The sequence below is a fragment of the Salmo salar genome, chromosome ssa15, assembly GCF_905237065.1.
Source record: "Salmo salar chromosome ssa15, Ssal_v3.1, whole genome shotgun sequence".
Classification (NCBI taxonomy): Eukaryota; Metazoa; Chordata; class Actinopteri; order Salmoniformes; family Salmonidae; genus Salmo; species Salmo salar.
The window spans coordinates 60,989,108-61,277,465 of NC_059456.1; the positions used below are offsets into that span (position 1 = coordinate 60,989,108).

Sequence of the window (288,358 nt, forward strand, 5' to 3'; positions counted from 1 at the left end):
TTATTCATTATGATAATTCCATTACTACATATTTGATGTTATCAGCATACTGGAAGTCATTGCAGTGTGATGATGGCATAAGTGGATCTATAATATTAACTGACAAAGGTGTGAGAAAATAGTTCTGAAGCCAACATATAGCTTTTTAGATGCTTCCTGTCAGTTAAAAGAGCTTTTGCAGTAAATGAAATAGTTATGAATTGCTGTCATCCCCAATAGTCAGGAAGCCATGAAAAATCATGTGAAAGCCAGCGTGACACCTGGACTGTTCCAACTACAAGTAAAAAGGCTTGTTTGTAAATAGAAAGAAACCAAACCTGAGCTAATGTCTGACTTCCAACTGAGTCAGGTTGAGAATGGTGCATGACAAGAGAGACAAAGGGATTGGAACAGACTGTGTTCTCATGCTGAAACTCTACCCTCCTCCTCTCCTCTATCTGTCCCAGCCTCTGGAGGAGAGTGAGGCAGCCAAGGCTGCTGGTGATTCCCTGTGCCAAGCCCTGCACCCTAGCTCCATGCCACCCCTTCATCTCCTCCCTCTCTCCGTCACTCCTTCACTCACCCAAGGATGTCCAAGTGATTCAGGGAGTTGTTCAAATTCAGGGTTAAGATTAAGCATGAGCCAATTAAAATCGTCAACGTGCTGTCATGTGATAGAACGCTGGTCCCATAAGATAACCTGGCACACATTAGCCCTATGCTGACCTCACCAGGTAGCAGTGAATATTTCCTGCAACAAATTCCTCCTGAGCCTATCAAAGATCTTAAACTTTTTCTCTACAAACCAATGGCATTTCTGAAAATCAGTCAACTCGGTCACGAGAGGGATACATGTAAAACTCAAAATTCAAGATGTACATGTATCCCTCTGGTGGCAGAATTGACCTATTTTAAGGAATGCACATGATTTGTGGAGAAAAAGTTTAAGATCTTTGATAGGCTGACAAGGAATTTGTTACAAGAAATACTCACTGCCACCTGGTGAGGTTAACATAGGGCTAACGTGTGCCAGGTCATCTGATGGGACCAGCAACCATGTAGCATTCTATCACGTGGCATTACATTAATTGGCTGATCCTTATAAACTTAACTTTAAACTTGTTCTAATGTTTGCAAGTATGTCCCCCTTTATTTCACCTGTCCATGGACACTGTGTCAACAATATTATATTCAGTGGAAAGAGTGCAGGGGAGTTTGTTTTACAGTGATAACAGTAGTACCACACCCTTCCTCTACTCCTCAAGGCTGAACTATCTGTCCTGCTGCACCACAGACACTAGGCCTGAATCTACTGTCAACAATGCCAGACAGTGTCTCACTGCCACATAGACTGAAAACAAACAACAACCCATACACACACTACTTCAGGGTTTGGAGGGAAGTCACAGATAATCAATTTGTGCCTTTGTCTCAGTACAATACCTCTCTCTCTTGCTCGATCGAGCTGAGACCTAGGACCTAAAATAACCCTAGGCTTTCCCTAAGACCATTACATTAGTACTGAGCCAGCAACAGAGATGCTTGAGGTGATGAGAGAGGGCTGGGGTAGGAAAACTTCCAGAGCGTAATCAAATCAGTGTGCATATTTTACAACTAACATGCAAATGCACAGTGAGACAGGAAACGAATAAACTCAGACAGAACCTCTGTCAAGTAGAGCAGGTAGAAAAGATCTCACATCTTCACACACACACACACACACACACACACACACACACACACACACACACACACACACACACACACACACACACACACACACACACACACACACACACACACACACACACAAGCCATTGAGGTTGTTAGAATTTAAGACTATAGAATAGTAAGGGTTAGGGTTAGAATCACTTCATACTGCTTACGTTCTGCAATAGAATACAAACGCTGTATGAATGTGTGTGTGTGTGTTTCTGCCTCTTTGTCATTGTTTCACAAAGAGAGTTTGTTCATGTGTGCATGCACATCTCTGTCTCTCTTTGTCAATCAATTATTTTGACAGTGTGGAAGATAGAGAGTCAGAGAGGATTTTTTTGTTTGGGTATGATTGCTGCAAGCAACCGACTTGAGTGTGGTGCTTCTGTCTTTTCAGTTTGTCAATGTTTAATATAAAAACTTAAACTTGTGACCATGTACAGTATGTGTTTTCATGCGTGATTTAATATGAATAAACCCTAAAGCATGCAATCCATGTGTTCACACAATGGGTGTGACTGCGCAGCACATACACGTTACACTATAGGAATGACCACAGGAATGTGTAGGAGTGTGAATGGGAGAGTGTGTTGCCGTGTGTTTAGTGTATGATTGGGGCATTACCAAGCTATGTTCCCTGGGTACCGAGATGATAGTAATCTGGTCCTCTCACTGGGGGGCATGATTCAGCTAACAGCCTAAAATCACACATGAGCCCCCCCCCCATGAGTTACCAGTCCAGCATGGGTGTCCATCTGTCTGCCTACACCTCTCTCAAAGAGAGGGAAATAGATACAGTACCAGTCAAAAGTTTGGACACACCTACTCATTCCAGGGTTTTTCTTTATTTTTTTTATTATTTTCTACATTGTAGAATAATAGTGAAGACATCAACACTATGAAATAACACATATGGAATCATGTAGTAACCAAAAAAGTGTTATATATTTCATATTTGAGATTCTTCAAAGTAGCCAGCCTTTGCCTTTGCTTTACAGTTGCACACTATCTTACCAAATAGGGCTGTCTTCTGTATACCCCTACCTTGTCCCAACACAACTGATTTGACTGGTACTGTATCTGACTGGTACTGTATCTGAGAGAGAGACGGGGACAGAGAGAAACAAAAATATAGATAGATGGAGAGAAAGAGATGTCCATAGTGAAAGATAAAAGATAGCCTAAGCCATATTATACACAGGGAGAGATAGAGATAAACAGATACACAGTTAGAGAGGAGTACAGTACATTTTTCAGGAGGTCCAGACACAAACATGGTTAGCTTTCCGGCACACTTGGAACCATATGTGTTAAATTAACAACTTCTTTGTGAAATGTCCTTGAGCTAAGAGAAGGAGTTGGTTGGTCTGAAAACACAGAGACATGCACAGTCACGCACAAAATCACAGCAACATGTTACTGAACATACCGGTAGTCAGACATACACAGTCAGGCAGTAGATCACCCACCTTCCTGGTACAAGAATGAGGTAGATGCATATCATTTGGTCATTAGGACTTCTAGACTGGAACTCAATGAAAAAACACTGTCCTGCCATGAAGCCACACAAATATTCCTCTAAATTGAATCTTTATTTAACTAGGCAAGTCAGTTAAGAACAAATTCTTATTTACAATGACGGCCTACACCGGCCAAACCCGGATGACGCTGTGCGTCGCCCTATGGGACTCCCAATCACAGCCGGTTGTGATACAGCCTTGATTCAAACCAGGGTGTCTGTAGTGACGCCTCTAGCACTGAGATGCAGTGCTTTAGACCGCTGCGCCACTTGGATCTTTCCTCCAAAACCAGGCATGGGGCTCCATCTCAAATAAATAACACTGCGGCAGCAGGATACAAGCAATCAGATTAAGACCCATACTAATTTCATTAATGTGATCAACCCTTCCTTATTAGGCCTAGCACAGGCTTCTCAGCTAATGTATGGCTACAGATGAGTCAGTGGGGAGATTAGTACCAAAATACCTCCACGGATGCAGCCTCTTTCTGGTTGTCTAGACACTCAGGGATAATTCTCCACTCTGGGCTCTAAAGACAGAGCTCCATATGGAGGCTGCTCTCCCTCATAAATTTTTTACAAATTAATCAAAAATGAAAAGCTTAAATGTCTTGTAATGGACTCACTTTGTGTGGATAAGTGTTTAACATGCTTTTTGAGTGACTACCTCATCTCTGTACCTCACACATACAATTATCTGTAAGGTCCCTCAGTCGAGCAGTGAATTTAAAACACAGATTCAACCACAAAGACCAGGGAGGTTTCCAATGCCTCACAAAGAAGGGCACCTATTGGTAGATGGGTAAAAAAAGCAGACATTCAATATCCATCCTTTTGAGCATGGTGAAGTTATTAATTACACTTTGGATGGTGTATCAATACACCCAGTCACTACAAAGATACAATTGTCAATCCTAACTCAGTTGCCGAAGAGGAAGGAAACTGCTCAGGTATTTCGCCATGAGGCCAATGGTGACTTTAAAACAGTTTATTGACTGTGATAGGAGAAAACCATGGACGGATCAACAACATTGCCGTTACTTGACAATACTAACCTAAATGACAGAGTGAAAAGAAGGAAGCTTGTACAGAATAAAAATATTCCAAAACATGCATTCTCTTTGCAACAAGGGACTTAAGTAATACTCCCCAAAATATTTTGCTCTGAATACAGTGTTATGTTTTGGGCAAATCCAATAAAACACAATGAGTTTCACCCTCCATATTTTCAAGAATATTAGTGGCTGCATCATGTTATGGGTTTGCTTGGGAGTTTTTTTTATGATGAAAAGGAACGTAATAGAGTTAAGCACAAGCAAAATCCTAGAGGAAAACCTGGTTCTGTCTTCTTTCCAACAGACACTGGGAGACAAATTCACCTTTCAGCAGGACAATAACCTAAAACACAAAGCCAAATATACATTGGACTAGCTTACCAAGACGACATTGAATGTTCCTGAGTGCCCTAGTTGAAGTTTTGACTTAAATCTTCTGGAAAATCTATGGCAAGACTGGAAAATGGCTGTCTAGCAATGATCAACAACCAACTTGACAGAGCTTGAAGAATTTTTAAAATAATGATGTGCAGATACTGTACAATCCAGGTGTGCAAAGCTCTTAGAGACTTACTCAGAAAGAGTCAGAGCTGTAATTGCTGCCAAATGTGATTCTAACATGTATTGACTTAGGGGTATGAATACTTAAGTAAATTAGATATTTCTGTATTTAATTTTAAATAGATGGATGAGATTTTTTTTTATTTAATACATTTTGAATTCAGACTGTAACACAACAAAGTGTGGTGCCAGGACAACAACCCATCCCTCAATGTGAGCAATACAAAGGAGCTGATTGTGGACTACAGGAAAAGGCGGGCCGAACAGGCCCCCATTAACATTGACGGGGCTGTAGTGGAGAGGGCTGAGAGTTTCAAGTTCCTTGGTGTCCACATCACCAACGAACTATCATAGTCCAAACACACCAAGGCAGTCGTGAAGAGGGCACGGCAAAATATTTTCCCCCTCAGGAGACTGAAAAGATTTGGCATGGGTCCCCAGATCATCAAAAAGTTCTACAGCTGCACCATCAAGAGCATCCTGACCAGTTGCATCACCGCCTGGTTTGGCAACTGCTCAGCAACTGCTAAGGCGCTACAGAGGGTAGTGTGTACGGCCCAGTACATCACTAGGGGCAAGCTTCCTGCCATCCAGGACCTACAGTTGAAGTCGGAAGTTTACATACACCTTAGCCAAAGACATTTAAACTCAGTTTTTCACAATTCCTGACATTTAATCCTAGTAAAAATTCCCTGTCTTCGATCAGTTAGGATCACCACTTTATTTTAAGAATGTGAAATGTCAGAATAGCAGTAGAGAGAATGATTTATTTCAGCTTTTATTTCTTTCATCACATTCACAGTGGGTCAGAAGTGTACATACACTCAATTGGTATTTGGTAGTATTGCCTTTAAATTGTTTAACTTGGGTCAAACGTTTTAGGTAGCCTTCCACAAGCTTCCCACAATAAGCTGTGTGAATTTTGGCCCATTCCTCCTTACAGAGCTGGTGTAACTGAGTCAGGTTTGTTGGCCTCCTTACTTGCACACACTTTTTCAGTTCTGCCCACAAATGTTCTATAAGGTTGAGGTCAGGGCTTTGTGATGGCCACTCCAATACCTTGACTTTGTTGTCCTAAAGCCATTTTGCCACAACTTTGGAAGTATGCTTGGGGTCATTGTCCATTTGGAAGACCCATTTGCGACCAAGCTTTAACTTCCTGACTGATGTCTTGAGATGTTGCTTCAATATATCCACATACTTTTCCTTCCTCATGAAGCCATCTATTTTGTGAAGTGCACCAGTCCCTCAAGCAGCAAATCATCTTCACAATGTCCTTTGCTGTTGTTCTGGGATTGATTTGCACGTTTCACACCAAAGTATGTTCATCTCTAGGAGACAGAACACGTCTCCTTCCTGAGCGGTATGACAGCTGTGTGGTCCCATGGTGTTTATACTTGCGTACTATTGTTTGTACAGATGAACGTGGTACCGTCAGGCGTTTGGAAATTGCTCCAAAGGATGAACCGGACTTGTGGAGGTCTCCAATTTTTTTGTGAGGTCTTGGCTGATTTCTTTTGATTTTCCCATAATGTCAAGCAAAGAAGCACTGAGTTTGACGGTAGGCCTTGAAATACATCCACAGGTACACCTCCAATTAACTCAAATGATGTCAATTAGCCTATCAGAAGCTTCTAAAGCCATGACATCATTTTCTGGAATTTTCCAATCTGTTTAAGGCACAGTCAACTTAGTGTAAACTTCTGACCCACTGGAATTGTGATACAGTGAATTATAAGTGAAATAATCTATCTTTAGACAATTGTTGGAAAAATGACTTGTGTCATGCACAAAGTAGATGTCCTAACTGACTTGTCAAAACGAAAGTTTGTTAACAAGAAATTTGTGGAGTGGTTGAAAAACAAGTTTTTATGACTCCAACCTAAGTGTATGTAAACTTCCGACTTCAACTGTATATAATAGGCGGTGTCAGAGGAACGCCCATTAAATTGTCAGAGACTCCAGTCACCCAAGTCATAGACTGCTCTCTTTGCTACCGCACAGCAAGCGGTACCGGAGCACCAAGTCTAGGACCAAAAGGCTCCATAACAGCTTCTACCCCCAAGCCATTAGACTGCTGAACAATTAATCAAATGGCCACTGGACTACTTACATTGACCCCCCCTCCCTCCATTTGTTTTATACACTGCTGCTACTCGCTCTTTATTATCTATACATAGTCACTTCACCCCTACCTACATCTACAAATTACCTCAACTAACCTGTACCCCCACACACTGATTCGGTACCGGTACCCCCTGTATACAGCCTCATTATTGTTATGTTATTGTGTAACTTTTCTTTTTTTTTTACTTTAGTTTATTTGGTAAATATTTTCTTAACACTTCTTGAACTGCACTGTTGGTTAAGGGCTTGTAAGTAAGCACAACAAGGTCTACACTTGTTGTATTCGGCGCATGTGACAAATAAAGTTTGATTTGAACAAATTGTTGAATAAGTCAAGGGGTATGAATACTTTCTCAAGGCACTGTATACAGTGTCTATTAATCAAGAATGATAAATAGTTCAGCTTTTATTGTTTAAGATAATAGCCATCAGTTGTATTGTATTATTAGACAGAGGGGAGAGGAACTGTAGAAGACAGACAGACCATGTTTAGTGTAATGTGTGAGAGAGGGGGAGACACAGAGCCCATGTGTGTCTAGGAGGGAAAATTGTTAAATTCAAAACAGAGAGGCATTGAGGCATTGGCTTTCACACTGTCTTTCCATTTAAGAACACACAAGCACAGGATTTAGGCATAACAATCAGAGCCACATGGAGACACACTCTTATGCAGAGACAACACACACGCTCTCTTACTCCCACATGCACATACAGTGGCTTGCAAAAGTATTCACCACTCTTGGCATTTTTCCTATTTTGTTGCCTTACAACCTGGAATTAAAATTGATTTTTTTGGGGGGTTTGTATCATTTGATTTACACAACATGCCTACCACTTTGAAGATGCAAAATATTTAGCATTGTGAAACAAATAAGAAATAAAAATAAAAAAAAACAGAAAACTTGAGTGTGCATAACTATTCAACCCCCCCTAACTCAATACTTTGTAGAGCCACCTTTCGCAGAAATTACAGCTGCAAGTCTCCTGGGGTATGTATCTACCAGCTTTGCACATCTTGCCACTGGGATGTTTGCCCATTCTTCAAGGCAAAACTGCTCAAGCTCCTTCAAGTTGGATGGGTTCTGCTGGTGTACAGCAATCTTTAAGTCATACCACAGAATCTCAATTGGATTGAGGTCTGGATTTTGACTAGGCCATTCTAAGACATTTAAATGTTTCTCCTTAAACCACTCGACTGTTGCTTTAGCAGTATGCTTAGGGTCATTGTCCTGCTGGAAGGTGAACCTCCGTCCAAGTCTCAAATCTCTGGAAGACTGAAACAGGTTTTCCTCAAGAATTTCCCTGTATTTAGCGCCATCCATCAGTCCTTCAATTCTGTCCAGTTTCCCAGTCCCTACCAATGAAAAACATCCCCACAGCATGATGCTGCCACCACCATGCTTCACTGTGGGGATGGTGTTCTTGGGATGATGTGAGGTGTTGGGTTTGTGCCAGACAGCGTTTTCCTTGATGGCCAAAAAGCTACATTTTTGTCTCATCTGACCAGAGTACCTTCTTCCATATTGTTGGCGAGTCTCCCACATGCCTTTCGGCGAACACCAAATGTGTTTGCTTATTTCTTTTCTTTAAGCAATGGCTTTTTTTCTGGCCACTCTTCCATAAAGCCCAGCTCTGTGGAATGCACGGCTTAAAGTGGTCCTATGGACAGATACTCCAATCTCCGCTGTGGAGCTTTGCAGCTCCTTCATGGTTATATTTGGTCTCTTTGTTGCCTCTATGATTAATGCCCTCCATTTCACTTCACCAATTTGGACTATTTTCTGTATGTCCATCACATGAAATCCAAATAAAAATCTATTTAAATTTCAGGTTGTAATTCAACAAAATAGGAAAAAAGCCAAGAGGGGTGATTACTTTTGCAAGGCACTGTATACCACTCTTTCTCTGCCACATCCCCACACATGACACTCTCTCTCTCATACACACAGTCACACACCTCACACGCTCCCCCCAGAGAGAAAAACACACCCCTACTGCTGCAAATCTGTTGGCTGAGGAGAGTAACAGAATCCCTTCAGGGGAGCAGCATCTTCCAGAGAGGTATCCTTTCATTATACACACTCCTATACACCAGTGGAGGCTGGTGGGAGGAGCTATAGGACTAGCTTATTGTCGTGGCTAGAATAGAATCAATGGAACGGTATCAAACTCATCAAGCATATGGAAACCACGTTTGACTCTGTTTTGTTATTCCATTCCAGCCATTACAATGAGCCCATCTTTCTATAGCTCCTCCCACCAGCCTCCACTGCTATGCAGACATGATGACACAGACTGAGACGTATCTCTTACGCAATACACAGGGCAGTAAGGCTTTTTCTTTCCTGGTGAGGTTATGTGTTGTATCATATGTATCTGCCCTAAAGCTGGGCCCCGGCTCCTGTCCAACTCAACTGGACTGAAGATGAAAGCTGACTCACTCACACATCAACACACATGGCTGCACACACACACACACACCTCTCACACCTCCTCCCTACATGGCACGCTAACAGGCCATACATGTATAATAATATGCAGTAATACTTGAACTGTTCTTGAACACACACACACACAACTAAACAATCTATGGATGACAACACACACCGAAACCCGTGCAGATGCAAGTAAACACATGAATGCATATGCTTACGTACATAAGTAGGGAAAGGGAAAACCTAGTCAGTTGCACAACTGAATGCATTCAACCAAAATGTGTCTTCCTTAATCAACGTCATCGGCATCCGGGGAGCAGTTGTTGTTGGGTGTTAACTGTTAATAATAATAATAATAATAATAATAACACACACACATATATATACTGAACAAACATTTTTAATAGCAACATGCAACAAATTCAATGATTTGTAACTCAATGATGAGTTACAGCTCATATAAGGAAATCAGTCAATTGAAATCAATTCATTAGGCCCTAATCTATGGATTTCACATGGCTGGGCAGGAGCACAGTCATGGGTGGGCCTGGGAAGGCATAGGCCAGTGGAGGCTGCTGAGGGGAGAATGACTCATAATAATGGCTGGAAAGTAGCAAATGGAATGGCAACAAACACCTGGAAACCAATGTATTTGATACCATTTGAGGTATTGTGTTGTGCGACAAAACTGCACATTTAATTGTGGCCTTTTATTGACCCCAGCACAAGGTGCACCTGTGTAATGATCATGCAGTTTAATCAGCTTCTTGATATGCCACACCTGTTAGCTGGCTGTATTATCTTGGCAAAGGAGAAATGCTCACTAACAGGGATGTAAACAAATGTGTGGACAAAATTTGAGAGAAATAAGCTTTTTGTGCATCTGGAAAAATGTCTGTGATATTTTACTTCAGCTTATGTAACATGGGACCAACACTTCACATGTTGCGTTTATATTTTTGTTCAGTATAATATATACGTATTTCACACAACCGTTCAAAAGTTTGGGGTCACTTAGAAATGTCCTGCAAATTTTTTTGTCCATTAAAATAACATCAAATTGATCATAAATACAGTGTAGACATTTACAACATTAACAATGACTATTGTAGCTGGAAACAGCTGATTATTTTATGGAATATCTACATAGGTGTACAGCAACCATCACTCCTGTGTTCCAAAGGCACATTGTTTTAAACTTGGATTAGCTATCATTTTAAAAGGCTAATTGATCATTGGAAAACCCTTTTGCAATTATATTAGCACAGCTGAAAACTGTTGTCCTGATTAAAGAAGCAATACAACTGGCCTTCTTTAGACTAGTTGAGTATCTGGAGCATCAGCATTTGTGGGTTCGATTACAGGCTCAAAATGTCCAGAAACAAAGAACTTTCTTCTGAAACTCGTCAGTCTATTCTTGTTCTGAGAAATGAAGGCTATTCCATGCGAGAAATTGCAGAGAAACTGAAGATCTGGTACAACGCTGTGTACTACTCCCTTCACAGAACAACGCAAACTGGCTCTAACTACAATAGAAAGAGTGGGAGGCCCTGGTGCACAACTGAGCAAGAGGACAAGTACATTAGAGTGTCTAGTTTGAGAAACAGATGCCTCACAAGTCCTCAACTGGCAGATTCATTAAATAGTACCCGCAAAACACCAGTCTCAAAGTCAACAGTGAAGAGGCGACTCCGGGATGCTGGCCTTCTAGGCAGAGCTGCAAAGAAAAAACCATATCTCAGACTGGCCAATACAAATACAAAATTAAGAAAGGCAAATAAACACAGACACTGGACAAGAGGAACTCTGCCTATACTACCCACCACTGCGACCTGTATACTCTCGTTGGCTGGCCCTCGCTTCATATTCGTCGCTAAACCCATTGGCTCCGGGTCATCCATAAGTCCTTGCTAGGTAACCCCGCCTTATCTCTGCTCACTGGTCACCATAGCAGCACCCACCCTTAACACGCGCCTCAGCAGGTATATTTCACTGGTCACCCCCAAAGCCAATTCCTCCTTTGGCCGCCTTTCCTTCCAGTGACTGCCAATGACTTGGAACAAATTGCAAAAACCACTGAAGCTGATGACTCATATCTCCCTCACTAAGTTCAAGCATCAGCTATCAGAGCAGCTTACAGATCATTGCACCTGTACATAGCCCATCTGTAAATAGCCCATCCAACTATGTGCTACGGGTGGGTGCTGCTATGGTGACCAGTGAGCTGAGATAAGGCAGGGTTTTACTTAGCAAAGACTTATAGATGACCTGGAGCCAGTGGGTTTGGCGATGAATATGATGCGAGGGCCAGCCAACGAGAGCATACAGGTCGCAGTGGTGGGTAGTATATGGGGCTTTGGTGACAAAACAGATGGCACTGTGATAGACTACATCCAATTTGCTGAGTAGAGTGTTGGAGGTTATTTTGTAAATGACATCACCGAAGTCAAGGATCGGTAGGATAGTCAGTTTTACGAGGGTATGTTTGGCAGCATGAGTGAAGGATGCTTTGTTGCGAAATAGGAAGCCGATTCTAGATTTAATTTTGGATTGGAGATGCTTAATGTGAGTCTGGAAAAAGAGTTTACAGTCTAACCAGACACCTAGGTATTTGCAGTTGTCCACATATTCTAAAGTCAGAAACGTCCAGGGTAGTGATGATAGTCGGGCGGGCGGGTGCGGGCAGCGATCAGTTGAAGAGCATTCATTTAGTTTTACTAGCATTTAAAAGCAGTTGGAGGCCACGGAAGGAGTGTTGTATGGTGTTGAAGCTCGTTTGGAGGTTTTTTAGCACAGTGTCCAAAAAAGGGCCAGATGTATACAGAATGGCGTCGTCTGCGTAGAGGTGGATCAGAGAATCACCAGCAGCAAAAGTGACATCCTTGATGTATACAGAGAAGAGTCGGCCCGAGAATTGAACTCTGTGGCACCCCCATAGACTGCCATGGGTCCGGACAACAGGCCCTCAGATTTGACACACTGAACTCTATCTGAGAATAGTTGGTGAACCAGGCGAGGCAGTCATTTGAGAAACCAAAGCTATTGAGTCTGCCGGTAAGAATGCGGTGATTGACAGTGTCAAAAGTCTTGGCCAGGTCAATGAATAAGGCTGCACAGTACTGTCTTTTATCGATGGCGGTTATGATATCGTTTAGGACCTTGAGCGTGGCTGAGGTGCACCCATGACCAGCTCGGAAACCAGATTGCATAGTGGAGAAGGTACAGTGGGATTCTAAATGGTCGGTGATCTGTTTGTTAACTTGGCTTTCAAAGATTTTAGAAAGGCAGGGCAGGATGGATATAGGTCTATAACAGTTTGGGTCTAGAGTGTCTCCCCCTTTGAAGAGGGGGATGACCGCGGCAGCTTTCCAAACTATGGGGATCTCAGACGATACAAAAGAGAGGTTGAACAGGCTAGTAATAGGGGCTGCAACAATTTCGGCGGATAATTTTAGAAAGAGAGGGTCCAGATTTTCTAGCCCAGCTGATTTGTAGGGATCCAGATTTTGCAGCTCTTTCAGAACATCAGCTGTCTGGATTTGGGTGAAGGAAACGTGTGTGTGTGTGTGGGGGGGAGGGGGGGTGCAGAGCTGTTGGCCGGGGTAGTGGTAGCCAGGTGGAAAGCATGTCCAGCCGTAGAAAAATGCTTATTGAAATTATTGTAGATTTATCGGTGGTGACAGTGTTTCCTAGCCTCAATGCCGGGGGCAGCTGGGAGGAGGTGCTCTTATTCTCCATGGACTTTACAGTGTCCCAAAACTTTTTGGAATTAGCGCTTCATGATGCAAATTTCTGTTTGAAAAAGCTAACCTTAGCTTTCCTAACTGACTGTGTATATTGGTTCCTGACTTCCCTGAAAAGTTGCATATCGCGGGGGCTATTTGATGCTAATGCAGTACGCCCAGGATCGCTGAGATCCTGGTTGAAGACAGCAGAGGTGTATTTAGAGAGCAAGTTGGTCAGGATATCTATGAGGGTGCCCATGGTTACGGATTTAGGGTATTAGTCACACTCTCACAGTGACTCCTATACCGTCCATACTCTAGTAGAAACCAGTGACAGCCCCTAGTGACATACATACATTTATAGGCACTTTATCCTAACTCCTTCTGTAAGTCGCTCTGCGTAAGAGCATCTGCTATATGACTCAAATGTAAAAAATAGCACTGAGGGCAGATGCCATGTTTATAGCTGGGATTGCAGGTATTTCAGTGCTGGCCAGACATACTGCTTTTACAGGACAGACGCAGACATACACAGTAAACAAATCAAGTCAGCAAGAGCGACTGGGTGTGTATTGCGTCAGAGGGGCAATGGGCACCATTTTTTGGACATATGAACCCGCACATGCACACGTCAACACTGCTAATTGCATTTGCACATAGGCTACCCTGAGAACCATTTACTACTTAAAGGGGCAATCTAAAATTGCCACATACATGTTTTTACTTTTAAATGAATGATACAAACCCATTGATTCTTGATGAATATAAAAGTTATGAATACCCCATCAGAACCAAAATATAAGCTTGTTTTACTCAATTTTGTTTACAATTACATTGTTTAAAACAACACTTTATAGCCTTAACACATGGTTTAAACTACAAACCATGTTTTTGTGAATTTGAGAGTGGTTACATTTCTCCAGCCCAATCCCGCAACGTTATGGTTTGAACTGCAGATTGACCCTTTAATGTAGCCTAAGCTTAGCAAAAAACTCATTGTGATATTAAGTAGAGTAATATTTAAAAGTAATCATATGATGCTGTGAAGAATCTTCCCATATCTTATCACCATCTAGAAGCCACCACTGACACTCCACCTTTTCCCTGGGTCTACTACACTGGTAGAAGATGAATATAGGGGTGTCAAAAGACTGGAAGTATCCACAACTAGACTGAATCAAAATGTGTGCATAATCTCACATCACTGACAAAGGAAACGAGTACAAAACCTTTTTATTTCATTGTAAAAAATAAACTGTTACAATTAAAGTCTTTTTGGTGGTCCATTGATATAGAAATTAATAGATACTTTCTCAGTGTTTAGTTCCTATGTAAACACAGAAGAGTAAAATTACACACACCTGTAGAGCTTCGTTCCCTGACATAAATCACAGTAAAAGGAATCAGTAGCCTTCAGTTCAGAGCCTGAACACAGAAATATATGACAGACAATGTAAGTCTGGTTCGGAGTGAACTCTGTCTCTTTTATGACATCTATCACATTTATATATCTGTCTTACATCTTTTTACAAAGTGATCAGGAAAAATCTCCACTGACAGTGACCTTGGTTTGCATGCAATCAGGTCATAAACCTGGGGAGACAGGGTCAGACTGTCAGCCTCACAGCCTAGTTGCTCCCGAGAGGTATGCAGAGAATGACAGATATTCAGTTTAGCCTCCTGAGGTAACATAAATCAACATATAACCTCTGCTGACCTCACACCACATCCACCTCTTTCTTCACAGACCTTTTTATTACAAATTTTCTTGTCCTTCCCCATTCCCTCTACCTTTATCTTTGTCGTGACCTTCTCCTCCTCCTCCTCCTGTTTCAGAGGGTGTTTCTTTCAGCTTCTGGAACTTCTTCAGGTCAGCACAGAACAACACCTGAGGGTGTGGGAGAGTCATGCTCCATTGACATCAATGCATGACTTAGTGAAAGTTCAAGTAACCGGTGTCTCAAGTTAGGACTGCCTTTATAGATTAGAGAGAGATAAAGAGTAGAGGGAGAGTGAAGAGAAGAGGGGATGGATTTTGACCACTAGTTTGTGTGCTACTCACCGAGTGTAAGGACCCTATGGCTGTCTGAAGAAGTCCCCTATGCAGAAATAAAATCAATCAGTGATGTTTTGTTCAGAATGACACAGTTTGAGGTTGTTAAGCACATACTGTAAGGTGAATCCTCACCAATCTCACAGCAGACTTTGTCTGTGAGGCTCTTCTGCCCGTTACCTGCCACACAGATGTAGTCTTGTTCAGTAATCTGCCACACTTGTCCACAGGCACAACACAGGCCTTGTCCATCAGACACACACACAGTCTGCCACCTACAGGTGGAACACAGGTAACGCTTTCTATGCCTGTGTATAATGCATTCACAGTGGTGGCCTCTATCACACCTATTCATTCCAAGACTTGCTATAGGCATCGCTCCATCCCAAAAAATGTATTCATAATAATGCACTACATACAGTTGGTTCATAGAAAGCCATTCCTCAGCTGCACCCTTTGGAGATGCACCCTTAATTGCCCTGAAGGGTTGAGGCAAACCTTGGGGCCCACCCTGGGCAGAGTGCGCAGTGAATCCCCGGCCTGCAGGTAGCCACTGGGGTCCACCGTGGGAATCCAGGATCTGCTGCAGAAACCTGGACCTGTACCTAAACCCCAGTTCCTTCAGACATGCCTCCACATTGCTGTCTGCCAATCAGAGCACAGAGGACATGTCAGAGCCATAGACACAAAGAGAAGCATAAAGGATTTGAAAGAGCGAGATAGATATCAGACAGACAGCCGGAGTGGTGTTGGTGGTAGTTGAGGTGGTACCTGCAAGAGCATGCAGGGGCGGTAAGTTGTGGTACATGGTCTGGTCCAACAGCCCTGGATATGAGAGATCTGGTTGTTGGAGGTGCAGTTGAAGGAGAACAGGCACTCCGTTGTGTCCTGGAACAGCATGCTCACACCTGGGGTGAAGAACACACACACATACCTGTGAAGATGTTAGCGATGTGTTGAAAGTGTGGGTCGGTTGCTCCCCACTGTGTACAGATACCCCAACTTCCCCTTCAGCTGGAAATAATCATTCAGCAGCTCTTCCTCCTTCATGTCTGGGTCAAAGCTCACAGCCACTAGCGCCTCCTCTTCCTACTTCCACCTCCATCCGTCCCTTGGATCTCTTCCCTGACCCCTTTGACCCCTGGAGCGGGGCCCCTGCCCTCCTCCCATCCCCGTCTCCTGTGGTGTTGGGACTATTGTAGGTGTAGTACCATAGAGTGGGTGAGAGTCCTCACTCGTCACCCCCACAACTCTGGTCTAGTGGCCGTCACGTCTCTTGCAAGTTGGGAGGAAAAAGGGGAGGGAGAAAAAAGTGTGAGGACGGAATTTCAGTAGGCTACACATATACTAATGCCCTGGCCAAAGCCCTCATGTAACATATGTCCAGCCATTGCTCTAGAAAGCGGCAGTGGTCAGAGGAACTTACCAGAAGCTCTGTCTGCAGCCCAGTGTGAGGTCCAGGAGGAGCTCTGACCGTGAGCAGTCCCCACCGACAGCAATGTATGCTGGGACAAAGTGCTAGATAACTCACCACATACTGCAGTATCAGAGATAGCGGATGAGATGACAGTGGAGGACATGAACTCGTCCCTAGTAATAGAGAAATCAAAGGAGAACCAATTTTGATTCAATGCATACAAAGTGGGAACCACCATCAGTTTGCCATACAATAAAAACAAACAATTCAAAATCAAAATACAGGGGGGTTATTATAAACATTCTTTACACATTACAGACACTAATCAGTCAGTCATGTAGCTCTATATACAGTAGGACACCACACATCCGAGCTCAACAGCATGTAGCCCTAAAAACAGGAAATGAGTTACCTCTGATTCATTCTTCCATTCCTACGGGGGAAATTAATGGGGAAAGAAGAGGGTTTTGGGATTAACGACAAAAATAAGGTTACAGGTTAACAGGCTTAGGAGATCTTATAACGTTTTGTTCTATGACATCATCTTCATCAGCTAAAGTAAAGTATTTATGTAATCATAACAAGCAAATAAAGGCTTCATAAATGTCATGTTAACTGACTGATATTATCTCCTAAGCCGGTGTTTACCACGGACCTTATTTTTGGCATTTATCCCCCCCAAAAAACATTCAAAAACTAAATCAAGATTATATAAACATCAACAATCTTGATGTTTGGGGCTTTTAGAATTCTAATCTGTAACGGCTTAGTAAAGTTACCTGTAGTTGCTGTGAGTCCTGGACCTGCAACCCTCTCTGTGTGTCCAATACCTGCTGCTGGGGGTCCCAGATGAGTGACTGCGTGGTGTGAATGTTCCCGTTCATGAACTGGGCTGGAAACAGAGCTGGCCGCCACCGTCTGGTACTATACCTCCTCATGACCCCCCGACCACCCCATCAGCGTGGAAACCGCATGTCCCGAGCCAATTGGAACTTGCGTTGGCGTAGTGTGTGCCATTAACACTGTAGTTCCCCCGGCAACCTGCATGGCACTGTATGCCTCCTGGGGATGGCAATGTGTGTAACACCACACTGGCCATGTGACCCTGGCGGGAAGAGTAGAGAGGGATGGTCCAGGTCTCTCCAGTGGGGCTGGTGATGGTACCTGCAACGCTGTACCGGATGCTGCGATCTACAGTCAACACGTGTGTCCTCAAGAGACACGTAGCTCTGCTGCTGACCCTGGGGCTGGCTAGTACAGTGGCCAGCTGCTGACCAGGCAGGGCGTAGGAAACTGATGGGCATGTCCACCTTACGCTTCTTGGCTGGCTGCAGGGAGGTGATCTGGATGATGCTCCCCTGGGGAGAATACTGCTGCTGCGTGGGGGAGAGAGCTTCCTCTGTCTGGATCTGGATCTGTTGTTCACCTGCCACCGCTGCCAGCAACCCGGCCTGCAGCTGAAGGTTAGGTATGTGTGTACATCAATCGGTAGGCCTGTGTGTGTTTACCTGTTGGTGCTGTTCCTCTGTGATGTTCCCAGAATGTAATAGCTGGGCTATGGTGACCCCCTGTAGCTGTTGATGGGAGGAGGAGGAGTGCAGCTGCAGCACCTGGCACCAAACCACCTGGCCCTTCTGTTGCCCCCTGACCTGCACCTACAGGAGAGGGTGAAAGAGGGGGTTGTCTGCTGTCAGTATCTTTTCCATATACATTTTGGTTAACCAGGATAATCCTCTCAGCAATAATTGCTACTAATTTTTAGGAGAGTGGCAGGGAGAGAGACAGAATGATGAGGGAGAAAGAGAGTAGAGCAAGGAGCGCAAGAAAAGGTCCTGACCTGTATTATGTCTTGGCCTTGCGGCATTGGCTGTGGTCATATGGGGTGAGAGCTGCTGCTGTCACTGGGACACCTGTACCTGTTGTTGCTGAAGGTAGAGCACAATGTGGTTATAATATGGATAATGTCACCAACTCCATGTTGTGTTTCACTAACTGTACCTTCTCTTTCCTGCCCTCAGTCTCTTACCGGCCAGGACAGTTCCAGCAGTGACCCAGCCACCTCGTTGCTGTCTGTGTAGATGCAGTTGACCCCCCCCTGCTGGTAAACCATGGTGGTGGTTGTGGTGGCAACACCGCCCTGCTGGTTGAACTCCTGCAGTGCCTCGAGTTCTTGTTGGTCAGGGACTCCAGGAACTCCTTCATCCGATGCTGGGGGACACTGCGGACCTTCAGCCTCACTAGCTCCTCAAACGAGCCCTCCATGCTATTCGCTACTCTAAGGTGATGGGGAAGGGGCGTCTGTGTGGACAGAGACAAACAAGATGCATGTCAATTAGTATTGTACCATAACCCTGCCGTTAATGACTTACTGTCATGAAGGCGTAAGTTACAATGGCTGTACATAAATGGGGTTGTGGTACACAGCTAGTCAGATTTTGTTGGTTCACAAGAAAAATGAAAACGCTTCAGTTTTGGATGGAAAATAAAGTTTTAGACCAATAATATTTGCTGAGGAAAATGTTAACTATTGTGGCAGTCCACTCACTGAAGATAGTAGGATCTAGATTCCTGTCCAGCAAGTGTTGCTTTCAGTATGACAGAACAGTGTGCAACGTTGAATTAAACGGAAACGGTACTATACGACCAGGGGTGTATTCATTAGTCGAACTCTGTTGCAAAACATTTGGTCTGTGGCAAAGGAGGGAACGTTTAAACAAAAGTCCTTGCAGCAAAGCTAATAATACAAATTATTCCAAGTAGATGTTTGCTGTGCTAATTCCAAAAAGTCAATGTAAAAATATATCCACAGGGAAATGCACACGCAAGATATCAAAGTTGTATACTGTATGATTAATATTGACCTATCTGAATTTGTCCAATAGAAACTCATTCTCGTTGCAAAACGTTTTCCATTTGGTGGAAACGGTTTCCAAATGTTTTGCAATGGTTTCCAAACATTTACACCAAATGTTTTGCCATGGATACACCCGACTAATGAATACACCCTAGATTAAAAACCTTGTAATTAAGGTGGCCCTGAGAGCGATTACCGTGCTGCACGAGTTTTGCAAGTTTCTAAATGGTCACACCCATATTGATCAGACCACACCTCGCCATATCCACCAAACATACCGCAAAGGCTGTTGAAGAATGGTGCGCACGATTCAAAACAAACCGTCACGCAACGTAGCAAACGTTGAAGTAAACTGAACACCCCCCAGGAGTATGTCAGTGGTTGAATCCAGGAAAGTTTGACATCATGCAGAAGCTAAAGGGTTACATTTGATGGCCTGGGCCCTGGGGTGTCGGGAACCCTACGTGACATCCACCCTGTGAGTCTGTATTACTATCAAGGACACCGGTTTCAACACACAGACTGGAGATTGTTTGCCACTCAGGCCACACTTGTCTGGATTACATCAACAATGTCACCACCCAAAAACTAATAAAGACCGTACCCAACCAGAAGCCTTGGATGAGCAGAGGTCTGACTACTGCTAAAGGCGATGCGGAAGCCTACAGCTCATCCAGGGCCAACCTGAAAAAGGGCATCAAGATGGCTACACATGACCACAAACTGCGGATTGAGGAACACTTCAACAACAACTCCGACCCTCGACGCATGTGGCAGGGCATCCAAGCCATCACAGACTACCAGCCAAAAAACCCTACCCCCAGCAACGTCTGCATCGCCGACAAGTTAAACAGGTTCTATGATCGCTTCGACAGGGACAACAAAGATCCAGCCATGAAAGTTGAGCTCCCCCCAGATGACCTCCCTCTCAGATTATCCATCGATAATGTGTTGTCTGCACTGTGCAGGGTGAATGCACGCAAGGCTGCTGGTCCTGATGGCATCCCCGGTTGTGAGCACAGAGCATGTGCTGGGCAGCTGGCCGAGGTCTTCACTGACATTTTCAACCTGTCACTGGCCCAGGCGGTTGTCCCCACATGCTTTAAGACCGCAACCATTGTGCCAGTGCCGAAGCAGTCGACCGCATCAAGCCTGAATGACTTCCGACCTGTTGCACTCACCCCCACAATCATGAAGACTGGTTTTGGCCTACCTTAAGTCCTGCCTCCCTCCAACACTGGATCCCCACCAGTTTGCCTACCGACCAAACAGGTCTACAGAGGATGCCATCTCCACAGCTTTACACTCTGCCCTGATCCACCTGGACAAAACCAACACCTATGTGAGAATGCTGTTCATAGACTTTAGCTCAGCATTCAATACGATCATTCCCTCTAGGCTGGTCACCAAACTCCATGACCTAGGGATCAGCCCCTCTCTCTGTAACTGGACTTCAACAGACCCCAATCTGTCAGGTTAGACAACTTCACCTCCTCAACACCGGTGTGCCACAGGGCTGCGTGCTGAGCCCCCTCCTGTACTCCCTCTTCACCGACGACTGCGTTCTTGTACACGGTTCCAACACCATCGTCAAGTTTGCAGACGACACCACGGTGGTAGGCCTAATCAGTGACAATGACGAGTCAGCCTACAGGGAGGTGGTCAAGCACCTGGCTGCATGGTGCGCTGACAACAACCTGTTCCTCAGTGCAAAGAAAACCAAGGAGCTCATTGTGGATTACAGGAAGTCTAAAAGCTGCAGCCACGCCCCAGTTCTCATTGATGGCACTGAGGTGGAGCGTGTACCCAGCTTCACATTCCTGGGTCTCTACACCTCCGAGGACCTCTCCTGGACCCTCAACACCTCAACCCTGGTCAAAAAGGCACAGCAGCGCCTGTATATTTTGAGGAGGCTGAAGGCCCGCCTGTCTCCCAAGATCCTGGTGAACTTCTACCGCCGCACGGTCGAGAGCATTCTGACTAACTGCGCCACAGTGTGGTTTGGCGGATGCTCCATGGCCAACCGGAAGGCCCTGCAACGGGTGGTGAAAACCCCCCAGCACATCACTGGTGCCCAGCTCCCTGCCATCATAGACCTCAAACACAAGCAGTGTCTGCGTAGGGAGTGCGGCATCATCAGGGACCCTTCACATCCATGCCACAAACTGTTTGCCCTCCTACCATCAGGCAGGCGGTACAGGTTAGAGGTCGACCGTTTAATCGGAATGGCCGATTAATTAGGGGCCGATTTCAAGTTTTCATAACAATCCGTAATCGGAATTTTTGGACACCGATCATGGCCGATTACATTGCACTCCACGAGCAGACTGCTTGGCAGGCTGACTACATGTTATGTGAGCGCAGCAAGGAGCCAAGGTAAGGTGCTAGCTAGCATTAAACGTATCTTATAAAAACAATCTTAACATAATCAACGCCTTTCTTAAAATCAATACACAAGTATATATTTTTAAACCTGCATACTTAGTTGATATTGCCTGCTAACATTAATTTATTTTAACTAGGGAAATTGTGTCACTTCTCTTGCGTTCTGTGCAACAGAGTCAGGGTATATGCTGCAGTTTGGGCCGCCTGGCTCGTTGCGAACTGTGTGAAGACTATTACTTCCTAACACAGACAGCCAACTTCGCCAAACGGGGGATGATTTAACAAAAGCGCATTTGTGAAAAAAGCACAATCGTTGCATGAATGTACCTAACCATAAACATCAATGCCTTTCTTAAAATCAATACACAGAAGTATATATTTTTAAACCTGCGTATTTAGTTCAAAGAAATTCAGGTTAGCAGGCAATATTAAACTAGGTAAATTGTGTCACTTCTCTTGCGTTCATTGCACGCAGTCTGGGTATATGCAACAGTTTGGGCCGTCTGGCTCGTTGGGAACTAATTTGCCAGAATTTTACGTAATGATGATATAACATTGAAGGTTGTGTAATGTAACAGGAATATTTAGACTAATGGGTGCCACCCGTTAGATAAAAATACGGAACGGTTCCGTATTTCACTGAAAGAATAAACGTTTTGTTTTCGAAATGAGATTCCGGATTTGAACGTATAAATGACCTAAGGCTCATATTTCTGTGTGTTATTATGTTATAATTAAGTCTATGATTTGATAGAGCAGTCTGACTGACTGGTGGTAGGCAGCAGCAGGCTCGTAAGCATTCATTCAAGCAGCACTTTGTGCGTTTGCCAGCAGCTCTTCGCTGTGCTTCAAGCATTGAGCTATTTATAACTTCAAGCCTATCAACTCCCGAGATTAGGCTGGTGTAACCGATGTGAAATGGCTAGCTAGTTAGCGGGGTGTGCGCTAATAGCGTTTCAATCGGTGACGTTACTCGCTCTGAGACCTTGAAGTAGTTGTTCCCCTTGCTCTGCAAGGGCAGCGGCTTTTGTGGAGCGATGGGTAACGATGCTTCAAGGGTGGCTGTTGTCGATGTGTTCCTGGTTCGAGCCCAGGTAGGGGCGAGGAGAGGGACGGAAGCTATACTGTTACACTGGCAATACTAAAGTGCCTATAAGAACATCCAATAATCAAAAGGTATCTGAAATACAAATGGTATAGAGAGAAATAGTCCTATAATTCCTATAATAACTACAACCTAAAACTTCTTACCTGGGAATATTGAAGACTCATGTTAAAAGAACCACCAGCTTTCATATGTTCTGAGCAAGGAACTTAAACGTTAGCTTTTTTACATGGCACATATTGCACTTTTACTTTCTTCTCCAACACTTTGTTTTTGCATTATTTAAACCAAATTGAACATGTTTCATTATTTATTTGAGACTAAATTGATTTTATTTATGTATTATATTAAGTTAAAATAAAAGTGTTCATTCAGTATTGTTGTAATTGTCATTACTACAAATAAATATATTTTAAAATCGTCCGATTAATCGGTATTGGCTTTTTTTGGTCCTCCAATAAATCGGTATAGGTGTTGAAAAATCATAATTGGTCGACCTCTAGTACAGGTCTCTACGTTCCCGCACTAGCAGGCTCAAGAACAGTTTATTTCCAGCTACTGTAACCCTGCTTAACTCTGACACGGCACTAGCCATATCCACCCACCCACCGCTTAGTACTGCCTCTCAGGGACCTTGTTGCACTCCTCTCTTTGCACTCTTCGCGGTACTACTGGACTCTGACATTGCTTTGCAAAGTCTGATTAAGGACATTATTCAGTTGTACATGTACACCTCAGTAACCTCATTGCTGCTATCCCTGCATTTTAGTTGCATGCCTCCTTGTACTTTCAATGTACTCCTTGCCATTTGCCTTCACTGCACATTTATACATCCCACTTAATAACATATATTGTACTTAATTGTTTCACTTGTACATTTTTTGTACTCTTTTATTTGCATTTCTGGTCAGATGCTAACTGCATTTCCTTGTACTGTACTTGTTCAATGACAAAGTTGAATATAATCTAATTAATAAACATTTACCCCCATGTTAGAAACACCTTGGCAGTTATTACTGTGAGTCTTTTGGGGTACGTCTAAGGGCTTTGCACACCTGGATTGTACAATATTTGCCCATTATTCTATTTAAAATTCTTCAAACTCTGTCAAATTGGTTGTTAAACATTGCTAGAAAGCCATTTCCAAGTCATGCTATTGATTCAAGCCAACTTTAAGTCAAAACTAACTAGGCTACTCAGGAACATTCAATGTCACCTTGGTAAGCTAGTCCAGTGTATATTTGGCTTTGTGTTTTAGGTTATTGTCCTGCTGAAAGGTGAATTTGTCTCCCAGGGTCTGTTGGAAAGAACACAGAACCAGGTTTTCCTCTAGGATTTTGCCTGTGCTTAACTATATTCTTTATTTTTATCCTAAAAAAAATCCATAGTCCTTGCCGATGACAAGCATACCCATAACATGATATAGCCACCACCATGCTTGAAAATATGAAGAGTGGTAGTCAATGATGAGTGGTAGTCCAATTTGTAAGTCGCTCTGGATAAGAGCGTCTGATAAATGACTTAAATGTAAAAATGTAAATGTAATGATGTGTTGAATTTTCCCCCTAAACAATGCTTTGTATTCAGGACATAAAGTTAATTTCGTCACCAATTTTTTTGCAGTTTTACTTTAGTGCCTAATTGCAAACAGGATGCATATTTTTGAATATGTTTATCTGTACAGGCTTCCTTCTTTTCACTCTGTCATTTAGGTTAGTATTGTGGAGTAACTAAAATGTTCTTGATCCATCCTCAGTTTTCTTATATCACAACCTGCCAATGAAGCCTTATGAACATTAAAGACATTTAATTCACACTATCAATAAATTAGATTCCTTTTATCTTGAATGATGCTTCCTCTGGAATAGTTATTTTTTGTCATGGAGGTGGTGACAACAACAGTGGCCTGTTCGTCTTCAATGAGGTTAATGGCGGTTGGCATCCAATAAATGTTGCATTACCGCTACCTACTAGACTGGAGTATAACTCCCTTATACTTTGCTTGAAAAAAGAAATACAACAAATACCCTACCATCTAACACTACACTCTGTATCTCTTCTGGGGGCGGCAGGTAGGCTAGTGGGAAAGCATTGGGCCATTAACTGAAAGGTTGCTGGATGAATCCCTGAGCTGACAAGGTACAAATGTGTCGTTATGGCCCTGAGCAAGCAGTTAACCGACTGTTCCCCAGACACCGTGGATGTCGATTATGAGGGGTTGGGTTAAATGCAGAAGACACATTTCAGTTGAATGTATTCAGTTGTACAATTGACTAGGTATCCCCCTTCTGATGTCAAGTCACACCAAAATACCTCTCTGCAACCACAACCTCTATTTTCTGCAACACTACTTTCAATCCCTGCAGTACAGTTGCTATAAATGCCAAAAATCCAAATTTACTGAAACCTATATCACTTGTTGGTTTATCCCTCTGTATTGGTACAGATCTACTACTCACAACACTCCTCTCAGGATCCCTCCCCCTTGACCCATCTTTCTCTACTTTCTTCACTGCCTCAGCATATGACAACTTCTGCACTACTCTAACCCTGGAAACCTAAACCTGCCTCTCTCACAGGATATTTCTAATCCCCAGCCCCATGGGCACCCCTACAATTAATATATATCACTCCTTTCCCCAATGCTACACATTCCTTTGTCTCATGCCCTTCTGCACACTCCTTACACCTAGGAACCTCCCTCCTACACACTGCTGCCACATGCCCATAAGCTTGACACCTGTAAAAACGTAATGTATTTCAGCACAAAAGCTCATAACTTATATATCCTAACATCACTTTATTGGGTAAAGACTCATCAACATTTCAAAAGAACAGACAATGACTCTTCTGTTTCGCCACTCATGTCACCCTGTCTGTGTCTCAACAAACGACAGCATCGAAAATCTTCCCCTTCATTTGGTCAGTTTTCACATTTACTGCTACCCCAGTAATCACTCCTTTCAATGGCGCCCTTTTCTTGAGAGCAAAACAATTCACATCTCTTGACCCCATTCATTTAATATGGAGCACCTGCTCCCTCTGACCTGCAGAAACACAAACAATTATCACAAGACAACTTCTGGTTACCCTCACCAACTCCGCAGGACCCAACTCTGTTTTCACCCACCTTGAAACCACAAATGGATCAGCCAAAGGGCAAGGGTCCACTTTTTCCAAAAACTTCACCCCTTCTGTCAGACTCATCTTTATCCTGACCGTGCCTCGGGCTCCAAGAACTACACCACACCTACCATCTCCGATACTTCGCCCTCATTCACTTCCAATTCTCCTCCTGTCTTCAACTCAACTCACGTTATATCATTCTTCTTTAATAAAGCATCTCCCTTTTTAACCAACTAAAGCTCACCCTCTTCTTCCTCCCTCTCTCAGACCTCTGCCTCTCTTTTCCCCCTGCATTCAACCTCTGTATTCCAATTTAACCAGCTGTCACAATCTCCGTAGAATCAGCACGAACCCCTTGGGATGTCAGCGTGGCCTGTTGCACTTCATGTCCCCTTTAAAATGAATAACACATCAATTTCTCGCGGTATCTGAAGGGGGGAAGGGTAATCTCGCGTTAGCATCACACCGCTTTCTGATTGGCCGACTGGGGTGTAATTGTAAAATGGCGCCCAGTGAAATCGGAGTGGAAAAGAAAAGGGAATGTATTAATAGAGACCGTGAGAAATCCAGCTCTAAAAGATCACAGAGACAATTTCTGACTCCAATGCACAAGAATAACGCTTCTACGGGCGTGTCCAAACAGTCAAGTTGGTCGGTCTGGGAGAAGAAGGCAGGGAGGGGAGTTAGCTGCAGTTAACGTTACAGTATCTGGAATACTGAACTAACAAGTTATTCTATCAACCGTATTATCTATTTTGTACTTTCATTGACATGCCATCTTCTATTTGCTCAAGAGCTGCACATTATTTTGTAGGCGGTTAACGTTAGTCAGCACCAGTAACCCACCTTTAACGCTACAGTAGTAACTTAACTAGCTAATGCAAATTTGTCATTTGTTCATTATCAATAAATATATGAACAATGGTTTAATTCCGTTAAATTTGAGGTCGTTTTGTCTGGTGTTCTCCCAAGTTGACCTACCTGCTCGAGCAAAGAAACAAGCAAGACATTCCAGTCGAGCGCATGCCCTAACTGTTAGTTGTTGTTCCGAGTGCTGGTGGTGATTTAATTCCCATGACTAGAAAAACACCGAGCTTTTGAGGCAGCCGCTGAATCCCGACCGCCCAGGCCATCAAATATAACCCTTTAGCTTCTGATGTCAAACGTTCCTGGATTCAACCACTGACAAAGTCCCGAGGGGCGTTGAGTTTGCTACGTTGCATGACGGTTTGTACTTAACAGTGCACACGGTTCTTCAACAGCCTTTGCGGTACGTTTGGTGGGCATGGCGAGGTGTGACAATTTAAAATCGTGCAGCACGGTAATATCTTGCATGTGCATTTCCCTGTGGATATATTTTTACATCGACTCTTTTTGGAATTAGCACAGCAAACATCTACTTGGAATAATTTGTATTATTAGCTTTGCTGCAAGGACTTTTATTTAAACGTTCCCTCCTTTGCAACAGACCAAATGTTTTGCAACAGAGTTCGACTAATGAATACACCCCTGGTCGTATAGTACCGTTTCCGTTTAATTCAACGTTGCACACTGTTCTGTCATACTGAAAGCAACACTTGCTGGACAGGAATCTAGATCCTACTATCTTCAGTGAGTGGACTGCCACAATAGTTAACATTTTCCTCAGCAAATATTATTGGTCTAAAACTTTATTTTCCATCCAAAACTGAAGCGTTTTCATTTTTCTTGTGAACCAACAAAATCTGGCTAGCTGTGTACCACAACCCCATTTATGTACAGCCATTGTAACTTACGCCTTCATGACAGTAAGTCATTAACGGCAGGGTTATGGTACAATACTAATTGACATGCATCTTGTTTGTCTCTGTCCACACAGACGCCCCTTCCCCATCACCTTAGAGTAGCGAATAGCATGGAGGGCTCGTTTGAGGAGCTAGTGAGGCTGAAGGTCCGCAGTGTCCCCCAGCATCGGATGAAGGAGTTCCTGGAGTCCCTGACCAACAAGAACTCGAGGCACTGCAGGAGTTCAACCAGCAGGGCGGTGTTGCCACCACAACCACCACGGTTTACCAGCAAGGGGGGGGGGGTCAACTGCATCTACACAGACAGCAACGAGGTGGCTAGGTCACTGCTGGAACTGTCCTGGCCGGTAAGAGACTGAGGGCAGGAAAGAGAAGGTACAGTTAATGAAAGACAAGATGGAGTTGGTGACATTATCCATAGTATAACCACATTGTGCTCTACCTTCAGCAACAACAGGTACAGGTGTCCCAGCAGAAGGTGATGTCATGACAGCAGCAGCTCTCGCCCCATATGACCACAGCCAATGCCGCAAGGCCAAGACATAATACAGGTCAGAACTTTTTCCTCGCTCTCCTTTCTCTCCCTTCTTTCTCACTCATCATTCTGTCTCTCTCTCACTGCCACACTCCTAAAAATGAGTGCCAATTACTACAGTGCATTCAGATAGTATTCAGACCCCCTTGATTTATTCCCGATTGTTACGTTACAGCCTTATTCTAAAATTGATACAATTATCTTTCCCCCCTCAATCTACACATACTACCAAATTATGACAAAGCAAATACAGGTTTAGACTTTTGCAAAAAAAAAAAAAGTTAATCACATTTACCCTTTACTCAGTACTTTATTGCAGCAATTACAGTTTGAGTATTCTTGGGTATGACCATACAAGCTTGGCACACCTATATTTGGGGATTTTTTTCCCCCCATTCCTCTCTGCAGATCCTCTCAAGCTCTGTCAGGTTGGATGGAGAGCGTCGCTGCACAGCTATTTTCAATTCTCTCCAGAGATGTTAGATCAGTTTTAAGTCCGGGCTCTGGCTGGGCCACTCAAGGACATTCAGAGACTTGTCCCGAAGCCACTCCTGTGTTGTTCTGGCTGTGTGCTTAGGGTCGTTCTTCCGTTAGGTGAACCGTCGCCACAGTTGGAGTCCTGAGCGCTCTGGAGCAGGTTTCCATCAAGGATCTTGCTGTACTTTGCTCAATTCATCTTTCCCTTGATCCTGACTAATCTCCCAGTCCCTGCCGAAGAAAAACACCCCCACAGATGCTGCCACCACCATGCTTCACCGTAGGGATGGTGCCAGGATTCCTCCAGATGTGACGCTTGGCATTCAGGCCAAAGAGTTCAATCTTGGTTTTATCACACCAGATAATCTTGTTTCTCATGGTCTGGGAGTTCTTTAGGTGCCTTTTGGCAAACTACAAGCGGGCTGTCATGTGCCCAACGGGTTCTTGGTCACCTCCCTGACCAAGGCCCTTCTCCCCCGATTGCTCGGTTTGGCCAGGTGGCCAGCTCTAGGAAGAGTCTTGGTGGTTCCAAACTTCTTCCATTTAAGAATGATGGAGGCCAATGCGTTGTTGGACCTTCAATGCTACAGAAATGTTTTGGTACCCTTCCCCAGATCTGTACCTCAACACAATCCTGTCTCGGAGCTCTACGGACAATTCCTTCGACCTCATGGCTTGGTTTTTGCTCTGACATGCACGGTTAACTTTGGGACCTTATATAGACAGGTGTGTTTTTCCAAATGATGTCCAATCAATTGATTTTACCACAGGTGTACTCCAATCAAGTTGTAGAAACATCTCAAGGATGATCAATGGAAACAGTATGCACCGGAGCTCAATTTCGAGTCTCATAGCAAAGGGTCTGAATACTTATGTAAATAAGTTTTTATTTTTAATACAGTTGCAAACATTTCTAAGCCCTTTTTTTACTTTGTTATTATGGGGTATTGTGTGTATATTGAGGGGGAAAAATACAATTTAATCAATTTTAGAATAAGGCTGTAACATAACAAAATGTGGAAAAAGTCAAGGGGTCTGAAGACTATCCGAATGCGCTGTATTGCTAAGAGGTTAAGTAAAATGTATATGTAAAAGCTACTTTCCTGTAAGTGCAGGTCGGGGGGCAACAGCAGGACCAGGTGGTTGGGGGCCAGGTGCTGCAGCTGCCCTCATCTTCCCATCAACAGCTACAGGGGGTCACCACAGCCCAACTATTACAGTCTGGGGACATCACAGAGCAACTGTAACAACAGGTACACATAAACACACAGCAGTTGGTGTACACATATACCTAACGAGTAATGTATTTAAACATCTCTCTCTCCCTCTCCTCCCTCTGATGCAGGCCCAGTTGGTGGCAGGTGGACAGCAGATCCCAATCCAGACAGTGGAAGCTCTCTCCCCCACGCAGCAGCAGTATTCTCCCCAGGGGAGCATCATCCAGATCACCTCCCTGCAGCCAGCCAAGAAGCGTAAGGTGGACATGCCCATCAGTGTCCTACGCCCTGCCTGGTCAGCAGCTGGCCACTGTACTAGCCACCCCCAGGGTCAGGGACAGCAGCAGAGCCACATGTCTCTGAGGACAGACGTGTTGACTGTAGATCGCAGCCACCGGTACAGCATTACAGGTACCATCACCAGCCCCACTGGAGAGACCTGGACCATCCCTGTCTACTCTTCCCCGCCAGGGTCACGTGGTCAGTGTGGTGTTACACACATTGCCAACCCCAGGAGGCATACAGTGCCATGCAGGTTGCCGGGGGAACTACAGTGTTAATGGCACACACTACGTCAACGCAAGTTCCTATTGGCTCGGGTCATGCGGTTTCCACGCTGATGGGGTGGTCGGGGGGGGGTCATGAGGAGGTGTAGTACCAGACGGTGGCGGCCAGCTCTGTTTCCAGCCCAGTTCATGAACAGGAACATTCACACCGCGCAGTCACTCATCTGGGACCCCCAGCAGCAGGTATTGGACACACAGAGAGGGTTGCAGGTCCAGGACTCACAGCAACTACAGGTAACTTTACTAAGCCGTTATAGATTAGAATTCTAAAAGCCCCAAACATCTAAACTCAGCAAAAAAAGAAACGTCCCTTTTTCAGGACTCTGTCTTTGTAACGATCGTCTGGAAGAGGGGACCAAGATGCAGCGTGGTAAGTGGTCATAATGATTTCTAATGAGACACTTCAAAAATAAACAGGAAAAACAAATGCCAACAGTTCTGCCAGGTGAACACACACAAGACAGAAAACAACTACCCACAAAACCCCAAAGGAAAACAGGCTGCCTAAGTATGATTCCTAATCAGAGATAACGATACACAGCTGCCTCTGATTAGGAACCCTACTCGGCCCAAAACAAAGAAATACAAAAACACAGAAAAAGGAACATAGAACGCCCACCCAATGTAACACCCTGGCCTAACCAAAATAAAGAACAAAAAACCCCTCTCTATGGCCAGGGCGTTACAGTCTTAAAAAAGATAATTCGTAAAAATTCAAATAACTTCACAGATCTTCATTGTAAAGGGTTTAAACACTGTTTCCCATGCCTTTTTCAATGAACCATAAACAATTAATGAACATGCACAAGTGGAACGGTTGTTAAGACACTAACAGCTTACAGACAGTAGGCAATTAAGGTCACAGTTATGAAAACTTAGGACACTAAAGAGGCTTTTCTATTTACTCTGAAAAACACCAAAAGAAAGACACCCAGGGTCCCTGCTTATCTGCATGAACGTGCCTTAGGCATGCTGCAAGGAGGCATGAGGACTGCAGATGTGGTCAGGGCAATAAATTGCAATGTCCGTACTGCGAGACGCCTAAGACAGTGCTACAGGGAGACGAGACGGACAGCTGATCATCCTCGCAGTGGCAGACCACGTGTAACAACACCTGCACAGGATCGGTACATCCGAACATCACTCCTGCGGGACAGGTACAGGATGGCAACAACTGCCTGAGTTACACCAGGGACACACAATCCCTCCATCAGTGGTCAGACTGTCCGCGAGAGGCTGGACTGAGGGCTTGTAGGCCTCTTGTAAGGCAGGTCCTCACCAAACATCACTGGACCAGACAGGACTGGCAAACAGTGCTCTTCACTGATGAGTCGTGGTTTCGTCTCACCAGGGGTGATGGTCCGATTCGCGTTTATCGTCAAAGGAATGAGTGTTACACTGAGGCCTGTGCTCTGGAGCGGGATCGATTTGGAGGTGGAGGATCCATCATGGTCTGGGGCCGTGTGTCACAGTATCATCGGACTGAGCTTGTCATTGCTGGCAAACTCAACGCTGTGCATTACAGGGAAGACATCCTCCTCCCTCATGTGGTACCCTTCCTGCAGGCTCATCCTGACATGACCCTCCAGCATGATAATGCCACCAGCCATACTGCTCATTCTGTGCGTGATTTCCTGCAAGACAGGAATGTCAGTGTTCTGCCATGGCCAGCGAAGAGCTTGGATCTCAATCCCATTTGAGCACGTCTGGGACCTGTTGGATCGGAGGGTGAGGGCTAGGGCTAGGGCCATTCTCCCCAGAAATGTCCGGGAACTTGCAGGTGCCTTGGTGGAAGAGTGGGGTAAACTCTCACAGCAAGAACTGGAAAATCTGGTGCAGTCCATGAGGAGATGCACTGCAGTACTTAATGCAGCTGGTGGCCGCACCAGATGCTTACTGTTACTTTTGATATTGAGTGTTCAGTGTGTCTGTTGTTGAATCTTGTGTTCATACAAATATTTACATGTTAAGTTTGTTGAAAATAAACGTAGTTGACAGTGAGAGGACATTTCTTTTTTGCAGAGTTTATAACCTTTATTTAACCAGGAAAAGCCCATTTGAGACCCAGTCTCCTTTGTCAAGGGAGACCTGGCCAAGAAGGTAGCAACAATTAATACGTTACAGAATTAAAACATACAATTCAACAACATGATTCAGCCTAAAAAAAAAAAGGTGTCCAGTCTCTCTGTAAGACGGAGGAGGTTGCATGCATATACAACAAGTCACCATAATCAATTACAGAGATGAATGTGACCTGAACAAGCTTCTTTCTAGCCATAATCGGAAAGCAAGCATTATTATGAAAATAAAAATCAAATTTCAATTTAAGCTTCCACACGATTATCCATATGAACTTTAAAGGACAACTTGTCATCTAACCATATACCCAGGTATTTGTAGGATTACGCTTTCAATGGATAAGCTACCAGATGTGACAATGCTTACCTTCTCTGGCTGAGTGCGAGCTCTGGTAAAGACCAGTTTGAGACCGTTAAGGGAGGCCTGCAGTGACTGAAAAGCAGTCTGGAGCTCTTCAACAGCCTGAATCAGAGGAGGAGCACATGAATGTATGACTATCATCTGCATAAAGATGCGACTTTGCTGGTTGCATCCCATTTCCCAGATCATTAATAAAAATTGAGGACAAAACAGGAGTTAAAATGGAACCCTGGGGGACACCTCTATTCATCTCAAGAAAGCTAGACTTGTGATTGTCAGCATATACACATTGTGTTCTGTCGAAGATAATTGGTTTACGAACTTACTGGCCCTCCACTGACACCAATGTTACTGAGTCTAGCTAGCAACAGTTCATGGTCCACTGAATCAAAGGCCTTTGATAAATCAACAAACAGAGCAGCACATTGTTGCTTTTTATCAAGTGCATTTATGTTATTTGCCACTGCCATAGCTGCAGTTGTGGTGCTGTGCCCTGATCTAAAGCCAGACTGAACCCCGCTCAGTATGTTATTTTCAGTTAAGAAGTTTAACTGTAAGTTCACTAGGGAGTCATAGACTTTGGAGAGAACTATTGTCCTTAGCATCTGAGGGATCTCCACCTTTTAGTAGTGAGGCCTGGGCCCCACCATTATCAAAAACTGAACCAGCAGATATGACGTGCTTGTTAAAAACCCTTACAATATCAGCTTTATCCTTCACTTCATTAGAATCCATCATTAAATGGTCAGGAAGGCCAGAGGATACATTAGAACCTGACACTGATTTGATTAGCTTCCAGAACTTGGCAAGGTTGTTTTAGGTTATGTGACTGCATTTATATAGAAATCTGATTTGGACTTCCTGATCAAGCTTGTACATTTTGTTTCTTAGTGCGCTAAGAGGCCCAGTCAATAGGAGCAAGTGTATGTCTAGCTTGAGCCCAAGAGACAGCTCTTTCTAATTAATTCTGCCAAGTTATCTGAAAACCAGGGATTGTCCCTTCCACTGATTATACATTTCTTCACTGGGGCATGCTTATCACAAATTAACACAAATTTGTGTTTGGCTTTGGTCTTTTTTGTATTTCTAACACAAGCAATTGCACAGTGATTACTGACATCATTACATAATATCCCAGTCGATGTGTATTTGTGAGGGGTATTCGTTAGAATAATGTCCAATAGCGTTGATTTGTTAGGTGCTCTGGGATTCGGTCTTATAGGCGCATTAGTTGATTGATTGAGCAAGATTCAGAGAGTCACACAGTTCTTTAAAAGAGTCCGATACAGATGTAAGCATGTCCCAGTACAAATAGCCTAAAATAATACATTCTGAGTAATTTAGCTTGTACAGGACAGCAGAAAGAGTTAAGTGTGTGTCCCGAAGCCGAGGGTGGTCTGTAGCAGCCGACTACAGTGATGTGGGAGTCCTTTTATATATGTTCAATTTAACCGCAAGTGTGGGAGATAATGTAATATAAATAGGTGTAGTTGCTATGCTGAAGTAGCAAGGACATAAGTACATTGGCCATAGGAAGAGAAGATGACACCCAGTACAATTGCTATTTCTGAAAAGGGTAACATAACAAAGATTACATTGAGCTAAACGAACAAGCAAAGATAGCCAAGGCCATAAGTACATTTAGGACAGCTGGACATACCAATGTCAGAAGGACACAGGAAGGAGGATGGTAGCAAAATGACCAACAGGTGAAACATGAACATGCAATGCATGTATTATTTTTGTATGACATGAAGGGGTCCCGCCACCATTATAACCTAACCGGAAGCAGATTTGGGCGTGAACAAGCAAAGAACTCAGACTAAAATATAATGGTGGCAGAAGGACTAAGGGAAGTAACTTAATTTACATATGGGATGTACCCATATGCTGTATGTTTATAAAAGCAGAGCCAGTGCTCTGTTGGTTGTTCCATGGACCAGCTCGGCTTTGCTACTTTGTATTAAAGTCTATATTGAATTCACAAGTTCTTGTAAGAGTGTTATATTTCTGAGGCAATATTCCACGACACAAGCAATTCTAAATGTTTGGCTTTGGTAATCGAGATAATTTCAGGTTTTTAAAATTGCAACCCCTCCTCCTTTACTCAGTTCTAAAAACCGTGTACCATCAATAGAAATCGAGTGATTTGACACATTTCTTTAGCCAAGTTTCTGATAAAGCTATTATGTCGTATTTGCCCATATTATAATCATGTCTATTTTTGGAAATAGACTTCTGACATTAACATGGTAGAGGCCAAAACCTGCGCTGTTTTTAGAACCATAGGGAGTCGGTAGAGATTGCATGGCGTCTACCGGCCCAGGGTTTCGTCGCACATTACCAGAGATAAACAATAAAAGCATAACAATATATCTCAGTTGCACAAAGAGTGAGGATTTGGCGGAGCCAGCACCATTGTCAATGAAACGAGTGGTCTTTCGACACAGAAAACAAGTGTAATTCAAGAGTTTGAGATTTTGGAAGTATTCTATAATGTGTAGGCCCACTTGCGTTTGAGAGAGGTACAAATGCAGAGAAAGACCAAGTTCTTGGTGGTATTGACATGATGGTCTTGTCGGAGTGTTTGCATATTATAGGGCATAAAGCGGTGACAATTCACTCACCCATTTGATCATTCAAACTATTTAATGTAGGAAGGCATTGAGTAAAGAGCAAGCACAGTAACAGATACATAATGCTGTTTTTTAGAGGTCTTTCAGCACAGGTGACGACCAGTAGACGTTGTTTACAACGACGTAGATTTTCCCAGTGGTGTAAAAATACTTTAAAGTACTACTTAAATAGTTTTTGGGGTATCTACAGTGCGTTCGGAAAGTGTTTTTCCCCCCAAAAATAAGGCTTAACAAAACGTAGCAATGTCCCCATCAATCTACACGCATTACCCCATAATGACAAAGCAAAAAGTTTACATTTTTGCAAATGTATAAAAAAACTGCCATCACATTTACATTGGTATTCAGACCCTTTACTCAGTACTTTGTTGAAGCACCTTTGGCAGCAATTAAAGCCTTGTCTTCTTGGGTACGACGCTACAAGCTTGGTACACATGTATTTGGGTAGTTCCTCCCATTCTTCTCTGCAGATCCTCTCAAGCTCCGGCAGGTTGGATGGGGAGCGTTGCTGCACAGCTATTTTCAGGTCTCTCGAGATGTTCGATCGGGTTCAAGTCCAGGCTCTGGCTGGGCCACTCAAAGACATTCAGAGACTTGTCCCGAAGCCACTCCTGCATTGTCTTGGCTGTGTGCTTAGGGTTGTTGCCCTGTTGGAGCGAAGGTTCACCCCAGTCTGAGGTCCCGATCGCTCTGGAGCAGGTTTTCTTCAAGGATCTCTCTGTACTTTGCTCCGTTCATCTTTTCCTCGATCCTGACTAATCTTCCAATCCCTGCCGCTGAAAAACATCCCCACAGCATGATGCAGCTACCACCATGCTTCATCGTAGGGATGGTGCCAGGTTTCCTCCAGACGTGACACTTGGCATTCAGGCCAAAGAATTCAATCTTGGTTTCATCAGACTAGAGAATCTTGTTTCTAATTATTTGAGAGTCCTTTAGGGGCCTTTTGGCAAACTCCCAAGTGGACTGTTGTGCCTTTTACTGAGGAGTGGCTTCTGTCTTGCCACTCTACCATAAAGGCCTGATTGGTGGAGTGCTGCTGAGATGGTTGTCCTTCTGGATGGTTCTCCCATCTCCACAGAGGAACTCTTGAGCTCTGTCAGTGACCATCGGGTTCTTGGTCACCTTTCTGATCAAGGCCCTTCTCTCCCATTTGGCCGGGTGGCCAGCTCTAGTTAGTCTTGGTGGTTCCAAACTTCTTCCATTTAAGAATGATGGAGGCCACTGTGTTCTTGGGGACCTTCAATGCTGCAGACATTTTTTGGTACCCTTCCCCAGATCTGTGCCTCGACACAATCCTGTCTCGGAGCTCCTAAGTTGTAGAAACATCTCAAGGATGATCAATGGAAACAGGATGCACCTGAGCTCAATTTCAAGTCTCATAGCAAAGTGGCTGAATACTTATGTAAATAACATATTTCTGTTTGACATTTTTGCTAAAACACTTTTGACTTTGTCATTATGGAGTAATGTGTGTAGATGAGGATTTTAATTATTTAATCCATTTTAGAATAAGGCTGTAACGTAACAAGATCTGGAAAAGTCAAGGGGTCTGAATACTTTCCGAATGCACTGTATTTCTGGATATTTTTTTTTGCTGGTGTTAACCAGTCTTGCTCACTGCTACTTGTTTCTTTTTGTCATGATTATGCCTCTGTTGCAGTTTCTTCCATTTTTTTTCTTTCACTTTCGTAGTTGTTTTCCTGACCTGAGTATTGCCCAGCCATGAACAGGTATATGGAGTCACCTGAAAGTTCACACACAGGATGTACTTTTCTCTCTGTTTGTTACTGGACTGAACAGACCTGTGCTGATCTCATTGAGCTGGCTGGAGGCACAGTGAATGATGCGCAGGCCATAGTGCCCCCCTTAACGACTATCACCACAGTGGCAGTGAACGACTTGCAGACCTTTGGCCCCTGACCAGGGTTGTGTTCAATTGGAGCAAAAGGGAGAAAACACTTTGAAAACAGAAGAGGTGCCACATGAATTTGTCATTTAGGAACACTGACTTTTGCTTTCTTTTTGAAAATGTTTTTTTCAAGCCAGGCTTATTGTCACGGTTGACAAACCACTTTTATTAATTTTTTTAATGGACAAAACACAGCCTGTAGCTACCATAGGAGGGAGTCTAACAGCACTAATGACTGGTGAAAGGTGAGCATGTCTTGGGGGGTATGATATTTGTGCGTCATCATTCACGATTCATTCAGGATTATCCGTAAGCATGGTAGCATCCACATGAATGTATACGTGTTTAGAAACATATTATATTCTTATTTACAATAAAAGTGACACTACATTATTTCCCATTGATGGGTTTGGATTTCTGAGCTTTAACTATTATTAATCATTAGTTATAATAGAGACATGTCTATCTGGCACAAAATAATCCGAAACACAACCAAAACAAACAGCAAATGCAGCCAACAAATTTGTAGTCGCAAGCTTGATGTGCTATGAATATGGAACCAAATATGTACAAAAAGTGCTCTAATTTCTAAACCGTTCACCTGATATGGATGAAAACACCCTCAAATTAAGGCTTTAACATAGTGATTGTCATTTGAAATCCAAAGTACTGGAGTACTGAGCCAAAACAACAGAGAATGTGTCACTGTCCCAATATTTTTGGAGCACACAATTTAAATACATGTTTGAGCTATGTTTGTTTTGGTCTTACCTTACTGGAGGTCCCACACTCCCTCCACTCAGCCAGTGAATTAGACACTGATGGACTAATATGTACTGCTCCTGGCGACACACAGCGAGGGATCAAAACATTAAGAACATTCCACAGGTACTGAAGACGACATGATTATGCATTTCACTGGAAGGGAACATTGTAACAAGCTGAGCTCTTGAACTCGTAAATCTTGATATAGGACAGGGGTGTGGGTTATTCTAGAAAAGAGAGTTGAATGTTCTCTTACAAAGAAACTTGCCAACCGAGAGGAGCCTTCAAAGAGGGATAGGGCAGCTGAATGGTTATACAGTATAGTATCAAGTTGTAGTAGTAGCTAGGTAATCACGAGCCATTATCAAAACAGAATAAAACAAGGCCTAGAGACAAACTACTTTCAGCATCAACAACTGAAGGCATGGAGACAAACATCTATCTGTTGATGATGTAACAACAAGGATCCTAATGAATCACTGTCCCAGTGCACATTTTTGTTCTATCCCAGTACTAGTGGACTGACCAGGTTCTGGACCATCATGACTCTGTCGTCTCAGGTCCTCCATGGCTGCTCCAACGTCAGGTTGGATGCTACACACAGCTGCATCAGCCACAGGAGAATCACAAACGTCCCTGACTACCCCACACCTGCACTGAGAGAGAGATTCAAACAGGATTTAAGAGGTATCCTCTGCACTGACACACACCATTGGAGGCTGCTGAGGGGAGGACGGCTCATAATAATGTCTGGAATGGAGTCAATGGAAGGGTATCAAACACGTGGTTTCCATTTAACCCCCTGGTCCAGCTAGGCAGGGTAGTAATAGTGTGTTACTGTCCTGTCTATGGGACAGCCCCTCGGAAACACCGACACACTCACTATCAACACAACCACACACACTATCAACACTCTACCACACACAACATACACAGACGATTAAACTTGGAAATAGCCTAAATCTGTTGACCAGTGGCTGAGACTAATGGTGTTACATTAAAATAGATGACAATCTCGGCCTCACCTGTCGTAAGTGAATGGTGGTGACGAAATAATCTGGACCCCGTTTACGAGACACTGTGGTAACCTTTACCACTCTGTACTCAGTACTCATCACACAGCACCTGGAGTAACATGGTCTAACTAATAAAAGTAGAGAAACTACTGCATGCACAGCAGGAAATGTGACACTTCTGACACATTTTGGTAGATACACCCACACTCTGTGCAGCACCCAAATCAATAGTGGCAAGAATATGCTCATGAAGATTCTTCCTAACTTCATGGGCAGCATTGAGAGCAATGTAAAACCAGAAGAACTATGCAAGTCTATTGGTCAAACTTGATGCTGTGAATGTAATACCCATGAAGGTATTACCCATGAAGGTTTTATACATTGAGTATTGTTCAGTGTCCAATCACCATGAAATCCCTCACTCATCATGTCCTTCTGTTTCAGGGCAGTCACCATGATCCTAACATTCTGCTCCCACACCATCCTCCAGAAGTCAGCCATGGTGCTGCGCAAATGACCCTGGCTACAGATTAAGTCTGGCTCTGTACAGCCCCCTGAAGAGCAGACAGCTGACTTGATGAATGGATATATGGACAGACAGATAAACAGACAGAGAGTACTTACAGGGACATAACTAGCGTTGATATAGCTTCACTCAACAGTGGTAATCTGAAATCACAGATCAATGTGATCAGAAAATGGGAAGCATTACCAAACATGGGAGAGATGTGAAGGTTGTGTTCATGTGTTTAGATACAGCAGGTTATATGGTCATGGTAATTACACTCCTATTACTCAGGGGCAGCATGTGGTGGTGCTATGATATGGTGTGTGCTATGATACTCTCAAGGCAGTATGTAGGGCTATCTGTTCTCTCTGTTGGTCTTTCAGGTCTCCAGCCCTGGTAGTGAGTTCTTTACCATCATCCAGCTCCTGAAGAATAAACAGCTAATGGGACACTATGAAACAGCCAAAGCAGACACTGCACAAAGACTCCAAAGCACAATCATCTACCGTATGGTGTGATGGCCTAGATTAGTGAGTTTGGTTTACCTCAAACCGGAAACCACTGTTGCCCTTGGCAGCGAGTGATTGAAATCACAGGTGGAATTCCTGTAGTATATGTGCCCGTGAAAGCACCCTTATTCTATGTGGCAATATGGCAACAGTCCTCAGCCAATAAAAAATGCCTTTTAAACAACTCTTTAAATTGAGCTCCAATTTTCCTCAAAGTGGTGTTTTTACAAGTGACTACACCCATAATGTTCTTAATACCATCATTCCATGCTTCTGGGTTGGACTTGAGAAAACAACAATAGGCTAAAACACTTCACTCACAGCACTCAATCAGTTACTGTATATAAACTACTGAAAGGTTACTTTTCTCTTCCATATTTTAGCAGATGCTCTTATCCAGAGCAATTAGGGTTAAGTGCCTTGCACAAGGCACAGCAACAGATTGTTCACCTAGTTGGCTCAGGGATTCGAACCTTTCGGTTACTGGCCCAACGCTTTAACCGCTCAGCTACCTGCCACCCATACCATTTCACAAAGACTCAAGTTATTATATCCACTCCTTCAGTGACATTCAGAGTTCCTCACATCATGTTTGTTAGGGATGCAGAGATTAGGCAAAGCTTCCCCTGGTAACCAAGAACGGAAGTATAGTGTAGAGGGGGCCAGGCTGGTGAGGTGTTGTTGGGTAGTTTTAAAAGAAATGTGATCAGATGATCACAAAGCCAAATCCCCCACCCACCCCTGCTAGCTAAAGAGGAATTTGGACACACAGTGGCTCTCACACACACACAAGGATTTGAACACCAACCTAAGAACACTATAAAAACCTGCACCAACAGGTCTACAACTCAAAACACAGGTAAAGCACAGAGTGAGCAATCCCAGCCTAGTGTTCCTTATGTTAGTATTACCTTTGTAAGTGCTCCTTTGAGTGAGAAAGAGTTTAGAGAGCAACGGGGGCTCTTCCTGTCGATGTGTTATGTCCTGTCAAGTTGTCTGTCTCCAATTATCCAAGCCACCACATTTTATTCTCTCTCAATTCAATTCAAAGGGCTTTATTGGCATGGGAAACATGTTTACATTGCCAAAGCAAGTGAATAGATAAATGAAAGTGAAATAAACAATCAAAAATGAACAGTAAACATTACACTCACAAATGTTTCAGAGAAATAGAGACATTTCAAATGTCATATTGTGGCTATGTACAGTGTTATAACGGTAGTTAAAGTACAAAAGAGAAAATAAATAAACATAAATATGGGTTGTATTTACAATGGTGTTTGTTTTTCACTGGTTGCCCTTTTCTTGTGGCAACAGGTCACAAATCATGCTGCTGTGTTTTCACGTCATGGTATTTCAGCCAACAGATATGGGAGTTTATCAAAACTGGATTTGTTCAAAAAAAATGTGGGTTTGTGTAATCTGAGGGAAAAATGTGTCTCTAATATGGGCATACATCTGGCAGGTTAGGACGTGCAGCTCACTTTGCACCTCCTTTTGTGGGCAGTGTGCACATAGCCTGTCTTCTCTTGAGAGCCAGGTCTGCCTTCAGCAGCATCTCAATAGCAAGGCTATGCTCTCTCTCGCTCTCTGAAAAGTGGGAGGGAGAGAGGGATGGGTGGAGACGGAGACCAAAGGGGCGGAAAGAAATAAGCAAATAAGTAAGGAATGTGTCTGTGGATAATGTGTTTATTTGCTATTAATGAAGATTTGTTTGAATGCTGCCACACGTTGCTCATGAATGGCACCTATAAAATGTAGTAATACACAGCTGTGTACCTTAAAACCTTAGGTAACCTGGCCAGCTGCATACCACCATGCATCCTACTGCTGGCTTGCCTCTGAAACTAACCAGGGTTGGTCCTGGTTGGTCCCTGGATGGGAGACCAGATGATGCAGGTAGTGGTGTTGGAGGGCAAGTAGGAGGCCCTGTTTCCTCTGGTCTAAAAAAATAATATCCCAGGGCAGTGATTGGGGCTATGGCCCTGTGTAGGGTGTTGTCTTTGGATGGGATGTTAAATGGGTGTCCTGACTCTAAAGTCACTAAAGATCCTATGGCACTTATTGTAGGGGTGGTAACCCTGGTGTCCTGGCTACATTCTCGGTTCTCAGTCAACTTACCTGGTAATTTAAGGGTTACTTTTTTATCACTTCAATCAAGAGAGGACAGATACCACTGGTCTAAGCAATGTTTTATCAATTATATATGTATATCACATACAAATACCAAAACAACTTTTTAAAATTATGTAACAACTGTAAATAACATGAATAGTCTTTTGTTCCTGTTGTGAAGTTGATTTTATTTTTGTTTCATACTGTGAACATTGTTTATTGAGGCCATGAATAAAATTAGAGGGTCATTAGTCCATATAATTATCATTCGTTCTAATTCTAGACATACACATTCTAATGCTAGGTAGTCAAGGTTACAGCATCAACAATTTTCAAATCTGCATCTCATTCCAGCAGGGAAAGTGTCTGTGCCATGAATGGATAGAAGACTCCCCTCATGATAATGAAACAATTTAAACATACTGTGTGTACCTAATAATAATTTTCCCTAAGATTTGTGGGGGAGTTTCTTCTTAGAACCTGTGCTCTTCCAACCTAGACCTCAAAATGGATCAGCAGAGAAAGAGCAAAAGGTCATATAAGCCACAGTCTTATGTAAGTATTGAGTTACCGGTATCCCTGATTATTGATTATTGCAATGTCCTATTTCTTTATGGTTTGACAACATGTCCAATATATTCAAAAGCATTACAGCTAAATTGTATTTATTTTTGTATGTTGTGTCAGTAGTTACCTAACTGGGATTTAAAAACCAAGTCAAGAACCAAGAATGGGAGGGGGACAAGGTTTCCAAGACCAAGTCAAAACCAAGACCAGAAAAATGCGTGTCCAATTCAAGACCATGATTGTAATTTAGTCAAATCACCACCATAATAAGAGTTCTTAATGTCCAGTATTTCTGGTTTCATATTTCAGAACAAATCACCACCATAATAAGAGTTCTAAATGTCTAGTATTTCTGGGTTCATATTTCAGAACATATGGATTCTTTAGACATTCAGAATAGTTAAACAAAATGGGAAAATAGGAATTATTTGTAATGGCTCTAACAGAAACACAATGGGGAACAATGGGCCTTCTACGCCTTCAGAGAAGGGTTTATGATTTATAAAATTAAGACTATAATAATATAGTAATAATAATTATATAATTATTTGTTCTGATTTAATATTTTCAGTTTTTGTTGGAAAGGAAAGGGTTAACACTGAAGAAAAAAAAAGATCCAATCAGGATTTTTCTTTGCTGGTCTCTGGTGAGATAAATCTAGCTAGCTATGTCAGCCATTATCTAGCTAGGCCATTAGAAGCTAGATAAAGGCATCTGCCATTCAACTGTATTAAGGCCAAATTTTGAAGTGACAATGGAATAAACCAATCACATTTTGACTTAACCTCTTACATCTAGACGTTCCGCTAGCGGAATACCTGCTCCAATATCCAATGATGGGCGTGGCGCGAAATACAAACTCCTCTAAAATCCGAAAACTTCCATTTTTCAAACATATGACTATTTTACACCATTTTAAAGACAAGACTCTCGTTAATCTAACCACACTGTCCGATTTCAAAAACGCTTTACAGCGAAAGCAAAACATTAGATTATGTCAGCAGAGTACCCAGCCAGAAATAATCAGACACCCATTTTTCAAGCTAGCATATAATGTCACAAAAAACAAAACCACAGCTAAATGCAGCACTAACCTTTGATGATCTTCATCAGATGACAACCGTAGGACATTATGTTATACAATGCATGCATGTTTTGTTCAATCAAGTTCATATTTATATCAAAACCCAGCTTTTTTACATTAGCATGTGACGTTCAGAACTAGCATACCCCCCGCAAACATCCGGTGAATTTACTAAATTACTCACGATAAACGTTCACAAAAAACATAACAATTATTTTAAGAATTATAGATACAGAACTCCTCTATGCACTCGATATGTCCAATTTTAAAATAGCTTTTCGGTGAAAGCACATTTTGCAATATTCTCAGTAGATAGCCCAGCCATCACGGCTAGCCATTTAGACACCGACCAAGTTTAGCCCTGACCAAACTCCGATTTACTATTACAAAAGTTTGATTACCTTTGTTGTCTTCGTCAGAATGTACTCCCAGGACTGCTACTTCAATAACAAATGTTGGTTTGGTCCAAAATAATCCATCGTTATATCCAAATAGCGGCGTTTTGTTCGTGCGTTCCAAGACACTATCCGAAGTGTAAATAAGGGTCACGAGCATGGCGCAATTCGTGACAAAAGATTTCTAAATATTCCATTACTGTACTTCGAAGCATGTCAACCGCTGTTTAAAATCAATTTTTATGCCATTTTTCTCGTAAAAAAGCGATAATATTCCGACCGGGAATCTGCGTTTAGGTAAACAGAGGAAAGAAAACAAACATTCGGTCGACACGGGCACGCGCCTGAGTCTCACAGTACTGTAACCAGCCACTACCCAAACGCGCTACTTTTTTTCAGCCAGAGCCTGCAAAGCCACGATTCAGCTTTTTGCCGCCTTCTGAGAGCCTATGGGAGCCGTAGGAAGTGTCACGTTATAGCAGAGATCCTCAGTCTTCAATAAACAGAGGCAAGAAGAACGACACCTTGTCAGACAGGCCACTTCCTGCATGAAATCTTCTCAGGTTTTTGCCTGCCATATGAGTTCTGTTATACTCACAGACACCATTCAAACAGTTTTAGAAACTTTGGAGTGTTTTCTATCCAAAGCTAATAATTATATGCATATTCTAGTTTCTGGGCAGGAGTAATAATCAGATTAAATCGGGTACGTTTTTTATCTGGCTGTGAAAATACTGCCCCCTAGCCATAACAGGTTAATGGGTGGGACTGTTTTTACAAAAACTAATGGAAACTTCTGCCTTCTTGAAGACCAACAGGTCACTGCGCAGTAGTTTTCCTAAGGTCTAGCTTGCTAGCTTTTGTTGTTGGCTAGTTTGCAGTGGCTGCAGCAGGTGGTATCAAAGAATAACTTTCAACAAGAAGTTACGTTGCAAATGATCATCACCCCTTTTTCTCCCCAATTTTGTGGTATCCAATTGGTAGTTACAGTCTTGTCTCATCGCTGCCGCTCCCGTACGGATTCGGGAGAGGCGACGGTCGAGAGCCATGCGTCCTCCAAAACAACTCAACCAAGCCGCACTGCTTCTTGACACAATGCCTGCTTAACCCGAAAGCCAGTCACACCAATGTGTCGGAGAAAACACTTTACACCTGGTGACCGTGTCAGCGTGCATGCGCCCAGCCTCCCACAGGAGTCGCTAGAGTGCGATGGGACAAGGACATCCCTGCCGGCCAAACCCTCCCCTAAGCCAGAAGACGCTGGGCCAATTGTGCGCCGCCCCATGGGTCTCCCGGTTGTTGCATTTAGTGGAACTGAAAGTATTTAGGCACATTAAATCTTATTAAAATCTTTCCATATACACCCCCAGGAAGAATGACACTTAAAAAAAAAAAAATCTGACAAGCGACCACTTAGATATGGCCATTTTCACCTTTTCATAAATTCTTAGAAGTTTTGGCATTTGAAGTACTAAGGCATTTGTGAAAATTCTATAGTAATATAGAGTGGGAAAGCAGCCGTGCGTTTGGACAATTAAGACACTGCAATAAATAAAACCAAATAAAGTAATCTGTCTTGTCCAGGACCTGAGTCTACACAGACCGGTGCACTATAGCCAATCAGAGCACCAGTAGGCCTTTATACAAAAAGCCATTTGCCACATGGGCCTGCCATTATTCACTTTGAACTGGACTGTGTGTTTACAGGCAGTTGCAACAATGCGACTTTAGATCATTAGAACGCATTCTCCAAAAGCCACAAAATACACCTGAATGGATTTCTGCAAATATGTAAACACCACGGGAGTCCTCTTGCATTTGGGAACTTTACAGTCCTATTGACTAAACCATGAAAAGGTAGTCTCTCCCTCCCCCAGCTATGCCAGAGCAAGATGAGCTAAAATCTAATGAAGGAATAGTAGATAAACCCTCTCAAACTTTTTCAGCAAGTTGGCCATCATAATTGCACTCATGGGGAACTGTAGCCTCCTCATCCTTCTGCAGCTTGCCTGTCAATGCATAATTGACCCAACCAAGCACCCAAGGTAACTTGCTAGCTAGCTAGTTCCAGACACAAATGAGAGAACACCTCACTCTGACCATTTTACTCGCCGTAGCAGAGCTGGTTAGGCTGTTTACATGTTATCTAGAGCGTTCTTGACTAACTATAAAACATGTGTCTACGTTTACTGACACTGGTCATATTCAGCGGGTGTTGCGTGTTTGTAAATGAATCAGTTGTTCTGTGCTCTGGCACACTAAGAGAAATCAGAGTAGATAGCCAGAGTGAATTTGTGATCGCAAGAGATATGTCAAGTTCTTGCTAGCTAACCAAATGACACCTGCATCTCTAGCTGTGCATAGCCACCAAAAAACAATATGAGGGGGGAAAAGTCAGTCACTAATCCACTCCTCCAATGGCATGCTATGACATCCTCCTAGCAGCTAGCTAGCTAATGTTAGGCTATGTGTTTTTAGCTTGCTTAAATATATTTGCTAGCCAATTAGCCACGTTTGATTGACTTGTGATCATTGCCCTTGCTAGTTTGATTGTATTGACATTCCCAGCCTTAGTTACATTCATCCATTTTTGTCCAGAATATAGAGTAATTGAAACTGAAACAGTGCATTCCGAATGGAGGCAGCAAGAAATGTACCAGGCCAGCTGGGATTTGCAACCTGATAGCAATATTTTTGGATTCCCAAGAAATGTATCGGTGAATTATATGAATCATGCATTGAACTGCATCCATCTATTCTGCTAACAATGCCTTATTGTACGTCATGGAACGATGAGTCAAATATAACCTATTTTTAAAACCTCATAAAGATGGTTTTGTAGCATAAACTGGGAATTTAATATTTTTTACTGATAGTATGACTGTCTGTTTGTTTCATATCTGCAAAGTAGTTAAATCGTTGTCAATTCCACTTGAAACTTTTTTGTGTGCTAAATGTGAAATGTTTTTTTTTGCAATGGGCAGTAATAGTTGTAAATTTCGATTGGGAAACGCTTAATGGTTGTGTTTTTGTATTCTTATGATTAGGACCTACTGGCTCATTATCTCTGAGTGAATGGACTGCTTATCCTTTAACATCATGCTGTGTGTGACTGCTGTCTTTCTATCGGCCCTATGCAGTCGTGTAGTGTTGCCTGGAGAAGTGGGTATTTTATTTAAATTTTGTAAATTTTATTTCACCTTTATTTAACCAGGTAGGCCAGTTGAGAACAAAGTTCTCATTTACGACTGTGACCTAGCCAAGATAAAGCAAAGCAGTGCGACAAAAACAACAACACAGAGTTACACATGGGATAAACAAACGTACAGTCAATAACACAAGACAAATCTATATACAGTGTGTGCAAATGTAGTAGGATTAAATAGGCCATAGTGGCGAAATAATTACAATTTAGCATTAACACTAGAGTGATAGATGTGCAGATGATGATGTGCAAGTAGTGATTCTGGGGTGCAAAAGAGCAACATAAATAACAATATGGGGATGAGGAAGTTGGGTGGGCTATTTACAGATGGGCTGTGTACAGGTGCAGTAATCGGTAAGCTGCTCTGACAGCTGATGCTTAAAGTTAGCGAGGGAGATATTTCTCCAGCCTCAGTGATTTTTGCAATTCGTTCCAGTCATTCGCAGCAGAGAACTGTAAGGAAAGGCGGCCAAAGGGGTTGTTGGCTTTGGGGATGACCCGTGAAATATACCTGATGAAGCACGTGCTACAGGTGGGTGTTGCTATGGTGACCAGTGAGCTGAGATAAGGTGAGGCTTTACCTAGCAAAGACTTATAGATGACCTGGAGCCAGTGGGTTTGGCAATGAATATGTAGCGAGGGCCAGCCAACGAGAGCATACAGGTCACAGTGGTGGGTAGTATATAGCGCTTTGGTGACAAACGGATGCCACTGTGATAGACTACATCCAATTTGCTGAGTAGAGTGTTGGAGGCTATTTTGTAAATGACATCGCCGAAGTCAAGGATCGGTAGGATAGTCAGTTTTACGAAGGTATGTTTGGCAGCATGAGTGAAGGAAGCTATGTTGCGAAATAGGAAACCGATTCTTGATTTAATTATGGATTGGAGATGCTGAATGTGAGTCTGGAAGGAGAGTTTACAGTCTAACCAGACACCTAGGTATTTGTAGTTGTCCACATATTCTAAGTCAGAACTGTCCAGAGTAGTGATGCTAGCCGGGCGTGTGTGTACGGGCAGCGATCTGTTGAAGAGCATGCATTTAGTTTTACTAGCATTTAAGAGCAGTTGAAGGCCACGGAAGAAGTGTTGTATGGCATTGAAGCTTGTTTGGAGGTTTGTTAACACAGTGTCCAAAGAAGGGCCAGAAGTATACAGAATGGTGTTGTCTGCGCAGAGGTGGATCAGAGAATCGCCAGCAGCAAGAGCGACATCATTGATATATACAGAGAAAAGCCAGAGAATTGAACCCTGTGTCACCCCCATAGAGACTGCCAGAGGTGCGGACAACAGGCACTGAACTCTATCTGAGAAGTAGTTGGTGAACCAGGCGAGGCAGTCATTTGAGAAACCAAGGCTATTGAGTCTGCCGATAACAATGCGGTGATTGACAGAGTCGAAAGCCTTGGCCAGGTTGATGAAGACGGCTGAACAGTACTGTCTTATCGATGGCGGTTATGATATCGTTTAGGACCTTGAGAGTGGCTGAGGAGCACCCATGACCAGCTCGGAAACCAGATTGCATAGTGGAGAAGGTACGGTGGGATTCGAAATGGTCGGTGATCTGTTTGTTAACTTGGCTTTCGAAGACTTTAGAAAGGCAGGGCAGGATGGATATAGGTCTGTAACAGTTTAGGTCTAGAGTGTCTCTCCCTTTGAAGAGGGGGATGACCGCGGCAGCTTTCCAATCTTTAGGGTTCTCAGACGAAACGAAAGAGAGGTTGAACAGGCTAGTAATAGGGGTTGCAACAATTGCGGCAGATCATTTTAGAAAGAGAGGGTGGGGTAGCCAGGAAGGTGGGGGTAGCCAGGAAGCGGGGGGGCTTGGGCAAGTTGCTGCGGGGGTGCAGAGCTGTTGGCCCGGGGTAGGGGTAGCCAGGTGGAAAGCATGGCCAGCCGCAGAAAAATGCTTATTGAAATTCTCAAATAGATTCAGGGCATAATGTACAGACAAGGGTATGGTAGGATGTGAGTACAGTGGAGGTAAACCTAGGGATTGAGTGACGATGAGAAAGGTTGCATCTCTGGAGGCACCAGTTAAGCCAGGTGAGGTCTCCGCATGTGTGGGGGGTGAGACAGAAGATCTATCTAAGGCATGTTGAGCGGGACTGGGGGCTCTACAGAGAAATAAAACAATAAGAACTACCCAAAACAGCAGTAGACAAGGCATATTGACATTAGAGAGAGGCATAAAGCAATCACAGGAGTTGATTGGCAGAGCTAAGACAACAACGGGTAAATGGCGAGGAATGGGCAGAGAGGGTCAGTTAGGTACACACAGGACCTGAGTTCGAGGCTAGGTATACTCTAACTTTGCTAAAAAGTTCCCAAATGGCCCGCCCAGCAAAGGAAAGGCATCCTGTTTGAAAAATCCTATGTTTTTTAAAATTCGTTTTTGAATAGATTTTTCAGATTTTCACTCAAAAAAATCAAAAAATAAATACATTGAAAAAATACACACATTTGATGTTCTAAGTCTACAACAATGCTTAAACCACATCAATCTGATTGGATGGGGCTGTCATGGCCTGGCTCCCCAGTGGGGGGGCCTCTGCCACCCAGGACCATCCATGTCTACGCCCCTGATGCAAACAGCTGCATGATGACAATTGCGCATCACAAATTGCCTTCTAACCAACACTTCGGACTAAACTTTTTCAATACCTAGTTTGCGTACCCATTGTTGCCTTAATGAGCATTTACTGGTAGATATCATAAGTTGAAACATCTTTCCTACACTACCCGCTACCGATGTCATTCTTCTGTGAGCTGCACACTCTTGCTGACTGCAGATGATATTGCGCTGAAACTAGGCAGTGTGTAGCGCGCTTGTGAATGTATTCCACGTGCTTTGCGATTGTGTAGGCTACTCAGTGTATGATTTCTCTATTGTACTAAATTGATAAGTTGTATACACTATTTTGATACGCATCAGTAGGGATTAAGAAGTGAGTATACGCAATGCCCACTGAATTTTTTTAAATATGGTTTATACCTGCAGATAGCCTCCACTACACCACTAGCCCTTTGTGTTTTACAAAAAGTCCACTCTCCTACATGAGTGCACTGGTATTATGGTTGCTGTCCTTTCAGAATCACCAACCTGTCACACACTGAAGGCCTATAGGTTTGCCACTGAGCAAACATGTCTATAATAGATATTAAGGCTGTTAAGATATTCATGTTTCAAGAAAGGAGTGTATATATTTGGCCTGGTGAAGTGGTTTTATGCGGTGACTGTTAAGTCTCTGCTGGTCTCGGGAAAGAAATGATGAGTCCTCACTGTCCGAGGCAGAGTCAAGACCAGGCACAACACTGTCTGGACCACTATTGGAGGGATGCAACAGCATTTTCCCACAAGAAATTCCATAATTTGGTTATTTGTTGGTGGTGGTAGAAAACACTGTCTCACTCCAGAATCTCCCTTATTTGTTCCATTGGGTTGAGATCTGGTGACTGTGACAGCCATGACATATGGTTTACATCATTTTAATGTCCATCAAACCATTCAGTGACTACTCGTGCCCTGTGGATGGGGGCATTGTCATCCTATTGTGGCATAGCCATGGTAGCCCACCCAGCATTTTTATACATAACCCTAAGCATGATGGGATGTTAATTGCTTAATTAACTCAGGAACCACACCTGTGTGAAATCACCTGCTCTCTATATACTTTGTATCCCTGTTATAAACAGGTCAATTCTGTGTGCAAGAATCCCGACTTTGTGAGGTGTTCCTCCAGCCTTACTTCCAAATTACTGGAAAGTCAAATAGATAGATTCAACAGTGCCAACATGTTGAAGGAACATACTGATTAATAACCAAATGAATAACCATTTATTAAACTTTGCATCATTAGACAAATGACCTAGTAAGAGCTCACAGTGTGTTACATGTAGCAACAGGTTGACTGACAATAGTACTTGTGTTCCACAGCCGCCCATCCTAGAGAGTCTAGAGGGCAGTGACAAGAAGCAGAGGTTCTCTGGGGACAGGATCGTCCTTCCATCCAGTCCAAAGGATGAGGATGGACAGGCAGCACACATGAAAGTGTGGGAAGAAGAAGTGCAGGAAGAAAATGCAGAGGCTGTGAACACCCCATCTTTCTGTGAACCACTGGTAAGAGATCACTGCTACCCATGTCTTTGTGTGACTGCCTGTGTGCAGATGAGTTCTGACCAGCTGACTCTGACAGATTCTTCAGGATATTGAGGACTTGGAGGAGTCTACTGTAAAGGAAAGTCCAGTTCCTCCAAAGGACACTGAAGATATAGATAAGGCTTCAACCGAGGGCCAACAACTGGTAATAAGGCTGTATTTTTATCAATTGAATTTGACCAGAACTGCCCAGTCTGCGCTGCATCAGTATATCTGACCCAAAATGTCTGCACAGACCCAGGTAGAGCAACACAACCCTGACATCCTCCTCCCTCACCCTGTGGATGCCCTGGAGAATGCCTATGTGAACACCCCCCCTGTTTGTGAACCACTGGTAAGAGATCAGTGCCACACATTTGTGTTACTATCTGTCTGAATATGGAGAATGGAGCTCTGACCTACAGACTCTCTAAATATGATAAACAGATTATTGAGGACTTGGAGGACTCTCCTGACAAGGAATGTCCAGCTCCCCGAAAGACTGAGGATGTAGAATGTGCTTCAGCACAGGGCCAAGAGCAGGTAAAATACCCATGATATTTGTGCCTGTGTGTGTGTATGCATAATCTTTTTCCAACAACATTTGATCAAAATTGCCTTTCTCTACTTGTCACTATGTTTGACCTTCAAAGATCCTGGTAGATAAGGACCGAGATAAGGACAAAGACCATGATATGCCCCTCCCTTGCTGCTTAGATAACCTGAAGAAGCGCTTCTACCAGAGCAGGGACCGGCAGATCAGGGAAAGACACTGGGCCCAGTTCAGAGCAGAGACCCTGAGGGTGGCCCACCAAGGGATAGTTGTCCTGCAACGTGACCTGGAGCTGGAGCTGGAGCGGGTTAGAGAGGGCCTAGAGGATAGACGGCAGCGCAGAGAGAGGGACCATCACAGTCTGGCCCAGGTGAAGAGAGACAGACAGAAAAAGAGAGAAGAGCAGATAAAAAGATGGATGGAAAAGTGGATGATAGGGAGAGAGGAGAGCCAGGGGGAAGAAGGTGAGGAAGAGGGGAAGACAGAGGAAGAGGAGAAAGAGGGAGAGGAGGAAAGTGAAAAGGAAGAGGAGAGTGAGGATGAAGAGGGCGATACAGAGGGAGCGGAAGAGAAGGAGAAAGATGAGAAGGAAGGAGACAGGGAGGGGAGTGAAGAGGAGAGTGAGGAGGATGAAGAGAGCGAGGAGGAGGAGGATGGCATAGAGACTATATGCAAGGAGGTGAAGATGCAGATGCACTTGATCATGGGTGATATTGAGCGTGATATGAAGAATGACTATGAGCAGAACAAGAATTGGGAAGTCCTGGACCGGAAGATGTTGACCACCCTGCTGCAGTGCTTGGAGTCAGTCTACCAGAGACGCACTGAGGAGATACTGGGCAAGATAGGCATGCTGTGGGACATCATGATCAACAACATGCTCCAGGACCTCCATGGATGGAGAACAGCCCAGAAGTCAGTGTCTGCCCAGACTGCGCAGTATCTCCACTTCCGCCACAGTTCCCGTCTGGCCCCCGTCACCCCTCTGACTGAAGCGGGTAGGAGGCTCCTCAAGGGATGGGCAAGAGAGGCCCAACAGGTGGGTGATGATGGGGACATTGCGATGACTTGACAGTTCAGTTATATGATGTTATATGAATTTGTTTCACCATTGTTCCTTCATATAAAGCTATAAGTCAAACATACACTGAACAAAAATATAAATGCAACATGTAAAGTGTTGGTCCCATATTTCATGAGCTGATATAAAATATCCCCAAAATGTTCCATTCGCATGAAAATCTTATTTCTCTCAAATGTTGTGCACAAATTTGTTTACATCCCTGTTAGTGAGCATTTCTCCTTTGCCAAGATAATCGATCCACCTGACAGGTGTGGCATATCAAGAAGCTGATTAATCTACCATAAGCTACCTCCAACGTTGTTTTAAAGAATTTGGCAGTACGTCAAACCAGCCTCACAACTGCATGGTGTCGTGTGGGCGAGCGGTTTGCTGTGCCCCATGGTGGTGGTGGGGCAATATGTGCAGGCATAAGTTACGTACAACGAGCATTTTATCAATGGCAATTTCAATATACAGACATACCGATCTTGAGGCCCATTGTTGTGCCCTTCATCCGCCGCCATCACCTCTTGTTTCAGCATGATAATGCACTGCCCCATGTCGCAAGGACCTGTACACCATTCCTGGAAGCTGAAAATTGCCCAGTTCTTCCATGCTCTGGATTGACGCATACGACACCGGGTTCTAGTTCCCGACAACATCCAACATTCCACAGGCCACAGTCAACAGCCTGATCAACTCTACACGAAGTAGATACAGTTGAAGTCGGAAGTTCACATACACTTAGGTTGGAGTCATTAAAACTTGTATATCAACCACTCCTCAAATTTCGTGTTAACAAACTATAGTTTTGGCAAGTCAGTTAGGACATCTACTTTGTCATTTTTACAAAAATTGTTTACAGACAGATTATTTCACTTATAATTCACTGTATCACAATTCCAGTGGGTCATAAGTTTACATACACTAAGTTGACTGTGCCTTTAAACAGCTTGGAAAATTCCAAAAAATTATGTAATGGCTTTAGAAGCTTCTGATAGGCTAATTGACATCATTTGAGTCAATTGGAGGTGTACCTGTGGATGTATTTCAAGGCCTACCTTCAAACTCAGTGCCTCTTTGCTTGACATCATGGAAAAATCTAAAGAAATCAGCCAAGACCTCAGCAAAAACATTGTAGACCTCCACAAGTCTGGTTCACACTTGGGAGCAATTTCCAAATGCCTGAAGGTACCACGTTCATCTGTACAAACAATAGCACGCAAGTATTAACACCATGGGACCACGCAGCTGTCATACTGCTCAGGAAGGAGAAGCGTTCTGTCTCCTAGAGATGAACGTACTTTGGTGCGAAAAAGGCAAATCAATCCCAGAACAACAGCAAAGAACCTTGTGAAGATGCTGGAGGAAACAGGTACAAAAGTATCTATATCCACAGTAAAAACGAGTCCTATATCGATATAACCTGAATGGCCGCTCAGCAAGGAAGAAGCCACTGCTCCAAAACCGCCATAAAAAAATCAGACTACGGTTTGCAACTGCACATGGGGACAAAGATCGTACTTTTTGGAGAAATGTCCTCTGGTCTGATGAAACAGAAATGGAACTGTTTGGCCATAATGACCATTGTTATGTTTGGAGGAAAAAGAGGGAGGCTTGCAAGCCAAAGAACACCATCCCAACCGTGAAGCACGGGGCTGGCAGCATCATATTGTGGGGGTGCTTTGCTGCAGGAGGGACTGGTGCACTTCACAAAATAAAAAATATGTGGATATATTGAAGCAACATCTCAAGACATTAGTTAAAGCTTGGTCGCAAATGGGTCTTCCAAATGGACAATGACCCAAAGCATACTTCCAAAGTTGTGGCAAAATGGCTTAAGGACAACAAAGTCAAGGCATTGGAATGGCCATCACAAAGGCCTACAAACCTGACTCAGTTACACCAGCTCTGTCAAGAGGAATGGGCCAAAATTCAACTAACTTATTGTGGGAAGCTTGTGGAAGGCTACCCAAAACATTTGACCGAAGTTAAAAAATGTAAAGGCAATGCTACCAAATACAAATTGAGTGTATATACATTTCTGATCCACTGGGAATGTGATGAAAGAAATAAAAGCTGAAATAAATCATTCTCTCTACTATTATTCTGACATTTTGCATTCTTAAAATAAAATGGTGATCCTAACTGACCTAAAACAGGGAATTTTTACTAGGATTAAATGTCAGGAATTGTGAAAAACTGAGCTTAAATGTACTTGGCTAAGGTGTATGTAAACTTCTGACTTCAACTGTATGTCACGCTGCATGAGGCAAATGGTGGTCACACCAGATACTAACTGGTTTTCTGATCCACGCCCCTACCTTTTAAATAAATAAGTTATCTGTGACCAACAGATGCATATCTGTATTCTCAGTCAAGTGAAATCCAAAGATTGGGGCCTAATTCATTGATTTCAATTGACTGATTTCCTTATACTGTGTGAACTGTAAATCAGTCAAATGTTTGAAATTGTTGCATGTTGCATTTATATGTTTGTTTGGTATAGTTACATAGGTAGTGTATAGACTGTATGTACACCTGTTACAACTTAGACATCTAGGTGTCTGTCACTACAATAACCTCCATCGACCAATCTTAGGATGACGAGGCAAAGAAGACTGGCAAAAGGAAAAAGAAGAAGAAAAAGAAGAAGACAGAGAGAGAACAAGTGAAGGATGAGGAGAAAGACAGTCAGGGTCTGCAGAAGGAGGAAATGGTAGAAAGTAATCCAGAAGAGAATAAAAAGTCAGGGTAAGTGCAGTAATGAATTGATGGATGAATGAGAGCCAGAGAGAAAAATAATGTTGGTTATCATAAGTATATGATGAATGGAATATATTGCCTATGTACAGTATGTTATCTATATATGGTAACTATATTGTATTTTAAATCACAGGTTTCTCCAATTGCTGCTGCTCAAACTGACATGCATTCAATGATGACAAAATATTTAGAAAAAATAAAGTTTGAAACCAGCTTGAATTTGTTTTTGATAATCTTTGGTTTATCCATCTGGGTTTCTCACCCAATGATTGCATATAAACTCTGGATTACTGATACTATGTATTGGTCAGTGAGAGGCTTTCAAGCCACCGGTCAGCCATATTGGTGCTCCCCAGAGGAAGCAGTCCTCCATATGAATGAATGGAATTATATAGTATTTCAATTAAATGTTCTAAAGACAGATTTTTTGATGTAGTGGGAACAGTAACATTAGAACTTTAAAAAATATATACTTAAAGGAAAATGTTAATAGTTTTCAATTTTATGTTCAGTTTACATAATACAATTTTAAAGTATGCATTAATGTGTCTGTGATATAATAAACCTGGCAAAAACAAATGTAGATATTAATAAATGCATTTTTATAGCTTCCAAATAAAAATAATACACAGTGGAGGAGTGCCAAGATGGAGGCGTGGTGGCTTCAAAACAGCGCCTCCTGTTAGGTACCTAGTAGTAGTGCATTCTGAAAGTATTGAGACCCCTTCACTTTTTCCCACATTTTGTTAAGTTACCGCCTTATTTTAAAATGGATTAAAACAAATCAATCAATCAATACACAATACCCCAGTAGAAAGAAGAGGAGGAAGGGAAGCACTGCTAAGGTACACAATAGTATATTTTGGTAGATTGAAGGTGCTCTTTGATAAAAGGGGTAAATTGGTTATCAAAAAGAAAGGAGGACCAAGGCACTCTTCATATAAGTAATTTAAATGCCTTTATTTGTATGGCATGTTCAATGGAAACAAAGTTTAAAAAATCCAATGTGTTTTGGCTGCATGGCCTTCGTCAGGGAGTACAAAGAAATGATAATACAATGTCCTCTTTTGAACAGCGTTTTCCAATCGGCCCTAATTTGAAGAGGGAGTGGTTACAAAATTGATTGGAAAACACCTAGTAAGCAATACTATACACATTAAAAAGTTAAATTCTGTAGATATGTTATCAAAAAATTCAACTCCAAGCTAGAAGCATCAGAAAACCTTGAAAGGTAGTTCTGACCTTAAATATGACTGGGAAAAGTGCCAAGAATAGGACAGCCATCTATTCCATAGTACATTAGAACACAGCAAACATGAACAACAACTGTCTAAACCTAGCTGAGGGCAATTGAGCAAAATGTCCACTAGATGACAGCAAATAGACCTATCACGATCCTACAGGAAGGGTGAGAAATCCATATCTTAATTTAAACCAGGGTACTTAGTGGCCTGTAGTTTGTAAATCCATATCTTCATTTAAACCAGGGAACTTGGCATTTTTCCTATTTTGTTGCCTTACAACCTGGAATTAAAATACCTTTTTGGGGGGTTTGAATCATTTGATTTACACAACATGCCTACCACTTTGAAGATGCAAAATATTTTTTATTTTTACTATTTTCTACATTGTAAAATAATAGTGAAGACATCAAATCTATGAAATAACACATATGGAATCTTGTACTAACCAAAAAAGTGTCAAACAAATCAAAATATATTTTAAATTCTTCATAGTAGCCACCCTTTGCCTTGATGACAGCTTTGCACACTCTTGGCATTCTCTCAACCATCTTCATCTGGAATGCTTTTCCAACAGTCTTTTAGGAGTTCCCACATATGCTTAGCACTTGTTGGCTGCTTTTCCTTAACTCTGCGTTCCAACTCATCGCAAACCATCTCAGTTGGGTTGAGGTCGGGTGATTGTGGAGGCCAGGTCGTCTGATGCAGCACTCCACTCTCCTTCTTGGTCAAATTGCCCTTACAGCCTGGATGTGTGTTAGGTCATTGTCAAAAGGACAGATTTCCACCGGTCTAATGTCCATTGCTCATGTTTCTTGGCCCAAGCAAGTCTATTCTTCTTATTGGTGTCCTTTTAGTAGTGGTTTCCTTGCAGCAATGCGACAATGAAGGCCTTGATGGCTTGATGGTTTTTGCGACTGTACTTGAATAAACTTTCAAAGTTCCTGAAATTTTACGGATTGACTGACCTTCATGTCTTAAAGTAATGATGGACTGTCGTTTCTCTTTTCTTATTTGAGCTGTTCTTGTCATAACATGGACTTGGTCTTTTACCAAATAGGGCTATCTACTGTATACCACCCCTACCTTGTCACAACACAACTGATTGGCTCAAACGCATTAAGAAGGAAAGAAATTCCACAAATTAACAAGACACACCTGTTTATTGAAATGCATTTCAGGTGACTACCACATAAAGCTGGTTAGGAAAAAAAGCCAAGAGGGGTGAATACTTTTGCAAGGCACTGTAGTGGCATGTAACTTGTAAATACAAAAACTTTCCCTTTGGTTTAGCTGTTTAAGACGGTCCCCTTTTCTAATTGAGGCTGGAACATGATCAATACCCATAGCTTGTAGGGAGGCAGGGTTGCCATGGTGTAAGGACTTGTACCTTGCCATGGGGTAGTCTTCATTGCCTACCCGTATGGCGTACATGTGTTCCGCTAAGCGGTCTTGAAGGCGTCTCTTTGTCCGTCCAACGTAGAACACCTTGCACTGTGGACATTCCAATTTGTAGATGACATGAGTGGTTTTGCAGTTAATGAAATGCTTGACTTGATACTCCATTTTAGGAGCTGTGTCAACAAAATCGTTGCACTGGTTGCATTTAAAAGAGCCCTTGGGTTTGTGGTCTAGCCAAGTTTTTTGAGAGTCACCAGGAAGATAGCTGTGGACTAATTTGTCATTTAGGGTAGGTCATCTCTTAAAGCTTTTGACTGGTGGCTCTGGGAAGACTTGGTGTTGTAGCCAATCGCTTTGGATGATTCCCTAATTATTTTTAATGATTATTTTAATGTTCTCTGCTTCAGTGCTGTATTTTGTAACAAAGTACACTCTCTCTGATGTATCACGAGGCACTCTCCTTCGCAACAAGTTCTCTTTGTCAAGTCGTCGGGCTCTTATATCTGCATCTTTCAGGACCTGAGTGCTATAGCCCCGATTCAAGAAGCACTTCTCCAATTCAGCAGATTTGACACTGTAATCTGTTTCCTGATCACAAATTCTGCAGACTCTTTGGAATTGGCCTTTATTTAACCAGGTAGGCCAGTTGAGAACAAGTTCTCATTTACAACTGCAACCTGGCCAAGATGGAGCAAAGCAGTGCGAGACAAACAACACAGAGTTACACATGGGATAAACAAACGTACAGTCAATAACACAATATAAAAGTCTATATGCAGTGTGTGCAAATGTCGTAAGATGTTTGTCGGTAAGGCAATAAATAGGCCATAGTGGCAAAATAATTACAATTTAGCAATTAAACACTGGAGTGTTAGATGTGCAGAAGATGAATGTGCAAGTAGAGATACTGGGGTGCAAAGGAGCAAAAAAATTAAAATAATAATATGGGGATGGGGTAGTTGGGTGGGCTATTTACAGATGGGCTATGTACAGGTGCAATGATCAGTAAGCTGCTCTGACAGCTGATGCTTAAAGTTAGTGTGAGAGATATAAGTCTCCAGATTCAGTGATTTTTGCAATTCGTTCCAGTCATTGGCAGCAGAGAACTGGAAGGAAAGGCGGCCAAACGAGGAGTTGGCTTTGGGGGGTGACCCAGTGAAATATACCTGCTGGAGCACATGCTACGGGTGGGTGCTGCTATGGTGACCAGTGAACTGAGATAAGGCGGGGCTTTACCTAGCAAAGACTTATAGATGACCTGGAGGCAGTGGGTTTAGCGACGAATATAGAGCGAGGGCCAGCCAACGAGAGCATACAGGTCGCAGTGGTGGGTAGTATATGGGGCTTTGGTGACAAAACGGATGGCACTGTGATAGACTACATCCAATTTGCTGAGTAGAGTGTTGGAGGCTATTTTGTAAATGACATCGCCGAAGTCAAGGATCGGTAGGATAGTCAGTTTTACGAGGGTATGTTTGACAGCATGAGTGAAGATGCTTTGTTGCGAAATAGGAAGCCGATTCTAGATTTAATTTTGGATTGGAGATGCTTAATGTGAGTCTGCAAACAACCTTAGACATTTTTACTGATGTCAAGGTCCAAAAAATGTGTGTTATCCTTGCTGTACTCCATAGTTAGTTTGATGTTAGGGTTAATATTGTTAAGGTATTGGTGGAAGGAAATAAGTTTATCTGCTAAGCCGTACCAGAACAGGCAAACATCATCAATATAGCATCCCCACCATATAATCCGGTCAAAGAACAGGTTATTAGAAGGATCCAAAATGAAGTAATTTTCCCATTTACCCAAGTACAAACCAGCATAGGAAGGGCTGCAGCAAGCTCACATGGCACATCCTTTGACTTGTTTAAAAATACGGTCCTGAAAGATAAAGATGTTATGATTAAGAGTCCATTCAGTCAGTGAGACAATTAATTCTGTGGGAGGCATCTCAGTCTCAGGCCGGGTACTCAAGAAATGGTGCATAGCTGCCAATCCTTGTTCATGTTCAATGGTGGTTTATAGAGACTCCACATCTATGGTGACTAAGAAGGAAGCTGTACCTATATTGTTCAATTCCTTAATTTTGTTCAACACATCTGTGGTATCTTGAAGATAGGTTGGGAGTGACGTCAGAAAAGGCTTAATAAAGTAATCAATGTACTTGGAGATGGGTTCTGTCAGACTTTCATTAACACTAACGACTGGTCTGCCTAAGTGGTTTTCAAGATTCTTGTGGACTTTTGGAAGAAGACAAAAAGAAGCCATACGCGGACTGCCATTGAAAAGAAATTTGAACTCCTTGTCTGAAATGTAGCCATTCTCCTTAGCTTCTGTGAGGATCCATTTCAATTTGGTTTTTAGGTCCTCTGTAGGGTTGAAGGTAAGAGATTGGTAGAATTCATCATTGTCTAATTGATGCTAAGCTTCTGTCACATATTTGTCCTTACTCCTTCCACACTACTGTCTGCTTTTTTAACCACAATCCATCCATTTTTTAACAATGATTGAACTGCATCCCTCTCCGTCTTAGAAAGATTACGTTGTGTTTGGTTAGAGTCAATTTGACCCTTAAAACAGATTCTCCACATCAAAATTCACCTTCTTGGCAAATGTATTTAGTGTGGCATTCTGGACGATGGGACAAAAGGTGGACTTGGGCTTGAAAGGTGTTTTTGAGGGTACAGAAACTGCCTGACCTGAGACACAATACCCCATAATGACAAATGGAAAACAGGTTGTAATTTCTTTTTGCAAATGCATTAAAAAATGAAAAACAGAAATATCTTATTTACATAAGAATTCAGACCCTTTGCTATGACACTCGAAATTGAGCTCAGGTGCATCCTGTTTCCATTGATCATCCTTGAGATGTTTCTACAACTTGATTGGAGTCCACCTGTGGTAAATTCAATTGATTGGACATGATTTGGAAAGGCACACACCTGTCTATATAAGGTCCCAAAGTTGACACAGCAAAAACCAAGCCATGAGGTCAAAGGAATTGCCCGTAGAGCTCCAATACAGGATTGTGTCTGGGGAGGGGACAAAAACAAATCTGCAGCATTGAAGGTCCCCAAGAACACAGTGGCCTCCATTTTTAAATAGAAGAAGTTTGGAACCATCAAGACTTCCTAGAGCTGGCCACCCAGCCAAACTGAGCAATCAGTGGAGAAGGAATTTGGTCAGGGAGGTGACCAAGAAACCGATGGTCACTCTGACAGAGCTCCAGAGTTCTTCTGTGTAGATGGGAGAACCTTCCAAAAGGACAACCATCTCTGCACACTCCACCAATCAGGCCTTTATGGTAGAGTGGCCAGACGGAAGCCACTCCTCAGTAAAAGGCCCATGACAGCCCGCTTGGAGTTAGCCAAAAGGCACCAAAAGAGTCTCAGGCCATGAGAAACAAGATTCTTTGGTCTGATGAAACCAAGATTGTACTCTTTGGCCTGAATGCCAAGAGTCACGTCTGGAGAAAACCTGGCACCATCCCTTCGGTGAAGCATGGTGGTGGCAAATTCATGCTGTGGGGATGTTTTTCAGCGGCAAGGACTGGGAGATTTGTCAGGATCGAGGTAAAGATGAACGGAGAAAAGTACAGACGGATCCTTAATGAAAACCTGCCCCAGAGCGCTCAGGACCTCAGACTGGGGTGAAGGTTCACCTTCCAATAGGACAACAACCATAAGCACACAGCAAAGACAACGTCTCTGAATGTCCTTGAGTGGCCCAGCCTGAGACTTGAATCCAATCTAACCTTTGTGCTGTTGTCTGAGCCCAATAATGTTTGTACCATGTTTTGTGCTGCTACCATGTTGTGCTGCTGCCATGTTGTGTTGCTACAATGTTGTTGTTGTCTTAGGTATATCTTTATGTAGTGTTGTGTTGTCTCCCTTGTCGTGATGTGTGTTTTGTCTTATATTTTTCATCCCAGTCCCCCGCAGGAGACCTTTTGCGTTTTGGTAGGCCGTCATTGAAAATAAGAATTTGTTCATATCTGACTTGCCTAGTTAAATAAAGTTTAAATAACATCTCTGGGGAGACCTGAAAAAAACTGTGCAGCGACACTCCCCATCCAACCTGACAGAGCTTGAGAGGATCTGCAGAGAAGAATGAGAGAAACTCCCCAAATACAGTTGTGCCAAGCTTGTAGCGTCATACCCAAGAATACTCAAGGCTGCAATCGCTGCCAAAACTGCTTCAACAAAATACTGAGTAAAGGGTCTGAATACTTATGTAAATGTGATATTTCCGTTTTTTTTATATATATATGTAGATTGATGAGGGGAAAAAACTATTTAATCCATTTTAGAAAAAGGCTGCAATGTAACAAAATGTGGAAAAAGTCAAGGGCTCTGAATACTTTCCGAATGCATTGCAAATCATTTCTTTCACCATGTGGGTCCAGATGGTGGATAGATAAGAGGGCTCAACAACCCCTGCTCTTGATCATCATGGCATTTGTAGTTCTTTATGATAGCCACATTATCAGCTAATTTGCATTTCACTTTTGGGGGTAAATACAGGTGAATATATTGATAAAAGTTTAACATGGCCATTGAGGGCTTCCACTATTTTTTAAAGTAGTAAACAGGGTGGGAATTCCTATGAGTAGGAAGCAATCTGCCAAGGACTATTTTAAAATGGAGATAGCCTCATGCTGTCACAGATGCTATGGAGCCCCACAGTAGATGTGTCATAATACCCATAAAAATTTGTGGTCAAACAGGGAAATGGTTCCAGTATGGACATTTTTCCACCATTCATTTTTCCCATAGGGGATTTTAGAAACACTTAAAATAAGGGTGTGACGTTTTGATAACCATGTATATATTCAGCTCTATTTACTCTTAGATTCGAAAATGCTAATTAGCATTAAAGTAGACTCAAGAAAAACTACAAATCCCTGCAAGCTCCTGCACATCATCTCTAGCTGACACCTTTACTAACAGGTAGGTATTGTGTCAATTTAAAACTTGCACAAGACAGTTCACAGAATTGTGAATTTAAAGAAATGTAGCCAATTTGTTCATTACTATATTTAGCTAACATTAGATAGTTAATCCAGATATTCTTACCTTTGCCTCGATTTAGATCATCCTCTAGATCATCCTTTCTTAAAGTATGGATCGCGACCCACTTGTTAATGCTGGGTCGCAACGTGTCAGAGTAAATGTATAATTATATAATTGATTACTGGAATTGATTTGGCCAACTGCGCTCAATGTTAAGTGCACTCTCTGCTTAGCAGTGTACTCTGCTCAGTTTGGCAGTTGCGCAAGTGTGAGATCCCCGTGTCCTTCACAGTTTACCAGATATTTTTTTCTCAGTTTACTTGAAGATCTCTCCACGACCCACACGCTGCAGCACTGTCGTTCAGCAGCAGATGATGCGCTGTCAGCCATTGACTTGTCATTCCCACTCACCATCACTCACCACTGTCATCAAATGGACTCAAGCTAGCCACAAGTTTTGGATGAGCTCAATCGTCATGAAACGCAAATACAGCGATGAGTTTCTCTCTCTTGGTTTCATACAAATTTGATAAGTAACGAGGAGCGCCCACAAAACAAATAATTTCTCATTTGAATATATTGAGAAAATTCACATTGTCCTACCTGGATAGATTTACACAGTTATCGAAGCCCTTATTTTAAGTGTTTCTAAAATCCCCTATGGGAAAAATGTATGGTGGAAAAACGATTGGAACCATTTCCCGTTTGACCGCTAGGTTTTATGGGTATTATGACAAAGATTAGCCGTGGATCCAGCTCTATGATCCACACTATAATCAAACAAGTAGTTGAGAAGTCAAAATGTTATCTCAGCACGCCATCTTGTGGCAATAATCGGACAGCGTTTGCTGTAAAAGTCGCAGGTTTGACAGGAACGCAAATCACAGGTGACAACTCCGAGTAGCACAATATGGCTGAACAAGCCTTCTTTATCGGCATTCATTTGTTTATTGGTTTTGCAAATTCGTTTTTAAGGAAACCTGGTGATAGGACAGGCTCATTTGCACATAGTTTATGTTGAACGAAGTTTCCGATTAACTCCACCAACGGTTCATCAGGTTATCAGAAATTTACTTCACCATGTAGTTGAGTTTAGCCAGCTAATTTTATCCACTCATTTGTGTGCTGTCTCTTGAAAGCTTACCTCCACAGCCTTTTAAAACGAGAAGTTGAATGTCCACAAGGGACCACTAGGCTACACCTTCTGCATTGTTCGCATAGAAATCGAAACTAAAATGAAGCTGTCTCGAAAGGAATCCTGTGAGATGACAATTAAACGAATGTCATAGAGCAATACAAGACGAAACTTAAAGATCAGACGTGCGCAGCTGGTGACAACAGTCAGAGACAAAAAATTTAACTGGCTCCTCTAAACAAAAGAAATGGATCCACGACAGCAGGAATCTTCGCAGGGCAAGGTAAATAAACCCGCTGTTATTATGTCCTACTGACCTGGGTAATCGTTCAAAGCCTACTCTGGTTTGTCTCATTGAAGGAAACATCTGTCAAACGGTCAGTTAGTTTATTTTGTTAACCAAGTGTTTTACACAAGAAGTGAAGTGCACCCTAATTCTGTAATCCCTACCCAAAACTCTACTTCCTGATTGTTTCATTGTGAAGGAATTATTGTCCAGCTAATGCAATATCCTGTTCACAACTGAAACAAACATGCATTGTTTTTGTGGATCGGCTAAATTATTGTTGCAAGAATATTATTAAATAATTGTGGTCATTCTAGCACAAACATTGCACATTCGGTTTGTACTGGCAGTCCCATCCCAGAAACAAATGCATTAGTTACACATCAGCTAAAAACCCAAGAATAAAGTTCAACACCCCCCCCCATATAATTCATATGATTGTACTTTCACTTTCAAGAGCTCCACCATACTACACAAAGAACGCAGTGAAGAGTCACGTGACAAGAGGCCCAGTGACGTACCTATCAAACATAACATTGAGGTATCAGTTATATAATCCATAAACCAATCAGTCATTCAATCAATTTAACTGTAGTTATGTTTGAGTGATTGTGTGTAATGCCCGCCTTAGCATGGTCCCAGACAGTCCCAGATCGGTATGGGCTTTTGCCAACTCTTCTGTCATTCATTCTATTGCGTTTACTGCATAAAGATCCGGCAAAAAGGCTAGAGTACTGTGAAAATAATTTCTCATCAGGAACCGTAATTAGCTTACTATGTGACATTTTCAGGAGGCGAAACAACCTTTCAGAAGAATGAGAAGTCCACCTAGACCCAGAATAACTGGATCATTTAGACCGAGATTTGGAGGAAGATTCTTCAGACCGCGGTAAGATTAGAGGGCATTTCAGAGCAACCTTGTAAATGTTCAAGGGTTTGCTCTTGATCATTTCAACATTTCCTTATCTTCACCCACTTTCGTCCTATTCAGATTAGGTTCACTCACGTAGAAATGTTCACTCACTCACTCATCCATATACACTACCGTTCAAAAGTTTGGGGTCACTTAGAAATGTCCTTGTTTTACATGAAAACATGCATGTGTTGCAAAATGAATAGGAAATATTGTCAAGATGTTGACAAGGTTATAAATAATCATTTTTAATTGAAATAATAATTGTGTCCTTCAAACTTTGCTTTTGTCAAAGAATCCTCCATTTGCAGCAATTACAGCCTTGCAGACCTTTGGCATTCTAGTTGTCAATTTGTTGAGGTAATCTGAACAGATTGCACCCCATGCTTCCTGAAGCACCTCCCACAAATTGGATTGGCTTGATGGGCACTTCTTACGTACCATACGGTCAAGATTTCTCCCACAACAGCTCAATAGGGTTGAGATCCGGTGACTGTGCTGGCCACTCCATTATAGACAGAATACCAGCTGACTGCTTCTTCCCTAAATAGTTGTTGCATAGTTTGGGGCAGCAGGTTTGGGGCGGCAGGTAGCCTAGTGGTTAGAGTGTTGGGCCAGTAACCGAAAGGTTGCTAGATCAAATCCCTGAGCTGACAAGGTAAAAATCTGTTGACCTGCCCCTGAACAAGGCAGTTAACCCACTGTTCCTAGGCCGTCATTGTAAATAAGAATTTGTTCTTAACTGACTTGCCTAGTTAAAAAAAAAAATATTGATAGTTTGGAGCTGTGCTTTGGGTCATTGTCCTGTTGTAGGAGGAAATTTGCTCCAATTAAGCTCTGTTCCTTCTTCAAGATCCCTTTTACCCTGTACAAATCTCCCACGTTACCACCACCAAAGCACCCCCAGACCTACACATTGCCTCCACCATGACTCACAGATGGCGTCAAGCACTCCTCCAGTATATTTTCATTTTTTCTGCGTCTCACAAATGTTCTTCTTTGTGATCCGAACACCGCAAACTTAGATTAATCTGTCCATAACACTTTTTTCCAATCTTCCTTTGTCCAGTGTCTGTGTTCTTTTGCCCATCTTAATCTTTTCTTTTTATTGGCCAGTCTGAGATATGGCTTTTTCTTTGCAACTCTGCCTAGAAGGCCAGCATCCCGGAGTCGCCTCTTCACTGTTGACGTTGAGACTGGTGTTTTGCGTGTACCATTTAATGAAGCTGCCAGTTGAGGACTTGTGAGGTGCCTGTTTCCCACTGCTCAGTTGTGCACCGGGGCCTCCCACTCCTCTTTCTATTCTGGTTAGAGCCAGTTTGTGCTGTTCTGTGAAGGGAGTAGTACACAGCGTTGTACGAGATCTTCAGTTTCTTGGTAATTTCTTGCATGGAATCACCTTCATTTCTCAGAACAAGAATAGACTGACGAGTTTCAGAAGAAAGGTCTTTGTTTCTGGCCATTCTGAGCCTGTAATTGAACCCACAAATGCTGATGCTCCAGATTCTCAACTAGTCTAAAGAAGGCCAGTTTTATTGCTTCTTTAATCAGAACAACAGTTTTAAGCGGTGCTAGCATAATTTCAAAAGGGTTTTCTAATGATCAATTAGCCTTTTAAAATGATAAACTTGGATTAGCTAACACAACGTGCCATTGGAACACAGGAGGGATGGTTGCTGATAATGGGCCTCTGTACGCCTATGTAGATATTCCATAAAAAATCTGCCGTTTCCAGCTACAATAGTCATTTAAAACATTAACAATGTCTACACTGTATTTCTGATCAATTTGATGTTATTTTAATAGACAAAATGTTTTGCTTTTCTTTCAAAAACAAGGACATTTCTAAGTGACCCCAAACTTTTGAACGGTAGTGTAAATATTTTTTCTACTGTTTTCCTTACTGTATAGATTCATAAGGGACGATCATTCATTCCGGAAGCCCCGCTTCAGTTTTGGGTTCCAAAGGTACCACCCTTTCACCCCTCGTCCACGGTTCAACTGGAGGGACCAGTCCGGCCCACCACAAGGCCCCCCGTGCCCTAACAACCAGTACAACGACCAGAGGAACATGGACAGGAGTGGTCCCGCCAGGGCCTCTACACCTAAAGAACACAGCAGTAGGTTTATACTCATGTAGCGGTTTAGGGAGGGTTAGACCAAATGACTCGGTGGTTACAGGGTAAGAGCTCTACCATCTGTGCCATGATCCAAATATCTTGGCAGTTTAAAGTACAGGCAATACATACTTATACCTATATCACTTTCCTCTTGTGAACACTAGAGAGCAGTGTGAGCAAGCAGTGGCCATGTCAACTCAGAATAATATTTGCATTCTGACATATAGGCTACATTTGGAATGTGTTTTGCTCATCAGCATTCCTGGTGGTTGATATTCACCAAGCAACAACATGACAATGTTACATAATGCTGGCTGCACACAGCATTGGTAGACATTCATCAAATTATAGGTGCTGTCTTTGCGTTTTGAATCAGTGGATAAATAATTGGTCTCTAGACTCTACTCACACATACCATTTTTTTTGTGTTACTGTTTTGTTTACTTGTTTTGTGCAAATATTTTTCTTACTTTTTAACTCTGCATTGTTGCGAATGGACTCGTACTGTAAGTAAGCATTTCACAGTAAAGTCTACACCTGTTGTATTCGGAGCATGTGACCAATAACATTTGATTTGGTCACTATTAACCATTTGTATTTAGCTACTGTATATTCTGATCATCAAATTTCTCATCACGTTATTATCATGAGGAGTTTTGTAAGACCTCAGTCGATGTGCTTGCAAGTCAACAATTAGCACTTATGGTTTAGCCCAATTCTCTATCATGTTTGAAAGTGTTTTCTTGAATAACTTTGCATTGCCTAAAGAAGACCTTTGTCTTGTTACCTGCAGTAGAAACCATACATGTCATCTTTAATCTCTTTGGTGTTGATAATATGAGCTGTATTGCTATTCTCAGCCACAGTGGTGTTTTCTTCTTCTATTTAATTCAGCTGCTAAGTCTCTGCGTAGACTGCAGTGCTGTGGAAGTGTGTGTGAGAGAGAGATTGTGTGAGGAACAGGTTGCTCTATGTGCCTGAGAGAGATGCTATTATGGTGACTCATCTCTATAGTGTGTTACAGAAAGAGAGCGAGAAAGAAAATGAGGAGAAAGAGGGAGTGAGGTACCGGGCAGACAGCCAGCTGTATATAACGAGCCGTAACAAAGCTATCGCCTCACATAGGCACACTGCAGTCAAACGTTGCTAGGCAGCTTTCTCCAATCACACCCAATGGATTGTGCTTAAAGAAACATTCATTTTAGCCCCTGCGCTCTGCCTGTAGACAATAACTATCCCGCTGACAGCAGAGAGATGGAGATGGGGAAGCTTAGGCCTGAATTGTACCTGCAGCTAGAGACACCAATGTGATGATAGTTGAAGAGGACACTGGGTAGATTGAGGAGTCCCAGCATCAATCAGAGACAGTTAATTTAGAGATACCACATGTGCCAATCAAAGATATTAGAGTTTATCACAGATGTCAGCTGCTGTAATTTAGCTCTAACTTATCCCCCATCTGTTCCCGAGCTGGTAGAGTGTGTTGTGTTGAATTGTTGTGTGAAGACGTGGTTTGTCTGTGTTATGTTGCAGGTGCTCTCAGGTCTTCTGCAGGCCCCAGCAGAGAGAAGGAGAAGCAGCCTGTCTCATTCATAGTAAGTCCACATTCCACCACTCCTCTCTGCCTCTTCTGGGATAGAGGGAGACTGCGCTGTACACAGTAGGCCACACATACTGTATCTGTTGTCCTACTCCCGTAGTGTATGGTGGTGGCAGAAAAACTCGAATCATTCCCTTTATCTTCCAAAAAGTACAACATGCAGGCCTCTTTCATCATAAAACACTTTTAGCCACTAATGTAGCTTCACACAAATGATCCCTCCCTGCTTGACTGCTGCTTCAATTTCTCAGAAGTGAGATGCACCACACTGGGAGGTACGCATTGCAACACATTTCCTCATGTTGAATAGAAACCTGAGTGCATCTCTTTTCCCATGATGTTCGCCATCAAAAATATTTAGTACACACACAGTCTTTCACAGTCCTTCAAATCAAAGAATGAAAAGAACCCTCAAACATTTGAGCAATCTTGGCTAGACTGCTCGGGAAGATTATTAACGTGCGTGTGTATGTATGTATGTGTGTGTGTCCTCCACGCCCCTTGGTGTGATAGGAATTGGAAGGACAGCGAGAGCACAGATGCAGCATAAAGAATGAAAAAGTTGGAGTAATTGGGTGGTCTGACTTGGAGAGGAGCGGAGCACAAGGTCGTGGTTGTCTTCAGTTTATGCTCATTATTCAAATAGTCTGGCTGCCTGCTAACCTTGATGAGAGAGAGAGAGAGATGCAGTTTTAAGGAACTCAACAACAGTCAGGTGGGCTCTGAAAGGCAAACACAGGCAGACTAGCCACGTGCTGTCAGAGTACTGACTGTGTGTTAAGGTCTTAAGGAATACTTATAATTGTGCTTATAACTGTCTCTCCCCCTGTGTTTCTGTAGGTGGCTCAAGAGAAGGAGAGATCCCACAGCAAAGAAAGAGAGAGGGATAGAGAGCTCCCCTCCACCATAAGCAGGGCCACAGCACGAAACAGAGCCATCCAACAGAAGAGGAGAGAAATAGAGCAGGTATAGTACCATTCATATTACAGTGAAACAGATCGAGAAAGAGAGGGGATGTACAACATTGCCAGCAGCAGGTGAGGAGAGAGGTAAAGAATTTACAGTAGTGTAAACACCAAAAACAGAGATTGAGAGGGTTAGAGAGGTAGCATAGAGGAGAGAGAGATAAGAGGGTAGGATTATGAGCCGGTGGGATGAGGAGGGAGAGAAAGAGAGAGGGGGTTGTGGAGAGGACAGGGAGATTTGATCACTGCGGTGCCAAAACTAATTGAGAAATGGCCAGCTGAAGCTGCCTCGAATTTATCATCATTTTATCTTCCTTTTAGCAGCTGAATCAGTTGAATAGGTAATCAGTCATCATCAGAGCCAATACATGGTGATGTTGTACATCCCTGGGTTGTTTACCTCCAATCACTCTTAAGCGCCTATCAGAGTCCAAAATGTGTACTCGTACACACAGCAGTGTTCTAGAATATTTTACCGTTGACTTTCATACTTTTTGAATTCTCTGTGCGGCTCAAGCAATTTCTCCAACTGTCAACACATTGAAATGGGTAGAGGACGCGTACAAAGAGCCACTTTGGATGGGAATTGTGAGGAGGTGTGCATTTGGGTTGTGCGGATGGTGTTCTCAGAGCAGCTATGTCACAATGGGACCCCGGACTATCACGTCTCTGCCTCTGTGGACTCTGAATTACGCTTAAGATGGAGCTCCTGTTATTGTCAGGTTGTTTGTCCAGGTTTTTTCATCATAAATCAGTCATCACATGGGTGTAGTTCGGTTGTCTTTCAATAGGTTTTTAAACACGCGCTGTAATGGATACGGCACAGTTAATGTGACAGAACATCACATGAAGCGTTGTCAGTGGGAGGTGTGTGTTGGGTGTTGTCTCTCCATCCACTCGACTGATGAGAAGTTCACTCTCGCTCTTCACATCTCCATGGTAACTGGAGAAGGTAGGCTCTGTGAGAGAGCAGTCTGGCAACAGGTAGCTGATATACTCGTCCCCCAAAGATACATACACAATAAATAGAACATTTTAGTTGTTGTGAGGGATTAATTGCTTTGCTAAAGGGCAGAATGATAGATTTTTCCCGTTGTCGGTTCAGGGATTCGAACTAGCCACCTTTCGGTTACTGGCCCAATGCTCTAAACGCTAGTCTGCGCATTCACGCAGGCACCAACCAACCCTAATTGTAACCCTGACATTAAAATAGCCTTTGTCCTTATGCGATGTGGGAAATGTCCCCAAAAGGATCGAAGAACCAACCAACATACACAGCTGTCTGTGCGTGAGTGCTGCTACCTTGGACTATTAATCCACTTCGTGGTAACGGCATACACATGATGAGACCTCTTGCCCAAGCATCTCTCCCAGAACTCTCTCTCCCTCTTTCCCACTCTTGCACCCTCTCTCCATCCTCTCTTCACATCCGCTCTATCCATCCTCTATCTCTAGTGATTATCCTCTCTTCACTCCCCCTTTCTCTATCTCTCCCTCACTCCTATTTCCCCCTCTCCAGTCTCTTGTTTGCCTGCTCCTCTCCTGTGTCTGAATACTTCTGGTAATGGTGTGAGCTGAGTTTCTTTAGACCATCTGTGCTAAGCTCCTCACTGGAACAGGAGCCACAATACAAAACAACCTCTCACGTGCCATGAAAATATGTTTGTGTGTGTGTGTATGTGTTTTATGTCACGCTGGTGTACAGTTAGGACTGTGCCACCGTTTGGTTGGGTTTAGAAGATATAGTTTAGATTAGAAGATGTGGTTTATTAGATAGATTTAGTGTGTACAGTATGTGTTTCATGACTGTGATGCACAGTTAAGTGTGGTGGTGAAAATGCTGACTGTCTGTGTTTTTATGCAGGTGTACCGTCAGGACTGTGACACGTTTGGCGTGGTGGTGAAGATGCTGATAGCCAAGGACCCGTCTCTGGAGCGGCCCATCCAGCCGTCTCTGAAGGAGAACCTCGGGGAGATCGGCCTGCGCTGTGTAGAGGCCATGCAACAGTTCATAGAGGAGTATGACACCAGGGAACCATCACCACAGTGACACACACTCCCCTTTGTCTTAACCTGTGTAAGTGGTGTGCTTGTATACCAAATCACAAAGCTCAGAAATGAAACTCAATATTGTATACGTGCTGATTGGGTATGTGACATTGCCAATGTTGAATAGCACTAGTCTATGTCATGACTCATGAGCTGGCCTGTCCTAGTGTCCTTGGTCAGTCAGGCCAAAGTCACTCCTGGTGCTCAGCCTTCTGGAAGCTCTGTCTTGACCAGTGATCGTGACTGCTACTGAAACTCAATAATTTATGATGTGTTGTCAACTTTCAATATTGCTCTTGACAATGTGATGGAAGATATAGCTATTGCCCTTGTGCTTCCTACTGAAGTACAGTTAATGAATTCTAAGCCCTGTGACATATTGAAAAATAAAACAAATACATGATAATTGTACATAAATGAGCTATACTATGTTGATATACAAGGATGATTATATCTAATACAGAGGAAGAATCTATTTACACACAACTTTTGAATGTTTTCACTGCAATAAAATAAATCTCTTAAATGATTTGGGTGTTTGATTCAGTGTTGTAATGTATAGTACTATTCCCTAGACCCCCTTATATGCAAATCACCCTGATCTACCAGTAACTGCAAATTCTCTGTACCTCAGTTGGTAGAACATGGAACATGCAATGCCAGGATACTGGGTTCAAATCCCGGGACCACCCGTATGTAAAAGTATGCATGCGTGAATTTAAGTTGCTAAATGGCATAAAATTATATTTACAGTATTAAATCCACCTGATTTACATATCTTCCCATTACTACCCAAGAAAGATGGTCAATGTGTGCAGCAGTCAGCTCAGGGCCATCGTATTGAACATGTCAATTCAGCAAAAAAAGAAACGTCCCTTTTTCAGGACCCTGTCTTTCAAAGATAATTCGTATAAAACCAAATAACTTCACAGATCTTCATTGTAAAGGGTTTAAACACCATTTCCCATGCTTGTTCAATAAACCATAAACAATTAATGAACATGCACCTGTAGAACGGTCGTTAAGACACTAACAGCTTACAGACGGTAGGCAACTAAGGTCACTGTTATGAAAACTTAGGACACTAAAGAGGCCTTTCTACTGACTCTGAAAAACACCCAAAGAAAGATGACCGGGGTCCCTCCTCATCTGCGTGAACGTGCCTTAGGCATGCTGCAAGGAGGCATGAGGACTGCAGATGTGGCCAGGGCAATAAATTGCAATGTCCGTACTGTGAGACACCTAAGACAGCGCTACAGGGAGAGAGGATAGACAGCTGATCGTCCTCGCAGTGGCAGACTACGTGTAACAACACCTGCACAGGATCGGTACATCCGAACATCACACCTGTGGGACAGGTACAGGATGGCAACAACAACTGCCCGAGTTACACCAGGAACGCATAATCCCTCCATCAGTGATCAGACAGAGAGGCTGGAGTGAGGGCTTGTAGGCCTGTTGTAAGGCAAGTCCTCACCAGACATCACCGGAAACAACTTCGCCTATGGGCACAAACCCGCCGTCGCTGGATCAGACAGCACTGTCAAAAAGTGCTCTTGTCTGACGAGTCGCGCCAGGGTGATGGTCGGATTTGCGTTTATCGTCGAAGGAATGAGCGTTACACCGAGGCCTGTCCTCTGGAGCGGGATCGATTTGGAGGTGGAGGGTCCATCATGGTCTGGGGCGGTGTGTCACAGCATCATCGGACTGAGCTTGTTGTCATTGCTGGCAACCTCAAAGCTGTGCGTTACAGGGAAGACATCCTCCTCCCTCATGTGGTACCCTTCCTGCAGGCTCATCCTGACATGACCCTCCAGCATGATAATGCCACCAGCCATACTGCTCGTTCTGTGCGTGATTTCCTGTAAGACAGGAATGTCAGTGCTCTACCATGGCCAGCGAAGAGCCCGGATCTCAATCCCATTTGAGCACTTCTGGGATCTGTTGGATCGGAGGGTGAAGGCTAGGGCCATTCTCCCCAGAAATGTCCGGGAACTTGCAGGTGCCTTGGTGGAAGAGTGGGGTAACATCTCACAGCAAGAACTGGCAAATCTGGTGCAGTCCATGAGGAGGAGATGCACTGCAGTACTTAATGCAGCTGGTGGCACACCAGATACTGACTGTTCATTTTTATTTTGACCCCCCCTTTCTGTAAATCACGTCTGTGGAACTTGTTCAGTTTATGTCTCAGTTGTTGAATCTTGTTATGTTCATTCAAATATTTACACATGTTAAGTTTGCTGCAAATAAACGTAGTTGACAGTGAGAGGAGGTTTCTTTTTTTGCTGAGTTTAGATTGATGTATGATCACTAAGCAGCCAGCCAGTAAGGCAGTCTAATAGCAGCAGACTGGTAATGAACAGATCGTATTTCCACACCAGTATTTGGAGCGATGTCCGGAGGAACGGAGACTGTCAGTCAACCAAAACAACATGGGATTCCAGCTCGAACCAACCACAGAAATCTGGAACAAGCAGCATTACAGCATTTATATACACTTATAAATGTTTATAATGGCCTATTAAACATGGCTATTGTTATAGTGTCACCAAAAGATGTGACATTTCCATTGTTCATTGAAATCCACTTTAATTCCAATATGACACAACATCAACAAATAAACATGCAAGCCTTTTCTATCTCTACATCATGTTATACAAATAATGGTTCTGTAGTTACAAAATATATATAAATATTTAGGACCATTATGTACAGAACATTTACATTACTACATCCAAAACTTAAATAACACTTATTTTACTGTTATATACATTTAACAGGTATTACTATGTTATTATTTGTTTTATCTAGTAGTAATATTATAACGTTGAAAAACAAAGCATGTTGCGGGAGAAAACGGGACTATACGGGACGTTACTGTGCCTGAATGGCCAAGGAGCATAGGCTAGAGCTGTCCTTGGTAAGCATGGAGAGCAGGGCAGTGTAGTTAGGTTCAACAGGCTATTTATACAGGGTGATAACACGATCTGCTAGCCAACTGTACTGTAGATCCAGCAGCTCTTGGTTTCCACTGAGGTAAACGACAACACTGTATGGCATCTATCTAGCACACATCGTCCACAATCACACTTCCAGCTGACTGGTTTTGGAGGGCTGTGGTGTTTGCCAGGCAGTTTTTGGTTCTTCTTAGTAAGTGATGGACTGATTATAAGTCATTGGTTGGTCAATGCTATGGGAAGGTCCACTCAGGTGGTTTTCCAAGGTCCAGTAGGTACATAAAATATGTGAGCACTTCAGCCATTAGTGCTCTTGGAGTTGTGTACCAATACTTACTTGAAACTGAGTCATTTAGGAGTATTCATTAAACTTTACAGACATGGTGAATTTACCCCTTGTCGGTTTCAAGACAGAAAAATAATGCTAAATAGTTGCTAAATTCCAGCATGAATTGCAATTATTTGCTGTATTATTTGTATGCCTTGTTGACATACTGAACATTATGCATGCATAAATCCAATTTCTATAAATGTTTAAACTGGTTTTAAATAACAGCTGGTAAATTTACTACAGTGGTAAAATGTTATGAATAAGTCCCATATTTCTGTTATGTATCTGTGGAAGGACCACACACACACACACACACACACACACACACACACACACACACACACACACACACACACACACACACACACACACACACACACACACACACACACACGCACGCACACGCACACGCACACGCACACACTCTGTTTATCAATCAAATGCCGTAACCTTTCTTGGGCTATATAATAATAAACGGTTAACAATACAAATGTGATGTTTTTCCCAATTGTTAGTCACCTGACTCCAGTTATTGTAAACATTGCGGTTGTTTAAGAAGCCAGTCCATTGCAGGCTTCTTGTCCTGATTAGCTCATACTGTGTAGGCGTATGAGCCCCCCACACCACATAGAGCTAGTTGTGTAACTCACACACATCAAATATATATAGGCCTCTCTTTGACACACACACAATCACTCTTTCATATACTCTCTCTCCCCCCTTTCTCTCTCCCCCTCCCACTCCCTCTCCTTCCTTTCTCACTTTCTCTTTCTCTGTCTCCCTCCCACTCCCTCTCTCTCCTTTCTCACCATCCCTAACTCTCTCTATGAGATGATGCAGTTCTTGCTCTTCCTCCTCTGGCGCATGTGGAGCTGTCCGTGCAGCTGCCCTTGGTTTCCTCCATGTAGGGGTCCATGTAGGGGTCCATGTATGGGTCCATGGTGGCCCCCCATCCCTCCCATCCCTGTAGGGCTGTATCTGTGGCGCAGCTCCTCATTGTGGAGGTAACGTAGCTGGACAGGTCTGGGGATGGGCTCACCCAGGAAGTACCCCTCGTCTTCTTCAGACTCAGAGGATGAGGAGCAGCTGGAGCACCAGGGGTCCGCCCCCTCCCCGTATCCCTCCCCACCCAAGTGTGGTCCCCCAAGGCCCAGCGTCTGCATCCCCCCACCCCCTGCTGCATTGTGCAGGGTGAGGTCTGAGGTGGTGCGGGGGCAGGGTCGGTAAGGCTGCTGTCTGTACCCGCCTATGCCCTCCACCCCAAACAGGTCTCGGGCGGTACGGCCGGCGGGGAAACGGTCATAGTCCTCCTGAACACGACGGTGCGGGGGTTCCATCATATGACTTCCCCGGTCGGCCGCCAGGTGGAGGGCATTGTCAGAGCGTGAGCGTTGAGAACGCTGGTAGTGGCGACCGCTGCTGCGGTGGTTGCCGTTTCCATCATTACCATTGCCACGGTGTTTGCGTCGCCGTGATTGTGTTGGTTGTTGTTGCTGTATGGGCTCTGGCCCATTCGGCCGACGACGAGGGATCCTCTCACTCATGGGGGTCATGCGGAGGTTACCACTACTCCCCATTAGGCCCACGCGACCTGTACCCTTAAAGGCCAGGGGCTGGGGGGAATCCCAGTACCCCAGGGGGTACCCCACCTGCACAGGCGCATTCAGGTACCCGTAGGGCCGAGAGGTCAGGGACTCAGAGCTGCGGAATTGGACAGAGGAACCCAGTGTGCCAATGTTACTCTTCTCAGACACATTCATCCCAGAGTCCTTACTAAGGTCTGGCATGGAGTATCGGGACAGGTGCTCTTGACGCTTACTTACCCCATCCAGTGAGTTACCTGGGAAAGATACACACACAGGTTATTTATGTATATAGATACTGAAGGTATTAAATGATCAATCATGATCCCTATTATCATATTACATCTTGACATAGAAATGTTAGAAAATGATTGACACTTAGGGCTCTATTTTAACAAACCTATTGCAATGGTAAATCTTAGTGCTGGGGGAGGGTTATAGGTTAGGGGGTTTGTCAGAAATGTTTGACTATTTTCACTGCGGGAATTATAAGCTCAGTAGCTGACAGTGGCTCGAAAGGACTGGGTTTTGATCAATAAATAAATGATAGGTGTGACGAGTCCTTGACCCCTCACTGGTCAATACTGCATGCCGTTGTGTCAAGTTCTGTTGCTTATTGATGGTCTTTGCGTTGTCATCAACTCCAATTCGGCTGTGGTCACCGAATATTATTTTCCTAGTCCATTGTGGATTGATACAGTTTATTAAATAGCATAGGCTACGAGTAACAGCAATAGTAAAACAATAAAAAAAATCCCGTTTTTGCTCAATATGTTTTGAGTGTTGACAGTCAACGTTGTTGTAATTGGCTTCATCAAGTATAGGCCTTTACGCATCGCACTTATCCTCAAATAAAAAATACTAGACTCCTGTAAATTGTATTATTGTATGTCTGAGGCACATTCTCAATAAGCAAAATATAACCTAGGCCTGCTGTTATAGGACTGAATAATTTGCATATGTTTGGAGGAGCCGCACATATGTTGGATAACCGGACAAGAGGCGGGGGTGGATACAAGCCAAATGGAGGAGCCTATACACTGCCGGTAGGCCTATGTGAATAATGCCAAAGCCTCACAAGTAGACCATTTAGAAACAGGCTACTTGACTAATGCATGGAAATAGAAATACATTTAGCAGACGCTCTTATCCAGAGCAACTTACAGGAGCATTAAGGTCTAAGTGCCTTGCTCAAGGGCACATCAACAGTTTTTTCACCAAGTCATCTCAGGAATTCAACCAGCGACTTTTTGGTTACTGGCCCAACGCTCTTAACCGCTAGGCTACCTGCCACCCTAGGCCAGGATAAGAAAGACACCAGACTCATTGCTGTTGAACCAGCTTTCAATATAGTAGGGCCTATTAGGCAGCGTTTCCCAAACTAGTGGTCGCCTGATAAGAAAATGGGGTAGCAGGAGAATTTCCAAAATCCTGGTTATACATATACATACAGTACCAGTCAAAAGTTTGTACAGCTACTCATTCAATGGTGTTTCTTAATTTTTTTTACTATTTTCTACATTGTAGAATAATAGTGAAGACATCAACACTATGAAATAACACATATGGAATCATGTAGTAACCCAACAAGTGTTAAACAAATCAAAATATATTTTATATTTGAGATTCTTCAAAGTAGCCACCCTTTGCATTGATGACAGCTTTGCACACTCTTGGCACACTCTCACATCAACACCTTTGTCAGATAACACTGTGAAACTAAGAATTGATTCTATAGCTAGCAATCAAGAGGGCGACACAAAATGGGGCTCCATCTATCACAGGATGGCGGGCAGGCCTCTGCACTCTAGTTATGTCTCCCTCTGCCATATGGACGCATTGTATGATACACCCACTGAGCTCTAATGGATACACTGAGAGCAACTGGCAGGCAAAAGAGCTGAGCGCCGAACTTGGAGATATGTAGCATGTAACTCCGATTGTAAACTACATTGCGCATGCCTGTTTGCAAAACAGCAGTGCACTTGGAAAGTGTTCAGACCCCTTGACTTTTTCCACATTTTGTTACATTACAGCCTTATTCTAAAATGGATTAAATAGTTTTTTCCCCCTCATCAATCTACACTCAATACCCCATGATGACAAAGCAAAACAGGTTTTTATAAAATTTAGCAAAACAAAAATAACTGAAATATCCCATCACAAGTATTCAGACCCTTTACTCAGTACTTTGTTGAAGTATCATTGGCACCGATTACATTCTTGAGTCTTCTTGGGTATGATGCTACAAGTGTGGCACACCTGTATTTCGGGATTTTCTCCCATTTTTTTCTGCAGATCCTCTCAAGCTCTGTCAGGTGGATGGGAAGTGTCGCTGCACAGCTATTTTCAGGTCTCTCGATTGGGTTCAAGCCCAGGCTCTGGCGGGGACATTCAGAGACTTGTCCCGAAGCTACTCCTGCGTTGTCTTGGCTGTGTGTTTAGGGTGGTTGTCCTGTTGGAAGGTGAACCTTCGCACCAGTCTGGGGTCCTGAGCGCTCTGGAGCAGGTTTTCATCAGGGATCTCTCTGTACTTTGCTCCGTTCATCTTTCCCTCATTCCTGACTAGTCTCCCAGTCCCTGCCGCTGAAAAATATCCGCACAGCATTATGCTGCCACCACCATGCTCACTGTAGGGCCAGAGAGTCTTGTTTCTCATGGTCAGAGAGTCTTTAGGTGCCCTTTGGCAAACTCCAAGAGTGCTGTCATGTGCCTTTTACTGAAGAGTGGCTTCTGTCTGGCCACTCTACCATAAAAGCTTGATTGGTGAAGTGCTGCAGAGATGGATGTCCTTCTGTAAGGTTCTCCCATCTCCACAGAGGAAGTCTGAAGCTCTGTTAGAGTGACCATTGAGTTTTTGGTCACCTCCCTGACCAAGGCCCTTCTCCCCCGATTACTCAGTTTGGCCAGGCGGCCAGCACTAAGAACGGTCTTGGTGGTTCCGAACTTTTTCCATTTAAGAATGATGGAGGCCACTGTGTTCTTGGGGACCTTCAATGATGCAGAAATGTTTTGATACCCTACCCCAGATTTGTGCCTCGGCACAATCCTGTCTCAGAGCTCTACGGACAATTCATTCGACCTCATGGCTTGGTTTTTGCTCTGACATTCAATGTCAACTGTGGGACCTTATATAGGCAGGTATGTGCCTTTCCAAATCATGTCCAATCAATTGAATTTACCACAGGTGGGCTCCAATCAAGTTGTAGAAACATCTCAAGGATGATCAATGGAAACAGGATGAACCAGAGCTCAATTTCGAATCATATAGCAAAGGGTCTGAATACTTATGTAAATAAGGTATGCCTGGTATTATATTTTAATACATTTGCAAAAATAAACAATTATGTCATTATGGTGTATTGTGTGTAGATTGAGAATGACATTTTTTTATTTAATCCATGTTAGAATAAGGCTGTAACATAACAAAATGTGGAAAATACTTTCCGAATGCACTGTATGTGGAGGTATGGGATCAGAGCATGACAATGTTCTATTTTTATTTAACCTTTACTTACCTAGGCAAGTCAGTTAAGAACAACTTCTTATTTACAATGACACAAAGGCTTGGTGGTTATCGAGAGGAACTGTTGTCATTCACACTGGATATAAAGAAAACGACTTTGTTGACTGTCTGTGTAATGAAAAGAGCATGTGTCTCCTTTCCTATGTAATAGACATATTTGGGAAACTGAACGAAAAGAACGCAAGCAGGCAGGGCAAATGCAAAAACATTATACAGATGAGTCACCATATCAGCGAAATCCATTTGACTGTGATCCTGGCTCATTTGACATGCCCTTAAGTGAAATCAATCAGCTGATCGCACTGTCATGTGCCCGAATTCTGCAGACAATGCATGCATGCGTCACTATTGAGGAGTTTTGGTTCCTGACTCAAAGGGAATACTGTGCCATCTCTCTCCGAGCATTACAACTTATGGTACGCTGATTCAGTGCTCTCGTCTGCAGTGCTCTCGTCTGCAAAAACAAATATCGATCCAGGTTGGATGTGACAGGAGAGATGAGGTGTGCACTATCAACCACGCCCCCTGACTTTGAGAAGCTCCGACGGGACATGCATTAAGCACACCCATCTCATTAGTGCTGGTGAGATAAGATAAATTATGTCAGACTAATTTGCAATTGACTGTCATAGCCCCACATTTAAAGTACATGATGGTGAGTTCAGAATACAATCAGAAATACTGTTAGACTGTTTTGCAACTGACTGCCTAGCTCCAATTAAAAATGTAAACATAGGCTGTTAATTACATCATTTTTTTTCACATGGTTCGGGTCATGAGAATTTTTAGATATCAAAATGGGGTCGTGGGACAAAAAAGTTTGGGAACCCCTGCAATAAGGGCTTGTTTTTTAATCAAACAAAACAGAAAACAAGAAATTGTTATAGGATATTCACTTAAATGTTTTTAAATACGAGTGTCACCGGATCATCCTATCTCTCGTTCCATGATTGGCATGAAGGGGTTTTTACATACATGCAAATAATAACAGTAGCTGGATAAAATAATGCACAACAGCCCAGATATATAAAAGTGGATGCTCCCAAACTTGATTTTTTAATAAAGCTTTGGTGATTAAGATTTATTTCAAAGCAGTCACATGAGCCAAACCCTTTATGATAGTCTTCCCAGCAAACCGGGAACATTCCCAGAACATTAGCTAAGATTCCCAATAAGTTCTAGTTCTAGTTTTATCTAACATTAGGATGATAAAAATGTTTGTAAGGAAATATCATTGGTATGTTCTCCTAACATTCACTAAAATGTTGTGCACAACATCTGTAACAACCACCACAGAACATTCCCCAAACATTCTCAATAGGTTTCCAGGTAATGTAATAACACAATGTACCTGTAATGTTTTCCCAGCAAACCAGAATTGGTTCTGTGAAAGTTCCCAGAACATTTGATAGGTTGTGGCAAATGTTCTCATAACACACAAACTGTCCAGTCGTACTGATGATTATAAAATGTTTACATAAAGCATTCACCTGATGTTGCAAGAATGTTCCTAGAACACATTTAATTTGTTATTTTTAATACATTTTTTACCCTTTTTTTCTCCCCAATTTCATGGTATCCAATTGTTAGTTACAGTCTTGTCTCATCCTTGCAACTCCCGTATGGAATCGTGAGAGGCGAAGGCCGAGAGCCGAGTGTCCTCCGAAACACAACCTACCCAAGCTGCACTGCTTCTTAACACAATGCCCACTTAACCCAGAAGCACCAATGTGTCAGAGGAAACACCGTACACCTGGCGACTGTGTCAGCATGCACTGTGTCCGGCACAGAAGTAACTTGTACGCGATGGGACAAGGACATCTCTGCTGGCCAAACTCTCCCCTAACCCGGACGACGCTGGGCCAATTGTGCGCTGCCCCATGGGTCTCCCAGTCACGGCCGGCTGCGACAAATCCTGGATTCGAACTCAGAATCTCCAGTGGCACAGTGATGCAGTGCCTTAGAGCACTGCGCCACTCGGGAGGCCCAATTTGTTCTTTAAACATTGCCAGAATGTTTCATTAGGTTGTGGGGACCAGCGTTACCTGAAATTTGCACTTTGGCACAAGTTTTTAAGGATACACCTCAGATATTGCCAACCCTCCCACCTCAGCGCAAGCTAGCTCATTTAAGACATGTAAATTCCCAATCCTGATGCTAGGGTTTGAAAACAGAAGAGCGCCAGCTTTAACAGGTCGAAATTGCAAAACGAGCATGCATTTGACAATTGTGCTGGCTTAACACCCGTTGAAAATAAAGCCCCTTGTCTACAATCTAGCTTCTAAACTCAGTTGAGAGGGTACAGTACCTGTAGCATTGGACAGGGCCAGAGACTCCATAGATCCTCGGGGGGTCTGTTCCAGAGGGGTGAGGGGCTCTGTGAAGCTCATGCCGTTGCTCATTGCTTTCCTGGTCCTGGTCAGGGGGGGCCTGCTGTCCCTCTGGAAGCCATGCATGCTGATGCTCCTCTTGTCTGGGAAGCCCTGGCCTTGGCTGGACACCTCGTTGAAGCTCATCTGGGTCCTCAGCTTGGGTGGGCGGAACTCGTCCTGGCTGTGGTGGATCCAGTTGTCCTGGAAGGATTGGCCCCTCAGTGCCGCCATGGGCGTTCGCTTGGTGTTGCCCTGCTCTTTAGCCCTGGACTCAGGCCTTTTTCCTGGGTTGACAGGGCTCTGGGCTGGGGGCAGGGGGTTGTGGGGGCTAGGGCTGTAGCCTTTCCTGGGGTTACACAGGCCCAGGAGCAGGGATGTGGGGGTTGGAGAGGCATCCTGCTGGGAGCCCTCGTAGGCTGTCTCATAGGCTGGGGGGTAAGGTTCATCCCGGCTCATCCACACTTGGTTGAGACTAGGGGTGCGGCTGGGGGCGCGACTGGGTGTGCGGCTGGGTGTTCGACTGGGTGTCTGGCTAGAGCCAAGGCTCAGACGGTCCATCTGGATAGACAGGGGGTCCACCTCAACAGACAGACGATCAGTCATGGGCGCTGGCTGGCGACGCTCCTGCTCGGCATTTCGGCGCTCCGGTTTTAGAATCTTGATGCTGTGGTGAGACTCACGGGAGCGGGCACTCTGGAAGGCTGAGTCAGATGAGTCTGACTCGTCTGGGTCCTGATTGATGGAATTTATAACATATAATTGAAAGACATATAAAATACAGATACTATACAATGGTCAACTGAACATTCAGTCAAATGCTGGTTGTTCACCTGTCCGGCGCTGCAGGAGCGTGAGCAGTAGATCTGTCTCTGTTTGGGCAGGAAGGGGCGCCCCAGGAGGGAACGCTTACAGCGGGCACAGCAGAAACACTCCTCTGTGGCGTGCCAATGCTGCCCATCATACGTCATCTGGCCCTGGTCAATGCCTGGGGAGAGGATTAGATCCTGTTATTGTGTAACAGTGTTGCTTCCGTCCCTCTCAACGCCCCTACCTGGGCTTGAACCAGGGCCCTCTGCACAGGTCAACAACTGCGACCCACAAAGCATCGTTACCTATCGTTCCACAAAAGCCGCGACCCTTGCTGAGCAAGGGAAACAACTACTTCAAGGTCTCAGAGCGAGTGACGTCACCGATTGATACGCTACTAGTGCGCACCACGCTAACTAGCTAGCCATTTCACTCCAGTTACACTCACCCCCCTGTTGACCTCCTCCTTTTCCGCAGCAACCAGTGATCCGGGTCAACAGCATCAATGTAACAGTATTGCTTCCATCCCTCTCCTCGCTCCAACCTGGCCTCGAACTGTCACGCCCTGATCTCTTTCACCTGTCCTTCTGATTGTCTCCACCCCCTCCAGGTGTCGCTTATTTTCCCTGGTGTATTTATCCCTGTGTTTCCTGTCTCTCTGTGCCAGTTTGTCTTGTATGTTCAAGTCAACCAGCGTGTTTTTCCCGTGCTCCTGCTTTTCTATTCTCTTTTACTAGTCCTCTCGGTTTGACCTTTGCCTGTTTTTCTGGACTCCATTTTCTGGACTCCATGCCTGTCTGACCATTCTGCCTGCCCTGACCTTGAGCCTGCCTGCCATTCTGTACCTCTGGAACTCTGAACTGGTTTTGACCTTTTGCCTGTCCACAACCATTCTCTTGCCTACCCCTTTTGGATTGTTAATAAACATCTTGGACTCTGCCTCCTGTGTCTCCATCTGGGTCTCGCCCTTATAGTACGAACCAGGGACTCTCTGCACACATCAACAACTGACACCCTCGAAGCATCGTTACCTATCGCTCCACAAAAGCCACAGCCCTTGCAGAGCAAGGGATACAACTACTTCAAGGTCTCAGAGTGAGTGACTTCACAGATTGAAACGTTGCTAGCGTGCACCCCGCTAACTAGCTAGCCATTTCACAATTAGAAATAATACTACTACTTATTACTAATAAGGTGTCAGTGTCGGGATATCACATACTGAGTCTAATGAACCCATTGTCTACAGTGAGAGACTGTATCACTCCTCAGTAAGACAACAGCTAATCTGTAAAATATGAGCCTGCAAAATATTTTAATGTTATTTACTGGAAGAAGAAATTAAATACAGGACAAACACTCTGTTTTATTTCCCAGAAGGTGAATGATATTGTGATTTTACCCAAAACTGGGATTATGCGGTCTGTATAATAATTTAAAAATACATTTATAGAAAGCCCTCCTCCTAAACCAAGGGAACTAATAATATTTCACATGGTCCATCTGGACACAACATGGCATCCTCTGGGTCTGAATGGCTCATAGCTTCCCCCTGTCTAACTGGATTCTGGGCAGCAGATAATAACCACCTTCATTTCCCTAGCCAGCCATGTCTTAGCACAGCTGAATGATGCACAGGGCTCTGACTGTTCTGTTCTGCTATCGAGTGACAGCTGCTTTCCAAATGGCTTCTACTGTAAATTGGTATGTAATGTTTTCTATTATAAGCTTTAGTCATGAATGCTTGAAGCTATGGATTTCTATCTCAGATTGTATGACTATTCTCTCTTAACGACTACAGGGTCCTTGAATGACTCCATTGTGTTTTGTCAAACGAAAAACATGTCAATCATGAAATTAGTTGAGACATGGAGAGATGGTGGTAATGACACAGAGAAAGACAAAGTGAGATTGATAATGTGTGGGAACAACACAGTCAAAGAGAGAGGCTGGAGGACAGGGGGTAAGATACATGTAAAGAGACACAGAGACAAAGAAAGGGTGAACAGAGCAAGGGAAGAAATCATATAAAGAAAAACAGGGATGGATATAAAGTTAACAAGAGAGTGAGTGAGATGGCGGGAGATGAACAGCAATGGAGAGAGTGGCAGAGACAGAGGGAAAGATAGAAAAACAGGAAAAGGATGCAGGTGCGTTTTGTAGAAGAGAATCTTTGCATTATTTATCTATTTCCATGTCTAAATGTATGATCTGATATTAATCAATAGAAAGAAAGAGAAGAGCGCAGTAAACATGTATAAATCGTGTTTAGGAAACATCTAGAACCATGTACCTATGTGTTCACCGCAGGCGTCGCAGTACTCTGCATACAGGGACTCAAAGCAGTGGCAGCAGTGTGGACGTCCATCCTTCATGATGTAGCGCTGGCCACCCAGCGGAGCCTCACACTCATAGCAGCAGAAGTGCTTCATGTGCCAGTGCCTGCCCTCTGCCTCTGTGCACTCATCAGCAAAGATAATCTAAAAAAAGAGAGTGAGAGAGAGAGAGACAGACAGACAGACAGACAGACAGACAGACAGACAGACAGACAGACAGACAGACAGACAGACAGACAGACAGACAGACAGACAGACAGACAGACAGACAGACAGACAGACAGACAGAGAGAGAGAGAGAGCACAGATAATAATCAGCAAAGATCATCTAAAGCTATTAGAGAGACACCAAGCTCATCAGCAAAGACAATGAAATATAATTTGCAGGAGAGACAGAGATCAGACTGTCAAACCATAGAACACCAGAGAAGGAGAGAGATAGACACCAAGCGGTGACAGATTCTGGACTTGCACGCATCTTAGCATTAGCAGAAATAAGACTCAGTCAAACGGAGCAAAACTTCTGCAGAGCTGGATAACTGAGATGTGGAAGGACGGATGAGATCCCTCAACACTCTTTACCCTGTAAAACCCAATCTCACCCTTCTGAGCTCAAGCTCCAGCTCCTCCCAACTTCCCACCACCTTAAACCCCATCTCAACCTTCTGAGCTCCAGCTAACCCAGCCAACCCTCCCACCACCCCAGACCTCTAAGCCCAGCCGGGTTCACCTCATCGCAGGCACAGCAGCGGGGTTTGAGCATCTCTGAATGGTGCCGGCCGCAGTAGATCTTCCCTTCCTGGTGAAAGTAGATGAGGTCCACCAGGAGCTCCTCACACATGCTGCACACAAAGCATTGAGGGTGCCACACCAGGCCGTGGCCTGCCCGTGACGCAAACACCACAATGTCCCCTCCATTTATCTGGCCCCCACACTGAGAGAGAGGGAGCGAGAAAGGGAGGGGAGGCAGGGGAGACAGGGAGAGGGAGTGAGAGATAAATAGATGAAAAGAGAGAGAAAGAGAGAGTCAAAGAAAGGAATTGACCGAGGGGGAGGGGGAGCGAGACGCCAGTTACATGATATAAATAATCAAATATTTTTAAATGTGCATGACCTAATCACAAAAGGGCTTCTATGGCTAATCCTTCTGATTAGACATCAAACAGAAAACCAAGGCAAGCTGATTCTTTTCAAATATTTGATTTGCTGTAGCAAAGATTTTATCCCATTTGCACTATCCCCTAGTGCAGTGGTTCCCAAACTTTTTATAGCGCCGTACCCCTTCAAACATTCCTCCTCCAGCTGCGTACCCCCTCTAGCACCAGGGTCAGCGCACTTTCAAATGTTGTTTTTTGCCATCTTATTAAGCCTGCCACACATACACCATATGACACATTTATTGAACATAAGAATGAGTGTCAGTTTTTGTCACAACCCAGCTCGTGGGAAGTGACAAAGAGCTGTTATAGGACCAGGGCACAAATAATATAATAATCAGTAATTTTGCACTTTATTTAGCCATTTACATAAAAAAACTTGTTCATCGAAAATTGTGAATAACTAACCACAGGTTAATGAGAACGGTGTGTTTGAAAGGATGCATATTAAGTCGGAAGTTTACATACACCTTAGCCAAACACATTTAAACTCAGTATTAAACAATTCCTGACATTTAATCCTAGTAAAAATTCCCTGTTGTCACGGTCGTCGTTGGTTAAGGAGGACCAAAACGCAGCAGGAATGTTGATGCTCATCTTGTGTATTTATTTACAAACTAAATGAACACCAAAACAACAAAACGAAACGAACTTACAAACAACGACACAGTCTTGAAAGGCTCACTCGGCAAAACAAGAAACAATCTCCCACAAACACACAGACAAACACACCCAACTAATATAGGACTTCCAATCAAAGGCAACACCACACAGCTGCCTTCAATTGGAAGTCCACCCCAATTAACTCTACATAGAAACAGACTACCTAGACTAAACATAGAATTACATAAACATAGATCATAAACCAAAAACCCGGAAATACTAAATCAAACGCCCTTTTACCAAAACACCACCCCGAACCACATATAACAAATACCCTCTGCCACGTCCTGACCAAACTACAATAACAATTAACCCTTATACTGGCCAGGACGTGACACCTGTCTTAGGTCAGTTAGGACCACCTTTATTTTAAGAATGTGAAATGTCAGAATAATAGTAGAGAGAATGATTTATTTCAGCTTTTATTTATTGCATCACATTTACAGTCGGTCAGAAGTTTACATACACTCAATTAGTATTTGGTAGCATTGCCATCAAATTGTGTAACTTGGATCAATCGTTTCGGGTAGCCCTCCACAAGCTTCGCACAATAAGTTGGGTGAATTTTGGCCCATTCCTCCTGACCGAGCTAGTGTAACTGAGTCAGGTTTGTAGGCCTCCTTGCTCGCACATGCTTTTCAGTTCAGCCCACACATTTTTGATAAGATTGAGGTCAGGGCTTTGTGATGGCCACTCCAATACCTTGACTTTGTTGTCCTTACGCCATTTTGCCACAACTTTGGAAGTAGGCTTGGGGTCATTGTCCCTTTGGAAGACCAATTTGCGACCAAGCTTTAACTTCCTGACTGATGTCTTGAGATGTTGCTTCAATATATCCACATAATTTTCATTCCACGTGATGCCATCTATTTTGTGAAGTGCACCAGTCCCTCCTGCAGCAAAGCACCCCTACAACATGATGCTGCCACCCCTGTGCTTCACGGTTGGGAGGGTGTTCTTTGGCTTGCAAGCCTCCCCCTTTTTCCTCCTAACATAAAGATGGCCCTTATGGCCAAACAGTTCTATTTTTGTTTCATCAGACCAGAGGACATTTCTCCAAAAAGTACGATATTTGTCCCCATGTGCAGTTGCAAACCGTAGTCTGGCTTTTTTATGGCAGTTTTGGAGCAGTGGCTTCTTCCTTGCTGAGCGGCCATTCAGGTTATGTCGATATAGGACTCGTTTTACTGTGGATATAGATACTGGATATAGATGATTTTCACTTTTCACACCAAAGTACATTCATCTCTAGGAGACAGAACGTGTCTCCTTCCTGAGCTGTATGACCGCTTGTGCGGTCCCATGGTGTTTATTCATGCGTACTATTGTTTGTACAGATGAACGTGGTACCTTCTGGTATTTGGAAATTGCTCCCAAGGATGAACCAGACTTGTGGAGACTATAATTGTTTCTGAGGTCTTAGCTGATTTTTGGGGATTTTCCCATGATGTCAAGCAAAGAGGCACTGAGTTTGAAGGTAGGCCTTGAAATACATCCACAGGTACACCTCCAATTGACTCAAATGATGTCAATATAGCCTATCAGAAGCTTCTAAAGCCATGACATAATTTTCTGGAATTTTGCAAGCTGTTTAAAGGCACAGTCAACTTAGTGTATGTAAACTTCTGACCCACTGGAATTGTGATACAGTGAATTATTGTCACGTCCTGGCCAGTATAAGGGTTAATTGTTATTGTAGTTTGGTCAGGACGTGGCAGAGGGTATTTGTTTTATGTGGTTCGGGGTGGTGTTTTGGTAAAAAGGGCGTTTGATTGAGTATTTCCGGGTTTTTGGTTTATGATCTATGTTTATGTAATTCTATGTTTAGTCTAGTTAGTCTGTTTCTATGTAGAGTTAATTGGGGTGGACTTCCAATTGAAGGCAGCTGTGTGGTGTTGCCTTTGATTGGAGGTCCTATATTAGTTGGGTGTGTTTGTCTGTCTGTTTGTGGGAGATTGTTTCTTGTTTTGCTGAGTGTGCCTTTCAAGACTGTTTTGGTGTTCGTAAGTTCGTTTTCGTTTTGTTGTTTTGATGTTCACTTAGTTGGTAAATAAATACACAAGATGAGCGTCAACATTCCTGCTGCGTTTTGGTCCTCCTTAACCGGCGACAAACGTGACAATTATAAGTGAAATAATCTGTCTGTAAATAATTGTTGGAAAAATTACTTGTGTCATGCACAAAGTAGATATCTCACCGACTTGCCAAAACTATAGTTTGTCAACAAGAAATTTGAGGAGTGGTTGAAAAACGAGTTTTAACCTGTTATGGCTAGGGGGCAGTATTTTCACGGCCGGATAAAAAACGTACCCGATTTAATCTGATTATTACTCCTGCCCAGAAACGAGAATATGCATATAAGTATTAGCTTTGGATAGAAAACACTCCAAAGTTTCTAAAACTGTTTGAATGGTGTCTGTGAGTATAACAGAACTCATTTGGCAGGCCAAAACCTGAGAAGATTCCATGCAGGAAGTGCCCTGTCTGACAATTTCTTGCCCTTCTTGATTATCTCTATCCATTACAGGGGATCTCTGCTGTTACGTGACACTTCCTACGGCTCCCATGGGCTCTCAGAAGGCGGCAAAAAGCTGAATCGTGGCTTTGCAGGCTCTGGCTGAAAAAAAGTAGCGCGTTTGGATAGTGGCTGGTTACAGTACTGTGAGACTCAGGCGCGTGCACGAGGGGACTCCATGTTTTATCTTTCAACGAAAACCACCGCTCCCGGTCGGAATATTATCGCTTTTTTACGAGAAAAATTGCATAAAAATTGATTTTAAACAGCGGTTGACATGCTTCGAAGTACGGTAATGGAATATTTTGAAATCTTTTGTCACGAAATGCGCCATGCTCGTGACCCTTATTTACACTTCGGATAGTGTCTTGAACGCACGAACAAAACGCCGCTATTTGGATATAACAATGGATTATTTGGGACCAAACCAACATTTGTTATTGAAGTAGCAGTCCTGGGAGTGCATTCTGACGAAGAACACCAAAGGTAATCAAACTTTTCTAATAGTAAATCGGAGTTTGGTCAGGGCTAAAATTGGTGGGTGTCTAAATAGCTAGCCGTGATGGCTGGGCTATCTACTCAGAATATTGCAAAATGTGCTTTCACCGAAAAGCTATTTTAAAATCGGACACCTCGATTGCACAAAGGAGTTCTGTATCAATAATTCTTAAAATAATTGTTATGTTTTTTGTGAACGTTTATCGTGAGTAATTTAGTAAATTCACCGGAGGTTTGTGGGGGGTATGCTAGTTCTGAACGTCACATGCTAATGTAAAAAGCTGGTTTTTGATATAAATATGAACTTGATTGAACAAAACATGCATGTATTGTATAACATAATGTCCTAGGTGTGTCATCTGATGAAGATCATCAGAGGTTAGTGCTACATTTAGCTGTGGTTTGGGTTTATGTGACATTATATGCTAGCTTGAAAAATGGGTGTCTGATTATTTCTGGCTGGGTACTCTGCTGACATAATCTAATGTTTGCTTTCGCTGTAAAGCCTTTTTGAAATCGGACAGTGTGGTTAGATAAAGGAGAGTCTTGTCTTTAAATGCTGTGAAATAGTCATATGTTTGAAAAATGGAAGTTTTTGTATTTTTGAGGAATTTGTAATTCGCGCCACGCCTATCATTGGATATTGGAGCAGGTGTTCCGCTAGCTAACCATTTTTTTGGGGGGGGGGCACACGGGGAGTGTGGTGGAACCAGGAAGGAATTCTGGGCCAACTCCCCGTGCTTACAGGAGGCAATGTAGTACTGGTCAGGTACCGTGTTATGCAGTAAAGCGCACAGTGTCCCCAGTACGCGTGGAGAGCCCGGTGCGTTACATCCCAGATTGGGCATCGAGCCAGGACGAGTTGTGCAGGCCGTGCGCTCTAGACCTCCAGTGCGTCTTCAGGACCCGGTCTATCCTGTGCCTGTGCCCAGAACCAGGCCTCCTGCATGTCTCCCCAGCCTGGTGAATCCTGTGCCGCCTCCACGGACTAGGCCTCCAGTGGGTCTCCCCATCCTGGTCAGTCCTGTGCCTGCTCCACGGACCAGGCCTCCAGTGGGTCTCCCCATCCTGGTCTCTCCTGTGCTGCTTCCACGGACCAGGCCTACAGTGGGTCTCCCCATCCTGGTCAGTCCTGTGCCTGCTCCACGGACCAGGCCTCCAGTGGGTCTCCCCATCCTGGTCTCTCCTGTGCCGCTTCCATGGACCAGGCCTCCAGTCGGTCTCCCCATCATGGTCAGTCCTGTGCCTGCTCCACGGACCAGGCCTCCAGTGGGTCTCCGCATCCTGGTCTCTCCTGTGCCGCTTCCACGGACCAGGCCTCCAGTGGGTCTCCCCATCATGGTCAGTCCTGTGCCTGCTCCACGGACCAGGCCTCCAGTGGGTCTCCCCATCCTGGTCCGTCCTGTGCCGCCCCCTAGGACTAGGCCTCCAGTGGGTCTCGCCAGTCCGGAGCCGCCAGAGCCGCCCGCCAGTCCGGAGCCGCCAGAGCCGCCCGCCTGTCCGGAGCCGCCAGAGCCGCCCGCCTGTCCGGAGCCACCCGCCTGTCCGGACCCGCCAGAGCCGCCCGCCTGTCCAGACCCGCCAGAGCCACCCGCCTGTCCGGAGCCGTCAGAGCCGCCCACCAGCCCGGTGAGTCCTGTGCCTGCGCCTAGGGCCAGGCCTCTTACATGTCTCCTCAGCCTGGTGAATCCTGGGTCAGTGCCGCCGGAGCCGCCGCCGTAAGAAGGCCCACCCGGACCCTCCCCTTCAGAGTCAGGTTTTGCAGTCGGAGTCCGCACCTTGGGGGGGTACTGTAACGCCCTGGCCATAGAGGGGTTTTTGTTCTTTATTTTGGTTAGGCCAGGGTGTTACATTGGGTGGGCGTTCTATGTGCATTTTTCTATGTTGGTTTGTTTCATTGATTTTGGCCGTGTGGCTTCCAATCAGGCACAGCTGTAGAGTGTTGTTGCTGATTGGGAGTCACACATAAGGAGCATGTTTTTCCTTTGGGTTTTGTGGGTAATTGTTTCTGTTTTGAGTATTTTCCTAATAGGACTGTTTGCTAGTCGTTTTTTGGTTTCTTTTGTATAGTGTTCGTTGATCATTAAAACCTTTTATGATGAACACTAACTCCGCTGCACCTTGGTCTCTCTCTCACGACAGCCCTTACAGGGATGGCCGAGAATCCACTCTCACATACAGTAGGTACATGTTTGCAAAGGGCATCAGTGTCTTAACAGCATGATTCAGGCAGGATACTCAGAGAGCAGCTCTATCCAGACATCTGGCAGTGGCTTCTGATTAAATTCCATTTGTTGTTGCAATTTCGATGAGGCTCTCTTGTTCAGATATTGGTAAGTGGACTGGAGGCAGGGCATGAAAGGGATAACGAATCCAGTTGTTTGTGTCATCCGTTTCGGGAAAGTACCTGCGTAATTGCTCACCCATCTAAGTCAGGTGCTATATATCACATTTGACATTGTCCGTAAGCATGAGGTCATTTATACACAAAAAAATCATACAATTATGGAAAGACCTGTGTGTTGTCCTTGTTAATGCGGACAGAGAAGAGCTGGCAGCTTCATTTGATAGTACCCGCAAAACACCAGTCTCAACGTCAACAGTGAAGATGCGACTCCGGGATGCTGACCTTCTAGGCAAAGTTCCTCTGTCCAGTGTCTGTGTTCTTTTGCCCATCTTAATCTTTTTTTTATTGGCCAGTCTGAGATATGGCTTTTTCTTTGCAACTCTGCCTAGAAGGCCTGCATCCGAGAGGTACCTCTTCACTGTTGACATTGAGACTGGTGTTTTGCAGGTACTATTTAATGAAGCTGCCAGTTGAGGACTTGTGAGATGTCTGTTTCTCAAACTAGACACTCTAATGTACTTGTCCTCTTGCTCAGTTGTGCACAGGGTCCACCCACTCCTCTTTCTATTCTGGTTAGAGCCAGTTTGCGCTTTTTCTGTGAAGGGAGTCGTACACAGCGTTGTACGAGATCTTCAGTTTCTTGGCAATTTCTTGTATGGAATAGCCTTCATTTCTCAGAACAAGAATAGACTGACGAGTTTGAGAAGAAAAGTTTCTGGCCATTCTGAGCCTGTAATCGAACCCACAAATGCTGATGCTCCAGATACTCAACTAGTCTAAAGAAGGTCAGTTTTATTGCTTCTTTAATCAGAACAACAGTTTTCAGCTAATTGCAGAAGGGTTTTCTAATGATCATTTAGCCTTTTAAAATGATAAACTTGGATTAGCTAACACAACGTGCTATTGGAACACAGGAATTATGGTTGCTGATAATGGGTCTCTGTACGCCAATGTAGATATTCAATAAAAAATCTGTCGTTTCCAGCTACAATAGTTAATTACAACATCAACAATTTCTACACTGTATTTCTGATCAATTTGATGTTATTTTAATGGACAAAAAATGGCTTTTCTTTCAAAAACAAGGACATTTCATAGTGACCACAAACTTTGAATGGTAGTGTAAGTGAACCCCAAATCAATGTATTTCTCATCATATTTGTGCCTCTTCGATGGTCAAACATCTGTCTGTTGTTCTGTGCTTTCCCAGGTATGGGGCAGCAGTTCTTCTGCTGCATCAGAGTTGCAACCGTCAGTGTCTATGCTAGCTGGGCTAACAACAAATGTAGAATTACTGATGCTAGCATTGGATGTGTTCGTGGAAGCAGAACAACTTGTGTCGTCAACAGGTGCAGGTGTAGTACTGCTGGTAGTAGCAGTACTACCAGTAGAGCTGGTATGTCTCTATGGACATGGGCCTTACTTAAAAAAAAATATTTATCAATTTTCCAGCAAGCGGAATGAGCAGCAGCTGCGAGAGAGTAACCGTTAATGTGATTGGATGTTAATTATTTGAGTAGACTACCTGTATTTGACATTGTGTTGCTATTTCGCTGAACACTAGATGGTTTAATTTTATTTTGGCAGTGAAACGAGGCTACTCAAGCGCTAAAAAAAAACTCACCCAAATGTATAGCCCCGTTGGAAAATATAAATGGAGTGTTTGAAAATGTAAAGAATTATTATTGTTATATTTTTGAATTGTTCTTTTATATGTGAATCACATTTTTATTTGGCGTACCCCCAACAGCATTGCGCGTACCCCCGTACCCCAGTTTGGGAATACCTGCCCTAGTGGAACCACCTACGTGTCTGCTCTTTGTGCTGTAGGATTTCTGTGATTGTTTTGTGTCAGCAGTGTGTACCTGTTCACAGATGGCCCCACTGACGGACAGTGGGAAAGGGCGGACATTGCCTCGGCCCAGGTTGTCCCTTTTCCTCTGGTTACTGAAGAGCTTGAGCTCCCTCTTCTCCTCGTCGTCCAGCGCGTTACAGTATCGGACCTGACAACCAGATCAACATACTCCATCATCACCAATATCAAATACATCAGCCATACCTGTGTGAATGTGTCAATAGTCACTAGACACAGAGTATCAGGTAAACTAGTGTGTCACCTCGTTGTCGTGTGGGGGCAGCTGGTGAATCAGCTGTTTGATGCGGTGCTTCTCTCCTGGGCTGTTCACATACGGCACCCTGTCCTCAGGTAGAGAACTGTAGTACTGATGCACCTGACAGGGACACAAACCATAGATGAGTGATTTGATTTGAGTGGCTAGTGTGGTCCTCCCTTCCTGAAGTAAGACATGTGCATCCCTGTCATTATCTCTGTCGCCGACCCCAACAGGCCCTATGAGAACAAGTTTGGATGGAAGAGAAAAACAGAATTGGTTTCTAATGGTCAAATGTCTGTCGATTGAAAGCATACCTTGAGTTTTAAAGAGCCCTCCCAGATTAACCTGAAAGCAGCTGTTTCTAATGAATTGATCATGGGCTTCATATTCTGCTGTGTTGGTTATTGGTCTGTCCTCCATCAGCCTTATTCTTGAGAACAATGGCTGGAACCGTGAGTGTCTGGGACAAAGGATCCTGTGGCACTGCAGCAGATGCAGCCATGGAGAGCAATGTTCTCTTCCAATAGCTGACTGATCAAATCAAACTTTATTTGTCACATGTGCCGAATACAACAAGTGCAGACTTTACCGTGAAATGCTTTACAAGCCCTTAACCAACAGTGCAGTTCAAGAAGAGTTAAGAAAATATATATTTTTTTATAAAAAGAAACACAATAACATAACAATAACAAGGCTATATACAGGGGGTACCGGTACCGAGTCAGTGTGCGGGGGTAGGTACAGGTTAGAGATAACTTGTAAATGTAGATAGGGGTAAAGCGACTTTGCATAGATAATAAACAGTGAGTAGCAGCAGTGTACAAAACAAATGGGGGGGTGAATGTAATAGTCCAATGGCCATTGATTAATTGTTCAGCAGTCTTATGGCTTGGGGGTAGAAGCTGCTAAGGAGCCTTTTGGTACTAGACTTGGTGCTCCGGTACCGCTTGCCGTGCAGTAGCAGAGAAAACAGTCTATGACTGTGACTGGAGTCTCTGACAATATTATGGGCTTTCCTTTGACACTGCCTATTATATAGGTCTTGGATTGCAGGAAGCTTGGCCCTAGTGGTGTACTGGGCCGTACGCACTACCCTTTGTAAGCACCTTACGTTCAGATGCCGAGCAGTTGCCATACCAGGCGGTGATGCAACCGGTCCGGATGCTCTCGATGTTGCAGCTGTAGAATTTATTGAGGATCTAGGGACCCATGCCCAATCTTTTCAGTCTCCTGGGGGGAAATGGTTTTGTCGTGCCCTTTTCACGACTGTCTTGGTGTGTTTGGAGCATGATAGATCGTTGGTGATGTGGACACCAAGGAACTTGAAACTCTCGATAAAACCTTGTTGCTATGTAGAACTGAGTCATGTTTTGGATAGTGTTTGTAGAGTGCCGACTGTAGGCCCCTATTCTACTTAGTAATGGGAAAATCAAAAAGTACAGCACCAGTCTACTTTGGCTACTTTGAAGAATCTAAAATCTAAGATATATTTTGATTGGTTTAATAGTTGTTTGGTTTTTACATGATTCCATATGTGTTATTTCATAGTTTTGATGTCTTCACTATTATTCTACAGTGTAGAAAATACAAAAAATTAAGAAAAACCCTTTGAATGAGTAGGTGTGTCCAAACTTTTGGCTGGTACTGTATCTATGCTATCTATGACTTTACTGTAGACGACAATCAAAGTAATTACAGGCATTCAGTTAAACTTGTTGAGCTAAAGTCACTTGATGAAATGGAGGGGAAACGCTTCAGGTAATTATTCTCCAAGAACACAATGATCTGATCATATTATTATAATGATTTGCAACATAATCCTTGACACATGCAGAGCAGATTTAAACTAAAATCATCTTGTGGCTCACACCTCCCACATGAAAAAAATTTACAGTTTACCATAGAGTTCTTCAGTACTTACTATAGAATTCTGTAGTAAACCGTATTATACTTAAGCAATAAGGCACAAGGGACTGTGGTATATGGACAACATACCACAGCTAAGGGCTGTTCTTAGGCACTTCGCATCGCCGTGGTATATTGGCCATATACCACAAACCTCTGTGGTGCCTTATTGCTAGTATAAACTGATTACCAATGTATTTAAAGCTGTACAAATACATGTTTTGCCATACCCGTGGTATACCATGGCTGTTAGCCAATCGAACTTCCCGATTTATAATGTAGAATACTATACTCCACACTGTAGTATCCCTCGATCATGTGTAGTCCTTACTATAGCATTTTGTAGTATACTGTAGAATACTTTAGTAAATAATACAGTATTATCCCCAAAACTTAAACTATAGTAATGCTACAGTATTCAGTTTGCATATACCTCACCCATTCCCCTCCCCCATATGGGAATGGGTGAGGGTATTGGACCGATGCTACCTGGGAAATCCATTTAACGTCTCTAGGAAAATCTGGAATGTGTTGGAGGAAAGTGTTGAGAGTCACAAGAAGTGTTTTTAGCTTTGTTTTGTGTGTCTGCGTAGCAGAAGAAGCGTGTCGTAAGTCTCATAAAGATATCAGAGTAGAGTGTTTCCTGTATGGATTTTCAAAGCAAGGCGCCTATCAAGGGGGTCATTTCTGGGGTGGTGCATGAGAAAAGGCAGAGGATACTGTACATGAAGACATACTGTAGATGGAGTGGTTGGTGCCCGTTGACTGATCTGAGGGGTGGATGGAGAAAAAAAGTCCCTTCATCCATACTACTGTTCTTTGATGAAGAGTCTCTCCCTTCTCATATAAAGATAGGATTCATGAGATATCCTGTAAGAGGTTTTGTGCACAAGCCCCTTCAGTGTCATAAATGCAGAAGATTTGGTCATCTGTCAAGTGTGTGCAGACGGAAAGAGTATAGTATGCCAGATTAAGTGAAATGCTGCAATTGTGGTGGCGAACATGCCCCCTAAATTCCTGGAGTGGCCTGTTAGGGTGAAGGAGATTGAGGTGGCAAGAGTAAGGGGTGTCCACCGTGTTCCCTATCTGGAGGCGGTGAGAAGAATGGAAGGAACAAGTGGCAAGCAAGAAACAAAGGTTGTAGAGCCACCACCACAAGTGGTGGTTTCTCATAAAATGTTACATGTTAAAAAGGTGGACATTTTACAATTTATTACATTGGTCATAAACTGTACAGCACAAGCGGAGAAGAGAAAATTGGAATCATTGTGAATGTAGCTGAAATTTCACAGCCGAGGCCTTGCAAGAAATCCTGTTGGTGAATGTTCTTCCCTCACAGGCCCCTGAGCCTGTGTAGGGATGTATTTTGGAATGGACTGTGATTAAAGAAGTGGGATGGGTTTTGTTTGTTGACGTGTCTATTTTTGATATTTGGTATGATGTCATTTTCCTCCTTTCCCGCAATGTTTTTTTTAATTATATTTTTTGATTCCATTAATAATAATGCACCAATAACGTTGGATGCCAACCACCGTTAATTAAAACCTATCGAAGAAGTACAGCAGAAGCTCTGAACTGTAACGCTCCTCTTCGTCTGAAGATATAGAGAAATTGCTGTCGGAAAAAGTGGACCAATACGCAGCGGGTTGAGTGCTCATCATTAATTTATTAAACAACGTGAACACGAAAAAACAAGAAAATCAGAAACGACAGGTACAGTTTAGCAGGCTAACATAAAGCAGCAGTGCTAAAGACAACAACCCACAAACCCCAAGTGAAAAACACACACCTAATATATGACTCCCAATCAGGAACAACGACATACAGCTGTTCCTGATCGGGAGCCACACAGACTAACAAAGAAACAGAACAACTAGATAAACCATAGAAAACCAACACTAGAACAATACTCAAACCCCAGACTACATAAATCAAACACCCCTTAAATAACACACACAGCCCGAACCATATGAAACAAATACCCCTCTGCCACGTCCTGACCAAATATAATACAATTACTCCCTCTGCTGGTCAGGACGTGACAGTACCCCCCCCTAAAGGTGCAGACCCCAGATGCACCTTAATTAACCTCTTACATCTAGACATTCCGCTAGCGGAACACCTGCTCCAATATCCAATGATAGGCGTGGCGCGAATTACAAATTCCTCAAAAATACAAAAACTTCAATTTTTCAAACATATGACTATTTTACAGCATTTTAAAGACAAGACTCTTCTTTATCTAACCACACTGTCCGATTTCAAAAAGGCTTTACAGCGAAAGCAAAACATTAGATTATGTCAGCAGAGTACCCAGCCAGAAATAATCAGATACCCATTTTTCAAGCTAGCATATAATGTCACAAAAAACAAAACCACAGCTAAATGCAGCACTAACCTTTGATGATCTTCATCAGATGACACACCTAGGACATTATGTTATACAATACATGCATGTTTTGTTCAATCAAGTTCATATTTATATCAAAAACCAGCTTTTTACATTAGCATGTGACGTTCAGAACTAGCATACCCCCCGCAAACCTCCGGTGAATTTACTAAATTACTCACGATAAACGTTCACAAAAAACATAACAATTATTTTAAGAATTATTGATACAGAACTCCTTTGTGCAATCGAGGTGTCCGATTTTAAAATAGCTTTTCGGTGAAAGCACATTTTGCAATATTCTGAGTAGATAGCCCAGCCATCACGGCTAGCTATTTAGACACCCACCAAGTTTAGCCCTGACCAAACTCCGATTTACTATTAGAAAAGTTTGATTACCTTTGGTGTTCTTCGTCAGAATGCACTCCCAGGACTGCTACTTCAATAACAAATGTTGGTTTGGTCCCAAATAATCCATTGTTATATCCAAATAGCGGCGTTTGTTAGTGAGTTCAAGACACTATCCGAAGTGTAAATAAAGGTCACGAGCATGGCGCATTTCGTGACAAAAAATGTCTAAATATTCCATTACCGTACTTCGAAGCATGTCAACCGCTGTTTAAAATCAATTTTTATGCAATTTTTCTCGTAAAAAAGCGATAATATTCCGACCGGGAAAGCGTGTATATGTACAAAGAGAGAGAAAATAAAAGCATGGGATCCCCTCATGCACGAGCCTGAGTTTCATAGTACTGGGACTGGCCACTATCCAAACGCGCTACTTTTTTTCAGCCAGAGCCTGCAAAGCCACGATTCAGCTTTTTTCTGCCTTCTGAGAGCCCATGGGAGCCGTAGGAAGTGTCACGTAACAGCAGAGATCCCCTGTAATGGATAGAGATAATCAAGAAGGGCAAGAAATGGTCAGACAGGGAACTTCCTGTACAGAATCTTCTCAGGTTTTGGTCTGCCAAATGAGTTCTGTTATACTCACAGACACCATTCAAACAGTTTTAGAAACTTTGGAGTGTTTTCTATCCAAAGCAAATAATTATATGCATATTCTAGTTTCTGGGCAGGAGTAATAATCAGATTAAATCGAGTACGTTTTTTATCCGGCCGTGAAAATACTGCCCCCTAGCCATAACAGGTTAATAGAAAACCAAAATCCCCCCCAAAACAACAACAACAAAAAATACCCCCTAAACAAAAAGGGAGGGAAGGGAGGGTGGCTGCCGTCAACGACGGCACTTGTGCTACGTCCCTCCTCCCCAACCCACCTACACTGGAGGAGGTTCTGGTTCTAGCCTCCTGTCCTCCCGACTGACGACATAGTCTCTTGGTTCTGGACCGTAGGCAGACTCCCTCAGTCAGGGTTGTAGGCAGACTCATTAGGTTCAAAGCTGTAGGCAGACTCACCCGGTTCATAGTTAATTTCAATCTCACCCGGTTCCGGGTCGCGGGCAGACTCACCCGGTTCCGGGTCGCAGGCAGACTCACCCGGTTCCGGGTCGCATGCAGTCTCCCCCGGTTCCGGACAGTGGGCCGTCTCCCCCGGTTCCGGACAGTGGGCCGTCTCCCCCAGTTCCGGTCAGTGGGCCGTCTCCCCCGGTTCCGGACACTCTGGACGAGGAACTGTTGCCGGACACTCTGGACGAGGCACTGTTGCCGGACACTCTGGACGAGGCACTGTTGCCGGACACTCTGGACGAGGCACTGTTGCCGGACACTCTGGACGAGGCACTGTTGCCGGACACTCTGGACGAGGCACTGTTGCCGGACACTCTGGACGAGGCATTGTTGCCCGGACACTCTGGACGAGGCACTGTTGCCGGACACTCTGGACGAGGCACTGTTGCTGGAGACTCTGGACGGGGCACTGTCTCCGGACTCTCGAGGCTGGGCTGACGCACTGGAAGCCTGATGCGTGGGGCTGGTAGAGGAGGTACCAGGCTGGAGACACGCACCCTAGGGCTAGTGCGGGAAGCAGGAACCGGCCGAGAGGAAATACTATTACGCACTAGAAGCCTGATGCGTGGTGCTGGAACTGCCAGTTTCAGAACACGCACCCCATGGTTAGTGCGAGGAGCGGGAACAGGCTGAATAGGACTAGGCTGACTCACTGGAAGCTTGATACGTGGTGCTGGTACTGGACGTGCCAGACTAGAGGTTCGCACTTCCGGGTCAGCACGAGAGACAGGAACTGGAAACACCGGACCATGGAGGCGCACAGGCGGTCTTGAACGCACCTCCTGCACCACCCGTCCTGGCTGGATGGAACTAGTAGCCCTGTACGTGCGGAGTGCTGGTACAGGGCGAACTGGGCAGTGCAGGGGCCTGATGGTTGCCGTGCGTAGAGCGGGAGTAGGGTAGCCTGGTCCTAGGAGGCGTACCAGTGACCAGACGCGCTGCGCAGGCATCCTCCTACCAGGCTGGATGCCCACTCTAGCACAGCATCTGCGAGGGGCTGGAATAACTCGCACCGGACTGTGCGTGCGTATGGGCGAGATCATGCGCACTTCAGCAAAACACGACGCCCTCCACTCCATACGCTCCTCCATACGCTCCCATGTTGCACGGGTAGCTGGCTTATGGCTCTTCCTTGGCCTAGCCAAACTACCCGTGTGCCCCCCCCAAAAAAATTATTGGGGGTGCCTCTCGTGCTTATCCATCAGCGCGTTCCTGGCCTCATACCAACGCCTCTCTGCCTTGGCCTCCTCTATCTCTTCCCTTGGGCGACGGTATTCCCCAGCCTAGTGCCAAGTTCCAGCCCCATCCAGAATCTCCTCCCAAGTCCACCTCTCTCTATAGTCCATATACTCCACCTGCTGCTCCTTCCTCCGCTGCTTGGTCTTTGTTTGGTGGGTTGTTCTATAACGCTCCTCTTCGTCTGAAGATATAGAGAAATCACTGTCGGAAAAGGTGGACCAATACGCAGCGGGTTGAGTGCTCATCATTAATTTATTAAACAACGTGAACATGAAAAAACAAGAAAATCAGAAACGACAGGTACAGTTTAGCAGGCTAACATAAAGCAGCAGTGCTAAAGACAACAACCCACAAACCCAAGTGAAAAACACACACCTAATATATGACTCCCAATCAGGAACAACGACATACAGCTGTTCCTGATCGGGAGCCACACAGACTAACAAAGAAACAGAACAACTAGATAAACCATAGAAAACCAACACTAGAACAATACTCAAACCCCAGACTAAATAAATCAAACACCCCTTAAATAACACACACAACCTGAACCATATGAAACAAATACCCCTCTGCCACGTCCTGACCAAATATAATACAATTACTCCCTCTGCTGGTCAGGACGTGACATGAACTATCCATTCAGACGCCAGTCCTACCTAATTACAGGTTATGGAAAATGTGCTATTTTAGTAATTATCCAGTAGGTTTCCTAAATGTGAAAGACCCAACTTCTATGTCAAACATAATAAAACAAAAACAGTATAGTAAATACAACAGTATAATACAGTCATGTCTGCAAAAACACTGCAGTAAATACTACAGTATACTACAGTCATGTCCGCAAAAACACAGTAAATACTACAGTAGAGTCCGAAATAACCCAACAGTGAATACTATAGTATATAAATATAGCAATACTACAGTATTTATACCATAGAATACTATAGCATTTTTCATGTGGGCTAGCATTGCACCAAAACACTAAGGCTCTCCAATCCTGTAGAAAACAGTCACGTTAGCAACAGTAGATGCCAAACTAAGTTGTCTTGATTTCATTAATCTCCTGTCGGTTCAGAGAAAGGCCACTGCTTCCATCAGCATCCTGTCAAGATGGTTGACTGGATAAAATAACTATCATCAGCAAAACCTGTCATCTATTAACAGAGCCCCGGGAGCGAGCGAGGGAGCGAGCGAGCAAGGGCGGGAGGTACAGCACTTTAATGTGGAGACAGGAGTTTTAACTTCAGCCTGATCGACCTGAGAACAAACAGAGAACTAATTTCTCCATCATCTGGACAGCTCCCGTCCATGAAAAATACAAGGAATGTTTGTGTCTGTGCTATTTTCTCTCTGTGTTTGAAGTTTATGCTTTAGTTTGTTCCAATTTTGTTCCTGATCGAATAAAAACATTGCAATCCAACAAACAGCATAAAATGAAATTATATGATTTAACCATTACTTAGCCAGGGATTCATGCTGAGACCACGGTCTCTTTTGCATATGAGCCCTGCATGAACACATCAATAAACAACAATTACACTATACATAGCTACAGTATATACTGTACACATCAATTACACAATACATGGAAAGCAAACACAAAACATGAAAAACAAAACACATTCTTCAGCCCTTTAACATCCACCTGAATTGCCCTAGAACAGGGGTCTCCAACCGCTCCTAGAATGAGAGCTACTTAAAAAAAAAAGACGAGCTAGTAATTTTTTTTTAGCTTTCAAATAGGTACGTCCTTCTCTTCTCCTCTCCACCCCGGGTCTTTAGTGTACAAGAGAAAGTAGTGTACTATGTTTCTGTCAATATACCTGGTGAAATAATGGTTAATAAACAACTGTAAGGGGGGGGGCCCTATAAAATCTATGATTTTTTCCCCAAATTCTGTTTTATATTTTTCCAAATTCTGTTTCTCAGTTTTATTATTCCTGGTTATAAATTTTTGTTTTGTATTTCACTCCCAGAATTACAATAGTTCATAGAGAAACAACAAAATTGAAGCTGGGGACAATAAAAGGCCACTCTAAAATGTGCAATTTTGTCACACAACACAATGCCACAGATTGGCATGATGACTGCAGGACTGTCCACCAGAGCTGTTGCCAGAGAATTTGGTACTACGTCCAACCAGCCTCAAAACTGCAGACCATGTGTAATCACGCCAGCCCAGGACCTCCACATCCAGCTTCTTTACCTTCGGGATCGTCTGAGACCAGCCACCTGGAAAGCTGATGAAACTGTGGGTTTTCACAACCCAAGAATTTTTGCACAAACTGTCAGAAACCATCTCAGGGAAGCTCATCTGCATGATCATCATCCTCACCAGGGTCTTGACCTGACTGCAGTTCGGCGTCCTAACCGGCTTTAGTGGGCAAATGCTCACCTTCGTTGGCAACTGGCACGCTGGAGAAGTGTGCTCTATATGGATGAATCCCGGTTTCAACCTTACCTGGCAGATGGCAGACAGCGTGGCAGTATGGCGTTGTGTGGGCAAGCGACTTACTAATATCAACATTGTGAACAGAGTGCCCCATGGTGGCGGTGGGGTTATGGTATGGGCAGGCATAAGCTTCGGACAACAAACACAACTGCATTTTGAATGCACAGAGATACCTTGACAATATCCTGAGGCCCATTGTCGTACCATTTATCCGCCGCCATCACCTCATGTTTCAGTATGATATTGCACGGCCCCATGTTGCAAGGATCTGTACACAATTCCTGCAAGCAGTAAATGTCCCAGTTCGTCCATGGTCTGCATTCTCACTCATTGAGCATGTTTGGGATGCTGTGGATCGACGTGTACAACAGCATGTTCCAGTTCCTGTCACCATCCAGTAACTTCGCACAGCCATTGAAGAGGAGTGGGACAATATTCCACAAGCCACAATCAACAGTCTGATCAACTCTATGTGAAGGAGATGTGTTGCGCTGCATGAAGCACATGGTGGTCACACCAGATACTGACTGATTTTCTGATTCCTACCTTTTTTTAAGGTATCTGTGAACAATAGATGCTTTTCTGTATTCCCAGTCATGTAAAATCCATAGATTATGGCCAAATGAATTTACTTTAATAGACTGATTTCCTATGAACGGTAACTCAGTAAAATCTTTGAAATTGTTGCATAAAGCATTTATATTTTTGTTCAGTAGATACAAATGATATCATTTAATTGAGAAGGTTTTGGGGAAAGTATTTCTGTCAACCTAGAAGACGGTTTTATCACATCAACTGGCTAGACACAGAGTGATAGACAAACGCCCACACCACACATACAGACGGACAATATTGCTGGAAATGAATTGGCAGATATTTGGTTAGGTTTGGCTTTTTAAGCCATTAGTGGGTAACCAGGGGTGGGATAATGTCAATGTTGCGTTCCTTAGATAGTAGCTGGGAGCTTGCGGTGTCTGATACGTGTGAGATTTGTTTATGACAATTTGCGATGGAACACATAAAAAATTGCATATACTTTCGGAATTGTTTGGTGAGCTACTCATAGGTGGGCTGTGAGCTACTGGTAGCTCGTGATCAACCTGTTGGAGACCCCTGCCCTAGAGGCACAAACTCCACCTACTTTAAGGAGTTTTGGAGATCATTCCACATGAGAGGCGCAAAAAAACTTAAAGCAGATTTTCCTAATTTGGTGGAGATTGAAGGGATCTTCAGGGTTAGCCATCCCTGAGTGCTGGTCTGGTAACTTGTACGTCTGAAGGTTAACAATGAGGTTAGGTATGGTGGAAGTTCATGCAAGAGGGCTTTATAAATTAAATGAGCGCCATGCATCAATCTACGAGACTTCAAAGAGACCAGCCTACTTTCTGATACAAAATGCAATGATGTGCACTGAACCTATCGCCCGTAATGTTAAACTGCGTCCAATGGCTTCAATACAGTGGCAGCTGTATTCATATAGACATATCGTCATAGTTAATAGCCAGAATGAATGTTGACTGAATGATTTGTTTTCTGCAATTAAAGGAAAGACAGGACCTGTTCCTATAGAAGAAGCCGATTTTAATTCTTAATTTCTTATCCAACTCATCAACATGCTTTTTGAAAGATACCTTTTGTCAGTCCAGATGCCCAGATATTTATAAGCAGGAACATGGTCAATGAGGGCACCATAGAAAGTACATATGCACAAATCATCAGATATGTTTTTACATGATTTGGAAAATAACATACGCTTGGTTTTACCTGCATTAAATACCAATTTCAGTTCAACAAAGGCTTTCTGCGTTGGTATTTTGTATTTTATTAGTACTTTGTTGAATTCGTTCTGCATTTGGGGACTGTGAAAAGACCCCTGGTGGCATGTCTGGTGGGGTAAGTGTGTGTGTGTCAGAGCTGTATGTAAGTTGACTATGTGAATAATTTGCGATTTTCTACACATTAATATTACTTATAAAAAGATGGCAGTCAGTCTCTTCTAAACTCTTAGCCAAGAGAGACAGGCACGAATAGTACTTATATCAGCCCTCTGATTACAATGAAGAGCAAGACGTGATGGCAGTGGTTGAAAAGCCATAACACATACGTTTTTCCAACAACCGGTTATGGTCAATAATATCAAAGGCTACACTGAAATATAACAATACAGCTCCCACAATGCCTTTATTATCAATTTCTTTCAACCAATCATCAGTAATTTGTGTCAGTGCAGTACATGTTGAGTTCTCTATTAGCATGCTGAAAGTCTGTTGTTAATTTGTTTACAAAGAAATAGCATTGGATTTGGTCAAACACTATTTTTTCCAACATTTTGCTAAGAGCTGGCAACAAGATGATAGGTCTGCTGGTACAACCAGTAAAGGCCGCTTTACCAGTCTTGGGTAGCGGAATGACTTTGGCCTACCTCCAGGCCTGAGGACAAAGACTTTCCTCTAGGCTCAGATTAAAGATATGACAGATAGGAGTGGATATAGAGTCAGCTACCATCCTCAATAGCTTTCCATCTAAGTTGTCAATGCCAGGAGGTTTGTCATTATTGACAATCATTTCCCCACCTATCCCACACTTACTTTACAAAATTCTAAATTGCAATGCTTTTCTTTCATTATAATTTTTTTTATGCATGAATATGATGGTTCACTGTTCGTTGTGGCATTTCCTTCCTAAATTTGCCCACTTTGCCAATCAAGTGGTTTTGTGATTAATCAGCCATCTGATTCTATGACATTTGTCTTTCTGCCCATAATTTCATTTATCATTCTTTATATCATTGATCTTGGCTTCATAACACAGTTTCTTCTTCTTTTTAATCACATCAGACCAACAAATGTTTTTAACATTATCCACATAAGAGTCACAGCAAAATCTTTTGTATGATCTCTTATACACTATTTTAGGCCCAGCTTTTGGAACTTTGGCTTTCGTAGATATAGCCACTATATTGTGTTAACTGCATCCAATGGGTACGGATACAGCTTTAGAACAAAGTTCTATAGTATTAGTAAAAATGTGATCGATACATGTGGATGATCTTGTTCCTGTAGTGTTTGTAAACACCCTGGTAGGTTGATTAATAACCTGAACCAGATTACAGGCACTGGTTACAGTGAGAAGCTTACTCTTTAGGGACCATCTTGATGAAAACCAGTCAATATTCAGGTCCCCAAGAAAGTAGACCTCTCTGTTTACATCACATACACTATCAAGTACGTTACTTTTTAGGTGTCCACAAGTTTGCACCTATACTTGCAATAACTGGGGAAATGGGTTGGGAACCCTGTGAGGTGAGATGAGATGGAAGGCGTGTATGGTGAAACTTTGGAATAGACTGTTGGATATGCCACTATTGCTAGTAAAGTTTTTTTCAATGGGGGAACCTGGGCAACTGAAATGTCTGACTTTTTTCAACAGTCTGATTGTGAACATTTGTACGAAAACAAATTAAGGGGAACATAGATGTTATTTAAAATCAACTGTTGATGCAATATGAAAAAAATGGGTGGATGAGATTAATCAGGAACCGAAATTGAGAACCTTTTGTTTGATTAAGGGGGAATTTGTGTGTGAGAGATATATTATGTATAACCTATCTAAAAGCAAGAGATGTGAACAGGTAAGATCAGGGATATTGCCTCTGCCTATTGAAACAGGTCGGTATTGTGGTGAAATGGAAGAGGAAAGACAATGTAACTATTGTGACCTCGAAGAAATAGAGAATGAAAGTCATTATATCCTCTGCTGCCCTTTCTACCATGATACAGTTGAAGTCGGAAATTTACATACACTTAGGTTGAAGTCATTAAAACTCTTTTTTCAACCACTCCACAAATTTCGTGTTAACAAACTATAGTTTTGGCAAGTCAGTTAGGACATCTACTTTGTGCATGACACAAGTCATTTTTCCAACAATTGTTTACAGACAGATTATTTCACTAATAATACTCTGTATCACAATTCCAGTGGGTCAGAAGTTTACCTACACTAAGTTGACTATGCTTTAAACAGCTTGGAAAAATCCCAAAAATGATGTCATGGCTTTAGGAGCTTCTGATAGTCATTTGATTCAACTGGAGGTCTACCTGTGGCTGTTTTTCAAGGCCTACCTTCAAACTCAGTGCCTCTTTGCTTGACATCATGGGAAAATACAAAGAAATCAGCCAAGACCTGGTAGACCTCCACAAGTCTGGTTCATCCTTGGGAGCAATTTGCAAATGCCTGAAGATACCACGTTCATCTGTACAAACAATAGTACGCATGAATAAACACCATGGGACCACGCAGCCATCATACCACTCAGGAAGTAGCATTTAGCTGTGTTTTGGGTATTTGTGATGCATGCTAGTTGCTTTGAAAATGGCTGTGTGATTATTTTTGGCAGGGTACTCGCCTAACATAATCTAATGTTTTGCTTTCGCTGTAAAGCCTTTTTGAAATCGGACAACGTGGTTCGATTCAGGAGAAGTGTATCTATAAAATGGTGTAAAATAGTCATATGTTTGAGAAATTGAAGTTATAACATTTATGAAGTATTTGTATTTCGCGCGACGCGATTCCACTGGCTGTTGACTAGGTGGGACGCAAACGTCCCACCTTGCCCAGGGAGGTTAACAGCTTCTACCCCCAAGCCATAAGACTGCTGAACAGTTAATCTAATGGCTACCCGGACTATTTGCAATACCCCCCACGCCCATTTTTACGCTGCTGCTACTCTCTGTTTATTATCCATGCATAGTAACTTTACCTCTACCTATACTTTACTTAAAAAAAATGTTTTACTTCAGTTTATTTTAGTAAATACTTTGTAAACACTTTTTTTCTTAAAACTGCATTGTTGGTTTTGAGGACTTGTAAGTATGCATTTCACTGTAAGGTACCTGTTGTATTCGGAGCATGTGACAAATAAAATTGTATTTGATTTGATTACAACAGTGAATGTTTATTTGTGTCAATTAATCCCATAAGGTTGCCAACTGGCGATTTTCATTCATTCATTCATCAAGCATGTCACACATATTATCTAGATACTGACTGTTAGCACTTGGTGGCCTATAGCGACACCACAAAAGAAAAGGCTTTAGATGTGCCAAGTGAACCTGCAACTACAGCACTTCAATAACACTTGACATAAGACCTTCTCTAAGCATTACAGGGATATGGCTCTGAATATACACAGCAACACCTGCTCGATAAGCATTTCGGTCTCTTCCAGAGATGTTATATCATTGTATTGCTACTGCTGTATCATCAGGTGAATTATCCAAGTGAGTCTCTGAAATGGCTAATATATGAATGTTATCTTAAGTTAGCAAGTTATTGATTTTATTAACATTATTTCTAAGGCTACATATATTAATATGGGCTATTTTCAGCCCTTTCCTGGGTAGCTTATCAGAGATAGAGATAATATGGAAAAGTAAGAGAAAAATATATACATTCAGCAGTCCATTAATCAATTGGTGTGTGTGTGTGTGTGCTGCGGGGTTGAAGCTACGAACCCATAGGTTTGGCTCTCATCCCTTCCAGGCTTCTGGGAGGGAGAGTGGACAATGAGCCTGTCATAGTAGATGTAAGTAATGTCCCCACATGCTCTGGCAGCTTTCATGGCAGGGATAAGTTATTTCCTCTTTTGGTGCACAGCTTCACGATACTCCTTGTTGAGGAAAATATATATTCCTCTCAAGTTCTTGGCTCTTACCAGAACAGCTACCTTGTCCTTGAACCTCAGGAACTTGATCACTATCGGCCTGGGTTTTCCAGCCCTATGGGCACGCTCCACCTCAATCTTCCTGTGGTCCATCTTCAATTTCTCAGAGATAATTTCTCTCACTTTGTCCTCAGACTACGTTCAGGTCTCATGTGGAGATTCTGCAATTCCGTCCACAACCTTGTTGTTGCGCCTTGATTGTCCATCGAGATCTGATTTCTCCATCATTGTTATCATGGATTCACACACAGAACTGATGTCCTCTCTCACTGACTTACAGATTGCCGTCATCTTGCTGTTTTCCTGTTTCAACTCATTGAGCTGACCCTGGGAGAACTGCAAACTCTTCTTCAGATCCGGGACCTCTCTGGTCAGATTGTCCATTCTTTTATTAGTTGAATCCACCAGTATTTGGACAAAACACTTGAAGCTATTTTCTGCTTGTAGAACTATTTGTGTTTGTTTAAAAGATCCTTCAACTGTGATAGAGAAACACCCCTGTCCTCAACATACTCCCGCCAGCTTTGGTATTTGTCATGGTAGCTATAAACCATGTACTCCTCGCAGTTCCAGACAGGGCAGGTCACAAGGAAGATTGAAAACAACAACAAATAGCAGGGATCTAGACAGCCACAAACCCGGACAATCTGCGGTCCCAGCCACAATGACTAACCGCATTGTGGGCTGCAGTCATGGGCTGCTAGCATGATAGGCAGCTAGCTAGCCTATCATGCTATGCCAAATAGCTCCTCAGACCCGGCCATGGTTGGCAGGATCATTGGACAGAGAGTAGCAGTCCCAGCTACTGATGCTAACTGCATCACATGATCCAAACTCAAAAGTTATCTAGCTACTAAGAAACTTTCCAATACACTTTCAAAACAACAAACTCTCCAAAACAACAAACCAAGCACTCCCTGGATCCACGTTCAACAGGAAGGGATTTGAGACGATTACAATAAAGTCAGATTGAAGCTCTGACAGAGCCTGGTCGGCTGTGGGGGCAATAGCAGACACCACAGTGTCATCTGCATACAGGTGAAAGTTTGAATTATTACAGATACAGTAAACCAATATTGTTTGAAAGGTTGCTGGATCGAATCAAGACAAGGCAGTTAACCCACTGTTCCCCAGGCACCGAAGACGTTGATGTTGTTTAAGGCAGCCCACCGCACCTCTCTGATTCAGAGGGGTTGGGTTAAATGCGGAAGACACATTTCAGTTGAAGGCATTCAGTTGTAAATGTCACGTCCTGACCATATACTTAGGTATTTTTGTATTATATTTGGTCAGGACGTGGCAGAGTTATGTTTGGTTATGGTATAGTGGGGTTGTGAGTGTTGGGTTAGGTTCTAGGTTAGGTTTTCTATGTGTAGGTTGGGTGCTGGACTCTCAATTGAAGGCAGGTGTGTTGAGTTGCCTTTGATTGGGAGTCCTATATTAGTAGGGTGTGTTTGTCTGTGTGTTTGTTGGTAATTGTATTTTGCACTGTGTTTCGTTTCACCTGTGAAACTGTCACCTTTCTCCTTTGCGTGTTTATTTTGTTTTGTCATTTCCATCTATAATAAATATGATGTGGAACAGTCAACCCGCTGCGTATTGGTCATCGAGTGATTTCGACATATCTTCCGATGAGGGAGAATACGAGGAACGTGACAGTAAAACTGACTAGGTATCCCCCTTTCCCCTTTCATGTAAATAGTGAAAAGAACCGTACCAAGAACCGATCCCTGTGGGACACCCTTTATTATGTGTTCTGTCCTTAAATTATTTTTCAAACCATCTACATGTTGCCTGGTTCAGACCAATTGATGAAAGCCTGTGAATAGGTAATGAGTGTTCTACTGTGTTCAATGCTTTAGACAGGTCCAAAGAAGTAGCATAGATGGTGCTATGACCAGGTCTGAAACCTGACTGGTTTACATTTAGAATACATGTTATAGTTAAAAATGATCTAAACTGAGTATTTTCAATCAAATCAAATGTTATTTGTCACACCGCCGAATACAACAGGTGAAATGCTTACTTACAAGCCCTTAACCAACAATGCAGTTTTAATTTAAACAAGTTAAAATAAAAAATATAAAAGTAACAAAGAATTAAAGACCACTGAAATGTAAATTTGTATTTTTGAACCTTTATTTAACTAGTCAAGTCAGTTAAGAACTAATTCTTATTTACAATGACGGCCAATCTGGGAACAGTGGGTTAACTGCCTTGTTCAGGAGCATAATGACATATTTTTACCTTGTCAGCTCGGGGATTCGCTCCAGCAACCTTTCGGTTACTCGGCAAATGTTCTAACCACTAGGCTACCTGCCGCCCACAAAATACAAAATACAACCATAATTTCATTACTTTCATATTTTCATGTCCTTCAGACAATGCATTCCACGGATTATCCTCCAGGTCATCTTCAGTTTGGTCATGGTTTCTGTCTTTTTCTCCTCTATTCTTCTCTCCTCAAACCACACGTGGCACTCAGCGCATGACCGAGGGGATTGCAAATGAATTTATCATCAGTTCTGCTGCTCGTTTACCAATCAATGAATCCACACACAGCTACAAATAATTGGACTGTTGTGACAAATATAGTTCAATTTGTTTCAGCCAGGGTTTAGAAAACTGTGGTAGGACATAGGAGACTTGAAGAGGCATGTGCGTGGCTAGATTAGTGGTTAGTTGGGTTAAAGAGGTCAGAATTGGGTTGTGTACCTGTTCAGGGCTGAGACCGAGGGGTGTAGTCAGCAGTGTAAGAGAATGAGAAAAAAGGGGTACAAAAGAGGGGGTAACAGAGAGGTGGGTAGTGTACCTGTTCAGGGCTGAGGCCAGGGGGCACCCAGGCGTATTCCTCCAGCGCGCAGCCTGAGTCGTCGTCAGAAGTAGAGTTCCTCTGGAAGTCGTACATCAACTTAGTGACACTCTTCTCCATCTCCAGAGACATGGCCCTCACCACATGCTCCTCACTGGGACTCTTAGAGTGGTCACCAGTCTTCTTTTAGCAGAGAGTGCAAGAGAAAGGAGAGGGAGAGGGAGAGGGAGAGAGAGAGAGAGCGAAAGAGAGGGAGAGAGAGAGAGAGGGAGAGAGGGAAAAAGGGAGCGTGCGAGAGAGAGCAAGAGAGAGAGAGGAGAGGGAAAAAGAGAAAGTGAAAAGAGCGTGAGAGAAATAGAGAGATAGAATAATTAGTATTCTAGACTACAGGCTGAGGGCTCAGATTTCCCAGTGGCATACATCAGGGCTATGGCAGATATATTAAAGCATTTTAAGCAATTTGTTACAAGCAATTACACATGAATATTGTACAGAGACACACACACAAACACACACATTGGCTCAGACTTTATTAAAACTGTCAAAAGCACATTATGTTTATGCCATTATAGTTTTCAAAACTAATGTACAGTCCAAACACAAAAAACGAATACAACCGACCTAAGTTAAGTGATCATTTATCAGATATGGAGAAAAGAGAGGGTCTCTGGCTGGAGAGTATAACAGCTGGACACATTACTATTAACAGGACAAGGTGCCTATCGCTGCCTACCGACACCAGAAACATGGCATTGAAAGGCAATAATTTAGGGAGAAAATTGAAAATCTAGCAGTATGAGAGAGACTTAATGGTTTGTGCATGCTAACATCATATGCCTTTTTAATTATGTGCTCATGTATTTTGGTTGAAAAACAGCCTAAATAAATCATCACATTCTTGTTTCATTTCTTGATTACATTAATCTTTGGAATATCACGGCATCAATTTGGTATACAGGGTTCTTCTGCTAGGCATTCAAAAGTGTAAGTAGGGAATGGAGGGTGGGTGATAAGGGGACAGGAGGCCCTTACAGTAAATTGGTTTATATGGAAAACAAGATCATTGGTTTACTGTAGCGAATTCAGATCCAATAGAATCAGTCCCACCCCATCACATGCCACAGACCAGGCTCAAACATGATCTGTCCACATGAATCCAAAACATCATTCCCTCACCACAACCCTGTGGAACATCCAATACTTGGAATCCAACAGATAACTAAAACAGCTTCTCAGAACCTCTTCAAAACACACACAAAGCCACATGAGATAACTAAAGCCATGAAAGGACAATGACTTAACTAGTCTCCCTCTCTGTGCTTTGAGGGAGAGCCAGTGAGTGAGTCAGAGTGCATGAGGTACTGTGGTGTGTTGTTTATCTCTCTCTAAAATGGACGCTGCTGATTCCTCTAAGGGACTAGGTAAAGCTGGTGTACCTGCTAGCCCCTGGCCTGGCCTGAGGGAAGCAGGCAGTGCACTACTTACATCACCACTGTATGGAGGCTGAGTGGAGAGAGAGGGAGAGGAGGCCTCATGGGAGACCTGGAGAGAGTGTTTTTTGTTGTTGACGTAACACACTCTCACTATACCGAGTGGTTAGTCATCAACACACTCCTCTGATCTGCCTTGGCAACATATTAGGGGGTGGGGGGATTCGGGGGGAGGGAAGGTGTCTCGCTTTGCTCACTGGCTTGTGTTCAGTTCTGCTTTCTAGAGAAAAAACGGAGGCTTGTCTATCAGTCACAGTCAATCAAAGATAATATCCATTATGTGCAATGATAATGAAGATGAGCATATACAGTTGAAGTGGGAAGTTTACAAACACTTAGGTTGAGTCATTAAAACTCGTTTTTCAACCACTCCACAAATTTCTTGTTAACAAACTATAGTTTTGGCAAGTCGGTTAGGACATCTACTTTGTGCATTACACAAGTAATTTTTCCAACAATTGTTTACAGACAGATTATTTCACTAATAATACTCTGTATCACAATTCCAGTGGGTCAGAAGTTTACATACACTAACTTGACTGTGTCTTTAAACAGCTTGGAAAATTCCAGAAAATGACGTCATGGCTTTAGAAGCTTCTGATAGGCTAATTGACATCATTTGAGCAAATTGGAGGTCTACCTGTGGATGTATTTCAAAGCCTACCTTCAAACTCAGTGCCTCTTTGCTTGACATCATGGGAAAATCCAAAGAAATCAGCCAAGACCTCAGAAAAGAATTGTAGACCTCCACAAGTCTGGTTCATCCTTGGGAGCAATTTCCAAATGCCTGAAGGTACCACGTTCATCTGTACAAACAATAGTACGCAAGTATAAACACCATGGGACCACGCAGCCATCATACCACTCATCATACCACTCAGCAAATCAATAACAGAACAACAACAAAGGACCTTATGAAGATGCTGGAGGAAACAGGTACAAAAGTATCCATATTCACAGTAAAACGAGTCCTATATCGACATAACATGAAAGGCTGCTCAGCAAGAAAGAAGCCATTGCTCCAAAACCGCCATAAAAAAAGCCAGACTACGGTTTGCAACTGCACATGGGGACAAAGATCCTACTTTTTGGAGAAATGTCCTCTGGTCTGATGAAACAAAAATAGAACTTGTGCTGGCTAATTTCTGCATTACCAAATGAGGAGAGTTACAAACACACCAGTCTGAGTTAAACTACATCTTCAATACTTAACCTCTTACATCTAGACGTTCCGCTAGCGGAACACCTGCTCCAATATCCAATGATGGGCGTGGCGCGAAATGCAAATTCCTCTAAAATCCGAAAACTTCCATTTTTCAAACATATGACTATTTTACAGCTATTTAAAGACAAGACTCTCGTTAATCTAACCACACTGTCAGATTTCAAAAAGGCTTTACAGCGAAAGCAAAACATTAGATTATGTCAGCAGAGTACCCAGCCGGAAATAATCAGACACCCATTTTTCAAGCTAGCATATAATGTCACAAAAACCCAGAAGACAGCTAAATGCAGCACTAACCTTTGATGATCTTCATCAGATGACACACCTAGGACATTATGTTATACAATACATGCATGTTTTGTTCAATCAAGTTCATATTTATATAAAAAAACACCTTTTTACATTAGCATGTGACGTTCAGAACTAGCATACCCCCCGCAAACTTCCGGGGAATTTACTAACAATTTACTAAATTACTCACGATAAATGTTCACAAAAAGCATAAATTATTTTAAGAATTATAGATACAGAACTCCTCTATGCACTCGATATGTCCGATTTTAAAATAGCTTTTTGGTGAAAGCACATTTTGCAATATTCTAAGTACATAGCCCAGCCATCACGGGCTAGCTATTTAGACACCCGGCAAGTTTAGCCTTCACCAAAATCAGATTTACTATTACAAAAGTTTGATTACCTTTTGTTGTCTTCGTCAGAATGCACTCCCAGGACTGCTACTTCAATAACAAATGTTGGTTTGGTCCAAAATAATCCATCGTTATATCCGAATAGCGGCGTTTTGTTCGTGCGTTCCAGAAACTGTCCAAAATGGTAAATCAGGGTCGTGCGCATGGCGCATTTCGTGACAAAATTCTAAATATTCCATTACCGTACTTCGAAGCATGTCAACCGCTGTTTAAAATACATTTTTATGCAATTTATCTCGTAAAAAAGCGATAATATTCCGACCGGGAATCTCCTTTTCGGTAAACAGAGGAAAAAACACAAAGACGGGGGCGGCCAGTGCCTAAGCCCACTGTCCCTTGATCGGCCACTTGAGAAAGGCGATAATGTGTTTCAGCCTGGGGCTGGAATGACGACATTCAGGTTTTTCCCGGGCTCTGAGAGCCTATTGGAGCTGTGGGAAGTGTCACGTTACCGCAGAGATCCTAAGTTTTGGAATGAGATGTCAAAGAAAGACAATAAATGGTCAGACAGGCCACTTCCTGTAAAGGAATCTCTCAGGTTTTGACCTGCCATTTGAGTTCTGTTATACTCACAGACACCATTCAAACAGTTTTAGAAACTTTGGAGTGTTTTCTATCCAAAGCTAATAATTATATGCATATTCTAGTTTCTGGGCAGGAGTAATAATCAGATTAAATCGGGTACGTTTTTTATCCAGCCGTGAAAATACTGCCGTCTATGACCATTTCTTGGCCTTCTACACTCTCTTTATTGAAAACTGAGGATCTCTGCTGTAACGTGACACTTCCTACGGCTCCCATAGGCTCTCAGAAGGCAGCAAAACGCTGAATGATGTCTTTGCAGGCCCTGGCTGAAAAACAATAGCGCATTTGGATAGTGGTCGATCAGAGAACAGAAACTGGAGGCGCGTGCACAAGGCGACACCATGTTTTTATTCTTTCGTCTTTGAACGAAAACAATGACTCCCGGTCGGAATATTATCGCTTTTTTACGAGAAAAATCGCATAAAAATAGATTTTAAACAGCGGTTGACATGCTTCGAAGTACGGTAATGGAATATTTAGATTTTTTTTGTCACGAAACGCGTCGGGCGCGTAACCCTTCGTCACCCTTCGGATAGTGTCTTGAACGCACGAACAAAACGCCGCTATTTGGATATAACTATGGATTATTTTGAACCAAACCAACATTTGTTATTGAAGTAGAAGTCCTGGGAGTGCATTCTGACGAAGAACAGCAAAGGTAATCCCATTTTTCTTAAAGTAAATCTGAGTTTGGTGAGGGTCAAACTTGGTGGGTGTCAAAATAGCTAGCCTGTGATGGCGAGCTATCTACTCAGAATATTGCAAAATGTGCTTTCACGTGTCATCTGATGAAGATCATCAAAGGTTAGTGCTGCATTTAGCTGTGGTTTTGTTTTTTGTGACATTATATGCTAGCTTGAAAAATGGGTGTCTGATTATTTCTGGCTGGGTACTCTGCTGACATAATCTAATGTTTTGCTTTCGCTGTAAAGCCTTTTTGAAATCGGACAGTGTGGTTAGATAAAGGAGAGTCTTGTCTTTAAAATTGTGTAAAATAGTCATATGTTTGAAAAAAAATTGAGGAATTTGTAATTCGCGCCACGCCTATCATTGGATATTGGAGCAGGTGTTCCGCTAGCGGAACGTCTAGATGTAAGAGGTTAACAAAATACTTTCTGCACGCTTATAGGGAAGGGCATTCAACATGCACGGCACTTACGCAAATGACGGATGATTGGCTGAGAGAAATTGTTAATAAAAACGTTGTGGGAGCTGTTTTGTTAGACTTCCGTGCAGCTTTTGACATTACCAATCATAGTATGCTGCTGGAAAAACGTATAAGTTATGGCTTTACACCCCTAGCTATATTGAGGATTGAGAGTTACCTCTCTAACAGAACACAGATGGTGTTCTTTAATGGTAGCCTCGCTAACATAATCCAGGAAGAATTAGGCATTCCCCAGGGCAGCTGTCTAGGCCCCTTACTTTCTTACATATTTAATAATGACCTGCCACATAAAGCCTGTGTGTCTATGTATGCGGTTGACAACACTATACATGTCAGTTACTACAGCGAGTGAAATCACTGCAGCATTTAACGAAAAGCTGCAGTCAGTTTCAGAATGGGTGGCAATAAATAAGTTAGTCCTACATATTTCAAAAACTAAAAGCATTGTATTTGGGACAAATCATTCACTAAACCCTAAACCTCAACTAAATATTGTAATGAATAATGTGGAAATTGAGAAAGTTGAGAAGACTGAACTGCTTGGATTAACCCTGGATTGTAAACTGTTATGGTCAAAATCTATTGATGCAACAGTAGGTAAGATGGGGAGAGGTCTGTCCATAATAAAGCACTGCTCTGCTTGCTTAACAACAATATCAACAAGGCAGGTCCTGCAGGCCCTAGTTTTGTCGTACCTGGACTACTGCCCAGTCGTGTGGTCAGGTGCCACAAAGAGGGACTAAATGTACTCTTAGAGCTAACAATAATACTATGCATGTCAATCTCTCATGGCTCAAAGTAGAGAAGACATTGACTTCATCACTACTTGTTTTTTTTTATTTTTAATATTGACATGTTGAACACACCAAGATGTATGTTTAAACTACTAGCAGACAGCTCATGCACCCATGCATACCCACAATACATGCCAACAGAGGTCTCTTCACAGTACCCATGTCCAGAACAGACAATGGGAGGTGCACAGTACTACATAGAGCCTTGGATATATAGTACTCTAATCCACATCAAGTAACTCACACAAGCAGTAAAATCAGATTTAAAAAACAGATAAAAATACACCTTATGGAACAGCAAGGACTGTGAAGAGTCACACACACAGGTACAAACACACACATACAAACGGACACAACATACACACTATACACACGCACATCTGGATTGTGTGTTGTAGTAGAGTAGTGGCTGGAACACACTTAATGTATTGTGAAATATGTTGTAAAATGTATTTGAATGTTTAAAAATGTTATTGTAATGTATATTACTGCCTTATTTTTTGCAGGATACTAGGAAGAGCAGCTGATGTCTTGACAGCAGCCAATGGGGATGTCACGTCCTGACCAGTAAAGGGGTCTTTTGTCATTGTAGTATGGTCAGGGCGTGGCAGTGGGTGTTTGTTTTGTGTGTTTTGGGGTTTTTTGTTCTAGGGGATTTTGGTTCTAGTTTTCATTTTCTATGTTTTGTTTTCCAGGTTTGGCCGAGTGTGGTTTCCAATCAGAGGCAGGTGTCTTTCGTTGTCTCTGATTGGAAGCCATACTTAGGCAGCCTGTTTTCCTTTGGGTTTTGTGGGTGGTTATTTTATGTTATAGTCTGTGAACCTTACGGAACTGTTTGCTGTCGTTTGTTATTTATTTTTGTTTAAGTGTTCACTTTATCTAAATAAATAAGTAAGAATGAGCACTATACCCGCTGCGCCTTGGTCTGTACTTAACGACGCTTGTGACAGGGGATCCAAAACAAATACAAATACAAACTGAGATGAATGAAAACCTATAACCAAGGTTTATTAGTTCTTCACTGACATATCTCCACAAATCGCACACTGTTGTGGGTTCTCCATGTCACACCGTTGTTATATAAAAACACGTTTCTCTTACATCTAATACATGGCAGCTATACATAAACACATGCCAATCTTTTTATAGGCTACAAAACATTAATCTGCGTCAAGGTTATGAGAAAATACTCTCTATTCACTGGTCAGTAGTTATTTTCTCATCTTATGCCCAACAATGAAAATCAACATCTAAATGGTGATTTATTCTATTTGCAGCCACAGAAATATCAGCAGTTGCATAACCTGCCCACGTACTCTATTATGATCTAGAAAGGGAGAGATGATGTCAGCAAGTCGCTGTGCCAACGTTTACTAGATGTAGACCCTACATCATCAATGAAGACACCTGAAATCCATTCATTTGTATTTAGATGTAGGTCATGTTTATATAAGTGACCTGTCACTTACTCCTCACCTGCACTGTACATCAATCAGTAACCAATATGTGGGCCAGAGTGAGATGATAAATATTGTATGGTACACTGTCAGAGTGTGCACAACTGGTCGAAGGAAGTCAGGCGCAGGAGAGCAGAGATGAGTGAACAGGCACACTTTATTCAGGCAGAGGAAAACAGCCGGAGGCAACTGCGTCACAACACTCCGGCCCAAGGAAAAAAGCGATAGCGCACAAATTACACAAATAGGTACAAATAACAAAACCATGGGTTACAACAATGCCCGGCGCAAAACGAGCCTGTAGCATTACACACGTAACGAACGAACAATACCACACACAGACATGAGGGGAACAGAGGATAATATACACGTAGAGTAACGAGGGGATGTAAACCCGGTGTGCGGGAAAACAAGACAAAACAAATGGAAAATGAAAGGTGGAGCGGCAATGGCTAGAAGACAGGTGACTTCGAACGCCGAACGCCGCCCGAACAAGGAGAGGGACCGACTTCGGCGGGAGTCGTGACATACACATTAGAATTGTCCTTTCTTTTTGCTCTAACTGTATAGAATGTGGGTTATTGCACCATAAAACAAGCTCTATAATGTATGTGATTTTAATGTACTATCCAATAAACCACTTCATGGGTTGTCTGAGTACAGCCATATATTTAATTAAGCCATATACTCAGGGGCGGAAATCCCGGGGGGGACGGGGGACACACGACCCCCCCATCCTGGGAAAAATATGATTTGTCCCCCCCAATATATCACTGAAACATAACTATGTAATTTAAATAATATTAATAATACGCAATGAAAGCAATTGTTCTGATTATAGACACTTAATAGCGCGTTTTTAACCTGTTAGGGCTAGGGGGCAGTATTGACACGGCTGGATAAAAAACATACCCGATTTAATCTGGTTACCACTCCTACCCAGTAACTAGAATATGCATATACTTATTACATATGGATAGAAAACACCCTAAATTTTCTAAAACTGTTTGAATGGTGTCTGTGAGTATAACAGAACTCAAATGGCAGGTCAAAACCTGAGAGATTCCTTTACAGGAAGTGGCCTGTCTGACCATTTCTTGAACTTCTTTTCCATCTCTATCATTTACTAAGGATCTCTGCTCTAACGTGACACTTCCCACGTCGTCCATAGGCGCTCAGAGCCCGGGAAAAAACAGAATGTCATCATTCCAGCCCCAGGCTGAAACACATTATCGCCTTTCTCAAGTGGCCGATCAAGGGACACTGGGCTTATGCGCGTGACCCCGACCGCCCCCGCCTGTGGGATTTTTTCCTCTGTTTGCCGAAAAGGAGATTCCCTGTCGGAATATTATCGCTTTTCTACGAGAAAAATGTCGTAAAAATTGATTTTAAACAGCGGTTGACATGCTTTGAAGTACGGTAATGGAATATTTAGAATTTTATTGTCACGAATTGCGCCATGCGCGTGACACTTCTTTACTATTTCTGATAGTGTCTGGAACGCACGAACAAAACGCCGCTATTCGGATATAACGATGGATTATTTTGGACCAAACCAACATTTGTTATTGAAGTAGCAGTCCTGGGTGTGCATTCTGACGAAGACAACAAAAGGTAATCAAACTTTTATAATAGTAAATATGATTATGGTGAGTGCTAAACTTGCCGGGTGTCTAAATAGCGAGCCCGTGATGCCTGGGCTATGTACTTAGAATATTGCAAAATGTGCTTTCACCAAAAAGCTATTTTAAAATCGGACATATCGAGTGCATAGAGGAGGTCTGTATCTATAATTCTTAAAATAATTGTTATGCTTTTTGTGAACGTTTATCGTGAGTAATTTAGTAAAATGTTAGCGAATTCCCCGGAAGTTTGCGGGGGGTATGCTAGTTCTGAACGTCACATGCTAATGTAAAAAGCTGTTTTTTGATATAAATATGAACTTGATTGAACAAAACATGCATGTATTGTATAACATAATGTCCTAGGGTTGTCATCTGATGAAGATCATCAAAGGTGAGTGCTGCATTTAGCTGTCTTCTGGGTTTTGGTGACATTATATGCTGGCTTGAAAAATGGGTGTCTGATTATTTCTGGCTTGGTACTCTGCTGACATAATCTAATGTTTTGCTTTCGTTGTAAAGCCTTTTTGAAATCGCACAGTGTGGTTAGATTAACGAGAGTCTTGTCTTTAAAATGGTGTAAAATAGTCATATGTTTGAAAAATTGAAGTTTTTGCATTTTTGAGGTATTTGAATAACGCGCCATGGGATTACACTGGCTGTTGAGTAGGTGGGACGCTTGCGTCCCACCTAGCCCATAGAGGTTAAAGGCAATGGTATTGCTGTTGTGATTAGTTGTGTAGTTTTGGGTACCGGTAGTTAGGAGTACGGCAAACACCTTATTTCTTTGGTTCCTCAATATACATTTACCATATTACAATGTAGGCTATGTGTTACAGCACTACTTTTGGTGTCCCCCTCAGGAATTGCTCTTGAGAAAATTTCATGTAATTGTCCCCTCCAAAGTGGATATCAGATTTTCGCCCCTGCATATACTGTATTTCATATCCCTCTCACCTTTACAGTTGACACATTGGCTATCATTTATGTCCGACAGGTTTGCTGAGAGAGCAGCGACAGAGCTGGATGATGGATACAGAAGCCTAAAGCCTGCGTCACATAAATGCTGGATCTAGAAGCCTAGTAATAATGATTATAACAGCCTAACTGTTGAGGCCAGGATGGACTAGGTTCCTCTGGCAGCTGTGTGACCTGTAGAGAACAGTCTGCCTGGATTAAACACACAGCATGGTCTGTCTGGGTGACAGATATAAAGACACTTCTCTCTCCCCAGCTCTACTGACAGCACTTTATCACTCACAGCTATAAAGGAACTTCAATGATTCTGCTCATCCAATGAAATATTGAAGAAAGAATATCTGTGAAGCCACTAAGCCATACACTTTACTAGATGAGAGGGTGTGTGTCTGTGTGTGTGTATTTATTCCTCATGTTAAACAGTACTAGTGACTTAGTTCCACCCTAGGCCTGCTGTGTCCTTCCTTTGCAATACTGTAAAACATCAAAGACTTCTACAATATGTCCTTGGGCCATTGAGAAAGCTGTGGCAGACAAGTGCATAAATTACCAAAGCGCTTAAGGGTCAATTATTGCAAAACGGAAAATCCGGTGCATAATAGGCTGAATTATCAGAGTTGAGGTAAATAAATGTAGAATTTATGTTGAAAAGTGCTCTCCTCTAATGACATAAGTATCTGCTGATGTCAGCAGTGCATGGATTAAACCTTCATAAATATTAATTTGGCTGATAAGACCATTGTTTATAATAACCTTGGACTGAAAGGCCATTTTCTCTTGTGTGGAGAGTTGATTTGTTGGTTTATTAAAGGGTTGTCTCCCTTTGAGACATATTCTTGGTCTAAAGTAGCCAACACCGAGACAGAAAATGATGATGGGACAACAGATAGATGCTACCGTACCTAACACCAACCCACTCTAATGAGGTTCCTGATGTAGAAGGCCATCCAAACCACCCAAGGATTGGTGGAAATCACACTACAGACAATTGAGACCACACTGTTATTTTGTTGTTGTTTAACAGCAAATATTGTGTAGCATTCTCTTGTGGCCCATATTATTCAATGTGAGTCACTATCCACATTCTGACTGACTATAAATAAATGGAAACAATATGAAATGGCACTAAAACATTTTAGTCTGACAAACAGGTGCAAATGTGAACTTAGGCAGGCACGGTGTCTACATCTTTCACAAAGGCAGGGTTGAAATAATGCACAATGACCGATCTGTTGTTTTACCATTGGGCTTTGCTAGAATGTAACCTCGTCCTTGTGACACTGTGCTACAATAAGAAGTAGAACACTTATGACATTTTCACAGAGTCACGGTGACTCTGGAGAAAGCAGCGGTGACATTGTGAGAGAGGGAGCGCACTTACAGCAGCAGTCCAAATGTCATCCTCTTTCTCCATTTGAACAAACAGCCATCCCTGATTAATAATGAAGTGTGATAGAGGGATGGGAGTGAGGGAGAGAGGGAGGGCAAGATCATTCCCAACCCCCCTTCCCTTATTTCATTTAGAAAGAAAGCATTCCAGAACACAGTGGTCTCCTCCCACTTCCCTCCTCACATCTTAACACCTTTTTCATTTAGCAAGAAACCAGCGTTCCAGAAGACAGCCGTGTCACCCCTCTTCTCCTCCTCTCTCCTTCCCCCTCTCTGTATGCCAATGGAGCTGGTTTCCATGGAGTCAGTTCATGCGAGAAGCCACGGTAACCCCAGTCCAACCCTCCCTGGTACACCAGAGAAAGAAAACTCAATTACACAATGGCAAAGATGGAGGAATCGCACAGAATGTCTGTCATCTGTTTATCTGAGTGTGGGGACAAAGAGATGCAGATGGAGATAAAGTAATAAAAGTGAGAGACTTTCCATACTGATGTGACGAAACGCAAGACCATGTGTGGTCAAAGACATTCACGCTCGTTGAATACCCTTAAAGGTCAAATGCATTTTTATCTTAATATCAAATCATTTTTGGGTAACAATTAGATAACTTACTGTGATTGCTTTCAATTGAAATGTTCAAAAAGAAGCAAAAATAACTTCTTAGCAAAGAGCAATTTCTCAAGCAAGAATTTTGCTAGGACAGTCTGAGAGTGGTCTGAGAGAGGAGGGGGAAATTGGAAACAACCTGTTATTCTTATTGGTCTATCACCAGGCAGGCCAAAACTCCATCCCACCAAAACTTGGCTCAATCAGCTCTTACACTAAAAGGGCATTATCATCCTTTTCACAATTTCACAGTATTATTCCAAGCTCATATACACCTTTCAAACCACTACGTTTTTCTACCAACTTCAGCATCCCGACAAATTTTTGTTGACTTTTCTTTATATATGAAAGGTATTGGTGGTGACAAAGCCTCTAGTTTTATTTCCACCAACCGACCTAGACATGATTAAGGTTAGTATGAAATGTAGCCGTAATGCAGTAATTTCCTTGCATAGCCCACCATGTGCACTGTTTTCTTAACCTCAACTGGATGGATCCATAAAGACTTAATATGGGATTAAATATCACTGAATTACAAACATATTGGAATAAAGTAGGCTAATGCAATTGAAGCCATCAAATTGTAAAAAAAAAAAAAATTATACATGACATTTACATAAGTATTCAGACCCTTTACTCAAAACTTTGTTGAAGCACCTTTGGCAGCAACTACAGCCTTGAGTCTTCATGAGTATGACTCTACAAGCTTGGCACACCTGTATTTGGAGAGATTCTCCCATTCGTCTCTGCAGATCCTCTCAAGCTCTGTCAGGTTGGATGGGGAGCGTTGCTGCACATCTATTTTCAGGTCTCTCCAGAGATGTTAGATCGGGTTGAAGTCCGGGCTCTGGCTTGGCCACTCAAGGACATTCAGAGACTTGTCCCGAAGCCACTCCTGCGTTGTCTTGGCTGTGTGCTTAGGGTCGTTGTCCTGTTGGAAGGTGAACCTTCGCCCCAGTCTGAGGACCTGAGCGCTTTGGAGCAGGTTTTCATCAGGGATCTCTCTGTACTTTGCTCTGTTCATCTTTGCCTCTATCTTGACTAGTCTCCCAGTCCCTGCTGCTCACTGAAAAACATCTCCACAGCTTTATGCAGCAATCAACATTCTTCACCGTAGGGATGGTGCCAGGTTTACTCCAGATGTGACACTTGGCATTCAGGCCAAATAGTTCAATATTGGTTTCATAAGACCAGAGAGTCTTGTTTCTCATGGTCTGAGAGTCTTTAGGTGCCTTTTGGCAAACTCCAAGTCGGCTGTCATGTGCCTTTTATTGAGGAGTGGCTTCCGTCTGGCCACTCTACCATAAAGGCCTGATTAGTGGAGTGCTGCAGAGATGGTTGTCCTTCTGGAAGGTTCTCCATCTCCACAGAGTAAATCTAGAGCTCTGTCAGAGTTACCATTGGGTTCTTGGTCAACTCCTTGTCCAAGGCCCTTCTCCCCCGATTGCTCAGTTTGGCCCAAACATTTAAGAATGATAGAGGCCACTGTGTCCTTGGGGACCTTCAATGCTGCAGAAATGTTTTGGTACCCGTACCCAGACTTGTGACTCTACACAATCCTGTCTTGGAGCTCTATGGACAATTCGTACGACCTCATAGCTTGGTTTTTGCTCTGACATACACAGTCAACTGTGGGACCTTATATAGACGGGTGTGTGCCTTTCCAAATCATGTCCAATCAATTGGATTTACCATAGGTGGACTCCAATCAAGTTGTAGAAACATCTCAAGGGTGATTAATGAGAACAGGATTCCCCTGAGCTCAATTTCGAGTCTCATAGCAAAGGGTCTGAATACTTACGTAAGTAAGGTATTTCTGATTTTCATTTTTAATACATTTGCAAACATTTGTAAAAACATGCTTCACTTTGTCATTATAGGGTATTGTGTGTAGATTGCTGAGGATTAATTTTAGTTTTAAATCCATTTTAGAATAAGGCTGTAACGTTACAAAATGTGGAAAAGGTCAAGGGGTCTGAATACTTTCCGAAGTCACTGTATGTCTGTATATTTGGTTTATTTTCTGGCTGGGCAAATAAGTGGAGGTGGTAGAGCTCATCTCTTCGTTTGCTCATCTTTCACTAATCAGAAACTTTTAGCATGCAATAATGTAGCCTAAATCAAGTGTTGTCCTATTATTTTGCTCGATCATGTAAATGCAACTCAAAAAGCCAGTGACTCACAAGACTCACAAGCTTTTGAAAATATAGATTGATATTATTTTCTATCGGTGTCATGATGAAGATACTCTCAATCTAAGGCCCTAGGCCTGCTCTCTAACAAAGTGGAGTGAGGGTAGAAAATACAGTTGAAGTTGGAAGTTTACATACACTTAGGTTGGAGTCATTAAAATTTGTTTTTCAACCACTCCACAGATTTCTTGTTAACAAACTATAATTTTGGCAAGTCGGTTAGGACATCTACTTTGTGCATGACACAAGTAGATTATTTCAGTTATAATTCACTGTATCACATTTCCAGTGGTTCATAAGTTTACATACACTAAGTTGACTGTGCCTTTAAAAAGCTTGGAAAATTCCAGAAAATTATGTCATGGCTTTAGAAGCTTCTGATAGGCTAATTGACATCATTTGAGTCAATTGGAGGTGTACCTGTGGATGTATTTCAAGGCCATTCATCTGTACAAACAATGGTACGCAAGTATAAACACCATGGCACCACGCAGCCGTCATCCGAGAGATTAACGTACTTTGGTGCGAAAAGTGCAAATCAATCCCAGAACAACAGCAAAGGACGTTGTGTAGATGCTGGAGGAAACAGGTACAAAAGTACCTATAGCCACATTAAAACTAGTCCTATATCGACATAACCTGAAAGACCGCTCAACAAGGAAGAAGCCACTGCTCCAAAAACCGCAATAAAAAAGCCAGACTACGGTTTGCAACTGCACATGGGGACAAAGATTGTACTTTTTGGAAAAATGTCCTCTGGTCTGATGAAACGAAAATAGAACTGTTTGGCCATAATGACCATCGTTATGTTTGGAGGAAAAAGGGGGAGGCTTGCAAGCCAAAGAACACTATCCCAACCGTGAAGCACGGGGGTGGTAGCATCATGTTGTGGGGGTGCTTTGCTGCAGGATGGACTGGTGCACTTCACAAAATAGATGGCATCATGAAAATGAAAATTATGTGAATATATTGAAGCAACATCTCGAGACATCAGACAGGAAGTTAAAGCTTGGTTGCAAATGGGTCTTCCAAATGGACAATGACCCCAAGCATACTTCCAAAGTTGTGGCAAAATGGCTTAAGGAAAACAAAGTTAAGGTATTGGAGTGGCCATCACAAAGCCCTGACCTCAATCCTATAGAACATTTGTGGGCAGAACTGAAAAAGCGTGTGTGTGCATCGAGGCCTACAAACCTGACTCAGTTACACCAGCTCTGTCAGGAGTAATGGGCCAAAATTTACCCAACTTATTGTAGGAAGCTTGTGGAAGGCTTCCCGAAACGTTTGACCCAACTTAAACAATTTAAAGGCATTGCTACCAAATACTTACTGAGTGTTTGTAAACATCTGACCCACTGTGAATGTGATGAAAGAAATAAAAGCTGAAATAAACCATTCTCTCTACTATTATTCTGACATTTCACATTCTTCAAATTAAGTGGTGATCCTAAAACAGGACATTTTTACTAGGATTAAATGTTGGGAATTGTGAAAACTGAGTTTAAATGTATTTGGCTAAGGTGTATGTAAACTTCCGACTTTAACTGTAGATTAAACATGGATCAAAAAAGCATGGGCTTACCTTAGGTTCTGTTTAAAATATAACTTTTTTTGTATGACAGCAGTTTCACTGCTGTTGCCGTGATACAAGTTGTGTGGGGAAATTATTATTTTTATTTGATTCTGTTATATTTAATTGTGCTCTTACTACAAAATATACACTGAGTGTACAAAACGTTGCTCTTCTACACGACATAGAGGTGAAAGCTATGATTCCTTATTGATATCACTTTTTAAGTGCACTTCAATCAGTGTAGATGAAGGGGAGGAGACTGGATAAAGATGGCTTTTTAAGCCTTGAGACAATTGAGACATGGATTGTGTGGGTGCTATTCCAAGTGAATGGGCAAGACAAAAGATTTAACCTCTTTGGACTAGGGGGCGGTATTTTAACGTCCGGATGAAAAGCGTGCCCAAAGTAAACTGCCTGCTCCTCAGGCCCATACGCTAGGATATGCATATAATTGGTAGCTTTGGATAGAAAACACTCGAAAGGTTCTAAAACTGTTAAAATAATATCTATGAGTAAAACAGAACTTATTTGGCAGGCGAAACCCCGAGGACAAACCATCCAGGAAAACAAAATTGGAGTTCACTGTGTTTTCTATTGGAAACTAGATTTTTGAGGCACCTGGTTGCAGTTCCTATGGCTTCCACTAGATGTCAACAGTCTTTAGAAATTGGTTGATGTTTTTCATTTGAGAAATGAAGAAGTACGGCTGTCAAGCCAAGTGGACTCTTTTGTTTGGGGCGAGCGACGTGGAGCTTGCTCCACTTTGATTTTATCCTCTATTGAACACAGTATATTCCGTCTTAAATTTGTATCGATTATTTACTTTTTAGGATACCTAAAGTTGGATTAGGAAAGTTGTTTGAAATGTTTGTACCAAGTTTACAGGTAACTTATTCGATAATTTGTAGTCATGTTGGGCGAGTTGGAACCAATGTTTTTCTGAATCAAACTCGCCAAATAAATGGACATTTTGGGGATATAAAGAAGCAGTTTATCAAACAAAAGGACCATGTGTGATGTTTCTGGGACATATTGGAGTGCCAACAGAAGAAGATCTTCAAAGGTAAGGCATGAATTATATCTGTCAAGGTTGTGCGATACTGGTAAGAAGTCAGGTGCAGGAGAGAAGAGAGTTGTGATCAGGCGCACTTTATTTGGCAGAAGCACAAAAGACAGACGCAACTGCATCAAAAAACCTCCAGCCAATTGCAAAAGTGAATAAGCGCGAAAACACTCACAATAATGCAAATGTATGACAATAAACATACTACAGGTCAAAACACGATACACGGGGAAAAACCAGTCTGGCGCGTAACACTAAACGCGTAACAAAACAATTCCACACAAAGACATGGGGGGGAACAGAGGAATATATATATATGCAGTGTGATTAGGGAAGGTAAACCAGGTGTGCGGGGAACAAGACAAAAACAAATGGAACAATGAAAAATGGAGCGGTGATGGCTAGAAGGCCGGTGACATCGACCGCCGAACGCCGCCCGAATAAGGAGGGGAGCCGACGGAACTCGTGATAATATCGTTACTTCTGACTTTTGTGTCGCACCTCCCTGGTTGAAAAATGTTTGTCATGCATTTGTATGCGGGGTGCTGTCCTTAGATAATCACATGGTTTGCTTTCGCAGTAAAGCCTTTTTGAAATCTGACATGGTGGCTGGATTAACAAGAAGTTAAGCTTTAGTTTTATGTATTACACTTGTGATTTCATGAAAGTGAAATATTTTGAGTAATTTAATTTGAATTTGGCGCTCTGCCATTTCACCGGATGTTGTCAAATCGATCCCGCTAAAGGGATTTGATCCCTAAGAAGTTTGTGCCTTTGAACGGGCTATGGTAGTAGGTGCCACGCTTGTGTCAAGACTCTTTCTGCTTCCAGCCCACCGGACATCCCTCTCCCATCTTCCATGTGTTAAGATGCAGGATACATAGCAGCAGGTCTTGTGGATAGGTATGTGTTCTGTGAGCCTCTGAAGTCTGTTTAGGACAATACAGTCAAGGACACATCCCATTGGGCACACCACATCATTTCAACATGGACATTTGGGTAATATTTGATTAAGGATCAGTGAGATTTCAACCTTTATTCACCCACTCATGACAGCCAGAAGTTTGTTGAATTCCCAATGCTTCACTATGCTTTTAACTATCTAAACCACATTTCAATAGAAAAACAATGTCAGCTTTTTGGTTTAGTTGTCATCTAAATGTGTTATCACTGCACTTTCAACCATTTTAAAAGCACAAAGTTGAAATGGGAATACAATGTCAGATATGTTGTATTTACACAACTTAATTTAATGTGTTATTACACTGTGATTCATCTAATAGCACAACCAATTGACCTGGATGGCAGTTGAGTTGACATTAAAAGTACATACATTAAAAGTGATCAATGCTGTTAAGTATTCTGCACAGATTATTATAGCAATTGTGAAGATATCCACAGACCTGCGACCTTTGCATTCTATCTTGAACGTTGCATTCTATGATTTCATAAGAAAACATTTACAATTACCTCAATGTGGCAATGGATGTGTTACTTATTTTAAGGTTGAGTAAATACTCTTATATTAGTTTGTAAGATAGCTTTAACTTTAGGCTATTTACTGTATTACAAAAGCATTATTGAATTGTGTTTGGTTGACAACGCAGACAAATATCAACATTTAAAGAACATCTAATCATTGGATAGTTTCATCTGAGCCACTGGCTTAACCCTACACTATTCTTTAACTTTTATTTTTGGTTTAGTTGGAGACGTGAATCCAACGTATCATATGTTTATAGGCTATTTACTGTTTTGCAAAAGTGTAATTGAATTGTGTTTGGTTTTCAACGCAACCAACATTTGAAGGAGATGTATCTTTTGTGCCAATGATATAGTCTGGCTTTAATTCCAGTTTGTCTACAAATTAATAATTGATATGTTGGATTCACATTTTACATTTGAGTCATTTAGCAGATGCTCTTATCCAGATTGATTTACAGGTAAGATAGCTAGGTGGGACAACCACATATATGATATTTTCACAGGGATAGTTAGTACACTTTTCCTCAATAAAGTACAGTACCAATCAGCAAAGCTGGGGGGAGGTCAAGTGAAAGTGTTGGTTCAGGATATATATATATTTTTATTGGGGGGGGTCAAGGTGAGGAGGGGCATTATTTAAGATACTCTTTGAAGAGGTAGGGTTTCAGGGGGAAGCTGGTTCCACCATTGGGGTGCCAGGACAGAGAAGAGCTTGGACTGGGCGGAGCTGGAGCTCCCCTCCTGTAGGGGTGGGAGGGCCAAGAGACCAGAGATGGCCAGAACGGAGTACTCGGATTGGAGTGTAGGGTTTGAACATAGCATGACGATAGGGAGGGATGTTCCTCTTTCTGCTCCATAGGCAAGCACCCTGGTTTTGTAGTGGATGCGAGCTTCGACTGGAAGCTAGTGGAGTGTTCGGAGGAGTGGGGTGACATGGGAGAACTTTGGAAGGTTGAAAACCAGGGGGGCTGCAGCGTTCTGGATAAGTTGCAGGAGTTTGATGGGACAAGCGGGGAGCCCAGAGAACACTGAGTTTCAGTAGTCCAGACGGGAGATGACTAGTACCTGGATTAGGACCTGCGCCACTTCCTGTGTGAGGTAGAGTCGTTCACTATGGATGTTGTAGAGCATGAACCTGCAGGAGTGAGTCACTGCTTTTATGTTTGCAGAGAACTACAGGGTGTTGTTCAGGGTACTTTGCACTCTGGGAGGGCGACACTGTGAAGTTGTCAACCGTGATGGAGAATTATTTGAGCGAGCAGGCCTTCCCAGGAAGAAGAGCAGCTTCATCTTGTCGATGTTGAGCTTGAGGTGGTGGGCCGACATCCAAGCTGAGATATCTGCCAGGCACACAGAGATGCGAGTCGCCACCTGGCGTGTCAAAAGGGGGGAAGAAGAAAAGTATAGTAGTTGAGTGTCATCCGTATATCAATGATAGGGGAGACCATGTCAGGATATGATGGATCTGAGTTACTTGGTGTATAGAGAGAAGAGGGCCTAGAATCGAGCCCTGGGGGACACCAGTAGTGAGAGTATGTGGTGCAGACACAGATCCTCTCCACGTCACCTGGTAGAAGCGGCCTGCCAGATAGGATGCAATCCAAGAGTGTGCAAAGCCTGAGACGCCCCAGCCCTGAGAGGGTGGAGAGGAGGATGGTTCACGGTGTCAAAAGCAACGGATAGATCTAGGAGGATGAGAACAGAGGAGAGATAGTCAGCTTTGTTGAGTGGATTCAATAGGCTGAGTTAATGAGGAGCGGATGTCTTCAACCTTCTTTTCTTTGACACAGTGGTCGACAGAGACGGCGGATGGAGGGGAAGGGGGTGGAGGATTAAGGAGGGAGGAGAAGGTGGAAAAGACTTCCCTAGGGTTAGAGAGGCGGAAGCTTGATCATTTGAGTGATAGAAAGTGGCTTTAGCAGCGGATACAGAGGAAGAGAAGGTAGAGAGGAGGTAGTGAAAGGATAATAGGTCCTCTGGAAGTTTAGTTTCCTTCCATTTTCACTCAGCTCAGCCCTGTTCTGTAAGCTCACAATGAGGCACTCAGCCACGAAGGAGGAGGCGAGGGCCGAGCTGGCCGGGAGGAAAGGGGACAGTGTGAGTCAAAGGATGCGGAAAGGGAGGAGAGTAGCGTCAAAGGGAAAGATGATAGGATAGAAGAGGAGAGAGTAGTGGGAGAGAGAGAGCGAAGACTGCGGCGGCACATGACTATTCATGCTTCATCTCAATCAAGAATCCAAGTAAAGAATAAGACTAAGTCAAATCAAACTTTATTTAAAGTGCATTTATTAAAGTTTAATTTGACTTAATTTAGACCCAAATCCAACATATTAATTATGAATTTGTACACAAACTTGAATTAAAACCAGACTAAGTCAGTGGCACAGATGGAACTATCCAAGCAGAGGATCTCCTTCAAATGTTGACATTTAGTTGTGTTGACAATCAAACACAATTCAATATCCAGTTTGTCTGCAAATGTATAATTGATATGTTGGATTCATGTCTCTGTCTCAACCAAAAATCTAAGTTAAAGAATAGGACTAAATCTAATCTAATCAAACTTTAAATGCACTTTAAATAAAGTTAGTTTTATTTTGTTCTATTCTTTAACTGAGATTTTTGATTGAGATGGAGACATGAATCCAACATATTAATGATTAACTTGAAGATTACATTTGAAATCAACCAAAGCTTGAAACCCTAAGCCTATATGTATTGTCTATTTTTTGTTGAACCCTGGGTTGAATTGTAATAATAACTGTTAATGACTTGTTGTATAGGCCTAAATAGTATCATTGACAATTGTATATTATTTGATTGAACCTTCATTTAACTAGGCAAGTCAGTTAAGAACAAATTCTTATTAACAATGACGGACTACCAAAGGTAAAGGCCTCCTGTGGGGACGGGCTGGGATACAAAAATAAAAAATGTAATTAAAATATAGAACAAAGCACATCACTACAAGAGAGACATCACAACACTACATAAAGAGAGACTTAAGTCAAGATAGCATGGCAACAACACATGAAAACACAGCATGGTAGTAACACAACATGACAACATGGTAGCAACACAACATGGCAGCAGCACAAAACATGATACAAAGATTATTGGGCACAGACAACAGCACAAAGGCAAGAAGGTAGAGACAATACATCACGCAAAGCAGCCACAAGTGTCAGTAGATATAGGATATTACTTTTTAGAAGATATGACTTCTAAAGTATGGTTACATTTAATTTGTTCTTTTAAACCTACCGTTTGGAATGACTTCGATAGCAACGGTGAAAATGTTATTAAAAGATCTCTCAATAATCATTCTCACGATAGCACATTGGTAGAAGCCAGTGACAAATCTAAAAACTAAGCAGGGCTGGGTTTGTTTAAAACCCTGGATGCAAGACCAAATTAATAGTTGTAGATCAACGCTCCAATAGATGGTGCTGCCCAGCCTATTGTTTATTTTTTCTGATAGTGGATATAACATTGAAGATATGACAATGTTTTAAGACCTTCTCCCCTACCTCACCTCGCTCATCCTTGACCGCTGGCTACGTCCCTTCCGTCTTCAAGAGAGCGAGAGTTGCACCCCTTCTGAAAAAACCTACATTCGATCCCTGCGATGTCAACAACTACAGACCAGTATCCCTTCTTTCTTTTCTCTCCAAAACTCTTGAACGTGCCGTCCTTGGCCAGCTCTCTTGCTATCTCTCTCAGAATGACCTTCTTGATCCTAATCAGTCAGGTTTCAAGACTGGGCATTCAACTGAGACTGCTCTTCTCTGTGTCACGGAGGCTCTCTGCACTGCTAAAGCTAACTCTCTCTCCTCTGCTCTCATCCTTCTAGACCTATCTGCTGCCTTTGATACTGTGAACCATCCGATCCTCCTCTCCACCCTCTCCGAGCTGGGCATCTCCGGCGCGGCCCACGCTTGGATTGCGTCCTACCTGACAGGTCGCTCCTACCAGGTGGCGTGGCGAGAATCTGTCTCCGCACCATGTGCTCTCACCACTGGTGTCCCCCAGGGCTCTGTTCTAGGCCCTCTCCTATTCTCGCTATACACCAAGTCTCTTGGCTCTGTCATATCCTCACATGGTCTCTCCTATCATTGCTATGCAGACGACACACAGTTAATCTTCTCCTTCCCCCCTTCTGACAACCAGGTGGCGAATCGCATCTCTGCATGTCTGGCAGACATATCAGTGTGGATGACGGATCACCACCTCAAGCTGAACCTCGGCAAGACGGAGCTGCTCTTCCTCCCGGGGAAGGACTGCCCGTTCCATGATCTCGCCATCACGGTTGACAACTCCCTTGTGTCCTCCTCCCAGAGTGCTAAGAACCTTGGAGTGACCCTGGACAACACCCTGTCGTTCTCCAGTAACATCAAGGCGGTGACCCGATCCTGTAGGTTCATGCTCTACAACATTCGCAGAGTACGACCCTGCCTCACACAGGAAGCGGCGCAGGTCCTAATCCAGGCACTTGTCATCTCCCGCCTGGATTACTGCAACTTGCTGTTGGCTGGGCTCCCTGCCTGTGCCATTAAACCCCTACAACTCATCCAGAACGCCGCAGCCTGTCTGGTGTTCAACCTTCCCAAGTTCTCTCACGTCACCCCGCTCCTCCGCTCTCTCCACTGGCTTCCAGTTGAAGCTCGCATCCGCTACAAGACCATGGTGCTTGCCTACGGAGCTGTGAGGGGAACGGCACCTCCGTACCTTCAGGCTTGATCAGGCCCAACACCCAAACAAGGACACTGCGTTCATCCACCTCTGGCCTGCTCGCCTCCCTACCTCTGAGGAAGCACAGTTCCCGCTCAGCCCAGTCAAAACTGTTCGCTGCTCTGGCACCCCAATGGTGGAACAAGCTCCCTCACGACGCCAGGACAGCGGAGTCAATCACCATCTTCCGGAGACACCTGAAACCCCACCTCTTTAAGGAATACCTGGGATAGGATAAAGTTATCCTTCTAACCCCCCCCTTAAAATATTTAGATGCACTATTGTAAGTGGTTGTTCCACTGGATATTATGAGGTGAACGCACCAATTTGTAAGTCGCTCTGGATAAGAGCGTCTGCTAAATGACTTAAATGTAAATGTAAATGTAAAGGTACTGTCACGCTTGTCGTTGGAAATGGAGGACCAAAACGCAGCAGGTATGTGTATGCTCATCTTGCTCTTTTAATAAATACAAAATGAACACCAAAATAACAAAGAATGAACGATCAACAAAAACAGTCTGGTAAGGCACAAGGCTAAACACAGAATAATCACCCACAAATCACAAACACACCCTCATATATGGGACTCTCAATCAAAGGCAGATAGACAACACCTGCCTTCAACTGAGAGTCCCAACCCCAATTAACCAAACATAGAAACAGACATACTAGACAAATCATAGAATACCTGAAAACCAAACAGTGCCCAAAAACCCCGGAATACTTAAACCAAATGCCCCTTCAACAAAACACACCACCCCGAACCACATAAAACGAATACCCTCTGCCACGTCCTGACCAAACTACAATACCAATTAACCTTATACTGGTCAGGACGTGACAGGTACAAATTCAACATATTTTATACAAGGTTTGTTTGTGTTGAAATAGGTTATAACGATGACAGAATTTTCACCCTCAAAACAACTGTTGATTACTTTTTCAAATTCAATATATTTTCTATGTAGATCCCACATCACAATATAGTTGACAAATTGTAATGAGTGCGCTGAGTCGGGAAGCAAGTTCAGGGAGTGAGTGTTTTAAAACCTGTTAACCTCTCTAGGGTCGGCGGGACGAAATCGTCCCACCTACGTAACAGCCAGTGGAATCCTGTGGCGCGTTATTCAAATACCTTAGAAATGCTATTACTTCAATTTCTCAAACATATGACAATTTTACACCATTTTAAAGACAAGACTCTCGTTAATCTAACCACATTGTCCGATTTCAAAAAGGCTTTACAACAAAAGCAAAACATTAGATTATGTCAGCAGAGTACCCAGCCAGAAATAATCAGACACCCATTTTTCAAGCTAGCATATAATGTCACAAAAACCCAAACCACAGCTAAATGCAGCACTAACCTTTGATGATCTTCATCAGATGACACACCTAGGACATTATGTTATACAATACATGCATGTTTTGTTCAATCAAGTTCATATTTATATCAAAAACCAGCTTTTACATTAGCATGTGACGTTCAGAACTAGCATACCCCCCGCAAACTTCCGGTGAATTTACAAAAAATGTCCTAAATTACTCACGATAAACGTTCACAAAAAGCATAACAATTATTTTAAGAATTATAGATACAGAACTCCTCTATGCACTCGATATGTCCGATTTTAAAATAGCTTTTCGGTGAAAGCACATTTTGCAATATTCTCAGTAGATAGCCCGGCATCACAGGGCTAGCTATTTAGACACCCAGCAAGTTTAGCACTCACCAAAGTCTGATTTACTATAAGAAAAATGTTATTACATTTGGTGTTCTTTGTCAGAATGCACTCCCAGGACTTCTACTTCAATAACAAATGTTGGTTTGGTCCCAAATAATCCATAGTTATATCCAAACAGCGGCGTTTTGTTCGTGCGTTCAAGACACTATCCGAAAGGGTAAAGAAGGGTGACGAGCACGACGCATTTCGTGACAAAATATTCCATTACCGTACTTCGAAGCATGTCAACCGCTGTTTAAAATCAATTTTTATGCAATTTTTCTCGTAAAAAAGCGATAATATTCCGACCGGGAATCTGCGTTTAGGTAAAAAGACGAAAGAAAATAAAGCATGGAGTCGACTCGTGCACGCGCCTAAGCCCATTGTCCTCTGATCGGCCACTTGCCAAAAGCGCAAATGTGTTTCAGCCTGGGGCTGCCTCGATATCATTCAGCTTTTTCCCGGGCTCTGAGAGCCTATGGGAGCCGTAGGAAGTGTCACGTTACAGCAAAGATCCTCAGTCTTCAATAAACAGAGACAAGAAGAACAAGATCTTGTCAGAGAGGGCACTTCCTGTAAGGAATCTTCTCAGGTTTTTGCCTGCCATATGAGTTCTGTTATACTCACAGACACCATTCAAACAGTTTTAGAAACTTTAGGGTGTTTTCTATCCAAAGCCAATAATTATATGCATATTCTAGTTACTGGGCAGGAGTAGTAACCAGATTAAATCGGGTACGTTTTTTATCTGGCCGTGTCAATACTGCCCCCTACCCCCAACAGGTTAAGGTATAGGGGGCAGTATTTTCACGACCGGATGAAAAACGTACCCAAATTAAACTGCCTACTACTCGGGCCCAGAAACTAGAATATGCATATTATTAGTAGATTTGGATAGAAAACACTCTGAAGTTTCTAAAACTGTTTGAATGATGTCTGTGAGTATAACAGAACTCATATGGCAGGCAAAAACCAGAGAAAAATCCAACCAGGAAGTGGGAAATCTGGGAATTGTAGTTCTTCTTTTGAATCCCTATCGAAACTACAGTGTCTGTGGGGTCACGTTGCACTTCCTAAGGCTTCCATTGGCTGTCAACAGCCTTCAGAAAGTTTTTTCATCCTTCTCCTGTTACTGGGCAGAAAATAGTAGCTCAGTCAATGAGTGGACTGCCTGAGGACAAAGGTGTTGGTGATGCGCGAGCCTGCGAGTGCGCTGTTCCTTCTTTTTCTCCTGGAAAGAATACGCTATTGTCCGGTTGGAATATTATCACATTTTTACATAAAAAATACCCTAAAGATTGATTGTAAACAAGGTTTGACATGTTTCTACGAATGGTAATGGAACTATTTGACTTTTTGTCTCTGGTACTGTGCTCGCGCGTTATGCCTTTGGATAGTGATCTGAACGCACGAACAAAACGGAGGTATTTGGACATAAATGTGGATTATTTCGAACAAAAAGAACATTTCTTGTGGAAGTAGCAGTACTGGGAGTGCATTCTGATGAAGATCAGCAAAGGTAAGAGAATATTTATAATACTAATTCTGAGTTTAGTTGACCCCAGAACTTGGCGGGTGTCTGTATAGCTTGCTTAGATGGCGAGCTATGTACTCAGAATATTGAAAAATGTGCTTTCTCCGTAAAGCTATTTTAAAATCTGACACAGCGGTTGCATCAAGGAGTAGTGTATCTATAATTCTTTAAATAATTGTTATGTATTTTTTCAACGTTTATGATGAGTATTTTTGTAAATTGATGTGCTCATTCACCGGAGGTTTTGGTGGGAATACATTTTCTGAACATCACGCGCCAATGTAAAATGCTGTTCCGCAGTCCTCAACATTAATTAATGAAACAATAAACACGTAACACAAACAACGCACCAACATGAACAGAGTCAATAACACCTGAGGAAAGAACCAAGGGGAGTGACAGATATAGGGAAGATAATCAAGGAGGTGATGGAGTCCAGGTGAGTGTCATGATTCACATGAAACAGTCAATAACAACTGAGGAAAGAACCAAGGGGAGAGACAGATATAGGGAAGATAATCAAGGGGGTGCCAGGGGAGTGTCATGACGTGCTGGTGCGCTTGACGATGGTAACAGGTGTGCAGGATAATCAGCAGCCTGATGACCTAGAGGCCGGAGGGGGAGTATACATGACAGTACCCCCTCCCGATGCGCGGCTCCAGCCGCAGGACGCTGACAAAGGGGATGAACCCTGCGATCAGGAGCGGACCGGTCACCCCTGCTGAAGCACAGGAACCTGTCACGCCGGCTGAGGCGTGGAAAGTTGTCCAGCCGGCTGGGGTGCGTGAACCTGACAGACCGGCTGAGGCAGGGGAGCCTGGCGATCCGGCTGAGGCATGGGAGCCTGATAAAACGGTGGAGGCAGGGGGGCCTTGCGATCCGGCAGAGGCATGAAAGCCCGACGAGCCGGCTGAGGCAGGGGAGCCTGGAGATCCAGCTGAGGCATGAAACCCCGACGAGCCGGCTGAGGCAGGGGAGCCTGGCGATTCGGCTGAGGCATAAGAGCCTGATGAGCTGGCGGAGGCATGAGAGCCTGACGAGCCGGCGGAGGCAGGGGAGCCTGGCAATCTGGCTGAGGCATGAGAGCCTGTAGCAGCTCCTGGACCTGACGTCAGTCACACTGACACAAAAAAGGAAAAAATCACTCCCTGATGCTTCCCTTAGGTGAGGTGTTATTCTCTAACGAGTGCACTGAGAGTCGGGAAGCAAGTTCAGGGAGTGACTGTTTTAATAATAAATGAAACAATAAACACGTAACACATCGACATGAAAACAGAGTCAATAACACCTGAGGAAAGAGCCAAGGGGAGTGACGGATATAGGGAAGATAATCAAGGGGGTGATGGAGTCCAGGGGAGTGTCATGAAGCGCTGGTGTGCTTGTCGATGGTGACAGGTGTGCAGGATAATCAGCAGCCTGATGACCTAGAGGCCGGAGTGGTATACGTGACACAAATTATGGTGAAACAATGTTGATTCAACCACTTTGTGCCCAGTGGGAGAGGATATCCACACTGTACTGTCCTCGCTAACATCAGTAACAATATATCTACTGAATAGCCCTATGTGTCTTTACATCACGCGAACAAAACTGCCCCATCCTTCTGAGATCTGTAACTTCTGACTTGTTTAAAACTAAGAATAACAGATTTTTAAGGTAAGAATGGAATCAGTGCATAATACATATCACCAAAAATTATATTAATGATTAATATGACAACAAAAGGCTTAAAATACCTCCAGAAACAAGGGATTCAATTTGACCAACTACAGAAGAAAGTGGATGGGACCAGGTAGACTGGCCATGTTAATGTGTACCGTATGTAACTGTTTATCAGAACTATACACAGCTCAATTACAGTACAATTCGCATAATCCAAACGTAAGGATTAAAAAGTTTATACATTTTATCTGGATTTAACCTAAGCACATGAGAGTAAACCAAACCTCCATGGTTAGACAGACTGATATCAGCATGGAATAAAGGGATGGAGTGGGAGGAGAAAACAATAGACAAAAAAATGCGTAGTTTCAAATATAGAACTCACCTATAGCAGCAGCTATTTACTTTAGATCCAAATCTTATTTGGTTGCAGTGACGACAATAAGGAAAATGTTAAGAATCCTTTTGAAAACTGCAGGCTCAACCCTCACACGAATGCATGCTCACATACACAGGAGCACGCACACTAACAGTACATCTCCTTGAAGTGATGCACAATCAAGAGCATCCTGTCGGGCTGTATCACCGCCTGGTATGGCAACTGCTCCTCCCACAACCGCAAGGCTCTCCAGAGGGTAGTGAGGTCTGCACAACGCATCACCGGGGGCAAACTACCTGCCCTCCAGGACACCTACACCACCCGATGTCACAGGAAGGCCAAAAAGATCATCAAGGACAACAACCACCCGAGCCACTGCCTGTTCACCCCGCTATCATCCAGAAGGCGAGGTCAGTACAGGTGCATCAAAGCTGGGACCGAGAAACTGAAAAACAGCTTCTATCTCAAGGCCATCAGACTGTTGAACAGCCATCACTAACAATGAGTGGCTGCTGCCAACATACTGACTCAAATCTCTAGCCACTTTAATAATTAAAAATGGGATGTAATAAATGTATCACTAGTCACTATAAACAATGCCACTTTATATAATGTTTACATACCCTATATTACTCATGTCATATGTATATACTGTACTCTATTCCATCTACTGCATCTTGCCTATGCCGTTCGGCCATCGCTCATCCATATATTTCTATGTACATATTCTTATTCATTCCTTTACACTTGTGTGTATAAGGTAGTTGTTGTGAAATTGTTAGGTTATATTACTTGTTAGATATTACTGCATGGTTGGAACTAGAAGCACAAGCATTTCGCTACACTCGCATTAACATCTGCTAAACATGTGTATGTGTTACAGTTGTCGTCGGTGAAGGAGGACCAAAACGCAGCAGGCATGCGGTTGTTCATTTTGAACATTTATTAACTCCAAAATGAACACAAAAATAACAAAAGAGAACGAACGATAAACTGACAGTCCTGTAATGTTGACACACACTAAACACGGAACAACTAATATAGGACTTCCAATCAAAGGCAACACCACACAGCTGCCTTCAATTGGAAGTCCACCCCAATTACCTCTACATAGAAACACCCAACCTAGACAGAACAAAGAAAACCCAACTTCTTCTGCCACGCCCTGACCAACACTTGTACACCTACTCCACCTGCTGGTCAGGATGTGACAGTATGTGACCAATACAAATGGATTTGATTTGAAGTGATAATTGCCAGAGGCTTATTGGTTCCTGAAATGTTAAGTAGGACTCTCTTACCTACAGTCTACAGAGGCACAACATTATTTCTCAGGAAGTAAAAACGCTGTAGTTAACGGTTGACAAATGTGGGTTCCTCTCCCACAGTGTGTGGGATGACCTAAAATAGAATCCCTGGGTGCCACCAACCAGGCAGGCAAATCACACTCATGTACTGTACATACCACACCACAGCACAGTCAGGAATCAATGTTTGAATAATAGGACTCAGCGAGAAACTGAGAGAAAAGAATACCCTACTCCCTCTACTTCTGCACATCTCTCCTTCCCCATCCTCCCTGTAGGTATTGTGCCATATTGATATGTATTACAGGGAGAGAAGCATGATAAGGTAATATGACAGGAGGGGAGGCACAGTGGGATGGGAGTGGATGCAATAACAGGAGAGTGATGGTGAGAGTGACGGTGAGTAAGCATTTCACTGTTAGTCTACACCTGTTTTTTACAAAGCACGTGACAAATACATTTTATTTGAGTGTAATGCAAGTACAAAGCCAACTGTCACCAGTTCCATTGTTAAGACTGGGAGAATGGATCCAGCAGGGAGAGCAGAGACACATATCCTCTGTATCCTGCTGATGATTCACTACCTGACTTTAAGCTCTGCTTTAAAATTATACTTACACCATTTCGCTTGAATCTTTAATCTCTCTGTGTGTGTGTGTGTGTGTGTGTGTGTGTGTGTGTGTGTGTGTGTGTGTGTGTGTGTGTGTGTGTGTGTGTGTGTGTGTGTGTGTGTGTGTGTGTGTGTGTGTGTGTGTGTGTGTGTGTGTGTGTGTGTGTGTGTGTGAAAGAGAGAGAGGGAGAGGAGAGTCTGTTGCTATGCATTTTTACACGTCCCTGCCTCCCACCAGCCTCTTCACATAAACCATCAGTGAGCTGAGCTGAGTGCTCATAATGTAATGCTTCACCGCTAAGGGCTCTGAGGATTAGTAAACTGTATATATGGCACCAGTGGTCATGGACATTCTCAAAGCACTATCTCTCTATATACTGTACAGAGGAAAGGGCTTTATCCCCGTTTAGAATGTTAGCGGTGTTAAAGTTTTCTAAACCTTCCAAACGCCACTATTCTAGATAATCTGGAGAACCCTGGCAGTTATGCAAGACAATGAGGCTGTATTCTGACAGTACGTTGTTGAAAAAGTGACTGGACAGTCATTTTCACACACAAAGAAACCTCTTCACTAAATTGAAAAATAACATCCCACCTCTACCTTTGAGACTTTCAGCAATCAGATTATTTTTCGCTTCTATATAACTGTGAATGTTCTCAGAAGTAGCAAGAAGTCATAAATTCTCCTCTCCTGTTTGAGTGATAACATTTTGGATTGAACCAACCTGTTCTGGCATTTCGTATTATTCTGTACGTAAATCTGTTACACTCCATTTAGTATGATATGTTACGAATTACAATTCGTATTATATGTTATCAATTTGCAAAACATACAATATGTTATGAATTTTCTAAATGTACAAAATGCCACATATTTTCAAAATGTATGATATGTTATAAATTCTAGTTGGATAAATTCTAGTTGGTGGCTAGGTGGATAACATTAGCTAGCTGGCTAACGTTAGCTAGACTAGGGATTAGGGTTAGGGGGTAGGGTTAAGGTTAAGTTTAGGGTTAAGTTTAGGTGTTAGGTTAAAGGGTTAAGTTTAGGGTTAGAGGAAGGGTTAGCTAAAATGGTTAGGGTTATGGGAAGGGTTAGCTAACAAGTAGTTGCAAAGTAAATAAAAGTAGTAAGTAGTTGAACAGTTGCTAATTAACTAAAATGTTAAAGTTGTCCGTGATGACATTTGAACTCGCAACCTTTGGGTTGCTAGACATTTGTGTTATACACCCACCCACCCATCTTTCATTTTTGCCTTAAGTAGCTATCTGTCTTATGTAACCATAACCAACGTAACATACCATACTCATGTCAGTGTTCTGGATTTAAATTTACTGTGTTACATCTTGTATGTGAGACCGGGCTGATTGAACAGGACAGATGTGTCCTCTCTTGCCAGTAGCAAGTACTCTCAGCATTCTCATTCCAGAAATAAATAAAGTCATAAATGCTATATATCTATTTTCAAAAATGTCAATAAATTAACTTTTAAGTTTAAAGTTAATTTCCTGCATTTCTGGGGAGGAGAGAAAATATTGCTATTTTGTAACTCATTTTATGCAATTCTACTCATTTTTCCATGGGGCAGAGAGACATTTTTTTAGTTTTAAAACATATTTCCTGCAATTCTACACATTTTGCCATGACTTATCCCGTGTTAATGATATCTGAGTGAGAGTGACTATCAAAATCAAATGGGGGCACCCTGGAGTGCCCTGTTGGTATTTGGCCATGATTACTTGAAGTTTACCTAACTGGCTAGACTAACTTACCAATCTAAAAATTGTTAGCTGACATTAGTATTGTGTGATTGTCACTGACTGTCAGTAAATATTTTTGGTCAGGGGACCCCTAGCAACCAGGTCCCTAAGAGACTGCTTATGTCGCTTATGTCTGGAGCCGGCCCTGATGAGATTTATATGTAAAACATTTACATTTAACGTCTTAGTCATTTGGCAGATGCTCTTATCCAGAGCAATTTAAAGTCATCTTAAGATGGCTACAGTGCCTTCAGAAAGTATTCATACCCCTTGACTTATTCCACATTTGTTGTGTTACAGCCGGAATTCAAAATGTAATTTGAATTGTTTTATTATTATGTCTTACCCACCTGCACACAATACCCCATAATGATGAAATTAAAACATGTTTTTAGATTTTTTTTTAGATTTATTGAAAATGAAATACAGAAATCTCTCATTTACATAATTATTCACAACGCTGAGCCAATAAATCTTAGAATCACCTTTGGTGGTTATTACATCTGGGTAAGTCTCTAAGAGCTTTCCACAACTGGGTTGTACAATATTTGCCCATCATTTTTTTTTTATTCTTCAAGCTCTGTCAAGCTGGTAGCCATTTTCAAGATTTCAAGATGCCATAGATTTTTCAAGCAGATTTAAGTCAAAACTGTAACTAGACCACTCGGGAACATTCAATGACATCTTGGTAAGTAACTCCAGCATATATTTGGCCTTGTGTTTTAGGTTATTGTCCTGCTGAAACGTGAATTTGTCTCCCAATATCTGTTGGAAAGCAGACTGAACAAGGTTTTTCTCTAGGATTTTGCCTGTGCTTAACTCTATGCCGCTTACTTTTATTATTTTTTAAAACTCCCTAGTCCTTGCCGATGACAACCATACCCATAATATAACATGATGCAGCCATCATCATGTTTGAAAATATAAAGAGTGGTACTAAGTGATGTGTTGTGTTGGATTTGCCCCAAACATAACACTTTATATTCTGGACATAAAGTTAATTTCTTCGCCACATTTTTTAAGCAGTTTTACTTTAGTGCCTTATTGCAAACAGGATGCATGTTTTGTAATATTTGTATTCTGTACAGGCTTCCTTCTTTTCGCTCTGTCAATTAGGTTAGTATTGTGGAGTAACTACAATGATGTTGAGCCATCCTAAGTTTTCTCCTATCACTGTCATTAAAATCTGTAACTGTTTTAAAGTCACAATTGCCCCATGGTGAGATCCCTGACCAGTTTCCTTCATCTCCGGCAACTGAGTGTAAGGCTCGGGCGTCGTAGGTGGAATCAGACGCAGGAAGCAGCGAGCACAATGTAGTGGTTTTTTAATGAAGTTCTACAGGCGAGAATAAACAAGCCACCCCAAACAGAGAAATAAGCGCACACAATATAAGTGCCCCAAACACACGGGAAAAACAATGTGGCGCAACACTAGCGCAAACACGTCAACACAAACCTCTACAGTAAAGAATAATCCCGCACAAAGAAAAGGCGGACCAGCTAAATTAAATAGCCCCGCTAATCACCCCCACTCAGAACAGGTGCACACAATCACAAACAGGGGAAAACAAAAAGGGAATCAGTGGCAGCTAATAGGCCGGTGACGACGACCGCCGAGCGCCACCCAAGCAGGAGGGGGCGCCACCGTCGGTGGGAATCGTGACACTGAGTTATCAAATCAAACTTTATTTGTCACATGCGCTGAATACAACAAGTGTAGACCTTACTGTGAAATTCTTACTTACAAGCCCTTAACCAACAGCGTTGTTCAAGAAGAGTTAAGAAAATATTTACCAAATAAACTAAAGTAAAAAAATTATAAAAAGTAACACAAAAAATTACAATAACGAGGCTAAACACAGGGGGTACCGGTACCGAGTCAGTGTGCGGGGATACAGGTTAGTGGAGGTAATTTGTACCTGTAGGTAGGGGTGAAGTGACTATGCATAGATAATAAACTGCTGCTAGCAGTGCACAAAACAAATTGCCATTTGATTAATTGTTCAGCAGTCTTATGGCTTGGGTGTAGAAGCTGTTAAGGAGCCTTTTGGTACTAGACTTGGCACTCTGGTACCGCTTGTTGTGCGGTAGCAAAGAGAACAGTCTATGACTTGGGTGACTGGAGTCTCTGACAATTTTATGGGCTTTCCTCTGTCACGAATATTATATAGGCCCTGGATGGCAGGAAGCTTGGCCCCAGTGATGTGCCGGGCCGTACGCACTACCCTCTGTACTGCCTTACGGTCAGATGCCGAGCAGTTGCCATACCAGGCGGTGATCCAACTGGTCAGGATGCTCTCGATGGTGCAGCTGTATAACATTTTGAGGATCTGGGGACCCATGCCAAATCTTTTTGTCTCCTGAGGGGAATAGGTTTTATTGTGCCCTCTTCATGACTGTCTTGGTGTGTTTGGACCATGTTAGTTCGTTGGTGATGTGGACACCAAGGAACTTGAAACTCTCGACCCGCTCCACTACAGCCCCATCGATGTTAATAGGGGCTTGTTCGGCCCGCCTTTTCCTGTAGTCCACGATCAGCTCCTTTGTCTTGCTCATGTTGAAGGAGAGGTTGTTGTCCTGGCACCACACTGCCAGTTCTCTGACCTCCTCACTATAGGCTGTCTCATCGTTGTTGGTGATCTGGCCTACCATTGTTGTGTTGTCAGCAAACTTAATGATGGTGTTGGAGTCGTGTTTGGCTACGCAGTCGTGGATGAACAGGGAGTACAGGAGAGGACTAAGTACACACCCCCGAGGAGCTCCAGTGTTGAGGGTCAGCGTGGCGGATGTGTTGTTGCCTACCCTTACCACCTGTGGGCGGCCCATCAGGAAGTCCAGGATCCAGTTGTACAGGGAGGTGTTTAGTCCCAGGGTCCTTAGCTCAGTTAGGAAGTTGATCTGTATCTTTGTAGTGACTGGGTGTATTGATTCACCATCCAAAGTGGAACTAATAACTTCACCATGCTCAAAGAGCTACTCAATGTCTGTTTTTTATTTTTTTTAAATTCCATCTACCAATATGTGCCCTTCTTCATGAGGCATTGGAAAACCTCCCTGGTCTTTGCGGTTGAATCTATGTTTGAAATTCACTGCTCGACTGAGGGACCTTACAGATCATTGTGTGTGTGGGGTACATAAAAAAATTATGTTAAACATTATTATTGGACACAGATTAAGTCCATACGACTTATTATTTGACTTGTTAGGGAAATGTTTACTCCTGAACGTATTTAGGTTTGCCATATCAAAGGGGTTGAAAAGTTATTGAGTCAAGACATTTACGCTTTTCATTTTTAATACTATTTTTAAATGTCTGAAAATACAATTCCACTTTTACACTATGGGGCCAGTGATGCAAAATCTCAATTTAATCTATTTTAAATTCAGGCTGTAACACAACAAAATGTGGAAAAAGTCAAGGGCTGTGAATACTTTCTGAAGGCACTGTAGGTGAGACAACCATATATCCCAGTCAAATATACAGGACACGATCCAGCTATACAATGGATATACAGTATAGCCTTTTGGGGGATAAAAAACACATTTTCAAACACATCTAAAATCTATGAATAAAAAAATCTGAAAACAGCAATATTTTACACACGTGAAGGTACTCAAAAGCAATCATTTCTGATGAAAAAACACAAATGTGAAAATGTGTGAATAAATAGTGTTTTGGAAATAAATTCTTTAATATATTTCCTAATCTCTTCTTTCATTGGCAGTGAAGTACGTGTAAATAGTTTTCTTAAACAGCGCAGAGTGTGAACTCAGCCATATGGGAAGCATTTACTTCACTCCATGTATGTGCAAATTGTTATGCATGTGAAAGAGACTCTTTTTAAGATGTGTTGAATCTGGAAATGTGTTTTGTGTGGAGCAGTCTGGTTTATTTGTTAGAGTTAATGTGCAGACTAAGCAATATATGGAGTGATGTGTGTGTGCTGCTTTAATAATTGTTGCACCAATGAGGTCATCAATATAAATAAGAATTTGCTCTTAATTGACTTTCTTGTTTAATAAGTAAAGATGAAATAAAAAATGTATAAATACAAATATACATACTGTAACTGCATTTACAGTATCACAACCACTTTTATCATGATTATGGAATATTGTCACCTGTATTTCCATTTGCTAATGTTTGACACAAGAATGATAGTCTATGTAGAGTATAAACTATCATGTTAATGTCATTGACCTGGGAATAATTGCTTTGAGTAAGATATATTTCACATAAGCTCGACCATGTAAAAGGCAGGAGGTTGTCTTGTAGTCTAATGTCTGGGGAATCTCATTGCAACAGTTTGTGCTTGGCTACCAATCCATCCCAACAGCAAAAGTAACACTCATTCAAGGCATGATTCATTTAACACCCTGTCCCATTGTTACTGCTTTTATTGAAAACTAGCTCCCTTGTGTAGCCATGTCATCCACAATGGGCATGTAATGGCTCACGTCAGTTTCTTTCTAGTACTCACAAAGAGACCTGATTTGACTTTGACAGTCCACCATTTAAAAAGAAGGCAGACAATGAAACAAGACAAATTGTTGAGATCTCCATAGACCAAGTCTAACTCACAAAAGCCCCTTGAAGTAGAACAAAAATGTGTTTACGTAACATACCATTCCAGGTGTTGCCATAGTTTTAGGTTCTTCAACTACTACAGATGTAGGATCTTAGCCAGTTTCTTACAGCAGGAAAATAATCCTGCAGCAACAGGAAATGCAAATTATTATGTGGACTATAATTCATTTTTGTAGGGGTTGATATATTTTTCGTAAGGGAAAATCAAGTCTTAAATTTCGAAGTGGAAATACACAACACATTTTAAATGTCCCGCATTGCAGGATAGTTCACCGTCAACAGTGTCATTCAATTTAAGATCCTACATCTGTAGGTGTTTTCTGAACAACCTACTATGTGGTGTTTGATGTTATAGCTGATTATTTGATTGTGAGAAGAAAGATTTAGACTAACAGGGTTGCATGGTGTCTAGGATAGAAGAGACAGGACCAGAATAGAACCAGAGGGTGATTACAAATGGATATTGGGCATTGTAAGCTTTTAGTAGTTTCATGCCTGCTCCCGCTCAAGGCGCTCGAGGGCGCCTGGCGCTCGAGGGCGCCAGGAGGCCCATCATTACGCACACCTGTCACCATCGTTATGCTCATCGGCGCTTCATGGGACTCACCTGGACTCTATTACTTTATTGATTGCCTCCCCTATATCTGTCAGTTTCTTCCCCGTGTCTGCATTAACCTCTTGACGGTCGCCTAGGATAGGGGGCGCTACAGCGATTTTTGAAAAAAAATCGTGCCCATTTTAAATGGCCTACTACTCAAACTCAGAAGCTAGGATATGCATATAATTAATACTTGTGGATAGAAAACACCCTAAAGTTTCTAAAACTGTTTGAATGGTGTCTGTGAGTATAACAGAACTCATATGGCAGTCAAAACCCCGAGACAGATCGAAACAGGAAGTGGAATTCTGAATTGCGGACTCAACTTCATCACGTTGCCTATTAATCACACCGTATGGTTCATTGAGCACTTCCTATTGCTTCCACTAGATGTCCCCAGTCTTTACAAAGTGATTTGAGTCTCCTACTGTGAAAACTGACAGAATGACACGCTGTGGAACGTGGTCACACGGAGAGGGCCATCACCATTATGACGCCGGCGCCCCTGGTTACCCTCCCCTTTCGAAACGTTTAGAAAGACAATGCAATCGTCCCCCTCGAATCTTATTGGAGCTCTCGTTGAAAAAGGCCCTACAGATTTATGTTATACAACGTTTGACATGTTTGAACGAACCTAAATAAGAAAAAAATGCATTTTGTTGAAAGAGTAGCCCCGCGCACATCGGAACTTTTGGTGAAGCCTTCAGAACGCGCTAACAAGAACAAGCTATTGGGACGTAAAGGATTAACTTTTTCGAACTAAAATACATTTGTTGTGGACCTGGGATTCCTGGAAGAGCCTAAGGATGAAGATAATCAAAGGTAAGGGATTATTGACAATAGTATACAAGACTAGATGTGATATGCGATTGTTCCAAGATGGCTAGCCTATTGCTATTGCTAGCCTATTGTTCTGAGTATCGCATCCCCTTTTATCGCAAAGTGTGATTACCCAGTAAAGTTATTTTTAAATCTGGCATTACAGGTGCTTTCAAGAGATATTCATCTATAAATCTTAGAATGACAATATTACATTTTAAAAATGTTTTCGAATAGTAATTTAGTAAATTGTAGCGCTGTTTCATCGGATGCATTTGAGGGAAAATAGTTAGTCAACGTTACGCACCGATGTAAAATGCTGTTTTTATATATAAATATGAACTTTATTGAACAAAAGAATGCATGTATTGTGTAACATGATGTCCTAGGTGTGTCATCTGATGAAGATTGTTAAAGGTTAGTGCTGCATTTAGCTGTTTTTTGGTTATTTGTGATGCATGTGGTTGGTCGGAAAATGGCTATGTGGCTACTTTTACGATATACTCCTCTAACATAATCTAATGTTTTTCTTTTGCTGTAAAGCCTTTTTGAAATCGGACAACGTGGTTCGATTCAGGAGAAGTGTATCTATAAAACGATATAATTTGGAAAAAAAAATGAAAAAAAAAAATTCTAAAATTTTGTTATGCTAATGGCGATAGGATTTTTCGTTGGATGTCCGTCCCCGCACAGGGGTTAACCTGTTGGGGCTAGGGGGCAGTATTTTCACGGCCGGATAAAAAACGTACCCGATTTAATCTGGTTACTACTCCTGCCCAGTAACTAGAATATGCATATAATTATTGGCTTTGGATAGAAAACACCCTAAAGTTTCTAAAACTGTTTGAATGGTGTCTGTGAGTATAACAGAACTCAAATGGCAGGCCAAAACCTGAGAAGAGTCCATGCAGGAAGTGGCCTGTCTGACAAGTTGTGTTTCATCTTGGCTCTTTTTATTGAAGACTGAGGATCTTTGCTCTAACGTGACACTTCCTACGGCTCCCATAGGCTCTCAGAGCCCGGGAAAAAGCTGAACGATATCGAGGCAGCCTCTGGCTGAAACACATTATCGCTTTTGGCAAGTGGCCGATCAGAGTACTATGGGCTTAGGCGCGTGCACGAGTTGACCCCGTGCTTTATTTTCTTTCGTCTGTTTACCTAAACGCAGAATCCCGGTCAGAATATTATCGCTTTTTTACGAGAAAAATTGCGTCAAAATAGATTTTAAACAGCGGTTGACATGCTTCGAAGTACGGTAATGGAATATTTAGAATTTTTTTGTCACGAAATGCGCCATGCTCGTCACCCTTATTTACCCTTTCGGATAGTGTCTTGAACGCACGAACAAAACGCAGCTATTTGGATATAACAATCGATTATTTGGGACCAAACCAACATTTTTTATTGAAGTAGAAGTCCTGGGAGTGCATTATGACGAAGAACAGCAAAGGTAATAACATTTTTCTTACAGTAAATCTGACTTTGGTGAGTGCTAAACTTGCTGGGTGTCTAAATAGCTAGCCCTGTGATGCCGGGCTATCTACAGAGAATATTGCAAAATGTGCTTTCACCGAAAAGCTATTTTAAAATCGGACATAGCGAGTGCATAGAGGAGTTCTGTATCTATAATTCTTAAAATAATTGTTATTTTTTTGTGAACGTTTATCGTGAGTAATTTAGTAAATTCACCGGCAGTGTTCGGTGGGAATGCTAGTCACATGCTAGTCACATGCTAATGTAAAAAGCTGGTTTTTGATATAAATATGAACTTGATTGAACAAAACATGTATGTATTGTATAACACAATGTCCTAGGGTTGTCATCTGATGAAGATCATCAAAGGTTAGTGCTGCATTTAGCTGTGGTTTGGGTTTATGTGACATTACATGCTAGCTTGAAAAATGGGTGACTGATTATTTCTGGCTGGGTACTCTGCTGACATAATCTAATGTTTTGCTTTCGTTGTAAAGGCTTTTTGAAATCGGACAGTGTGGTTAGATTAACGAGAGTCTTGTCTTTAAAATGGAGTAAAATAGTCATATGTTTGAAAAATTTAAGTTTTTGCATTTTTGAGGTATTTGAATATCACGCCATGGGATTACACTGGCTGTTGAGTAGGTGGGACGCAAGCGTCCCACCTAGCCCATAGAGGTTAATGCCGTTTTGTTTACCCTGTCCGTGGTTTGTTTCCTGTCTGTCATTTATTAAATATTCCCCCCAATATTTGCTTCTCATCTCCTAGCGTCTGTCCTCACAGAATGCAGACACCAATGTTGGAAGCATCAGCGAGTTTTTTTTTGGGGGGGGGGGGTTGGTGACGTCGGGTCCGGGTGCCATTGCCGAAGGAACCGGGGGTGCCTCAGCTGGCTCGTCGGGCTACCATGCCTTAGCTGGCTCGAGAGGTTTTCTTGCCTCGGTTGGCTTGGCAAGCTCCCATCCCATGTCATGCCTCAGCCGGCTCATCAGGCTCCCATCCCACTCATGGCCCAGCCACCTCATCGGGCTCCCACGCCTCAGCCGGCTCATCAGGCTCCCATCCCACTCATGGCCCAGCCGCCTCGTCGGGCTCCCATGTCTCAGCCGGCTCGTCGGGCTCCCACGTCTCTGCCGGGCCCGTCAGGCTCACCCAGGTGGGATGCCGGGTTGCACCCCTAGAGGGGGGGTACTGTCACGCCTGCTCCCACTCCCTCTCTCTGGTGCTCAAGGGCGCAAGGAGGCCCATCATTACGCACACTGGTCACCATCGTTACACGCATCAGCGCTTAATCGGACTCACCTGGACAATTACTGATTGCCTCCCCTGTATCTGTCACTTCCTCAGTTTCTTCCCCGTGTCCGCATTAATGTTGTTTGTTTCCTGTCTGTCATTTATTACATAGTCACTCCCTGTACTTGCTTCTCGTCTCCCAGCGTCTATCCTCACAAATATAGCTCTTTTAAATGACCTCTGACCTGCGTCATACTACATTCAATGTCATCCAAAGTTCACTAGGGTTCATCAAACTAGAATTCCTGACAAACTGTGGGATAAGGGGATACCGGGGATGATTCATGGATTCATGTCTCATGGGTTGGTTGTCACAGTGCTTATTACACCCAATCTAAAGGGTGCTGTCTAATCATTTTAAAGATTAAAATGTGTTAATTCTTCATCCACCTTGTCAATTCATGCCAGCATGACAAAACATTCAGGTGAGGAGAATTTATGTTTTTCATAGGTGAAAAATGTCTTGGGATTTTCTTCATAAATGTTTGAATTGTGGGAGTATACATGAACACTTATGCTTGTTGAAAAGAGAAAAGGTAGCACTACATTCCAAACATATTTCTTAGTTGCTAAATCAAGCCATGTGGTAACTACCATCTTATATAGCATTCGGGGGTTGGTTGGGGATGGATGTCACATGAAATGTGGGGTTGGTTGTCCCAGAGTCATACACTGTACATAGAGAGTTGGGCCAATGCGGTTTCTGTCTAAACGTTCTGAGAGCGCCACTTTCTCTATGAAGATATCAAGTGAAAGCAGATATGCAGTTTGTTGATAGCACAACACAGTACAGACTTGGGTACACTTTATCCTGAATGCTAATCAATAAAAATGTCTGTTCAATTCGCTGCTCTGTTTTGCCTGTTTACAGCGGGTCATTTCATAGGGTATTGCCAGAGGAGCTCTTGTATTGTTACATCACCTTAATTTCGAGAATAATGGCAGCTGTTCTAAAACCTGACAGAACTCTCTCCATATATGGCTCTGGTTGTCGCCATCAACTCCATTTTTACCATATTCTTCTGGGACATTACCACTGCCTGTGTACAAAAAATCCGAAGCTCTTTTAGGCTGTTGCTATTAAGACCTCCCTTCCCATTAACCTCTTGGCGTTCCCCTAGGATAGGGGGCGCTAAAGCGATTTTTGAAAAAAATTCGTGCCCATTTTAAATGGCCTCCTACTCAACCTCAGAAGCTAGGATATGCATATAATTAATACTTGTGGATAGAAAACACCCTAAAGTTTCTAAAACTGTTTGAATGGTGTCTGTGAGTATAACAGAACTCATATGGCAGTCAAAACCCCGAGACAGATCGAAACAGGAAGTGGAATTCTGAATTGCGGACTCAACTTCATCACGTTGCCTATTAATCACACCGTATGGTTCATTGAGCACTTCCTATTGCTTCCACTAGATGTCCCCAGTCTTTACAAAGTGATTTGAGTCTCCTACTGTGAAAACTGACAGAATGACACGCTGTGGAACGTGGTCACACGGAGAGGGCCATCACCATTATGACGCCGGCGCCCCTGGTTACCCTCCCCTTTCGAAACGTTTAGAAAGACAATGCAATCGTCCCCCTCGAATCTTATTGGAGCTCTCGTTGAAAAAGGCCCTACAGATTTATGTTATACAACGTTTGACATGTTTGAACGAACCTAAATAAGAAAAAAATGCATTTTGTTGAAAGAGTAGCCCCGCCGCACATCGGAACTTTTGGTGAAGCCTTCAGAACGCGCTAACAAGAACAAGCTATTGGGACGTAAAGGATTAACTTTTTTCGAACTAAAATACATTTGTTGTGGACCTGGGATTCCTGGAAGAGCCTAAGGATGAAGATAATCAAAGGTAAGGGATTATTGACAATAGTATACAAGACTAGATGTGATATGCGATTGTTCCAAGATGGCTAGCCTATTGCTATTGCTAGCCTATTGTTCTGAGTATCGCATCCCCTTTTTATCGCAAAGTGTGATTACCCAGTAAAGTTATTTTTAAATCTGGCATTACAGGTGCTTTCAAGAGATATTCATCTATAAATCTTAGAATGACAATATTACATTTTAAAAATGTTTTCGAATAGTAATTTAGTAAATTGTAGCTCTGTTTCATCGGATGCATTTGAGGGAAAATAGTTAGTCAACGTTACGCACCGATGTAAAATGCTGTTTTTATATATAAATATGAACTTTATCGAACAAAAGAATGCATGTATTGTGTAACATGATGTCCTAGGTGTGTCATCTGATGAAGATTGTTAAAGGTTAGTGCTGCATTTAGCTGTTTTTTGGTTATTTGTGATGCATGTGGTTGGTCGGAAAATGGCTATGTGGCTACTTTTACGATATACTCCTCTAACATAATCTAATGTTTTGCTTTTGCTGTAAAGCCTTTTTGAAATCGGACAACGTGGTTCGATTCAGGAGAGGTGTATCTATAAAACGATATAAAATAGTCCTATATTTGAAAAAATATATATATTACATTTTGTTATGCTAATGAGAATGGGATTTTTCGCTGGATGTCCAGAGCCCGTCCAGAGGTTAAACATGAACACCTTTGGCCGACATCAAAATATGAAGTGTGGAGAGCATTTGTGCATTGTGAAGACGTCGCTGAGATATCAGAATAGAATGTTGATGCCTGGCCAACATGTAAACGACTTAGAACTGTAGAATGTAGAATGCAGGTATTATAAATACATCTGTGAGACTTCTTGCCAGCAAACAATGTCTAAATTGCATCTTCCCGATGCATCATGTATTAATCCGTTGGGCAGAAGTATCTGTGCTATCTGGGATTGTTGGTTAGTTTTAGGGTTATGATAAGGATTAAGTTTAGGGTTAGGTTAAGGTTAAGTTTAGGGTTAGGATAAGGGTTAAGGTTAGGGTCAGGGCTAGGGTTAGTAGATTGAAATGTTACTGATAGTCTGTAGAGCATCTAGAGATGGACTATCCAAATGTTATTCTCGAGGCATAAAACTATAAATTTGGTTAGGAATATTGTTAGGGCTCCCAAATGACGCAGCGGTCTAAGGCACTGCATCTCAGTGCTAGAGGCGTCACTATTGACCCTGGTTCGATTCCAGACTGTATCACAACTGACCGTGATTGGGAGTCCCATAGGGCGGCGCACAATTGTCCCAGCGTCGTCCGGGTTTGGCCGGGGTAAGCTGTCATTATAAATAAGAATTTGTTCTTAACTGACTTGCCTAGTTAAATAAAGGTAAAATAAAATAAAATAAGATCACAGAAAGGCTATTTCTAAGACTCTGTATGCTATATTGCTTCATTTCCTGTTACAAAAGGAAAAAGCTACTTGCAAACATTGTGACAATCAACCCTATACTGTGTGACAACCAACCCTGTGATGTTTGTTTTAATGGGTTATAACTCTATGTTGGAATAAGTTATGAGGATAAAATGGGTCCCTATTTCAACTCAAGACCATGGTCTTATCCTAATATTGAAAAGGGTCTTCTAGGATACACTGGTGCTGAGAAATATACATGAGAGTAAAAAACAACCATCCCCGGTCTCCCCTATGGATGTCCAACATGACAATAACAGAGTGTGAAAATGTGCCTAATTTTGTGGTTTTCAGAGGCAATCTGTTAGCATTAGTGTAAATGTTAGTGTGCTGTTAGTTGCAGTGTGCAGATGTAGACCTTTACACAACACACAATTAACTAATGAGGTGGATCTGGTAGCTTTTAGCGATGTGTTTCTGTTGTTGTGGGGCCTGGGAGGCATACATTGATGTGGGGAGTCAACTCAGCATGGATGACATCACCACTATGGTAGGAGGGACCATCACGCTAACAACTGGCAGAGAGAAAAATAAAAAGGAGAGAAAGAGAAAAGGAAGTAACAGTAGAGCGTTTCAATATACGCTAGTATATTAGTGTACAATGGTAGTAAGGCTCAAGACGAGTTACTGAATTACTGTAACCACTTCCTCCACAAGGAAGGTGCTGTTATTTTACTCCAAATGGGCCTTCTGACAAATTGGCTCTTGTATGCATGTGGTCATTCTAAAGACAGTTCATTGGTTACTGTCAACATTCATAAATTCTGTTTCTGTAACAATTAACTGCCACAAACTCAACAAACTAATTTAAGAGTCAACAAGATAGTCCTCAGTTGGTTCTCTATAACTCTAAATGAACCTTCTCTTTCCTAAGCAGATAACCTAGGTCAAATGGGGTATAAATTGGACCCGGTCATTCTAAGGACAGGCCATTGGTTATTGTACATGCTTAATGATGTTTCCTTAGCTATTAAGGCATGACAAAGTCAACAAGCTGATTGAGGACATTGTGTAAAAGGGTCCAATAGTGCCTCAGTCACGCTCTTTCAGGGTTAAAGGTTCAACAACCTCTGATTGGCTTTTTAACAAGGAGGCCCTGGTCTTATAACAATGAATGTAGTTTTATTACAACTTAGAGTAGCCTATATATGTGTAGACCAGAATACAGTATGTCATATTAATGAGTTTCATTACATCAGAGTTTGTAAAAAGTATATGAGGTGCTTAGTATTTCTATAGCGAGTCTGGGTGATTTAGTGGTCGTCTGAGAGAGAAGCTTTGGCTATGCATGACTTAACCTGTTATGGCTAGGGGGCAGTATTTTCACGGCCGGATAAAAAACGTACCCGATTTAATCTGATTATTACTCCTGCCCAGAAACTAGAATATGCATATAATTATTAGCTTTGGATAGAAAACACTCCAAAGTTTCTAAAACTGTTTGAATGGTGTCTGTGAGTATAACAGAACTCATTTGGCAGGCCAAAACCTGAGAAGATTCTGTACAGGAAGTACCCTGTCTGACCATTTCTTGGCCTTCTTGATTATCTCTATCCAAAACAGGGGATCTCTGCTGTTACGTGACACTTCCTACGGCTCCCATGGGCTTTCAGAAGGTGGCAAAAAGCTGAATCGTGGCTTTGCAGGCTCTGGCTGAAAAACATTAGCGCGTTTGGATAGTGGCCGGTCACAGTACTATGAGACTCAGGCTCGTGCACGAGGGGATCCCATGCTTTTATTTTCTCTCTCTTTGTACGTAAACACGCTTTCCCGGTCGGAATATTATCGCTTTTTTACAAGAAAAATGGCATAAAAATAGATTTTAACCTCTTATGGCTAGGGGGCAGTATTTTCACGGCTGGATAAAAAACGTACCCGATTTAATCTGGTTACTAATCCTACCCAGTAACTAGAATATGCATACACTTATTATATATGGATAGAAAACACCCTAAAGTTTCTAAAACTGTTTGAATGGTGTCTGTGAGTATAACAGAACTCAAATGGCAGGTCAAAACCTGAGAGATTCCTTTACAGGAAGTGGCCTGTCTGACCATTTCTGGAACTTCTTTGCCATCTCTATCTTTTACTAAGGATCTCTGCTCTAACGTGACACTTCCTACATCGTCCATAGGCGCTCAGAGCCCGGGAAAAACCTGAATGTCGTCATCCCAGCCCCAGGCTGAAACACATTATCGCCTTTCTCAAGTGGCCGATCAAGGGACTCTGGGCTTAGGCGCGTGACCTGGCCGCCCCCGTCTTTGTGATTTTTTCCTCTGTTTGCCGAAAAGGAGATTCCCGGTCGGAATATTATCGCTTTTCTACGAGAAAAATGGCATAAAAATTGATTTTAAACAGCGGTTGACATGCTTCGAAGTACGGTAATGGAATATTTTGAATTTTTTTGTCACGAATTGCGCCATGCGCACGACCCTTCTTTACCATTTCGGATAGTGTCTGGAACGCACGAACAAAACGCCGCTATTCGGATATAACGATGGATTATTTTGGACCAAACCAACATTTGTTATTGAAGTAGCAGTCCTGGGAGTGCATTCTAACGAAGACAACAAAGGCAATGAAACTTTTGTAATATTAAATCGGAGTTTGATCAGGGCTAAACTTGGTCGGTGTCTAAATGGCTAGCCGTGATGGCTGGGCTATCTACTGAGAATATTGCAAAATGTGCTTTCACCGAAAAGCTATTTTAAAATCGGACATATCGAGTGCATAGAGGAGTTCTGTATCTATAATTCTTAAAATAATTGTTATGTTTTTTGTGAACGTTTATCGTGAGTAATTTAGTAAATTCACCGGATGTTTGCGGGGGGTATGCTAGTTCTGAACGTCACATGCTAATGTAAAAGCTGGTTTTTGATATAAATATGAACTTGATTGAACAAAACATGCATGCATTGTATAACATAATGTCCTAGGGTTGTCATCTGATGAAGATCATCAAAGGTTAGTGCTGCATTTAGCTGTGGTTTTGTTTTTTGTGACATTATATGCTAGCTTGAAAAATGGGTGTCTGATTATTTCTGGCTTGGTACTCTGCTGACATAATCTAATGTTTTGCTTTCGCTGTAAAGCCTTTTTGAAATCGGACAGTGTGGTTAGATAAATGAGAGTCTTGTCTTTAAAATGCTGTGAAATAGTCATATGTTTGAAAAATTGAAGTTTTTGTATTTTTGAGGAATTTGTAATTCGCGCCACGCCTATCATTGGATATTGGAGCAGGTGTTCCGCTAGCGGAACGTCTAGATGTAAGATTAAACAGCGGTTGACATGCTTCGAAGTACGGTAATGGAATATTTACAATTTTTTTGTCACGAAATGCGTCGTGCGCGTGACCCTTATTTACACTTTGGATAGTGTCTTGAACGCACGAACAAAACGCCGCTATTTGGATATAACTATGGATTATTTTGAACCAAACCAACATTTGTTATTGAAGTAGCAGTCCTGGGAGTGCATTCTGACGAAGAACACCAAAGGTAATCAAACTTTTCTAATAGTAAATCGGAGTTTGGTCAGGGCTAAACTTGGTGGGTGTCAAAATAGCTAGCCTGTGATGGCCGGGCTATCTACTCAGAATATTGCAAAATGTGCTTTCACCGAAAAGCTATTTTAAAATCGGACACCTCGATTGCACAAAGGAGTTCTGTATCTATAATTCTTAAAATAATTGTTATGTTTTTTGTGAACGTTTATCGTGAGTAATTTAGTAAATTCACCGGAAGTGTTCGGTGGGAATGCTAGTTCTGAACGTCACATGCTAATGTAAAAAGCTGGTTTTTGATATAAATATGAACTTGATTGAACAAAACATGCATGTATTGTATAACATAATGTCCTAGGCATGTCATCTGATGAAGATCATCAAAGGTTAGTGCTGCATTTAGCTGTGGTTTTGTTTTTTGTGACATTATATGCTAGCTTGAAAAATGGGTGTCTGATTATTTCTGGCTGGGTACTCTGCTGACATAATCTAATGTTTTGCTTTCGCTGTAAAGCCTTTTTGAAATCGGACAGTGTGGTTAGATAAAGGAGAGTCTTGTCTTTAAAATGGTGTAAAATAGTCATATGTTTGAAAAATGGAAGTTTTTGTATTTTTGTGGAATTTGTAATTCGCGCCACGCCTATCATTGGATATTGGAGCAGGTGTTCCGCTAGCGGAACGTCTAGATGTAATTAACACTATTTGAACATATCTACTGCAGGCACACGGACCCACAATCGTGCACTGCATTTATAGGACTGGGGGAATGTCTGCCGGTCAGAAAAATCATTAGCCACAGCCTCTAATTAAATTACCTGGCCATTACAGTGAGGACTAGAGGGGTAAAAGAACTCCCAGCACCCACCCCCCTCACATTACGGGGGGGGCTATGACAGGACTGACCTCACCTCATCAGCCAACTAAAACAGCAGCCCAGTGCCAGTAGATCAACACAATCAGAAAGACTCAGGAGAGGGTGGTTGGGAGGGTTTGGGATGGTCGCAGGGAGTGGCTAGTTGATGCCTCTATTAGTTAGTTCCATATGTTAGATTGGCGGTTAGAGAGCTTCCCATGAGGTAGATAGGACACTCAGTCACAGAGAATTGTAAGTGATCATGTTGAGTAGTGACTTCCGGGTTTGGAGCGAGTAGTCGTGCTGCACTTCGCTCCGCAGGTAATATTACATTTCATTACATTACAACGGTTTGATTTGTTTGATCTGAGCAATTTCTTTTAGCTAGCTACATAGCCGTCTTTGTATCAAAGATAATTGTGTAGTTTAGAGTAATTATCGAGGTTAGCTAGCCAGCTATTTTCGTCCGACGCGACGCCGTTCTCCAGATTTAGTCAACACACCTAGTCAACATCAAACCCACTGCTAGCTAGCCAACCTTTACCGACTAGCAGCACTGTAGAAACGAATACATTACAACGGAACGATTTGACTAGTGTAGTGTTAGCTAGCTACATAGTTGTCTTTGTCATAGTTTGATAATTGTGTAGTTTAGAGTAATTATCGAGGTTAGCTAGCCAGCTATTTTCGTCCCCCGGGACGCCATCTTCCAAACCCAGCCAACTATTACCGACGAGCAGCATTGTAGAAACTAAATACATTACAAAGGAACGTCTTGATTAGTGTTATGTTAGCTAGCTACATAGTTGCCTTTGTATCATGATAAAGGTGTAGTACTGAAACTATCGAGGTTACCTAGCCAGCTACACTTTCAAACAAAGTCAACAACGCAGCCACTGCTAGCTAGCCTACTTCACCAGCCAGCAGTACTGTATCATTTTAGTCTTTTTAGTCAATAAGATTTTTGCAACGTAAGCTTAACTTTCTGAACATTCGAGACGTGTAGTCCACTTGTCATTCCAATCTCCTTTGCATTAGCGTAGCCTCTTCTGTAGCTTGTCAACTATGTGTCTGTCTATCCCTGTTCTCTCCCCTCTGCACAGGCCATACAAACGCTTCACACCGCGTGGCCGCTGCCACTCTAACCTGGTGGTCCCAGTGCGCACGACCCACGTGGAGTTCCAGGTCTCCGGCAGCCTCTGGAACTGCCGGTCTGCGGCCAACAAGGCAGAGTTCATCTCAGCCTATGGTACCCTCCAGTCCCTCGACTTCTTGGCGCTGACGGAAACATGGATTACCACAGATAACACTGCTACTCCTACTGCTCTCTCCTCGTCTGCCCACGTGTTCTCGCATACCCCGAGAGCATCTGGCCAGCGGGGTGGCGGCACTGGAATCCTCATCTCTCCCAAGTGGACATTCTCTCTTTCTCCCCTGACCCATCTGTCTATTGCCTCCTTTGAATTCCATGCTATCACAGTTACCAGTCCTTTCAAGCTTAACATCCTTATCATTTAACGCCCTCCAGGTTCCCTTGGAGAGTTCATCAATGAGCTTGACGCCTTGTTAAGTTTCTTTCCTGAGGATGGCTCACCTCTCACAGTTCTGGGTGACTTTAACCTCCCCACGTCTACCTTTGACTCATTCCTCTCTGCCTCCTTCTTTCCACTCCTCTCCTATTTTGACCTCACCTTCTCACCTTCCCCCCCTACTCACAAGGCAGGCAATACGCTTGACCTCATCTTTACTAGATGCTGTTCTTCCACTAATCTCATTGCAACTCCCCTCCAAGTCTCCGACTACTACCTTGTATCCTTTTCCCTCTCGCTCTCCTCCAACACTTCTCACTCTGCCCCTACTCGGATGCTATTGCGCCGTCACAACCTTCGCTCTCTCTCTCCTGCTACTCTCTCCTCTTCCATCCTATCATCTCTTCCCTCTGCTCAAACCTTCTCCAACCTATCTCCTGATTCTGCCTCCTCAACCCTCCTCTCCTCCCTTTCTGCATCCTTTGACTCTCTATGTCCCCTATCCTCCAGGCCGGCTCGGTCCTCCCCTCCTGCTCCGTGGCTCGACGACTCATTGCGAGCTCACAGAACAGGGCTCCGGGCAGCTGAGTGGAAATGGAGGAAAACTCGCCTCCCTGCGGACCTGGCATCCTTTCACTCCCTCCTCTCTACATTTTCCTCTTCTGTTTCTGCTGCTAAAGCCACTTTCTACCACTCTAAATTCCAAGCATCTGCCTCTAACCCTAGGAAGCTCTTTGCCACCTTCTCCTCCCTCCTGAATCCTCCTCCCCCTCCCCCCTCCTCCCTCTCTGCGGATGACTTCGTCAACCATTTTGAAAAGAAGGTCGACGACATCCGATCCTCGTTTGTTAAGTCAAACGACACCGCTGGTCCTGCTCACACTGCCCTACCCTGTGCTTTGACCTCTTTCTCCCCTCTCTCTCCAGATGAAATCTCGCGTCTTGTGACGGCCGGGCCGCCCAACAACCTGCCCGCTTGACCCTATCCCCTCCTCTCTTCTCCAGACCATTTCCGGAGACCTTCTCCCTTACCTCACCTCGCTCATCAACTCATCCTTGACCGCTGGCTACGTCCCTTCCGTCTTCAAGAGAGCGAGAGTTGCAACCCTTCTGAAAAAACCTACACTCGATCCCTCCGATGTCAACAACTACAGACCAGTATCCCTTCTTTCTTTTCTCACCAAAACTCTTGAACGTGCCGTCCTGCGCCAGCTCTCTTGCTATCTCTCTCAGAATGACCTTCTTGATCCAAATCAGTCAGGTTTCAAGACTGGCCATTCAACTGAGACTGCTCTTCTCTGTGTCACGGAGGCTCTCCGCACTGCTAAAGCTAACTCTCTCCCCTCTGCTCTCATCCTTCTAGACCTATCTGCTGCCTTTGATACTGTGAACCACCAGATCCTCCTCTCCACCCTCTCCGAGTTGGGCATCTCCGGCGCAGCCCACGCTTGGATTGCGTCCTACCTGACAGGTCGCTCCTACCAGGTGGTGTGGCGAGAATCTGTCTCCGCACCACGTGCTCTCACCACTGGTATCCCCCAGGGCTCTGTTCTAGGCCCTCTCCTATTCTCGCTATACACCAAGTCACTTGGCTCTGTCATATCCTCACATGGTCTCTCCTATCATTGCTATGCAGACAACACTCAATGAATCTTCTCCTTTCCCCCTTCTGATAACCAGGTGGCGAATCGCATCTCTGCATGTCTGGCAGACATATCAGTGTGGATGACGGATCACCACCTCAAGCTGAACCTCGGCAAGACGGAGCTGCTTTTCCTCCCAGGGAAGGACTGCCCGTTCCATGATCTCGCCATCACGGTTGACAACTCCATTGTGTCCTCCTCCCAGTGTGCTAAGAACCTTGGCGTGACCCTGGACAACACCCTGTCGTTCTCCACTAACATCAAGGCGGTGACCCGATCCTGTAGGTTCATGCTCTACAACATTCGCAGAGTACGACCCTGCCTCACACAGGAAGCGGCGCAGGTCCTAATCCAGGCACTTGTCATCTCCCGTCTGGATTACTGCAACTCGCTGTTGGCTGGGCTCCCTGCCTGTGCCATTAAACCCCTACAACTCATCCAGAACGCCGCAGCCCGTCTGGTGTTCAACCTTCCCAAGTTCTCTCACGTCACCCCGCTCCTCCGCTCTCTCCACTGGCTTCCAGTTGAAGCTCGCATCCGCTACAAGACCATGGTGCTTGCCTACGGAGCCGTGAGGGGAACGGCACCTCCGTACCTTCAGGCTCTGATCAGTCCCTACACCCAAACTAGGGCACTGCGCTCATCCACCTCTGGCCTGCTGGCCCCCCTACCTCTGAGGAAGCACAGTTCCCGCTCAGCCCAGTCAAAACTGTTCGCTGCTCTGGCACCCCTATGGTGGAACAAGCTCCCTCACGACGCCAGGACAGCGGAGTCAATCACCACCTTCCGGAGACACCTGAAACCCCACCTCTTTAAGGAATACCTGGGATAGGATAAAGTAATCCTTCTAACCCCCCCCCCTAAAAGATTTAGATGCACTATTGTAAAGTGGTTGTTCCACTGGATATCATAAGGTGAATGCACCAATTTGTAAGTCGCTCTGGATAAGAGCGTCTGCTAAATGACTTAAATGTAAATGTAAATGATATTTTTAATCAGACCCAGAGACCCTGCAGGGTTCTGCTAGTCTCTTTCTGAGGTCCACTTCCACTGCACACACAGAAGATAGAGAGATAGATACAGTAGGGAGAAAGAAAGTGCGAGAAACATGGTAAAATAGCAAGAGACAATTATAAATAAATGTACATATAGGCCAGTAGCGCTTCACTTTTCACTTGACGTCCCGAATGCCCTGAGTGAAAAACCCAATACAGCCCATTCCTGCAGTGGGAAAGCTGTAGGAAGGCTGCAGGGAGGCTGTGGGTCGAGACAATTGTATTAGCAGTGATCTTATTCGGCTTGATGAAGGGGTGGATGAGAGGCAGGTGGTACAGTACTGTAGCAGCTCTGTTGATTTGAAGTTTGTGTGAATGTGTGTGTTTGTGTGTGCCCCAGGTTGTGTATGTGCTCGTGCATGTGTGTGTGTGTGTGTGCATGCTTTCATTTGTAAGAGTGTGTGTATGGATGCTTGCGGTTTTTACAGAGGAGGTGTAATAGTTAGCAGCTTCGCTGCATTGCTCTCCCCCATCTCATCAAACCCATTAAGGGGTTGGGGAGAAATCATTAGCAGAAAACCACATATTTCTGGTCTGTTGGATCCAGGCTCTAAAGGAATTCCAAACAGAGAACTCATGGAAAGAGGGATTTAATATGCAGATCTGCAATCTGGAGAAGAAGAGTTTAGATTTGGGATTTGGGAGTGTATAAGCATTTTATATGGCGGTCTCGACGCAAAACTAAGACCGGGTCGCTCCACACCTTTCTCATTGCAAAACTAATACCAGTCTCTATGGCAGTCTCGTCGCAAAACTAAGACTGTCGCCGAAACAAAGACGGTTCTGCTCAGTTGTTCTGCCGAGTTATTCGAGGAAGGAAAGAGAGCAAGGCTCCACACCACTCTCTCACTTGAGTATTTTAGCTAGTTAATTGCTCTTTTGTAGCTTTCGCAACTATTTGTGTGTTTTCTATCCCTGTTTGCTCATCTCTTTGTACGCTTTACGAACGCTTCCCACCCCTTGTTTGCAACCCTTTTAATTTAGTGTACCCTGCGTGCACAACCTATGTGGAATTCCTAGTCTCTGGTAGTATTTGGAACTGCCGATCTGTGGTCAAGAATGCCAAGTTCATTTTAGCCTATGCTGCCCTTCAGTCCCTTTACTTTTTGGCCCTGACGGAGAGATGGATCACTCCAGAGACCACTGCTACTCCAGCTGCTCTCTGATCACATTTTCTCTCATAGTCCGAGAGTATTTGGTCATCGTGGTGGTGGCACAGGGCTACTCATTTCTCCTCTTTTCTCCCTCACTCACCTGTCCATCTCCTCATTTTGGTTCTCACTGTTACTTGTCTACTTAAGCTTAACATTGTTGTCGTCTATCGCCCACCAGGGGCCCTTAGAGAGTTCCTCAATGAGCTTGACTTCAACCTCCCGACGTCTGCATTCGATTCATTTATTTCCAACTCTTTATTTCCCCTCCTTGCCTCATTTCACCTAACCCTTTTCCAGTCCCCTCCCACTCACAAGGCAGGCAAGATGCCTAACCGTATCAATGTAAGAGGCTGTTCATCTACTAATCTCATGGCAACCCCCCTCCAGGTCTCTGATCACTACTTAGTTTTCCAACCCTAGCCACTCAGCCCCTACCCAGATTGTCATGCGCGTCGCAATATTCGCTCTCTTTCTCCCACTACTCTCTCCTCTTCTATCCTATAATCCCTTCATTCTATTAGTCCTTCTCCCGCATGTCTTCTCATTCTGCCTCTTCGAATCCTACTCTCCTCCCTTTCCGCATCCGATAACTCGCACAGTCCCATTTCTTCTCAGACTTCTGGGCCCTCCTCTCCTACTCCGTGGCTGAGTGATGTATCATCCTTTTACTCCCTCCTTTCTAGCTTTTCTTCCTCTGTATATGCTGCTAAAGCCACTTTCTATCACTCTAAATTTCAAGTTTCTGCTTCTAACCCTAGGAAACTCTTTTCCACCTTGTCCTCCCTCCCTTCTTAATCAAATTAAATCAAATTGTTTTGTATTTGTCATATGCACCGAATACGACAGGTGTAGACCTTACAGTGAAATGCTTAACCAACAACGCAGATTTAAGAAAAATATAAAAAATATATATATAAAAAGTAACAAATAATTAAAGAGCAGCAGTAAAATAACAATAGCGAGGCTGTGCGGGGACACCGGTTAGTTGAGGTAATTGAGATAATATGTACAGTGAGGGAAAAAAGTATTTGATCCCCTGCTGATTTTGTACGTTTGCCCACTGACAAAGAAATTATCAGTCTATCATTTTAATGGTAGGTTTATTTGAACAGCGAGAGACAGAATAACAACAACAAAAATCCAGAAAAACGCATGTCAAAAATGTTATAAATTGATTTGCATTTTAATGAGGGAAATAAGTATTTGACCCCCACTCAATCAGAAAGATTTCTGGCTCCCAAGTGTCTTTTATACAGGTAACGAGCTGAGATTAGGAGCACACTCTTAAAGGGAGTGCTCCTAATCTCAGTTTGTTACCTGTATAAAAGACACCTGTCCACAGAAGCAATCAATCAGATTCCAAACTCTCCACCATAGCCAAGACCAAAGAGCTCTCCAAGGATGTCAGGGACAAGATTGTAGAACTACACAAGGCTGGAATGGGCTACAAGAGCATCGCCAAGCAGCTTGGTGAGAAGGTGACAACAGTTGGTGCGATTATTCGCAAATGGATGAAACACAAAAGAACTGTCAATCTCCCTCGGCCTGGGGCTCCATGCAAGATCTCACCTCGTGGAGTTGCAATGATCATGAGAGCGGTGAGGAATCAGCCCAGAACTAATGCCCTCCCAGGACTGCTACTTCCACATTTTTATGAAATGGTCTGCCGATCCATGTGAGAGACACAGACTTGGTCTCAACCTTTAACCTGTCTGGGCAAGGGGGCAGTATTTTCACGGCCAGATGAAAAATGTACCCAATTTAAACAGGTTACTACTCTGGCCCAGAAACTAGAATATTCTGGTGCTTGTAGTCCTTTCAAGTCATTGCCAATCGAACACACAGTGAGTTAGGGTTCATTTTGCACTTCCTAAGGCTTCCACTAGATGTCAACAGTCTTTAGAAAGTTGTTTGAGGCGTCTATGATGAACAGAGACTGAAGAAGAAGGCTGGAAAGTTGTAGACCCAGGGAAGGACATCAGTTCATTGGCCCGCGTTCACCTGAGTGGTAGCTGTGTTCCAAAACGTTTTTCAAGACACTGGAACCGTCCGGTTGGAATGTTACTGAAGTTTCACATTCTAAAGGCTCTAAAGATTGTAAAGTATCAACGTTTGACATGTTTGAACGAATGTAAATATAACTTTTTTTAAAACTTTTCTTCGTGACATTTTCAGCGCACTTCCTACATTTGGCGTAGCTGAACTGAACACGCGAATAACAAGGAGCTATTTGGACATAAATTATGGAGTTTATCGAACAAAACAACATTTATTGTGGACCTGGGATTCCTGGAAGTGCCTTCTGATGAAGATCATCAAAGGTAAGTGAATATTTCTAATGCTATTTAATATTTTAGATGACTCTAAAATGGCGGGTATCTGTATTGCCTAGTGTATTTTTCTGAGCGCAGTACTCAGATTATTGCAAAGTGTGCTTTCCCAGTAAAGTTATTTTGAAATCTTTCACAGCGTTAGCATAAAGGAGATGTTCATCTATAATTCTTTGAATGACAGTTTAATATTTTATCAACGTTTATGACATTTTATGACACTTATCAACGTTTTTGAAATCGGACAACGTGGTTCGATTCAGGAGAAGTGTATCTATATAATGGTGTAAAATAGTCCCATGTTTGAGAACTTTGAATAATGACATTTTGTGGTTTTGAATTTGGCGCTCTGATTTTTCACCGTCTGTTGAATAGTGTGGGACGATTGCGTCCCACCTACCCTAGATTATCGCCACCTACTGTACAGGAGCACTCCCGCCTATCCTAGCTTCAACATTTACCAATAGAAGTGTGGTAAGGCATTTGCTTCATACCATCATCACTAACACATTCAAAGAATCACAGTCTTAAGTCTGGTCTGTGATTAGCTGAATCAAGAGTGTTATTGCAAGCTGGGAAAAAAACCTACACATCAAGTTGCTTTCCAAGATAGTAGGATACCCCTGGCCTACTCACTGTTAACACTGTATGTGTTTTACATCTGACAGCCCGATGACCAGAAACTGAGAATGAAGTAAACAATTTCAGCTTTTAAAGAGCATAATGTGAATCCACAGGGCTTATAGGATACTGCTCTACATGTGAACTTTTTATTCATGCTTTTTAGAACTGTTTATAAATGTAATTAATAAAAATCCTGGTCTGTAACTCAGTACGATACAGTAGAACCTAGACCTTCAGTTACATTTTCTCACAGGGGGTGGAACATAAACTATTTTGATGTTTACAGCAATGAGCACACTTATTTTAAAGATTAATTATAATACAATTATTCAATAAGGGATCAAATACTTACTTTTGAAATGCCAGGATGTGTCAACAAATATGAAATGGTGAGTGACGGACTCTATCAAGGTGGGCCGAAGCTTTTCACAGCATGTATCCCAGATGTGTCTGAATGTGTTCATTGAGTCTGATACACAGTTTCTCAGTGTGTTCAACTGTGTGTTGAAGTGTTAATATGGTCAGTATCAGACGTGGACACATTTGGATACTCAAGGACATATGCTGTGTTGGAATGTGTGTTAAGACCTGTCAGATGTTGATACAGGGGTATTTGCACAGGGAAGAGGACTGGCTATCCCTCTGAGCCTCGTTCCTCTCTAGGTTTCTTCCTAGGTTTCTGCCTTTCTAGGGAGTTTTTTCCTAGTCACTGTACTTCTACATCTGCATTGCTTGTACTTTGTGGTTTTAGGCTGGGTATCTGTATAAGCACTTTGTGACAACAGCTGATGTAAAAGGGGCTTTATAAAATACATGTCATTGATTGATCAGTGTTAAATAGGGTTAAGGCATTTCAGAGACCCAGTAATAATACCATTAATAGTCTCAGCTCTGTCCCTCAGTGGAGAGACTCCCAGGGCATGGCATCTGTACAGCCTGTATAATATGTTTCTCATACAGGCTGCTCTCCTCACACTCAACTGCATAGAGCGGACAGGAGAGCCCGTGCCAACATCACCAACATCACAGCCATCACCAGCAGAATCACAACCTCCATCTCCTCTCAGTACCCCTGGTACACGCACATCATCATCATCATCATCATTATTAATCACCTATATCACCATCCTCTCTCTGGCACACGCAGGCATGGTGTCCACCACAGTCTGTTTTAGCCCCTTTTCTCTCCCTTTCCAAACTGTTTGGCAGTAGGCCATTTTTTTTATTTGAGGAAACAGCCTAGGTCTGACTAGGCACAAACTCTGTATTGTTCTCTAAGTAATCTTCCTCCTATAACAGTCAGCACATTAACTTTATATTGTGACAGATTGGAAAGTTCTGCTGAGACATACTGTGTGCAGTAGCATAAAGCGACAGGGACTTAATCATTTAAGAAGCCATAACCAAATCCTGGTGAACACTGTAAAGCTTGATGTTGCCCTTCAGTCATCTTTCATCTCACCTCAGTCTCTCCATCCATCAATGTTACACAGAGGCCATTTTGAAACAATGACTCATGAGGTGATTGCCCAATTAGAGTGGAGAGAGGACCAGATGGCAGGAAGAGTAGGCCCAGATGGGACTCCTTGGTCAGAGCTCTGAGGTTAGCACCCAGACACCCTGATACTAAGCTCGGTGACACCTCAGAAGGACCAACACGACTCAGAACCTCTCTGTGAAGATTCCGACAAGTAGAATCTGTTAGATAGATAGACAAGGAGGTGCAGTCATGGCGAAACGATGGTACAATCGCTCGAGGGTTGGATTAAATACTAATGAGTGGGTTAATGATAGGCTCATTGGAGCCAATTAAAGCGCTGTAATATCGAGTGTATGTGGGGAGGGAATTAGTAAAAGTCTAAAAGTATTTGGTTTTATATATACTTAAGTATCAAAAGTAAAAGTAGATACTTTTACATTTTTTATATCAAGCAAACCAGATGGCACAATTTTCTTGTTTTTTATTTATTTACCGATAGCCAGGTGCACACTCCAACACATCATTTACAAACGAAGCATTTGTGTTTAGCTAGGAATATGAATGAGCCTATTTGAAATTCAAACATCAACAAGTACTGATAGGAGTCACCCAGCTTGGCCCAGGGCAAGCCTCCATTGGGGCTACTGTGTTGCTATAGTGTTGATGGTTGAGGGGTTCATTGGATCTCGTTTGCCTTGCCAAAAACATCTAAGGACATGATTTGTGTGTTGTGGTTGGACCAAGTAGCTCTGGTCCCTCTCCAAGCGGCTCTGTAATTCTTGAGAAAGCCACACTGGTTTGCTGTTTTGCAGGCCATCCTCCTCATCACTCACAATATGAGTGAAATAGTTTTCCTTCCCAAAAATTGTAATTAAGTATGTTAAAAAGCAGCTTTTCTGTATTGGAATGGTGTGGGTGTACAACAACATCAGAATGATGTAGGTGTATACCGGTCATTTAAAACATTCACGCTGATTGGCCAGCTCAGGAAATTACCTTTTTGAAATGGTCTGTTTGAGACACAATTTTGATGTTTTTGAAGTGTTTTTTTTTCTCTTCAATTTATGCTTTTGCAAATCTGAGTCAGCAATATTATTTGGGTATGAGTTAACAGAATATGAACTTTTAAAAGTGATATTTTCACTGAACAGTTACTTTAAATGCATCAGTCTCAAATCATGCATATTCATACAATTCAAGTCTGAACTTAACCTAAAAGCCTCCCAACCCCATATTGAGAGCGGAAGGGGAATTCCAACCTTTGACATTTATCAGTTTGATTGTAGTTCCCCCAAACAGATTTCGATATCTTCCAAAATTACTGAGCTTATTGGTATTATTGGACTATTGTGAAAATCTGTGTGTTTAAAGCAAAAAAGGGTTTTTGAATTTTTTGCAAATGTATTTAAAATATAAACAGAAATACCTTATTTACGTAAGTATTCAGACCATTTCTTGCAGCGGTTGAAGGTTTATGTGACGTGCACAGCCTGGACATTTCCAGAAACGTATTCATGCATAATTGGGAATTTACTCTCCCAGATATTCCTGTATCACTCAAGTGTTCAGGGATGTGTGGGTGTGTGCAGGAATCCACACACTCGCATGGGAAATTCCCACCCACACCGTGCACCTCAAATTTCACCGGAATATAGCCGATCTGATTTCACCCAGAAACTCTGACTTTCTCTGTTCTTTTTTTACCCCAGTCCAAAAGGTAAAGTTTGAAATTTGTGAGAGAAATTACAAGATTATGTTATAGTACTTGTATTGCATCAAATGGTTGTTTTATGCAACAGAATAGAGGGCTTTTATAGCTCTATTGTGTCTGTGTGAACTGAAAGTGGTCCTCTGGGAGATTTAACACTGACAGGAGATTTACGATGTCTGTTGGGTGATAAAACCTAAAGAGACTGCATTCCATAGCATGAGTTAATGTTTCTGTTCTATGAGGTACCAGGGAGAGATGATTCCAGGGCCAGACCTTGGTCTCTACACAATTAGAACTGTTTTTACAGCAGATACTGTCTGCTGTGAATTGTATCTTTCATACAAATCTTAACCCTGTGACTCATTCCATACATCTGTTGTTTGTCATGTAGACTGAAAGGGGTGTATCTTTGCTGTAAAAAACCTTTGTATCTCGGGGCTTTCAATGAATCATCTGAGGGTGATTTGTCAACCAGCCATCATTAACCTCTCTGGGCTAGGCGGGACGAATTCGTCCCACCTAAGCAACAGCCAGTTGAATCCCGTGGCGCGATTTTCAAATACCTTAGAAATGCTATTACTTCAATTTCTCAAACATACGACTATGTTACAGCATTTTAAAGACAAGACTCTTGTTAATCTAACCACACTGTCCGATTTCAAAAAGGCTTTACAACAAAAGCAAAACATTAGATTATGTCAGCAGAGTACCCAGCCAGAAATAATCAGACACCCATTTTTCAAGCTAGCATATAATGTCACAAAAACCCAGAAGACAGCTAAATGCAGCACTAACCTTTGATGATCTTCATCAGATGACACACCTAGGACATGTTATACAATACATGCATGTTTTGTTCAATCAAGTTCATATTTATATCAAAAAACAGCTTTTTACATTAGCATGTGACGTTCAGAACTAGCATACCCCCCGCAAACTTACGGGGAATTTACTAACAATTTACTAAATTACTCACGATAAACGTGGCCGATCAGAGTACTATGGGCTTAGGCGCGTGCCCGAGTCGACCCCATGCTTTATTTTCTTTCGTCGGTTTACCTAAACGCAGATTCCCGGTCGGAATATTATCGCTTTTTTTATGAGAAAAATTGCATAAAAATTGATTTTAAACAGCGGTTGACATGCTTCGAAGTACGGTAATGGAATATTTAGACATTTTTTTGTCACGAATTGCGCCATGCTCGTCACCCTTATTTACCCTTTCGGAGAGTGTCTTGAACGCACGAACAAAACACCGCTATTTGGATATAACAATGGATTATTTGGGACCAAACCAACATTTGTTATTGAAGTAGAAGTCCTGGGAGTGCATTCTGACGAAGACAGCAAAGGTAATAACATTTTTCTTATAGTAAATCTGACTTTGGTGAGTGCTAAACTTGCTGGGTGTCTAAATAGCTAGCCCTGTGATGCCGGGCTATCTACTGAGAATATTGCAAAATGTGCTTTCACCGAAAAGCTATTTTAAAATCGGACATATCGAGTGCATAGAGGAGTTCTGTATCTATAATTCTTAAAATAATTGTTATGCTTTTTGTGAACGTTTATCGTGAGTAATTTAGTAAATTCACCGGCAGTGTTCGGTGGGAATGCTAGTCACATGCTAGTCACATGCTAATGTAAAAAGCTGGTTTTTGATATAAATATGAACTTGATTGAACAAAACATGCATGTATTGTATAACATAATGTCCTAGGGTTGTCATCTGATGAAGATCAAAGGTTAGTGCTACATTTAGCTGTGGTTTGGGTTTATGTGACATTATATGCTAGCTTGAAAAATGGGTGTCTGATTATTTATGGCTGGGTACTCTGCTGACATAATCTAATGTTTTGCTTTCGTTGTAAAGCCTTTTTGAAATCGGACAGTGTGGTTAGATTAACGAGAGTCTTGTCTTTAAAATGGTTTAAAATAGTCATATGTTTGAAAAATTGAAATTTTGGCATTTTTGAGGAATTTGAATAACGCGCCACGGGATTACACTGGCTGTTGAGTAGGTGGGACGCAAGCGTCCCACCTAGCCCATAGAGGTTAACGTAGAGCACTGAATCGATTCACTTTATATGTGTGTTGTTTTGACCTGCTCCCTTATTAATAAGAGAATAAAGATTTAGTTTAAGCATAACTCTGACTTGTGTGATAAGTTTGTCTCTCGCCATTTGATAGTAAAGAAATTAACCACCACAATTTTCAGCAGTATTTCATTCCACAGACCACACAGTTTAAACTCAGTGACAACTCAGCAATATTAACATTCTTCAGACCAGACATTTAGAAAAATGTCCTAATTTATCATCAGAATAATTCATTTAAAACTAAAGGCCCAAACATATTGAGCAAATCAATCTAGATGCCAGCTCGGGATTGTTGTGAGAGAAAAGTCAATAACTGAAGCCCATTCCATAATCATTCATTTGATCAACTAAGTGAGGAATGCATCCCTTTACATGAGTGGTGAGTATCGCAGCTAATGTCCTCCCCCTCTTCGTTTAACTTAAATAAATGTATTACCCAGTCAGGATGGATCAGTCTTTCACACTGCTTTACTCTGTTTGAGGAGCGCCTCTGCCAGGGCTGGGATGTTTTGGCAGAGAGAGGGTGGGGGAAAGGTAGGGGAGAAAGGAAGGGGAGTGGGAAGTGAGGAAGGAGAGAAACCTTCATTACACCCTCATTTATCACCAGCGGGGTACCTAGGCAACACCCTCACTCACTCTCTCTTTTCCAAACACACGCTGTTTTTTTCTCTTCATAAACCACCTCTTTCTTCTTCCTTGTTCTCATCCCGTCAAATCTTACATTTTGCTTTCTACGGTTTGGGTTGGTCAAACTGGCTTACCCCTACAGTTATCACCCGCTCCACCACCACACCTCACTGGTCTAGCCACCTGGGCAGACAGACGGAGAAAGGGTTATATTTAAGGTCCTACCTGACCAAGATTGCTGGGATTGTTCAGGGAGGTGCTACTGTGACATCGCCAGGAATGTAGCATCTGGGTGATGCCACGGCTGCTGAAAATCTCACGAAAAGCCACCACATCTTAGCAGTGGTTAGGAGCATTCTCTGAACGGTTCCTGAACTTCCCTTGCTACCTCTGGACACAGAATGCAGTCTTTGGTGTGATACTTCCGAACAGATAAAACAAAAAGCTAGATCGCTAGCGAGCCATCATCCCTATCCTGCAACTCTGAGTTAAGATCACATGATTTAGTGACCAAACCCAAGAACAACCAGTTATTTTTATTTTGAAATGCAATAAAAAACACAATTATAAAAATATGTACAATATTTACAGAGCTCTCCTAGGAACATACAGATATGTCAGCTGAGTACACGGCTGGGATGTGTACCAGAAGTCACATGGCACACTAAATAAGCTGAAGGGCACACACACATGCTTGCAGGCACACTTTTCCTATAACTGAACGAATAAGCTAAAAGAGTTGTACTCAAAAGAAAGAGCAGCTGTGTTCCACCTGAGGATCACAACCGCCAGTGTCTTCAAACCATGACTGGGTGACTGATCAGGACATACTGTAGCGCCGCACTCCAGGGCTCCGACTCCGGGTAACAGCATAGTTTTGCATTGTTACATATGGATGTCTGCTTTGAATGGTGTTCTAATGACATGAATAGAGAGAGAATTCAGAAAGCGAGAAACATGAGTGAAATAGGAATGCAAATTAAAATAAATATGCACAGGAGCAATATCCTGTTTTTCTATCCTTATTCATCTTCTCTTCTTTCTTCAGATATTCTTCCTATCAAAACACCACTAAGGGATTGTGAAGAAGTGACACTCAACCTATTCTCTCAAATGACTCTGCTCAGTGCTATGACTGTAACTTGTGATTTGTCTGCAGTATTACTGTATGAGTCTGGAGTCTGGTGCTGGTTGTGCATCACACAGCTGACTGTAATGACTGCACACTGCGGGGTGGATACCACTGCAACCCACATCTTATCCATTCTTCCATTCCTTTTGTTATCGCAATAACAGAAATACAATTGATTCTATTCAATTCATTGTTAATTATATCGTCAGTGCAAAGAATAGCTCCAAATATACTGTACATTGGGTAGGCATTATACCGTAGCTGTCACAAACCTCTTCGTCAGAAGATATGTTGAAATCGCTGTCAGAAAAAGTGGACCAATATGCAGCGGATTGCGTGCTCATCATCTTTTATTTTAACCTCTTGACGGTCGCCTAGGATAGGGGGCGCCACAGCGCATTTTGAAAGAAATTCGTGCCCATTTTAAACGGCCTACTACTCAAAGTCAGAAGCTAGGATATGCATATAATTAATACTTGTGGATAGAAAACACCCTAAAGTTTCTAAAACTGTTTGAATGGTGTCTGTGAGTATAACAGAACTCATATGGCAGTCAAAACCCCGAGACAGATCGAAACAGGAAGTGGAATTCTGAATTGAGAACTCAACTTCATCACGTTGCCTATTAATCACACCGTGAGCTATGGTTCATTGAGCACTTCCTATTGCTTCCACTAGATGTCCCCAGTCTTTACAAAGTGATTTGAGTCTCCTACTGTGAAAACTGACAGAATGACACGCTGTGGAACGTGGTCACACGGAGAGGGCCATCACCATTATGACGCCGGTGCCCCTGGTTACCCTCCCCTTTCGAAACGTTTTGAAACACAATGCAATCGTCCCCCTCGAATCTTATTGGAGCTCTCGTTGAAAAAGGCCCTACAGATTTATGTTATACAACGTTTGACATGTTTGAACGAACCTAAATAAGAAAAAAATGCATTTTGTTGAAAGAGTAGCCCCGCGCACATTGGAACTTTTGGTGAAGCCTTCAGAACGCGCTAACAAGAACAAGCTATTGGGACGTAAAGGATTAACTTTTTCGAACGAAAATACATTTGTTGTGGACCTGGGATTCCTGGAAGAGCCTAAGGATGAAGATATTCAAATGTAAGGGATTATTGACAATAGTATACAAGACTAGATGTGATATGCGATTGTTCCAAGATGGCTAGCCTATTGCTATTGCTAGCCTATTGTTCTGAGTATCACATCCCCTTTTATCGCAGTGTGATTACCCAGTAAAGTTATTTTTAAATCTTTCATTACAGGTGCTTTCAAGAGATATTCATCTATAAATCTTAGAATGACAATATTACATTTTAAAAATGTTTTCGAATAGTAATTTAGTAAATTGTAGCACTGTTTCACCGGATGCATTTGAGGGAAAATAGTTAGTCAACGTTACGCACCGATGTAAAATGCTGTTTTTATATATAAATATGAACTTTATAGAACAAAAGAATGCATGTATTGTGTAACATGATGTCCTAGGAGTGTCATCTGATGAAGTTTGTAAAAGGTTAGTGCTGCATTTAGCTGTTTTTTGGTTATTTGTGATGCATGTGGTTGGTCGGAAAATGGCTATGTGGCTACTTTTACGATATACTCCTCTAACATAATCTAATGTTTTGCTTTTGCTGTAAAGCCCTTTTGAAATCGGACAACGTGATTCGATTCAGGAAAGGTGTATCTATAAAACGATATAATTTGAGAAAAAAAAATGGAAAAAAAAATCGTATCAAATTTTGTTATGCTAATGGCGATATGATTTTTCGCTGGATGTCCGTCCCGTATGCCGCACACGGGTTAAATGAGAACACGAGGAAAAAACAATTAACCTCTCTGGGCTAGGCGGGACGAAATCGTCCCACCTACGCAACAGCCAGTGTTATCCCGTGGCGCGATTTTGAAATACCTTAGAAATGCTATTACTTCAATTTCTCAAACATATGACTATTTTACACCATTTTAAAGACAAGACTCTCGTTAATCTAACCACACTGTCCGATTTCAAAAAGGCTTTACAACGAAAGCAAAACATTAGATTATGTCAGCAGAGTACCCAGCCAGAATGTCACATAAACCCAAACCACAGCTAAATGTAGCACTAACCTTTGATGATCTTCATCAGATGACACACCTAGGACATTATGTTATACAATACATGCATGTTTTGTTCAATCAAGTTCATATTTATATCAAAAAACAGCTTTTTACATTAGCATGTGACGTTCAGAACTAGCATACCCCCCGCAAACCTCCGGTGAATTTACTAAATTACTCACGATAAACGTTCACAAAAAACATAACAATTATTTTAAGAATTATAGATACAGAACTCCTTTGTGCAATCGAGGTGTCCGATTTTAAAATAGCTTTTCGGTGAAAGCACATTTTGCAATATTCTGAGTACATAGCCCAGCCATCACGGCTAGCTATTTAGAAACCCACCAAGTTTAGCCCTGACCAAACTCCGATTTACTATTACAAAAGTTTGATTACCTTTGGTGTTCTTCGTCAGAATGCACTCCCAGGACTGCTACTTCAATAACAAATGTTGGTTTGGTCCAAAATAATCCATCGTTATATCCAAATAGTGGTGTTTTGTTCGTGCGTTCAAGACACTATCCGAAGTGTAAATAAGGGTCACGAGCATCGCGCAATTCGCGACACAAAAATTCTAAATATTCCATTACCGTACTTCGAAGCATGTCAACCGCTGTTTAAAATCCATTTTTATGCAATTTTTCTCGTAAAAAAGTGATAATATTCCGACCGGGAATCTGCGTTTAGGTAAACAGACAAAAGAAAACAAAGCATTCTGTCGACGCGGGCACGAGCCTGAGTCTCACAGTACTGTAACCAGCCACTACGCAAACGCGCTACTTTTTTTCAACCAGAGCCTGCAAAGCCACGATTCAGCTTTTTGCCGCCTTCTGAGAGCCCATGGGAGCCGTAGGAAGTGTCACGTAACAGCAGAGATCCTCTGTAATGGATAGAGATAATCAAGAATGGCAAGAAATTGTCAGACAGGCCACTTCCTGCATGGAATCTTCTCAGGTTTTGGCCTGCCATATGAGTTCTATTATACTCACAGACACCATTCAAACAGTTTTAGAAACTTTAGGGTGTTTTCTATCCAAAGCCAATAATTATATGCATATTCTAGTTACTGGGCAGGAGTAGTAACCAGATTAAATCGGGTACGTTTTTTATCCAGCCGTGTCAATACTGCCCCCTAGCCCTAACAGGTTAACAAAACTCATGACAGGAACAGTGTAGCAGGCTAAACAAAAGCAGTGCTAACATACAACTACCCACCTGTGACAAACAAAAACACACACCTACTTATAGGACTCCCAATCAGAGGCAACTAGAAACACCTGCCTCCAATTGAAAGTCCAGCAACCAAATCTGCACATAGAAAACATAACCTAGAACCTACTCATACTAAAACATACACCACAAAACCCCGGAACACATAAATAACACACCCCTCTAAGCTAATCACAAAAAAAACCCACCATACAAAAACAAACATACCTCTGCCACGCCCTGACCAAATAATACAAATAATCCTCTATACTGGTCAGGACGTGACAGTAGCAACTAGAAATGTCCTTGCATGAGTGTTGCCTATATATCGATATACAGTACCAGTCAAAAGTTTGGACACACCGACTCATTCAAGGGTTTTTCTTTATTTTCTACATTGTAGAATAATAGTGAAGATATCATGACTATGAAATAATACATATGGAATCATGTAGTAACCAAAAAAGTGTTAAACAAATCAAAACATATTTTAGATTTTAGATTCTTCAAAGCAGCCACCCTTTGCCTTGATGACGGCTTTGCACACTCCTGGCAATCTCTCAACCAGCTTCATGAGGTAGTCACCTGGAATGCAATTCAATTAACAGGTGTGCCTTGTTAAAAGTTAATTTGTGGAATGTCTTTCCTTCTTAATGTGTTTGAGCCAATCCGTTATGTAGTGACAAGGTAGGGGTGGTATACAGAATATAGCCCTATTTGGTAAAATACCAAGTCCATATTATGGCAAGAACAGCTCCAATAAGCAAAGAGAAAAAACATTAAGAGGTCAGTCAAATTTCAAGAACTTTGAAAGTTTCTTCAAGTGCATTCGCAAAAACCATCAAGCGCTATGATGGACCGCCACAGGAAAGGAAGACCTAGAGTTTCATCTGCTGCAGAGGATAAGTGCATTAGAGTTACCAGCCTCAGAAATTTCAGCCCAAATAAATGCTTCACAGAGTTCAAGTAACAGACACATCTCAACATCAACTGTTCAGAGGAGACTGCGTGAATCAGACCTTCATGGTTGAATTGCTGCAAAGAAACCACTACTAAAGGACACCAATAATAAGAAGAGACTTGCTTGGACCAAGAAACATGAGCAATGGACATTAGACCAGTGGAAATCTGTCCTTTGGTCTGATGAGTCCAAATTTGAGATTTTTGGTTCCAACCTCCATGTCTTTGTGAGAAGCAGGTGTAGGTGAACTGATGATCTCCGCATGTGTGGTTCACACCTTGAAACATTCAGGAGGAGGTGTGATGGTGTGGGAGTGCTTTGCTGGTGACACTGTCAGTTATTTATTTAGAATTCAAGGCACACTCAACCAGCATGGCTACCACAGCATTCTGCAACATCACGCCATCCCATCCGGTTTGCGCTTAGTGGGACTATCATTTGTTTTTCAACAGGACAATTACGCAACACACCTCCAGGCTGTGTAAGGGCTATTTGCGCCAAGAAAGAGAGGGATGGAGCGTTACCTCAGAGGACCTGGCCTCCACAATCACCCTACCTCAACCCAATTGAGATGGTTTGGGATGAGTTGGACCGCAGAGTGAAGGAAAAGCAGCCAACAAGTGCCCAGCATACGTGGGAACTCCTTCAAGACTGTTGGAAAAGCATTCCAGCTGAAGCTTGTTGAAAAAATGCCGAGAGTGTGTACAGTTGTCATCAGCACAGTTGGTTTGTTTAACACTTTTTTGGTTACTACATGATTCCATATAGTATTGATATCTTCACTATTATTCTACAATGTAGAAAATACTACAAATAAGAAAAACCCTTGAATGCGTAGGTGTGTCCAAACTTTAGACTGTGTCACGTTTACTTCTACTCCCCCTCTCTGGCGCTCGACGTCGACAGTTGTCTCATTATGCACACCTGCCACCATCGTTACGCGCACCTGCATCCCAAGACACTCACCTGGATTCCATCACCTTCCTGATTACTTCCCCTATATCTGTCTCTCCCATTGGTTCTTTCCTCAGGCGTTATTGACTCTGTTTCATGTGTATCATGACATTCACCTGGACTCCATCACCTTCCTGATTACCTCCCCTATATTTGTCTCTCCCCTTGGTTCTTTCCTCAGGTGTTATTGACTCTGTTTTCATGTGTATCATGACACTCACCTGGACTCCATCACCTCCTTGATTACCTCCCCTATATCTGTCTCTCCCCTTGGTTCTTTTCCCAGGCGTTATTGACTCTGTTTCAGTTTCATGTTGTACTATGTTCTATTTATTATTACATTTGCACTCCCTGGACTTCTTCCCGACTCCCAGCGTAAACGTTACAGAATAACGCCTCACCAAGGGGAAGCAACAGGGAATATGTACATTTAATATTTTTTTTTTACTGGTGACGTCGGGTGCAAGTGCCACTGCCTAAGCAAACGGGGGTGCCTCAGCTGGTTCGTCAGGCTTCCATGCCTCAGCCGGCTCGTCAGGCTCCCGCGCCTCAGCCGGCTCCACAGGCTCCCGCGCTTCAGCCGGTTCTAGCTCAGCTGGCTCTACAGGTTCCCACGCCTCAGCAAAAGCGACTGGCCCGCTCCTGGTCCTCGGGATGTTAAAAAAATGTGAGCTTAAATGTGATAACTTCAAATTTTACCTGTGTATTTTTGGTAAGGGGTTGACGAATCATCCTGAATTGAATTCCGCTGCTCTATCGATTACTCCATATATTGCTCCATATATTGCTCCATATATTGTCCCAAACTATCTTCCTAGAAGTTGTTGCTGCTAATGTCAAATTGAGGGGCGTTGTACAAAACAAATTAATCAGCGATTGGATCGTCTTTAACCAATCAGAGTATCAAGGCCAATTACAAGATTCATGATTTATGTAGGCTGGCTCTGGCACAACCTATCGGTTGCTAGGACCAATCAGAATGGTTAGAATAAGTTTGTGTTCTATTAGACGTTGGGGAGGAAAACAAACCCAGACTCTTCGTGGAGAAGAAATGCTAGTGAGCGTGGCATTTGGCCTGAGAAATGTGGATGGACAGTCAGGCTACATGTTCTTACCCATGTTATGTAAAGTGGGCCACTGAATGAATAGAAAGATTCCAGTCTCCACAGAGTATAGTTCTAATAATATTGCTGGCCAGATATAAAAGGAAATCACACATTGGGGGATCAATGACGTAATACCTCACAGCAGGCAGGGATCCAATATATATTTTCCAAGGAGGAAAACAACCTAGATGGGTGTGGATCTCCCACAGTATCTCCTGCCTAAGTGTACATTTCCATCCTAATGTAATCAGAGACTCTCAAAAGGCAGTCTCATGGGGTCCTGTGTGAGATTGACCGTGTTGTGGTTCAGTGACAGTGACAGCACTCAGTGAGCAGATGTTTCCATGGGACCACAAACTCATTCCAGAGATCTTTTCATGACGTTCGTTTAAGAAGGGTTTATATTAACCTAAAGCCATAGGGATGAGTCACTGTCAGCACTAGCAACAGTGTGACCATGTGATTCATCATTATAGAAAGATGAATACCCACACTCACATAGATATTACTTTGGGAGTTCTGTATGCAGACAGTGTGCTGGCATCCTTCTTTTTTCATGTATCGTGCACCTGCAAAGGTTTGACGGATGTTCATGTTTTGAATTGCGATGAATCAATAACACAACACACTTCTTGCTCAAACCATCTGGAGAACCTACGTACTGTATATATCGCAAAAACAGTGTGTGTATGTGACTTAACTCTGACAGTGTTATTTAGCATGCGTGTGGTCCAGACCTGGGTTTACAGCGCCTTCAGAAAGTATTCACACCCCTTGACTTTTTCCACATTTTCTGTGTTACAGCCTGAATTTCAAATTGATTACATTAAAAAAATGTGTCACTGGCCTACACACAATACCCCATAATGACAAAGTGGAATAATGTTTTTAGAAATGTTTACAAATAAATTAAAACTGAAAAGTTGAAATGTCTTGAGTCAAAAAGTATTCCTCCTTTGTTATGGCAAGCCTAAATAAGTTCAGGAGTAAAAATGTGCTTAACAAGTCACATAATAAGTTGCATGGACTCACTATGTGTGCAATAATGGTGTTTGAACATAATTTTTTAATGACTGCCTCATCTCTGTAGCCCACACATACAATTATCTGTAAGGTCCCTCAGTCGAGTAGTGCCTTTCAATCACAGATTCAACCACAAAGACCAGGGAGGTTTTCTGATTCCTCGCAAAGGGTACCTATTGTAAGATGTATAAAAAAGCAGACATTGAATATCCCTTTGAGCATGGTGAAGTTATTAATTACACTTTGGATGGTATACTGTATCAACACACCCAGTCACTACAAAGATACAGGCGCTTCACCATGAGGCCAATGATTACTTTAAAACAGTTAGAGTTTAATGGCTGTGATAGGAGAAAACTGAGGATGGATCAACAACATTGTAGTTACTCCACAATACTAACCTAATTGACATAGTAAAAAGAAGGAAGCCCGTACAGAATAAAAATGTTCCAAAACATGCATCCTGTTTGCAACAACGCACTAAAGTAATACTGCTAAAAAATTGGCAAAGCAATTAACTGACTTTTTGTCATTACAAAGTTTTATGTTTGGGGCAAATCCAATACAACACATCACTGAGTACCACACTTTATATTTTCAAGCATAGTGGTGGATGCATCATGTTATGGGTGTGATTGTAATTGTTAAGGACTGGGGAGTTTTTCAGGATAAAATAATAAACAGAATGGAGCTAAGCACAGGCTAAATACTAGAGGAAAACCTGGTTCGGTCTGCTTTCCACAGACACTGGGAGATTAATTCACCTTTTAGCTGGACAATAACCTAAAACAGGCCAAATCTGCACTGGAGTGGCCAAGTTACTGTTTTGACTTAAATCTACTTGAAAATATTTGGCAGACCTGAAAATGGTTGTCTAGCAATGATCAACAACCAATTTGACAGAGCTTGAAGAATCTTGAAAAAAATTATTGGAAAATGTTGAGCAATCCAGGTGTGGAAAACACTTAGAGATGTATCCATTACACCATGTACACATTAGCATGGCGTAGCTTCGCACATAGCTTCACAACATCTGCATTATGGTCTCTGTGATAACTGGATCCACATGTCTTCATCATGGGGCTCCCGAGTGGCGCAGGGGTCTAAGGCTAGAGGGGTCACTACTGACCCTGGTTTGATTCCAAGCAGTATCATAACCGACCGGGATTGGGAGTCCCATAGGGCGGCGCACAATTGGCCCAGTGTCATCTGGGTTTGGCCAGGGTAGGCCATCATTGTAAATAAGAATTTGTTCTGATCTGACTTGCCTAGTTAATAAAGGTTCAATAAGTTTAATATATCATTCACACTGAGGATCCTATTGAACGCAGGAGAGAAAGATTGAGCAACATCCATTATTAACTGGCTTAGTAATGCTACATTACATTATTAATGAGCTCCACACACACACACAGTATCATTTGTGTCTGTGTCATGTGTGTTTAAGCATAAACAAGCCTGTAACCCTCCAGCTCCAATGTTAAATTAGCCACATCACCATACCAGTCATGACATGGTCATTGAGCAGACCCTTTCATCCATAGCACACAGTGAACACACAGATTCAGTAACCAACAGTGACCCATGCGGGAAATGAATCCACAACCTTGATGTTGCCAGCACCAGTCACTAACCAACGGAACCATCTGAGCCTCAGGCAACTCAGATTCACACAGGCAATACAGATAACTAGAGCACAGTGCTGCATGAGGCAGAGCATTCAGGAGCTCTGTTTCTGTTTCCACCCACCACCCTTCCAGAATCGTCTGTTTCTGTGGCGACAGAGCTGGCGAGAGAAGGGGGGGGGTTCTGTAAAAGTGGAGAGACAGCACTTCAGTCACAGTTGGAGAGAGATGGAGAGATGGAGGGACGGAGGGAGGAGGGGTAAAGGGATGTGAAAGTGTCAGTAGGGAGCTTACGCATCTCTCTGTATATCACTGACTGACTGACTGACTGACTGACTGACTGACTGACTGACTGACTGACTGACTGACTGACTGACTGACAGTAGTGGAAGAGACTGAGGCAGCAGTAGCATCCACAAGTGTTTGAAAACCAACATGGAGGATATTCTCACCACAACAACTTAGAAAACAATACGTTGTCATGGATTCCCAACGTATTATCCAGACCTCTGCCATATGACAAGAACACTGAAATAGGATTCTCAGGAAGGCATGCTTTGAAGCTGCAGTTGTCCTTGTTCTATACATGATTTTGCCATGAAACACCATTCCTCACCATTTCTGCCCAACAGTCTTTTCCTCTGTTATTTTACAGTAACTGACAAAGGAAATAGAAATGGCCTCTGTGTTTACACACTAACATGGAGGTATTTTAAACTGAATAAATGATCTATTATATATTGAAAAACAGTCAGAGCCTGTCAATAGCAATAGACACTACCTAACAGAAAAAGCTGCAGCAGGAAAACCCCCCAGAAGCATCTACAAGTGGTTAGTACTAAAACAGTAGAGATCACTGTCACTGAACCCTTTCCCCTTGCTGGCTTGGAATGCCATTTTTATGGCTTAGATAACAGTCTGGAGCTGCCAATAGGAAAAGGAGGCAGTTATCAACTCTGTCACGGGCAATAAGATTACAGTAGTGTAGCTCTCCCTGCTCTACCCCTGCCCACAGAGCTCAGTCCGAAGGGATGGATCAGTCTTCATAAAGTACAGAGAAGACAATATACCCACAGTCACACTGAGAGCCAGGGGGACAGCTGAAAAGACACTGGCATGTTCATGTTTCATGGCTCCTGAGCTAAGACAGAAAACAGTAATGCTGCTGCTGTGTTCCTCCACCCACTCTCCCTCTCGCTCTTTTTCACTACCTCTTTCTTTCTCTCTCACTAGAGCGCACAGGCACAAGCACACACACGTGCGTTCGCACACACACACACACACACACACACACACACACACACACACACACACACACACACACACACACACACACACACACACACACACACACACACACACACACACACACACACAGTCTGTGCCAGTTCCTAACACACCTAAAGAATGCTGTCGGAACTCATAACACTTTTCACACATTCTTTTCGTAATATCATCTGTTCAGTCTTATTATAAACCCATCAGTGTTACATCTTTCTGAGTCATCTAACACACCAAGCAAACAATGCATCACATTCTATCACCCAAGACTAATGAAAACAACCAAAACAGATCAATAGGGACTCAAATATCAATACCAGAGATTGATTATTCACGTTAATGAGCATATTAAGCTGTGAACCAAAACACGCCAACTATTTCCCTCTCTTTCTTTCATTCTCTCTCTCAATTCAATGGATATGTTTTATTGACATAACTATAAAACAATTATTCAAAAGACAGTTCATTACTGCATATTCAAATCTCTCTCTTTCTCGCTCTCTGTTTCTCTCACTCTCTCTTCAAAATGACAACAGAAAAGCAGACGGACTCACCTCTGTAGCTATCTGCCTGTGGCTGCAGGGTTCCGGCGCTGTAGCCGTAGAGAGGTGGTGGACAGGGGGAACTCTCTCTTCTGACTCACATCAGTAGAGTCATGGCAGTGGTGTGACAGAAGTACTGTACTGTTCACAACTCACTGGTCTGTCTATCTGTAGATAACTGAGAAAAACACCAGCTCAGTCTCTGGCTCTGGCTGAAACGAAGCAGCAGCAGCAGGAGCAGCAGCAGACAGAGGAGAGGCAAGACTGGAGGCTGAAAGCTCTCTCTCCCTCACTCTCTCCCTCGCTCTGTTATTCTCTCTCTTTCTCTCTACCTCTCTCTTTCATTTCCCTCCAGGCTCTGTGTCTCTCATCATGGCTGCTCAGAGGCAAAGGTAGCAAGGGAGCACCACAACAGATCGGTACCTTCAGTTTGGGTTGGCATCCTCTACATAAATGGCATGTGTGTGTGTTATGAGATTTCTTTGAGCACTACTGAGAGCTAGGCAAGCAGGCTCTCACTGAGAGAGACAGTGACAGAGAGAGAGAGAGAGAGAGAGAGAGCTACTCCCACCTCTTCTCCATTTCCTCTCACCCCTTCTCCTCCCCAGCCTGTTGAAGAGTGAGTCATCAGCTCTGAGCCAATCACAACACTGCAGACTGCCTATGATTAAAATTACAAGAGCATTTACCAGGGCTCTAACACTGCTGTCCTTAGGAGAGGGGAAGGAAGGAGGGAGGGAGAGGGGGATGAAAGAACGAGAGAGAAGGAAGGGGAATGTCTGGGAAGACGTTTACATACTTAAGATTTTATAGTATACATTCTGGATGGGGAGGTAGTGGAATATGGTCGTATGGTGAGGTAGTCAGTGAATGACAGCTGCATTCCTTTTTGAAAATGTGTGACAAGGCAAGGTTGTCTCCTCTGATGCATAATTATATCTGTCACAGAAAGTAAAGGGGAATGCAGGGTCCACTGGTGGAGTTCCTATTCTCTCAACATTAACCTGTTTTGTCCTGCTGGGTTATGCCTGATTGCGTAGGGGGAATATAGAAACCTGCAGGGCAGGATCAGGGCAATCTAGGGCTGATTCTTGTTCTCCTTCTGAATCACTGCTGCTGATTGCAAAACCTGTACAAATGACCAGTGCTGTTGGATTATGATGACATTCATTCAACCAACCTGCCGCCATCGACCCTACACTATATTTTTCTCCTCATGACCCTCCACCACTGTTCCTCCATCTGTGATGCTGATTGTCTCCATAAATCATGCCTGGTACATCTCTCCATAATGAGGGGGGAAGAGAGAGGAGGTTGAGGAGGAGAGGGGAACAGAGAGAGTGGGAGAGTGGAAAGGCCCAGCCTTTATACACTCTCAGTCCTTCCATCATTCACTTTCTGCTCTTATAAATACTAAACCTTTATTTCCCCTGCAATAATTATCTATAAAAATGTACTCTCAATGTTAAACCTGCACTCAATATCTTAGTTCAATGTGTCATGGCCCCAGCACCACAAAATATAAATGTTTTCATATAAATTGAGGTTGAGTCTTTAAATGCTAATAAAACAAATGTGTTATTGTAAGGGGTAATTATAAATCAAACATGTACAGTATCTGTGACTGAACCAGAGTTGAATTTGATTCCATATTTATGGAAAATCTGATAAAATGTGGGACATCTGTGGAACGTGCAGCACATAGTGCAGTAACAGTAACTCAACAACAGATGTCTCAAACTGTTAAAGATGGGAGCTGTAATTTAGCCATGGAGCCAATACTGAGGTGGTCTATTGCCAAGCGCACTGATCCAACTCAATTTCCCCCTCCCCTGTTTCTCAGAATGATAGATAGAAATAGACAGTCAGAGGAAGGGAGACTCAGAGGAATTAAGAAAGAAAAGGCCTGATAGTAAAGTGGCAATTTTGATATAAAACATATACATGTTTTAAGGTTATATAATGTTTGTTTACATTTACTTTGTTGACAACTTGAGAAAAACAAGCAGTGTTGGGGAGTAGTGAACTACAGTACATGTAGTTTAACTAGTAATTTAACTACATTTTGCAGTAGCTTGGTGGAAGGTGAACTCAATTCAAATCTAGGAGGTGTTTTCACTAGTTAACCTGTTAGGGCTAGGGGGCAGTATTTACACGGCCGGATAAAAAACGTACCCGATTTAATCTGGTTATTACTACTGCCCAGAAACTAGAATATGCATATAATTATTGGCTTTGGATAGAAAACACCCTAAAGTTTCTAAAACTGTTTTAATGGTGTCTGTGAGTATAACAGAACTCATATGGCAGGCAAAAACCTGAGAAGATTCCTTACAGGAAGTGGCCTGTCTGACAAGTTCTTGTTCTTCTTGACTCACTTTATTGAAAACTGAGGATCTTTGCTGTAACGTGACACTTCCTACAGCTCCCATAGGCTCTCAGAACCCGGGAAAAAGCTGAATGATGTAATTCCAGCCCCTGGCTGAAAAACATTAGCGCCTTTGGTAAGTGGTCTATCAGAGGACAATGAGACTGAACGAAAACCACCGCTCCCGGTCGGAATATTATCGCTTTTTTACGACAAAAATTGCATAAAAATTGACTTTAAACAGCGGTTGACATGCTTCGAAGTACGGTAATGGAATATTTAGAAATTTTTGTCACGAAACGCGTCGGGCGTGTCACCCTTCTTTACCCTTTCGGATAGTGTCTTGAACGCACGAACAAAACGCCGCTATTTGGATATAACTATGGATTATTTTGAACCAAACCAACATTTGTTATTGAAGTAGAAGTCCTGGGAGTGCATTCTGACGAAGAACAGCAAAGGTAATAACATTTTTCTTATAGTAAATCTGACTTTGGTGAGGGCTAAACTTGGTGGGTGACTAAATAGCTAGCCCTGTGATGGCGAGCTATCTACTCAGAATATTGCAAAATGTGCTTTCACCAAAAAGCTATTTTAAAATCGGACATAGCGAGTGCATAGAGGAGTTCTGTATCTATAATTCTTAAAATAATTGTTATGTTTTTTGTGAACTAGAGAAGTTAAAACCTCAACCTCATAAGGATACATTTGCCTAAAATGACATACCCAAATATAACTGCCTGTAACTCAGGCCCTGAAGCAAGGATATGCATATTCTTGGTACCATTTGAAAGGAAAAACTTTGAAGTCTGTGGAAATGTGAAAGGAATGTGGGAGAAAATAACACAATAGATCTGGTAAAAGATAATACAAAGAAAAAAACAACCATTCTTTTTTTTGTACCATCTTTGAAATGCAAGAGAAAGGCCATAATGTACTATTCCAGTCCAGCTTTAATTTAGATTTTGGCCACTAGATGGCAACAGTGTGTACAAAGTTTTCGGCTGATCCAATGAACCATTGCATTTCTGTTCAAAATGTTGTATCAAGACAGCCCAAATGTGCCTAATTGGTTTATTAATATATTTAAGTATTGCACTCTCCTCAAACAAAAGCATGGTATTATTTCACAGTAATAGCTACTGTAAATTAGACAGTGCAGTTAGATTAGCAAAAATGTAAGCTTTCTGCCCATATCAGAAATGTCTGTCCTGGGAAATGTTCTTGTTACTTACAACCTCATGCTAATCACATTAGCATACGTTAGCTCAACCGTCCCGCGGGGGACACACTGATCCTGTAGAGGTTTACTTTTTTTGCTGTCTGTTAGTGTAGCTAACAACTGAGACTACTCACTACTTTTTTTGCAAACAAAATATAAAATATGAGTGAAGTAGTCAATCATTTTCTATCTTTTTCGGCATCAGACCTGCCTAATTCTCACTTGACACATATTTTTTTTTTTTAATAGGCTAAATTACACATTCTGTTAAACAAAAATGTTAATTAATTATAATCCACAGTTGCTCACATTTTCTGTTGCTGCAGGATTATTTTCCTGCTGTAGCAAACTGGCTCAAATTAAGATTATACATCTGTATTGTCCCCAAAGTGATCTATTCTTGCAATTTGCAGCGTATGACATTTCAGATGTTGTCACGCCTGTGTGTAGAGAAGGGCCAAGGCGCAGCGTGCTCTGAGTTCCACATGTTATTTTAGTGAAATTTACAACCAAAAAAAGAAGAAACAACCAACAAACCGTGACAACGGAGGTGCTACATGCACTGACTCAAAATAAGATCCCACAAACAGGGGGGGAAAAGGCTGCCTAAATATGATCCCCAATCAGAGACAACGAGATACAGCTGCCTCTGATTGGGAACCATATCAGGCCAATATATAAATACAAAACTAGAGTACCCACCCTAGTCACACCATGACCTAACAAAAATAGAGAATAAAAAGGATCTCTAAGGTCAGGGCATGACAGATGTACATATTATAATTTATCAATGTTTTCACAAAGTAGTTTGGATGTAGTGAATTATTGTTTCAAAGTAACTTTAGTTAAGTAAACTATACTTTTCTTAATGGTTTAAGGGTAGCTTTAGTGTAGCTTAATTAACTTCTTCCAGTTCAAAGTAATTGGTAGCTTCGTAAACTAAACTTTCAGAGTATAGCGTCCCCAACACTGGAAACAATCTTATATTTTGGGTTCTGATGGTGTACGACAGTTGAACTAAGCTCATGAGGCATTTATAAGTCATATTCTTCAAGAATCAATGGGAACATTTCATTCATTTAGAGGTCAGAAGCAAATGCAAATTGCCCCTTTAAGTGAAGAGAAATATTAACAGAGAGATGGAGAAAGAAAAGACTACAAAAGAAAGCAAGAAAAAGGGTTTAAGAAAAAAGAAAGGAAGAAAGAGAGAGAAAGAGATGGATGGAGGGATACAGAAAGTGATACACATGACTGAAAATGAATGCTATAGTGTAACTGTTAAAGCCATTTCCCCTCCACAAATTTCTGTGTCAGCCTGAAAATAGGCATTGAAATCTGATGTGCATAATAGAATATCCTGATGATTATAAAGCCAGACAGCCCTTCCAACAATCTCCCTTTTTGTACTCAAATGTCCATTAACTTTAAAAGCAATTACTCTGATGGAAGTGTCGTGTCTTTGGCATCATTAAAACTGAAGACATATTTATCAAATAACTCTCTGTAATTATTATTACGCGATTAACCTGATTAATCATGTAACTGTAATTAACTAGGAAGTCGGGGCACCAAGGAAAATATTCAGATTACAAAGTTATAATTTTCCTAATATAACTTTCAGATATTTTAATATCTGATCACTTAGTCTTCTGATTAATGACGTATTCTTTACCTCGCCAGTCTCATTCCAAACGTCGTAAATTGTTGGTTATCTGCACGAACCCAGTCTTCACTATGAGTCATCCATATATCAATTGTCTTAAAATCATTTATTTACTAACTAAGTAATTTACAGAAATGCATAACAAACAGTAGTTATCGTTACAAAGAATATCATAGGGGAATGTGCCCTAGTGGGCTAAGCCGGCATGGCGGCTTGTTAGACAAAAGGGGAGTGGGGTCAGCTGAGAAGACACTACAGAGTTGATCATTATAACAATTGAAATGCTAATCCTTTGCACATGAACGCTCAGACATTTGGGAACACTTGCAATCAACATATATATATATATCGCTCAGTGTGTTGTCGTGATCTCTGTTGAAAAGTTAATTTCTGTTGGAGAGTTTGTCCGCTCTCTCTCTCTCTCTGTCGTGGTTAGAATGGGTAGTTCAGAGTGACATTCAAGTTAACCTGTTAGGGCTAGGAGGCAGTATTTTCACGGCTGGATAAAAAACGTACCCGATTTAATCTGGTTACTACTCCTGCCCAGAAACTAGAATATGCATATAATTATTGGCTTTGGATAGAAAACACCCTAAAGTTTCTAAAACTGTTTGAATGGTGTCTGTGAGTATAACAGAACTCATATGGCAGGCAAAAACCTGAGAAGATTCCTTACAGGAAGTGGCCTGTCTGACAAGGTTTCATGTCTTCTTGTCTCTTTTATTGAAAACTGAGGATCTTAGCTGTCCCGTGACACTTCCTACGGCTGCCATAGGCTCTCAGAACCCGGCAAAACGCTGAATCGTGTATTCCAGCCCCTGGCTGAAAAAAATTAGCGCCTTTGGTTAGTGGCTGGTTACAGTACTGTGAGACTCAGCGCGTGCCGCGCCCGCCGAAAGCTTTGTTTTCTTTCCTCTGTTTAGCTAAATGGACATTCCCGGTCGGAATATTATCGCTTTTTACGAGAAAAATGGCATAAAAATTGACTTTAAACAGCGGTTGACATGCTTCGAAGTACGGTAATGGAATATTTAGATTTTTTTGTCACGAAACGCCGTCGGGCGCGTCACCCTTCTTTACCCTTCGGATAGTGTCTTGAACGCACGAACAAAACGCCGCTATTTGGATATAACGATGGATTATTTTGAACCAAACCAACATTTGTTATTGAAGTAGAAGTCCTGGGAGTGCATTCTGACGAAGAACAGCAAAGGTAATCAAACATTTTTATTATAGTAAATCTGACATTGGTGAGTGCTAAACTTGGTGGGTGACTAAATAGCTAGCCCTGTGATGCCGAGCTATCTACTCAGAATATTGCAAAATGTGCTTTCACCAAAAAGCTATTTTAAAATCGGACATAGCGAGTGCATAGAGGAGTTCTGTATCTATAATTCTTAAAATAATTGTTATGTTTTTTGTGAACTAGAGAAGTTAAAACCTCAACCTCATAAGGATACATTTGCCTAAAATGACATACCCAAATATAACTGCCTGTAACTCAGGCCCTGAAGCAAGGATATGCATATTCTTGGTACCATTTGAAAGGAAAAACTTTGAAGTCTGTGGAAATGTGAAAGGAATGTGGGAGAAAATAACACAATAGATCTGGTAAAAGATAATACAAAGAAAAAAACAACCATTCTTTTTTTTTGTACCATCTTTGAAATGCAAGAGAAAGGCCATAATGTACTATTCCAGTCCAGCTTTAATTTAGATTTTGGCCACTAGATGGCAACAGTGTGTACAAAGTTTTCGGCTGATCCAATGAACCATTGCATTTCTGTTCAAAATGTTGTATCAAGACAGCCCAAATGTGCCTAATTGGTTTATTAATATATTTAAGTATTGCACTCTCCTCAAACAAAAGCATGGTATTATTTCACAGTAATAGCTACTGTAAATTAGACAGTGCAGTTAGATTAGCAAAAATGTAAGCTTTCTGCCCATATCAGAAATGTCTGTCCTGGGAAATGTTCTTGTTACTTACAACCTCATGCTAATCACATTAGCATACGTTAGCTCAACCGTCCCGCGGGGGACACACTGATCCTGTAGAGGTTTACTTTTTTGCTGTCTGTTAGTGTAGCTAACAACTGAGACTACTCACTACTTTTTTTGCAAACAAAATATAAAATATGAGTGAAGTAGTCAATCATTTTCTATCTTTTTCGGCATCAGACCTGCCTAATTCTCACTTGACACATATTTTTTTTTTTTAATAGGCTAAATTACACATTCTGTTAAACAAAAATGTTAATTAATTATAATCCACAGTTGCTCACATTTTCTGTTGCTGCAGGATTATTTTCCTGCTGTAGCAAACTGGCTCAAATTAAGATTATACATCTGTATTGTCCCCAAAGTGATCTATTCTTGCAATTTGCAGCGTATGACATTTCAGATGTTGTCACGCCTGTGTGTAGAGAAGGGCCAAGGCGCAGCGTGCTCTGAGTTCCACATGTTATTTTAGTGAAATTTACAACCAAAAAAAGAAGAAACAACCAACAAACCGTGACAACGGAGGTGCTACATGCACTGACTCAAAATAAGATCCCACAAACAGGGGGGGAAAAGGCTGCCTAAATATGATCCCCAATCAGAGACAACGAGATACAGCTGCCTCTGATTGGGAACCATATCAGGCCAATATATAAATACAAAACTAGAGTACCCACCCTAGTCACACCATGACCTAACAAAAATAGAGAATAAAAAGGATCTCTAAGGTCAGGGCATGACAGATGTACATATTATAATTTATCAATGTTTTCACAAAGTAGTTTGGATGTAGTGAATTATTGTTTCAAAGTAACTTTAGTTAAGTAAACTATACTTTTCTTAATGGTTTAAGGGTAGCTTTAGTGTAGCTTAATTAACTTCTTCCAGTTCAAAGTAATTGGTAGCTTCGTAAACTAAACTTTCAGAGTATAGCGTCCCCAACACTGGAAACAATCTTATATTTTGGGTTCTGATGGTGTACGACAGTTGAACTAAGCTCATGAGGCATTTATAAGTCATATTCTTCAAGAATCAATGGGAACATTTCATTCATTTAGAGGTCAGAAGCAAATGCAAATTGCCCCTTTAAGTGAAGAGAAATATTAACAGAGAGATGGAGAAAGAAAAGACTACAAAAGAAAGCAAGAAAAAGGGTTTAAGAAAAAAGAAAGGAAGAAAGAGAGAGAAAGAGATGGATGGAGGGATACAGAAAGTGATACACATGACTGAAAATGAATGCTATAGTGTAACTGTTAAAGCCATTTCCCCTCCACAAATTTCTGTGTCAGCCTGAAAATAGGCATTGAAATCTGATGTGCATAATAGAATATCCTGATGATTATAAAGCCAGACAGCCCTTCCAACAATCTCCCTTTTTGTACTCAAATGTCCATTAACTTTAAAAGCAATTACTCTGATGGAAGTGTCGTGTCTTTGGCATCATTAAAACTGAAGACATATTTATCAAATAACTCTCTGTAATTATTATTACGCGATTAACCTGATTAATCATGTAACTGTAATTAACTAGGAAGTCGGGGCACCAAGGAAAATATTCAGATTACAAAGTTATAATTTTCCTAATATAACTTTCAGATATTTTAATATCTGATCACTTAGTCTTCTGATTAATGACGTATTCTTTACCTCGCCAGTCTCATTCCAAACGTCGTAAATTGTTGGTTATCTGCACGAACCCAGTCTTCACTATGAGTCATCCATATATCAATTGTCTTAAAATCATTTATTTACTAACTAAGTAATTTACAGAAATGCATAACAAACAGTAGTTATCGTTACAAAGAATATCATAGGGGAATGTGCCCTAGTGGGCTAAGCCGGCATGGCGGCTTGTTAGACAAAAGGGGAGTGGGGTCAGCTGAGAAGACACTACAGAGTTGATCATTATAACAATTGAAATGCTAATCCTTTGCACATGAACGCTCAGACATTTGGGAACACTTGCAATCAACATATATATATATATACGCTCAGTGTGTTGTCGTGATCTCTGTTGAAAAGTTAATTTCTGTTGGAGAGTTTGTCCGCTCTCTCTCTCTCTCTGTCGTGGTTAGAATGGGTAGTTCAGAGTGACATTCATTAACCTGTTATGGCTAGGAGGCAGTATTTTCACGGCTGGATAAAAAACGTACCCGATTTAATCTGGTTACTACTCCTGCCCAGTAACTAGAATATGCATATAATTATTGGCTTTGGATAGAAAACACCCTAAAGTTTCTAAAACTGTTTGAATGGTGTCTGTGAGTATAACAGAACTCATATGGCAGGCAAAAACCTGAGAAGATTTCATGCAGGAAGTGGCCTGTCTGACAAGGTGTCATTCTTCTTGTCTCTGTTTATTGAAGAGTGAGGATCTTAGCTGTCCCATGACACTTCCTACGGCTGCCATAGGTTCTCAGAAGGCGGCAAAACGCTGAATCGTGGCTTTGCAGGCTCTGGCTGAAACAAAGTAGCGCGTTTGGGTAGTGGCTGGTTACAGTACTGTGAGACTCAGGCGCGTGCCCGCGTCGACCGAAAGCTTTGTTTTCTTTCCTCTGTTTAGCTAAATGGACATTCCCGGTCGGAATATTATCGCTTTTTTACGAGAAAAATGGCATAAAAATTGATTTTAAACAGCGGTTGACATGCTTCGAAGTACGGTAATGGAATATTTAGATTTTTTTTGTCACGAATTGCGCCATGCGCGCGACCCTTCTTTACCATTCGGATAGTGTCTGGGACGCACGAACAAAACGCCGCTATTCGGATATAACGATGGATTATTTTGGACCAAACCAACATTTGTTATTGAAGTAGCAGTCCTGGGAGTGCATTCTGACGAAGACAACAAAAGGTAATCAAACTTTTATAATAGTAAATCTGATATTGGTGAGTGCTAAACTTGCCGGGTGTCTAAATAGCTAGCCCGTGATGCCTGGGCTATGTACTTAGAATATTGCAAAATGTGCTTTCACCAAAAACTATTTTAAAATCGGACATATCGAGTGCATAGAGGAGTTCTGTATCTATAATTCTTAAAATAATTGTTATGCTTTTTGTGAACGTTTATCGTGAGTAATTTAGTAAATTGTTAGCAAATTCCCGGAAGTATGCTAGTTCTGAACGTCACATGCTAATGTAAAAAGCTGTTTTTTGATATAAATATGAACTTGATTGAACAAAACATGCATGTATTGTATAACATAATGTCCTAGGTGTGTCATCTGATGAAGATCATCAAAGGTTAGTGCTGCATTTAGCTGTCTTCTGGGTTTTTGTGACATTATATGCTAGCTTGAAAAATGGGTGTCTGATTATTTCTGGCTTGGTACTCTGCTGACATAATCTAATGTTTTGCTTTCACTGTAAAGCCTTTTTGAAATCGGACAGTGTGGTTAGATAAAGGAGAGTCTTGTCTTTAAAATGCTGTGAAATAGTCATATGTTTGAAAAATTGACGTTTTTGTATTTTTGAGGAATTTGTAATTCGCGCCACGCCTATCATTGGATATTGGAGCAGGTTTTCCGCTAGCGGAACGTCTAGATGTAAGAGGTTAAAGTCGTTATAGGAGAGATGTTTCGGCGGTTGTCGGTCTTCGCGTTCAATGATACCGAATTCCTAGTTGCAGACTAGTAATTAATATCAAAGACTTGTTCTTATTCTGTCGGTATCAATAGTCTAAGTGTTTAACCACATGGTATGGTTAGAAGTTCAGCAAGGGGTAAGCTGGTCTCCAACCTTTAGCCATCTCGTAATTGAGGTAAGCTCGGTCTGGTGATAGAAAACCTCGGTGGGGTTTTTATTCGGAATAGCAGGAAAAGGCTGTCTCATGACGCCAGGTCCTGTCTGTTCATGGGGGCGTGCCCATGACTTAGTCAAACTTTAAACAGAAATACAGTTATCTCACATTAACATCATTACATAGCATCCCATCATATCCCAAATAGCTACATCCTTATTCATTCATTTTATACAACCATAAGATGTAAGTCTCATAACTGAGGCTATTATATAAACAGCGCAATGGTAATATGGCCATATTGTCTCTCATGAGTTTCACAAAATTGTACATTTACATTTACATTTATGTCATTTAGCAGACGCTCTTATCCAGAGCGACTTACAAATTGGTGCATTCACCTTATGATATCCAGTGGAACAACCACTTTACAATAGTGCATCTATATCTTTTTTTTGGGGGCGGGGGGTCAGAAGGATTGCTTTATCCTATCCCAGGTATTCCTTAAAGAGGTGGGGTTTCAGGTGTCTACGGAAGGTGGTGATTGACTCCACTGTCCTGGCGTCGTGAGGGAGCTTGTTCCACCATTGGGGTGCCAGATTAGCGAACAGTTTTGACTGGGCTGAGCGGGAACTGTGCTTCCGCAGAGGTAGGGGGGCCAGCAGGCCAGAGGTGGATGAACGCAGTGCCCTTGTTTGGGTGTAGGGCCTGATCAGAGCCTGAAGGTACGGAGGTGCCGTTCCCCTCACAGCTCCGTAGGCAAGCACCATGGTCTTGTAGCAGATGCGAGCTTCAACTGGAAGCCAGTGGAGTGTGCGGAGGAGCGGGGTGACGTGAGAGAACTTGGGAAGGTTGAACACCGAAGGGCTGCGGCGTTCTGGATGAGTTGTAGGGGTTTAATGGCACAGGCAGTGAGCCCCGCCAACAGGGAGTTGCAGTAATCCAGACGGGAGATGACAAGTGCCTGGATTAGGACCTGCGCCGCTTCCTGTGTAAGGCAGGGTCGTGCTCTGCGAATGTTGTATAGCATGAACCTACAGGATCGGGTCACCGCCTTGATGTTAGCGGAGAACAACAGGGTGTTGTCCAGGGTCACGCCGAGGCCTTTAGCACTCTGGGAGGAGGACACAATGGAGTTGTCCACCGTGATGGCGAGATCATGGAAAGGGCAGTCCTTCCCCGGGAGGAAGAGCTGCTCCGTCTTGCCGAGGTTCAGCTTGAGGTGGTGATCCGTCATCCACACTGATATGTCTGCCAGACATGCAGAAATGCGATTCGCAACCTGGTTATCAGAAGGGGGAAAGGAGAAGATTAATTGTGTCATCTGCGTAGCAATGATAGGAGAGACCATGTGAGGATATGACAGAGCCAAGTGACTTGGTGTATAGCGAGAATAGGAGAGGGACTAGAACTGAGCCCTGGGGGACACCAGTGGTGAGAGCACGTGGTGCGGAGACGGATTCTCGCCACGCCACCTGGTAGGAGCGACCTGTCAGGTAGGACACAATCCAAGAGTGAGCCGCGCCGGAGATACCCAACTCGGAGAGGATGGAGAGGAGGATCTGATGGTTCACAGTATCAAAGGCAGCAGATAGGTCTAGAAGGATGAGAGCAGAGGAGAGAGAGTTAGCTTTAGCAGTGCGAGAGCCTCCGTGACACAGAGAAGTACAGTCTCAGTTGAATGACCAGCCTTGAAACCTGACTGATTTGGATCGAGAAGGTCATTCTGAGAGAGTTGGCCAAGGACGGCACGTTCAAGAGTTTTGGAGAGAAAAGAAAGAAGAGATACTGGTTTGTAGTTCTTGACATCGGAGGGATCGAGTGTAGGGTTTTTTGAGAAGGGGTGCAACTCTCGCTCTCTTGAAGACGGAAGGGATGTAGCCAGCGGTCAAGGATGAGTTGATGAGCGAGATGAGGTAAGGGAGAAGGTCTCCGGAAATGGTCTGGAGAAGAGAGGAGGGGATAGGGTCAAGCGGGCAGGTTGTTGGGCGGCCGGCCGTCACAAGACGCAAGATTTCATCTGGAGAGAGAGGGGAGAAAGAGGTCAAAGCATAGGGTAGGGCAATGTGAGCAGGACCAGCGGTGTCGTTTGACTTAACAAACGAGGATCGGATATCGCTGACCTTCTTTTCAAAATGGTTGACGAAGTCATCCGCAGAGAGGGAGGAGGGGGGAGGGGGAGGAGGATTCAGGAGGGAGGAGAAGGTGGCAAAGAGCTTCCTAGGGTTAGAGGCAGATGCTTGGAAGTTAGAGTGGTAGAAAGTGGCTTTAGCAGCAGAAACAGAGGAGGAAAATGTAGAGAGGAGGGAGTGAAAAGATGACAGGTCCGCAGGGAGGCTAGTTTTCCTCCATTTCTGCTCGGCTGCCCCGGAGCCCTGTTCTGTGAGCTCGCAATGAGTCGTCAAGCCACGGAGCAGGAGGGGAGGACCGAGCCGGTCGGGAGGATAGGGGACATAGAGAGTCGAAGGATGCAGAAAGGGAGGAGAGGAGGGTTGAGGAGGCAGAATCAGGAGATTGGTTGGAGAAGGATTGAGCAGAGGGAAGAGATGATAGGATGGAAGAGGAGAGAGTAGCAGGAGAGAGAGCGAAGGTTGCGATGGCGCAATACCATCTGAGTAGGGGCAGAGTTAGTGGTGTTGGAGGAGAGCGAGAGGGAAAAGGATACAAGGTTGTGATTGGAGACTTGGAGGTGAGTTGCAGTGAGATTAGTAGAAGAACAGCATCTAGTGAAGTTGAGGTCAAGATTATTGCCTGCCTTGTGAGTGGGGGGGGTACGGTGAGAGGGTGAGGTCAAAAGAGGAGAGGAGTGGAAAGAAGGAGGCAGAGAGAAATGAGTCAAAGGTAGACGTTGGGAGGTTAAAGTCACCCAGAATTGTGAGGGGTGAGCCATCCTCAGGAAAGGAACTTATCAAGGCGTCAAGCTCATTGATGAACTCTCCAAGGGAACCTGGAGGGCGATAAATGGTAAGGATGTTAAGCTTGAATGGGCTAGTGATTGTGACAGCATGGAATTCAAATGAGGAGATAGACAGATGGGTCAGGGGAGAGAGAGACAATGTCCACTTGGGAGAGATGAGGATTCCAGTGCCACCACCCCGCTGACCAGATGCTCTCGGAGTGTGCGAGGACACGTGGTCAGACGAGGAGAGAGCAGTAGGAGTAGCAGTGTTTTCTGTGGTAATCCATGTTTCCGTCAGCGCCAAGAAGTCGAGGGACTGGAGGGTAGCATAGGCTGAGATGAACTCTGCCTTGTTGGCCGCAGACCGGCAGTTCCAGAGGCTGCCGGAGACCTGGAACTCCACGTGGGTCGTGCGCGCTGGGACCACCAGGTTAGAGTGGCAGCGGCCACGCGATGTGAAGCATTTGTATGGCCTGTGCAGAGAGGAGAGAACATGGATAGACAGACACATAGTTGATAGGCTACAGGAGAGGCTACGCAATGCAAAGGAGATTGGAATGAAAATTAACTAAACAACTGGGGAAGCGAGAGAGCAGGGCCTCCCTCACTAACAATTCACTGAAACACTAAAACGCTAAAATATAACTTTTCTAGCTACCACTAGAAATTAAAATTGATGTAAACTACAGTGGTTCAATGTTTCCAGGAATAGGCTCAAACTACAAACTTACGGACCAGTTCGTAGCTGGATTCTTCACCGATCTTTTATACCTTCTCCAGTTCTGTGAGGTAGAAGAATTCCTATGTTTGGTCTATGAAAACTCACTCTCTCTCTATACTGGGGCTATGAGGCAGGATCTTCTCATAGGAATTTACGACCTCATCTGACCACAGCAGCTTGGGTGTGGAAGACAGAGGTAGGGGGATGGTGCATAGAAAACCCAAAGAGGGCAACGTCATGACAGAAGTCAAACTGAATCCATCTTGCCCGTCTATTCAGAAAGAAGGGTGGACAGGGAGGAGGAGGGGGACTGAAAGTGAAAGAGAATAGAAGTTGCTAGGATGATATTCATAGAATTAAATGACTGACAGAATGGACTTTGTCGGTACCAGGGTTTTCCAACTCTCTCCTCCCCAAACGTTTCATCCTAAACTGGCACACCTGATTAACTTGTTATGGATAGGGGGCAGTATTTTCACGGCCGGATTAAAAACGTACCCGATTTAACCTGTTGGGGCTAGGGGGCAGTATTTGCACGGCTGGATAAAAAAATGTACCCGATTTAATCTGGTTACTAATCCTACCCAGTAACTAGAATATGCATATACTTATTATATATGGATAGAAAACACCCTACATTTTCTAAAACTGTTTGAATGGTGTCTGTGAGTATAACAGAACTCATTTGGCAGGCAAAACCCTGAGACATTTTCTGACAGGAAGTGGATACCTGATGTGTTGTATTACCTTTAAACCTATGCCATTGAAAAACACAGGGGCTGAGGAATATTTTGGCACTTCCTATTGCTTCCACTAGATGTCACCAGCCTTTACAAAGTGTTTTGAGTCTTCTGGAGGGAGATCTGACCGAACAAGAGCCATGGAACGATGATGGCCCATTAGACACCTGGCGCGAGTTCATGTTGGGTACCCTCGTTCCAATACGTTATAAAAGAGAATGCATTCGTCCACCTTGAATATTATTCATGTTCTGGTTAAAAAAGGCCCTAATGATTTATGCTATACAACGTTTGACATGTTTGAACGAACGTAAATATATTTTTTCCCCTCGTTCATGAAGTGAAGTCCGGCGGGCTTAGATCATGTGCTAACAAGACAGAGATTTTTGGACATAAATGATGAGCTTTTTTGAACAAAACTACATTCGTTATGGACCTGTGATACCTGGAAGTGACATCTGATGAAGAGAATCAAAGGTAATGGATTATTTACATAGTATTTTCGATTTTAGATCTCCCCAACATGACGGCTGGTCTGTATCGCAACGCGTATTTTTCTGGGCGCAGTGCTCAGATTATTGCAAAGTGTGATTTCCCAGTAAGGTTATTTTTAAATCTGGCAAGTTGATTGCGTTCAAGAGATGTAAATCTATAATTCTTTAAATGACAATATAATATTTTACCAATGTTTTCTAATTTTAATTATTTAATTTCTGGTGCTGACTTGACTGCCGGTTATTGGAGGGAAACGATTTCCTCAACATCAATGCCATAGTAAAACGCTGTTTTTGGATATAAATATGAACTTGATAGAACTAAAAATGCATGCATTGTCTAACATAATGTCCTAGGAGTGTCATCTGATGGAGATTGTAAAAGGTTAGTGCATCATTTTAGCTGGTTTTATGGTTTTGGTGACCCTGTCTTTGAATTGACAAAACATTACACACAACTCTTGTAAATGTACTGTCCTAACATATTCTAAATTTATGCTTTCGCCGTAAAACCTTTTTGAAATCGTAAAACGTGGTTAGATTAAGGAGATGTTTATCTTTCAAAGGGTGTAAAATAGTTGTATGTTTGAAAAATTTGAATTTTGACATTTATTTGGATTCAAATTTGCCGCTCTTGAAATGCACCTGCTGTTGATGGAGTGCACCACGGGTGGGACGCTTGCGTCCCACCTAGCCCATAGAGGTTAATCAGATTATTACTCCTGCCCAGAAACTAGAATATGCATATAATTATTAGCTTTGGATAGAAAACACTCCAAAGTTTCTAAAACTGTTTGAATGGTGTCTGTGAGTATAACAGAACTCATTTGGCAGGCCAAAACCTGAGAGGATTCCAAACAGGAAGCGCCCTCTCTGACTATTTCTTGGCCTTCTTGATCATCTCTATCCAAAACAGGCGATCTCTGCTGTAACGTGACATTTTCTAACGCTCCCATAGGCTCTCAGAAGGCGCCAGAACGTTGAATGATGACTTTGCAGGCCATGGCTGAAAAACAGTAGCGCATTTGGATAGTGGTCGATCTGAGAACAATGAGACTGGGGGCGCGTGCACAAGACGACTCCATGTTTTAATTTTTTCGTCTCTGAACGAAAACAGGGTTTCCCGGTCTGAATATTATCGCTTTTTTACGAGAAAAATCGCATAAAAATTGATTTTAAACAGCGTTTGACATGCTTCGCAGTACGGTAATGGAATATTTTGAATTCTTTTGTCACGAAACGCATCGGGCGCGTCACCCTTCTTTACCCTTCAGATAGTGTCTTGAACGCACGAACAAAACGCCGCTATTTGGATATAACTATGGATTATTTGGAACCAAACCAACATTTGTTATTGAAGTAAAAGTCCTGGGAGTGCATTCTGAAGAAGAACAGCAAAGGTAATCAAATTTTTCTTATAGTAAATCGGAGTTTGGTGAGTACCAAACTTGGTGGGTGTCAAAATAGCTAGCCATGATGGCCGGGCTATCTACTCAGAATATTGCAAAATGTGCTTTCACCGAAAAGCTATTTTAAAATCAGACACCGCGATTGCATAAAGGAGTTCTGTATCTATAATTCTTAAAATAATTGTTATGTTTTTTTGTCAACGTTTGTCGTGAGTAATTTAGTAAATTCACCGGGAGTTTGCGGTGGGTATGCTAGTTCTGAACATCACATGCTAATCTAAAAAAGCTGGTTTTTGATATAAATATGAACTTGATTGAACAAAACATGCATGTATTGTATAACATAATGTCCTAGGAGTGTCATCTGATGAAGATCATCAAAGGTTAGTGCTGCATTTAGCTGTGGTTTTGGTTTTTGTGACATATATGTTTGCTTTGAAAATGGGTGTCTGATTATTTTTGGCAGGGTACTCCCCTGGCATAATCTAATGTTTTTGCTTTCGCTGTAAAGCCTTTTTGAAATTGGACAGTGTGGTTAGATTAACCTGTTATGGCTAGGGGGCAGTATTTTCACGGCTGGATAAAAAACATACCCGATTTAATCTGGTTACCACTCCTACCCAGTAACTAGAATATGCATATACTTATTACATATGGATAGAAAACACCCTAAAGTTTCTAAAACTGTTTGAATGGTGTCTGTGAGTATAACAGAACTCATTTGGCAGGCAAAACCCTGAGACATTTTCTGACAGGAAGTGGATACCTGATGACTAATTTACAGCTATTTAAAGACAAGACTCTCGTTAATCTAACCACACTGTCCGATTTCAAAAAGGCTTTACAACGAAAGCAAAACATTAGATTATGTCAGCAGAGTACCCAGCCAGAAATAATCAGACACCCATTTTTCAAGCCAGCATATAATGTCACCAAAACCCAGAAGACAGCTAAATGCAGCACTCACCTTTGATGATCTTCATCAGATGACAACCCTAGGACATTATGTTATACAATACATGCATGTTTTGTTCAATCAAGTTCATATTTATATCAAAAACCAGCTTTTTACATTAGCATGTGACGTTCAGAACTAGCATACCCCCGCAAACTTCCGGGGAATTCGCTAACATTTTACTAAATTACTCACGATAAACGTTCACAAAAAGCATAACAATTATTTAAAGAATTATAGATACAGACCTCCTCTATGCACTCGATATGTCCGATTTTAAAATAGCTTTTTGGTGAAAGCACATTTTGCAATATTCTAAGTACATAGCCCAGGCATCACGGGCTCGCTATTTAGACACCCGGCAAGTTTAGCACTCACCATAATCATATTTACTATTATAAAAGTTTGATTACCTTTTGTTGTCTTCGTCAGAATGCACACCCAGGACTGCTACTTCAATAACAAATGTTGGTTTGGTCCAAAATAATCCATCGTTATATCCGAATAGCGGCGTTTTGTTCGTATGCGTTCCAGACACTATCCGAAATGGTAAAGAAGTGTCGCGCGCATGGCGCAATTCGTGACAATAAAATTCTAAATATTCCATTACCGTACTTCGAAGCATGTCAACCGCTGTTTAAAATCAATTTTTACGCCATTTTTCTCGTGAGAAAAGCGATAATATTCCGACAGGGAATCTCCTTTTCGGCAAACAGAGGAAAAAATCACAAAGGCGGGGGCGGTCGGGTCACGCACATAAGCCCAGAGTCCCTTGATCGGCCACTTGAGAAAGGCGATAATGTGTTTCAGCCTGGGGCTGGAATGACGACATTCTGTTTTTTCCCGGGCTCTGAGAGCCTATGGAAGACGTGGGAAGTGTCACGTTAGAGCAGAGATCCTTAGTAAAAGATAGAGATGGAAAAGAAGTTCAAGAAATGGTCAGACAGGCCACTTCCTGTAAAGGAATCTCTCAGGTTTTGACCTGCCATTTGAGTTCTACATCGTGGAGCTCCGCCCCATAGGGGAGCTCTGCTCCTAGTGGTTTACCCCGCTGCCTAGGCAGCGAATAGCCTGAGAGAAAATGATGCACACACCTGCAGCCAATAGGAGTACAGGTGTCCCTATATAAGGGGATGCTTCCCCTCAATCAGCCTCCCATTATCTTCAGCGACAGGACTGGACTGAAGAAGCCTAGAAGAGAAGAGAAGAATCTCAGGACGAACCCGTCGTCAATATCCTGTTGTTGGCGTCGTCCGAATATGAGCACATCTTTTCCACCCCCAAAAGCTCTTTTAACCTGTTGGGTCTAGGGGGCAGCATTTGCACGTCTGGATAAAAAAAATGTACCCGATTTAATCTGGTTACTAATCCTACCCAGTAACTAGAATATGCATATACTTATTATATATGGATAGAAAACACTCTAAAGTTTCCAAAACTGTTTGAATGGTGTCTGTGAGTATAACAGAACTCATTTGGCAGGCAAAACCCTGAGACATTTTCTGACAGGAAGTGGATACCTGATGTGTTGTATTGACTTTAAACCTATCCCATTGAAAAACACAGGGGTTTAGGAATATTTTGGCACTTCCTATTGCTTCCACTAGATGTCACCAGCCTTTACAAAGTGTTTTGAGTCTTCTGGAGGGAGATCTGACCGAACAAGAGCCTTGGAACGGTGATGGCCCATTAGACACCTGGCGCGCGAGTTCATGTTGGGTACCCTCGTTCCAATACGTTATAAAAGAGTATGCATTCGTCCACCTTGAATATTATTCATGTTCTGGTTAAAAAAGGCCCTAATGATTTATGCTATACAACGTTTGACATGTTTGAACGAACGGAAATATATTTTTTCCCCTCGTTCATGACGAGAAGTCCGGCTGGCTTACATCATGTGCTAACGAGACGGAGATTTTTGGACATAAATGATGAGCTTTTTTGAACAAAACTACATTCGTTATGGACCTGTGATACCTGGAAGTGACATCTGATGAAGAGAATCAAAGGTAATGGATTATTTACATAGTATTTTCGATTTTAGATCTCCCCAACATGACGTCTAGTCTGTATCGCAACGCGTATTTTTCTGGGCGCAGTGCTCAGATTATTGCAAAGTGTGATTTCCCAGTAAGGTTATTTTTAAATCTGGGAAGTTGATTGCGTTCAAGAGATGTAAATCTATAATTCTTTAAATGACAATATAATATTTTACCAATGTTTTCTAATTTTAATTATTTAATTTGTTACGCTGACTTGACTGCCGGTTATTGGAGGGAAACGATTTCCTCAACATCAATGCCATAGTAAAACGCTGTTTTTGGATATAAATATGAACTTGATAGAACTAAAAATGCATGCATTGTCTAACATAATGTCCTAGGAGTGTCATCTGATGGAGATTGTAAAAGGTTAGTGCATCATTTTAGCTGGTTTTATGGTTTTGGTGACCCTGTCTTTGACTTGACAAAACATTACACACAACTCTTGTAAATGTACTGTCCTAACATACTCTAAATTTATGCTTTCGCCGTAAAACCTTTTTGAAATCGTGGTTAGATTAAGGAGATGTTTATCTTTCAAATGGTGTAACATAGTTGTATTTTTGAAAAATTAGAATTTTGACATTTATTTGGATTCAAATTTGCCGCTCTTGAAATGCACCTGCTGTTGATGGAGTGCACCACGCGTGGCACGCTAGCGTCCCACCTAGCCCCAAGAGGTTAAGAGCTCAGTGTCGCTGTTCCACTATGGCGGCTCTGGACCCGCACGAACTTTGTTTTGTGTGCTTAGGTTCAAAGCACGCTAGGGGCGGCCTCACAGATCCTCCGGAATGCCCTAGCTGTTCACTCCTTTCGTTAAAGGAGAGGAAACAGCGATGGGCGTTTTTCAGTGAGGATTTCCCTCTTGAGGACGCTATTTCAATGATAGCCTCGGATTCCGAGGCGTCATTTGATGACGGCGCTTCTAAAGAGGAGGAGGATGTTGGGAAGTGTCTGGGTTCTCCACTAAAAGAATCCAGTCAACCGACCGATGTTGAAAGGACCCCCCTCCCTAGGGAGAGAGAGGGGATTTTCTCATCCTATGGCGAGGAGGAGATGGGCTCTGAATTTTCAGCAGCCCCCTCCTTCGCGGTGGCCTCTCTGCGCTCTGATTTTGCAGGGCTCATCGAGCGGGCTGCGAGCAGGCTGGACATTCCACTGCCCCCCACTCCCTCCGTTCCGGATGTGGATTTAATGGTGGGCGGCCCCTATTCCAGACCAAGACGGGCAACGGTACTTTTGGCGCCGACCATGCCCTCGCTCGCAAGATATGTGGAGGGTGCATGGGAAACGCCTTTGACGGCCAGAGCGCCGGTGAAGGCGTATATTCCATTCACCAAGGTAGACGGAGAACGACTCCAAGAGATGCCTAGGCTCGAGGCAGCGCTAGCAGCTTACCTCGTGCCAGGTTCGAGCTCTTGGCCGTCTGCCAAGAGACCCACATTACCCACGAACAAGGACCGCCTCACAGCGCAGCTGGCTGAGAAGGCCTTTGCTCTAAGTACACAGGCTGTAGCAGCAGCAAATAATATTGCCCTCTTAGCAGCCTCTCTCTCCCGTCTCACCACGGGTAGAGAGGGGCTGTCGGGAGAGGAGATGGAGGAAGCGTCTAGGATTTCCGGCGCCATTCTCCATCTCACGCAGGCATCGGCTGTATGTGCGGGGAGATCCAAGGCCACTTTGGTGGTCCTGGAACGACACCTCTGGTTGTCTTTGACGGCTATGAAGGAGACCGACAAAGCCGCCCCTATTAAACGCCCCCATCTCTGACAGCGGCCTTTTTGGAGCCGCCGTCACAGATGCGACGGCGCGTTTCGGGAAGCTTGAGGAGGAGAAAAAGCAGCTGGCTAGACACCTGCCTTTGGCGGGAGGGTCGAAGACAGCTACTAAAGATCCCCATCGCTACACCGTCTCCAGTAGACCAGGGTCTACGGCTAGACGGAGAGCCCGTCGAGCAGCTACACCTGGAATGCCGAGAGCGGGCCCAGCCCCTACGGCGGCACCAGAGAAGGCGGCGGTGAAACCGGTGAGAGACACCCCGTTCATTTCATCGCCCTGGCAGCTGAGAGGCAGTCAGAAAAGACGACGGCCATGACGGGACGAGGGGGAGAGGACGGGAGAGAGCGCTGCACTTCATGTGAGGGCGTCCACTGTTCATCCCCCACCCCTGCAAAGGGATGGAGGAGTCATTGTGTCTGTGTTCAATAAAGAATGTGTTCCATCTGACTTTGTCACAAGAGAACCTCTTTTACATAACAAAACAGAGACCGCTCAGATTCCTTCTCTCTCTATCTTTCGCTCTTCCTCTCACCACTCTGTGTGCAGCAGCGGAGCTGAACGCACACAGAGGAAAGTGGTGAGTGTGAATGACAAGAGGAAAGCAAGACGGACGCTCGTAATGAGCCGTCATGCTATACCTCATAAAAACCCAGCACTACACACTCTGAGGAGTGAAGTAGATAAGGGTTTTAATAGCAGCATGCATACACAGCCCCTTAGCGGGCCGATGAAGCAATCGCTGTTGGGAGACGGCGCACTAATTCAGGCTGGCGCCTCAATTAGTGTAGCGCAGACCCGTGCTGAGTTCACGGAGGGCTGGAACCACAAGGTTACAGGTATAACCGAAGTGTCGGCGCCCCCGATTCTCACAGAACGCGTCAGTGTTCCCTCCCCCTTTCGCGGGGGGCCCACCTTGGGCTGTCCCACCACTTCAGTGTTGGGAGACAGCGGCGGCTTGGGCCATAGAGGAATACAGGTCCTTCCTACTGTCTGTACCACAGCTTCGCTCGCTCCCGCTCTCAGAGCACTATTGGGAGTGGCAGCGAAGCTGCACCCTCTCCTCCTGGCTAAGTCGGATGCTGGAGAAGGGTTATGCCATTCAATTCCATCGAACCCCACCCCCGTTCTCGGGTGTGGTGGAGACGGTGATGAAGACGCCAGAGAAAGTAGCCGCTCTTGTGAAAGAGATTACGGAACTTTTGGCGAAGGAGGCGGTCACAGTAGTTCCCCAAGAGCAAAGGAACAGCGGGCTATATTCGCCCCTATTTCCTAGTGCCAAAAAGACGGGGGAATGAGGCCGATATTGGATTTACGCACTCTCAACGAGAGCGTAGCCAAACGCCCTTTCCGAATGCTCACGACAAAACGTCTACTGCAATGTATTCACAACAGAGACTTTTGTGTGAGCATAGATCTAAAGGACGCGTATTTTCATGTGCCGGTACTTCCGCGTCACAGGAAATTTCTGCGTTTCGCCTTTCAAGGGGTGGCGTACGAGTATACGAGAATGCCATTCGGGTACGCTCTGGCACCTCGCACGTTTTCCAAATGTGTAGAGACGGCATTGGAGCCGCTACGCCGTCAGGGGATAAGGCTATTAGCCTACCTAGACGACCTACTGGTCTTGGCCACGTCAGCAGAGCTGGCGATCACACACACGACACAGACAGTGATTCACCTCACACGTCTGGGGTTCGCTGTGAATTGGAAAAAGAGTGCGCCTTGGCCCAGTCAGCAGATTGTCTATCTGGGGTTACAGATAGACACTGTGACTATGAGGGCGCGAATTTCGGATTCTCGACGGGCTGCCCTGTTGCTAGCCCTGAGAAAGTTTTATCCGAATCACATGGTAACGGCGCATTCCGTCATGACACTTTTGGGTCTCATGTCATCTGCCCACTCCGTGGTTCCGCTGGGACTTTTGCACATGCGCAAAACACAGCGATGGTTTGCTCAACTACGACTGGACCCAGTGAGGCTCCGTCGTCGATTGGTGACAGTTCCCCTCTCGCTCAGAGCGGATCTGAACTATTGGAGAGACCCGTGCGTAATGACGTTAGGGGTCGCAATAGGCAGAGTGTCATCCTACATCCCAGTGTACACAGATGCTTGTCTGACTGGATGGGGAGGGACATGTCAGGCTCGGGCAGTCGGAGGTGTGTGGTCCCCATCGGGACGTCACATCAACCTCCTGGAATTGGAAACGGTTCTACTGGTTCTGACCCACTTCGTGTCCACCCTACGGGGGCACGACGTGCTGGTCTGGTCAGACAACAGAACGACAGTAGCCTACATAAATCGCCAAGGGGGAGTCAGATCTCCTGCACTCCACCAATTGGCGGAGGAATTGTGGCTGTGGGCTCACGAGCACCTTCGCTCGTTGACAGCAGCACACATCCCAGGCTGTCAGAATATCGGCGCAGACCTCATGTCTCGAGGGGGTCCCCGAGACGACGAGTGGCGACTGCACCCCGAGATTGTTCTCCAAATATGGGAACGGTTCGGGAGAGCCGAGGTGGACCTGTTCCCATCACGTGTGAACGCGCAGTGTCCCCTATGGTTTTCTCTACGAGCCCAGGACGAACTGCCACTAGGGATAGACGCTTTTGCGCACCACTGGCCAGAGGTTCTCCTGTACGCATTTCCACCGCTGTCCTGCATTCTCCCACTGCTAGCCCGCGTGAGAACAGGAGGGCTGTCAATCATATTGATAGCCCCCGACCGCCCAGGGGCTCCGTGGTACGCGGAGATGATGCAAATGTTGATTGCGCCATCATGGCCAATTCCACATCGACAGGACGCAATGTCTCAGGCGTCAGGCATGATAGAGCAATGGCCTCTGATCGGCCAGCCACTGAAGGTCTGGCTCCTGAGAGGGACAGGTTAGAGCGCCGTGGGTTATCTGATTCGGTAATCAGAATCATACAGGGCTCACGTGCCAGTTCCACATACAGGACTTATGCCAGTAGATGGAACGTGTTTTCACAATGGTGCGTTACAGAGAATGTGGACCCCGTGTGCTGTCAGGTTGAGAGTGTGCTCTCTTTCCTACAGTTCATGTTTGACAAGCAGCGCTCACCCGCCACCATTAAGGTGTTCGCGGCAGCGATTTCAGCTTGTCATGAGGGGTTTGGCAGAGACACTGTGTTCAGTCATCCTTTAGTGAAACGGTTTCTGTTGGGGACGCGGCGGCTTAGGCCAGTGGCTAGAGCCACGCTACCACAGTGGGATTTAACGTTGGTACTCGAGGCGCTCTGTGAGACGCCGTTCGAACCATTGAATCAAATCCCACTCAAGATGTTGTCTTTGAAGACGGCACTGTTGCTTGCCTTGACTACAGCCAAGCGTGTCAGTGATTTGTGTGCTCTTTCGACGAGACCCGACTGCCTGGCCATAAATGGCGACTTGAGCAGAGCGGTGTTACGTCCTAACCCGGCATTTACGCCGAAGGTTATTAAGAACTCATACAGGTCACAGACTGTTGAGCTATGGGCTTTCTTCCCCCCTCCTCATGAGGAGCGGAGAGAGGAGAGACTTCATCGCCTGTGCCCGGTGCGCGCCTTAGCGTGCTACGTGCAGCGCACGGCGATGATTAGGTCATCACCTCAGTTGTTTGTGTGTCACGGTGCTAACGCACTGGGTAGACCACTTTCAAAACAGCGGCTGTCTCATTGGCTTTGCGAAGGCATTGAGACGGCTTATGAGGCGGCGGGCCGAACAATGCCTCATGGCGTAAGAGCCCACTCCACTCGTGGAGTAGCGGCGTCTACGGCACTTCTCAGAGGAATTGGGGTAGAGGATATTTGTGCAGCGGCGTCGTGGTCGTCACCGTCTCCTTTTATCCGATTCTACCTATTAGACATGTCGTCTAATTCTTTAGCTCGTTCTGTACTCAGCGTAGTTGAGGACAGAACTTGAGTTAAGAAAGGTTGCAGAACTAATGGGCTGGGTTCCCATTAGGTCCGCTCTTTTTTGACAGACACGTGAGAGACACGTGTAACATAGCCTTTGTTTGACATTGTCAATACAACAGGGAATGTTTAGACTGCCACCAGTGTGTCATAGTGCTGGGAAATAGTACTGTAACCTAGTGTTACTTGACTATTAGACCGGTCACTAAAGTTGATGGAATATTGAGGCATCATACATCTGCTAAGCAGGATAGTTGGCCTAAAATATATCGTCTGCCCACGAATCATTGGCTCTGCCTATGGATTGAGTGTGGTGAATTACACTGAGAAAACAGTGAACATGTCTTCTAAATTGGTTCAGCCTGTACTCAGCTTTGCTGAGGTGAAGGCTGGAAATAGACGGAAAAAAACACAGGACTAATGGACAGGGTTTCCATCAGGTCTGTTTTTTCCCCGTTTATTAGAAGGACTGTAGGACATGACTCCTGGCTGAATGGCACAGTGGAGTCATGTACTATAATTTGCCCACCAGGCTGACTGTGTTGGGCAGAAGGATTAGGGATATAGTTTTGTAATTGATATTACAGTACTATTAGACCAATCTGAATATCAATAGAGTTGAGTTCATCTATCTGTGGTACAGTAAGTATGACTCATATTCTATGATCTGGTCACTAGTCATTGGCTTTGCCTTTAGACTGAGTGAGCGGATTAGATCAAGGACGCAGCACATTGTAACTTACTGTGTTTCACATCTTGGGAGCGTTTCGCTCCGCCTTAAACCACTAGGAGCAGAGCTCCCCTATGGGGCGGAGCTCCACGATGTAGAACGATAGTTACCGGAGTGTAACTCCAGTTCTATGAGTGGAGCGGAGCCCCATAGAGCTTAAGGCCCTGCCGACCCCCAGTCTCGCTGAAGATAATTTTTCGGGAGGCTGATTGAGGGGAAGCATCCCCTTATATAGGGACACCTGTACTCCTATTGGCTGCAGGTGTGTGCATAATTTTCTCTCAGGCTATTCGCTGCCCAGGCAGCGGGGTAAACCACTAGGAGCAGAGCTCCCCTATGGGGCTCCGCTCCACTCATAGAACTGGAGTTACACTCCGGTAACTATCGTTCTGTTATACTCACAGACACCATTCAAACAGTTTTAGAAACTTTAGGGTGTTTTCTATCCATATGTAATAAGTATATGCATATTCTAGTTACTGGGTAGGAGTGGTAACCAGATTAAATCGGGTATGTTTTTTATCCAGCCGTGTCAATACTGCCCCCTAGCCCTAACAGGTTAAGAATTATAGATACAGAACTCCTTTGTGCAATCGAGGTGTCCGCTTTTAAAATAGCTTTTCGGTGAAAGCACATTTTGCAATATTCTGAGTACATAGCCCAGCCATCACGGCTAGCTATTTAGACACCCACCAAGTTTAGCCCTGACCAAACTCCGATTTACTATTACAAAAGTTTGATTACCTTTGGTGTTCTTCGTCAGAATGCACTCCCATGACTGCTACTTCAATAACAAATGTTGGTTTGGTCCAAAATAATCCATCGTTATATCCAAATAGCGGCGTTTTGTTCGTGCGTTCAAGACACTATCCGAAGTGTAAATAAGGGTCACGAGCATGGCGCATTTCGTGACAAAAAAATTCTAAATATTCCATTACCGTACTTCGAAGCATGTCAACCGCTGTTTAAAATCCATTTTTATGCCATTTTTATCGTAAAAAAGCGATAATATTCCGACCGGGAATCTGCATTTAGGTAAACAGATGAAAGAAAATAAAGCATTCGGTCGACTCGGGCACGCGCCTAAGCCCACAGTACTGTAACCAGCCACTATCCAAACGCGATAAAGTGTTTCAGCCAGAGCCTGCCTCGATATCGTTCAGCTTTTTCCCGGGCTCTGAGAGCCTATGGGAGCCGTAGAAAGTGTCACGTTATTGCAAAGATCCTCAGTCTTCAATAAAAAGAGCCAAGATAAAACACAACTTGTCAGACAGGCCACTTCCTGCATGGAATCTTCTCAGGTTTTGGCCTGCCATATGAGTTCTGTTATACTCACAGACACCATTCAAACAGTTTTAGAAACTTTAGGGTGTTTTCTATCCAAAGCCAATAATTATATGCATATTCTAGTTACTGGGCAGGAGTAGTAACCAGATTAAATCGGGTACGTTTTTTATCCAGCCGTGTCAATACTGCCCCTAGCCCTAACAGGTTATTGAGAGTCTTGTCTTTAAAATGGTGTAAATTAGTCATATGTTTGAGAAATTGAAGTTATAGCATTTATGAGGTATTTGTATTTCGCACCATGTGATTCCACTGGCTGTTGACTACGCAAGCGTCCCACCTTGCCCAGGGAGGTTAAAGAGTTACCATCTCCCGAATTAAATTCTAAAGGTCCTTACCTATCACATCCATAAAACCTTCAATTTATTAAATCATAATCTCCTGTCATATCATCATTCTGAACAGTCGTAACCTCCTCATGCATCTGCGAAAACCCCAGCCTTACTCATGATTCAGTACTACACAAATTGGTTTAATTATTTATTTACTGGCTAACTGAATGAGAAAACAGGATAACATACACACTTAATGCATGAGAAAACGGTTCCTAGTGGACTGACACAATTTGTTGGCTTATTACACAGAAAATGAAGAGGGGTGAGGGAGAGAGAGAGAGAGAGAGCGAGAGAGAGAAAAAGGGACACTTATTGTTTATACATTTTAGAACTATTCTCACAGTAATCATATACCTTGCACAGGAACTGCCGCCCAATTGAAGTAAGAAATCGTGAATGTATTTACGTGTGAGTGGCGTTCGATGTTTATCTCTGTCGGAACCAGCCCTTCTTCGGAAGAGTGTTGGTTTGGCTTTTCAGTGGAATGGTTTGAAGAGTAGTAGGATGGTATCACTTAAATTCGCTTTTCTCGATTTTTGACTTAGGACAGCTAATCAGCTGTACCAGTAATTGTCTGGGAGATCAGCTTCTCGCATACACCTCGTGTTGATATTCAGGGTTCAGGATTCAGACCACTACACACGTATCTGCAACCTGGCAATGTTCTGGTCTGCAATGTTAATTCTTAACCAGTCCTTTTATGCACTCTGGTCGAAAAGGATGGTTCCATCAGGCTGACACGCTCTCTGACCTCACCTGTGGCGTGGCTACTTACTGACTCCTTTAATCACGTTCCTATCTTAACAAAACTATTTTCATCATTGTTCACATTATATGCAACGTATTGCATGGAAACTTGACAGATAAATAGGATATACAGTGGTTCCTCCTTTAAAAGTTGCAAGCTTACACCGCGGGACTTAGAAGTACCCAGCGTCACGGCTTCATTGCTCCAGACCACCACAAAGGGGAGTTAGAGCACTAATTATGCATTTGGGTCCCAAGGTTTTTATATGACCAATCATATCAAGTGGTTCCAATGACGAATTTGATGCGAGCCACCCGTCCCTGGTGACTTTCTTCAGCAAAGATGGCTGACAAAACATTACGGTGAAAGCAAATGTAAGTAATTCTAATGTCATAACGAGTCAAGCAAAAAATGTACAATTGAGAGGAATATCTAAGTTAATGTAGAGACAAACAATTGTGCACATTTTTTGTCATTAAAGTGAATTTATGAAAATTGCTATTTAGCAAGTTAGCTGACTAGCTAACATTAGCCAGCTAGCTAGCTGGTGTTATGACATGAGTATGACATTGTAATTCGTGTTGTTTAGTGTTTTAGGGACTCCTGAGAAAACCAGTAAACCAGGCTGTCGTCTTGGGAAACAGTGGTTGTAAAGAATCTAGCTAGCTAAAGCATTTACTGCAAATTGAATGTACAATTGTGTAAGCTTGCCTTGCCGTGCAAGTAACATAGCTAGCTAACTAGTTACTTGCTTATTGTGTGGTGGAGGATAAAAATAACTGTATGCCTATGGATGTGTAGCTAGCTACAGTATGTAGCCGATCTGTGTATGGACCCTAAAACATTAGGTTCTGAACTAAAATTCATACCAATCTATGAACCTCAGCTATCATAGTTGTTGTATCAACTTCAAGTCTGAATGGTATTAATGAAGCCTATGGATAGAGTAGAATATAATAACTTTATTGTGCCAAGGATGTAAATCCTATATACATGCACTGTAGTTATTACCACGCATGAGATCCCCACATTGTAGCCTGTACATTGAATATATTCACTGATTATGTACTCTTCCTTGGCAAATAAAGGTGCACATCAGGTATGAATCTCTGTGAGACATTATTTTTCAGTGATATCCAATACCAGGTGTATCAAATTCCATTATAGACTAGAAACATGATTGAAGTAAAGGCTGTAAGTAAACCTATGCATATCTAACTCCATTCATCTGCATTAATCTGAGGACACAGGATAGTATTTCAATGTGATACTTAATTTCAAGCAGTGGAGAATGTGAAACGCTTTATTGAAATAAGTTAATTATCCAGGTGTTATAAATATGAGTTCAATCTGTACTTCAATGCACATATGGTGTGCATTATAAAACGAGGAAGAAAGATGAGGTGGGGAGAGAGGTGTAGAAGACAGAAAGGGAAAGAGTTAAGAACAGAGGCAGACAGCATATGATTAATGAATTACAGTTTTACCCTAATATTCTCTCAGTTCAACACAATTACAGTGTCTCTAGCAATGTCTCCTAACCAGCCTTGGGCCCCCAGTTGGCCCGAAGGTTATCTTAAGAGCGGGTGAAGTGGCGATGACGGGACTAGCATCCTCTCTCACGTCAAAACATACCTGCAGACGAGAGACAGATGGCTAGAGAGAGAGCATAATTAGGCCTTGATTTTTTAATTCTAAAACGGTCAGTCATCGTAATCATCACGAGGAGAAATGCAAAACTGACCTTGGGTCATTAACTCTGGGACTACTGCATCTCTATCTGTATTTCAATGTAAAGCATCTCTTTAATAATACTTCCTGTTGAACCGACCAAGTGACCTCTCACCTATAATCATGTTGTGCCCCATGTGTCACCCAGTTCAGATGCGGGAAGGGTTCACCAACACAGCTGATATAACCTAGAGGATTAAGGGAGAAGGGGGAGAGGGATGAAGTGAAGGAGAGAGACTGTTATTGTGTGTGTGTGGTCTCACCTGGTGTCCACACTAAGTGGCTACAGAGTACTTTATGCTGAAAAACAGACACACGAGGACAAACAATATAAGATCATGTCATTATTAGACAGAAATACCACTTGAAGCTTGATGATGACTTGATCATTTGAATCAGCTGTGTAGTGGTAAGGCAAAAACCAAAATGTGCACAGGTGTTTGGAGCATTCTGATATGCCACAGCTGGTGAGGTGTCAGGTTTGCCTCTGTACTTAAAGGGTGATTATTCCAACTCTATGTGAAATGCTGCAGATCTGCCCGCAGACGAGGTAGGAACACATATCCCACACAGAAGAGGTGGATGGAATTCGACAGGTTAAGGTATCCTTCTTCCTCCAAACTGTGCATGTGAGACAGGTTCCATTTACAACAAGACAGGCAGAGAGGAAGAGAGAAAAACAACAGAACAGTTTAATTACCTCTGGTTATGGACACTTTTGCCAGCAATAAATCTTCCACGGCCTGTTCCTCGGACAGTGAGCATCTGGCAATATCTACATTTTCGACCCCTTGATCAGCTCGCACTCTGAAATTAAAGAAAATTGCTTATTTTTTGTAGATATGAAAACAATAACTGAGACATGACCGTTCAATCTAAAGCAGCAGATGTCATTTTCAGGATACGTCAATACAGCACAGAAAGCTTAACACCAGACTGGTATTGTGGTTGTTCATTAGGTGATGGGAAATATGCAATATGTATACAAAATAATATACATACCTTCCTTGAAAATCCATCTATACCGCCAAAGATGACAATGTTGTATCTTGAAAAAAGTTTTGGAATTAAAAGTTAAATGTTTAACCTATTAACCTGCTTCATTATTTATGTATTACCAGTTGATGAAGAACAACTCCAATTTCATACATCATCTAAAAAAAGTCTATGAATAAGTAAGAATAAAAAAGTTTAAATAACTTCTTAGATTTGATGGAGACATTATACATTGAGGTATCCCAGGAGGTCTACCCCGGGGAATGGTAATAGAGGGGAGGTACGTGAGGCGACGTTGGCTCCCTCTGCTGGGAATACGGGAGCTGGGCACCCCGACATGGACAGCTCTAGGTGGAGGTAATTAGGGGAAAGTGCCAACCAGCCGTGGAGGCCAAATAAAAGGAGCACTGTGGCACACCGTGAGAGAGAACTGGGAGAGACCGACACCAAGCCACAGTTGAGAAGAAGGACCGAGCCAAACCTCAGTGATTTTCTTTGTTATGTTTATTTTCTGTCTTAGTAAAGTTGTTTTTGCGGACTAAAACCTCCCTGTCTCTGTGTCAATCTCTGCACGCTCAACCCAACACCCCACAGTTTACCACAACATCTCAGTACCTTATGAATTTATGATTCGTATCAATGTGGACGAGAGAGTTTAGTTTTCAAATACAATTCTTGTTCTCAAAATATTTTTGGGGAATAAAATGCATGAAGTTTTGCGCTCTATTACACAATATTTTATTGCAAAAAAATTTAAAACTTTTTTTTGATTGAAAATAAAGTTGCTTTCAGAAAAAAAAATTCTGATTGAAAATTAAAAAGTTTTTCTCTCAACAAAAACACATCCATTCTTTGCAAGTTGGGGAGGGGGGCTAATAGCTGAACAAAATACTATTCAACCATAACTAAAGAATAGTCTAATATCCTAGCTTGATGTGAAACCCCCCCCGTCCTATCACAGATTTTCCCTAACGACCAAGGGGGAGTTAGAGCACTGATTATGCTTTTGGGTCCCAATGCACTACTGTGTCTCTAACTGACAATGAATGGGCGATATAAACCAAATAATAAACTGATAATTGTGCACAACTTCAAATGAAACAAGCAGGGAGCAGGTTTCTAACCCTCAATCTTCTTGCCCGAAATCCATCATCCATCACAGCGGTAGCTTGCTACTCAATGCAATAAAGTAATGACTTTTCAAGTAAGTTACCTTACACGTTATGTTGGCTGACAATTTGTTAACTACACTGTCCTGACGAACCACATAGCATATCATTACAGCAGTATGTACCGGTATGTTAGCTATCTACCTAACGTTAGTAGTTATACATCAAACGTGACAGTATATTAACAGTAGGCTATCTAACTACCCAACGTTTATTGACTTGATTATTCCCGTCACTCTTAGCTTAGTTAAATGCTATAGTCGTTGTGCGTTCTCAATGGACATTCGGGTGCTTTCGTAAATTTGCTCTGGCTATCTACTCCGATTTCAGAGCACTCTCTTCTGAGTGTACCAGAGTGCAGAATAATGAATTTACGAGCACTTAACACCTGTTGAATATGGCCGGTATCAGTAAACGTTGGCAAAAAAGCGTAATTAACCTCTCTGGGCTAGGCGGGACGAAATCGTCCCACCTACGCAACAGCCAGTGTAATCCCGTGGCGCGATTTTCAAATACCTTAGAAATGCTATTACTTCAATTTCTCAAACATATGACTATTTTACACCATTTTAAAGACAAGACTCTCGTTAATCTAACCACACTGTCCGATTTCAAAAAGGCTTTACAACGAAAGCAAAACATTAGATTATGTCAGCTGAGTACCCAGCCAGAAATAATCAGACACCCATTTTTCAAGCTAGCATATAATGTCACAAAAACACAGAAGACAGCTAAATGCAGCACTAACCTTTGATGATCTTCATCAGATGACACACCTAGGACATTGTTATACAATACATGCATGTTTTGTTCAATCAAGTTCATATTTATATCAAAAACCATCTTTTTACATTAGCATGTGACGTTCAGAACTAGCATACCTCCGGTGAATTTACTAAATTACTCACGATAAACGTTCACAAAAAACATAACAATTATTTTAAGAATTATAGATACAGAACTCCTTTGTGCAATCGAGGTGTTCGATTTTAAAATAGCTTTTCGGTGAAAGCACATATTGCAATATTCTGAGTAGATAGCCCAGCCATCACGGCTAGCCATTAAGACACCCATCAAGTTTAGCCCTGACCAAACTCCGATTTACTATTACAAAAGTTTGATTACCTTTGATGTTCTTCGTCAGAATGCACTCCCAGGACTGCTACTTCAATAACAAATGTTGGTTTGGTCCAAAATAATCCATCGTTATATCCAAATAGCGGCGTTTTGTTCGTGCGTTCAAGACACTATCCGAAGTGTAAATAAGGGTCACGAGCATGGCGCAATTCGTGACAACAAAAATCGAAATATTCCATTACCGTACTTCGAAGCATGTCAACCGCTGTTTAAAATCAATTTTTATGCCATTTTTCTCGTAGAAAAGCGATAATATTCCGACCGGGAATCTGCGTTTAGGTAAACAGAGGAAAGAAAACAAAGCATTCGGTCGACGCGGGCACGCGCCTGAGTCTCACAGTACTGTAACCAGCCACTACCCAAACGCGCTACTTTTTTTTCAGCCAGAGCCTGCAAAGCCACGATTCAGCTTTTTGCCGCCTTCTGAGAGCCCATGGGAGCCGTAGGAAGTGTCACGTAACAGCAGAGATCCTTTGTAATGGATAGAGATAATCAAGAAGGGGAAGAAATTGTCAGACAGGCCACTTCCTGCATGGAATCTTCTCAGGTTTTGGCCTGCCATATGAGTTCTGTTATACTCACAGACACCATTCAAACAGTTTTAGAAACTTTAGGGTGTTTTCTATCCAAAGCCAATAATTATATGCATATTCTAGTTACTGGGCAGGAGTAGTAACCAGATTAAATCGGGTACATTTTTTATCCAGCCGTGTCAATACTGCCCCCTAGCCCTAACAGGTTAAATTGTTTCCAGCCGCACCGTTACAATCACCAATGCTCTGGTTAACACAAGCTGCCTAACCAGCTCTGATAGGGCGAGCAAAATGGTCATTGTGGTCTCATTTGTGTCTGGAAGTAGCTATCAAGCTAGCCAACGTTAAGCCAATGTTAGCTTGGGTGCTTGACTGCCATTGTAAGGCCAGACAGTTCAAATCAACCCTACTCCTCGAACCGAATGTCCAGTGTGCGCTCCGAGAGCGAAAAGGTCTGAATTTACTCAGAGGGTTTTTCGTTTTTCATGGAATAGAAACACCATAATATTAATCAAATGAATTAAGCAAGTACCAGTCAAAAGTTTGGACACACCTACTATTTAAAAGGACACCCTACTCCTTCCTCCCCATCAGGAGATCGAACCCCGGTCTCCTGTCCGCACGACACAGGGATTCTTTAGCTAAATTGCCCGGTACTGTATTGCCGACCGTCATGTTGTACAGCGGCATATTTTCCGTTCCATCCTAACAGAAACCCAGAGGGTTTTTAATTTTTCATGGAATAGAAACTCCATAATATGAATCAAATGAATTAAGCAAGTACCAGTCAAAAGTTTGGACACACCTACTCATTCCAGGATTTTTCTATTTTCTACATTGTAGAATAATAGTGAAGACATCACAACTATGAAATAACACATATGGAATCAGTTAAGAACAAATTCTTAATTACAAGGAGAGCCTACTCCTTCCTCCCGGTCGGGGATTTGAACCCCGGTCTCCTGCGTGCCTGAAATATGGAAGAATATTGAATGCTTCTACAAAGATGCCATCTGGTGGTCAAACTAGCACTAACTTGCATTAACAGAAAAAAATGGCTGACAATGAAATTACGTGCCACAGAATGCTGCGGCAGCCCGCAAGGTGCAACTTTTAATGGAGGAACCACTGTAACTTTCCAAGTATTTCCTTTATACCAATTTTATCACACAATAAAAACCAATATGACATTAGTTTTCTATAGCTCCCCACTGACCATTCACCAAATTCTTATGTTCACTTTTGAACGTGTTAATGTTTCGGCGGGAAAAGTTTGTTAACAAAGACATTCCTTTTGTTCATACTGGAGGGGAAGAAAGAGTCTTCTTCTGCTGTAATTTACAACAAGGTGTGAATTGTCAACCATCTGGCATCTCCCTCCCCCCCTCTGTGTTTACTGGGTTACTGTCATTCCCCACCAAACTGATCTGACCCATTCTGAGCCTCACAGGACAGTCATGACACCATCTGATCCTCATAAGACATAATAAGCATTGTGTACTGACTGCACTGTAGGGCTAGATTCACGTGGGACGCATCGGGACCGGTGGGTCCCGACAGAGATCATTGTGGCGCGGTCTGCATTTTTCATGCTGCAGGTGGGTGCGGCGGTCAGACAGACGACTTTAGGATGAAAATATTTCTTGTCCCACAGATTATTTTCAAAAGGTCCTCTTTCTGCTTTGTACAGTGCATTCAAAAAATATTTAGACCCCTTGACTTTTTCCGCATTTTGTTACATTACAGACTTATTCTAAAATGGATTACACACAATACCCCATAATGACAAAGCAAAAACAGGCTTTTAGAAATGTGTGCAAATGTATAAAGAAAAAAAATGAAATCACATTTACATAAGTATTCAGACCCTTTACTCAGTACTTTGTTGAAGCAACTTTGGCAGCGATTGCAGCCTTGATTCTTCTTGGGTGTGACGCTACAAACTTGGCACACCTGTATTTGAGGAGTTTTTCCCATTCTTCTCTGTGGATCCTCTCAAGCTCTGTCAGGTTGGATGGGGAACATCGCTGTGCAGATATTTTCAGGTCTCTCCAGAGATGTTCGATTGGGTTCAATTCCGGGCTTTGGCTGGGCCACTCAAGGACATTCAGAGACTTGTCCCAAAGCCACTCCTGTGTTGTCTTGGCTGTGTGCTCAGGGTCGTTGTCCTGTTGGAAGGTGAACCTTCACCCCAGTCTGAGGTCCTGAGCGCTCTGGAGCAGGTATCATCAAGGATCTCTCTGTACTTTGCTCCATTCATCTTTGCCTCAATCCTGACAAATCTCCCAGTCCATGCAGCTGAAAAACATCCCCACAGCATGATGCTGCCACCATCATGTTTCACCGTAGGGATGGTGCCAGGTTTCCTCCAGACGTGACGCTTGGCATTCAGTTCAAAGAGTTCAATCTTGGTTTCATCAGACCAGAGAATCTTATTTCTCATGGTCTGAGAGTCCTTTAGGTGCCTTTTGGCAAACTCCCAAGTGGACTGTTGTGCTTCCGTCTGACCACTCTACCATAAAGGCCTAATTGGTGGAGTGCTGCAGAGATGGTTGTCCTTCTAGAGGGATCTCCTATCTCCACAGAGGAACTCTAGAGCTCTGACAGTGTGACCATTGGGTTCTTGGTCATCTCCCTGACCAAGGTCTTTTTCCTCTGATTGCTCAGTTTGGCCAGGCGACCAGCTCTCGGGAAGAGTCTTGGTTGGTTCCAATCTTCTTCCATTTAAGAATGATGGAGGCCACTGTGTTCTTGGGGACCTTCAATGCTGCAGAAATTGTTTGGTACACTTCCCCCAGATCTGTGCCTGGACACAATCCTGTCTGGTAGATCTACAGACAATTCCTTCGACCTCATGGCTTAGCTTTTGCTCTGACATGCAGTGTCAACTGTGGGACCTTATATAGACAGGTGTGTGCCTTTCCAAATCATGTCCAATCAATGGAATTTACCACAGGTGGACTCCAATTAAGTTGTAGAAACATCTCAAGGATGATCAATAGGAACAGGATGCACCTGAGCTCAATTTCGATTCTCATAGAAAAGGGTCTGAATACTGATATAGCCAAGTAATACAATGTAAGGGCCATGTGAGAATCTCTGGCAATTTAACCAATTCTTATTTTTGCGTATTTGAGATTGCCTATAGGGCAAAAAATAACTGGGACCATGGCTGGCAAGTGAGCTGCGTAAAATACGGCTAAAATAATATTGAGGGACTGCGGTTGGGTTTGAGACCAGTTCTTGCGGTAGCGGGTGGGAGTCGGACAGATTTCAGAATGTGGGGGGGACATGTCCCCCGTCCCCAGTGAAAGTTGTGCCACTGGTATTTAGAGTGCCTTGCTGAATAGATTACTGATCTATTAAAGGTTGTGACTTGTGAGCAATTCATACAATACATTGCAATGCTAATGTCTGTGTGAATGTTAATCAAAACAAAATTGTTACAGAAGGTGTTATTATTGTTGTTCTGCACTAAATGCTGAAACCTAGATGTTGATCATCTGTGCCCCTCTACACACTTTCCAAATGTAGACCTTCCATCCACAAGGGACTTCTGTTCCACTCCTCCCGCCCTGTGGGACCTCGCCTATGACCCAACCACTCAGCTGTTACCAGCTGTCCGTTGTGTGTAGAACCTGCCTCACTCCCCTGTATCAACTCAGGATACCCCTCTCTTCCCATGAAGTGTAATGACAAAGCTCTGGCCCCAGGCCTAGGGCTCCACCAGTAACAAATTGTGTGTGTTTGAGTGTGCACGAGCATGTAAACCTGTCTGTAAGGTTTATAAAGAGCATACACGCTGAGACTACACACATAGCCATGGGAAAGAAGCAATTTCCCTATCTGTGATCCAGCCACTCAGGCAGAAAATAACCGATGCTGTAAAACACCAATGAGCCAATGGTAGCCAAAAGATAATTTTGCTATTGAGCCAATCAGGCGGCAGTGGAGAGGAGATAAAGTTACTTCTTGTGATGTGTTGAGTTAATTAGAGTCAGTGGTAGTTGTCTGACCATTGATTTAATCACACAACAGTAAATTGAGATAACCAGCCCTCCCATCCCTCACTGTCAAGGAAACACGTCTATGAATATCTCAAGTAATTTTCCTTTCTCAAATCATGATGCCACACAACACAACAGTACTACTTCCGTTCAAAGCTACACAAATACCGTGTTATTAAGGATCGGACCCTTTTTTTCCAATTTTCACCTAAAATGACATACCCAAATCTAACTGCCTGTAGCTCAGAACCTGAAGCAAGGATATGCATATTCTTGATACCATTTGAAAGGAAACACTTTGAAGTTTGTGGAAATGTGAAATTAATGTAGGAGAATATAACACATTAGATCTGGCAAAAGATAATACAAAGAAAAAAACGTGTTTTTTGAGTTTTTGATGTTCCATCATCTTTGAATTGCAAGAGAAAGGCCAATATATGAATCAGGAATCTAGGTGTAATTTAGATGTTGGCCACTAGATGGCAGCAGTGTATGTGCAAAGTTTTAGACTGATCCAATGAACCATTGTATTTCTGTTTAAAATGTGCATCAAGACAGCCCAAATGTGCCTAATTGGTTTATTAATACATTTTCAAGTTCGTAACTGTGCACTCTCCTCAAACAATAGCATGGTTTCTTCTGTAATAGCTACTGTAAATTGGACAGTGCAGTTAGATTAACAAGAATTTAAGCTTTTTGACCATATCAGATATGTCTATGTCCTGGGAAATGTTCTTGTTACTTAAAACGTCATGCTAATCACATTAGCGCATGTTAGCACAACCGTTAGCACTGATCCCGTAAAAGTTATTAACAACAATAGACAACAAATCCCACATGATCTAGAATAGATATTGTCACAGAGAGAGGCAAAGAAATATATATATATATATTCTATTGTATTCTTTCCAATCCTGCACAAAAACCAAGGTTGTTAGTAGCAATATTTTGGCTAATTGTTGTTTACATTATCAAGTCCATATGTATAAAAACTCTCATAAACGAACATACTGTATACTACTACTACAGACTAAATCCTTTAACCATTGTCACGACTTCCGCCGAAGTCGGTCCTTCTCCTAGCTCGGGCGGCGTTCAGCAGTCGACGTCACCGGCCTTCTAGCCAACGCCGATCCACCTTTCATTTTCCATTGGTTTTGTCTTCCCTCGCACTTGGTTTCAATTCCATCAATTACATGTTGTGTATTTAACCCTCTGTTCCCCCCCACATGTCGTTGTCCGGAATTGTTTCTTGTAGTGCTTGTGTACGTTATGCTGGTGGATACCGGGTTTTATTTGACCCATTCATTTATTGTTCTGTTTACGGTGGTTTTTATGTCTATTAAACGACATCGTTGTAAATCAGTTTTTGCTCTCCTGCGCCTGACTTCTCTGCCGCCAGTACGCTCCGCGTTACAACCATGAAAGAAAGAGAACATTGAAGCATCTCATGTTCATTAGAGACAAGAAACAATTCACACCTTTGTACTAAAATATAAAAATATAAACTATTACAAAACAACACATTGCATTTTTACGAAACAACATAAATTATTTTGGTTGCTGAGGTGTAGACTGAGAGTCACACGCTCTTACCGCACTGAAAATAAGGCCCTTCACAGCAGAAGAGCATCTCTCTTAATAACTGACCCCTAACTGACTGTATCATTGCATGAAACACTGTTTTACGCCTCCTAACAGTGACTGTTTACAGGGCATTCCACTACCATTACTGGGTTATTGGATACAGTACTATGTTTGTCACTGCTCTAAAATGATGAAAGTACTTGTAATTGGGTTATGGGTATTTCTACTATCAGTGTTCATTACATTTGTATCGAATGCATTGTCTGTATGACTATATTAAAGCATGCATGCATGCCATGTAATCGTCAATGTAGGCTATTCCAAACTTGTTTGGATTAAGTAGCCCACCATACCATCTATTGGAAATTTGTAGATTATGATCTTCACTAATCTGGACATGCAGGTCTTTGTCAGACGAATCATTGGGTCGAAACTACAGAACAGTACAAAACAAGAGAACACACATGGTTAATGTTCTGAAATAAATATATATATATACTGCTCAAAAAAATAAGGGGAACACTTAAACAACACAATGTAACTCCAAGTCAATCACACTTCTGTGAAATCAAACTGTCCACTTAGGAAGCAACACTGATTGACAATAAATTTCACATGCTGTTGTGCAAATGGAATAGACAACAGGTGGAAATTATAGGCAATTAGCAAGACACCCCCAATAAAGGAGTGGTTCTGCAGGTGGTGACCACAGACCACTTCTCAGTTCCTATGCTTCCTGGCTGTTGTTTTGGTCACTTTTGAATGCTGGCGGTGCTTTCACTCTAGTGGTAGCATGAGACGGAGTCTACAACCCACACAAGTGGCTCAGGTAGTGCAGCTCATCAAGGATGGCACATCAATGCGAGCTGTGGCAAGAAGGTTTGCTGTGTCTGTCAGCGTAGTGTCCAGAGCATGGAGGCGCTACCAGGAGACAGGCCAGTACATCAGGAGACGTGGAGGAGGCCGTAGGAGGGCAACAACCCAGCAGCAGGACCGCTACCTCCGCCTTTGTGCAAGGAGGAGCAGGAGGAGCGCTGCCAGAGCCCTGCAAAATGACCTTCAGCAGGCCACAAATGTGCATGTGTCTGCTCAAACGGTCAGAAACAGACTCCATGAGGGTGGTATGAGGGCCCGACGTCCACAGGTGGGGGTTGTGCTTACAGCCCAACACCGTGCAGGACGTTTGGCATTTGCCAGAGAACACCAAGATTGGCAAATTCGCCACTGGCGCCCTGTGCTCTTCACAGATGAAAGCAGGTTCACACTGAGCACATGTGACAGACGTGACAGAGTCTGGAGACACCGTGGAGAACGTTCTGCTGCCTGCAACATCCTCCAGCATGACCGGTTTGGCGGTGGGTCAGTCATGGTGTGGGGTGGCATTTATTTGGGGAGCCGCACAGCCCTCCATGTGCTCGCCAGAGGTAGCCTGACTGCCATGAGGTACCGAAATGAGATCCTCAGACCCCTTGTGAGACCATATGCTGGTGCGGTTGGCCCTGGGTTCCTCCTAATGCAAGACAATGCTAGACCTCATGTGGCTGGAGTGTGTCAGCAGTTCCTGCAAGAGGAAGGCATTGATGCTATGGACTGGCCCGCCCGTTCCCCAGACCTGAATCCAATTGAGCACATCTGGGACATCATGTCTCGCTCCATCCACCAACGCCACAGACTGTCCAGGAGTTGGCGGATGCTTTAGTCCAGGTCTGGGAGGAGATCCCTCAGGAGACCATCCGCCACCTCATCAGGAGCATGCCTAGGCATTGTAGGGAGGTCATACAGGCACGTGGAGGCCACACACACTACTGAGCCTCATTTTGACTTTTAAGGACATTACATCAAAGTTGGATCAGCCTGTAGTGTGGTTTTCCACTTTAATTTTGAGTGTGACTCCAAATCCAAACCTCCATGGGTTGATAAATTGGATTTCCATTGATTATTTTTGTGTGATTGTGTTGTCAGCACATTCTACTATGTAAAGAAAAATGTATTTAATAAGATTATTTCATTCATTCAGATCTAGGATGTGTTATTTTAGTGTTCCCTTTATTTTTTGAGCGGTATATATATATATATATATATATATATATATATATATATATATATATATATATGTATAAAATGTCTTACAGAGCCTTTCCATAAGTCCACTCAAGTTTCTTCAACTGATGGGCTATCAGCAGGACATTTACATTTGCTTCATTTAGTAGACGCTCTTATCCAGAGCGACTTACAAATTGGTGCATTCACCTTATGATAATCAGCGGAACAACCACTTTACAATAGTACATCTATATATTTTTTTGGGTGGGAGGGTGGGGGGAAGGGTTAGAAGGATTACTTAATCCTATCCCAGGTATTCCTTAAAGAGGTGGGGTTTCAGGTGTCTCCGGAAGGTGGTGATTGACTCCGCTGTTCTGGCATCGTGAGGGAGCTTGTTCCACCATTGGGGTGCCAGAGCAGCGAACAGTTTTGACTGGGCTGAGCAGGAACTGTGCTTCCGCAGAGGTAGGGGGGCCAGCAGGCCAGAGGTGGATGAACGCAGTTCCCTTCTTTGGGTGTAGGGACTGATCAGAGCCTGAAGGTACGGAGGTGCCGTTCCTCTCACAGCTCCGTAGGAAAGCACCATGGTCTTGTAGCAGATGCGAGCTTCAACTGGAAGCCAGTGGAGTGTGCGGAGGACAATAGACTCTTACCAAGTCCACAAAATGCATTGTTTTCTAACCACATCTGGATGGATCCATAACGAATTACTATGGGAATAAATATCACTGAATGACAGAAATATTGGAATAAAGTAGGCTAATGAAGGCAACAAATTGTTGCTTACTGGAACACCCAAAGTCATCCAGTTGTTATAATAGGATTTGAAGTAATAGCCTACCTGCGTGTGGTCAACTATTTCAGCACCGTTTCGCGCTGCTTTGAGACAAGCATGGGGACTGGTCTTGATAAATCAATTTGATTTTTATTTTCACTGAATCTCAGTTTGGGTGTTGTTTGGCCTACAATTAGGGTGTGGACATGTTAGGATTATTTTGCTCTTCACCCAGTCACTTAGTAGCCTACTCCCGACCGGTCACGTTGTGCAGTGCCATATTTTCCTAACGGAAACCCTCGTTTTTTCGTTTTTCTTTCAGCTAAATTTCTTAAAATCAATCCCATATACTATGTTCTTAAAAAAAAGGTTTTAAATTCTCTAGTACAGCCAATATTAAAAATTGTCAAATGCTTCTCAAAGATGCCCTCTGGTGGTCAAACTAGCACTAACTAGCATTAATGGCAACAATGGCTGACACTTAAATAACGTGCCATAGAATTCTGCGGCAGCCCGCAAGCTGTGCTGCAGTACGGCACAACCTTTAAAGGAAGCACCAATGTATGCAGTGTGCATCTTTGCCAGTCATGTTGATATGTTGGGTTTGTTGGAGTGGAAGGTGCTGTACAGTACTATGGACCTGGAGGAGACATGGAGTTGGTGGTTATTGGGTCAGAGCGGCTCACGTGAGATGCTCTGACCACTCAGAGCTTTCAGGAGATGAGGCCATTGATTCCGATGTGGCTGAGCGAGCGCACAAGCGAGCAGCGAGAATGTAGCTAAGAGAGAGAGAGAAATCACCCAGAAAAGATAATCCACTTTCACGGCCCAGAAAAAGCATTTGGATCATACATACAAATAAAGAATGAGGTTTGGGTAAAATGTTATTTCTTTCCCATGCTGATACCCATGACTTTAAGACATGCAGTACACAGCAAGAGAAAGAAAACACTAAGAACAGATAAAAAAAGAAGATTGAAAACTTAGAAGGAAAAACAAGCCAGGCTGTCATATTGTGAGTTTAGTTCTTAGCTTCTCTTGTTGCCTCCTTATTCTGATCTCTCTCTCTCCTTTCACCCACTTAAAGTTTCTTTCTCTCGCGCTCTCTCTTGCTCTCTTTTCCTCTCTCTATCTTCCATCCTGCCCATTTCAGTTCCTCACAGCACCTGTTTTGTAAATAGACTTGGTCTGTGGGGACTATATGCTCCTCTGTAGAGGATGACAGAATGTCAACAGACAGACATCGTTATATCTTATCAGTCTTTATCACAACTCCCTGGGAAACCAGCTGTCATAGGCCTTCCCTACGGACTCCTCAAGGCCTAACGAAAGGAGGCCAAAGCCAAAACACACATTATCCACACACGCACGTCTGCACAAACACCCGTGGTCACACACAGGCACATGAGCACATGCACACGCACGCACACATACACACACTGTCTAATCTCACGCTTGAGATGCTAGGCATTTCCTATTGCAAGCGTCTGACTTTTTTTCTGGAGTGAAATACAGTTCTCTCTTAAATGAAAATAAGCAGCAGAGAAATGATAAGCATGGTGTGGGGTGTGAGGCTGTTTTTCATCTGAGCATCTCTGTTTCTCACTCTCTCTTGTTCTCTCTCGCTCTCTCTACATTTTCAGAGATGGATGAGTTCAAAAACATTTCAAAAGCACAATCTCTGTATAACATATTTTGAAGAAAAAAACATTTTATTCAGAGAAAATATCTGCGCAAATCACATTGTAAAAGTTTGACATAATCTTGTCTCTCTAACTAATTTTAACACACACTTGTGGTATCACATGAATAACTGTCACGTTTGTCGTAATGAGTGGACCAAGGCACAGCGTGAGTATAGTTCCACATATTTTTAATCTCCGTGAAACAAACAAAACAATAAAGAAACAACGAAACATGAAGACATGACGTGCACACAGGCAACTAAACACAAACAATATCCCACAAAACACAGGTGGGGAAATGGCTACCTAAATATGATCCCCAATCAGAGGCAACGATAAACAGCTGCCTCTAATTGGGAACCATATTAGCACCAACATAGAAATAGACATACTAGAACACCCCCTAGTCACGCCCTGACCTACTACACCATAGAGAACCAAGGGCTCTCTATGGTCAGGGCGTGACAGTACCCCCCCAAAGGTGCGGACTCTGGCCGCAAAACCTGACACCAAATGGGGAGGGTAGGGGGGGTGATTAGTGTCGGTGGCGGCTCCGGTGCAGGTCGTAGCCCCCACCCAGACCCCGGATTTGGCCATCGCGCCGGGCTGAACTCCGTGCCTGGACTGGGCATTGGTGCAAAGGAGGGCTCCGGCCATGGAGCTGGGTTGGACGCCATGCCTGGACTGTGCACCGGCGCAAAGGAGGGCTCTGGCCATGGAGCAGGACTGGACGCCGTGCCTGGACTGGGCATCGGCACAGAGGAAGGCTCCCGCCATGGAGCGGGACTGAACACCGTGCCTGGACTGGCCACCGGCGCAGAGGAAGGCTCCTGCCCTGGAGCTGGACTGGACACCGTGCCTGGACTGGGCACTGACGCAGAAGAAGGCTAGAAACTTGGAGCTGGACTGGACGCCTTGCCTGGAGGTTCCGGACCATTGACCATCGCTGGAGTTTCCGGACCGTCGCTGGAGGTTCCGGACCGTTGACCGTCGCTGGAGGTTTTGGACCATTGACCGTCGCTGGAGGTTCCAGACCATGGACCGTCGCAGGAGGTTCCGGAATGTGGACCGTCGCAGGAGGTTCCGGACTGTGGACCGTCGTTGGAAGCTCTGGACTGGGAAACGTCGCCATAAGCTCTGGACTGTGAATGCGCACTGGACGCCTAGTGTGTGGAGCCGGTACAGGTGGCACCGGACTGGTGACACGCACTTCAGGGCGAGTGTGGGGATAAGGCACAGGACGTACCGGACTGGGGAGGCGCACTGGAGGCCTGATGCGTGGAGCCGGTGCAGGTGGCACCGGACTGGGGACACGCACTTCAGGGTGAGTGTGAGGAGCAGGCACAGGACGTACCGGACTGGGGACACGCACTTCAGGGCGAGTGCGAGGAGTAGGCACAGGACGTACCGGACTGAGGACACGCACTTCAGGGCGAGTGCGAGGAGCAGGCACAGGATGTACCGAAGTGGGGAGGCGCACTGGAGGCCAGATGCGTGGAGCCGACACAGGTTTCACCGGACTGCTAACCGGATCTTCTTGTCGAATGTTGAGCAGAACACACTTGCACAACATCTCTCTCATCTCTCTCTCTCCCAACTTCTCCATTCTCTGGCTCTTCCCGCGGCTCAGACGCTAGCTCCATGTTCCTCCCCCAAAAAAACTCTTGGGGTTTCTGTGGCCGTGGTCTGACGACACGCTCCTCCAGAGTTTGCCATTCGGTCTCTGGCACTCTCCTCGGCTTGACCAGCCACTTGGGTTGTCCTTGGGCTTTCTGTGCCGCGAACCCTGGCATCGTCGCTGTCCTCCATTATTATCTTCCGTCTGTCTCCAAGGAAGGGTTTTGCATCCACCCATCACTTCTTCCCATGTCCAAAACTCCTTTACCTGGTGAACACGCTGCTTGGTCCTGGTTTGGTGGGATATTCTGTCATGTTCTTGAAAATGATCGGACCAAGGCACAGCGGATGTTGAGTTCCACATATTTATTACAAAGTGAAACTTTAAGCAAAAACCATAAATCAATAAACGAACAACGAAACGTGACTACGTAGTGCACATGCAGAAACACAAAACAATCAATCAATATCCCACAAAACACAGGTGGGGAAATAGCTACCAAAATATGGTTCCCAATTAGAGGCAGCTGTTTATCGTTGCCTCTGAACAGTACATGGATGAAACAAAACGGTAATGATTAATTAATTATACTAAATCATGCAAATATAACTTGTCTGTGTATAGCCATATATAAGACAAATACTGGGTCTGCTCAGGGAGAGCTCCTGATTGACATGTGTACTATGGTGCATTAAGTTGGATGGAACCTCTCCAGTGAGCTGACAATAAACAATGATTAATTTAAGATTGACTTTGAGTGTCCCTGTGTAAGATTTTTCATGACACAAGTACACAAATACACTGTACTGCATGATTTTACACATGGATTGGATTGTGGGTTTACTAGCGCCTTAGTTCTAGTTTGCTGACTCTAATGTTAATATGGTGACAACGATGTAGGCTGTGTAGCGGTTAGCATTTATGAAGGTTTGGCTTGGAGAAGTTTTTACGCCTGGTCACAGATAGCTGTTTTGTTGTGCACTGAAGTCCACAAACGAAAGGGAAAAGGTGAGAGTAGGAGAGCGCGTAGATACGAGAAGGAATTATACAGTGAGTAAAGTGATGATACTGTATGTGGTGGAAAAAGTTCTCAATTGTCATACATGAGGGAAAGGGTGATTCTGCAGCTGCGGGCACTTCTATGTCCTCGGGCTAATGTTATGTTCACACTACAATCACCCCAGACTTTTTTTAACACCTCTCTATCAAGTATTTTAGCTACTTTTCAGATGCATATTATACCTGTTTTTCCCTTGTCCCTGACCCAGACTTTTGAGCTCTTGCTATGTTTTTCTATGACTAAACATGAATAATTACACATTATTTAATGTTATCAATAATTGTTGTGAGTATGCCCTTTACCCAGTTTTTTTACACAAACTATACCTGTCCTTTGGTAGTGGTGTCATTTCCATCACTGAGGACACATTTCTGGGCTCCCGAGTGGCGCAGCGGATAAGGCATTACATCTAAGGCACTGCATCTCAGTGCTTAAGGCATCACTACAGACACCCTGGTTTGAATCCAGGCTGTATCACAACCGGCCATGATTGGGAGTCCCATAGGGTGGCGCACAATTGGCCAGGTTAGGCTGTCATTGTAAATAACAATTTGTTCTTAACTGACTTGCCTAGTTAATTAAAGGTTAAAGTTTTTTCAAAAGAATGTTAGCTACTTAGCTACCATGGAAACATATTGTGACACTGAAGCACATTGCTGTTCCAGATGTGATGTCCAGAAGTTGAAGAAAAATCTATGTAAGTATTGCTTGTGTAGAGAACATTTTTATTGTCAGTCATTTCCAAACAGGCTATAATTTCTTTCATTTGTGGTAGAATGTTTTATTTTTTTGTGTAAACTATATGCTAGCTGTAATACTAGCCAAAGCATACTAAGCAGCCTGTCATTTTTCTCCAGAAACTGTAGAAGTGTTATTTCCATCACAGTCATTTCCATCACAAACTTAACTGTGGTGGAAATGACAGAACATGGTGGAAATTACAAAAATCCATTATCTTATTAGTTTTTACTTTCTTTTTCTTTAGGCTTTTTAAATCATTTTTTAAATTAGTTAAATCTACAAAATGTTCCAAGAGGTGCACAAGTTGAAAACTAAGTAGTATTTATCTTTGTTTTTAGAACATGCCACATAAAATAGACATAAAGGTCACAGACATAAAGAAACAAAACAAACAATGATCCTATACAATATCAGGAACATCTACAAAAAGACAGCGAGAGATCCTGAAAGAAAAAAGAGAAGGGAGAAGTGAAATCTATATCTGAGGTTATAAAGAGAGAACAAAGAGAGAGGCAATGGAACTGCAACCCAATGGAATAGAAGACAGACTTTAAAGAGAACAGTTGCAATGGAGACCTACCTATCAGGCAACACACCACCTCAGTCACCAGATGACTTGCAGCCAGAACATGAGGCCAACATAACTGCCCCTAACTTACCTGACCCTGATGCACACCCTGATACCCACTCCTCATCATCTGCAACAGGAAGGAAAAGTTGAATACTTGCTGGAAGGAAAAAGGTTGGAAGAGGTCGTTCAAAAACATTCAGAGATCTTTGCATGAAAAATGTCAAACTTGATAATGCTTTACGGAAAGCTGAGAAATACAAAAAAAGGTATGAGAACGGTTGAAGAAAATGGAGAGACAAGATTCCCCTAAGACAAAACAGCAGATGACGGGAACTCCCAAAAACTTGAAAAGGATTTTATTGTTTCAAAAAGCCATCATTGCAGAGTTAAAGCAAAAGTATCAAAAATGCGCAGTGCCAAGGACAAACAAGTGGCTTCAAAAATGCTCAGAGTTAACATCCTGAGAAAGTATCTCCTGGTCAAAGCCGCAAACAGAATTTGGATTTTCAGCAAAAGCAACAACTGCAAATGAAAACAGGCCATCAAGTCTTCAATACTCCAGGAAAAATCAGTGTTACAGAATTAGCACAGCCACAGAATAGAAAATCACTAGATTCTATGGACGTGATGACAACAGTAGAGCAACAACAGGAAAAAGGACACACTAATGAGGAACAAGAAGAAAAAGTAGAAACGTTTCTTGAATTGCACAATTCAGCAGTGGTGGGAAAAGTACCCATTTGTCATACTTGTCATACATAGAAAATGACTCAAGTAAAAGTGAAAGTCACCCAGTTCAATACTACTTGAGTAAAAGCCTACAAGTATTTGGTTTTAAATATACTTAAGTATAAAAGGTAAAGGTAAAAGTAAAAGTATAAATCTTTTCAAATTCCTTATAGAAAGCAAACCAGGCTGCATCATTTTATTTTTTTTATTTTAAATTTACGGATATCCAGGGGCACGCTCCAACACTCAGACATAATTTACAAATGAAGCATGTGTTTAGTGAGTCCGCCAGATCAGAGGCAGTAGGGATGACCAGGGATGTTCTCTTGATAAGTGTGTGAATTAGACAATTGTTCTGTCCTGCTAACCATTCAAAATGTAATGAGTACTTTTGGTTGTCAGGGAAAATGTATGAAGTAAAAAGTACATAATTTTCTTAAGGAATATCGTGAAGTAAAAGTACAAAAAAATATAAATAGCCAAGTAAAGTACAGATACCCCCCCAAAATACTTAAGCAATACTTTCAAGTATTTTTACTTAAGTACTTTACACCACTGCAATTCAGGACATTTATCAGAAGTTTAAGAGAGAATATTCAGAGATTAACATGTCCTACTATGAATTCTGCAAAATACATATTTTTTGGGTTGTCAAGCCAACAGTCCAGGACATGCCTCTGCAAAACCCATGTTCACGACGGACAAACAACAGTATCACAAAGTGATCAGCTGCAGCAACATTGAGAACCTTATTGAGTCTTTGTGCTTTGAGAACCTGAAGAAAGAGTGCATATACAGAGAGTACTTCCTTTGCCAAGCAAAACAGCTTAAAACATCTGACTTTGATGCTGGTGAGCAGACATGGTGATTTGAGTGGAAAAACATAGCTGGAGAGAGAGAGAAGAAAAACAAAGAGGGAAACATGGAGAAGTTCACCGTACATTAGACAGTACAAGTAAAGGTGTGTGACACACTGCAGATTCTACTGGAGGACTTCTTCAAAGGATTGATATACAAGTTGGGGAAACACGTGTACAACATTGACACCAATACTCCAAACTGAGAGAATTAAAAGAGAATCTGGGGAAAGAGGAGATCATCGCGCATATTGACTTTTCAGAGAACTGCCTGTTTAAATACAGCAGTGAAATCCAGGCAGTTCACTTTGGTGATTCTCACAAGCAGGTGACCCTCCACACCAGTGTTGGATATATCACAAATGATACAGTTTCACGTTGCTCACCGAGCTCTTCTATGCAGCATGACCCCTCTGCTATCTGGGCCTATTTCTCAAAACAACTGGCCTACTTCCTTGAGTTCAGCCCATCGGCTACTGCTGTACACTTTGTGAGTGATGGGCCCACAATCCAGTATAGCTCTAAAAATAATTCGGACTATCTCTCCACCCTTCCCTTTGAAATGGGCTTCCAGAGAGTCACACAGAATTTCTTAGAAGCTGACATGGAAAAGGCCCAGCTGATGGTTTAGGATCAGCTGTGAAACGAAGAGCAGATGGAATTGTGGCACAAGGAAATTACCTCCCAAATGGAAGAACTGTATTTGTGGAACTGTCAAAAGATCAGTCAGCTATCAAACTCTTATATATATCAGAGGAGTAGATAGAGAACATGGAGGCCCTCCTACTGGATCACCTGGAGACAATCTGTGGGACAATGAAGATACACCAGGTAATAGTTGTGGGTTATTTTATGTTGAATCTCACATTTGTTATACAAAAATATTATTACTACGCTATGCATCACTAGATTATGCTATCATTATATATTTCTAATGTGCATAATTAGAATTTCCTGTGTTTCCGGATCATCACTGATAGTCCAGGAGAGAGAGTCCACTGTACTCGCACCCTACCATGCCCTTGTCTGTGCATTATGCCCTGAATCTATCCTACCATGCCCAGAAGTCTGCTCCTTTTACTCCCTGTTCCAAAAACACTAGACGACCAGTTCTTATAGTCTTAAGTCATCCCCTTATCCTACTCCTCCTCTGTTCCTCTGGTGATGTAGAGGTTAACCTGTTATGGCTAGGGGGCAGTATTTTCACGGCTGGATAAAAAACGTACCCGATTTAATCTGGTTACTACTCCTGCCCAGTAACGAGAATATGCATATAATTATTGGCTTTGGATAGAAAACACTCCAAAGTTTCTAAAACTGTTTGAATGGTGTCTGTGAGTATAACAGAACTCAAATGGCAGGTCAAAACCTGAGAGATTCCTTTACAGGAAGTGGCCTGTCTGACCATTTCTTGAACTTCTTTGCCATCTCTATCTTTTACAAAAGATCTCTGCTCTAACGTGACACTTCCTACGTCTTCCATGGGCGCTCAGAGCCCGGGAAAAACCTGAATGTCGTCATCCCAGCCCCAGGCTGAAACACATTATCGCCTTTCTCAAGTGGCCGATCAAGGGACTGTGGGCTTAGGCGCGTGCCCTGGCCGCCCCCGTCTTTGTGATTTTTCCTCTGTTTGCCGAAAAGGAGATTCCCGGTCGGAATATTATCGCTTTTTTACGAGATAAATTGCATAAAAATTGATTTTAAACAGCGGTTGACATGCTTCGAAGTACGGTAATGGAATATTTAGACATTTTTTGTCACGAATTGCGCCATGCGCACGACCCGGATTTACCATTTCGGATAGTTTCTGGAATGCACGAACAAAACGCCGCTATTCGGATATAACGATGGATTATTTGGGAGCAAACCAACATTTGTTATTGAAGTAGCAGTCCTGGGAGTGCATTCTGACGAAGACAACAAAAGGTAATAACATTTTTGTTATAGTAAATCTGATTTTGGTGAAGGCTAAACTTGCCGGGTGTCTAAATAGCTAGCCCGTGATGGCTGGGCTATGTACTTAGAATATTGCAAAATGTGCTTTCACCAAAAAGCTATTTTAAAATCGGACATATCGAGTGCATAGAGGAGTTCTGTATCTATAATTCTTAAAATAATTGCTATGCTTTTTGTGAACGTTTATCGTGAGTAATTTAGTAAATTGTTAGTAAATTCCCCGGACGTTTGCGGGGGTATGCTAGTTCTGAACGTCACATGCTAATGTAAAAAGCTGTTTTTTGATATAAATATGAACTTGATTGAACAAAACATGCATGTATTGTATAACATAATGTCCTAGGGTTGTCATCTGATGAAGATCATCAAAGGTTAGTGCTGCATTTAGCTGTGGTTTTGTTTTTTGTGACATTATATGCTAGCTTGAAAAATGGGTGTCGGACAGTGTGGTTAGATAAAGGAGAGTCTTGTCTTTAAAATGCTGTGAAATAGTCATATGTTTGAAAAATTGAAGTTTTTTGTATTTTTGAGGAATTTGTAATTCGCGCCACGCCTATCATTGGATATTGGAGCAGGTGTTCCGCTAGCGGAACGTCTAGATGTAAGAGGTTAACCCAGGCCCTGTGTCCCCCCAGGTGCTCTCTTTGTTTACTTCTGTAACCGGAAAAGCCTTGGGTTCATGCATGTTAACATCAGAAGCCTCCTCCCTAAGTTTGCTTTATTCAGTGCTTTAGCACACTCCGCCAACCCTGATGTCCTAGCCGTGTCTCAATCCTGGCTTAGGAAGGCCACCAAAAATTCTGAAATTTCCATCCCCAATTACAACATTTTCTGTCAAGATAGAACTGCTAAAGGGGGCGGAGCTGCAATCTACTGCAGAGACAACCTGCAGAGTTCTGTCTTACGATCCGGGTCTATGCCCAAACAGTTCGAGCTACCACTTTTAAAAATCCATCTCTCCAGATATAAGTCTCTTACTGTTGCCGCTTGTTATAGACCCCCATCAGCTCCCAGCTGTGCTCTGGACACCATATGTGAATTGATTGCCCCCCATCTATCGTCAGAGTTTGTACTTTTAGGTGATCTAAACTGGGATATGCTTAACACCCCGTCTGTCCTACAATCTAAGCTAGATGCCCTCAATCTCTCACAAATTATCAAGGAACCTACCAGGTAAAACCTCAAATCTGTAAACATTGGCACCCTCATAGATATCATCCTGACCAACTTGCCCTCTAAATACACCTCTGCTGTTTTGAACCAGGATCTCAGCGATCACTGCCTCATTGCCTGCGTCCGTTATGGGTCCGCGGTCAAACGACCACCCCTCATCACTGTCAAGCACTCCCTAAAACACTTTTGCGAGCAGGCCTTTCTAATCGACCTGGTCCGGGTATCCTGGAAAGATATTGACCTCATCCCATCAGTAGAGAATGCCTGGTTGTTCTTCAAAAGTGCCTTCCTCACCATCTTAAATAAGCATGCCCTTTCAAAAAATGTTGAACTAAGAACAGATATAGCCTTTGGTTCACTCCAGACTTGACTGCCCTTGACAAGCACAAAAACATCCTGTGGCACACTGCACTAACTTCGAATAGTCCCCACGATATGCAACTTTTCAGGGAAGTCAGGAACCAATATACACAGTCAGTTAGGAAAGCAAAGGCTAGCTTTATCAAACAGAAATTTGCATCCTGCAGCACTAATTCCAAAAAGTTTTGGGACACTGTAAAAGTCCATGGAGTATAAGAGCATCTCCTCTCAGTTGCCAACTGCACTGAGGCTAGGAAACACTGTCACCACCGATAAATCCATGATAATCGAGAATTTCAATAAGCATTTCTCTACGGCTGGCCACGCTTTCCACCTGGCTACCCCAAACCCAACCAACAGCTCTGCACCCCCGGCAGCAACTGGCCCAAGCCCCCCTCACCCGCTTTTCCTTCACCCAAATGCAGACAGCTGACGTCCTGAAAGAGCTGCAGAATCTGGATCCCTACAAATCAGCTGCGTTAGACAATCTGGACCCTCTATTCCTAAAATTATCCACCGCCATTGTCGCAACCCCATTACTAGTCTGTTCAATCTCTCTTTCATATCGTCTGAGATTCCTAAAGATTGGAAAGCGGCTGCGATCATCCCCCTCTTCAAAGGGGGAGACACTAGACCCAAACTGTTACAGACCTATATCCATCCTGCCCTGCCTTTCTAAAGTATTTGAAAGCCAAGTGAACAAAGAGATCATCTACCATCTCGAATCCCACCGTACCTTCTCCGCTATGCAATCCGGTTTCTGAGCTGGTCACGGGTGCACCTCAGCCACGCTCAAGGTCCTAAACGATATCATAACCACCATCAATAAAAAAAAGTACTGTGCAGCCGTCTTCATCGACCTGGCCAAAGCTTTCAACTCTGTCAATCACCGCATTCTTATCGGCAGACTCAACAGCCTTGGTTTCTCAAATGATTGCCTCGCCTGGTTCACCAACTACTTCTCTGATAGAGTTCAGTGTGTCAAATCGGAGGGCCTGTTGTCCGGACCTCTGGCAGTCTCTATGGGGGTGCTGCAGGGTTCAATTCTTGGGCAAACTCTTTTCTCTGTATACATCAATGATGTCGCTCTTGCTGCAGGTGAGTCTCTGATCCACCTCTACGCAGACGACACCATTCTGTATACTTCTGGCCCTTCTTTGGACACTGTGTTAACAACCCTCCAGACGAGCTTCAATGCCATACAACACTTCTTCCGTGGCCTCCAACTGCTCTTAAACGCTAGTAAAACTAAATGCATGCTCTTCAACCGATCGCTGCCCTCACCCACCCGCCCGCCTAGCATCATTACTCTGGATATGTGGACAACTAATATGTGGACAATTACAAATACCTAGGTGTCTGGTTAGACTGTAAACTCTCCTTCCAGACTCACATCAAACATCTCCAATCCAAAGTTAAATCTAGAATTGGCTTCCTATTTCGCAACAAAGCATCCTTCACTCATGCTGCCAAACATACCCTCGTAAAACTGACCATCCTACCAATCCTCGACTTCGGCGATGTCATTTACAAAATAGCCTCCAATACCCTACTCAACAAGCTGGATGCAGTCTATCACAGTGCCATCCGTTTTGTCACCAAAGCCCCATACACTACCCACCACTGCGACCTGTACACTCTCGTTGGCTGGCCCTCGCTTCATAATCGTCGCCAAACCCACTGGCTCCAGGTCATCTACAAGACTCTGCTAGGTAAAGTCCCCCCTTATCTCCGCTCACTGGTCACCATAACAGCACCCACCTGTAGCACTCGCTCCAGCAAGTACATCTCTCTGGTCACCCCCAAAGCCAATTCCTCCTTTGGCCATCTCTCCTTCCAGTTCTCTGCTGCCAATGACTGGAACGAACTACAAAAATCTCTGAATCTGGAAACACTTATCTCCCTCACTAGCTTTAAGCACCAGCTGTCAGAGCAGCTCACAGATCACTGCACCTGTACATAGCCCATCTATAATTTAGCCCAAACAACTACCCCTTCCCCTACTGTATTTATTTATTTATTTTGCTCCTTTGCACCCCATTATTTCTATTTCTACTTTGCACTTTCTTCTACTACAACTCTACCATTCCAGTGATTTACTTGCTATATTGTTTTTACTTTGCCACCATGGCCTTTTTTGCCTTTACCTCCCTTATCGCACCTCATTTGCTCACATTGTATATAGACTTATTTTCTACTGTATTATTGACTGTATGTTTGTTTTACTCCATGTGTAACTCTGTGTTGTTGTATGTTGTCGAACTGCTTTGCTTTATCTTGGCCAGGTTGCAATTGTAAATGAGAACTTGTTCTCAACTTGCCCTTTTGGTTAAATAAAGGTGAAATAAAATAAAATAAAAATGTCTGAGAGACAGACAGCAAGGTTTATAAAAAGCTCAGCTAAAAGAAATCTGTAATGTTATGCATTTCACTTAACAGGTGTGCCTTGTTAAAAGTTAATTTGTGGAATTCCTTTCCTTCTTAATCTGTTTGAGACAATCAGTTGTGTTGTGACAAGGTCGGGGTGGTATACAGAAGATAGCCCTATTTGGTAGAAGACCAAGTCCATATTATGGCAAGAACAGCTCAAATAAGCGAAGAGAAATGACAGTCGATCATTACTTTAAGACATGAAGGTCAGTCAATCTTGAAAGTTTCTTCAAGTGCAGTCACAAAACCATCAAGTGCTATGATGAAACTGGCTCTCATGAGGACCGACAGAGTTACCTCTGCTACAGAGGATAAGTTCATTAGAGTTACCAACCTCAGAAATTGCAGGCAAAATAAATGCTTCTCTGAGTTCAAGTAACAGATAAAACTCAACATTAACTGTTCAGAAGAGACTGCTTGAATCAGGCCTTCATGGTTGAATTTCTGCAAAGAAGCCACTATTAAAGGGGCGGCAGATAGCCTAGTGGTTAGAGCGTTGGGCCAGTAACTGAAAGGTGTCTAGATTGAATCCCCGAGCTGACAAAGTAAAAATCTGTCGTTCTGCTCCTGAACAAGGCAGTTAACCCACTGTTCCTAGGCTGTCATTGTAAATAAGAATTTGTTCTTAACTGACAAGCATAGTTAAATAAAGGTATAAAAAATAAAGGACACCAAAAAGAAGAGACTTCCTTCGGCCAAGAAACATGAGCAACGGACATTAGACCGGTGGAAATCTTTCCTTTGGTCTGATGAGTGCAAATTTGCCATTTTTGGTTCAAACCGCTGTGTATTTGTGAGACACAGAGTAGGTGAATGGATGATGTCTGCATGTGTCCCCACTGTGAATCATGGAGCAGGGTGTGTGATGTTGTGGGGCTTCTTTGCTGGTGACATTGTCAGTGATTTATTTAGACTTCAAGGCCCATTAACCCAACATGGCTACAATGTTTAAAATAGTAAAAATGAAGAAAAACTTGAATGAGTAGGTGAGTCCAAACTTTTGACTGGTACTGTATCTACAAGTCAAAATCCATGTGTACGTGTGTGTATAATGCGTATGTTATCATGTGTGTGTATGCATGTGTCTGTGCCTATGTTTGTGTTGCTTCACAGTCTCTGCAGTCCCTGCTGTGTTACATAGTTAGATAGGAGACATGGGTACTCTGCTGGTAGTTTTGCACATTTGGATAGACGTAAGAGAATCTATACCACAGTAATCGCAGTATGTGGTATCCCACTGTTTTGGGACCACTAATTAGGGAATATTTTGATAAAGGTATGGGTTTCCCTGTTCATATAGACAGGGTTTGAAATCTAAAAACAGCGCTAACCATTTTTTCCTCTTGTCTGTCTCATTCTGTGTGTCCTGTGTTTGTGAATGTGATATGAGAGTTGTGTGAGTGTGGAAATAAGGGTTAATCTGAAGTTTGGATAATAAGATAGAGAAATGTGAATAATAAGCTGATTCAAATTTGGATAATAAGTTTCGATATGTAGCGTTATCTTGGTGTTCAGTCCATCACTTCCCATCATAGAATATCATGTTAATGGTATTGAGTACGGGATATTATTTTCGAAAATAATCGGCAAGTCTATAGTTTCTGGAAGTCTAGAGAACCGTTGAGGATACGTGTGGAGCATTATTCCCATGACCGGCCGGGTAGTGTCTGGGAAACTAAGGTTTTTGGGTTCTGCTGGGAGTATGGCAATGGAGAGTCGTTGAAAATGCACATGGAATGGTTAACATGAGTACCTAAGATTTCCTACGTTATACATGGATTCTGTACCATAACCAATGAAACTATAAACGCTTATGGGATTTCCTCAATCCGGATAATACATTTAAATAAAATTGGCCATAAGGCTTGAAATGTTTATTTTTTTCCCCCGCAGTAAGAGTTAGGGACAATTTTAACACAGAACGTAGACGTAATTTGTATCGACGTAAAAAACAAATTAGGTTTTCCATCAAATTCAAAATCATTGTGGAGGAAATGTGATGTAATAAAGGAATTTTATTATGTCGCACAAGAAAATATAATCAGTTTTTATTGACCTCGCCAGATCTATGTCCAAATCAATGCATGTCGATTCAACTAGTTGACTGCTAAATCAAATCAAATTATATTTGTCACATGCGCCGAATACAACAGGTATAGACCGTGAAATGCTTACTTACAAGCCCTTAACCAACAATGCAGTTCTAAGAAAATAACTTTAAAAAGTAAGAGAGCAGCAGCAAATAACTATAGCGGGGCTTTATAAAGGGGGTACTGGTACAGAGTTAATGTGCGGGGGCACCGGTGTCGAGGTAATTGAGGTAATATGTACATGTAGGTAGAGTTATTAAAGTAACTATGCATAGATAATAACAGAGAGTGGCAGCAGCATAGAAGGGGGGGGGGGGGTTGCAATTAGTCTGGGTAGCCCTTTGATTAGATGTTCAGGAGTCTTATGGCTTGGGGTAGAAGCTGTTTAGAAGCCTCTTGGATCTAGACTTGGTGCTCTGGTACCACTTGCCGTGCGGTAGCAGAGAGAACAGTCTATGACTCAGGTGGCTGGAGCCTTTGACCATTTTTAGAGCCTTCCTCTGACACCGCCTGGTATAGAGGTCCTGGATGGCAGAAAGCTTGGCCCCAGTGAAGTACTGGGCCGTAGTGCCTTGCAGTCTGAGGCCGAGCAGTTGCCATACCAGGCAGTGATGCAACCCGTCAGGATGCTCTTGAATGGTGCAGCTGTAAAACCTTTTGAGGATCTGAGGACCCAATCCAAATCTTTGCGCATGTGAAAATCTCTGCGGACGAACACTTTGATGAAATTGTAATTGTGCCGTTTTTGTATGACAGATGATAAGACTACAAACCATTATAATTGGGTTATTTGTGGGTTACTTGTCATTTCAATAGGTATAGGTTCTATTTTACTGACTAATCTGGGTGTCTGATTGTAATTCAGCTATTGCCATGTTTTTCTTAGATAGCAGCCAGTGTTTGTTTTAAGATGTAAACTGAACGTTTTAGCAGCTTGTTTAGTTCAAATTGAAAGACAAATTTATTCAATATGAATAGCTGGGCGATTTCGAGGTAATAACGTTTTGTGTTGCCTAATGGTTTGCTGGAGTAGCCTACTGAGAATGGGATCGTATTTGAATCACTGAATCATGAACTGAATATATGTGTTTGTTTTATGATATGTAGTCTAATCAGAAGAGTCTTATCTAAATCGAATGCATTCTGATAACCGCTGATAGGCAATTGCGATAGAGCTGTGACCATGATCATGATAAAACAAGGCTCCAACAACAATGAATTGAAGTTGTGGGCAGAAAGAGGCTCAAGTATTGTGAACTATTTTATCTTTTCCCTTAGCAGTTGGCTGATGTATTTTGTGGATTTGGCGCATTACAAATATAGAGTAATATTATTAGGGTAGACTACAATGAAAACATTGCCTTCTAGTAAGGAGAGCATAATCATGTTTGGTTTCTTTTATTTTCTAAACCTTACGATGGGTTGACAGTATGTGAATGGTAATGTGTTGGTGTTTTTTTGGATAGCACTCTAATAATGCCATATTTTAGTAAATTGAGACGTGAGATTAGCTGCAGATGAAAGCGAAAGGACGCATTGGGACATTTGGAGCAGTGGTATGAGAAACGTTCTTTGACAGTTTCTGATTATTGTTGCTCGGTTTTGTAGTTTAGGTGACACTAGTCAATTTGAACGATAATCTGCTTCCATTCTGTGGAACAGTGTCAAGTATTTAAAGTGAATGTTTTAGTATTGAATATTGAGCTGATGTATGTTGAGCTGACTTTTTGACAGGTTTTATATTCTGACTGAATTAATACAACAGGTTCAATTTATAAGATTACCGGAAAGGGGCTCTGGGATTGTTTACTTTAGAAGGTGTCTATTCCTCGTAATGGGACACTGTATTATCTGATGTGTTTTGAGTAGGATTCTTTCTTCCAGGACTGATGGAAGTCCACTACAGTATGTATGCTAAGGGAGCACCCACATTAAATAAGCCCTGGCATTATGACATTTTGTAGTGTTGTAATGCCATGTCTGATTTATTGAGTGGTTTATTTCATTTGGTTTTAGTGGGTTTTTCACGGGTTAGAGCTGAGGTATCTTAAAGGGGCACACAAATATAATTTTCTGAAGTTTTTAGTTTTAATTGAACACGTGAATTATTTTGATAAGAAATATACTGAAGAAACTTACTGTAACCTGGGATACGAAATGTAAGAAATGTAAGGATCTATAGCAGGTTTGTGCTAATGGCATATAGAGCCATTATGTGATATGCCCTTATAAATAGTGGAATTATGATGCTTGTCCTGGGTCATGTTCATTAGGCATCAAAAGGAAGACATTTTACTTAAATCGAGAGTCACTACCTGGATTTGTCCAACAAGATATGCTAATTTTAGTTTCTACAGATGATGCTATAGGGATGGAAATGGCTATTTCCCCCATGCAGACCAATGGGAGTATGCTCAGTATCAACATGATGATTTTGTTTCATACTGATGAAAAATGTACTCTGACATAGATTGCTGAGAATTTCTTAACAATATTTGACTGTCTTTTTAAAACTTGTAATTTCAAATTGAGATAAGTCTCAAAGTAGGGGAATGTGAGAGAAAACATACAAGATTATGTTTAACACTGTTTATCCATCGAATAGCAATGATGAGTACTCTCTCATCTACAGTATGTGTATGGGACTGAGTTGGCCTCTGGGGCTTGAGCTGACAATTGACTTGGTGAAAAAAATTAAATTCTGCATTCCATAGACAAGATGTGGTGGGTGTAACCGAGATAGAGAGAGCCTGGAGGAGTAGAACAAAACCCCTCATTGTTCCAAATCATCCTGGCATCTCGTGGGACCAGCCATGACTAAGCATGCTTAGTCTCAGCTATATTAGAACCAGGATTCCTCAGTAAGGTTAAACTCTTTGCAACACATACTTTAGAGTGTGTGGTCGACGATAATCATTATTGCATTATTAATCGATGTTAAATAAAGATTGATTGTTTGAATAATTGCCCAAGTCTGTCAGTATACATGAATTTCTACGCCATAAGTAGAAATTCATAAGGTGTCTTTTTATCAGTTTTTTAAATCTGTTTCTACTGCTTGCATCAGTTCTATGTAGTAGCCTCCCAAGTGGCTGTATCACAACCGTCCGTGATCGGAAGTCCCATAGGGCGGCGCACAATTGGCCCAGCGCTGTCTGGATTAGGGGAGGGTTTGGCTGGGGGGGCTTTACTTGGCTCACCGTGTTCTTGTGGCAGGCCAGGTACCTGCAGGCTGACCTCGGTCATCAGTTGAACAGTGTTTCCCCCAACACATTGGTGCGGCTGGCTTCTTGGTTAAGCGGGCGGGTGTTAAGAACTGCGGTTTGGTGGGTCATGTTTTGGAGGATGCATGACTCGACCTTCGCCTCCTGAGCCCGTAGGAGAGTTGCAGCGATGAGACAAGATCGAAATTGGGGAGAAAAAGAGGGTAAAATAAATAAAGTCTTGGCTCTACGTAGTACTGTGCGCCTCCCATAGTCTGTTCTGGCCTTGGGGACTGTGAACAGACCTCTTGTGGCTTGTCATATGGGGTATGTATGGGTGTCTGAGCTGTGTGCTAGTCATTTAAACAGACAGCTCGGTGCTTTCAACATGTTAATACCTCTCACAAATACAAGTAGTGATGAAGTCCATTTCTCCTCCATTTTGATCCAGGAGAGATTTACATGCATGTTATCAATGTTTGCTCTCTGTGAACATCCCAGGGTCAGCCACGCTGCCCTATTCAGAACCAATTGCAATTTTCCTAAGTCCCTCTTTGTGGCACCTGACTTCACGACTGAACAGTAGTCCAGGTGCAACAAAACTAGAGCCTGAAGGACCTGCCTTGTTGATAGTGCTGTTAAGAAGGTAGAGCAGCGCTTTATTATGGACAGACTTCTCCCCATCTTAGCTACTGTTGTATCAATATGTTTTGACCATGACAGTTTACAGTCCAGGTTTACTACAAGCAGTTTAGTCACCTTAACTTGCTCAATTTCCACATTATTTTATACAAGATTTTGTTGAGTTTTAGGGTTTAGTGAATGATTTGTCCCAAATACAATGCTTTTAGATTTCAGAAATATTTAAGACTAACCTATTCCTTGCCACCCATTCTGAAACTAACTGCAGCTCTTTATTAAGTGTTGCAGTCATTTCAGTCGCCGTAGTAGCTGAAGAGTATAGCGTTGAGTCATCTGCCAACATCTAGTGGTTGCTCAACTAAAAGTTTAGAGATTATACTGTGGGATTTAGAGGTAATTTGTGGTTTATTACGTTACCCTGCATCATTGCTCCAGACCAGCGCAAGGGGCAGTAAGAGTGCTGATTATGCTTTTGTGTCCCAAGGCGCTAAATGTGTCTCTACTTGACAATGAATGGGTGATATAAACCAAATAGAAACTGATAATTGTGCACAACTTCAAAATTTAATTTAAATGAACTAACTGAATGATGAGGATGAAGAAGGTGACTGAATTTAGAAACAAAAATGTTACATTATATTCCATGATATATGTGTTGTCTAAATATAAGCAGGTGATGTCTGCTACATAATCAAGTTGATGGCACAGTCATATAGCCTCGGCATCTACATAAAGCTGAGTGACTCACTCATTCATGGCTTTGGATCAAAATAAATAAGTACCAACATTCTTTCTGATAGTCTTTAATAAAAAAAATGTTTTGGTTATCCTGACCTGGATGCCATGCATTATAGTCTCTAAAAGGAAAAATATCACCACCGTCTCTTGCGCATGTCATTTTCCAGATTTGCCCTTACAAAAAAATGTTAGTTTAGAGTCCTCCAATCCTCTGAATGTAATTATTGGCGGAGAGCCAAATAGATTGCAAAGTAGTTGGGAAGAGATTTTCGATGGAACATAGTTCATGAATTGACATGCAATTTTCCGTTCTTCCTGAAAGTGCTAACAATCAAATGCATTCTCTCCTTTGCTCACACACACTTTAAACATTTGGATAATAAAGCATTTAAAGGCTGACATCGGTTGGTTGATTTTATGCGTTCATGAATTAAATCGCTTTAGCTTTTTGTGGTTCTTCTGATGAAGATGCACATGGGCCTATTTATATAATGAACATGAATTTGAGGGCAGAAATTAAATGATTGGGTCAAAACTACAGAACAGTACAAAACAAGAGAACACATGGTTAATGTTCTGAAAAAATATGTACATATATATTGGTCATATTGGTTATGGTCTCGAGTGGCGCACTACAGTCACTACAGTCCCTGGTTCACTACAGTCCCTGGTTCAAATCCAGGCTGTTGACATCCGGCAGTGATTGGGAGTTCTATAGGGCGGTGCACAATTGGCCCAGCGTCATCTGAGTTTTGCCGGGGTAGGCCGTCATTGTAAATAAGAATTTTTTGTTAACTGACTTGCCTGGTTAAAAAAAGGTTAAAGAAAAAAATACATATATATACAGTATATATAATATGTCTTACAGAGCCTTTCCATAAGTCCACTCAAGTTTCTTCAACTGTCTTCTGACTGTGACTAAAGCGATGTTGTGCTGTGATGCCAGCAGATTCCAGACTTAATTTGCCAATCACCCATCGTCTTCAACCATCAGTGAGTCGATGGCTTGAATAGTCTCGCTGGAAATTGTAATGAAAGCACTATACAAAGTTAATGTATTATTTATTATGGTCTGACCTGTCTGCAGAAATGTTGCAATTTTGTAATGTGTTTTGTTTGGTAAATTGTTTTGTAAATATTAATTCACATTTGTGGTGCTACTAAATAAACAATGAATTACTTAAATCAATATTGTCAATATTTGTATTATTATTATTAAAATGCAAAAAAATATATAGTGGAGGGAGGGTGGACAGGGAGTTAAAAAAATGATCCCCAAAAGGTTTTAGAGGTACCATTATAAGTTCTTTGAATAGCCTTTTTGAAGGGTTCTTTGAAGAACTTATAGGGGTTCCCCCACAGTTTCCATTTGAAGAACCCCTAAAGGATACTCCAGGAACCTTTTCTTTTTAGAGTGTAGGAGTAAATGTCAGTTGGCTTTTCATTGCCGAGCATTCAGGGGTCAAGACAGCAAGTGTGTGTGTGTGTGTGTGTGTGTGTGTGTGTGTGTGTGTGTGTGTGTGTGTGTGTGAGAGAGTGAGAGAGAGGATATTGATCTGTTATCCAACAACTCATTTAATTGCCCGACTACTGTGTGAAAATCCCCCCAACAAGCAATAGCCTACCCGCGTGTGGTCAACTATATCAGCATCGTTTCGCGCTGCTCTGAGACGAGCAAGACTACTTAATAAACATACACATTTTAAAACAGTTTTTTTTTTTAATAATCCTGCATTATAATTGTATAAAAGCCCCTTAGATATTAATTTACAATCCTCTACATTTAATTTGATCTACTACTGTACATATATATATTTTATGGATCTGCCAGCATTTTCATTTATAGAGTCCTGTAAAGAAATGTGTATGTAGAGGGGTAACGTTCTTCACCTGTTCTCATATCATTATGTACAATTGTGTACCAGTTGGTGTAACTGCAATGTTAATTCTCTTGAGAGGAATTTTGCTCTTCACTATCACAATATTAAAAACTTTGAAATGCATTCATTAATTAAATCGCTTTAGTCGACATGTTGCGGATCATCTGATGAAGGATTGACTCAATCTATAAGCTCAGGACAATAGTAAAATGTGCAATAAGATACACTACAAGAGAGGGAACACATATATAACCATAGGAACTCATTACATTTTGAATGCATATCAATACAACATCCCTGGTCGTCTATAATGCCTCTGATCTGCCCCTGGCTATCTGTAAGTTCAAAAACAAGAAAATGGTGCTGTCTGGTATGCTTACAGTTTTTTCTGAATGCTTAAACACTAACAGTGATTCTTGAAGCACTATCTCTGAAACCATTAACACTGGTAGCCAATGCATTTACCAAGTGTGCCAAACTGAATGCACGTTCTCTGCTTTACACTCAGTTTGTAATTTTATAACACACTTTTTTCAGAACTGTAAACACAACTCACTGCTTTACACTTAGTTTGCAATTTAATAACACAGTTCTAGCAAAACTGTAAACATTGGTCTCTACATTGCTACACTATTTCACCAATTGCCTTTCCACATTGACACATGTGAAAACACTTTTAGATAATGAGTTTACTTACAAATCAGAGCTTGACCACTATAAATAGGCCACAGGTAAACATTTGGTTTGGACAACAATGGAGGCCAGTATTGGATAGAGAGTAAGAGGGGTGAGAACTATAGGAGGACATGGAGGAGGACGAGGAGAAGGACGAGGAGAAGAAGGAAGAGGTGAAGTAGGACGGGGGAGAAGGATACGACGGGGAAGAGGAAGGGGAGTCAGGAACACAATAACTGATGAAATCAGAGCGACTGTGGTTGACCATGTTGTCAACCATGGGATGAGCATGACGGAGGCTGAGCAACGGGTTCATCCAAATCTGAGCTGCTATACTGTTGCAGGTATCATCCGGATATTTTGAAATGAGAACCGGTAAGTAACTAAGTGCTGTAGTCTTACTGGTACAGTAATATGTACTGTACTTTCATAATGAGAAGGATCTATCACTAAAACCTTTCAAATGTTTTTACAGAACTCCAAGAAAACCAGTATCTTGTGGAAGAGGTCGACTGTTCACCCCAGAGCAGGAGATCCACATTGTAAATATGGTCATTGCAAATAACTGCATCAGACTCAGAAAACTGCAGGACCACACAATGGCAGATAACACCATATTCCAAAAGGTCAACAGAGTGAGTCTCTCTGCTCTGTCTCGTCTACTGAAACGCAATAGAATTAGGATGAAGCAGCTGTACAGAGTCCCTTTCGAAAGAAACTCAGACCGTGTAAAACAACTGAGATAGGATAGTATAACTTACCTGAACATATTCCTATCATTGGTACTGGATCTGGAAGTGTATGGTGCTACATCACATTGACTGATCCCTGTCTTTTCGTACTGTGCTACATTGTTTTGTATTGTCTCTTTCAGGGAGTCATGGAGCTAAAAGAAGATGCAGGGCATCAAGAACTAATATATGTGGACGAGGCGGGTTTCAACCTTGCAAAAACAAGGGACCGTGGCAGAAATATCATCGGACACCGTGCCATCATCAAAGTCCCAAGACAACGTGGTGGCAACATAACAATGTGTGTGGCTATTAGTCAAAACGGCATCCTTCACCATCATGCAATCCTAGGCCCAAATAACACTGCTCACATTATCACATTTCTGGACACCCTCCACAACAGACTAATCCCTAACGACCAGGGGCCAGAGCAGTCCAGGAACATTATGATCTGGGATAATGTTAGTTTCCACCAGGCTGCTGTGGTCTGCAATTGGTTCACAGGTCACCCACTTTTCATCGCACTCAATCTCTACCCATACTCTGAGTTCTTGAATCCTATTAAAGAATTCTTCTCTGCATGGCATTGGAAGGAGTATGATCGCCAGCCCCAGCAACGCATACCCCTTCTACAGGCAATGGCAGAGGCATGTGGAGACATTGATCAGGGGTCATGCCAGGCCTGGATACGGCACTCCAGGCGATACTTTCCACGCTGCCTAGCTAATGACAACATCGCATGAGATGTGGATGAAGTCTTACGGCCAGATCCACAAAGAAGGTGAGATGTTGCCTACTTTTTTTCTGTTCTTTTCTTTCTAGCACAAATGTTTTTGTTTTCTTCTACTGTGCTTTTGTTGTTTGAGGAGTGTTAGAGCATTTTGAGAAAAACAAAAGTTCCCCATATTTGTATTGATGGTGTGTTTGGAATACACATCCATACTTTACACATTTGGATACCTGTGTGTATGTGTGATTACTACATGTATGACAAAGCTTTATTGCAAACTGCTTTGCCCTGCACACAGAAAAAGCAAAAGCCACAAGTGTTTTTAATTTATACTATCAGTGCATAGTTGGTGCTTCATGTGCTTATTGAAATGATGGTTTGTGTGTACTGTATTGATGCAAAAACACAATTTTAAAAAAAGAGTTAAGAGTTTTGCAAGAATTGTTTGTTTTTGCAAGAGATGTTTTGCTGGTTTGGTGTAAGGTTTTGTGGTTAGAGTGGAGAGTATTGCAAAAATAGCCTATAGTGTCTAGGCAATCAGAAAAAAATGTAATGTAAGGAATTTGAAAGTATTTTTACTTTTAATACTTAAGTATATTTTAGCAATTACATTTACTTTTGATACTTACAGTGTCTATGGAAAGTATTCAGACCCACATTTGTTTTTTACGTTACAGCCTTATTCTAAAATGGATTTACATTTTTTTTTTAATCCTCCGCAATCTACCCACAATACCCCATAATGACAAAGCAAAAACTGTTTTTTAGTCATTTTTGCAAATGTATTAATTATTCAGACCCTTTGCTTTGAGATTCGAAATTGATCTCATCATCCTTGAGATGTTTCTACAACTTGATTGGAGTCCACCTGTGGTAAATTCAATTGATTGGACATGGTTTGGAAAGGCACATGTAGTTGACATTGCATGTCAGAGCAAAATCAAAGCCATGAGGTCGAAGGAATTGTCCGTAGAGCTCAGAGACAGGATTGTGTCGAGGCCAGATGGAAGACACTCCTCAATAAAAGGCACATGACAGCCCGCTTGGAGTTTGCCAAATGGCACCTAAAGACTCTCTAAAGACTCCGTGACAAACAAGATTTTCTGGTCTGATGAAACCGAGGGTCAACTCTTTGGCCTGAATGCCAAGCATCACGTCTGGAGGAAATCTGGCACCATCCCTATAGTGAAGCACGGTGTTGGAAGCGTCATGCTGTGGGGGTGTTTTTCAGCGGCAGGGACTGGGAGACTTGTCAGGATCAAGGGAAAGCTGAATGGAGCCCAGTACAAAGAGATCCCTGATGAAGACCTGCTCCAGAGTGCTCAGGACCTCAGACTGGAGCAACGGTTCACCTTCCAACTGGACAACGACCATAAGCACACAACCAAGGCAAAGCAGGAGTGGCTTTGGGACAAGTCTCTGAATGTCCTTGAGTGGCCCAACCAGAGCCCAAACTTGAACCCGATCGAAAATCTCTGAAGAGACCTGAAAATACCTCTGCAGCAATGCTCCCCATCCAACCTGACAGAGCTTGAGAGGATCTGTAGAGAAGAATGGGAGAAACTCCCCAAATACAGACTTGCCAAGCTTGTAGTGTTATACCCAAGGAGACTAGAGGCTGTAATTGCTGCCAAAGGTGCTTCAACAAAGTGCTGACTAAAGGGTCTGAATACTTATGTAAATGTGATATTTCTGTTTTTTATTTATAATAAATTAGCTAAAATGTCTAAACCTGTTTTTGCTTTGTCATTGTGGGGTATGGTGTGTACATAATGTGGAAAAAGTCAAGGGGTCTGAATACTTTCTGAAGGCACTGTAAGTCTATTTAAAACCAAATACTTTTAGACTTTTACTCAAGTAATATTTTATTTGTAAAGCAGACGGAAACAGGTTTTCCTCTAGGATTTTGTATGTGCTTAGCTCCATCCCCTTTCTTTTACCCTGAAAAACTTCCCAGTATTTGCCAATGTCAATCATACCCATACCATGATGCAGCCACAACCATGATTGAAAATAAGGAGGCAGTTACTCAGTGTGTTGTATTTGCCCCAAACATAAGGCTTTGCATTTAGGCCAAAAAGTCTATTCCTTTGTGCTTTTTTCCTCAGTATTACTTTACAAGATGCATGTTTTGGACTGTTTGGATTCTGTATTTTTGTATTCTTCTGTTCACTCTGTAATTTCTGGTCATTATTGTAGAGTCAATACAATGTTGGTGATCCATCCATTTTCCCCCATCAGAGCCATTGAACTCTTTAGCTGTTTTAAATCACCAATGGCCTCATAGTAACATCCCTGAGCAGTTTCATTCCTGTCCTGCAACTCAGTTCAGAAGGACGACTGCATATTTGATGTGTCTGTGGTTTAATGCATAATTATTCATTTGACCATGCTTAATGAGCTATTCAATGTCTGATTTGTTATTGTTTACCAATCACTGACCTTCTTTATAAGGCTTTCGAAAAGCTCCCTGCTCTTTGTAGTTGAATCTGTGCTTGAAATTCAATATTTGACTGAGGGGCCTTAAAGATGTTGCAAGAGTGGGGGACAGAAGACGGGGTAGTCATGTCAACTCCTATTATTTCACACAGTGTGAGTCCATGTACCTTAGGTGATTTATTAAGCCACATTTTTATCCTGAACTTATTTAGGCTTACCCAAACAAAGGGGCTGAATACTTATGCAATGACTGTATTTTGATTTATTTATTGTTATCCCAGGCCCCCGTCCCCGCAAAAGGCCTTTTGCCTTTTGGTAGGCCGTCATTGTAAATAAGAATTTGTTCTTAACTGACTTGCCATGTTAAATAAAAATAAATAAATACACATTTTTGTTATAAATGTGAAACATTTTTTAAACCATTAAATCAGTGTTAATCCCACTTTGTAACACAAAAATCCAAGGTGTCTGAATACTTTTGCAAGGAACTGTATATTCCAACAAGCATTTGTTGAAATATACATTTCTCCATCTGAAAAATAAGAATATTTTTGTCTCTTTCTCTGAACATTTCCTCCAGGGCACTACAGGGGTCACTACTCTCCGTACTTGTCTGTGTGAGCTTGTCAGTGACGAGTTACATGTCTCCAATCATTAATCACATCCAATCACATTCTGGCTGTGTTCATCGGGACCAGAATCGGGGCCCTGGGACCCGCCCTGGCCCTCTTATGTCCCAGATACGTTGCTGTGCCCCTGCCACCCTCCCTCTGTCCTCCAGCCAGGCAGGTTGATGGGCTGTTTGCACTGTGCCCCTGTGGTTAACCCAATAACAGGGTCTGGGGCTTGCTGAGCCCTGCACCTGGAAACCCGTGCTCAGAGACAGAGAGCTAAATCAACATCAAGGCAGGCACAAAGTTATTTTTGTGTTCTCTCCACCTTTAATTCGTTTAGCTACAGTATTGTCAGTCTGGTCCCGGTCTTTCAGAGACCTACAAGCCAGGAGCCTGCCACAGATGGGGCTAAACACACCCCTACCCTTACCAACCCCTTACTGCCTCTGAACCCTATCCGTCATCTGCTAAACTCACAATGCCATGGACACCAGCCTTCCAATGATGCAGAGATGGGCAGTATTTATGTTACATGTATTTGAAATATGTATTACAATTACTTCTGAGTATTTTGTAATTTGTATTACACGGGCTGAACTACACTCCAATATATTTGTAAAAAGATACTTTTCTATACTATTTTTTATAGTGGTTGGCCCTTTTGTGCCCCCCTTTCACCCTGCATTGGTATCAGAAGTCTGATGGCACTATATCATGATAAGAGCATCTGCTAAAACATTTTTTTAAATGATTTTATTTTTTATTTCACCTTCGTTTAACCAGGTAGGCCAGTTGAGAACAAGTTCTCATTTTCAACTGCGACCTGGCCAAGATAAAGCAAAGCAGTGCGACACAAACAACACCTAGTTACACATGGAATAAACAAACGTACAGTCAATAACACAATAGAAAAAATCTATATACACTGTGTGCAATTGAGGTAAAATCAGGGAGGTAGTGCAATAAATAGGCCGTTGTGGCGAAGTAATTACAATTTAGCAATTAAACACTGGAGTGATAGATGTGCAGAAGATGAATGTGCAAGTAGAGATACTGGTGTGCAAAGGAGCAAAAAAATTAATAACAATATGGGGATGAGGTAGTTGAATGGGCTATTTACAGATGGGTTATGTACAGGTGCAATGATCTGTGAGCTGCTCTGACACTGATGTTTAAAGTTAGAGAGGGAGATATGAGTCTCCATGTAATGGGTGCGAACTGGTGGCAGGGAAGTCAGGCGCAGGAGAACGAACTTGATATAAACAGAGTCGTTTAATAAGTGCTCACAAAACTTCGAAAACCAAAATATACAAAATAATAAAAGTGGGTACAAAACCCGTCGCACACCAGAACATAACTTGCACATAACATACAATCAAACAATCACAGACAAGGACATGAGGGGAAACAGTGGGTTAAATACACAACATGTAATTGATGGGATTGGAACCAGGTTGGAAGGAAGACAAGACAAAACCAATGGAAAATGAAAAATGGATCAGCGATGGCTAGAAGGTCGGTGACGTCGACCGCCAAACACCGCCCGAACAAGGAGAGGGACCGACTTCGGCGGAAGTCGTGACAGTACCCCTTTGGGGACGACCCGGAGGGCCAGGCACAGGGCGATCCGGATGGAGACGGTGGAACTCTCGCAGCATTGAAGGATCCAACACATCCTCCACTGGAACCCAGCATCTCTCCTCCGGACCATACCCCTCCCAGTCCACGAGGTACTGATGGCCCTCGCCCGACATCTCGAATTCAGTATGGAACGAACAGAGTACGCTGGGGCCCCCTCGGTGACCAGAGGGGCGGAGGAACCTCCCACACCTCAGACTCCTGGAGCGGGCCAGCCACCATCGGCCTGAGGAGAGACACATGGAACGAGGGGTTAATGCAGTAATTGGGGGGAAGCTGTAACCTGTAACAAACCTCGTTCACTCTCCTCAGGACTTTAACCTGTTGGGTCTAGGGGGCAGCATTTGCACGTCTGGATAAAAAAAATGTACCCGATTTAATCTGGTTACTAATCCTACCCAGTAACTACAATATGCATATACTTATTATATATGGATAGAAAACACTCTAAAGTTTCCAAAACTGTTTGAATGGTGTCTGTGAGTATAACAGAACTCATTTGGCAGGCAAAACCCTGAGACATTTTCTGACAGGAAGTGGATACCTGATGTGTTGTATTGACTTTAAACCTATCCCATTGAAAAACACAGGGGTTTAGGAATATTTTGGCACTTCCTATTGCTTCCACTAGATGTCACCAGCCTTTACAAAGTGTTTTGAGTCTTCTGGAGGGAGATCTGACCGAACAAGAGCCATGGAACGATGATGGCCCATTAGACACCTTGCGCGCGAGTTGATGTTGGGTACCCTCGTTCCAATACGTTATAAAAGAGTATGCATTCGTCCACCTTGAATATTATTCATGTTCTGGTTAAAAAAGGCCCTAATGATTTATGCTATACAACGTTTGACATGTTTGAACGAACGGAAATATATTTTTTCCCCTCGTTCATGACGAGAAGTCCGGCTGGCTTACATCATGTGCTAACGAGACGGAGATTTTTGGACATAAATGATGAGCTTTTTTGAACAAAACTACATTCGTTATGGACCTGTGATACCTGGAAGTGACATCTGATGAAGAGAATCAAAGGTAATGGATTATTTACATAGTATTTTCGATTTTAGATCTCCCCAACATGACGTCTAGTCTGTATCGCAACGCATATTTTTCTGGGCGCAGTGCTCAGATTATTGCAAAGTGTGATTTCCCAGTAAGGTTATTTTTAAATCTGGCAAGTTGATTGCGTTCAAAAGATGTAAATCTATAATTCTTTAAATGACAATATAATATTTTACCAATGTTTTCTAATTTTAATTATTTAATTTGTGACGCTGACTTGACTGCCGGTTATTGGAGGGAAACGATTTCCTCAACATCAATGCCATAGTAAAACGCTGTTTTTGGATATAAATATGAACTTGATAGAACTAGAAATGCATGCATTGTCTAACATAATGTCCTAGGAGTGTCATCTGATGGAGATTGTAAAAGGTTAGTGCATCATTTTAGCTGGTTTTATGGTTTTGGTGACCCTGTCTTTGACTTGACAAAACATTACACACAACTCTTGTAAATGTACTGTCCTAACATACTCTAAATTTATGCTTTCGCCGTAAAACCTTTTTGAAATCGTAAAACGTGGTTAGATTAAGGAGATGTTTATCTTTCAAATGGTGTAACATAGTTGTATTTTTGAAAAATTTGAATTTTGACATTTATTTGGATTCAAATTTGCCGCTCTTGAAATGCACCTGCTGTTGATGGAGTGCACCACGGGTGGCACGCTAGCGTCCCACCTAGCCCCAAGAGGTTAAATGGCCCCACAAACCGCAGACCCAGCTTCCGACAGGACAGGCGGAGGGGCAGGTTTCTGGTCAAGAGCCAGACCCGGTCCCCCGGTGTGAATACCGGGGCCTCACTGCGGTGACGGTCTGCTCCAACTTTCTGGCACAGCATGGACACCTGAAGGTGGACATGGGTGGCGTCCCATGTTTCCTCCACGCGCCGGAAACAGTCGTCCACCGCAGGAGCCTCGGTTTGACTCTGATGCCAAGGAGCCAGAACCGGCTGATACCCCAATACACACTGAAAGGGAGAGAGATTAGTGGAGGAGTGGCGGAGCGAGTTCTGGGCCATCTCTGCCCAGGGTACGAACGCTGCCCACTCCCACGGCCAGGCCTGGCAATAAGACCTCAGAAACCTACCCACATCCTGGTTGACTCTCTCCACCTGCCCGTTACTCTCGGGGTGAAAACCTGAGGTAAGGCTGACCGAGACCCCCAGACGTTCCATGAACGCCTTCCAGACCCTCGACGTGAACTGGGGACCCCGATCAGACACTATATCCTCAGGCACCCCGTAGTGCCGGAAGACGTGTGTAAACAGGGCCTCCGCAGTCTGTTAGGCTGTAGGGAGACTGGGCAAAGGGAGGAGATGACAGGACTTAGAAAAATTATCCACAATGTTCCAGGATCGTGGTGTTACCCTATGAAGGAGGAAGATCGGTCAGGAAATCTACCGACAGGTGCGACTATGGCCATTGTGGAACGGGTAAGGGTTGTAACTTACCTCTGGGCAGGTGCCTAGGAGTCTTACACTGGGCACACACCGAGCAGGAGGAAACATAAACCCTCACATCCTTAGCCAAAGTGGGCCATCAGTATTTCCCACTAAGACAGCGTACCGTCCGACCAATCCCAGGATGACTTGAGGAGAGTGACGTGTGGGCCCAATAGATCAGCCGACGGAACGTACAGACGCCCAGCTGGACACTGGAGGGGAGCGGGCTCTACACGTAACGCCTGCTCAATGTCCGCGTCCAGCTCCCACTCTACTGGCGCCACCAGGCAAGAGGCGATGAGTATGGGAGTAGGATTCATGGGCCACTCCTCTGTGTCATACAGTCGGTACAATGCATCTTCCTTAACATTCTGGGAGCCTGGTCTGTAGGAAAGGGTAAACACAAAATGGGTGAAAAACATGGCCCACCTTGCCTGGCGATGGTTCAGTCTCCTCGCCGCCCGGATGTACTCCAGATTGCGGTGGTCAGTCCAGATGAGAAAAGGGTGTCTAGCCCCCTCAAGCCATGTCTCCATGCCTTCAAGGCCTTGGCGACAGCCAACAGCACACGGTCCCCCACATCATAGTTTCGCTCCCCTGGGCTGAGCTTCTTCGAGAAGAAGGCACAGGGGCGGAGCTTCGGTGGCATACCCGAGCGCTGAGAGAGCACAGCTCCTATGCCAGCCTCGGACGCGTCCACCTCCACTATGAACGCCAGAGAGGGATCCAGATGGGCCAACACGGGAGCCGAGGTAAACAGAGCCCTCAGGTGACTAAAAGCCCTGTCCGCCTCAGCTGCCCACTGCAAGCACACCGGCCCCCTTCAGCAGTGAGGTAATGGGAGCCGCTACCTGACCAAAACCCCGGATAAACCTCCGGTAGGAATTGGCAAACCCTAAGAACCGCTGCTCCTCCTTTACCGTGGTGGGAGTTGGCCAATTACGCACGGCTGCAATGCAGTCACTCTCCATCTCCACCTCTGTAGTGGAAATGCAATACCCTAGAAAGGAGATGGATAGTTGAAAGAACAGGCATTTCTCAGCCTTGACGTACAGGTCATGCTCCAACAGGCGACCAAGCACTCTGCGCACCAGGGACACATGCTCAGCGCGTGTAGCGGAGTATATCAAAATGTCATCAATATCCACCACTACACCCTGCCTGTGCAGGTCCCTGAAAATCTAGTCTACAACGACTTGGAAGACTGATGGCGCATTCATCAACCCGTATGGCATGACGAGGTACTCATAGTGCCCAGAGGTGGTACTGAAAGCCGTCTTCCACTCGTCTCCCTCTCGGATACGCACCAGGTTGTAAGCTCTCCTGAGATCTAGTTTGGTGAAGAAGTGCGTCCCGTGCATTGACTCTATCGCTGTGGCTATGAGCGGTAGCGGGTAACTATATCTCACAGTGATCTGATTCAGACCCCGATAGTCAATACACGGGTGCAGACCGCCCTCCTTCTTCTTCACAAAAAAGAAACTCGAGGAGGCGGGTGAAGAGGAGGACTGAATGTACCCCTGACGCAGGGATTCGGAGACATATATTTCCATAGCCTCCGTCTCCGCCTGTGAGAGGGGATACACGTGACTCCTGGGAAGTGCAGCCTCTACCAGGAGATCTATCGCACAATCCCCCCGTCGATGAGGTGGTAATTGAGTCGCCTTCTTTTTGGAGAAGGCGAGAGCCAAATCGGCATTTTCAGGGGGAATGCACACGGTGGAGACCTGGTCTGGACTCTCCACCGTAGTAGCACCAACGGAAACCCCCAAACACCTACCTGAGCACTCTCGCGACCACCCCGTGAGAGCCCTCTGTGGCCAAGAAACAGTGGGGTTATGACAAGCCAACCAGGGTAGGCCCAGTACCATGGGAAACGGAGGAGAGTCAATAAGGAAGAGACTAATTCTCTCCTTGTGACCCCCCTGCGTCACCATCCTTTTAAATTCAATGTCCTGCTTTTCTACACAGAGAAAATGTTGAGAACACAGAGAAAATGTTGCAGTTTTAAACTAGTTTTAAAACTAGTCATTTTGCCACTGCTTGAGATGACACACATTTGCTCTGAACAGTGGGATCTACAATTAAAATAGGGGAGCCAGCCAGCGTGTGAGGTGTGGTGTTTCTCTAGCCCTTGCCACAGACATGCATGAATTAACACAGAGACACAGAGACTTCAAAGTGTCACACAAAGAGAGGAGAGAGAAGTACCCCCATCTGCTCACAGTATGAACACAGCAAGGCCTCAACACAAAGAGATACAGTTGGGAGAGTGATCTATAGATAAACTATACACACTGTAGTCTATTAATGGCTCATCAATTTAACTGATTATAACATTTTGCTGCAATGATTAGGGTTGGCATTTGGAGTTTGAGTAGTTTCTAGCTCTATGTCAAAGGGACGTAGGGGTCTCACACTAGAGAATTTCAAGAGACTGGGTGAAATCAACTGTCAGGATGTACTACAGTATATGCCATTTAGCAGACACTTTTATCCATAGCAACTTATAGTCATGCGTATATACATATTTTTGTATGGGTGTCTCAATCAGGAATTAACCACTTCATACAGTGCCTTGCGAAAGTATTCGGCCCCCTTGAACTCTTCGACCTTTTGCCACATTTCAGGCTTCAAACATAAAGATATAAAACTGTAATTTTTTGTGAAGAATCAACAACAAGTGGGACACAATCATGAAGTGGAACGAAATTTATTGGATATTTCAAACTTTTTTAACTAATAAAAAACTGAAAAATTGGGCATGCAAAATTATTCAGCCCCTTTACTTTCAGTGCAGCAAACTCGCTCCAGAAGTTCAGTGAGGATCTCTGAATGATCCAATGTTGACCTAAATGACTAATGATGATAAATAGAATCCACCTGTGTGTAATCAAGTCTCCGTATAAATGCACCTGCTCTGTGATAGTCTCAGAGGTCCGTTTAAAGCGCAGAGAGCATCATGAAGAACAAGGAACACACCAGGCAGGTCCGAGATACTGTTGTGGAGAAGTTTAAAGCCGGATTTGGATACAAAAAGATTTCCCAAGCTTTAAACATCCCAAGGAGCACTGTGCAAGCGATAATATTGAAATGGAAGGAGTATCAGACCACTGCAAATCTACGAAGACCCGGCCGTCCCTCTAAACTTTCAGCTCATACAAGGAGGAGACTGATCAGAGATGCAGCCAAGAGGCCCATGATCACTCTGGATGAACTGCAGAGATCTACAGCTGAGGTGGAAGACTCTGTCCATAGGACAACAATCAGTCGTATACTGCACAAATCTGGCCTTTATGGAAGAGTGGCAAGAAGAAAGCCATTTCTTAAAGATATCCATAAAAAGTGTTGTTTAAAGTTTGCCACTAGCCACCAGGGAGACACACCAAACATGTGGAAGAAGGTGCTCTGGTCAGATGAAACCAAAATCGAACTTTTTGGCAACAATGCAAAACATTATGTTTGGCGTAAAAGCAACACAGCTCATCACCCTGAACACAACATCCCCACTGTCAAACATGGTGGTGGCATGATGGTTAAAATTGATGGGAAGATGGATGGAGCCAAATACAGGACCATTCTGGAAGAAAACCTGATGGAGTCTGCAAAAGACCTGAGACTGGGACGGAGATTTGTCTTCCAACAAGACAATGATCCAAAACATAAAGCAAAATCTACAATGGAATGGTTCACAAATAAACATATCCAGGTGTTAGAATGGCCAAGTCAAAGTCCAGACCTGAATCCAATCGAGAATCTGTGGAAAGAACTGAAAACTGCTGTTCACAAACGCTCTCCATCCAACCTCACTGAGCTCGAGCTGTTTTGCAAGGAGGAATGGGCAAAAATTTCAGTCTCTCGATGTGCAAAACTGATAGAGACATACCCCAAGCGACTTACAGCTGTAATCGCAGCAAAAGGTGGCGCTACAAAGTATTAACTTAAGGGGGCTGAATAATTTTGCACAGCCAATTTTTCCGTTTTTTATTTGTTAAAAAAGTTTGAAATATCCAATAAATTTCGTTCCACTTCATAATTGTGTCCCACTTGTTGTTGATTCTTCACAAAAAAGTACAGTTTTCTATCTTTATGTTTGAAGCCTGAAATGTGGCAAAAGGTTGAAAAGTTCAAAGGGGCCGAATACTTTCGCAAGGCACTGTAGATCATTCAATCTGCATTACATGCATTTTTTCACTTTAAATAAACATTGAGTTGCACAGTTACATTAAATTTTTTTTGCATTGTTTGGATGACCAAACTGCTGAGTTACAGGCATTGTGTCACTTAGTTGGGTTGTTTTCTTCTAAAAAGAGCAATGTTGGGTTGTTGATGCTGGGTTATTAATGCTGGGTTATTGAGCTATGACCCAGCAAATCAAATTAGAAGACTGGATGCATGGCTTAGTAGGGGCATGGCTTTCAGGTAGTTCTTGTTGGACACCCGTGAGAGTAAATGTCATTCAGGTTAATCTGTTCTGTTGTATTGTTATCACATGTTAAGGTTGAAAACTGACACTTTTGTAGCTTTAATGAGTCTTCCCCATGTGTATGAGTTCTTCAAGATCCTATCTCAATGTTGGGATAGTTACCACTTTGTTATAATATGTAAATAATTATGTTATTTATTTTATATTCAAATATTTAATGTGAGAAAAAAAATATAGGAAAAAATATATGTGCAGTGTACATACTTAAAAATAACAGGAATGCCATTTACTCTCACAGGTGACCCTTGTTTATTTTCAAGATGAGGTAAAGACATCTGAGTCTTCCTGTTTCCTCTCTGTGTGACTGACTAAACTGTTACTGTTCATATCGAGTAACAGGGAGAAACATAATAAAGTGGGTGTTTTTACTTGTCCTAATTCACACAGAGTTCTGTTCAAAGACACATCAACGGCTCAGGGATTCAAACTTGCAACCTTTCGGTTATTTACCCAACGCTCTAACCGCTAGGCTACCTGCCACCCCAGGGTAGAAGAGCGAGACTCAGCTAAGCCTCACAATACAAAGAAGAAACTGTCAGAGGGTAAGGAAGAACTTGGGTAGTGGCTAACTGGCTGACAACTGGCTGACATACGCCAGCAAACAGGACCCAAATTTGGGCATCTGCTTAGCATATGAATAGATTAGAGTGGGATGACGAATATGTGTGTGGGGCTATTCCACGCCAGTGGGAGCAGAACATATTTTTTTGTATCTCAGATTGTTCTGTCAATTCTCACATAAGGGCACTACACAGTCTACGCAATAACGGAAGCTCCATAGCTCCGTTTGTGTAGACAGTGAAATAACCGTCGAGAGCCCTATACAGACTTCATTGGGAGGAAGGATGTTTGAAATGCTTTTTGCATTTGTATTACAAACTATTTTTTGAAAATCCTGATGAAAGTGGTCATTTTAGGCATCCTCTAAGACCTTCTATACATAGACAATGACATTATAGATCATTAACCAATCACACCTTTCCTTTAGCATTGCACATTCAGCAAATCACCAGCAAAGGGAGTTCCCTTTCAATCCATTTACTATTCACTGTGTTGGTGTTGCTCATAAAATGTATCAGAACTTCAGAATTGGCAGAGTCCACTCTGAAAATGTTATGTACTTGTAGAGTATATTGTTCCAAACAATATGTCTTAAAATGAACAAAATCAAAAAGGGTAGTTTTGAGATATCCATATTATTATTTTTTATGTTGAATAAATGAATGTGAAAATGTGTATTTTAGAATCTAGACATACTCCATATGTTAGAGCAACACTATAAGGAGGATAATGGCACCACGATGTTGTGAGAATTGTCAGAAATACCAAAAATATTTTCCACTCCCGCTGGCATGCAATCGCCCTGTGTTGCTTTGATGCTGTCATTAAGTGAGAGCGTGCAGATGAGCTCGTGGGAGGGCGGCTTGCGGTGTGTGCGCGCACGTGTGTGTGTGTGTGTGTCTGTCTGGGTGACGGGCTGACATTTGGGTTCACAGCAAGGGGTCTAACCAGCCCAGCATCTGGGTCTGCTCTGTTGCTCCAAAACCCCAACATCACTCTGAAGACGTAAGCACTAAGCACAGCCCACGGCTAAATTTGACTCATTCAACACAGTAACTGAGCAGAAGAAAAGGGACTGCTAGTGGGGTGCCAGGAAGCAGAACATTCACTTATGACGACCTTTGATAGTTGCATATCATTTGGTCTGAATAATGTGCATGTGTATGTGCGTGTCCATGACCTACCGTGGACATTGTTCTACACAGTCCTCAGGGACAAAACACATGACTAAATGGGAACCGATCAATTGAGAAGAGAATAAATCCCAGCCAAGGTAACTGACTGCTGGAACGGCTCCAAAATCAAACATGGAGGAAACATTAAGTGGAGAGGCAATCACAAAGGTGCAATCAATGTATTATTTCTACTCTGATTGAAAAAAAATAAGTTTGATTGTAGTTCCCAAATTGAAGGATGAATGTCAGTGTGATAAGTGAAATGTGCAGTATTTTCAATGACCTCGAACAACCCACCGACACCACCAAGCCAAGGAGGTAGGTTGCAGAACAGTACAAACACTCAAACAGAGGGTGAGAAACAATGAGAGAGAAAGCGAGCGATATTACAAGAAAGCAATTAGGAGAGACATCAGGGTCAGTACATTTCTCCCTGGTCCTATCTAGTCAGGGGAAATTGGATCCGGTCCAGCTTCTAACAGTTCATTTCCTGTGCATGTTTCTCACACCATAATTGGGTCTGCTATGCTCAGTGGAAAGGTGCTGTGGTGCCATCCTTATTCTCAGGAGGACAGTCAACTCTGTCTTGAAATCCAAATCATACACACATTTACATTTGCATACTATACCTACATAATGTACACACACAGAGCCGCAAATGCACACGCGCACACACAACACACACACAACACTACCACCACCAAATGTAACACACAATTCGCTTTTCCCCTCTATTTCATCAGTGTGATTCATACGCTAGAAGCCAATCTGAGAAACACTCCATCTCCAACGGCATTAACAACGCTGAAAAGAGAGACGCTAGTGCAGTATGAACTCTGATCTCTATCTGAATCATAGGAGGACTACAGTAAATGGAACAATAACAACACCTAGGATCACAATGCTTTTTAAATCTGCAGTGGTCTGAATAGGGTTTTGATTGCTATTCCTGATGCACAGTGTCTCGTGAGAACACCAGACAAGGGCCACAAAGAGTCATGACCCTCACCAAGTGACTCATACCAGGCTATGACCTGATACTATCAAAATACCTTTTCTTGCTTAATATTTCCACATTCCTCTGTGACCATTAACCTAAAACTACTGGGACTGCACTTAGGACTACAGCCTTAGACCTCACCAACAGAACAGCCTTCAGAAAGTATCCAGTGCTTGGCAGTTCCACAACAGAGAGAGGTGAAGATTTTTCACGTTGTCGACTCAGGGACTCGAATATATCAGCATACATTGGGATAGTGTTCCATGCAAAGCATCCCTGCCAATGCAAAGCTTAGAGAACAAGGGCACCTTCAGCTGATTTACGTTCAAGACGGGAACTTGTGTTAAATTAAAAACATCTTGAGCAAACATTTAATAATTTGAATAACCAAATGCTACGCGTGTGTGCATTTGTGTGTGTGGTTATGTGTGTGTGAGAGGGAGGACTAAGCTCCATTTTATATTGCATGACAACAGCTCTCTCTGTTGGCAGCGATCTACTAGTGTTCTCACTACAGGAATATGAGAGCTGGATCTCCAGACTACAAAATGTATGCAACTTTTACCCTACTTTGTAATTGGTTTAGTCAAATTCTAATTTAGATACATGCATACACTCAGAAAAAAAAGGTGCTAAGTAGAACCATACAGGGTTCTTCTGTTTGTCCCCATAGGGGAACCCTTTTTGGTGCTGGGTAGAAATCCTTGCAGAGGGTTCTATCTAGAACCCTCTATGTATGGTTCTTTAAAGAACCCCCTGTATATGGTTCTACCTAGAACCCTCTATGAAGTGTTCTGTCTAGAACCCTCTATGAAGAGTACTACCAAATAACCATTTTATTATCTAAAGGTTATTCCTAGAACTTTATATGAAAGGGTTCTACCAAGAACCCTTTTATCTTTTGAGGGTTCTTCCTAGAACCCTTTATGAACGGTTCCACCAGTATTTCATAGCCTTTAAAATTGTATTATTTATGACAATACATTAAATATATCATAAGGTCTTTCTTTGAGGGCTTAGTTAAACCCTAACACCGTGGTGCTAGGAATCTCCTGATTTACAGGCCACATCAGGCCTATAAATCACCTTATTCTGGATTGCAAAGTAATGTGTAATTCCTATTGGAACCCAGCCAGAGTTAGGATATCCAACATGTGGAATTGTTAATCACCCGCAACCTGCATTCAGAATGACAGCCAGGGTAGGGAAGATTGAATACTGAGACTTCCTCAATCATATAAACTGTAACAACCATCTCAGTAACTGGTTCAATAAATCTAACAAATTGGATTAGTTTAGAAATCTGTATGTTATTTAACTTTGTGTAGCATAATATTTATCAACCAATCAATGTACATGCACAAACACAGATATTACAGTAAAACAAACAATTAGGAAAATCTCCCTGCAATAGAGCATGCTGGGAAATATTATCAAATGATTCTATGTATAACCCTTCTTGCTTTCCGAAGATCCTTCTTGCCTTCCAAAGAATCATTAAAGTACCCTTTAATCCAAAAAATGGTTCTTAGGATGTTAAAGGTTCTAGGTAGAACCCTTTGCCTTACAAAGGACCATTATCTTCCAAAAAGGGTTGCTCTGATCAAAACGGTTCTTGGTAGAACCCTATCCCTCCGCAAATAACTATTTTGGAATACTTTTTCTAAGAGTCCGACTACTCTGGAAATGTGGAAAGTAGCTGCCTCAAACATCTCTGAACTGCTGGAGAGGGTGTACGTGTGGGATAAAATTGCTTTCTTGGTGATGCTATGTTGGTAATCAATCTTTTTATTTTACTTTTTATTTGTAGTGTTGGTTTGTTGTTATTTTACATTTGTACATTTGTATGTTTTTTATTTATTTTATTTAGCCTTCATTTAACTAGGCAAGTCAGTTAAGAACAAATTCTTATTAACAACGACAGCCTACCCCGGCCAAACCCTAACAGGGACGTGCTGGGCCAATTGTGCGCCGCCCTATGGGACACCCAATCACGGCCGGTTGTGATACAGCCTGGAACTGAACCAGGTCTGTAGTGACCCTAGCACTGAGATGCAGTGCCTTAGACCGCTGCACCACCCAGGATCCTGTGTTGACTGAGGTTGGCGATTGGGTGGGTCTTCCAGGGGTATGTTTGGGATGGGGGATGGAGGCTAAACCTATGTCTTGACTTGTACTAGTTTCATCTACAGACGGTCTATCACAAAAACTATACCAGTGTTCATATAGCTCAATTCAGGCTTGTATATGTCCGACAGTGTGATATACAAAGATGTGGCAGCCTGTGTTCTGGAATGTGCCATATGTTCTATGTACTTGTCACAGTGTTCCTTCCTCGTTAGCGTCCACTTAGTGAGAGAGTTCTTGTGGGCAGGCTGAGAGAGCATCACACCTTGCCCACTGATCTGTCCTCTGGCACATAGTCATCCCGATATGCAAATGAGGCAAACTGTCTGCCAGCATAGCAGTTCTGTATGAAGGTAGATTTTACAACATTCAGCATGATCCATGAAAGTACGGTTCCATAAAAGGAACCAATAATGCATTACAGTAACAGCTTATTTTAATTTATTTAGCCTTTATTTAACTAGGCAAGTCAGTTAAGAACAAATTCTTATTTACAATGGCGGCCTACCCCGGCCAAAACTGGAAGAAGCTGGGCCAGTTGCCTGCCACCCTATGGGACTCCCAATCATAGCCGGATGTGATACAGCCTGGATTCAAACCAGGGACTGTAGTAACACCTCTTGCACTGGGATGTAGTGCCTTAGACCACTGCCGAACTCGGGAGCCATGATAAGCATCTGTTATAAACCAGGATGACTCTACATTTTAGAACACACAGGCATGCATAAGTGGATGAACTTTCATCACATGTTTCGGTCACAGTTCACTGTCCAATGCACTGACCTTAACACATCATTATTATCTTATGTTTAGTGCAAAAATACATGTTGATACATTGTGCCATTGCAAAACAGCTTCCTTCCCTATCAACTTTTTTCTCTTTATTACTTATCCTCCTTCTCCTGTTCACCATCAAAAACTGAGGTGGATTGACCTTAATATCCAGTGATCTCCACCCTCAGCAGGCCCACTGTTCTTTCCCTTCACTGCACACAGCTACATTGCCACACTGAGCCAGTCAGAGACAGAGCACTAAAGCCCAGAGTGACGCCAGTGAATCACCATTCAGGGAGAGGACAGTGTGTCTCTTATGCCCTGGACTGATGACTGACGATCCCCATTGAGCAGAGTTATGGTCCTTGGTTTAGTCTAAAACCTTTTCAAGGCGGTATTCATGGAGCCCTCTCAAAAGGGTAATCTATGGTTTGAATTCAATCAAGAGAAAAACATATCAAAAGTGTAATTGAGGCTCAAGAGAAAAATATAATCTTCTCCAGACAAAGATTGTGAAGATGTCCTTTTCTAACTAGCAGAATTGCATTTATATTAAAGGCATGGACACAATATCACAGCATTCATGAGATATTGTCATAAAGACAAGATAAGTCAAGAGTACACAAAGTTTTCAATTGCTCCCTGTTGCTTGGTCTGTCACAAAAACAATTTCCGGCAAGTAAACAAGATAACAAGTTATGAATACAGTTATAAATATTCAAGAGCGGAATGGATCAAACCTGATGAGATATGAGATCATCATAAGTGCCTCATGAAGTGAACATCAACAACAACTGTTTGTCAAAGAACTGTACCTATGTGATGGAACAATAGATTCTCTTTTCCCATCACATAGGCAAAGCAAATACACAGTTGCAGAGGAGACATTGAACCCTGACAATCCCTTGAGTCATTGAATCATTAATGACAATTATGAGGACTCTTATTTTATACAGATAAACAGACATTGTTTCCATATGGCCATAGCCTTCAGTCTATTCAGGCCAGCAGCTCCAAGCCAGTGAAGTGGTAAACTGTGGGGCTTTTGTAGGACAAGGCCACCATGTCATCCTGCTCTGTTCTATTAAAGCAGCCTCTCCATACAAAATACCTGGTTTAAAGGCCTATTCATACAGCAGGTCCCTCTGAGGGTTTGTTGCACACAGCTGCTGGTTAACAAAATGAATGGCCCCCAAAAAGTGTGTGTGCATGCAAGTGTGTGATATGCACTTCTGATTGTGTGTGTGTGCATGTGTGTGTGGCCACTATTTCCACTGCTGTGAGCCCAGTTCCCAGGACTTCCCAGGACCCTCCTCACTTAGGCCCTTATTCAATCCAGCTTAAGCTTACTACAGCATGACCACATTACAACATAGCCACACAGCCTACACACAGCCTGCACACACAGCATACACTCAGCCCACACACACAGCCTACACACAGCTTACACATAGCCTACATACACAGCCTACACACAGTCTACACACACAGCCTACACACAGCTTACATATAGCCTACACACACAGCCTACACACAGCCTGCACACACAGCCTACACTCAGTCTACTCACAGCTTACACATAGCCTACACACACAGCCTACACACAGCCTGCACACACAGCCTACACACAGCCTGCACACACAGCATACACTCAGCCTACACACACAGCCTACACTCAGCCTACACACAGCTTACACATAGCCTACACACACAGCCTGCACACAGCCTACACACACACAGCCCACACACAGCCTACACACAGCCTACACACACAGCCTACACACACATGAAAAAGAGCATGCTGAGATTTCTCAAAGCATCTGTAGTCAACTCTATATACTACAGATGTCTACACAGTGGAGATGGTGAAAAGCTTCAAGTTCACTGGCGTACACATCACTGACAGTCTGAAACGGTCCACACACACTGAGAGTGTGCTGAAGAAATTTGGCTTGGCCCCTAAGACCTTCGCAAACTTTTAATTTAGAGCATCCTGTCGGGCTGTATCACCGCCTGATACCGGCAACTGCACCATCCGCAACCGCAGGGGTCTCCAGCAGATGGTGCGGTCTGCCCAACGCATCACCGGGGGCACACTGCCTGCCCTCCAGGACATGGACACCAAGAAGATCATCAAGAACCTCAGCCACCCGAGCCACAGCCTGTTAACCCCGCTATATCAAAGCTGGGACCGAGAGACTGAAAAACAGCTTCTATCTCAAGGCCATCAGACTGTTAAATAGCCATCACTAGTCGGCCTCAACCCAATACGCTGCTCTAAACTTAGTCACTGTCACTAGCCGGCTACAACTCAGTTACCTTAGAGGCTGCTGCCCTATGTACATAGACATGGAACACTGGTGACTTTAATAATGTTTACATACTGTTTTACCATTTTTATATATATAGACTGTATTCTAGTCAAGGCCATCCTATTCAACTATTGCTGTACAGATACTAGTGTTACACCTGCACCTTTTTACTTACCCTATCACATCCCTTTCCCTTGGTTTAAAAAACCCAGCCAGTTATTTCTCTTTAGCTCAATCTCTCTCAAACTCACTCTCTCTCTCTCTCTCTCTCTCTCTCTCTCTCTCTCTCTCTCTCTCTCTCTCTCTCTCTCTCTCTCTCTCTCTCTCTCTCTCTCTCTATACTTAGAGCTCATGCTCTAAGTATACATCCTGGTAATCCGTCTTGGGAATGTTGACCTGTTAAAATGTCTTGCTCACATTGGCTATGGAGAGCGTTACCACACAGTCGTCTTGAAAAGCTGGTGCTCTCATGCATGCTTCAGTGTTGCTTGCCTCGAAGCAAGCATAAAAGGCATTTAGCTCATCTGGTAGGCTCATGTCACTGGGCAGCTCATGGCTGAGTTTCCCTTTGTAGTCTGTAATAGTTTACAAGCCCTGCCACATCCGGTGAGCGTCAGAGGCGGTGTAGTAGGATTCAATCTTAGTCCTGTATTGACACTTTGCCTGTTCGATGGTTCGTCTGAGGGTATAGCGGGATTTCATATAAGCGTCCGGATTAGTGTTTCACTCCTTCAATCTGGCAGCACTAACTTTTAGCTCGGTGAGTATTTTGCCTGTAAATCCATGGCTTCTGGTTGGGATATGTACGTATGGTCACTGTGGGTACAACATTGTTGATGCACTTCTTGATGAAGCCGATGACTGAGGTGGTAATGCCATTGGATTAATCCCAGAACATTTTACAGTCTGTGCTAGCAAAACAGTCCTGTAGCTTAGCATCCACTTCCGTATTGAGTCACTGGTACTTCCTGCTTTAGTTTATGTTTGTACGCAGGAATCAGGAGGATAGAATTATGGTCAGATTTGGCAAATGGAGGGTGAGCTTTGTATGTGTCTCTGTGTGAGGAGTAAAGGTGGTCTGGATTTTTTTTTCCCTCTGGTTGCACATGTGACATGCTGGTAGAAATGAGGTAAAATGGATTTAAGTTTGCCTGCATTAACTTCCCCGGCCACTAGGAGCACCGCTTCTGTATGAGCATTTTCTTTTGCTTATTGCCTTATAGAGCTCGTTAGGTTTGGTCTTAGTGACAGCATCGGTTTGAGGTTGTAAATAGACGGCTACAAAAAATATAGATTAGACATACATTCCAAGATGGCGTAGCAGTTCAGACGTCCTTTACCCTCCTCTTGTCGTGTCCCGTGTATATATATATTTACATATTTTTCATCGCATTATCTTTTTTTCTTCTAAAACTCAACCTCAAAGCACTCTCCTGCAACCCGCCTCACCAATTTAAAAAAGAAAGTATTATTTACCTCAAATCCGAAATCCACAACAGAAGCTAGCCAGAGGTTAGCCATTTTCACTGGCTAACGTTGGAGTTCAGCTAGCCACGGTTAGCTGTCCTCAGCTATCCGTTAGCTCGAAAAGCTATCGCCAGTTTTTGTACAGCACGACTCAGACCAGAGCACACCGGACCTATTCTCTCTCCTTTCCCCGATTTCTACCGCAGGCTCTGGACATTTACACCTGGATCTTGCAGCTAACTAGCTGCTACCTGAGTGACTATTGGCAACGTCGGTCCCAGAATTAACACACATTATTCCGGAGCTAGCCAGCTGAAGAGTTCCGTCAGCCACTCGTGGGCTTTCCTGAGCTAGCCAGCTGAAGTGTCTCCTGGGCTACAATCACCTATCCTGACCCGTTTTACTGCCGATGCGGAGCCCCATCGGGCCTTCACGACTGGACCACCGACGTTATCTGCCCGAGGGAGTTATCCAACTGGCCCCTCCGTTGCGACGTAACCTGATCGCCCATCTGCGGCCCACTAATCGTTAATCGTTAGCTGTCTTATCGGCTGCGATCTGAATAGGTCTATCGGACACTTTTCTTGGGCCACTATAACCAACTATTTTGCCAACTTGGACTTGTCCCCCTTTCCACACGGAACCCCACTAACCCACAGACGGAAACGCACGAGGTGGCTAAAAACAGACCTCCCTCCATCTTCCACCAGCTTGCTACCTATGGCCCGGCTAGCTGTTTGAATCTCACTGGACCCTTTGATCACTCGGCTAAGCATGCCTCTCCTCAATGTCAATATCCAATGTCCATTGCTGTTCTGGTTAGTGTTTATTAGCTTATTTCACTGTAGAGCCTCTAGCCCTGCTCATTCTATCTTATCCAACCTCTCAGTTTCTCCACCCACACATGCTATGACATCTTCTGGTTTCAATGATGTTTCTAGAGACAATATCTCTCATCATCACTAAATGCCTAGGTTTACCTCCTCTGTATTCACATCCCACCATACCTTTGTCTGTACATTATACCTTGAAGCTATTTTATCGCCCCCAGAAACCTGCTCCTTTTTCTCTCTATTCTGGACGTCACAGACGACCAATTCTTATAGCTTTTAGCCGTACCCTCATACTCATTCTTCTCTGCTCCTCAGGGGATGTAGAGGTGAATCCAGGCCCTGCAGTGCCTGGCTCCACTCCTACTCCCCAGGCGCTCTCTTTTGACGACTTCTGTAACCGTAATAGCCTTGGTTTCATGCATGTTAACATTAGAAGCCTCCTCCCTAAGTTTGTTTTATTCACTGCTTTAGCACACTCTGCCAACCCGGATGTCCTAGCTGTGTCTGAATCTTGGCTTAGGAAGTCCACCAAAAACTCTGAAATCTTCATCCCTAACTACAACGTTTTCAGACAAGATAGAACGACCAAAGGGGGCGGTGTTGCAATCTACTGCAGAGATAGCCTGCAGAGCTCTGTCCTGCTATCCAGGTCTGTACCCAAACAATTTGAACTTCTACTTTTAAAAATCCACCTCTCCAAAAACAAGTCTCTCACTGTCACCGCCTGCTATAGACCCCCCTCGGCCCCTAGCTGTGCTCTGGACACCATATGTGAACTGATTGCCCCCCATCTATCTTCAGAGCTCGTGCTACTAGGTGACCTAAACTGGGACATGCTTAACACCCCAGCCATCCTACAATCCAAGCTTGATGCCCTCAATCTCACACAAATTATTAACCTCTTAGGGCTAGGGGGGCAGTATTTACACCGCCGGATAAAAAACATACCCGATTTAATCTGGTTACTACTCCTACCCAGTAACTAGAATATGCATATACTTATTAGATATGGATAGAAAACACCCTAAAGTTTCTAAAACTATTTGAATGGTGTCTGTGAGTATAACAGAACTCATATGGCAGGCAAAAACCTGAGAGATTCCTTTACAGGAAGTGGCCTGTCTGACCATTTATTGGATTTCTTTGACATCTCTTTCCAAAACAAAGGATCTCTGCGGTAACGTGACACTTCCCACGGCTCCCATAGGCTCTCAGAGCCCGGGAAAAAGCTGAATGTCGTCATTCCAGCCCCAGGCTGAAACACATTATCGCCTTTGTCAAGTGGCCGATCAGGGGACAGTGGGCTTAGGCGCGTGCACTGGTCGCCCCCGTCTTTCTTTTTTTTCATCTATTTACCGAAACGCAGATTCCCGGTCGGAATATTATCGCTTTTCTACGAGATAAATTGCATAAAAATTGATTTTAAACAGCGGTTGACATGCTTCGAAGTACGGTAATGGAATATTTAGAATTTTTTTGTCACGAAATGCGCCATGCTCGTAACCCTGATTTACCATTTCGGATAGTGTCTAGAACGCACGAACAAAACGCCGCTGTTTGGATATAACGATGGATTATTTGGGACCAAACCAACATTTGTTATTGAAGTAGAAGGCCTGGGAGTGCATTCTGACGAAGAACACCAAAGGTAATAACATTTTTGTTATAGTAAATCTGATTTTGGTGAAGGCTAAACTTGCTGGGTGTCTAAATAGCTAGCCCGTGATGGCTGGGATATGTACTTAGAATATTGCAAGTTCTGTATCTATAATTCTTAAAATAATTGTTATGCTTTTTGTGAACGTTTATCGTGAGTAATTTAGTAAATTGTTAGTAAATTCCCCGGAAGTTTGCGGGGGGGGTATGCTAGTTCTGAACGTCACATGCTAATGTAAAAAGCTGTTTTTTGATATAAATATGAACTTGATTGAACAAAACATGCATGTATTGTATAACATAATGTCCTAGGGTTGTCATCTGATGAAGATCATCAAAGGTTAGTGCTGCATTTAGCTGTGGTTTGGGTTTATGTGACATTATATGCTAGCTTGAAAAATGGGTGTCTGATTATTTCTGGCTGGGTACTCTCCTGACATAATCTAATGTTTTGCTTTCGTTGTAAAGCCTTTTTGAAATCGGACAGTGTGGTTAGATAAAGGAGAGTCTTGTCTTTAAAATGGTGTAAAATAGTTATATGTTTCAGAAATTGAAGTAATAGCATTTTTAAGGTATTTGAATATCGCGCCACGGGATTAGACTGGCTCTTGCGTAGGTGGGACGATTTGGTGCCACCTACCCTAGAGAGGTTAATGAACCCACCAGGTACAACCCCAAAGCTGCAAACACTGGCACCCTCATAGATATCATCCTAACAAACGTGCCCTCTAAATACACCTCTGCTGTTTTCAACCAAGATCTCAGCGATCACTGCCTCATTGCCTGCACCCGTAATGGTTCAGCGGTCAAACGACCTCCACTCATTACTGTCAAACGCTCCCTGAAACATTTCAACGAGCAAGCCATTCTAATCGACCTGGCCCTGGTATCCTGGAAAGATATTGACCTCATCCCGTCAGTAGAGGATGCCTGGTTATTTTTTTTAAATGCCTTCCTCACCATCTTAAATAAGCATGCCCCTTTCAAGAAATTTAGAACCAGGAACAGATATAGCCCTTGGTTCTCCCCAGACCTGACTGCCCTTAACCAATACAAAAATATCCTGTGGCGTTCTGCATTAGCATCGAACTGCCCCCGCGATATGCAACTTTTCAGAGAAGTTAGAAACCAATACACACAGCTAGCTTTTTCAAACAGAAATTTGCTTCCTGCAACTCAAACTCTAAAAAGTTTTGGGACACTGTAAAGTCCATGGAGAATAAGAACACCTCCTCCCAACTGCCCACTGCACTGAGGATAGGAAACTCTATCACCACCAATAAGCCCACTATAATTGAGAATTTCAATAAGCATTTTTCTACGGCTGGCCATGCTTTCCACCTAACTACCCCTACTGCATTCAACAGCATTGCACCCCCCACAGCTACTCGCCCAAGCCTCCCCCATTTCTCCTTCTCCGAAATCCATTCAGCTGATGTTCTGAAAGAGCTGCAAAATCTGGACCCTTACAAATCAGCTGGGCTTGACAATCTGGACCCTTTCTTTCTAAAATTATTTGCCGAAATTATTGCAACCCCTATTACTAGCCTGTTCAACCTCTCTTTCGTGTCGTCTGAGATTCCCAAAGATTGGAAAGCAGCTGCTGTCATCCCCCTCTTCAAAGGAGGTGACACTCTTGACCCAAATTGCTACAGACCTATATCCATCCTACCCTGCCTTTCTAAGGTCTTCGAAAGCCAAGTCAACAAACAGATTACCGACCATTTCGAATCCCACCGCACCCTCTCCGCTATGCAATCTGGTTTCAGAGCTGGTCATGGGTGCACCTCAGCCACGCTCAAGGTCCTAAACGACATCGTAACCGCCATCGATAAGAAACAATACTGTGCTGCCGTATTCATTGACCTGGCCAAAGCTTTTGACTCTGTTAATCACCACATCCTCATCGGCAGACTCAGTAGCCTTGGTTTCTCAAACGATTGCGTCGCCTGGTTCACCAACTACTTCTCTGATAGAGTTCAGTGTGTCAAATCGGAGGGCCTGCTGTCCGGACCTCTGGCAGTCTCTATGGGGGTACCACAGGGTTCAATTCTTGGGCCAACTCTTTTCTCTGTATACATCAATGATGTCGCTCTTGCTGCTGGTGAATCTCTGATCCACCTCTACGCAGACGACACCATTCTGTATACTTCTGGCCCTTCTTTGGACACTATGTTAACAACCCTCCAGACGAGCTTCAATGCCATACAACTCTCCTTCCGTGGTCTCCAACTGCTCCTAAATACAAGTAAAACTAAATGCATGCTCTTCAACCGATCGCTGCGTGCACCTGCCCGCCTGTCCAGCATCACTTCTCTGGACGGTTCTGACTTAGAATATGTGGACAACTACAAATACCTAGGTGTCTGGTTAGACTGTAAACTCTCCTTCCAGACTCACATCAATCATCTCCAATCCAAAGTTAAATCTAGAATTGGCTTCCTATTTCGCAACAAAGCATCCTTCACTCATGCTGCCAAACATACCCTCGTAAAACTGACCATCCTACCAATCCTCGACTTCGGCGATGTCATTTACAAAATAGCCTCCAATACCCTACTCAACAAGCTGGATGCAGTCTATCACAGTGCCATCCGTTTTGTCACCAAAGCCTCATATACTACCCACCACTGCGACCTGTATGACTCTCGTTGGCTGGCCTTCGCTTCATAATCGTCGCCAAACACATTGGCTCCAGGTCATCTACAAGACCCTGCTAGGTAAAGTCCCCCCTTATCTCCGCTCACTGGTCACCATAGCAGCACCCACCTGTAGCACGCGCTCCAGCAGGTATATCTCTCTGGTCACCCCTAAAGCCAACTCCTCCTTTGGTCGTCTCTCCTTCCAGTTCTCTGCTGACAATGACTGGAACGAACTACAAAAATCTCTGAAACTGGAAACACTTATCTCCCTCACTAGCTTTAAGCACCAGCTATCAGAGCAGCTCCCAGATCACTGCACCTGTACATAGCCCATCTATAATTTAGCCCAAACTACTACCTCTTCCCCTACTGTATTTATTTATTTTATTTATTATTTTGCTCCTTTGCACCATATTATTTATATTAACTTTGAACTTTCTTCAAATTATAATTCTACCATTCCAGTGTTTTACTTGCTATACTTTGCCACCATGGCCTTTTTTTGCCTTTACCTCCCTTATCTCACATCATTTGCTCACATTGTATATAGTCTCATTTTTGTCTACTGTATCATTGATTGTATGTTGTTTTACTCCATGTGTTACTCTGTGTTTTGTATGTTGTCGAACTGCTTTGCTTTATCTTGGCCAGGTCGCAATTGTAAATGAGAACTTGTTCTCAACTTGCCTACCTGGTTAAAGAAAGGTGAAATAAATCAAATAAAAAATAGAAAACTCTCTTGGTATATAGTGTGGTCTACAGTTTATCATGAGGTACTCTACCTCAGGCGAGCAATGGCTCGAGACCTCCTTAATATTAGACATCGCGCACCAGCTGTTTTTGACAAATAGACACACACCCCCACCCTTCGTCTTACCAGACATTGCTGTTCTGTCCTGCCGATGCATGGAAAATCCAGCCAACTGAATATTTTCCGTGTCGTCATTCAGCCACGACTCGGTGAAACATAAGATATTACAGGTTTTAATGTCCCATTGGTAGGATAGTTTAGAGCGGAGATCATCCAGTATATTTTCCAGTGATTGCACGTTGTTGGCAAATAGAACGGATGGTGCAGGCAGGTTACCCACTTGCCAACAAATTCTCACAAGGCACCCTGATCTCTGCCAAATGTATTTACGTCTTCATCTTCACGCGAATGATGGGGATTTGGGCCTGGTCTCGGAGAAGCAGTATATCCTTCGAGTTGGACTCATTAAATAAATATTCTTTGTCCAGTTCGAGGTGAGTAATAGCTGTTCTGATATCCAGAAGCTCTTTTTGGTCATATGAGACAGTAGCAGCAACATTATATACAAAATAAGTTACAAACAATTGAAAAATAAATAAAAATAACACAGTTGGATAGGAGCCTGTATAACGGCAGCCATCTCCTCCTGCACCATTATCTATTTCCTGCTTTTACTTTTGCAGGAAAATAAAAGTAAGGCATGTCTCGTATCAGAAGTAGTAACTGGATGTTTTTTGTTTGTCGTTCCATTCTGTTTTGCGTGAAATGCCCAGGAAGGTGGCAATTTCTGAGATACTGGGTCCGGCGTGCCTGGCACCGACGATCATACCAAGTTTTGCCCTTTCTAATCGAACAGTAATATTGTAAATATAGCATCAACATTTTGAAAATCCGTTTTTTTTACAGTAAGAGGTGAGGGTTGTAGATTTCTGTAGCGGTACGATTATATTCGTCACCCCTTCTTCCTCTATCTTTCCTTCTCAGCATTCCTCCCCTATTCAAAACATTAACCATTGGTGTGGAAAATGCAAAAATGACCCTAGATCAGCGACTATGGGGCAACTTCACCCTACTCTCACTCTGGTCACCTGATCACCTACCTCCCCCAGGGTTGCAAAAATTCTTCCAGAATTGGGCTTTACCTGGTATGCAGTATGCATAAAGCTATTTATGGAGAATCTGAATACATGTGAAAACAATAAAATTATAATTATTTTTTTAAATATCCCGGAATGAGTTGGTTCCGAGTTAAAGACACCCGAGAGGAGTCCCCATATCCGTTTTTCAGGGGAAACAGAAGTTAAGTTGAAAATACTGTATCCTCGAATACCGGAAACATCAGCTTTCTTCCAAACCGCAGAGAGGTCAGGTTCCATGTAGTCATGGCTCTATGTAGTACTGTGCGCCTCCCATAGTCTGTTCTGGACTTGGGGACTGTGAAGAGACCTCGGATGTCATGTCTTGTGTGGTATGCATGGGTGTCCAAGCTGTGTGCTAGTATTTTAAACAGACAGCTCGGTACCTTCAGCTTGTCAACACCTGTCACATAACAAGCAATCTCTCTTCCACTTTGAGCCATGAGAGATTGATATGCATGTCATTAATGTTAGCAATTTTAAGGGCCAGCCGTGCTGCCCTGTTCTGAGACAACTGCAAAAAGTCCCTCTTTGTGGCACCTGACCACACGACTGAACAGTAGTCCAGGTGCGACAAAACCAGGGCCTGTAGGACCTGCCTTGTTGATAGTGATGTTAAGAAGGCAGAGCAGTGCTTTTATTGGCAGACTTCTCCCCATCTTAGCAAACTGTTGTATCAATACATTTTGACAATGAAAGTTCACAATCCAGGGTTACTCCAAGCAGTTTAGTCACCTCAACTTGCTCAATTTCCACATTATTCATTACAAGATATTTACATTTACATTAACCTGTTAGGGCTAGGGGGCAGTATTGACACGGCTGGATAAAAAACGTACCCGATTTAATCTGGTTACTACTCCTGCCCAGTAACGAGAATATGCATATAATTATTGGCTTTGGATAGAAAACACTCCAAAGTTTCTAAAACTGTTTGAATGGTGTCTGTGAGTATAACAGAACTCAAATGGCAGGTCAAAACCTGAGAAGATTCTGTACAGGAAGTGGCCTGTCTGACAATTTCTTCCCCTTCTTGATTATCTCTATCCATTACAAAGGATCTCTGCTGTTACGTGACACTTCCTACGGCTCACATGGGCTCTCAGAAGGCGGCAAAAAGCTGAATCGTGGCTTTGCAGGCTCTGGCTGAAACAAAGTAGCGCGTTTGGGTAGTGGCTGGTTACAGTACTGTGAGACTCAGGCTCGTGCCAGCGTCGACCGAAAGCTTTGTTTTCTTTCCTCTGTTTACCTAAAAGGAGATTCCCGGTCGGAATATTATCGCTTTTTTACGAGAAAAATGGCATAAAAATGGATTTTAACCTCTCTAGGCTAGGCGGGACGAATTCGTCCCACCTACGTAACAGCCACTTGCAGCCTGTGGCGCGATTTTCAAAACATAAAAAATCCTATTACTTCAATTTCTCAAACATATGACTATTTTACAGCTATTTAAAGACAAGACTCTCGTTAATCTAACCACACTGTCCGATTTCAAAAAGGCTTTACAACGAAAGCAAAACATTAGATTATGTCAGCAGAGTACCAAGCCAGAAATAATCAGACACCCATTTTTCAAGCCAGCATATAATGTCACCAAAACCCAGAAGACAGCTAAATGCAGCACTCACCTTTGATGATCTTCATCAGATGACAACCCTAGGACATTATGTTATACAATACATGCATGTTTTGTTCAATCAAGTTCATATTTATATCAAAAACCAGCTTTTTACATTAGCATGTGACGTTCAGAACTAGCATACCCCCGCAAACTTCCGGGAATTCGCTAACATTTTACTAAATTACTCACGATAAAAACGTTCACAAAAAGCATAACAATTATTTTAAGAATTATAGATACAGACCTCCTCTATGCACTCGATATGTCCGATTTTAAAATAGCTTTTTGGTGAAAGCACATTTTGCAATATTCTAAGTACATAGCCCAGGCATCACGGGCTCGCTATTTAGACACCCGGCAAGTTTAGCACTCACCATAATCATATTTACTATTATAAAAGTTTGATTACCTTTTGTTGTCTTCGTCAGAATGCACACCCAGGACTGCTACTTCAATAACAAATGTTGGTTTGGTCCAAAATAATCCATCGTTATATCCGAATAGCGGCGTTTTGTTCGTGCGTTCCAGACACTATCCGAAATAGTAAAGAAGTGTCACGCGCATGGCGCAATTCGTGACAATAAAATTCTAAATATTCCATTACCGTACTTCGAAGCATGTCAACCGCTGATTAAAATCAATTTTTACGGCATTTTTCTCGTAGAAAAGCGATAATATTCCGACAGGGAATCTCCTTTTCGGCAAACAGAGGAAAAAATCACAAAGGCGGGGGCGGTCGGGTCACGCGCATGAGCCCAGAGTCCCTTGATCGGCCACTTGAGAAAGGCGATAATGTGTTTCAGCCTGGGGCTGGAATGACGACATTCTGTTTTTTCCCGGGCTCTGAGCACCTATGGACGACGTGGGAAGTGTCACGTTAGAGCAGAGATCCTTAGTAAATGATAGAGATGGAAAAGAAGTTCAAGAAATGGTCAGACAGGCTACTTCCTGTAAAGGAATCTCTCAGGTTTTGACCTGCCATTTGAGTTCTGTTATACTCACAGACACCATTCAAACAGTTTTAGAAAATTTAGGGTGTTTTCTATCCATATGTAATAAGTATATGCATATTCTAGTTACTGGGTAGGAGTGGTAACCAGATTAAATCGGGTATGTTTTTTATCCAGCCGTGTCAATACTGCCCCCTAGCCCTAACAGGTTAAACAGCGGTTGACATGCTTCGAAGTACGGTAATGGAATATTTAGATTTTTTTTGTCACGAATTGCGCCATGCTCGCGACCCTGATTTACCATTTTGGATAGTGTCTGGAACGCATGAACAAAACGCCGCTATTCGGATATAACGATGGATTATTTTGGACCAAACCAACATTTGTTATTGAAGTAGCAGTCCTGGGAGTGCATTCTGACGAAGACAACAAAGGTAATCAAACTTTTGTAATAGTAAATCTGACTTTGGTCAGGGCTAAACTTGGTCGGTGTCTAAATGGCTAGCCGTGATGGCTGGGCTGTGTACTGAGAATATTGCAAAATGTGCTTTCACCGAAAAGCTATTTTAAAATCGGACACCTCGATTGCACAAAGGAGTTCTGTATCTATAATTCTTAAAATAATTGTTTTTTTGTGAACGTTTATCGTGAGTAATTTTGTAAATTCACCGGAGGTTTGCTGGGGATATGCTAGTTCTGAACGTCACATGCTAATGTAAAAAGCTGGTTTTTGATATAAATATGAACTTGATTGAACAAAACATGCATGTATTGTATAACATAATGTCCTAGGGTTGTCATCTGATGAAGATCATCAAAGGTTAGTGCTGCATTTAGCTGTCTTCTGGGTTTTTGTGACATTATATGCTAGCTTGAAAAATGGGTGTCTGATTATTTCTGTCTGGGTACTCTGCTGACATAATCTAATGTTTTGCTTTCGTTGTAAAGCCTTTTTGAAATCGGACAGTGTGGTTAGATTAACCTCTCTGGGCTAGGCGGGACGAATTCGTCCCACCTACGCAACAGCCAGTGTAATCCAGTGGCGCGATTTTCAAATACCTTAAAAATCCTATTACTTCAATTTCTCAAACATATGACAGCTATTTAAAGACAAGACTCTCGTTAATCTAACCACACTGTCCAATTTCAAAAAGGCTTTACAACGAAAGCAAAACATGCTTGGAATTTAGAGTGGTAGAAAGTGGCTTTAGCAGCAGAAACTGAGGAAGAAAATGTGGAGAGGAGGGAGTGAAAAGATGCCAGGTCCGCAGGGAGGCTAGTTTCCCTCCATTTCCGCTCGGCTGCCTGGAGCTCTGTTCTGTGTGCTCGCAATGAGTCGTCAAGCCACGGAGCAGGAGGGGGGGACCGAGCCGGCCGGGAGGATAGGGGACATAGAGAGTCAAAGGATGCAGAAAGGGAGGAGAGGAGGGTTGAGGAGGCAGAATCAGGAGATTGGTTGGAGAAGGATTGAGCAGAGGGAAGAGATGATAGGATGGAAGAGGAGAGAGTAGCAGGAGAGAGAGAGCAAAGGTTGCGATGGCGCAATACCATCTGAGTAGGGGCAGAGTGAGTAGTGTTGGAGGAGAGCGAGAGGGAAAAGGATACAAGGTAGTGGTCGGAGACTTGGAGGGGAGTTGCAGTGAGATTAGTAGAAGAACAGCATCTAGTAAAGATGAGGTCTAGCGTATTGCCTGCTTTGTGAGTAGGGGGACGGTGAGAGGGTGAGGTCAAAAGAGGAGAGGAGTGGAAAGAAAGGAGGCAGAGAGAAATGAGTCAAAGGTAGACGTAGGGAGGTTAAAGTCACCCAGAATTGTGAGGGGTTAGCCATCC

The 288,358-nt window shown here is 42.8% G+C and overlaps 3 protein-coding genes, 1 long non-coding RNA gene and 1 pseudogene across 12 annotated transcripts; 3 read left to right on the forward strand and 2 right to left on the reverse strand.

Moving 5' to 3' along the window:
* Positions 1 to 14,333: 14,333 nt before the first annotated feature.
* LOC123727313 (uncharacterized) lies at positions 14,334 to 18,697 on the reverse strand (annotated as a pseudogene).
* A 7,855-nt stretch (positions 18,698 to 26,552) lies between these two features.
* On the forward strand, positions 26,553 to 42,593 carry LOC106571868 (uncharacterized). 6 transcript variants are annotated; one of them, XR_006759217.1, is made up of 6 exons: positions 26,553 to 28,188; positions 28,290 to 28,392; positions 29,969 to 30,106; positions 30,199 to 30,870; positions 30,956 to 31,006; positions 39,849 to 42,593. It is a non-coding gene; the product is annotated as an uncharacterized lncRNA (long non-coding RNA). The 6 variants fall into 6 exon arrangements; XR_006759216.1 differs by having other exon boundaries at positions 30,199 to 31,006; XR_001321021.2 differs by lacking the exon at positions 39,849 to 42,593 and having other exon boundaries at positions 30,956 to 31,290.
* A 121-nt stretch (positions 42,594 to 42,714) lies between these two features.
* On the forward strand, positions 42,715 to 56,520 carry LOC106571884 (myb-like protein X). The gene is made up of 8 exons (XM_014145406.1): positions 42,715 to 43,091; positions 51,724 to 51,906; positions 51,983 to 52,090; positions 52,181 to 52,279; positions 52,372 to 52,467; positions 52,578 to 53,516; positions 56,143 to 56,294; positions 56,440 to 56,520. The coding sequence occupies exons 1-8, from the start codon at positions 43,044 to 43,046 to the stop codon at positions 56,480 to 56,482; spliced, it is 1,668 nt and encodes a 555-aa protein (XP_014000881.1). The 5' UTR covers positions 42,715 to 43,043; the 3' UTR covers positions 56,483 to 56,520.
* An 8,247-nt stretch (positions 56,521 to 64,767) lies between these two features.
* Positions 64,768 to 73,560, forward strand: pphln (Periphilin-1). 3 transcript variants are annotated; one of them, XM_014145348.2, is made up of 7 exons: positions 64,768 to 65,381; positions 65,842 to 65,925; positions 66,176 to 66,273; positions 68,209 to 68,417; positions 69,951 to 70,012; positions 70,531 to 70,732; positions 70,858 to 70,983. In XM_014145348.2, the coding sequence occupies exons 1-6, from the start codon at positions 65,346 to 65,348 to the stop codon at positions 70,711 to 70,713; spliced, it is 672 nt and encodes a 223-aa protein (XP_014000823.1). In that variant the 5' UTR covers positions 64,768 to 65,345; the 3' UTR covers positions 70,714 to 70,732; positions 70,858 to 70,983. The 3 variants fall into 3 exon arrangements, with proteins under 3 accessions (XP_014000823.1, XP_014000822.1, NP_001134385.1); NM_001140913.1 differs by lacking the exon at positions 70,531 to 70,732 and adding an exon at positions 72,847 to 73,557 and having other exon boundaries at positions 65,181 to 65,381; XM_014145347.2 differs by lacking the exons at positions 65,842 to 65,925; positions 70,531 to 70,732 and adding an exon at positions 72,847 to 73,560 and having other exon boundaries at positions 64,789 to 65,381.
* Positions 73,561 to 75,583: 2,023 nt separating this feature from the next.
* On the reverse strand, positions 75,584 to 189,415 carry LOC106571867 (prickle-like protein 2). 2 transcript variants are annotated; one of them, XM_014145381.2, is made up of 9 exons: positions 188,909 to 189,415; positions 114,224 to 114,403; positions 96,238 to 96,351; positions 95,986 to 96,123; positions 87,671 to 87,874; positions 86,898 to 87,084; positions 84,631 to 84,785; positions 83,737 to 84,532; positions 75,584 to 78,159 (listed from the first exon to the last, which is right to left on the reverse strand). In XM_014145381.2, the coding sequence occupies exons 2-9, from the start codon at positions 114,353 to 114,355 to the stop codon at positions 77,144 to 77,146; spliced, it is 2,742 nt and encodes a 913-aa protein (XP_014000856.2). In that variant the 5' UTR covers positions 114,356 to 114,403; positions 188,909 to 189,415; the 3' UTR covers positions 75,584 to 77,143. The 2 variants fall into 2 exon arrangements, with proteins under 2 accessions (XP_014000856.2, XP_014000855.2); XM_014145380.2 differs by having other exon boundaries at positions 114,224 to 114,406.
* Between the last annotated feature and the right edge of the window lie 98,943 nt (positions 189,416 to 288,358).

What these genes read in the sequence shown, in the direction of transcription:
- LOC106571884 (XM_014145406.1), top strand. Translation starts at nt 43,044, where the DNA reads ATGGATCAGCAGAGAAAGAGCAAAAGGTCATATAAGCCACAGTCTTAT. An exon ending in CCCCTGTTTGTGAACCACTG is followed by an intron (nt 52,280 to 52,371) that starts GTAAGAGATCAG and finishes TATGATAAACAG; the next exon opens with ATTATTGAGGACTTGGAGGA. An exon ending in GGGCAAGAGAGGCCCAACAG is followed by an intron (nt 53,517 to 56,142) that starts GTGGGTGATGAT and finishes GACCAATCTTAG; the next exon opens with GATGACGAGGCAAAGAAGAC.
- pphln (NM_001140913.1), top strand. Translation starts at nt 65,346, where the DNA reads ATGGATCCACGACAGCAGGAATCTTCGCAGGGCAAG. An exon ending in TACACCTAAAGAACACAGCA is followed by an intron (nt 68,418 to 69,950) that starts GTAGGTTTATAC and finishes GTTATGTTGCAG; the next exon opens with GTGCTCTCAGGTCTTCTGCA. An exon ending in AGCAGCCTGTCTCATTCATA is followed by an intron (nt 70,013 to 70,857) that starts GTAAGTCCACAT and finishes GTGTTTCTGTAG; the next exon opens with GTGGCTCAAGAGAAGGAGAG.
- LOC106571867 (XM_014145381.2), bottom strand. Translation starts at nt 114,355, where the DNA reads ATGTCTCTGGAGATGGAGAAGAGTGTCACTAAGTTGATGTACGACTTC. An exon ending in CTGGCCTCAGCCCTGAACAG is followed by an intron (nt 96,352 to 114,223) that starts GTACACTACCCA and finishes TGTCCCTGTCAG; the next exon opens with GTGCATCAGTACTACAGTTC. An exon ending in GCTGCTGTGCCTGCGATGAG is followed by an intron (nt 87,085 to 87,670) that starts GTGAACCCGGCT and finishes CTCTTTTTTTAG; the next exon opens with ATTATCTTTGCTGATGAGTG.